Source organism: Schistocerca nitens, chromosome 2 (genome assembly GCF_023898315.1).
Source record: "Schistocerca nitens isolate TAMUIC-IGC-003100 chromosome 2, iqSchNite1.1, whole genome shotgun sequence".
Classification (NCBI taxonomy): domain Eukaryota; kingdom Metazoa; phylum Arthropoda; class Insecta; order Orthoptera; family Acrididae; genus Schistocerca; species Schistocerca nitens.
This window is the reverse complement of record NC_064615.1, coordinates 57,315,886-57,589,870: the sequence shown is the minus strand read 5'-3', so window position 1 is coordinate 57,589,870 and position 273,985 is coordinate 57,315,886. Positions and strand designations below refer to the sequence as shown.

Here is a 273,985-nt window from a genome sequence, read left to right as displayed (position 1 = left end):
CCCTCCGACCTTGGATTAACTAAAACCTATAAAATCCCACATTAGAAGAGGGAACTACAATGTCCATAAAATGATAAACTATTGACAGGGAAGGAAGGAAAAGGGCAGAAGAAGAGGTGAGGGAAAGAAAGTAGCTAATGACAGGGGCGTGAAGGAAGAAGCACAGGAGACAATAGGGATGCTCAAGACATAACAGACCCCATAAGGTAAGGAGTGGGAAGGCAGAGCCCAGTTGAAGCCAATCCAGTCTGGGTGAAGGGGAGAGCAAGAGGGCCTGCCATTCCATCCACTCACCAATAAGGTGGAAGGTCCCTCCCTTAAATAAAGCGATAAAAACCCCCATCACTAATAAAAAGTAAAACGAGATCCGCCCCTGAGGCCGTGCCAGCCAGCACCAGGGCTAGTGAGTCTGGAAAGCTAAAAGTCCGTGGCATGGCGGCTAACTTGGGTCAGTCTAATAAGATGTGAGCCACAGTCAACATTGGTAACTGTGAGTCAGCCAAGTATGGCCGATGCGGAGCCAGCGTAGGATGACAGAGGCCTTATGAGGGACCTGTAAGGAGGACCGCCACAGAGTTGTAGAATCCTTAATCGCCCTGAGCTTGTTCGCCGAAGAAAGAGTGTGCCATTCTGCATCCCAAAGGCCCGAAACCTGACGGCGTAATGCCGAGTGAAGGTCTATTTCCGAGGGGAATGGCAATAGCAAGAGATGGCCTGGTAGTAGCTAATTTAGCCAGTCGAATGGCAAATTCATTGCCAGGAATCACAACATGGCCTGGGGTCCAAATGAAAACCACCGAGCATCCACGTTGAGCAAGGAGAGAAAGGGAGTCCTGGATAGCGATGGCCAACGGGTGTGGATACTGGAGAAGAACAAGATAAAAACCATCTTCCGTCCTCTAGCAAAAATCAGCAATATACTGGGCTCAATGAAGGGAAATTTGGGTCTAAGAACACTGGATGTTTACAGCATTTCCTGTGAATGTGGAAAACAATACATCTGACAGACGCAGCGCTGCATCACACAACGCATCTCTGAACATGTTAGAAGCGTTTCCCTCAGACAAAAGGAAAAATCGGCAATAGCGGAGCACAGCCTCAGTGGGGAACACATTTAAATTTGAACAAACCAAGAGACTGCGTAGAGTGAAAGGTTTCCAGGACTCTATTATTAAAGAGGCAATGGAGATACAGGTCAGTGATAAACGTCAACCATGATAGCAGCTTCCAACTCAGCACTGTGTGGAACACAACATTAGCAAGAATATGACGAGAGCGCGCCAATGGAGGCAGGTCGGTGGCGGCGGATGGAATAAACAGCCGTACCGAGATGAGACGCTAGAACCCTCTCCTTTCTCTCTATGAATGACAGCCTCCCAGAGGTTGCCTAAAATGTGGAGTTTTTGTCATTTAGTCCAAAAGTAATGGGGTGGAGATCATAACTGGGACTACTAGGGGAAAGACTGGACTTCCCTAACCAAGGCAGGATTAAATAACTGGTATGTGCTAGTAGGACTAGTGGTTTTTCTTCTTAGTCCTCGCTCTTGGCACCACATCTATGATGCATTGCCGGGGCATGAAGATGGGATGAGAATTGATCAGGGCTAGGTCTTTCTTGGAGACAATGTTGTGCAGGTATGTGGCTGCCCAACGAAAGTCACAAGATTGGTGGGGAAGAGGGGATGGGAACATCAGGAGGGGTAAAGGGGTATGGATGGTAGAGATATGGATATGTACCATCTCACAACAAATCCGCTAGCATGTCAAATGGTTCAAATGGCTCTGAGCACTATGGGACTTAACTTCTAAGGTCATCAGTCCCTAGAACTTAGAACTACTTAAACCTAAATAACCTAAGGACATCACACACATCTATGCCCAAGGCAGGATTCGAACCTGCGACTGTAGCGGTCACGCGGTTCCAGACTGTAGCGCCTAGAACCGCACGGCCACACCGGCCGGCGCTAGCATGTCCATCACCATCTTAGAATCTTGGAGGTTGTCCGGCAGCAGCTGGTGGTCATGTTTGGCAGCCTCTTCTTGAACCATAGCAGTGATAGCAGCAACTTGTGCTCCTTCTTTGTCCTCTTCTGGCTGCGGTGTCGCCGCCTCCATCTCCTCGACCACCTCTCCAGCAACCTGCGTTTCCAAATTGGCCAGAGAGGTGGTCGTCTCGGTTTCCTCATTTACCCCCTTCCTAGAGGGGGTCAGCACCTCTTCTTTGCGAGGTGCAAGGGTCAAGGCTTTCTTCAGTTGCCACAACTGACTTCTTCCAGTTCTACCCTCTGGGACGCCCTCTCCTCGGCCATGGCGGATTTGAATGTGGCGACGGCTTTGTCCGTGGCTTTCTGTAAAGATTCACGGAAACTATTGTAGTCGTCTTCTTCGCGGCGGCGCAGCCCGTTTCCCCTTCTTGGATATGGCAGCCACCTTGTCTTGTTGGGCCACTCCTTGTTCTGCTTGCTCCAATTCTTGGTAAAGCTGCAGTGACGATTATTTGTCACATTTGCACTGCTGCAGTTGACATACTTCAGAGCAGCATTTTGCAGCTTATTGCAGTCATATGTATCATGTGCCTTTGCACACTTCATGCACGCGACTGTGTTACCACAGGGCTTTGCTACATGGCCAAGCTGTTGGCACTTGTAGCACTGCTGCATTTTCTTCCCGCTCTTATTTCCACTTTGCACTTTATCGTCAGGTGCTCCAGTAGGACGGCGAGAAGGTGGGATCTTGACTTCCCCTTGCCTTCGCCTCCTTGCGATGTCCAGCCATGTCTGCAACATACACCAACGGCAACAGCGACAGTGACAAATTGAACTGCAGTGAGTCCAGCAGCAGAGTTGCCAGGACCCAGCACACGTGGTTCCTTCCCACCACACACCGATTCCACTCATATCTGATTGGCCTGACTGGTGCCGAGGATGCAGAGAAGCTTGTGGTACAGCAGCTATAAAGATCTGGATGAGACGTGAACCTGACACCTGATCGCTGTGGGTTTAAGTAGTTCTAAGCTCTAGGGGACTGATGATCACAGATGTTAAGTCCATAGTGCTCAGAGCCATTTGAACCAAGAACAAGCTGCCGCGATTGTTAGCCTCCTAGGCTAAGTGCTCGGGCTGGATGGCAAGCAGAAGAGGAAGAAGCCTGTGCAGTGCTTCCACTGTCAAAAGCTGGGGCACTTCACCACAGGCTGCACTGGCACACTGGAGCGTCTAAAGTGTGCAAAGCCACACCTCATACGCGAATGCAAAAAGCTGAGGGACACCGCCGCCACATGTGCCAACTGTGGCAGTGCACATGCCGCCAACTACTGTGGCTGCAGTTATCTCAAGAGCTGTGGCCACGGGAAGGGGTGGCACATACGCCAGTGACGAGCCACCGTGCAAGACGAGGTGGCAACGGACCAAGATGCGGCAGTGGCCCCACCCGTGCGCCACACCATCGGCATCTCTGTCAGTGTTGGCATGGGTGGAGGGCCATGCTGCTGCATCCCCAACAGCATTCACAAGATCGATGACACTGTCACCAACACAGTCGGCACTCTCAAATCCGCCATGATGGAAGAGAGGGCTGCACTCCGGGCGGAGGAGGACGAGATGTGCCGCCAGCTCGCGCAACTGTTCGAGTCTTGCAAGGCGTCACTACTCACACCATCAATATGCAGACAGAAGCTCTCCTGGCCCCTGCAGCAACACGGTGCACTGTGGGGGTGCCCATGGAAAGGGGAGAGCCTGCAGAAACAAGACATTGATCCAGCATCATCAGCAAAACAGGATTCCGTGGCCACAGACATTGAACTGCCTGCCCACCCTACTGAGGACGAGGTGGAACAGCTGTTGCCGGGAAAAGTAGTCCAAATTGCTGCACCTAGCCAAGAACAGGGCACAGAAGATGGTTGCGAAATCATTGCGGGACAAGACATACGCACACCACAAAACCCCCTACCCTTTCACCGATCCTAATATTCCTAAACTCCCCCTTCCCCACAAACCTTGCGACTTCAGTTGCACCATTGTAAACCTGACCGCCATCATTCATAGGAATGATTTGTATCTTATAAACAGCTTCCCTATCTTTACCAAATATGACTGGCAATGTATTGTCGATGCTATGCAAAGAGTCAAGCAGAAGAAGAAGAAGAAGAAGAAGAAACATCCTGCTTACCAGAGCACAGAGAGAGAGCCCGACACTTTGCCTGAAGATGGCAAGTAAGAAAATCGCTGAAAAGATTTTATCATAGATTCGCCAAGACAGCCTGCATCCTCATATAACACTTTTATGTTTGTCATCCAAGTAAGATACTCGCTGAAAAGATTTTATCATAGATTCGCCAAGACAGCCTGCATTCTCATATAACACTTTTATGTTTGTCATCCAACATCCCAAAATAGTTATAAAAAACACTTTACATCCCTTAAATGTTTCCAGTTTGAAGTTCACGTATCATTGTATCATGCTTACCAGTCTACAAGTCCACTTGCAGACAAAAATTCATTTACACAATATAGTGACTGTTGCTTGAGCACGTGCGCCACAGCTCTGAACATGCTCAGTGGCAATATTTGAACATCCAGTGGTAGGTAGCTGAACATCTTCAAGTCTGCTGTGGAAAAGCTGTCCAGTGTCTTACTTAGGTGACAGCTTGGAATATCACTGTCAGCTTTATTTGGTGCCTTAGTTGTGAATATCTTGTCCCTTGCAGAAGGATACTTAATTTTCTTTTCTATAGCCTAGAGTTGAAAACAGAGTGGCTAAATATTGTCATTATTCCTAACTGCTTGAAAATGGGTCTACAGGGGTCAAATTTCTTGCTGGAGGATATTATTCTTACAGAGTTCTTTTGCAGGAGCAATATGTTTTTACTTCCAGTAGTGTGTCCCCAAACCAGCAATCCATAGGTAATGTGGTTGTGGAACAGTGCATGATATATTGTCATCAAATACTGATCTGTTATCACACATGTAAGTTTCCTGAGGAGATAAATTACTCTTGAGAGCTTAGAACACACCACTGTGTTTGGTCCACATCAGCTTATTGTCAGTAGTTTGGCACTATCAACATTTTGTGTGTCCACAGTCACCAAGGCTGCATAATATTTTCTGGGTTTTATCATTGTGTTTTCATTTTGTTTGCTTGGAACCACTTTTTAGCTACTTCAAATAAAATTTCAGCATCCTTTTGTGCCTCAGCTGAATTTCTACCCGTAGTCACTAATATTGTAGCAGTAAACATGACTTTTGGAAGAACTGGGTAGGAATCACAGTGTGGGAGTCATTCCACGACTGAGAATCTCTCTCCATGCTCACTTTATGGGAGAAAAGAATGCTACACCAGATGGCTGTGCAAATGAGTAGAATTAGGTGGAAGACACATTTAATGCCATGTTTTTGACACAACTTATAAGTGATGGGCTTACATAAGTTGAAAATTTATCTCCAATTAATACTTCTGATCCTAGTAAATGCCATAAGCGAGGCAACAACAGAATCAAACCAGTCTTTGAACACTACTGTATGGATCCATCCTGATTTTGTGCAATTACGCCGCACTCTCCAAGGCCCATTTTCCATTAAGGTATTCCACAAGTGTTCAGCTTTTATAGGTGTAATAAGGAGGCAGCATTTTTTTCTATTGCACTGCCACTAAACATTACAGAGCTAGGAGATTTGCTATGGTTGCAAACCGTTTCAACATATTTTATGCCCCTTCTACATAACACCTAGGTCATCAGTCAAATTAGTTTTGTCAAATTTCCGTATGTTGCCAGGAATAATGTTTTTCAGGGTAGTTTCTATGTGTGCCAAATATATGTTCATGTAATTTTCATTTTACTTTTTAAATGTTTTTACTGATTCTAGCAGTAAATTCACTATGTCTTTTTAGAAATGATCTACTCCATTCATAACCTGACAAACTGTTCTTAACTGTTTCACAGCAGCATCTTTTCCTCTCAGATATTCCATCACTTTCATTCATTAACTGGGTAAGCACACTCCCTTAGCCGTAGCACGTGATAAGACGAAATGTTGTTCCTCTGATTTGTTAAATACTGTTGAATGTCCACTGTGTTTTGGCGAAGTCCTTTTAATTTATGTCAGATTGTACTGTATGTAATTTAGCACGCAGCAACTCTCTTCATTGTGAAATCTGATGCTACACGTCATCTACATTTTTGTGATCCATGACATTGGCTGTGAAACAGAGTGTAACTTTTGTATTTGCTATAATCTTCAGCAAACTTGAAAGCTCCACCCTGTCACTCAGTGGAGTATTTGCATTGTTATAATATGGGCCACTAACAATACTAATAACAGTCTTTTCTAAATTAAACTGTGTGCGCTGTAACAATTGTTGTTGCACAATAAAGGTGACTGGCTACTGCTTCCAAAGCAAGTAGTGGCTACAGGGGCTTGATTGGATATTTCACCTACTATTTCAAAGCACTACCTGGAATTTGACACTGACTGCTATCAATCTTTTTCTTTGATGGGATTATATCCACCAGTCGAGAGTTGTTTTTTGGAGGCACAGGAAAGAGAGATGTCTGTGCCTCATCTTGTCGAACCCTTTGAAATAAATAGTATAATTAGGATCTAAGTGTTGCCAAGCCCTAAAAAGAGGTGATTTAATTTTTCATTTCTGGAATTTACTGTGAACTAATAGTCATTTCTGTGGATGTGGTTTGTGCTGTAAATTCAAGATGAAAACCAGCAGTATTGATTCTGATACCACATTCAGACAGACAGCTTCAAAAATTTTATTTAGGTAATTACTGAATATGATTAGTTGGTTTGCTAACTTTCATTGAGCAAAATGTATATCAGCATATGGAAAAACAATGGCAACCAGTACGCAGGTCTTAGGTTAAGTACAATTTAAATGAACAGTGAATGAACTTCATATTTTGAATTTGTGAAGTTGCATATGATGCAAATACAAGTTTTGAGATCACAATTTTGGTAGAAGTTGTTTTTTGCAATATGTAATATAGGAATGAGGTGTGTGGCTTGTCTGGATGTTAAAGTCAGTCCAATGTTACCAATGAACTTTAATATGCAAATTATTTGCAGTTTAACACTTCCACTGTTATGAGTGTTACTCGTTACAGCTATAAGACTACTAAACAAAATGAAAGTCTTGGCTGGTCATGGTTCCATCACCGAAAAAGTGGTTGTCATTCTCACATAGCTTCTTAAAGTCTCTGACAAACAACTTAGATGACAAGTAACATGGTGCTTCCCAGAGCCATTGTCCCCACAGCAGCCATGGCTCGCAAAACTTCACAGCGTCATAAGTCTGGAAATTCTTGCATCTGCAACATTAGAATTTCAGAAGTGACTTAATAGTGTGCAGATAAATGCCATGCCACTTTCAGAATGTTTTGATGAACAATTCACCACAATATTAATTTTACAATCGTGGCCATTGAAAACACATCTGCACACTTCAAACTTCAAAGCCTGTTTGCTTCTCTCTCCTGCCACTGTTACTTAGTCGCCACGGAGTGCGCCAGACCAACTGTTCAGTCAAAATCCTTGACTTTTGCAGACTGTATCTAATTTTAATTGTTTCATTATTTAAGCCCATGGACTAATGAAGTGACTTATAGCTTTCAGATCAGCTGTCTCAAATTTTTATTTTTATGGACCTGTTTAGCTTTTGCTTGGAACCTCCTCACCTACTACATCAACGAAATTCTGCTTAAGTATGTATTGTATCACTTCGGAAGTGGATAATCGAATGATCCCGTAGAACAAAAAGACCACAAAGATGACCCACATTCTGTAAGAAGAGTACGTGCTGTCTTGGCAAACTGATGTGACAACTCTTAATTTACAATGCATAACTTCTAGCTCTGAAATACTCTTCATCTAGTAGCTCTTATTCCGCAAGGCCTTTATCACATGATTCTGCTCGAGGTCACAGTTTGGTTGCTGAAGAGGCTTTATTTTGTCTCCACATTTACTTCACATACAGTATACAAACTTCTCTTTATAAGAATAACAGTGTCATGGAATGGTGTATATGAAATGGTATGTCTGAACCAAGGAGCATGTCTTTTAGCAACACCAGAAAATGATGTGTGAAATTAGCATTACATGTTGAAGTTCTTGATATGCATAAATTATTATTACTTTTAGGAGCAGCAGTTCCCAAAATAAAGAAACTATTTCAATGACAATGAGCATAGAGTAGACAATCATACATACACAAAAAATAATTAATTTATTAAAAATTTTAAATTAATAATTTATAGCCTAGTCACAAGATTCAATCACTTGATTGTCTCACATGTACACCCTTAAGTGAAATATAAATTGCATAGACAGCTGCTGTGCCACCATCTGCCAGCAGCAAATCAATTTAACATCAAATTCTGTCAAACAATTACTTATCATACACTGGAACATTACATTCACTTATGCACAACCCTGTTAAATTCTGCACGCATGAGAGGAACAACAGAAAATGAAATTATCTGATGCGACCACAATTCAAGATTCACAGAAACAACACTGGACATATCATACTGTAATTGCCAGTGTGCTATATTTCATCACAATGCCATGATCTACCAGCTTTTCATTGTGTTGTTCTTTGTGAACCTACACAATGTAAACATAAGAATCAGTGTGTGAAAACATTAAAATGAAAAATCCATACTAAAATCAAAAATATTATTTTAGCTAAAGCATTTACCTGAATCTAAAGATACACAATAATGATTTCATAGATTCTTATCCCCTTGATTGGGTTGATTATATATAAACCGGGTTACTGAAAACATTTTTGTACTTCTCTGCAGGAGATTCTTTCCGAAGTTCATCCCTCTGCTACTTCCATGAATAGGCTTTGTGTTAATGTGAAATCTGTGATGCTAAATGTTTCTTTAGTAACACACCTGTTTGATTTTACATTTGCTCTATGTATTATTTTTGTATTAACCTTTCTATGTTATAGCAGTCGGGTGAGAATTCATTCCTTTGGACTCTGCAACGTTATTCCAACGAAATCATAACATGAATAAATGCACAGATTTTAGCCAATAAGTTTTCAATAATGAATGACAATTCTAATGCATGTACAATGCAGCTAATAACCAGATGAAGGTCACTAACAGCTACAGCTGTGTAATAGTCATCCTGTCAGTACATGTAACTTTTGTATTTACACACACAAAAACAAAATAAAAAAACAACATATGCTATGTGCCACTCACAACGAATTTTGCTTAATTAAAATCAGATCAGCTTCACTTATTTTCATGAAATGATTTCTCACTAGTTGAAGTTTCAAATAACTGTCATACTTCGAGAAGTGACAACATTTGTATAGGTACATTTACAAATAATTTTCACACGCGCACGCACGCACTCCGAAGCAATTTTAATTCCTAATCTGTAATGCATTCCATTTTTATGCTTCATATTTATTGTTAAACGTCTAGTACCTCAATGTATTTCAGTTTAGCTTTGTAAAAGTTTAATTTTGATTTGTTCCCAGGTGAATCTTGTTGCCTGTGTTTATTTATGCCCAGACTTGTAATATCACTAAGTCTATAATAATCTTGTTAATGATACTCAATATGTATCTTATTCAGGCAATTTACTTCTATAAATCAGAGGCCTGAAATGCTGTTAAGATTTCACCTCTTAATTCAAGAGTAAATAACTTGACAAAATATTTGAATCACTGCTGTAGGATTTTGCCACTCAATTAGGTTTTTTACCTGCAACTTAGTGGCTTAATTGCTATTTACTGTTTGACATTGAATTTTTACATTCTAAAATCACTCGCATAAAATTTTCACATAAAAATTGTGCTAAAATGAGTTTCATTCACAGTATTGGGTTTCATTGTAATGCAGTTTTACAAATTGATCACAATTGTCTGAATTCTCTCTCTTATGTTAAGGTTATGAGACAGTTGATTGTCATTTTCTTCCTACATTTTTATAGAGTAATTTCATTTACCTTTTTATGTTTGGGAATTGTACCATGTTTGAGAATTTTTATGATGTATGCAGTACACCATTATCATGCACAATACCCCTGCCAGGTCTGTTTAGAACAAAGAACTCTCCATATCTTCTGTCTTCCCACCATCTTTTCATCTCCACCTTGATCTGTCTTTCTCCCATTCCCCTCCTCTCATGTATCTATATGGGTGTCCTCCACCATTCATTCAAAATGTCCCTACAATCCAAGCTTTGATTTTTCTTTTCTGTCCTGTAAAGGTTCCTTCTCCACTACTTCCATAATCATCTCATTTACTAACCTGTCCACTTCTGTCACTATTTCTCCAGAATTTCTTCAGAACTGGATCATCATACACCCAATATTTAACCCTTTTGCAGTTTTGAGGGGTATCCTTGCTCTGTACCATGCTTCTAACATTGTTCAACAATCATTCTACTCAACTCCCCTGTTCATTTATTTCTCTGTTATTTATCCGGTATTAAGCTTCCCACATACCTTAAACACTCTAACTTCCTCAGTCACTCTTCATTAATTTTTATTCCAGTTGTGACTATTCCTCCTTGGTTCTGATCATTATTTCACACTACCTTATGCTACATTTCATCCCATATCCCTGTACTATTCATTACCATACGTCTAAATGCTCTTGCACTTCCTACTCCTTGTTTCCCCAAATCATCTGCAAATGCCATTGCTTTCATCTTTCCTCCACAAATTACTTGTGTCACTCTGGTTATTATCTCAGCCATCATAATACGGAAAGCGCACTTCCCCGCCTCAAGCCATTCTTCAATTCCAGAAAATTCAATGTCTCCCCTTCCACTGTCACACTTCTTTTATACATTTTCTTCCATATAGACTGTGGTGTAGTGAAGCAGCTCGACATGGTAAGAATTCAACAAGTCAATGTAATTCCCCTGTACAAATAATGAGCCATTGTGCCTCTATAGCCTTCAATAACAGCGAAAGTGTTACAGCTACAGGATTTTGTGCATGAACTGACCTCTCGATTCATGTTGCGCGATATGGGTGGCCGAATCATTCACATGAATTGTCCACAATATTCTTCAAACTAGTCGTGAACAACTGTGGCCTGGTGTCACGGTGCATTGTCATGGAAACTCGAAGTTCATGAATGGCTGCAAATGGTCTCCAAGCAGCCAAATATAACCCTTTCCAGTCAATGCTCAGTTCAGTTGAGCCAGAGGACAAAGTCCATTCCATAAAACACAGCCCACACCATTACGAAGCCACCACCAGCTGGCACGGCACATTGCCTTATTGGCAACTTGGGTCCACAGTTTCATGGGGGTTTACACCACACTAGAACTCTGCCGTCAGCTCTTAACAACTGAAACTGGGACCCATCTGACCAGGCAACGGTTTTCCAGTCGTCTAGGGTTCAACCAATATGGTCACGAGCCCAGGAGAGAGAGTGCAGGCTGACATCATGCTGTTACCAGAGACACTTGCATCGGTCATCTACTGTCGTAGCCTATCAATGCCAAATTTCGCTGCACTGTCCTAACAGATACATTTGTCTTATGTCTCATATTGATTCGTGGGGTTATTTCATGCATTGTTGCTTGTCTGTTAGCACTGACAACTCTAAGCAAACACCGCTGCTCTCGGTTGTTAAGTGACAGCCATCTGCCTCCGGTGAGAGGTAATGCATGAAATTTGGTATTCTTGGCACACTCTTGACACTGCACCTCGGAATATTTAATTCCCTAACGATTTTCAAAATGGAATGTCCCAAACAGAGCTCCCTGTTGTGCAGCTACAGTCATCTCATATACCTTTTCACGCAATCTGAGAGCAATTGATAGCTTCTCCAATGCAATGCCCTTTAATACCTTGTGTATACGATGCTACTGCCATCCGTGTACATCTCACTATCCTATGACTTTTGTCATCACCTGAATGTATGTATTTCAACATCTCTTAAGGCCATCTGTAAATCTATTCCATTTTCACAGTGGTGTCCCTGTAGCTGGCTTATAGCAAAAATTAGGTTACAGACCTTCCTTTTCTGAATCCATTTTGTTCTGTCAATCTACTTTCCATTTTTGTCCAAATTTGTCAATACAAAACTTTTTCAAAGACCTTTGCACAATCGCTCATCAAAGTGATTCCCTTCTTACAGTCTTCTACCCCTTGGGCTCTTATTTACTATTCAGACATAGTCCATAATATTATTCCACTTTTAACCATCCCTTTTCTGAACTTGCTCTATTCTTTTCCAATATTGTAGTCCATTCTGAACATCCAAATTCTTCTCTCTTCTTCCATCATTCTTTCATGCCTGGTATCCTTCTCATCTTGATGTAGGGAACTGATTGGCACTATTAGTGCAGTTTTATGCTTATACTTCGATTCTGCATTGTATGGCATTCTATGCTTACAAGGAAAGGTCCCCAGCACTGCAATCAACGTTTTGGAACTATCTGTAGATTAAGATCCTAGGTATCACACACAGCAGCCATTCACCCCAGTGGGCCCTCATTTCCAAGTAAAATTTCAGAATTTTATGTCACACTCAATAGCGTTAAAAAAGTTGTGTTATAGAGTCTGGGTGTGTGGTATAATGGATAGGATAACAGCTTTACATGCAGGAAGTTGTGGTTTCGAATCCTGTCACATGCAGTAAGTCTCTTTATTTTGAAATCTTTATCGAAATGACTGATCATGATTTGTATTCAATTAACTGATTTAAATGCAATTTTTTAATTCCATTCCTTGGCCATATAATTTTAATCACAATACCAACTTCTTCATTCACTCTCACTTTTCTTCCTATCATTCCTTCTCCACTTGCAATCTTTGTTCATGAGTTTTTAATTACCTTTATGTATTAATTTACTTTGCATTCATTATATCTATTTCTCATCTTGCTTAAATTTAATTTTACTTATAAACCCATCATTCATTTAAATTTTCATCTGCATTATTTTGTCCATAGTGCAATAGATATTTAGCTTATGTTTTAAATGTCTGTATGACATTTACCGTACAAAAACAATCACATTTGGTAACAAAAATACATTTTTCACACTACAGCAAAAGTATAAATAGATTATTTCATCTTTCGCTTTTTTAACTGATAGAGTAGATTTTTTCAAATAATTGAATATTATAATAGATAAATACAATTAAATTCATATTCACAAAAATTCTGAACAGAAAAAGAATGGTATACACAAAAAAATGAAAAAGTTCATATCGGGATTAAAACGATGTGACAAAGGGAGACAAATAGAAAATTACATTTAAAAAAAATTAACTCAATAAAAATAATGATGGAAGAGTTAACAAAAAAAAGAAACAGAAAGAAAAGACATAGTGCACCTGGCAAATTCAAATCCACAACCTCCAGCACGTGAAGTTGTTATCCTATCCATTGCAACACACAATGATATATTATAATGAAATTTTTTTAACACTATTGGTGTCACACACAATTCCATTTTTTTGTCATCAGTCACTCAGAAATTGGAGCCCACCAGGTAGAATGGCTGCAGTGTGCGATACCTGGGATCTTAACCTACAATAGCACATTTATAATTTCAAAAAGTTGATGACGCCGCTGGGGAACTCTCCTCATTAGAATTTTTGAGGAAAATTAACTGATATAATTTAAACAAACCATGACTTGTAAATTTCATCATAAGAGACCAAAAGCCAAATGGATTTGTAACATTATTCCCTAAGGCTTTCTGTCATGCTTTTCACGAAAAGGTTGTAGCAGACTAACTGTACCTGTTGCTCTTGCTATTCCAACTGCTGTCGAAGGCCAGCCACCAACGGAGCTACCGCCAACCACTGTTAAATTCAGTCAAAAAAATCAATGTTTTCCCTTGATAGTCATCCCCCACTACCTGTATGCCTACAGAAGAGGGATGGAATCTGCAGGGCGCCCAGCCAGTCTGGGGTATCACAAATTTTTATTGTTATTTCTGATTTTTTTCTCACTTTCATCTGTAATGTTCGAGTTCAATACATTGTGGCCTACATGCCATGGAGGAGGAGAGCAGCTTCAGCAGAGGTTGTTTGTTCACAAAAATCATGTTGACCAAGTTGTCGCGCACAATTTTGAACAGCCAATACGGAATGAGGGAGGAAATCACTTGTTGGCTGTGCTGTTGATGGAGCACTGGTCTGAGACTGGATGTTCCTTTGAGTTTCAGCTGGCTATGACATGAACCTCTCCCTCCTTATTTTTTTGTCCCTTGATCTGACACCGAAACATTATCTTTTTATGACCACCTTGACTCGCTAATGGCCTCACCAGCATGCCCCAATGTACAGGGTGATTCAAAAAGAATACCACAACTTTTAGAATTTAAAACTCTGCAACGACAAAAGGCAGAGCTAAGCACTATCTGTCGGCGAATTAAGGGAGCTATAAAGTTTCATTTAGTTGTACATTTGTTTGCTTGAGGCGCTGTTGACTAAGCGTCAGTTGATGCTAAGATGGCGACCGCTCAACAGAAAGCTTTTTGTGTTACTGAGTACGGCAGAAGTGAATCGACGACAGTTGTTCAGCGTGCATTTCGAACGAAGTATGGTGTTAAACCTCCTGATAGGTGGTGTATTAAATGTTGGTATAAACAGTTTACAGAGAATGGGTGTTTGTGCAAAGGGAAAAGTTCTTGACGGCCGAGAACAAGTGATGAAAATGTAGCACGCATCCAGCAAGCATTTGTTCGCAGCCCAGGAAAATCAACTCGCAGAGCTAGCAGAGAGCTGCAAATTCCACAATCAACTGTATGGAGAGTCCTACGAAAAAGGTTAGTTATGAAACCTTATTGTCTGAAATTGGTTCAAGCACTGTCTGCAGCTGATAAGATTAAAAGAATCAATTTCTGTGATTTTATCCTTGCTCAAATGGAAACAGATGAATCTTTCGTTTCAAAGATTGTGTTTAGTGATGAAGCAACTTTCCACACTAACGGGAAAGTCAACCGTCACAATGTCTGTATATGGGGCACTGAGAATCCGCGGGAAACAACTCAGTATGAACGTGACTCGCCTAAGGTGAACGTTTTCTGTGCCATTTCAGCCAATAAAGTTTTTGGTCCCTTTTTCTTCGAAGGTGCTACTGTAACTGGACTACAGTATCTGGAGATGTTAGAGAATTGGCTGTTCCCTCAGCTCGAACAAGAAGCACAACAATTCATATTTCAGCAGGATGGAGTGCCACCACATTGGCACTTATCTGTCCGTAACTACCTGAACGTCAACTACCCGAGGCGATGGATCGGCCGCCAGGCAGCCCGTGACAGAGCACTTCATCACTGGCCTCCAAGAAGCCCTGATCTTACCCCCTGTGATTTTTTCTTATGGGGGTATGTTAAGGATATGGTGTTTCGGCCACCTCTCCCAGCCACCATTGATGATTTGAAACGAGAAATAACAGCAGCTATCCAAACTGTTACGCCTGATATGCTACAGAGAGTGTGGAACGAGTTGGAGTATCGGGTTGATATTGCTCGTGTGTCTGGAGGGGGCCATATTGAACATCTCTGAACTTGTTTTTGAGTGAAAAAAAACCTTTTTAAATACTCTTTGTAATGATGTATAACAGAAGGTTATATTCTGTTTCTTTCATTAAATACACATTTTTAAAGTTGTGGTATTCTTTTTGAATCACCCTGTATTACAATTTGGAGAATAAAGTAATATGTTTTCAAATGAACTCTTGTCTAGAAAAGAGCTCCCTACAGATGCCTGCATCCTTGTCTGTATGGCCAGGGACCCTCTGCACCTGCAAAGCATTATATTGGCGGCCACTGTTGTCAACATAAAGACAGCATGGGTATACAGCAGTAATATAGGGAGCTGCTAGACAGTGTAAGCCTACTGTCTTTCATGTCTAAGGGCAGAGCACAGAAACATTCAGTAAACTGTCATTTCCTGTGAATAGCTTAAACAATACCTTTACTGCCCCAGTGCCATGTACCTGTAATAATTCGACACCACACTGGGCGACCTGCGTGCCAATGACGAGGATGAAATAATGATGAAGACAACACAACACCCAGTCCACGAGTGGAGAAAATCTCCAACACAGCTGGAAATCAAACCCGGAACCGCTTGCACAAGAGGCAAGCATGTTACCACCCAGCTAAGCAGGCGGACACCAGTGACTTACAATGAGCTATAAAGAAACAAGATGATGGAGTGTCCCATCTGATCTACCACTTGCTGCTCCAGAGTTCAACAAACTTGCCAGAGTAGAGCCAGTTTTTTTGAGAATCCAAACCACCAAAGAACAATTGACACGAAATTGGGTTGGATTTTCTCTCTTAGGATAGGTGCCTCGTTCTAGTCACTAGGCGATTTGTTAGACAACTGGACACCCAACTGCAAGAGTTTTGGAGCTACACGATCTGTCTACCAAGCAGGATAAACTATGGGAACCACACAGATAAAATGGAAGTGGGAGATTTGGGGTTCAGCTCCCAATGAAGCCCTACTAAGTTCTTAAGTGAACTGCAACAATAAGACTTTCAAAGACTGGAGCATCTTGAGAGGATATTTGAAAAGCAAGCAAATCTGAAAATGGAATATGCACCATTAATGCATGACTATATTAAACTAAAATACATGGATGGAGGTCTCAAATTTTCAGGATATTGTTGGTCTCCAGTTTTACTTTTCAAAATATGCCATTTTCAAGGAATCCAGTACTACTAAGGTGAGAGTGGTATTAGATGACTCTTTTGCACTTCAAATGGAGTAGCTCTCAATGATATCTGAATGGTTGGTCCCACCAGCCAACAAGACTTGCTTTCCATTATTATGAAATTTTCCTCTTTTAATGTGACTGCCAGCTGACATATTAGAAATATATCATTCTGAGGATAGGAACTTTAACAGAAATCTCTGATAAGAAACACTTATGGAACAGCTCCTGTTGCATTTCTTGTACTAGATGTGTTCAACAGATGACTTTAGAGAAATAAGATAGATTTACAATGGTATCACAAGCTTCCTTGTCGAGTTTCTATGTGGACAACTTCTTAGGTGGGTCAGCTACAGAAGTCTAAGCTCAGGAACTTCAGGCCCACATTGTCCAACTACTTGCTCCTGGGTGGGAGGGGGGCACAGGTTCCATAGACAAAATAAGTGTTACAATAGCTGCAAGGGCATGGAACAAATTCCAGTGTGGGGCAGAAAGCCTCATTGCCTTGCTATCTCAATGGTGAAGGAGTTACAACACTTTAGGAATATTATGACACCCTGGTTATTGACACATTTTAGTGTAATGTAGCGGAAGAGTCATCTGTGTTCAAATGGTAGGAAGTGCCATGCCCTGTCCACAGTAACACCTATTTTGACCCACTGGTGCTTCTGGGCCCAGCAGTCTAAAATGCAAGCTGTTCCTCTGCACCTGTGGCAGCTTACCATTGACTGGGATGTGGTGTTTTCAGCCAACCTAACTGCTGCATGGAATGCTCTTTGTGTGCATTTGTTTTCCAAAAACCAAACAATGGATAATTCAGGATGGAATATAACAATATCATGAAAAGGAAAGTTGCTACTCACTATATAGTGGAGATGCTGAGTCACAGAAAGGCACAAAAAAGACTGTCACAAATAAAGCTTTTGGCCAGTAAGACATTTGTCAAAAACAAACACACACACACACACACACACACACACACACACACACACAGAGGCAGGCGTGTGCTCAAGTGCGACACACACACACGTATGACTGCAACCTCAGACAAGTGAAGCCACACTGCGATCAGCAGCATCAGTGCATAATGGGAGTGGTGACTGGGTGGGGTAAGGAGGAAGCTGGGGCAGAGAGGGGGTGGGATAGTACAGTGGGGGTGGCAGACTGTGTAGTGTTGCTGACACGCACACACAGCGACGAGGTGGAGAAGGGCAGGGCAGCTATGTGCAGTCAGGAGGTTAGACAGAGGGCAGGAGAGAGGTGGGGAGGGGGCAGGTAGCAGGAAAGGAGAGAAGTAAAAAGACTGGGTGTGATGGTAGAATGAGGGCTGTATGGTGGTGGGATGGGAACAGGGAAGGGGCTGGATGTGTGAGGACAATGACTAATGAAGGTTGAGGCCGGCAGGGTCACGGGAACGTAGGATGTATTGCAGGGAAAGTTCCGACCTGCGCAACTCACAAAAGCTGAGGTTGGTGGTAAGGATATATATGGCACAAGCTGTGAAGCAGTCACTGAAATGAAGGAGGTCATGTTTGGCAGTGTGCTCAGCAACAGGGTTGTCCACTTGCTTCTTGGCCACAGTTTGTCGGTGGCCATTCATGCGGACAGACCAGACACACAGTTGTTAGTGGTCATGTCGATATAGAATGCTACACAGTGGTTGCACCTTATCTTGTACATCACATGACTGGTTACACAGGTAGTCCTGCCTTTGATGCGATAGGTGATGTTTGTGACCGGACTGGAGGAGGTGGTGGTGGTGGTGGTGGTGGTGGGAGCATTTATGGGACAGGTCTTGCATCTAGGTCTATTACAGGGGTATGAACCATGAGGCAAGGGGTTGGGATCAGGGTTTGTGTAGGGATGGACGAGTATATTGTGCAGGTTTGGTGGATGGCGGAGTACCACTGTGGGAGGGGTGAGAAGAATATTGGGCAGGACACTTCTCATTTCAGGGCATGACAAGAGTTAGTCAAAACACTAGCGGAGAATGTAATTCAGTTTCTCCAGTCCTGGGTGGTACTAAGTTAGAGGGGAATACTCCTCTGTGGCCAGGCAGTGGGACTTTGGGAGGTGGCGGGAGACTGGAAAGATAAGGCATGAGAGATTTGTTTTTGTACAAGGCTGCGAGGATGATTACGGTCTGTGAAGGCTTCAGTGAGAACCTCGGTATATTTCGAGAGGGACCGCTCGTCACAGCAGATGCGACGCCCATGAGTGGCTAGGGTGTCTGGGACTTCTTGCTATGGAACGTGTGGCAGCTGTCAAACTGGAGGTATTGCTGGTGGTTAACAGGTCTCATATGAACAGACTTACTGATGTAACCATCTTTGAGGTGGAGGTCAGCATCTAGGAAGGTGGCTTGTTAGGTCGAGTAGGACCAGGTGAAGCAAATGGGGGAGAAGTTGTTGAGGTTCTGTAGGAATGTGGATAGGGTGTCCTCACCCTTGCACAGGATCGCTAAGATGTCTTCAATGAGTATGAACCAGATGAGGGGTTTAGGATTCTGGGTGTTTATGAAGGATTGCTCTAGATGGCCCATGAAAAGGTTGGCATAGGATGGTACCATGCAGGCGCCCATAGCCATACCCCAGATTTGTTTTTAGCTAATGTCTTGAAAGGCAAGGTAATTGTGGGAAAGGATATAGTTGGTCATAGCAACTAGGAAGGAGGTTGTTGGTTTAGAATCTGTCAGGCATTGGAAAAGGTAACATTCAATAGTGGTAAGGTCATGGGCACTACGGATGTTAAGTGTACAGGGAGGCTGCATCAATAATGATGAGCAGGGCACCAAGTGGTAAAGGGACAGGAACTGTGGAGAGTCAGTGGAGGAAATGGTTGGTATGAGGGTAATCCCAAATGTAAGGTTTCCTATTTTTTTTATAAGTACAGAACTCTGTGTGGCTGTCGGTCACACTGTTATGAAGAGTGCTTCATGCGCTGTGTGTAAACATGCGCACGCCGTGCTTAGATGCTCAGTCTTGGCTTGGTAGCTGTTGAGAATGGAGCTCCCATTGGATTCTTACCACCAAGTGCAAATTGTGTGCATTTATTCAGTTTTTGAACGCAAAGGGCAGTGCGCCAATTGAAATCCATCGCCAACTGACGTAGTGTATGGTGAGCTGTGCATGGATGTCAAAAATGTTCATAAGTGGTGTAGAGTGTTTGCAGCTGGTCAGACTGAAATTTACGACGAACAAAGGAGCGGGAGACCACCAATTTCTGAGGAGACAAGTGTTGAAGGTTGAGCAAAGCATGTGTGAAGATCGGCAGATCACCCTGGATGACCTCTGCATGTTGGTTCCTGAGGTTACCCGAAGCACCGCTCACAGAATTTTAATGGAAACATTAAACTACCGGAAGGTGTGTGCAAGATGGGTGCCACGCGTGCTGACTGAGGACCACATGCAGCAACGAGTTGATGCTTCCCGTACATTTCTTCACTGCCTAACAGCCGAACAGGACAACTTTCTGGACTCAATTGTCACGGGTGACGAAACCTGGGCATACCACTTTACAGCTGAGAGCAAGCAACAATCACGCCAGTGGTGATATCCTTCTTCGCCAAAGCCGCGGAAATTCAAACAAACACAGTCTGCCGGTAAAGTCATGACAACGGTTTTTTGGATCGGAAAGGGGTATTGTTGGTCGACTTTATGCCCACTGGGACCACAATTAACGCTGACAGGTACTGGGGGACTCTGAAAAAACTCAAACGGCCAATTCAGAACAGGAGAAGAGGAACATTCAAGCAAGGGCGTACACATTCTCCGTGACAACGCTCGCCCACACATCTCTCGGCAAACCGTTGCTCTCCTGCAACAGTTTCAGTGGAACATAATCATCCACCCACCCTACAGTCCTGACTTGGCAACCAGTGACTATCACCTGTCCCTAGGTTAAAAGAATATTTGGCTGAAAGCAATTCAGCTCCGACGACGAGGTGAAAGAAGAGGTTAATAACTTTCTGAACAGCATAGCGACGAGCTGGTACAACATGGGCGTACAAAAACTGCCAGAGCGTCTACAAAAATGCATCAACAGAAATGGCAATTATGTCGAAAGATAGCTAAATGTTCAAGCTGTAAACTGATGTAAACCATTGTAGAAATAAACAGGTCTATGTACTTATAAAAAAAAAATAGGAGACCTTACTTTTGGTAATACCCTCATATCTTTCATATAGGCGGGTAGGTTCTGGGCTAATAGGCTGAAAGTGTTGGTCTACGAGGGCAGACATTCTCTCAGTGGGGACAAAGTAAGTGGGCACAACGGGGTGTCCTGAGTGGTTGGGTTTATGGTCTTTAGGAAGCATGTAGAAGGTAGGAGTGCAGGGAGTGGTAGGTGTGAGCAGAGAGATGGACTCTGGTGAGAGGTTCTGAGATGCGCCTAAGGATTTGAGGAGTGACTGGAGATTCTGCTAGATTTCTGGTATGGGGTCATTGTGACAAGGTTTGTACATGGATGCATCTGACAGCTGGCGAAGTCCTCCTTCCAGGTTATCCTTGTGGTTCAAAATAACAGTGGCGAAGCCTTTGTCTGCAGTTAGGATAGTAAGATCGGGATCAGTTTGTAGATGGTGGTCTGCGGTTCTTTCTGTGGATGTTAGTTTGCATGTTGAGGGATTTGGGGAATGATGGTGAGGCAAGGCTTGAGGTTAAGAAATTCTGCAAAGTTAACAGGGGGTGATTTTGGCGCAGTGGGGGTGGTGAGTCGCAACTTTCCTTTTTATAATACTGTTGCATTCCATAAACGATATTTTGACTGGCAGTAACATCATGCTTTATCCCGAACACAATAAACAGCAAATTCATGGTTTTTGTGGTTCTTCACAGCTGGCATATTATGATGATGTGTTTAAGAGATTAAATTACCAGTTCATAAGTCTCTCTTTATCATGAGCGAAACACGTCATAAGATGAAAAGCAAAAACAATGGGAACTTGGTTGTTCAAATTATATAAGCAAGTCAAAGAGTTTAGAAGGGCATGACAGTAGTTGTACCACAACAGATAAGAGGGAGAACCTATGCAGAATCTTGCACAAGGGGGGCTAAAGGCAGGGTCCTCCGCCCCTCCCCCCCAAACCACTTTTAACACTGGAAATGGAAGAGTAGCATAGGTTAGAGTAAAATCCACACTCTCTCAGGATATGCAACACATAATCTGCAAGCATCTGAGGCAGGTAAGCTGAGAGTGTACCACAGAACGGCCAGCAAGGCACACTTAACAAGAATATGTGCTGCAGCTACAGTGAGGAGTATCTTCCTGATGCAGAAGGAACTTGTGGGCGAGTCTCGTGTGGCCAATGCACAGTCGGCACAACACAATAGCATCTTCCTGAGATGCCTGGAAAGATGTACGCCACACTTTAATGGACCCTTTAATCGCTCTCAACTTGTTTTGGATCATAGTAGCCTGCCATTCCAATTCCAAGAGCCTCAAAATCCTGTGGGGGAGTTGTAATCTTAAATCTGAGCCCAGTATCCTCATGTCAAGTTCATCTCCTGTAGCTGCGTATTTAACTAGACTATCAGCGAGTTCATTTCCTGGGATGTCTATGTGGCTTGGTGTCCAGGTGAAGGTCTCCATTTTTCCATGAATGTAGATGTCAGCTAGCACATCCTGGATGTTTGCGACCAAAAGATTTTTGGGACAGCACAAGGTTGTGCTTTTTAAGCAACTCATTGAATCGTTACTGATCACAAAGTTCGTTGTAGCCTGGGATTTGATATACCGCAAAGCCTGAATGATTGCAACTAAATCTGCAGTGTATACATTGCAGTCACTCGGCGAAGAGTGATTCTTGTGTCCCCTTGCATGTGCAAAAGCATAACCAATCCTGTCATTGTTATGCATACTGTATTATAATATGGAATGAAAGAAATTGGGGCCACAAAACAGGTCCACCTGTATCACAGGACATGGTATAGCCCACAGGGATGTCGAGAGGGAGCTCTAGGAACACAGGTTAATGGAGGTTGCTGGAAGTCCTTCAGTAAAGTTCTGAGTCAGATTCCAGCTGGGCTTCCTAATATTGGGCGATGCGCAACGAGTCTGAACTGCTGGTTGTGGAACAGAGTGGAGTGACATGGGTAGGTAGAACCTCTGTCAGACTGACTGTGTACCTTGCCAAAAGCTGCTGTTGTGTAACCTGCAGTGGTGGGACACCAGCTTCCACCAGGAGGCTGTCAACAGGACTTGTGCGGGAGGCCCCCATCGCCAACTGTACACCAGTGTGGTGAACAGGGTCCAGTAGGCTCAGTACAGACTGTGCTACTGACCTATAGGCAACACATTAATAGTCCAAGTGGAATAAAATCAGCACTTTGTAAAATCTGGGAACTATGCAGTTCATGTCCCATGAGGAGTGACTAAGAAAACGGAGAGCATTCAGCTGCGTCATCCAAGTCAGCTTATGGTCACATAAAATACCTAAGAATTGTAAAGTTTCAATGAATTTCAAGTAACTGGTTACCAAGATAAATTGCCGACTGTCAGTGCACAGTTCAGAGTCGATAAAAATGTGTAACTTGTGATTTTCCAGGGGAAAACTGGTAGCCATGGTTCAGTGCCCAGTCATGTACTCTCCAGACAGCCCCTGAAGCTGGTGCCCAATGGTGTGAAGTGATGCAGATGCTTAGTACAGGCAAAGATCATCCAAATACGGTGATGGAGAGACTGTGGGGCCCACTGAATTTACTATACCATTGACGGTGATAGCAAATAGCGTTACACTCAGAACCGATCCCAGAGGGACTCTAGTTTCCTGTACATCGTGGCTGCCAAGAGTCGAATCTACCCGGATCCAAAAAAGTGAGAAAGATAGAGAATTCTGGGTAAACTTCCCCGGAAACCCCAATCATGCAGTGTAGAGAGGATGTGGTGTCACCAGGTGGTATTGTATGCCTCTGTATGTCAAAGAACGCAGCAATCAGATGTTGGCAATGCTCAAAAGCATTGCGGATTACAAATGAATAAGGTGATCTGTGGTGGACCGGATGCCCAAAACCTGCTTTGGAAGCATGAAATATGCCCTCCAGCTTCAGCTTCAAGGCACCAACAACGACAGTGGTTGACCATTTGTTCCAATAGCTTACACAGCCCATTCATTAGAGAGATTGGCTGGTAGTTAAAATATGTGGGTCTTTTCCCAGTTTCAGGATAGGAATAACAATACCTTCCTGCCACTGAGACGCAACTACTCGCTCCTGCCAAAAGCGACTAAAAAGCCAGAGGATATGTTTCATGCTGTCAGCACGAAGATGTTTCGAGCATTTGGTCACGGATTTTGTCGGGTCCAGAGGCCATATCGTGACACAGTGTCAAAGTGCTGTGAAGCTCCCATTTACTAAAAGGGACATTGTATGATATAGAGCTGTGCACGTGGAAAGATAGTGGGCAACACTCAATAAGGTATTTCATGGCCAGGAAATGAGGATGGTAATTACTGCAAGCGGACACCTCACCGAAGTGAGCTGCAAAATATTCGGCAAGTACCACAGGATCAGTGCAGATGTTACTATTAAGGATGCCAGGAACTGTAATTGGTGGTGGATGGCTGCTAATGTGGCGGAGTTTAGTCCATGTTTGGGACGATGGGGTGTGGGATCGCATAATTGAGACTTACTGCACCCAACACTCCTGCTTCCCTTTCTTTATTAAAAACCACACTTTCGAGCAGTCTCTTGCTTGCTATTAAATTATCCACAGAGGGATGGCACTTGTGTCATTGAAGCACCCTGCGACATTCCCTGACAGCTGTGGCTATATCTTCAGACCACCGTGGTACCGGTGGTCATCTGGATGAGGAGGAGGAGTAGGGTATTGTTGCTGCTGCAATATGAGTAACAGTATCAATAGTGTCTTGTACCAATTTGTCGATACCCGCCACACGAGTAGCTGAAAAAGTGGCTGCAGAGGAGAAAACCTGCCAATTAGCTTTTCGAAGTAACTAACATGGAGCATGTTCTAGATGTCTGTGAATGGAGAGGGAGAGAACGATACGAAAATGGTCGCTGTCACAAAGATCCCAATGGGCGTGCCACTGAGTCAGGGTAAGATACTCCGGCTGCAAACAGTGAGATCAATAGCTGAAAACTTTCCACGGGCCACACTGAAGTGGGTTGCAGCTCCAGTGTTTAGTAGGCAGACGTTCAATTCTGAAGGGAAATGTCCTAGTACTTGGCCTCTGTGAGACATAGTGCCACTGTCCCATAGATGATTATGGGCATTAAAGCCCCCAATTAGGGGAAGGGGCAGTGCACTGTGCCACTAACTCTGACAGCTCGTGATAATGGAAAGGTCTATCTGGTGGTAGATATACATGTCATCCGAACTGACAGGTAGACACTAACGACCACAGCTTCTAGTGCAATGATGAGAGGCACCTGCTCACTGAAAATACAAGAGTGTGTAAAGGTACAGACCACACTGTGCACTCTCTCGAAATTAACGCAATTGGTACAGTAGGGATGGTAGTTTTTCAGGGCAGGGATGTGTGTTGCCATAAACCATGTTTCCTGAAGCACTATGCCAATTACTGAGTAAGTAGCCATTAAATGACGGAGTTCAGTCAAATGGTGATAGTAGCCATTACAATTCCACTGAAGGAGTGTTGGCTTCAGGTTTGAGAAAGTGGCAAATGGAAATTGTCCATTTGATTGCTGAATCTGTTGTCTGCGTGCATAGGCTTGACTGCTGCAGGTCTAGGGAGCAATGTCCGAAGCCCCAGATAGTAGCTTATCCTTCTTAGACTTTGATCTGTGAAGATTTTTCTATTTTATCTTCCAAGAGGGAAGACTATCATACTTTTCTTTGGCCTGAGGCTGCTGGTCCTTGTGTTGTGGGGACACCTTGACAAGTGTCCCACACTGCTGGTGTGGGAACTACCAGTGCTATAAATATATATATGTAGAGGCTGAAGGAGCTGATATTCCCCCCCCCCCCCTCCCCCAATACTGCAGGGCAGGCCCTGGAATACAATGAGGGCCTGGAACTATTGTGCAAGACATTGTCATTGCATGAAATGTGGACTGCGACATGACAGTCACAAAATTGGAGACCATATTAGTTGGATGAAGTCTTTCGAACTCTTTTTTCCTTACATCTTTGTAAGACAGGTGGTCAAGCATTTTTTGCTCTTTAATTTTCTTTTCCCTCTTGAACACTGAGCATTGTAGTGAAAAAGGAGGGTGCAGTTCTGGACAGTTGACACAATGAGGCAGCTGGTCGCAAATGAAGCTCTCGTGGGACGCCCATCAACATGCCTTACAGATAGCCTCCTTAGAACAGCGGGAGGACGTGCAGTAAAAGATCTCATCAAAGGAGGAAAGTAAGGGCTGATGTCACATCTATAAACCATGATCTTAACCTTCCCAGTTCCATTCTATTACCCTTGGGTCCCTTCTGGATGTGACAAACAAAATGAACTCCATGGTGTGCCAGGTTTGTATGCAGTTCTTCATCCGTCTGATGTGCTAGGTCCCGATGGAAATAACACCTTGAACTCTACTGAGCTTGTTAGGAGGAGAAATGGTCTTTGGTGTATCACCTAACTCGACACAGGACTGAAGTGCCCATGATTGGTTGGCATGTGATGTTCTTATCAGCACAGATGCAGTTCTTATCTTCTCTATTGCCACAACCTCCCCAAACCAACCTTAAATATTTTCAACGAAAAAGATTAGCTTCATTGAAGCTAAAGAGCCGCCATCATTGCGGGCACAAACCAAGAGCTTGGCAAACTGTTCACTTCCATTTCTACTGGCCTGGCTCTTATCTTGAGGCACGGTCAATGACGGAAATGCTGTAGGATTGTAAACTTTTGCATTGAAATCACTGTTCCTGACATGAGATGGCCAGGCTGGCATGACCACCATTAAGTTTGATCCGTTTCATTTAGGATGATCTGGCCCAATGCCACTCACTCCGATCAAAGGCTCACCCCATGGGCGTCACCCCACCAAGGCAAAGGCCACCTGCCACAGCAGCCGTTACTCGAGTCTTGGTATCCTGAAGTGGACAGGGACCTACTCCTTGGCTGACAAGGGGAGGTTACAGCTCGGGCACCGGTAGTGCGATTCCTGCATTGTCAGGGGGCTACCACCGAGAGCTTATATGACAACCCCACCACGACAGACTGACTATCACACTGGATTTCGGGTGCAGAGGTAGAGCCACTTGATTGGTGGGTGTAAAAGGTAACAGCGCACAGTGGAGAGGCAGTGCACCACAGTAAGGCGTCCTTCCCCACGTGGCCCATACTTTGGAAAATGGAGGTCAATCTAAAAAGCAAAAAAATGTGAGGGAGAAAGTGTTAAAAAGAAAGAAGTGAAAAGTACAAAAACCTCAAAAAGTCCGAAGGCAGTCACACGACCATGGTAAAAAAAAACTTGACCCAATAGAAAAGACTCCTTAATCACCTCTCATGAGAGGCAAGGAAGGGCCACAGGTTTATTTTAGCCCCCAGCACCACAGGGGGAGTTGGCATATGATGCTGAAAGTACATCAGATGTGTTCTTCCTAATAACGTTGGAATCTGGCTGCAGCCGAATCACATGTAACCTCTGCCAGACAATGAACTCTGCCACAACTGGATTTATGTGGATCTTTGCTTCTTGCTCTGGTTCATTCATAAGGTGGTGATAATCTGTGGACAGATTCCATGACAGTTCTGTGCTGGCTGCAACATACTCCTCGCCATTGGATGTCTTTGTTTGTAACAGATTCTCTTAAATTCAGGAGCTGGGATCAGTTCCAGAGCTGGAGATGTGAAATCAGAAGACAATCCTGCTGATCACCTATTGTGTGGTGTTAATCCAGCATCTTTTGAGGTCACTTGATCAGTGGTGGTCAGGTCCTCCATGGCTTGATCTGGACTACAGAATTTTCATTCACTTATTGTGGAACATTCACCTGAAAGAAGGTGTATAGGTATCTTTGAAGCTGATGACAAATTGCTATGTAAACATTCATTATCACGTGGCCCATACACTATGTTTTACTAATAACACTAAGAACTGCACCACTCACCCCACAAGAATGACAACACACTATCAAAAGCACATTTGGCACTGTGAAAACACAGTGCTTACAGTAATGATATCGCATTGCACATAAAAGTAAATCGAGGGATTTGTCGATACAGAGAGCGTTTTGCCAATGTGTAATGAATGTACTGTATCCTATCATAATACTGCAAGAGTTCCCTAAATTGCTCCAGGCAAATGAGGCGATGGTTTCTTTGAAAGGGCACAGCTGACTTCCTCCTCCATCCTTCCCTAATCCAATGGGGCCGATGACCTTGCTGTTTTGTCTCCTCCACGAATCAACCAACCATAATACTGCCGAAGTTCCATTTGATAAAAATTCTCACTATGTAAGAACATGAAAATTACTGCATGCCGGGTCACACCTTTCACTGTCTGCTCCATGAAGGAATGTTCTGGAATTCCGAACAGGAGTAAGACAGTTTGGGGAACTATTTAAAATAATTTAAGTTGAAGTCAAAGACTGTAGTTCAATTTATGGGCCAACTTCCAGCATCTAGAGTGAATCAGTCTCACCCTTTCCAGCACTGTGAAGTGGAGTGGCTGTTACTGTACAGCATGTTGAAAGATGGTTAAACCTTTTTCACTGCTACAGCTGTGCTCTCTGCATGCTGTGCTGAGGGCGACTTCTGGTATGGCCTTATTGATTGGCAAATGCTGGTGTCTGTTCTGAGGCAGAGCATTTCAGCTGATATGAAAAATTTATAATCCAGGTTTTCAAAAACTATTAGGAGAAAAATATCTGATTTTTGCACATCTTACAATCTCATATATTCACTCGGTAAAAAACAGAATTTCATTTCACTATCCATCATACCTACAGTATGACATCAAATTAAGTAAAACATTACATACAATTTTAAAGAGCAGGCAGAGGTAGAAACGCATTGCATAAACTTTGCCTATGGTTGATTTTAGCTCATACATTGCAGCTGTAAGGGTGCATGATGGCCAATGGGAGTTGGTGATATGCACCCTTACTGCTGATTTGAGATTGAGAGATCATGTGTGCGTGTTTGTGTTTATAGAAGAAATATATACAAGGATGAGAACTGAATTGTGAAAGACTAATAATAGTTATAGGGCAAAGGAAATTAAGTTATTTTAGCCTGGTTTGGGAATTTACGTTGGAGATATTCTGGGTATGACAGAAGGCTGCTCGTGACATCAAAACAGGCCAGGGCTCAGAGTCTGCCGATTAGTGTGGCATGCCATAGAGCTCCAGCCATAACAAAGTTTTGTGATCGTGCGACTTGGTAAATAGGGCAATCTATGTACAGGGTGGCGCAGGGAAACGGGAAATTTCGAAATAACGTCATTTCCATGAATAAATTCATAAAACTAGTAATTTATTAACGAAAGTGAATGTATTCAGTATGCCATTATTCAGTATGTCTTTACAATCAAAATGTCCAAAAGTGTCTCTTTACTTTTTAAAGATGACATCGGAAAGATGTGCTCCCATTCAGCGTTCACACTCTAACAGCCTGTTATGAAAACTCTGGAATGCGCGGTGTAGCAAATCTTGGGGAATGGCAGTGATTTCGTTTTCAATGTTCTCCTTCAGTTCATGGATTGTTGCAGGACATGTACGGTACACCTTGCCTTTAAAATATCCCCACAGGAAGAAGTCGCACACACTAAGATCAGGGGATCTCACAGGCCACGCAATGTCACCGTTACGTGAAATAATGCGTCTTCCGAACAACTGACGAACTGCTGCCATTGATTGTCGAGCAGTGTGTGACGTGGCTCCGTCCTGCTGAAACCACGTGTTTTCGACGTTAAGATTAAGCTCATACAGTCTCGGTGTAAAGAATGTTTGAAGCATTTCAACATATCGAGCGGATGTCACTGTCACTGCACTACCATCCTCATGTTCAAAAAAATAATGGCCGATAACACCATGACATGATACAGCACACCATATTGTGACCTTGGTGCTATGTAGTGGTCGCTGGTGAAACTCACGAGGATTGTCCTGTGCCCAATAACGAAAACTCTCTTTGTTCACGAATCCGTTCATGTGGAAATGGGCTTCGTCTGATATCCATAAGTTACAAAGGAAATTCGCGTCCTCATTGATTTTAGACAATATCTGGCTACTAAACTCCATACGTGACGCTGGGTCTCGTTCATGTAAGTGTTGCACAATCTGCAACTTATAGGGATGGAAGTCTAATTCGTGCAGTATTCTTTGTAAGCTTCATCGCTTAATCCCTAGTAAAGATGCATGCTGTCGAACGGAGCGGCAAGGACTTATCTCGATTGCAGCTCTAGCAGTTGCAATGTTCTCTGGGGTACGTACCGTTGGAATGCCACCTGGAGATTTCTTTTTCAAGGCAGATCCTATTTCTTCAAAATTACGCACCCACGTTGTAATCGCATGCGCAGATGGGACACGTACATGACGTCCAAGTTGGTAATGCTGTCGAAATATTCTCTGCGTGGCACTCGCACTATCACCATTTTTGTAAAACGCTCTCACAGCTACTGCACGTTCCGCGCCAGTCCAATTGTCCATGATTACTAAATGGCAATGCGTTCACATCAATTGTGCAAAGTTTCAAACATCTGCTGGCACTACAGTGCTGCCAACTGTAACGTCCAAAATTTCCCGTTCCCCTGCGCCACCCTGTATAACACTGAACTTAATTTGACTCAGAACCATAATGAAAATGTGTTCTTGTTATTGGTTGTAAGAAGTTATTGTTGACTGAAAGTTAAACCTATTCATAATTGGGATGATAAACATGCTCGTGAACCTAATAGTGTCTGTTACTATGAAATAGCAGTCATGTCACAGAAAACGGCTGCTGGAAGGTGGGGTCGATCCAAAACAAGTAAGATGATGACATCTAGAAGGAGAGAACCCTCACAAGCAAATGAGAAGTAGATAAAATCACAGTGAATGAGATGTAGATAATAATTTCACTTAAAACTCAAAGCAGAACAATACCTCCTTTTTTTCTCAAGTTATTGGATGTTATATCCGATGCAGGTTCACGTGCAATGCACCCATTCACGTCCTTGCACATGACAAATCATGTGGCCATAAGCTCATAAATAATTCAAAATATCGAAGAGAGTTACTTTGCAAATTACTGCACCCAATGGGGCACATATGTTGCATGATATTACTCAAAACTATTTTATTCCCCGAGATACTAAAGTAACTCATTCGCAACAGTGAGTGGTTGGCAGCTACGATGCATACAGACATTCTTAGCACTGTAGGAAAACTCAAGTGGCATGCGTATACATGTCCATTGCAGCCAAAGTTTTAACCTACCACCAAGGTTTTATTAGTTTGCATGGCAACCAAGGCCATCCACCCAGAGTGAGTTACTGATTTAGCTCTCAGGAGACTTGTTGTGAGGATAGGAAAGCCTACTCAACTTGTACAATGGTAATGGCACTAAATTTGTAAGTGCACATAATGAACATAATTTTGTTTTTTTTTTTTTTTTTTTTTCCTGCACTGATGCTATAGGTTACAGTGTAGTTAACTTTTTGATCTCAGATGGTACTAAATCAAATAGAAGCATGCTTAAATTAAAGGTTATGTGTGCTTTCTGATAGACTTCTTCATTTTATCACTGAGCAGCCCTTTGTGCACATCCTTACCATACAGTCCTTCAGATTACCACCAACAGATTGCACAAGAGGTAACTTGTACAACAGCTGAATAAGTTCTTTTGGAAGGGATGCATCAGCTGCAACAATGCAGTAAATGAGAAGTAGAATTCTTAGGTGTCTGCCTGGGTCACACTAAGTTCTCCATGAAATTTCAGAAAATGGACTTGTCGCCATCTTCAGATGACTTCTGTTCTGCTTGGGTCAGCATCCTACATACATTGGTTGTTACCCTCTACATCACTCCACTCCTGTTGTAGCTAATGCAGCTGATGGTGTGGAAACCGTTCCCAGTTCTGCACTAATGCCACCGGGTGCAGACCTGACAATGCAGGAACACTTCGCTTTTTCTTGGATCAATGCAAGGTTTCACACCTGACTGAGTCATATGTCAGCATCTTTGTTAATTAGACTGCCTTGTACCCTGATTTCAATGGCCTCTTTTAATCACGCGGTCCTTGGAGCAGGAGGACTGCCTAAGTATCTTGGTTTTGTTGTAATCTATAGTACAGCCAAATTCTATACTACACTCAACTACATCTAATCTGGTGGCCTGGCATAACTCGGTGTGGTATCTATGTCCATAATGCCTCTCTTCTATCTAGTGTACTGTTTCCCCAAAGTATGCTGTGCTGCACTGGAAGAAGATTTGTTAGAGCCTGGGTTTGCAAATGCCTTGATCATGCTTTACTGAATTTAGCAGTGTCAAAATCCGGCGGGGGGGGGGGGGGGGGGGGGGGTGCAAAATACCCATCTGACATTGTGTTGCTCCAAGATCCTGCTGACTTTTCAGGTGATAAGTGTAGATAAATTGGATGCATGCTAGAGATTTGCATCATGAACGCAGATGCTGCACTGAATACGCCAGACTGTCAAAACAGCCTAGGCCAATCATAGTATAAAAACTGGTCATACTACATATTACAAGATAACCAAGGTACTTTGGCAATCTTCCTCCTGCCCGCATTGTGTGGTTAAAGATGCCACCGAAATTAGTGTCCAAGATGGTTTAATTAACAAAGATAATAGCCTAAAACTTACCCCAGTATAAATGCTTGAAAACATGCACTCAAAATGATAGTATTTGGGTAAGGTACGATGCTTGACTACAGGTGACTAGAATGTAATTACAGATGAGCTGTCTAACATACAGTTCACATAGTTACAACATTCACAACAGAAAAAAATTACAAACTTTTTAGTGCACTAAAGCATTATAAAGTCTGTTGCACGGTGTTTTGTATCCTACCCAAATGGCTACCTCAGTGTAAATAGCCTTTACTCAAAGTAGTGGTTAACTCGGAGAAATAGTTATGTGCAACTTAAGATCAAACGATCGCTATGATAAATATGATACATTAACGGCTCATAATGTATGTGGCAGAAAACTACATGATAGCACAGAAAAAAGCAAGTATATGCAGGGTTCACATGAAGTATATAACACACTACTGAGAGAACACCACCACCATGCTGCCCAAAAGAGGGCTGCAGGTGTTTTATTACAGAACCATGTATTACTATCATCTCTCTCTCTCTCTCTCTCTCTCTCTCTCTCTCTCTCTCTCCCCCTCTCCCTCTTTTTCTTCTTTTACAAAAGAAAAGATCTTTAATTCAATATGTTATAAATACTTAGTTTTTAATGTCACTTCACTGGTATACAGGTTTTTGTACCAATATAAACATGTTTGGGGGGGAGGGGTCCTTCCATGTACATGGCACGATGGTCCAGTGTAACTATCACAACCAAAACAGAGTGTATATTACATGCTGCAGGACAGACTATGAAGACTTACACCAGTATTTAAGATCACATTAGATCGTTACAGAGATTAGTTTCAAACAGGTCATCAAGACAGTACCAGCCTGTGAAAATGTTTGGCAGAACATATTTACAAGTGCCATGTACAGTAAGCACTTTAGGCTTTCAAAAATGTCGCCTAATAGAGGAAGAAAAAGCACAAATTACAGACATGTTTAACATATAAAATCTATAACATCAAAAAAATTTATACACTTTTTTACATATCTATACATTAAGAGCACATTTGTATCAAACATCTATGCTGTTTCTTGCTAAATATTTCAAAATATTACTGGCACAGAAATGCAAAAATGCATTAAATATAAACATTCGACTTCTGTGTCTCACAACATGTACATTCGAAAGTACAAAGACATCCACAGACATTGTACTGCAAACAGCAACGCACAACAGTCAACTATTAACAGATACCGAAGCTATCCTGACATCTCAATCTGCTGTTCCAGTACGGGGTGGAACTAATGGTCACAGATATTAGTGAAGCATTAGCACTACATATGAACTGATATAATGAAGAAATATGAAAAATGAGAAGTAGCATGAGGAACACTCGAAATTCCATTCTCTTTTGATTGTTTAGCAATAAATATCATAAAAATTTATGACTACATTAAAAACTAGAAATATGATCAACTCAATGTACACCTAATTTCTGTTATGTACGAACAATTGAAAGGTAAAATTTCGTTGTCTCTGGTATTAAATATAAACTGATAGTGAACAATGTATAATACAATTAGCAAATCAATTTTTAAAATTAGTGGACATAGGATACGCCGCATTATTAATAAATTATTATGCCATTCATTGCAGAAATATCTGGTGTTTACTAAGCGTAAAGTGTTTTACTTTAATCACTTGTACTGTATAAATGAGTTTCTTCTGAAATTCAAATTTACTCAACTCAGCACTGTGTGCAGTGCAGCTTCAGTATTTGTCTTATTTAGACTTTCAGGTATAAAGTGACTTATAAATATTTCAAATACGAATCACAAACATAAAAAGAATACACGGAAGAGCATAGGACAGTTGCAATGCAGGTACAGAGACAAGAACTTGTAAAACTACAAGGCTTCTATTATGTTTTCACTCCAGCACGTACGAGTGAACCTTCAGGAATTTTTATTGTGCTGCACTATAACTGCACATCCCCATCACCATCTGCAACTTGGTTCTCAACCTATGAACAAAAATACAATTATTAATAGCAATTAAAAAAAAACACACACACACACACACACACACACACACACACACACACACACACACCGAGAGAGAGAGAGAGAGAGAGAGAGAGAGAGAGAGAGAGAGAGAGAGATTTCAATGAATGTCTGTAACTAAATATACCGTATTTACTCGAATCTAAGCCGCACTTTTTTCCAGTTTTTGTAATCCAAAAAACCACCTGTGGCTTAGAATCGAGTGCAAAGTAAGCGGAAGTTCTGAAAAATGTTGGTAGGTGCCGCCACAACGAACTTAAGCTGTTGAATATATGTAGCGCTACACAGGCATGCTTTGCAGGCACAAATACTGGCGCCAAAACCTCTGCGTCAGTAAATAAATTTATATATATATAAAAAAAAGTGGAAGACGAGCTTTTTTCTCCACCCAGAGTTTCGACCACTGCATTTTCATACATTATCCAACAAAGTAAATACAAATTCTGTACTGTTCATCTTCGAATGTAGCAGCATTTCAATGTACTACGAAAATTCGACTGTTTGGGATGTTTGTCAATATGGCCAACTCTTCGTTCTGAATTTTTTCCTACCTGTGAGAAGAGATGGTTGCTAATAGGAACTTCTATGAATTGTGAACCACATGCAGTATTCTCTTCACCATAAGAATAATACGAATATAAACATTTTGCCATATATTCTTTCGTGTTTGTTGCTATCTCATTTAAATCCTGTCTGCCTAATAAACTACGAAACTGGTGTGAGACAACAGCAAACGCGGAAGAATATACATATCATTTCTTGTTTATATTCGTATTATTCTTATGCCTAATAGTGATACAGTCAGAAATGAAGCATGGCAATTGACTAGATTTTTAAATCTAAGATGACTCTAATTTCTGTGCAGAATGTAATGTACAAAAGAGGCATCTGCAAAGATTTTCAAACGGAGAAAAATTTTAGCTCAACTCTCATTCAGAACATCTTCTATCATACGCAGTGTATTATTTGGTTCTTGTTGATCATTATTAAAGAAAGCAGCAGTGTAAGTAACAACAAATAGCAGTCTCTTGCCATTGTTTCGCTAATGAGACGATTCCTTTCTTTTTTTTATTGTAAGCGGCGGTAGAGCGCACAAAAGCAAGCCATCCCATGAGCGGCGACAGGCCGTAAACACTCATTATCAGAATGCGACAAACAATGCATGACACAGTACAGTAATGCATTTTCAGCTTAGAGTGACGTAAACACCTATAACAAAGAGATCGGCACTTATCAGATCAAAGGAAAATAAGCAATCAATTCAAACCAGACGAAGCACGTGAAAAAGGAAGGGTACCCGTATAAATATGGACGGAGTGCCTGACGGATATCAATGGCTACCTGGTAAAGCTTATCTGCTAAGCTTAAGACTCAAACCAAACTACTGTAGCTGTATCGTCATTCATTAGACCTAAATTGTGTCTCGTATTACAATGGACCAACTTTGTTTCGATTTGGAGGTGTGGCCTAAAACTTATCTCTCCCCTTGAATTTCGAGTCTCAAATTTCAGGTGCGGCTTAGATCCGAGTGCGGCTTAGATTAGAGTAAATACGGTAATGAAGTCAAAAGGTTTGCCTTATAGTAAATTTTGCTCATGTTCTCAATAACTGCACAGTTCAATAACATGGTCAATTAATGAGAGTACTGTACAACAGCCAATGAGAAAATAATTGCTAGAAAATGTGGACCAATTATTACATAGAAGATGACTGAAATGAAAAGAAACCCAAGAATAAGTTTATGACTTGAATGAACAGAACACCAACACATGGAAACGAAAGATACAGATGGTACAAAGCATGTCACACAAAAACATCCACATACTAAGGTTACCTAATACAGACGATTTGGTTGGGCAGAAATAAAATTTCATACATATAAAATCAAAACTATAATTTCTATACACACATTTCAGATACCCTGAACACTACAGTCCTTTACTAGGCATTCTCCTATTGAAGGTGATATGCCCCAGCCTTTGAATTGACTTACCCAGTTAGTTATAAGAGAGCCTACAGTTTCCCTCTTCATGCCTCTGCACAAGAAAAGGTTTATTATGAACTGCTCTAGCTACTGACTGAATTATAGCTCTCATATCCCACAGATCAAAAATTTTGTTCTACATCTCGAATTAATACTGAAGATGTACATTCAACCTCATATCCACACAACAAACAGGTTTTGTGAAAGGAAAATATATTGCAAGCCTCCTGTGTTACTGATCGCTTTATTGACTAAAGAAATGCCTTCAACTACGTTATCTGAGAAAAGTTGTGGCAGGTGTATTCAGAGTGTTGTTCCTATCCACTTAACAGCACTAACCAGAAGACTATTCAATAACCATCTCGCAGCTGTGATGACAAGTGCTGGCATGTTCGATTTGGTCAGTGTATCAAAAGGTGCCACACAGGATTGTGTCAATAGCCTTAATTGTACAACATCTGTGCCAAACATGTCATTATGAAAGCTCTTGTGATCTGACCATGACTTGGCAGAACAGAGCAACAATGAACAGCATAAAGGTACGGCTTCTTTAAACACTCATGTTTTCCACCTTCTTTAATGGTTGCAAAACATGGACCTTTAAGGGCAGATGGATGCAGTGTATTGATACATTTCAACTTCGGTGCTGGCACATGGTGTTGCGCATAAAATGAACCAAAAGAAGAACTAACATGTCCATTATAGAGCAACTCAGTATCTCCAAGCACCTATCCTCTTGTGTCAACCAAAACATTCTCCAGGTCTCTGGCTACATTGCAAGAGAAGAGATGGAGAAAATCTAGAGAAAATAATCATGGAAGGACAAATTGAGAGCACTAGGCCAAGATGGAGAGCAGCGAGCAGGTGGATGAATCAAATCAAGAACAACTCCAATCTACCTCTTCAGCTGGCTTTAAGAGAGGGTGGTGACCATCCAGGATTGAGATACTTGGTCAATGGTTTTCACAATGCTCGACAATGAGTACAATGAATTCTGACAATAAAAGTAGTTCCTCTCAAATGTCACAGTCACACAATAATCTTTAGTGATATCATTATAGGTATTGTGATAATTTTCAAACTCAATATTCAAAGTAGCCAAAAGACTTGTCTATGACTGTTTTCTTTTCGAGAAAGGGATTCCTTTTTACATTAATTGAGAATAATCATCTGTGAAAACTGCAACACAATGAAATAAACTGCAAATGATAGTAATATTTCAGGCAGCAAAGACATGTACATGGGCTGAGCAGTGGTTGTTGAATAGCTGCATTAGGACTGCTTATAAAGAACTAGAGGTGCAGAGAACATTGCGTTTCCATATTGGTCACTGTGTTTCCAACACCCATCCCATGGTTTGGGACTGGATGCCAAAAAAATTATTCGTTAGTTAGTATTATCACTTTATGGGATCATAGCCCATGAAGTTTTACAACAATGACACACGTTATACTTTGTTTATACTCCACACAAATTCCGTGGATCTGTAGGGAGTGCATCCATTATGGGTTACCAGACTATCTTTGCAACTGAATTCAGGACTTTTTAACAGACAGAACCCAACCTGTGGTTCATAAAGGAATCAGATTGTCAGATATAAAAGTAAATTTCCAGGTTTGCTTCTGTTCACTATATAAAACTTAGTGGACAATGTCAGATGCTGTATACATGTAGACTGAAGCAATGAATGAAAATTTGTACCTAGGCTGGAATTTGAGAACCTGGGTCCCCTGTTAACAAGGCAGACTTGCTAACCACTATGCCACCCTGGCACAATGCCTTTGCACAGCTGCACAGACTACACTAGCACGCTTCCCTCCTCAATCTAAATTCCCATTGCTGCTTTATCCCACTTCATATTCTCCTTGAACTCTAATGGCATTACAGAGGTTCTCCAACTGTAGTGGTATAGAACCTCAGCACTGAATGAAACAGGGCACCCTGTCTGAATGCCACGCATAGGTGCTTTCATCAAATGAATGCTGTTCAAGGTTAGGGGGATGATCAAGAGGATTGAGATGTGAATGGAGATTTGGAAGAAGGAGGGAGGTGTGCTAGGGTAGTCTTTATAATCATGCAAAGCCACGTGCCAGGCTGACATAGTGGTTGGCACATCTTCCTCATAGGCAGAACACCCAGGTTTGGATTGCAGCCTTAGTGCAAATTTTCATTTGTCATTTCATTTCAGTCTGCATATATTCAACACAGACTTATGAGACCTGAAAAGGTCTCTGGATCCGTACAGTTTCATTTAATGTCAGATACTGCACAAAGCTGTTCATGGATGATACTGGTGTATTTAGTAAAATTACGAAATGCAGCATTACACTAATCCTGGTTAATCAGTGGAAACAGAAACAACCATTAAATACATAGAGTACACATCTGAAATGACCCAATGTGGAGCAGCCACATAAACCTTGCTGTAGGAAAAGCAAATGATACAATAACATCCACTGAGAGATTCTTAAGAAAATATAACCCATTCATCAAAAAAATGGATTATACAACACTCAAATTGATCAATTCTTCAGTACTGCTCATCCATCCCAAATCCTTACCAATTAAGATTAATAAAGGAAATAGAAGATCTCAAGAAGAGCAGTGGGTTGTCACAAATGCAGGTGTGTAAGGTACTACTGTCAAAATTTCGGAAGTGTATGTTCTACGGTGGTTAGTTAATACATTAATTTCTACCACCTATGTATCATAAAATGAGCACAATGTGAGAATTACAGAAATTACATCTTGCATGAGGCTTATCAACAGTCAGTCTTCCCTTGCAAAATCTAAAAGGGAAAAAGGTAGGGGAAAAATTGCAGTGTATGCAGGAGTATAGATATAGAGGGCTACCTACGGCGGCATGAGGCTGCCAATAGTCTATCAACAGATCCTGAATATACACTGTGACTAAGAAACTGCCTAGTCTGTAGGGTCCAGACTGGTTGGTGGTTACTTCAAGGTCGATTTCACGCCAGATCAAAGCAGGCAGTAAAGATGGTTTCACCGAAATGCTCTGCCGTGATCCAAGAACCATCATTACTGCCTTAGAACATGTGTTATGGGCGGCAAATTGTATCTGCCACAAATGCTCCTAATGATCTCCCAGACTTGTGCAGAGCTAGTGGAATGGTTGCTGAGCCCACAAATGACCACAACCTATTGTTACCTTCTTCAATTGTTAGTTGTGTCTTGGCCCTCACGACGTGAATAACTGTGAGGTTCTTTATAGATTGTTGGTATTTGTATCTTTGTAACGCTAAACACGTGACCTGGACTATGCAGCGGCACTGGTCTGTCCTCTAAGGGAAATGGATGCAGTCTGGGAAGTGGTCTCTGAAATGGAGCTCAACAGTAACTTCCCATTGGGCACAATTTAACCCTTTTAGTGCCAAATATGATCTGATCGTGATCCAGATTTTCGGCGAAAAATGCCAGTAACAATTTGATCGTGATGCTCTTCTCATTCATTTTTTCCGCGCTTGAAGGCAAAGTTGTTAGTATTTCCTAGGCAAGACGCAGAAGGAAGGTCAAAGGCACAGCATATCGATCTTGTTTTCGATTGACAGTGCGATAGTTCGAGTAAAATAAACTTATCTGGTGTTGTTTATTTACCGAGTATTTCGCGGCAGCATGGCCTCATCAAGTAAGAAGTTACGGTTCGATACGAGTCATTTAGACAATAATATGATAAGTAGTGGAAGTGAAGATGAATTTGCAGGATTTGCAGAAAGTGAATCAGATTATGAGATGTCCGGTGGAGAAGAGAACTCGTCGTTTTCTTCAAGTGACTATTGTGCGTCAGCAAATGACAATGACGACGACCAAACTCAACTGAATTGCAGTCCAAATACTTTTGTTGAAATAGTGGATGAGGCATCAAATAATCCGCCCCCTCCAAGCTTTGTGTATGCAGAAGTACCAAGCCCTAAACATATACCAGCAAACGCCACACCAATTGATTTTTTCAATTTGTTCTTCTCGCTGCAGCTTCTTACGATTATAGTGACTGAGACTAACAAATAAGCTCGCCAGGAGATTCAGTCAACGCATTTATCGCCAAATTCGAGAATCAAACAGTGGTAACCAACAACTGTAGCAGAAATGACGGCTTTTATAGCAGTGATTTTGAATATGGGACTGATAAAAAAAACCAACGATTTTTAGTTATTGGTCAACTGATGCAAACCTGTTCACACCGCGGTTTTCGCAAATGTTTTCATGCAACAGGTTTCAGTTGTTGCTGCGGTTCTTACATTTTGTAGAAGATTTGAAACTTCACACTCTTGGTCACCCATTATATGATCCAACAGCCAAATTTCAAATGTTGGTGGATATTGCCAACAATGTTTTCCGTCGCTACTACACTCCACACCAGAAACTGAGTGTTGATGAAAGTCTTGTTAGGACAAAGGCGCACACACAGCTAATCCAGTACCTTCCCAATAAACATCATCACAGATGGGGAGTCAAATTTTGGATGCTGTGAGATTCAGTAGTAAATTACTGCCTAGGGTTTTATGCATACCGTGGTGCAAAAAGTGATGATGACAAAAACGAAATAAAAGAGAATGGCCTGGGATATGTAGTCGTTGTGAAACTACTAGCTCTTGGGAGCTACATGCAAAAAGGTTACCATGTGTTTTGCGATAACTTTTTTACATCTATTCCTCTGGCAGAAAAGCTGTATTCAGTCGGCACTTATCTAACGGGAACAACTAGAAGAAACAGAAAATTCCTGCCACGTGGTCTTCTGTCGAATTATGCTGTAGGTCAGCTAAAGTTTTTCAAGAAATCTTTTATACCTCTCTGTGGCTTCAGACAGAAGAAATCGCAGAGAAATCCAGTCCTCCTTGTGAGTACATCATCCTCTGCTAATCATCAGGAAAGACAATTCGCAATAGACAGTCAGTCAAGAAGCCAGATGTTATTTTCGAATATAATAAGTATATGGGTGGCATTGACTCATCTGATATGATGACATACTGCTATTTAGATGAAAGGAGGACTGTCAAGATGTGGAAGAAGGTAGTTGGTTGGTTGGTTTGGGGAAGGAGACCAGACAGCGTGGTCATCGGTCTCATCGGTTTAGGGAAGGAAGTCGGCCGTGCCCTTTCAGAGGAACCATCCCGGCATTTGCCTGGAGTGATTTAGGGAAATCACGGAAAACCTAAATCAGGATGGCCGGAAGAAGGTAGTGTTCAGCATAATTGCCAGGATGTTGCTGAATGCATATGTTTTGTATAAGGAAAGCCTAAATCCCAGCGACAAACCACTGACATGGCTGAAGTTTAATAGCATAGTGCAATAGATATAAATGTACCTGCTCCAACAGTATATGGTGCAGAGACTCTTCTGGGGAGAAAGGATGCTACTGTAGTGTTTGTTCTACAAAGGATAAGAAGCGGCATTCACGAACAGTATGCGTTTGTTGCAAGAAAGGACTGCATCCTTCATGTGTTGGTCAGCATGTGTGCAAGTAGTTTTCATAACTGCAACCTCACATTTGTCAGTGATTTATGACTGAAGAACTGAGAACACGTTCAGAGCAAAACAATTTTTTTTTTATAATGTTATGTTCTTTTTGATTTTTTCCTTAGTGAAATAAAAAATTTTGTAATCCTTTATGATGTTTTTGTTAAGGAAACTACAGAGATTCCATATATACCTGAAATTTATGAGTATATCATCATTTAATGGGTCTCAGAGTAAACTGAAATCAAAGTTTCAATTTTTTTGCTATAAACCCCATAGTGAAAATAATTTTTTTCTCTGAAAATATGTTCTTTGACAATGTGTATTGCACATATTACTGTAGCCAGCAGCATTCCCTAAAAATTTTAAAAAAATTACATTCCATTATGCATTAGTTTAGATTTTATTGCAAGTATGGCAGAGATCTGCATTTTACTGTAAAATTGCATGGCACTTTTAACATGATCTTTTGAGAAAACGTCTGGCACTAAAAGGGTTAAGAGGGCTGAAGAGCAGAATACAGGCTTCCAGAATGAATTTTCACTTTGCTGCAGAATGAGTGGTGATTTCAGACTTCCTGGCAGATTAAATCTATGTGCTGGAGAACTTCTGAAAAGTTTAAAAGGAAGAAATGAGGTAATGGGGGAAGTAAAGCTGTGAGGGTGGGTCCCAAGTTGTGTTCAGACAGCTCAGTCTGTGAAGCACTTGCCCTTGAAAGGCAAAAGTTCCAGGTTCATATCCTGGTCTGACACAAATCTTGTGATCGGTCAGGGAGTTCCAGACCATTAAGTAAATGCAACACTGCCTGACAGTAATGCGGAAGTGGGTTTGGTTCAAGTATGGAAGACAAGTCTCGTAAGACATCATGAGGCTCTCAATAACTCAATCCTTTAGGCAAATCAATACAAGCCTCACAGCAGATTGCGTGCAATGAAGTTGCGTAGCAGGAGAAATGTGAAGTTGAGTTTGTGAGATCAGTACAACCTTTTAGACTAAAGCCTCTTTCAGCAGTGAATAAGTAGAGCAAATTTTTAACTTGAATGTTGTGTTAAACTGCATCCACTACTATGTTGAGTGTAATCAGGAGAACAACAAAGAACTTTGTGTGTAAACTAACTTTGAACACTTCGCAAGGTGTTCTGGGAACGTAGGATTCAGTAGAACGTAGCCATTATTGACTAGTTTTATCCATGTCAACATTAGCAAATAACCTGTAAACCCTCAGTTCTTTAAAGAGTGGAACACCCAAGTATACAACGGATTCAAACTTCTGGTAACTTTATAAATGAGCTAATGCGTTAAAATGCTTGATGTTCAGCATGAAAGTGGCAAAAGGTTTGAAATTATGTTTGAATTTTCTTGGAATAAGTTCTCTACCACTGAATGAGTATCTTTTGGGTAGTTTGCAAAAATTTTTTCAAACATCTCTGTATTTATGAAATCATATATTTGTAAAAAAGTGGTGTACGAGGACATAAATCTTGCATGTACATTCAGTGCTATTATGTGGTCACTGGCCGCGAAGTGTGTTGCAAATATAAGTTATGTGTAAAGAAGAAAAATTAAACCATTGTTTCTGATGTGCCAGTTTTACTGCATTAAGAGTGGAAATTTATTAAGCAATAAACTGTTTTTCCTTTCATCATTTTGTGGGTAGTATCAGCAAGAAAACATTTCATAAAGGTTTGAAATTATGTGTAAAGATTTTTGCAAGTCACTAAGTATGCTCATTCCCAAATAGTGGGCAAATATAGGCTGGGTATTTGTGCATAGTGAATTACTCTGCCTTGACACATATACTGTTTATAACTAATATTTGTCTTACTGTGTTGAACCTTTCACACAATATTACACCTCTTAATGAGCAGATTATTTCATTATTTTAAATTTGATCATTTTTATGAAATACTGAAAATCAAATTTCTGTTGTCCCTAGTAGCTGTCAGATGGGCAGCCTGGGTCTGTGTTCCATGCCCCGAGATGGTCACTTAGGTACATAGAGAAAGATTCCTTCTTATCCTGTACGGTATGTCTCCCCACCCATGGTTCTGGGCGACATTCCTGAAATCTACCCCTTTTCCTAGACCTCTTCAGTCGTTTTCCTTCATCCCTCTTCCTTCCCCTTCAACCCTTCTGTCTGAAGAAAGAGTCACTGGCTCCAAAAGCCGGCCAATTACAACCGTTTAATGTGTGTTTTGCCACCACTTGGTGAGTAGATTTTTTTTCTATCCAATTAATACTTTGTAGTCCATAACACCTATAGAAACTTCATCAGATTGCAGAAAGGAAGGGTACTCTGAAGACTATGAATTCTGTCTCTTCGGTTCTCTTATTTTTTTTAACCCAATGAGCACAGAGTGCCAATCATATAGGTTTAATTCTTGTGAAATTCATCATAGATTTGTCTGCCTTCTACATAATCCTGGTATTTTGTCACGCACTAATAACAACCATGGACCTTATCGTTAGTGAGGAGGCTTGTGTGCCTCAGCGTACAGATAGCCATGCCATAGGTGCAACCACAACGGAGGGGTATCTGTTGAGAGGCCAGGCAAACGTGTGGTTCCTGAAGAGGGGCAACAGCCTTTTCAGTAGTTGTAAGGGCAATAGTCTAGATGATTGACTGATCTGGCCTTGTAACATTAACCAAAACCGCATTGCTGTGCTGGTACTGCGAACGGCTGAAAGCAAGAGGAAACTACAGTCGTAATTTTTCCCAAGGGCATGCAGCTTTACTGTATAGTTAAATGATGATGATGTCCTCTTGGGTAAAATATTCCAGAGGTAAAATAGTCCGCCATTCAGATCTCCGGGCGGGGACAACTCACGAGGTCATCGTTATCAGGAGAAATAAAACTGGTTCTAGGGATTGAAGTGTGGAATGTCAGATCCCGTAATTGGGCAGGTAGGTTAGAAAATTGAAATGGGGAAATGGATAGGTTAAAATTAGACATAGTAGGAATTAGTGAAGTTCGGTGCAGGAGGAACAGGACTTCTGGTCAGGTGAATACAGGGTTACAAATATAAAATCTGTTGTGACTCGCTGATCATTCAAAGTGCCGCCGCGCAATTACGCGCGTCCTCTACGTGCAGCGCTGTCTGCCAGCCATGCAGCAGCTGCGCCACCTAAGCGACCAGCCGAGCAGCGGCCGCTAGACTGGGACTCAGTGCTCATTCGAATGCTAACGTGTACACACGTCTTGCTTGTCAACTTACTCTGTGACTTATATGTGTTGTGTCGTTCTGAAATATATGTGTTAAACTTGACGTTATAACAATTGGTGACGAGGTAGTGGATTTTTCCTTTTCACCGTTGACCCACAGGGTTCCATGGCTACTGTCGAGCAACTATTGCAAAATCTCTTTGAACAGCAAACGCTTCTAACAGCAGCGATTCGCGATTTCGTCGTGGCGTCAAATGCGGGGCGTTTCTCGCCGTTTGCTATACCTCCTTTTCCTCCTTACGACGAGACGGCGGAAGACTGGCCTGATTATGAAAAACGTCTTCGACAGCACTTCTTGGCATTTCATGTCACGGACGAACAACCATGTAAGTCTCTGTTCCTTTCCTGGATTTCACCTCAAATGTATCGGTTGTTGTCGCAATTGGCTCCTTTGAAGGATCCTGCATCTTTGTCCTTTGCTGAAACGTGCTCACTTCTGTCTGTCTATTTTCAAAAGCAAATGCATGTGGTAGCCTCTCATGTTGCCTTTTATCGTTGTCAAAAACAGCCACATCAATCCTATCGCGCTTGGGCTGCTGAACTTCACGGCCTCAGTCGAAAGTGTCAATTTGTTACTGACATTCACAAAGAATCCTATGCCGATTCCATGGTACGGGATGCTATTATCTGGTCGGGGCCCGACAAAGAAGTTCGGCAACGTACCCTTCAGTTGGCAGTCTTTTGAAATTTCTCGTGCCACTGGGGCGCAAATAGAGGCGTGGGTGATGTCGGGGAAATACAACCTCTGTGCGCTGTTGCGACGCGTGCGGCGCGTCCCCGCCGGCCGACATCGCCGCAGTGCGCTCCCACGCGCAGCATCAGCCTAGCCGTACACAACCCGCTAAGAAACTGCAGCAAAATCCCCGGCAACTTCCTTCATGTCCACGGTGTTTTACGAAACATTCATGCGAGGATTGTCCCCAACGTTGGGCTGTGTGTCACAATTGCAAAAAGAAAGGTCATGTGTCTTCCGTTTGCAAATCCGACCTCATACATGATGTTCATAAACATGACGCTGATTCTGATTCTGTGTTGTCTGTCAATTGCACTTCTTCCCTTTCAGGGAAGTTATTCCTCACTGTCCAAATCCTTGGTCGAGATGTTCGCATGCAAGTGGATACCGGTTCTGCTGCCACTATAATTAATTCTCAGACGTATCTTCAGTTGGGTTCTCCACTCCTGTCACCTGTCACTCGGCAATTACGGACGTACAATAAACAGATTTCTCTCTTGGGACAGTTTAATGCTGAGGTATCTTACAAATCTGTCGTTCGCACTGTTCCCATATTTGTGGTCGACCAGAGCAACGCAGTAAATCTTTTTGGTTTCGATGCCTTTCGCGTTTTTGGGTTCTCCATAGATGACTCTGTCAATATTGTCTCTGATGCTATTTCTTATGCTCAACTGGATTCCTTGTCGACGACATTTTCGTCCCTTTTTCTCCTGGGTTAGGCCGTGCAAACGACTTTGAAGCTCATATCACGCTCAAACCCACTGCTTGGCCTAAGTTTTTTCGGGCTCGGCCCATTCCTGTGGCCCTTCGTGATCGGGTAAAACGGGAGTTGGATTGTCTCACTACTTCAGGGGGCTTGCTGCCTGTCACTTCCAGTGAGTGGTCCTCTCCTGTCGTTGTCGTTGCTAAGCCAAATGGTGATATTCGTCTCTGTGGCGATTTCAAAGCCACTGTAAATGCTCAATGCCTCATCGACACTTACCCTATGCCCCGTCCTGAAGAACTGTTCACTGAACTTGCTGGAGGCCAGTATTTTTCTAAAATTGACCTGTCAGAAGCTTATCGTCAACTTTCGACGCTGCTTCCCGGCAGTTTCTGGTACTTAACACACCTTTCGGCCTCTATCAATACCAATGCTTGCCATTCGGGGTTGCTAGCGCCCATGCTCTCTTTCAGTGATTCTTGGAACAATTATTGCTCCCTGTCCCTGGGTGTATCAATTACATGGACGACATTGTTGTCACTGGCTCCACAACTGAAGAACATCTTCAAAATCTCCGCACACTTTTTCATGTCTTACAGACTGCCAGTCTTAAGTGTAATCTTCAGAAATCACAATTTTTTCAGGCATCTATCACGTACTTGGGGTTTCAACTCTCTCGGGATGGTATTCGTCTGCTTCAGCAAACTGTTGCTGCGATCAATGCCCTTCCTCGCCCTACATCTGTTAAGGAACTGCAGGCCTTCTTGGGGAAAATAGCATACTATCACAAGTTTTTACCATCTGCGGCTTCGGTGGCTGAGCCGTTGCATTGCCTGTTGCATAAAAACATGCCTTTTCACTGGTCCACGTCATGCGAAGCAGCTTTCCAGAAATTGAAGACTATGCTGAAACAGGCCCCGTGCCTGGCTACTTATCGACCTGGCCAACATCTTGTTCTTGCCACAGACGCCTCTCAATACAGGGTCGGTGCAGTCCTTGCGCACAGTTTTTCTGACGGTTCTGAACAACCCATTGCTTATGCCTCCAAAACGCTCACGGATGCCCAACAAAAGTATTCTCAAATTGAGAAAGAAGCTTTGGCCATTATTTATGCTCTTCATAAGTTTGGTGTTTTTCTCTATGGCTCAAAATTTCATCTTGTTACCGATCACAAACCACTTGTTTCCTTGTTTCACCCATCAACGTCACTTCCCGATAAGGCTGCACACCGCCTCCAGCGTTGGGCTCTTTACTTGTCTCGTTTCAATTATGAGATTCATTTCTGGCCAACGGCTCAACATGCAAATGATGCTCTGTCTCGCCTTCCCATGGGTCCTGATCAGGCATTCGATATGGATGAACTTTTGTGTTTCCACCTGGATGTTGCCGAGCAGCGGGTTGTGGACGGGTTCCCCATCACTGGGGACAGGCTGGCGGCTGCTACGGGTTCTGACCCTACCCTCTCCCGGGTTTTACGCTGTATTCAGAAGGGTTGGCCAGATCACCCGTACGCTAAGACTTCTGATCCGTTGCGGAACTACTACGCTTTGCGTTACCGCCTCACGGCTAGGGATGGTGTTATCCTCCTCTACACTGACAATGCTTCGCCGTGTGTTGTCGTACCTGCGTCTTTGCGTGCTTCGGTCTTGCGCCTCCTTCACCAAGGGCACTGGGGTGTGTCTCGCACAAAATCTCTGGCGCGCCGTCATGTGTACTGGCCTTGCATCGACTCTGAAATCGCACACATGGTCGCTGCCTGCGGCCCTTGTGCGTCACAGGCCGCTGCCCCGAAGTCATCTTTGTCACCATGGCCTTGTTGCACGTCGCCTACCACCGCGGCATCCACCAGTGCTCTCATCCGCATTTTTTCTTTGGAAGGCCTCCCCTCTACTCTTGTTACTGATAATGGTCCGCAATTTGCCTCTTCCGAATTTGTGGATTTTTGTGCTCGTCACAGCGTTATGCATGTCACGGCCCCACCGTTCCATCCACAATCCAACGGTGAGGCTGAACGACTGGTCAGCACATTTAAGGCTCAGATGCGGAAACTTCTGACTTCTTCTGCTGCTGATGATGTGCTTCTCCAGTTTCTGTCGTCTTACCGTTTCACCCCCATGGGCGACCACAGACCGGCTGAGCTCTTACATGGCCGACAGCCCCGCACGCTACTTCATCTTCTGCGGCCTTCCACCTCATGGCCGTGGGTGCCTTCACTTGGCCGGTTCACCGACGACGTCCTCATCTGGGTACGGGGATATGGCAGGCAGCCAAAATGGAGCCCGGGCCACGTCTTAAGACACCGTGGCAGACGCCTGTATGAAATCCAGACGGACACGGGTGTTGCAGTGCGTCATTCGGACCAGCTTAGGCCTCGTGTGCCAGCAACGCCTGTTCCAAATGCCGCTACACCACCTTTGGCTCTACCTGACGCTCGGGATCTTGGCATCTCTCAATACTCACAACGCAGCCCTCTCACCGTCATCACGATGCCAGCCCAAGAACGGATGCCACCAGGAGACGTGCCCATGCAGGAACCAGATGACCATCATCTGTCAGAGCAAATCTACTCACCTCCTCCTCCAACGGACGCCGACACATCGCCCATGTCTCCTGTCATATCAACTGGACCTGCCGCAACGGGCAGATTGGTGCATGGGGACCCAGCAGATTCGACCCCTACGTCTCCTGTCATCTCGACCCGTTATCATCGGGGACACTTCCGTCCGTACGGGAAGCCTCCTCCTCGAGACTTTACGGCGAGTCAAACAACGCCTATGGACGTTAGCCATCTCCAGGACACCTCCATCAAGACCAGCACAACAATTTTCAAAGGGGGGAAAAGTGTTGTGACTCGCCGATCATTCAAAGCGCCGCCGCGCAATTACGCGCGTCCTCTACGTGCGGCACTGTCTGCCAGCCATGCAGCAGCTGCGCCACCTAAGTGGCTAGCCGAGCAGTGGCCACTAGACTGGGACTCAGTGCTCATTCGAATGCTAACGTGTACACACGTCTTGCTTGTCAACTTACTCTGTGACTTATATGTGTTGTGTCGTTCTGAAATATACGTGTTAAACTTGACGTTATAACAAAATCATATAGGGGTAATGCATGAGTATGTTTAATAATGAATTAAAAAATAGAAGCACAGATAAGCTACTATGAACAGCATAGTGAACGCATTATTGTAGCCAAGATAGACACAAAGCACACGCCTACAACAGCAGTACAAGTTTATATGCAAACTAGCTCCGCAGATGATGAAGAGATTGAAGAAATGTATGATGCGATTAAAGAAATTATTCAGATAGTTACAGGAGATGAAAATTTAATAGTCACGGGCAGCTGGAATTTGATAGCAGGGAAAGAAAGAGAAGTAGCAGGTGAATATGGACTAGGGGTAAGGAATGAAAGAGGAAGCCACCTGGTAGAATTTTGCATAGAGCATAATGTAATCATAGCTAGCACTTGGTTTAAGAATCATGAAAGAAGGGTGTATACATGGAAGATGCCTGGAGACACTGGAAGATTTCAGGTACATTATATAATAGCAAGACAGAGTTTTAGGAACCAGGTTTTAAATTGTAAGACATTTCCAGGGGCAGATATGGACTCTGACCACAATCTATTGGTTATGAACAGTAGATTAAAACTGAATCACCTGCAAAAAGGTAGGAATTTGGGGAGATGAGACCTGGATAAACAGAAAGAACCAGAGTTGTAGAGAGTTTCAGAGAGAACATCAGATAACAATTGACAAGAATGGGGGAAAGAAATACAATAGAAGAAGAATGGGTAGCTTTGAGAGATGAAATAGTGAAGGCTACAGAGGATCAAGTAGGTAAAAAGGTGAGGGCTAGTAGAAATCTTTGGGTAACAGAAGAGAGATTGAATTGAATAGATGAAGAGAGAAAATATAAAAATGCAGTATATGAAGCAGGCAAAAAGGAATACAAACATCTTAAAAATGAGATTGACAAGAAGTGCAAAATGGCTAAGCAAGGATGGCTAGAGGACAAATGTAAGGAAGTAGATGCATACATCACTAGGGGTAAGATGGACGCTGCCTAGAGGAAAATTAAAGAGACTTTTGGAGAAAAGAGAAGCACCTGTATGAATATTAAGAGCTCAGATGGAAAACCAAGCCTAAGCAAAGACGGGAAAGCAGAAAGAGGGAAGGAGTGTATAGAGGGTCCATACAAGGGTAATGTAGTTGAGGGCAATATCATGGAAATGGAAGAGGACGTAGATGAAGATGCATGGGAGACATGATCCTGCATGAAGAATTTGACAGAGCACTGAAAGACCTAAGTAAAAAAAAAAAGCCCCGGGAAAGAGAATGTTCCATTAGAGCTATTGATAGCCTTTGGAGAGCCAGCCATGACAGAACTCTTCCATCTGGTGAGCAAGATGTACGAGACATTCGAAATACCCCCAGACTTCAAGAAGAATATAATAATTCCAAGCCCAAAGAAAGCAGGTGTGAAAATTACTGAACTATCAGTTTAATAAGTCATGGCTGCAAAATACTAGCACGAATTATTTAAAGATGAATGGAAAAACTGGTAGAAGCCGAACTTGGGGAAGATTAGTTTTGATTCCGTAGAAATGTTGGAACACGTGAGGCAATACTGACCCTACAACGTATCTTAGAAGACAGGTTAAGGAAAGGAAAACCTGCATTTATAGCATTTGTAGACTTGGAAAAAGTTTTTGACAATGTTGACTGGAATACTCTCTTTCAAATTCTGAAGGTGGCAGAGTTAAAGTACAGGTAGCAAAAGGCTATTTACAATTTATACAGAAACCAGATGGCAGTTATAGAGTAGAGGGGCGTGAAAGGGAAGCAATGGTTGAGAAGGGAGTGAGACGGGGTTGTAGCCTATCCCTGATGTTATTCAATCTATATATTGAGCAAGCAGTAAAGGAAACAAAAGAAAAATTTGGAGCAGGAAACTTTGAGGTTTGCCAATGAGATTGTAATTCTTTCAGAGACAGCAAAGGACCTGGGAGAGGAGGTGAATAGAATCGACAGTGTCTTGGAAGGAGGATATAAGATGAACAACAACAAAACCAAAACGACAATAATGGAAAGTAGTTGAATGAAGTCAGGTGATGCTGAGGGTATTACATTAGGAAATGAGACACTAAGTGGTAGATGAATTTTGCTATTTGGGGAGCAAAATAACTGACGATGTTCGAAGTAGAGAGGATATAAAATGTGGAGTGGCTATGGCAACAAAAACGTAGCAATGTATGGAAGTGAGACATGGACGATAAATAGTTTAGACAAGAAGAGAATAGAAGCTTTCGAAATGTGGTGCTACAGAAGACTGCTGAAGATTAGATTGGTAGATCACCTAAGTAATGAGGAGGTACTGAAGAGAATTGGGGAGATGAGGGAATTGTGGCACAATCTGACTAAAAGAATGGACCAGTTAGTAGGACATGTCCTGAGGCATCAAGGGATCACCAATTTAATATTGGAGGGTATTGTGGAGGGTAAAAATAGTAGAGGTAGACCAAGAGAACTTGTCTCTGGACTGAAGACCACAACAACAACAACAACAACAACAACAACAAGTTAAGGCTTCCTTCGATGCCTGAGAGAGGTGACCTCTATTTTAGGTGATGTATTTTTTGGAACTGCAGGTTTTTAACTGATCACCTCTTTCCATCAAAACACACTATTTTTTGTGCTATTTTCCTCTCTCTAACAGCAAACAATGTTGAAAAGTAAGTAGGGTGTTGTGTGTCATATACATTCACTACTTCACTATACAGGACGGATACACTTCAGCAAGTTGATTTACTAGATCTCCCGCTACTACAGATAAATATGACAACCTTTATTCCAGAGAATGTGGTTCGATTGCAACAGATGAGATGAAAAGTTCATAGGTGCGTCTGTCACAATTTCTCTGTTTTCCAGGCCTTAGGTAGCAGAGTAAAGCGCTTAAATTGTTAACACTTAAAATACCTTAAAAATTTGTTTCATACGTAGAAAATTTGGTTAACATAAGAGTCTATTTGAAGAACGCACTTTCTACAAGCCCTTTTGTAAAATTAAAAGTGCAGTGCACCTTCCTCGCAACTGGGTGCTTTGTAAGTCATTCCCAATTCTGCTGCTTCAGGTAATGTGGCTGTTTTCACTAGCAAAATCCAATTTCAAGTGTGTTTTACCACCTCCACCATTCCTTTTACTCCATAAGATTTCATGTGAGAAAAGCTTATAATTTTTTTAACACACAGTCTTCAACCTAAATATGTTCTGAGAAGACATGTTGTTTTCTTGTTGGATGTTAGTACAAAAAAGTTATCACCATTAAAGTTGCAGGACCAGCTAAGGAAATAAAGGCCAATTCCAACAGACACCCACATTATCTGGACAAGTCTTAATACAGCCTAAAATCCATCATTTCACCTAAACAGTCACATAATTGAAGGTTGTGCTGACAAAAAATGAAAGAAAGGAAGAAGAAAACTCAAAATCCCCATGAAACCACTTCCTATTCGTATGATGAGTGTTATAGCAAATCCATTCACTGTCATATAGGAATGGCAATCCACCGCCGAACCTAAACCAGTCAAGAGTGGTCCAGTTTGCTAAAGTTCTTATTTCACCATACGGATGAACATGTGGCTTATCGAATGCCATGGTCACAATGAGCTAGTCAAATACAGTTTCTATCTGCCAATGTTCCAAATAAAACAGCAGGGAAATTGATTAGCCACAGCCTAGAGGTTGTTTCCCGGATAAATGTTTCACTCAGCATTGGAATGTGTACTCATATGGAAGCCTGACAGACTAGAACTGTTTGCATCATTGAGACAAACTCAAGTACTTGCCCCCCATAAAAAGTGAGATCAGATGAACTAAATCAATACATATTATGTAATGATCTGAGTGCCTGGATCATCAGAACAACTTGGTTAGTACAACACAGATGATGTGTTTGTTAGTTAAACATGCCTGGAAAAAAAATTAGTTTTAGAATCTGATCTTAATAAGAGTCACAGAATGGGACACAGATGCTCAATTTTTTTTTAACAGCCACTCATTCCATCACAATATTTGTGCCTTATTGGAACTGCTCTGTAGTTTTCAGTGCAAAGAAGAAACTGACAATATCATGACAATACACATGCACACTCATTCAAGTGTATTAACTTTGCATACAAAAGATTTGATTCGATGGAAATTTAAGAGAGAAATAAGGAACACGTGCTGATAGCAGACAATACAATAACATGCAACTTTCTATTTTATGAAGAATTGTCTTTCACTGAAAAACACTGTAATACTATTCTATAGAACATTTCAATTATGATTTTTATAAATTTATGAGACGTAATTCCTGAGTGAGCTGCCCTTCCTTTTTAACCTTCCCAAACCTACCCCTCTGCCCTCCCTGAGGAATTATTAGCTGTGAAAGGTATGATACTGTATGTACAGGAGAGCAATTATTTCTTATAAGTTTATTGTTTTCTCAAGTGAATTTTCGTTCTGACACAATTACGATTTTTAGTATACTTATAGCATACTAAAAATCGTATCATCAAGAATCAGCAACATTACTTGCTGTGGTAATGGACTCTCGAGTCCGGTATGAACAGTAAGTAAGTAAGCAAGCAAGCATATTTATAGCACCAAATATTAATTATCATTACCCAAGAGCAGCGTCCACGCTGCGAGAGTTTATTGCGCCTTCCTATGCTCCCCCGTAGTTTCTGTTATAATCTCCTTAATGAAGACATATTTAATGACGATGATTTATTTTTTCTTGTTGGCTGAACAGATAGCGGTGCAACAAGGGTCGTTTCCTCTTTCGAGGGTGATGAACCCAGCTCCTGTAAGCAAGAACAAAATATCATGAAGTCATTACATGAGACTTCAGACTAAATGGATGTCAGCTGAAGTACTGAGCTAAGCTCAGAGATCAAGAAAGATGTACAAGTAGAATGGTCTTTGTAGGAAGCCTGCAGAAAGATTACTTTTCAGTAAGTCATTAAAAGATGTGTGTACACCATCGTCATGAGGTCAAAAAAAAAAAAAAAAATGGAACAACTCACAATTTCTTCACTATGCAGTCTTTATTTACAATTTTGAAGCCACTTTTGCTTAAAATATGTGACCATACAGCAAACAATGGGAACTCCAAGTTGTAATACCAACAACATAAGAAAAAAAGTAGATAGCTACTTACCGTAAAGATGACATGTTCAAGTTGCAGACATGCGCAAGACAGTTACACATTAGCTTTCAGCCATAGCTTCCTCACAAAAGGGAAAAAACAAATTCATTTCTGCCAACAAGCACACACACAATGCACACATGACCAACACCTCCGGCAGCTCTGACCCGAATGCAACTGCCACATAGAATGGAAGCAGCGATCTGGAGGGGGCGGGGAAAGGAAAGGGATAGCAGTATTTATAGTTTTGGAGAGGGGGGGGGGGGAGAAAGGAGGGGAGAGGGAAGAAGAGCACTGTCTAGTGGAGCACGCAGGGACTAGACTGCCAGCAGGTGCAGTGCTAGGAGTCCCATGGTGCAGGGACATGGAGGGGGGCAGCGGGGGGAGGGCAAGGAGAGGAGTGGGGAAGGAGAAAGATAGGTGGGTGTACTGACAGAGGGTGACACACAAAGAGAGTGGGAGATGAGCCGAGTATGGAGGGGAGCATGTGACCCCTTTGCCCCAGGGATGTGACCCCTTTGACAAGGGGCCGAGATAGAGAGTGGCATCGGGATGGACTAGGATGTTGTGGAGGTTGAGTGGGTGACAGAACACACTTTAGAGGAGGGGTGCGAAGGATCTTGGCAAGAATTTCCTTCATTTTAGGGCATCATGATACGTAATCAAAGCCATGGTGAAGAAAGTGGTTCAGTTGTTCCAGTCCGGAGTGGTATTGGGTGGACAAGAGAGCACTCATTTGTGGCTGGTTCGTGGGGTGTTGGGAAGGGCCAGGATATTAGTTTGCGGACTAGACCTGGGGGATAGTAACTGTCTGTGAAGACCTCGGGGAGACACTTAGCAAAATGGGCAAGGGATTTTTTTGTGTGGAAGGGATGACAGCTACCAAAGTGCAGTTACTGCTGTTGGTTTGTGGGTTTAATGTGACAGAGGTGTGGATGAGGACATCAGAGATGTGGTGGTCAAAGTCAAGGTAGATGGTACACTGAGTAGAGGAGGATCAGATGCAGCAGATAAGAGAGCAGGTGTTGACTTTGTGTAGGAATGAAGACAAGGTGTCTCAGCCCCGAGTCTAGATCAAGAAGATATCGCCAATGAACCTAAATCAGACTAAGGGTTTGGTGTTTTGCGAGGCTAGGAAGGTTTTTTTCGAGACGGCCCATAAACAGGTTGGTATAATAGGAGGGTTCCATGCGGATGCTCATTGCTGTGCATAGATTATCTGTATACCGTCCCTACCTTACTAAGTCTATCCAAACTCACAACTACTACTCCTTTGATTTCTAAAATTTCACAATGTAACCTGCAGTAGGCAACTGTGTTTGAGGTTCTAAAAAATTTTGGGGCATAGTATCTGATATCATCTAGTTGACACGCATAACAAAACTAAGAAACTGGGACACCGCAGAAGTGCAAGCTACCAATTTGCTTGTGAATGTGCCATGAATACAAGAACACAAGTCATCTTTCTTCCACTTCCTGCACTTCCTTTTAGAAGATTAAACCTTGAAATATTTATGTACTAGCAGAAATATGCCTAAAACACAGAAATGAAATTTACTCATTCACAAAACAGAATGCAAGTTTTTTATAAAACACACTTTCTTTGAATAATGAAGACGATCTTCACTAATCAATTAAATTGATCATAAAATTATAAACACGAAAAGTACTGATTTTATCTACAACAAAACTAAGACAACAGAAAATTCGCAAGCATAAGGCAAATAAGGCATAGAAGAACATACGATCTCCATGGTTTTGTAATACTTGCCTTCTGTATCACTGTTATTTCACATATGGTTAAGAATGCTATGCACTTAATTTGACAACACAGGACACAAGCAATTTATAAACAGCAAATATTTGTGTGAAGATCAGTGTAGGAGCAGAAAATGCTTGCAAAAATTTCCTGGTAACAGAATTTTTAATAGTAAGAAACTGCATTTTAGTCGAGGTAGCATTTTATTCATAATAGAGGAAAACACAGGAACTGTTCCCATGCTACTAACACCAGGAGTTTTACAAACAAAAAAGTAGTGGCCATGCTTTGGAACTATACAAACTAATCCACTACATATATTTGCAACTGCAGTTTACATCTACAAGCTCCATCCAAATTACCCAGAGAAGGGAAGAAGTTACAGTTACCAACAAAGGAAGAACTCATTCCTTTCTGTGAACCCTTTGTGCTACATGAATTTTTGAATGAGGTAAATGAAAGCATTGCAAGGGAACAGATGTGTGTGGAGACCTTACTAAACAAACTACAATTTAGCAACAAGAAATTTTATTTAATGTCAATTATCACTGTTTTCATGATGTATACCTCATGAAGAACTGGACCACTTGTGCGGAGGTACACTAAGCTATATTCTTAATACTACTTGCAAAAATTGTTATTGTAAATATACTGTTGAAGGATGAGAACACGCGAACCACCTACCTCTAGGAAAGCACGTATTATTTATACTTACATATTTTACAATCAATTTCTTATGCGATGAATAGCAACACAGATTTTCTTTCTTAAAGATCAGCTCAACCAACTTGTCATGCCCCAATACACACTTACATGAAAAGCTCAAACCAGAATCCTCCATATTTCCCTTCCAATGAATTGCTTTGATAAAACGCATAAGATGGTTGGATATCATTTTGTGATAATTTCCTGTGTGAATACAGTACAAGGAAAAGTGGCAGAGGTAACCAGTTTCTGTCTCGTGAAATAGTTTTCTATTCGTGATGTTGACATCTGCCCTGAAAGATTTATAAAGCACAGTGTCCTACGTATAAAAAAGTTATCTGAAGGATTTAACTTTCACAGTTCAACATTACTAGGCACATTCTGAATGTTGCAATGTCTAAGAAAGAACATCGAACACTAGTGCTCTTCCAGGTTTCATGCAGTAGATCTAAATATGCCCCTTCTGTGAACGTGTGCGAATACACCCTGAACTAGCAAAGGACAATAAAATAATTTTGAAAACCTAAGTACTGGCTGGTTGCTGCAAACCCTTCTGCAGTAACATGTAATGACCCTTGAAGGTGCTTGTCATCAAAACACTATCAGTTTCCTAGCACTCAGAATTTCCATTTTTATTATACCTTTCATGTAACAGGAAAATAGTATAAAGACAATAACGACCTTCCACATTACTGTTTTATAGCATAACTTTCTTTTAAAATATTATTAGAAAAATGAGCTAATAATGTGATACAAAAGATTATGAAATGTACAGGGCTATTACAAATGATTGAAGCGATTTCATAAATTCACTGTAGCTCCATTCATTGACATATGGTCACGACACACTACAGATACGTAGAAAAACTCATAAAGTTTTGTTCAGCTGAAACCGCACTTCAGGTTTCTGCCGCCAGAGCACTCGAGAGCGCAGTGAGACAAAATGGCGACAGGAGCCGAGAAAGCGTGTGTCGTGCTTGAAATGCACTCACATCAGTCAGTCATAACAGTGCAACGACACTTCAGGACGAAGTTCAACAAAGATCCACCAACTGCTAACTCCATTCGGCGATGGTATGCGCAGTTTAAAGCTTTTGGATGCCTCTGTAAGAGGAAATCAACGGGTCGACCTGCAGTGAGCGAAGAAACGGTTGAACGCGTGCGGGCAAGTTTCACGCGTAGCCCGCGGAAGTCGACGAATAAAGCAAGCAGGGAGCTAAACGTACCACAGCCGAGGGTTTGGAAAATCTTACAGAAAAGGTTAAAGCAGAAGCCTTACCGTTTACAATTGCTACAAGCCCTGACACCCGATGACAAAGTCAAACGCTTTGAATTTTCGGCGCGGTTGCAACAGCTCATGGAAGAGGATGCGTTCAGTGCGAAACTTGTTTTCAGAGATGAAGCAACATTTTTTCTTAATGGTGAAGTGAACAGACACAATGTGCGAATCTGGGCGGTAGAGAATCCTCACGCATTCGTGCAGCCAATTCGAATTCACCAAAAGTTAACGTGTTTTGTGCAATCTCGCGGTTTAAAGTTTACGGCCCCTTTTTCTTCTGCGAAAAAAACGTTACAGGACACGTGTATCTGGACATGCTGGAAAATTGGCTCATCCCACAACTGGAGACCGACAGCGTCGACTCCATCTTTCAACAGGATGGTGCTCCATCGCACTTCCATCATGATGTTCGGCATTTCTTAAACAGGAGATTGGAAAACCGATGGATCGGTCGTGGTGGAGATCATGATCAGCAATTCATGTCATGGCCTCCACGCTCTCCCGACTTAACCCCATGCGATTTCTTTCTGTGGGGTTATGTGAAAGATTCAGTGTTTAAACCTCCTCTACCAAGAAACGTGCCAGAACTGTGAGCTCGCATCAACCATGCTTTCGAACTCATTGATGGGGATATGCTGCGCCGAGTGTGCGAGGAACTTTATTATCGGCTTGATGTCTGCCGAATCACTAAAGGGGCACATATCGAACATTTGTGAATGCCTAAAAAAACTTTTTGAATTTTTGTATGTGTGTGCAAAGCATTGTGAAAATATCTCAAATAATAAAGTTATTGTAGAGCTGTGAAATCGCTTCAATCATTTGTAGTAACCCTGTACACTGAAATATAGCCAGGAGGTAACACCTTCACCAGCAGCCCCATTACATGACCTGCATGCTTCACAACTACAAAAAGCCAGTGAGAGCAACAATAAAGTGATGATAGGAAAACAACGGACATGCACCAATCACAGCATACTAGCACTAAACTCACATTGAGATTATTACAGCTGGCAAGCCTCATCTGTGCAAGTTGAGATGCTGGTGTCAAGTTGGTTGTGCTGCCAAATGGACTCATCATGGTAGATACAGCCCGCTTCAGCTTGCTTGGCGTCTTGTTAAAGCTAAATGCCCTTCCCACCTTCATTCGTGTCCTTGATGCAAACCTGTCATACCAGGAACTTTACCAATAAAGCATGGTGTCAGTTGATCATATACTGTCAACTGCATGATTACATTTCTATTAAAGAGAAACACTTTTCTTAGAGGCAGAACTGAAGAAGATTCTAGGAAACTGACAAGACTATGTGAACAGAAGAAAACTCATTAATGTTTGTTACTAGAAGTAAGAATTAACTGTACATATAGTTACATTTTAACTGAATGAGCTAAGAAAAACAAAATACTTGTTTTTATATACAATGATTAAATAGTTGCAATAGATTTCAAATAAAAGTTTTATTTTCAGAATACTATAGGCTGTCTTTAATAATGGAATCAAGAAAATACTAGGACAGAATACATACAATGTCAGAAAATGTTATAAAATTGTAATATGAAAGAAGCATGAAAGATTTCATTATCTCATTTACTCTTATGCAGGTGTTCAAATTTCTTGCTAAATCATGTAATAACTTAAGTTTTCTTAATCTATGTTATTCTGAGGAGGAGAGTCAAGCAGAATTTTACAAGACTTCTAACACAACAGGATTAGTAACCACATTTAATGAAGCAATAAATTGTTAAACTTCACAGTTAAATTGCCATGATTTGTGCTTAAATCTGTACACCTGACGTAACACTATACTAAGGAGCAGTGAAACTTAGGGCTGGGAGGGAATGTGAGTTCTCCTACCCTTTATCTTTCCTTTGTTTGTAAGTGCTAATGAAGCACAATCCGGCTCTGAGCCTTGGTGTGTGACTACACATGAAATGTTGTTACACCGTCATTTCTGCCACAGCTGCGGTGTAGGTAGCATCACAACTACCAGATGGACACCAATCTTTTACAGACTATATGTGGCAACATTGCATTCCAATCATGCTACCACAATGCCACTTTGTTGTTACTGATGCTGAATTCATGCGTTTGCTGTGTATGGGAGTGTTGTTCATTTCCATAGTGAACTATAATTTTCATCCCATACTATTGTTACTCTTGTTTGCAAGCCACGGTGACTTGGCTACAAAGCACACAGAGCTGAACAAAGGAAGTCATATACAAAATGTAAGAATTGTTACAAGTTCAGAATTACAGATGTGCAAAATTTACTACATTACAAGAAATTTCCAAGAAAATGATTTCCCGAAGAAACCAACCCACGACAATTTCATTTTGAGCACTGTCATTGTTCCAAATAACTCTTCGGATCATTAGTTCTCTGATACCTATGTTCTTCAGAACAGGACAGTTAAACAATAGTAACAGTAACTTATGATGGGGGTAAGGAGGAGGCTGGAGTAGGGAGAGTAGGGATACCAGGGTAGGTGTGGGTGATGGTGAAGTGCTGCTTGTGGGAGCATACAGGGACGAGAAAGTAGGGCAGCTAGGTGCAGTAGGGAGATCAGATGGAGGGCAGGGGGTGTAGAGGCAAAGGAGCGAAGTAAAAGGACTATGGGTGCATTAGTGGAATAGAGCTGTGTAGTGCTGAATTGGCAACAGGGAAGTGGCTAGATGGGTGAAGACAATGACTAATGAAGGTTGAGGCCAGGAGGGTTTCGGGAACATAGGATGTACTGTGGGGAGAGAGTCCACCAGTGCAATTAAGAAATGCTGGTGTTGGTGGGAAGGACCCAGAAGGCAACTGAATTACATTCTCCACCAGGGTTTCAACTACCACTAATTGTACCCTGAAATGAGGAACATCCTACCCATCATCTTTCCACCCCTCCCACAGTGGTATTCCACCACTTGTCGAACCTACACAACATCCTTGTCCATCTCTACACAATCCCTGGTCTCAAGCCCTTGCCTCAGGGCTCATACCCCTGTAATTGAACTAGATACACAACCTGTCCCATACATCCTCCCACCAACATTTACCCCAGACTGGTCACAAGCATCACCCATCCCCTCAAAGTAGGGCTACCTGTGAAACCCATCATGTTACCTACACCATGTGATCAAGAGCACCTGGACACCTACTGAAACTGACTTACAAGTCCGTGGTGGCCTCCATCGGTAACGCTGCAATTCAATATGGTGTTGGCCCACACTTAGCCTTGATGATAGCTTCCATACTCGCAAGCATACATTCGATCAGGTGCTGGAAGGTTTCTTGGGGAATGGCAGCCCATTCTTCGCGGAGTGCTGCACTGAGGAGAGGTACTGATGTCAGTCGGTGAGGCCTGGCACAAAGTTGGCGTCCCAAAACATGCCAAAGGTCTTCTGTAGGATTCAGGTAAGGATTCTGTGCATGCCAGTCCATTCAGGGGTGTTACTGTCACCACTCCACCACAGGTCATGCATTATGAACAGGTACTCAATCGTGTTGAAAGATGCCATCACCATCCCTGAATTGCTCTTCAACAGTGGGAAGCAAGAAGGTGCTTAAAACATCAACGTAGGCCTGTCTTGTGATAGTGCCATGCAAAACAACAAGGGGTGCCAGCTCCCTCCATGAAAAACACAACCACACCATAACACCACCGCCAGCTGCCAGTAAACATTCACCAGGCATTTGCCATACCCACACCCTGCCATCGGATCGCCACGTTGTGTACTGTGATCTGTCAGTCCACACAGCATTTTTCCACAGTTCAATTGTCTAATGTTTACACTCCTTACAGCAAGCGAGGTGTCATTTGGCATTTACAAGTATGATTTGTAGCTTATGAGCATCTGCTCAACCATGAAAACCAAGTTTTCTCGCCTCCTGCCTAACTGTCATAGTACTTGCAGTGGATCCTGATGCAGTCTGGAATTCCTGTGTGATGGTCTTCAACTGTTGGGCCTCTCTGTCAGTCAACAGATGAGGTTGGCCTGTACGCTTTTGTGCTCTACATGTCCCTTCATGTTTCCACTTCACTATCACATCGGAAACAGTGGACCTAGGGATGTTTAGGAACGTGGAAATATCACGTACAGACATATTACACAAGTGAAACCCAATCACCTGACCACATTTGAAGTCCATGAGTTCTACAGAGTGCCCCATTCTGCTCTCACACAGGTGGCAGCACAAAGCACCTAATATGAAAAACGTTTGTTTTTGGGGGTGTCCGGATACTTTTGATCACATAGTGCACAAGCTAAGCTGCAACCTCTGTGTTGAATTCTATGTGGGCATAACAACCAACAAGCTGGCTGTCTGCCTGAATGGTCACTGATAAATTGTGGCAAGGGAACAGCTGGACCACCCAGGTGCTAAGCATGCTGCCGAACATGACGCTCTTCATTTCAATGACTAATTCATGGCCTGTGCCATCTGGAGCCTTCCCGCAACACCAGCGTTTTCTTAACTGCACATGTGGGAACTCTCCCTACAACATAGCCTATGTTCCAGTAACCCTCCTGTCCCAACCTTCGCTAGTCATTGTCCTTACCCAACTAGCCCCTTCTCTGTTCGCATTTCAGTACTACATAGCCCTTTATTCCACCAAGGCACTCATAATCTTTGCGCTTCTCCTTTTCTACTCCCCCACCCCCCGCCCTCTGTCTAACCTCCGGACTGCATCTAGCTGCCCTACACTCTCTACAGTTTGTCCCCGTAAGCTCGCATAAGCAGCACTTTACTGTCCCCAACCCCTACCCTGCTAACCCCCTCCTCCTCAACCCCACCACCTAGTTGCTTCTCCCATCATGCGCTGCTGCTGGCAGTGGTGAAGGCCTTGTTGGCCAAAAGCTTACTTTCTGACAGTCTTTTTGTTGTGACTATCTGCGACTCAGCATCTCCACTATATGTTGAGTAGCAACTATCCTTTTCATAATATTGTCCTAACATTAACTTCCATTTTTCTAGTTCTCTTTCTTCCCCCAAAATTTTTGGTTACGGTACTGTAGTTGTGTGTCTGCCAATGTTATTTGTGGAGAGAATTAGTCCTTTATTTTCTGCTTTGTAATGAGTTTAAAACTAACAATCAGAGCTAATGAATATACAAATGTTCAGGTAATAAAATCTGAAATAGTTTTATAATTTAACAGACAAGCACTAAAAGTGTATTTTGGTATCATTTTGCTTTCAAACAAGTGCCTTGTAATGCATTGTGCATACATGTGTTGGGAAGCATTTTTTAATGGCATTGTTTGCAGAGTTCAGCTCGATATTCAAGGGTCTCTGAGCCGAGCGTTTCAGATTTCTGATGACTGAGATGTATGCTGAGAATACAAGTGAGGGAACTGTGAAGGAAAAGGTGGAGGATGTGTCTTCTCTTCTTGTCCCTCTACCTGGCAGTTTCAGCATTCCGTAGTATAATCTTACGTACCCCATTTCATGAACATACACACATGCACAGCAAGAATACCAAGGATATTTTGTTCACAGCAGTTCCAGAGAATGAACACCTGTTGCAGATGTCTGTCTACCAGGAGATATTTGGTTAAAGTAGCATGAAGGTGGCTTTGAAAGCTGCATAGATGCACCAAGAGTGGGAAAATTAATTTTGAATGGGTTCAATAAATGTATTAGTACAGCATAACTTTTGTAGCACTCTTCATATAAGCTGAGGGGAGAATGGACTGTCTCTAAATATTTCACTTTCTTAACAATTAATATTAAAGATTGTATGTTGTTAAAAGCATTGAACACTACAAGGACATAATGATGTATAATAAGTTTGCCTTTGTTATGTAGTTTTCTCTCTTCAGTCAACAAAGTTATCAGATGTGAACATCCTATCACCTTCCTCTTATTAATTCAAACCTATTGTGGGAAAAAATTAGAATTTGATGATAAAAGATGAGTTTTGCTGTTTGAGCAGCAAAATAAATGTCGATGGTAGGAGTAGGGAGGATATAAAAAACACACTGGCAATAGCAAGAAAAATATTTCTGAGAAAGTAATTTGTTAACACTGAACATAAATTCAAATAGTAGGAATCCTTTTCTGAAAGTATTTGTCTGGAATATGGCCATGTATGGTAGGGGAATTTGGACAATGGTCAGTATAGACAAGAACAGAATAGAAGCGTGTTTTGGGGAACCACTGAAGAATGCTGCAGACTAGATGGACACATTGGACAATTAATGAAAGGTACTGAATCAAATTGGGGAAAAATAAATGTATCAACAATTGGACTAATAAAGGTTATTTTGATATGACATCCTGAGGATATCAAGGAGTAGTTTAACGGGAGGTGGCGGGAGGTGTGTGTGTGTGTGTGTGTGGAGGGGGGCTAAAAAAATCATAGAATCATAGGGAGGGGCTCAAGCTTAACAGAAATGAAAAGGTTCAAGTGGCTGTAAGGCTTCAGTAGTTATGCAGAGACACAGTTGTGCAGAACTGAGAGCTGCATGAAGACTGTCTTCGGACTGAAGTCTTCAATAACAACACTGTTGATTAGGTTCAAGCAACACTATCTCTCAAATTAAATGAAACCAAAGAAGATGATGATTAAAAACCATTTGCTCATGTTCTTTATCCACGAATATTCTGCAACAATTTTGTTCTGGTGAACGTTTGTGCATACAAAATTGTAAATCTAGACACTAAGCAAGTAATAAATATAAAACATAATTATCTAAAATAATGTTTGTGCATTTAGTGAAACTTCACTACAGAAGTACAAGTTTATTTTATACACAGAAATTCTCTGCCAGTATTGTAGAGGTTTAGCAAACATGCATATGCAAACCAGGGAAATACTGGCTCAGTGCTCAGTGCCTATATACTTAAGTTATCTCTGTACCAGTCAATGATTAACAGTGTTTAAATTGGCACCCAGTTTTCAATTGAGACAGGTCAGTGTTTACAAACCATAGTTCCCATCTCATTCACAAAATACAATTTCATAATGACATACTTCCCAATATTTCAAAACATATGAACTATATTTTGCATGAAACATCAAGTAAACCCCCGTCTTCATAGCCAAGATTGCTAAGAAATGCTACGGAAATGACATACTGCCAGTTCAAGTCATGGTGGCGGAAATTTTTTCAGCATCAGGAAACAGAAATATGAGTTTGCATAAAGCTTCTGATCACAAAACTTAATGTCAATGTCCTGAATTGACTTCCAAACCTCGCAACAATATCTCACGTCGTAAAAACATGTTATGTTGTTGATTGTCATCTATCCACTGTGGTGAGGGTATTAGGGTCATCAGCCTCTTTGGTGCTGCCTGAGTGGAGTACTCTTCCATCATCATCATCATCATCATCATCATCATCAACAACAACAACAACACTACTCCTACTGAAGGGACTGATGACCGTAGCAGTCTGGTCCCTTTCATCCCCCAAACCAACCAACCAACCAACCAACTACTCCTACTGAACTCCACAAGTATTAATCAATATTTTGAAGATCCAGTCTCCTCTGACACCAGAATAGGGGGAGGAGGCTCTTAGAACTAAACCTCTTTCTAGCTGACCCTTAGTCAGTATGAAGAGGACATACTTCTCATCACGTTTTACTTATTTACAAGTTTCCAAATGTCTATTCACATTTATAATTAATGATGAAGTTACTGAAATCCTTGCATAATTACGCTTGTGCCTGAAACTACTTTTTTCTTGGGTGACAAAGGTTCATTTCTAATGAATTACACAAATGGCCAAAAGTACATCCTCAAATTTTATTTTAACAATCTGTCACATCAACATGTATCTTATTTCATGATGTGACATTGTTGAACGCTAAGTACGGATATGAAATGCATTATATCACATACCGTTCAATAACCAGAAAGGGACACTGTGTGTATCAGCATTTCTTTCACGGTGCATTGTCGAGATGCATTAATAACTGACACACAGAAAGAGGAAAGGCCTAATTTATTTTATCATCCTGACAAAGAATGAAGGTGAGAGGGATAGCTGTTTTTAATGGACATGATTAATTGTAACTGTATGACATGAAGACTGCAATTAACAAAAACTAGTTCTCAGTCAGATATTTACTTCACAGGAAGTACAAGTAATAGTTATCCTATTAAATTCTGCTCCAGGTTCACCTGTAATTTATCCATAAACACTCAGTTGTGTTCGTTTCCTTGGTTTGAGTCCCAGTCCACCAAGAGTATTACCTTGCCTGGGAAGTCCATAAAATATCTAATAGACTTGATGAAGCTGTAACTATATCTGACTGTCCTGTTGGCATTAGGGTCATTAGAGACAGAGCACAAGATCTTGTGCTCAGATTGGGGAAGAAAATCAGCATGCTCTTTCCTAGAGAATCATCCTACTGTGAATTCAAAGTATTAACTGATGTGTCACTTAACTTTGTTGATGTACATGAAACAGAAGACCTAATTTAGAGGTTATAGTAAAGACAATAACTGTTCACAGCAGAGAAATTTTTCCAAAATCTGTAGCTCTTAATAAAGTTCAATATCATATGAGATTAAGCAGAGTACTCTATCAAAACAAGCTAGCTTTCACAGTCCATTATATTTAAACTTCCACCATAAGTTACACTAATTCTGTGAATAAAAAGTGGAATAACGAACCACTCAACATCTACAAAACAAAAATTGTAGGATAATGTTGACTTTTTATACATGCTGTAGCTTTTTAACTAGTATTCTGACGGATCTGCCTACATAAGTTTCATTCTTACAGATACGCAACCAATGGGTCAGTGATCTGTAATCATTACTGGAATTGATGTGTCAGCTATCCCACATTGTTTTCCTATTTCACTGGACCCAGATGTGTATTCTTATTCCCATTAATGGTAGCTACAGGTTGTTAGTTTATCTTTAATAAAAATTTCTGAAAAGAACTTGGATCAACAGCTCATTGAGGGTGTCACGTCACAGAACTTACAATTCGGTCTTCACAGAATTGTACTTTAGACAACATTACATTAACTATGACCTAATATGTACACATATTACTCAATGTCAATTATGCTTACTTGAAGGCCTTGCTGAGAGTGCCAAGTGCAACATCACTTGTATCTATGTCCAGCTGATGAGAGTCCAATGACATCAAGAAATTTTCCTGGAAAAGGTAATAATCTGAATGTGACATTTTATGAAATAGCCTAACAAGCAATATGTTTTCTAAGCTAAGGCATACATGTATAGCAACAGCATGTTCAAGTGGACACCAAACAAGTAGCATTTGCCAGTACTTACAGCATCAGTTTTACACACTGTATTAGCCATTTGTCGACAAAGAGTACGCAGGAAGCCCAGCTTCTCCGTTTCTTCGTCAGCAATAGTGAATGAGTATAACTTGTCCTTTAACTCCTGATTACTACGACACATCAATGCAAACACATTGTGGCATTCTGGGAAGAAGGAAAAAGTAGAGTTGAAGCTGCTCTACAGACACATACAACTTTACAATTACATGTATGTATACAATTTACTAACAACAAATTTTCAAGATTACATCTATCTAAGCCAGTCTATGATTGAGGAGAAAATTTATACAGTTCATCTATGACATAAATAATATAATTGTGAAACCTCCTAGCAGATTAAAACTACATGCCAGACTGAGGCTAACTCAAAACCTTTGCCTTTCTTGGCCAAGTGCACATAAGAGAACTTCTGTGAAGTCTGGAAGCTACTGGTGGAAGTAAAGCTGTGAGGATGGGTTGCAAGTCATGCTTGGGTATCTCAGTTGGTAAGGCACTTGCCCACATAAAGTGAAGGTTCCGATTTGGAGTATTGGTCGGGCACATAGTTTTAACCTGCCAGAAAATTTCACATCAGTGCACACACTGTTGCAGAGTGAAAATTTAATTCTGGAATACAATAGTGCTTTATAAAGTAAAACAAGCATAGCAGGAATGTATTAAGAGCTACATGATGAGTGAATATTACCTGAACTATTATAATAATTGACAAACTAAAATGTCATTTAACACTCCTCCAGATGAGATCCAAGTGGCATATACTGATGTTTTGAAATAACTATGAACCAGAATTGAAGAAATTTGCTTTTTTATGCCAAAACTTGTAATCATATGCAAACAAATTATTGGTCTAAGGATTTCTTCATACTTTGAAAACACCTATGGGACTCCACAAGATGAGAATAAAATACGGACTTCAAATAATATGCTGATTATGTCAACATTTCCACTTCATCTGGAAATATGACTTATCAAATTACAATTATTTTTGTATGAAGTAGTTAAGTGTGCAGATGCCCCAAACCACTGTGCCATCTCAGTTCATTCCATACTTTGTTGGTAGGCACATTCCTTTTCAAATCCACCAACAACAGTAAATTTCCAAAAACTGATCATTAATCATGGAAATAATAATACTGTCTACTTTTAAGGCTTATCAACAACTTACATTTCTTGATGTAACATCTTTTACCAGTGAAACAATTGTGACAATAGATTCTCAAAGCCAAATTGTTTACATTACAGAAAACTTTCTCCATCAAACATATCAAGTGTTGACACAAATTTTGCAGTTCTATTTTTGGAATTATTATTATCACCATCGTCATCCTCATTACCCTGAACAGTTTCCAGCCCCAAGCTGAGATTGTCCTTTAACATATGCTTCGCCATCTTGCCCTGTTTTCCCATGGTCTTCCTGTGTTCACTCTGGTCCAGTCCTTGCCCTCTTTTCAACACACTCCTCCACACCTTTTAGCCATCTTCCTCTTGGTCATTTCCTTCGCATCTCCATTTCATATATCTTCTTGGGAATCCTCTCTGGTATCCCAGCCCAGAACTCATGGATGTAGATGACAGCCACCATGCTGCGCTCCTAAAATTTGCAAGTACTGCTGTTCCAGGTTTGGGCCCCTGTGGTGCTAGCTTTACAGTGTGGCCACAAGGGCCAATACACTGGTGTGTGGGACATGGCCTGTGCATAGCAATCTCTTTCCTTCTCCATTTCTACTTCCCATCCTTCTGCTCCCGTTACATTTTCATACCCTTGGATGTGCATTCAAGACTCCCGTAACTTTTTTCCTCTGTGAATTCAACCGTTTTTATGCCTGAGGCATACAGCCCACTTGAGGGGCGTACACTTTAACCATCCCCATGCCTCTTCCCCATGTCATTATTCTTCTATTGATTATTCTGTCACTTATCCTCCGTATCTTTTTTTAGACCACTCTTCCTAACAACTCTCACTTTCTTTTGTCTTCCTTCTTCATTTCCACTCCAGTAAAACCTGTAAACTTTCCTCACTCCCCTACTGCCTTCTCTTTTCCATCTTGTCTCTCCCATGCCTAATATATCCAACTTTCTCCTTTCCATCATATACACCATCTCCTCTACATTCCCTGTCAGTGTTCCAATGTTCAAAGTTCCAATTCATAGTTCATTTGCCTTTCACGGTTATTGCATTTTATATCCGTCCCTTCTGAGGCTAATTCCCTTCTTGAAAGATGGCTGGTGATCCACTGTTGGCTAGCTATGCCTATCTAGCTTCACTGAAGACGTGACTAATTATGGCAATTCACACAGTCTTCAAATTTTCACAATATACTAGAGCCAACAAGAATGTACATTACCCTAGGGCTATAAGCAAACAGAAAACATGACGGCGTGAAAGGTTTTCAGATCTGCATTACAAAATGGATGTGCAAACACCTCCAAGCATAATATTTGCATAACTATAATTTGCCTGCTGAGCTGAATGTGATCAAGCAATGTTGCAGATCAGCACCTCTGCACTAAGTATCTCTACCTCTTGGTTTGAACATACAATGACATCACCAGGATATTCCCGGAGAAGAGTGCAGAGCTCTGTACACAGAAAGTGACAATTCTTTGCAATGTGATGCAACATGTTACTCCAGTAAGTAGTCACTCATGAGGGATGGCCATCAACTCATCATGGTCATTTTCATTACCTTCTGAAAACTGCTCTAACAAACAACTTATTTTTCCATTGCTTGCGGAATCTGGTTCGTATATTAGATACAGTTGATGGTGAATTTCAATAGCCAGCAAGTTGTGTCTCTTAGTAAACCTTATCACAGGCCTATACAAACAAATAAAGATTTTAGAAAAGTTTCTGTAGAATGGAAATACTTTTGGATTAAAGGAGACCACTCATCAAGGCATAGACAAAAGAAAGAAATCTTGCTAGCTTTTTTTTTAATGAGCTAAAGCATTCCATACTGTGAGCTCAAACACAGTGAAGTACCTCGAACAGAATGACCTTCTGCATGCCAACCAGGATGGATTTCAAAAACATTGATCATGTGGAAGCCAACTCGCCTTTTTCTCTCATGACATACTGAAAGCTTTGAATCAAGGCAAGAGGCACATGCAGTATTGCTCGATTTCACTCAATACCACACCTATGCTTATTGTCGAAAGTATGATAATATGGGATGTAAAGTGAAATTTGTGACTGGATTGAGCACTTTTTGGTAGGAAAAATGCAACATGTTATCTTGGATGGAGGGTCATCATCAGATGTAGAAGTAACTTAAAGTGTGCCCCAGGGAAGTGTGTTGGGACTCTTGCTGTTCATGTTGTATATTAATGACCTTGTAGACAGTATTAATGGTAACCTCAGACTTTTTGGAGATGATGCAGTTATCTATAATGAAGTACTGTCTGAAAGAAGCTATACAAATATTCAGTCAATCTTGATAAGATTTCAAAGTGGTGCAAAGATTGACAGCTTGCTTTAAATGTTCAGAAATGTAAAACTATGTACTTCACAAAACAAAAAAGTAGTATCCTATGACTGCAATATCAATGAGTCACTGTTGGAATCAGCCAACTCATAAAAATACCTGGATGTAAGACTTCGTAGGGATATGAAGTGGAATGATCCAATACGCTCAGTCATGGGTAAGACAGGTGGTAGGCTTTGGTCTATTGGTAGAATACTGGGGAAGTGAACTCTGTCTACAAAGGAGATTGCTTACACATCACACTCATGCAACAGAGTCTAAAATGCTGCTAAAGCACATGGGACCTGTACCAAACAAGACTAACAGGGAATATCGAACATGTACAGAGAAGGGCAGCACAAATCATCACAGGTTTGTTTGATCTGTGGGGGAGTCTCACAGATATTGAAGGAACTGAACTGGCAGACTTCTGAAGATAGACATAAACTATACTGTGAAAGTCTATTCAGAAAGTTTCAAGAGCCATCTTTAAATGATGGCTCTGGGAATATGTTACAACCCCCCTCCTCCTCACATAGGGATCGTGGAAGGAAGATTAGAAGAATTATTGCACACACAGATGCCTTCAGTCAATCATTATTCCTGCACTCCACACGTGAATAGAATGGAAAGAAACCCTAATAACTGGTACAATGGGATATACCCTCTGTCATGCACTTCATGGTAGTTTGCAGAGTACAGATGTAGATACACCTGGTCCTTGTGAGTGATGGGAGGATTGGAGATGTGTAGGGATACGACACGGGAAATCTGTTTGCAGACTACGTCTGGGAGATAGTGGCTGTCTGTGGCAGCCTTAGTGAGACCTTCAACATACTGGGCAAGGGAGTTCTAGTGACTGCAGAAATGCCGTCCCTGGATGGCCATCCTGTATGGAGGGATGTTTTAGTGTGGAAGAGGTGACAGCTGTCGAAATGCAGGTACTGTTGATGTTGGTGGGCTTAATATGGATAGAGGTGTGGATGGAGCGATCAGAGATGGGGAGGTCAACGTCAAGGGAGGTGGCACATTGGGTTGAGAAGGACCAGATGAAGCAGGTGGGATAGGTGTTGAGGTTGTGAAGGAATGAGGACCGTGTGTCTTGGCCCAGAGTCTTCAATGAACCCGAACCAGACCAGGGGTTTCCTCTACATGGCCCATAAACAGGTTGACAAGAAAGGGTGCCATGCATGTGCCCATGACTGTGCTGCAGGTTTGTTTGTATACTTTCCATTCAAAGGAAAAGGATGTAGTTAGTAAAGTGTATGAGCCTCTCCGGGGGACACCACCTTGACGAAGCACTGTCTGTGCGGGTGGAGAGGCCTCCGTATCCGTGGGAAGCTGAGGACTATGCCAAAGGTAGAGGACCTACTGCCGGAATGGCCTCAGCCGATGGATCAAGCTAAGAGTCCCACAACGTCCCATCTTCCCTATCCACTCCTAGTCCTACCCCATTCCCTGACCCGCGTAATGCGATCCGTGCTGAGGGGTGCGTGGCAAATGGGAAGATGTGTTGCAAACGGAGCTTCAGGGATACCGGGCGACCTCCCTGAGTAATTAGCCTTACACCGCGCAGGGTATTCGTGGTGTGGACCTTCCAGATCCCCAAATCTCATGGAACCAATATGGACACGATTATATAAAATAAAGAAAAAAAACTGAGGGGCAAATTGAGACCTAGATACCCAAACATTGGGGACAGAACCGATGGAAGGCATTCACACTAGTGAATCAGGGTCTAGACCTGAGCCAGAAGTGGGAACTGTCACCGAGAAGCTAGACCAGATAAAGATCAAAGGCTTGTCTGGGGCCCAAAGGAAGAAGCTACTCAGGGAACAGAGGAAAAAGGAAGGGAAAGAATGGCTTCCTAAAGACAAGTGGAGGGAATTAAAGGGACTAAAACCTAAGACCCCCAGGAAGAAACTGTCTCAAGTTGAAGGGGGCACGCAGACCCTCCACAACATCAAAGACAGGTAGTAAGCGGATAAGGGAAGAATCAAAGACTCCCTCCTCCCTGGATAAGCAAGTCCAGAAAAAACTGAGGCAAGAAATATGGAAACAGCCCTATAGTACTGCAGTCTCGGTTTTTAGGATGACAGTTATCCAGGAAGGTTATCCAATGGTAGCCATCACCTTGCAGCAGGAGGAACTGGTACAGATGGCCCTCTTCCAAAAGATTGGGGGGGATGCTGGCCCAGGACCCAACTTCAGGAGGGTCTATCTAGATTGTGGTGCACTCATTTTTGTCTGTGAGGGGGTGCACACGGTAGAATGGCTCAAGGACAAGGTGTCCATGATATCCCCATGGGAAGATGCGAAGCTGCTGGTCAAGACAGCAGCAGAGCTTCTTAAGACCGCAAAGATATCATTATGGGTACCTAAGATCCTTAACGAAGTCTCTCCCAAGACTGTTCGGGAAAATGGGGGCCCAGAACCCAAAAGTCTCGACAGAAGACTGGAAAGTGATTAACCAGAAGGTTGCTTCGGAAGGACGAACCCTGGTGGAGGAGGTCAGTGAGAAGTCCCTGAAGACGATGCGGGAGCAGGACCTGAAACTGTTTTTAGGGTTCTCGCAGGTCACCATCAGGGTTCTCAAAGACCTCAAAAGAAGGCAGCAAGACGGAGCCTGGAGGTGCTGCAGATTAATCTGCAGCACAGTAAAGGGGCCTCTGCTGCCCTGAGCCGCTGCCTGGAAAGACAGGAAGTGGACATGGCCCTGATACAATAACCCTATTTATACGAAGAGGGTGTACGGGCCTCGGTGGTACTGGAGGTAAGCTGATCTATGCTAAGAATCTAAGAAACTCCAGAAGATGCATCTATGGAAGAAATGGCATTTCTTTCATGCCAATGACGGATTTCTGCTCTAGGGACTTAGTGACCATTAAAATGCAGCAATGTGAGGAATGTATCATAAGGGAAATTATTTTGGTCTCAGCATACCTTCCTTACGGAGACAGCTCTCCTCCTCCCTTGGAGGTGAGGAGACTGGTAGAGACTTGCCATCGGCAAGGTGATCAACTCCTGGTGGGATGCAACACCAATACCCACAACCTAGTGTGGGGCAGCAAGGATACCAACAGTAGAGGTGAGTGCCTTCTTGAATTTCTTTTAGCTAACAACTTAGAGGTCCTGAATAGGGCAATGAACCCACATTCAGGAATAGCAGAAGGGAAGAAGTAATTGACATAACCTTTGGTTCCATGATGGGTGGGTAGCTATGTCAAACAATGGCATATGGTGTTGGAGCCATCCTCATCGGACCACATGTACGTCAAATTCAAGGTTGAAATTGGAATCAGACCAACCATACCTATAGGAATCCCAGGAAAACAGACTGGGAGACATATAGGAGGGACCTTGACTTAGGCTTATCGGAAGTTAAAACTTTGATAAGGAATCCAGTAGAATTTGAAGAAGTAGCAGAAGCTGTCACCTCTGTCATAGTGACCTCATATCAGAACAACTGCACAATCACTAGGAAGTGCACAAATAGGAGTGTTCCTTGGTGGAATAACAAACTGAAAATGCAAAGAAAACAGGTACGGAGACTGTTTAATAGTGCAGGACGTAAAGGACAATGGGCTAAATATCATCAATTACAATCTTGCAATCAGACAAGCAAAGGAGCCATCCTGGAAGGCATTCTGTGAGGAAGTGGAGGGCATGGTTGCACAAGCCACACTTCACAAGATTCTCACTAGAGTACCAACCAATCCAGGAGGTACATTGTGGAAGGAGGATGTGGAATATATAAAGACAGCACATGAGACACTGGAATTGCTCCCCAAAACTCAATTTCCTCAATATGCTCCGCTGGACAACACAGACCAGTATGTGACCCCAGAGCGACAACAGTTCTCAGGCACTCAAAAAGAGGACTGGGAATCTGCCAAGGAGTGTGTGAACTTCAACAAAATCCAGTGGGCGGTGGGAACATTCCAACCATTCAAGTCACCTGGCCAGATGGAATTTTTCCAGTTCTCCAGCAACAAGCAGTCGGAAAGCTCATAAGAGTCCTATGCAGGCTATTCAGGGTTAGCCTAGCAGTAGGAATCATTCCCAATGCTTGGAGGGCAGTGAAGGTTGTCTTCATTCCAAAGCCAGGGAGAATTAATTATACCAAGGCTAAGGATATGATACCAATCAGTCTGTCCTCCCGCATTCTCAAAACATTGGAAAAACTGGTAGATCATGTGAGACAGCTCTCCACCAACTTATTGGGAAGGTGGAAAAAGCACTCCACTTCCAAGAAATAGCCCTCTGCATCTTCCTGGATATCGAGGGGGGCCTTCAGTAACATGACCTTAGATTCCATGGTAAGGGCAGCAGAGGTGCATGACCTGGGGAGCACTATATGTAGGTGGACCAGGGCCATACTTAATGGAAGGAAGGTAGAGACTACCATGATGAATGAAAAGATGGTAGTTAAGACCACTAGAGGATGCCCACAAGGAGTAGTTTTGTCTCCTCTATTGTGGAACCTAGTGGTGAACGAACTCATTGAGGAACTAAGTTCTACACAATGCTTCTGCCAAGGATACACAGATGACCTCGTCATAGTAATACTTGGCAAATTCACTGACACAGTCAGGAATATGGCACAAGGAGGATTGGACATTGTGCAAAAATGGTGGATTAAACAGGATCTGAGAGTTAATCCTAAGAAGACTGCTGTGGTGCCATTTACGAGACATATTCAACACACAAGTTGGAATCTAAAGCTCTTCGATGACACTCTACCTGTGAAGGGAATAGTGAAGTATCTAGGGGTAACCTTGGATGAGAAGCTAACTTGGACCCCTCATATTAAGAGCATCCGCTCCAAGGCAAAAAATACTCTAGTGAGTACTAGGAGGATTGTGGCAAAAACTGGGGCCTAAGCCCCAGGGGTATGCAATGGATATACACCACAGTGGTTAGACCTAGGATTTCCTGCAGGGCCATAGTGTGGTGGAAGAAGGTAGAACAGTGGGTTGCTGCTAAAGAGCTTGCTAAGGTGCAGAGATTGACCTGCTTAGCCGTAACGGGCGGAATTAGTAGCACACCAACTGCTGGAATGGAAGCCATGCTGATATGCCTCCACCTTTGGGTAAAGATGGAGGCAGCAGCTGGGGCATACAAACTTAAAACTGGCCAAAACTGGGTCTCATTCAGATATCCAGAATCACACACTAGCATAGTGAGTGAGGTAAATATAGGTATGGTTGCGGAAATGCCTGCTGACTATATAATAACTCCGAACTGCCTCGACAAGCGTTACAACATAATAATTGGAAGTAGGGAACAGTGGGAGAAAACAGTTCGACACCGTACGGAGGACATCGTCTGGTTCACGGATGGGTCGAAAACAGATCAAGGTGTTGGGGCAGGGTTGTACAGCGTTCAGAGCAGCATCTCTTTAGGGAAACTGGCCTCTGTACTCCAAGCCGAAATTACTGCAATCAGGGCATGTGTGGAGGAGAATATGCGTAGGTGCTATAATGACCACAGCATCTACATCTATTCAGACAGCAAGGCAGCCCTGAAATCATTGGCAGCTCCTGCAACAAGATCTAAGATTATTGCAGATTGCCACAGGGCTCTGGTGGAACTAGGGGGAAGCAATAGGGTAAACCTAGTGTGGGTCCCTGGCTAGTCAGGGATCTGTGGCAATGAACAAGCCGATAGATTGGCTAGGATGGGGCAACAACTCCAATTATTGGACCGGAAACTGTCCTGACCATCACCAAGGATATGATCAAATTAGAACTACGCAACTGGCTTAGGAAACAACATGTAGGATATTGGACAATGGTCCCTAAACAAAAACGTGGTAAGGTAATGATGCCCAAGCCATGTTTTAAAAGAAGCTCTGTAATCCTGGGATTGAACAGGAAAGAGATCACACTCATGACTGGACTGATGACCGGCCATGGGAATTTCAAAAAACACCTACACACAATGGGTATAACAGAAGAGGACCCTAAATGTAGGATCTGTGATGAGGGTGAAGAAACTGCATCACAACTAATCTTTGAACGCATGGCATTGGAGAATAAAAGATGCAGAATCTTCGGGACAACTAGACCTGAAGAAATTGTGTCTAACAAAAAACTGGTAGAGGGACTCCTTGCACTATTTAAGGGCTCTGGTTGGCTTTACTAGATATACAGGGAGCAATACCACACAAAAAAACTTAGTTTTGGTGCGGGCAGTGGCGGGTCAGACCTAAGCTGTTTTAGCTTCCCTGTTAAAATCAATCAATCAAGGTGTATGAGGAATAAGGTAGCGTGTTTGGCGTCTTAAAGATGGTGGGAGAGGTAGTGTTCAACCGTGGCAAGACCATGAGCAAGAGGGATCTTTGTATATGGGGCAGTGGCGACAACACAGTTGAGTAGGGACTCAGGAGGTAAAGTGGTGGGAATAGGAGAGAGGCAGTGAGGGAAATGGTTGGTTTCTTTATCACAGGAGGCTAGATTTCGAGCAATTGGTTTGGTCAGTGAGGGCCAAAATTCTTTCAGTGTGGGGACAATAACCAACTACAATTATAGGTGTCCTAGACTGATGTGTTACTGGATTTTGGGGAGCAAGTAGATGGTAGTTGTGTTGAGTGCCACAGGTATGAGGAGGGAAATGGATTCTGGGGAGAGGTTCTGGGAGGGCCTAAAGCTCTAAGTAGGTATTGGAGGTAATGTTGGACTTCTGGAATAGGAGCACTCTGGCAGAGTTTATAGGTGAAGAAGTCAGACAACTGGTAGAGGCCCCTGTGATTCATATTGGCAGTGGTGGAACTTTTTCTGCGGGAGGATGATTAGTTAAGGATTTGTTTTGAGGCTGTGTGCTGTTGTCCTTTCTTCTGCTTAAAGGCTAGCGTTTTTAGGAAGTGACTTGGAAAGATGCTGAGACATAGTTGAAGGTAAGCAATTCCTGCACTGTTACCAGAGTGTGATTTGGTGGGAGAGAGGATCGCAGTTGCTTGGTGGTATGAACTGGGAGGGCCAGGCTATAATGTTGGGATTTGGTTGGCTTTGGTTGGAGGGACTCGTGGCAACGAAGTGATTGCATTACAAGGGTTTGGAGTACAGTAGATCTTTGAGAAGTCCCAAAACAGATGGGAGTAGTCCTTATAACATGTTTTCTGGAACAAAATTATCCCAGGTTGAGACAACAGGTTATCTCCATACCCTCCATCCAAATTTCCGACTCCTCCATCATATCACCTACTTCCAATTCACGTCCATTCACCCTCATTCTGTACCGTTCTCTGCCAATGCGCTTCCAAGTCTTTTCCCCTCTCTGCTCCTCTCCTGTTCTGCTCCCCCCCCCCCCCCCCCTCTACAGCCTCCCAATGCTGCAGCAATCAGCATTTCCCTGCCACCTTCATAGTCCTTGCGAATTCCACTACACAGTACCTTCCCTTCTTTTGTGAAGAGGGCTTTGGCCAAAAGTTTTTTCGTTGTTCCTTTCTCCAGCTCGAAGTATCATCTTCACACAGAGTAACATTATATTCTTTTCATAGAAAGCAGTAGGAAACTGGAAGTGGTAGTTGTTGCTTATGATAGCCACATCTGCCATCTCTTAGTCATCAACTTGCCTTTCATAAAATGTACATTGTCACCTTTAGGGTGTTTATGAAGGTTACCTTGTGGATGTCACTCTTATTTAAATGCAACTATGTATCAAGTAACTGTTTTCATGTACAACAGTAAACAGTTGAAAACATGCAACCACGTGGCATTTTTTGGTTTATCCCACACACTATTATGGTTAGCTTCATTTTCTGGCTTAATTAAACAGTTGTCTATAAGGACATGTAAGCTGTACGCAGGAAAAATGTGGAACACAACTATATGATATTTAAAACAGATATAAAACATCATTTACTGTGAAATGATTTTGCTGTGTATCCCTTTCCAATATTTATAAATCTGTACATTTCACAGGAGGTGTCTATTAACATAATTAATTTGCAATCTTGACTGAAAATATATCCATTATAAATTCTGATAAGTCTTGCTTTTAGACTACACAATATTACTGAAGGAGTTATGACAAGTCTAATAATTAGCTCTCAATTCATTAAAAAGGCACCCGATCAGTTGCAAAATGCTTAGCTTATCATCAAAATCTGAAGTCCATAAAATCTGCAGACAACATTGAAGGAAACTGTTCCGAGGTGACTTCATCATTTCCAACAATTAAGAATAACAACTTGCAATAGTTGTAAAGTCTATAATGTTACCACTTACCATCAGTCTCACGAATATCAATCACCCTTTTTATGTGTGTTAGGGGCATCAATCTCACATGTTTGAAAGGTTTCATTGAACTCATTTTTGCTGAATGCAAACTGCTTGTGTTTGGACTCTTCAGAGAATTAAATGTCTTTGATCGCTTCTTACATACCTATGAAAAGTTTACAATACATTCAGTTTACTAAAAAACACAAACACATGGGAAACAAGAAAGATGATTTATTTACATTCAGTTTACTAAAAAACACAAACACATGGGAAACAAGAAAGATGATTTATTTATAATTACAATGACAAACACAGTACTACACAGATGAAATGTCAGTATACATTAGGTAACCTTCCAAGAGTCTGACATAATAAACTGCCTTAATGTTAGTTTGTCTCCTGCTTAAATTTATTCCACACTAAAACCAACACCAAACTACACGATCAGGCCAAGAGGACCACCAGATGCCAACCAGCCTCTGCATTATACTCTGTTAACAGTGCAAGGAGAGGCATACAGTTAGCACACTACTCTCCCAACTACTAACCATTTTTCACACCTTAGACCTGTTTCTTCTAAAGTAGCTCCTCAATCAGCATCATGAGGCTGCTTAACCCTGTTCGATTCCTCTATGCAACGAAAATTTGTTCCACTCCTTGTGAAAATCCTGTTCTAATTCTTTCACCAGTGAATACCTCTTCCAGAATTCTTAATTAAGATTGAAAATGCTTGGCAGTACTGGGAATCGCAGCCAGGTCCTCTGTGAGCCAGACAAAGACACTGACCACTCAGATATGGAGAACTACTTTAAATACTGTCATTTAATCAAATTTTTACTTTTAGAAACTTATTTTGTGTATGAACATGAAAACTATATTTACAGTATCTGTTTTCTTACTTTTAAAAGGGTAGTTTGGAAAGTGTTGTAGAAAACAGAATTTTTTTAAAAACAAAAAATTCCATGTTTCCTACATAAGTCTCCACCCATGGCTACTCTTTTACATCAGCTACATTTCAACTTCCACCAGAAAAATAGGTTATGACAAACAGCAAAAATTGCTGCTTTTTTGACAACTTACGTCATCGTCTTTCTTTTACTGTTTTCTTTCTTTTTGCTAGCATGTCACTGACACGTCTGTTCTTGTCTTCGTAAAATATTTGTTCTTATAGCAATTTAGTACAGGTTCCTGTGCCCTACGTAGGATCTCTCTGTAGCACATAAACTTATGCTGTTGTTTCTGCTTGTCATACTATGTCTTTCTTTGCTGGTCATACTTATGTACACCCAGGCCTTGTGGCATAATGATTATTTAAATTTTGTTTGAAAATATAAAGATACTTGCAGAAAAAAGCTTTCTTCAATTTTAGATTTTCACATTTTTTATATATGATACAAGGGTCGTCCACGAAGTAAGTTCTGTTTCTATTTCTATCTGCGGCAGCACTACGATCGGAGTTCCGAGCATGTGCAGCAGTTACTCTGACTCAAGGAGAAGACATGTAGGCCATTTTCAGAGTGCTGCTGCCGACGTGTGCTTTGCAGTGCTTCTTTATAATGTCAGCCGTAATTGAAAATGCTCCCGCATGTTAAATCAGATCTGTGATTAGTTTTCTAAATGCAAAGAAAGTTAAACCAAAGGAAATTCATTGGCAAATCTGCGAGGTTTACGGACAAAATGCTGCGAGTGATCCAATGATTAGAAGCTGGGTCAGACTCTTCAATGAAGAATGTGATCAAGTGCATGATGAAGAACAAAGTGGACGCCCATCTGTGGTTACTGATGAACTAGTTCACACAACTGAAGAGAAGATTAAGCACAACTGTAATTTTATACTTATTGCCCTTGCTATGGAAGTTCCACAAATCTCACCATCTCTAATTCATGAAATTGTTACTGAAAAACTGAAATTTTTAAAACTTTGCCCAACCTCACACGGCGAATGTAACCAAACAACTCTTACAGGAGTATCACTGGGACGCATATGATCATCCTCTGTACAGCCCGGACCTCGTTCCTAGCGACTTTCATCTCTTCTTACACCTAAAATCTGTCCTTGGTACTCAACACTTCAACGACGACGAGCTGAAAGAACATGTAACCACATGGTTGATTACACAGGCGGCAACCTTCTATGAAGAAGGCTTACAAAAACTTGTGCCATGCTATTACAAGTGCCTGCAAAATTTCGGAAGCTATGTAGAAAAGTTTCTTAACAGTTGCAGATTTTTGTACAATAAATATTTTTTCTGCATCTGTACAGGTTTGTTTTATGTAAACAAATGAAACTTACTTTGTGAAAGACACTCTTACATTACTTTTTTTAAAGTACTTAATGTAGATGTGTTTTAGCCCAGGTCAGTCTTTGTAATCTTTGATTTCTTCATGTACTGTCCATGTTAGTTGCATGTTTGTATTCCACGGTATTTGACAATGATGTTAGTGAACATATGTGATACTGTTATTGACTCTTCTGAGCCAGATTATTATCTTTATTCAAACTGATCAGCATCTACTTATCATACAGTCATTGTGTATCAGATCTGTACTGTTTCAATTTGTCTCTCTTGTGTTTTTGTAAGATGTATGACATGTAATATGGCATTTGTAATGGCATTTTGACATAAGTATCTTGTTCTGAATGTTATTTTTTGACCTTGTAGGTCATGTTTTTCACTGTATTTTATTTCATTTTTGTTTTGTATTTTGTACAGTACTGTGAGCATGACCTTGGACTGAAACCAGCAGGTGAATAAAACACGTGTTAGGCATTTCTAAAAACAATGTATTTAGATGCAACTGTGGCTGACATAGGATGTGTTTATTAGCTCCTTGCTGAGACATCATCCCCAGCTATTTGCTGTCTGGAATACTACTTGTCATTTTGAATAACCTGCAATACTTTTCATAATTTGCTAATAATGAATGTTTGATGTTATTGTCAAACACTTAATGCCAGTTAGTTTTCATTTTTTTGAGCTTTCTGTGATGTGAACCTTATGAGAAGTGGAGTATTAAAATTAGCATCACATATGATAAATGTGGCTGTTGATATCCATTAGTCACTCTGGAAGCAACATGTGAGGATTCAACTTCCTCAATTCTTTTGGTTAGAAATAACATTATCCACTAGTCAGGTATACCATCAATTCCATAAAACACCAACTTGTGCTATTTTGTTATTTAATGCTTTTAGACTTTTGTGTGTGAACTTGTAAATGGCATTCTTAGCAGAGCAACTCTTCTGAAATCTGAACTATGATTTACTGAGGATATCACTGTCACTCAGGTGAGATACTATTCAAGAATGCATTAAGATGGAGTAGGAAAATATCTAAATAAAGACAGACTTTACCATCACAGCACCCCTCCCTCCCCCACAAAAAGAGCTGATAGTGCAATTATTCAAAGTAGACAAGAAATAAAATATACTACATAAAAGTATTGTAATTGCCATTACCTCCATAGTATCGGAGAAAAGAAAGAAAACCAAATTATCTCCTCTTCCACTAAGACCATCACTGAGCTCCATTACATCACAGCGAACAATAAAACTTCGATGTGATGAAACCAAATGGGGCTGAAAGAAAAAAATGTTCTGGCACTGCTAATTTTGTATCCCAACATATTTAGATGACATATAAATGTAAAATTTACAACTTTGAACTTACTGGACAATTGTCAATGTCATTAAAAATATCAAACATAACGAGCTGACCCTCAGTCTTGCGTTTATCTTCATTGATGTGCGTCATTACCTCTCTAATACTTGCAATTGCTTTTTCAAGAGCAGCATGATCTGGATTGCTTTTTGAAGTGTGTTTCAAAATATCTGAAAAAAAAAATAATAATAATAAAATGAAAAACCAATATATCTGATCAGTGTTAATGAAGTAACAGAATGATTTTTATTCTTTGGTGTTTATTTAAGAAAACCATACTATTTAAAACAATGTATGTAACACCAAAGAGATTATAAAGAATTGGTTTGATTGTAGACAATGGTTTTCTGTGGTTATTCCTATTTTTACATACATAACAAAATATTAATAATAAAAAGTATTATTAATGTTTTGCTATATATGTAAAAACAGTTTGTAACAGTCTATACATACATTTTTACGGCCCACTCCTCCTGAAGAAGATATTTTCATAAATATTGAAACGTAGGTCAGGGGCTAAATAGCCCTCTGGTTTGTAACTGGCTGGCTGACTTTTTCAACCTCTTCCAATTTATATGGTTGCTGAATCGCAGCCATGTTTAAGATTTTTAGCTCAAAAGAAGTATGGTAACTGAACAGTGGAAAATTCAAGTAGGAATATCAGCAACATACGAAAAGACACATTGCTACTTATCATTAAGAAGACACATTAAGTTGCAGACAGGCAGCTTTTGGTATTCCGGCCTGAGATTCTGGCATTAGCAGTCAAGTATGCATTAGGTGTGCTTGCTTGTGTGTATGAATGGTGTGCATTTCTCTTTTGCTGATGAAGTCTGGGGCCAAAAACTTTGTGTAGTGTATTTTAATTGTGCATGTCTGCAACTTAACAGTCTCCTTTCTGGTAAGCAGCAAAGATATCCATTCTTTGATGTGACACTTTTCTGATTGTATATGCTGTTTCCATGGTTCTTGGGTGTACTGCCAGATCCTATTGCCAAAAGTCCACAGTATCTGGCAGACAACCGTTCTGCCATCATCAGGTGGTGACAATGGAATGAGGTGTCTGATGTGGCCTTGTGGTACTTGTTGGGGGTACATATGGCTGCGACAATGGAAGGGCGAGTCTCAGTTGCCTTTCATCCGGCATCCCTATTGCATCTCTTGTCTGGGTGTCTTGTTTTGCTTTAATGGAGCTAAGTGTTGACTCCCACACCTTGCTCAATTGGGAGCCAGTTTCCCTGCTGATCAAATTATCATTCACATAAATTTCAGTTGTTTCTTTGACAATGAAGTCCCAAAATTTATTATTGGTAGCCAGAGCTTTCTTTTGGTGGTAATTCATTTTATGTCCATTTTCAACGCAGTGCTCTGCTATTGCAGACATGTTAGGTTGCAGTAAGTGGGCATGGCACTCATGTTCTGCACATAGAACTTCAACTGTGCAGCTCATTTGTCTAATGAAAGTTTTTCTGCTTTCACATGGAACTTTGTATACCCCCACTTTTTGGACCCAGATTATCTTTCACTCTCCCTAATGAAGCTCGCGTTTTGGTCGGTGGGCAAAAAATGGCATTACATAGTGTTTTCGCAGTTGTCTGGCAATTTTTGATGATACATTGCCAATGAACAGTATGTAAGCGGTCTTCTTCTTCTTCATTTTCGTCCTCCATGCCATTCTTTGGGCTCCTGCATTGGTGAGCTGTCTAAATCGGTCGGCTGCAGTGTCAGTTCTCCTGGATGACAGGTTCCAAGGGCCGCAGCTCTGCCGTCAGACTTTTTGCATCTGAGATGGAATGTGCCCCGTATACTAGTGTTGAGCACACGGTTCTTCTGTGAGGGATGGTGGCAAATGGTAACATGAAGATAGTGAAGCTAAATGAACGTGTATCAAGCCTGCAGTTAATTGTAGATGTACTAAGGCGGGACATTGTGCATTTAGAAAATGAAAATGCCGAACTGAAAAAGGCGCGTAATATCCCGATCGCCAAAGCAAGTAAAACACGGAACTGGGAGCACAGGACTAGCATGATCACGGAAGAAAGAAGTGAAAAGGTGATAAATACAACGAATGGAACGAACTGCGGCAATAAAAGCAGTTTCAGTGTCCTACCTACAATAAACGAGTGCTCTGAAGTGGATTAGGCCTACAGGCAGAAACAACAAGGCAACATATGTTTACTAGGCCAAAAAGGGTTGGTCGTGTGAAACCCAGTGACTGTAGAATTCCTGTGGTAACAAAAAACCGTTTTCATGCACTAGATTCAGATATAAATGTGGAATCCACGGAAAACTGTGACGAAAACAACACGCCGAATCTATATAGTGACAAGCACACGAGCAGAAACTTCCGCAATAAACGTGAAGACAAACTCAAAGTGAAAATATTCTCTGATAGCCATGGACATGAGATCGCAAAAATACTATGTTACAGTCATTGTATACAAGCAACTAGTATTGTCAAACCAGGTGCACCCATCCAAGAACTCACTAGAAACATAGAAACTGAAAATGATCGTCATATTGTCGTCATAGTTGGAGCCAATAATGTATATAAAAACAACCTCCACAGTGCAACACGAAACCTTAAGGCAATACTAAATTCAACACAAGAGAAATCAGTTTTTGTAGTCGGAATTCCACATAGGCATGACCTTTCGGAATGGTCGTGTGTGAACGTGGAAATCATAAAAGCAAACAGGCAATACTCAAAGATTTGCAGGGCCTACCAAAATGCATATTTTATAAGTATGGACTCCTTGCAAAGAGACTGTTACACGAGACATGGCATGCACCTTAATAACAGAGGCAAGAAGATTCTGTGCCAAAACATCAGCATGATACTGAAAGCATCTGACAACCAAGAAGTAATTGATGCTCTACCTGTTCCTTGCTTGACGCAAGCAGAGCCTGAAGAAAGGGTTACTTCTATTGCAGCAGTAGAAGTAGAGGTGGAAGCAGCAATTATACCTACACACATAACAAACGCTGCAGCAGCAGCAGTACCTACCACACTTCATCTACAGGATTCAACAGCAGCGGAAGATGAAGCAACATCCAAATCTCCACTCTCACCAGTTGCCACAACAATGCCTACAGCAGTAGCAGCAGCAGCAGCAGCAGCAGCAGCAGCAGTACCTATCACACTTCACCAGCAAGATTCAACAGCAGTACAAGAAGAAGCATTCGCCTTATCTCTTCAGTCACCAGATACCACAACAGTGCCTCCACACACCATAACAGCAGTTCCATCAATTCCTGTAGTAGCAGCCTCATCTACAATATCATCACAAGGAGGGAAGAGTAGGCATACAGCAGTAGATGTGCTACCACTCCAAGTGAACAATTTTTTAGTAAAAGGCAACGAGAGGCAGAAATCCAAAAGATAAGCCCTGAAAAAGGTTTGAAAACCAATCACCATAGTGTTCAGTGTGTAAGCAATAAGAGCATGGATCTTAAAATATGTTACCTTAATGTTCAAGGACTGAAAGATAAAGAACTTATCATAAATGAGTTTGGTCTTGATAACCAGTTTGATATTTTTTGTCTGAGTGAACACTGGGCTAATGAGAATAAACTTGCAGTTGCCAAATTTGACAATTTTAGTATAGTAAATAGCTACTGTAGGAAAAAGCACATTAGAGGTGGTGTGGCAATTTATTCCAACCAGTCACTCAATTGTATAATAACCAAACTAGACCTAAATTCCTTGTGTGATGAACAGCACTTTGAAGTTACGGGTATAATCATTAATAGTCATAAGCTAATAGTAGTATCCATGTACAGATCACCAAAGGGAAGCATTAACATATTTTTAGAAAAAATGGACATGTTATTGAGTGAATTAAGTAATATTAAATGGCTACACTATGATATTGCAATAGGAGGTGATTTGAATGCTGATTTTGATGTTACTAAATGTAAGCCTTCCCCCATGAACCATGGACCTTGCCGTTGGTGGGGAGGCTTGCGTGCCTCAGCGATACAGATGGCCGTACCGTAGGTGCAACCACAACAGAGGGGTATCTGTTGAGAGGCCAGACAAACATGTGGTTCCTGAAGAGGGGCAGCAGCCTTTTCAATAGTTGCAGGGGCAACAGTCTGGATGATTGACTGATCTGGCCTTGTAACAATAACCAAAAAGGCCTTGCTGTGCTGGTACTGCGAACGGCTGAAAGCAAGGGGAAACTACAGCCGTAATTTTTCCCGAGGACATGCAGCTTTACTGTATGATTAAATGATGATTGCGTCCTCTTGGGTAAAATATTCCGGAGGTAAAATAGTCCCCCATTCGGATCTCCGGGTGGGGACTACTCAAGAGGACGTCGTTATCAGGAGAAAGAAAACTGGCATTCTACGGATCGGAGCGTGGAATGTCAGATCCCTTAATCGGGCAGGTAGGTTAGAAAATTTAAAAAGGGAAATGGATAGGTTAAAGTTAGATATAGTGGGAATTAGTGAAGTTCGGTGGCAGGAGGAACAAGACTTTTGGTCAGGTGATTACAGGGTTATAAATACAAAATCAAATAGGGGTAATGCAGGAGTAGGTTTAATAATGAATAAAAAAATAGGAGTGCGGGTTAGCTACTACAAACAGCATAGTGAACGCATTTTTGTGGCCAAGATAGACACAAAGCCCATGCCTACTACAGTAGTACAAGTTTATATGCCAACTAGCTCTGCAGATGATGAAGAAATTGATGAAATGTATGACGAGATAAAAGAAATTATTCAGGTAGTGAAGGGAGACGAAAATTTAATAGTCATGGGTGACTGGAATTCGTCAGTAGGAAAAGGGAGAGAAGGAAACATAGTAGGTGAATATGGATTGGGGGGAAGAAATGAAAGAGGAAGCCGCCTTGTAGAATTTTGCACAGAGCATAACTTAATCATAGCTAACACTTGGTTCAAGAATCATAAAAGAAGGTTGTATACCTGGAAGAATCCTGGAGATACTAATAGGTATCAGATAGATTATATAATGGTAAGACAGAGATTTAGGAACCAGGTTTTAAATTGTAAGACATTTCCAGGGGCAGATGTGGATTCTGACCACAATCTATTGGTTATGAACTGCAGATTGAAACTGTAGAAACTGCAAAAAGGTGAATTTAAGGAGATGGGACCTGGATAAACTGAAAGAACCAGAGGTTGTAGAGAGTTTCAGGGAGAGAATAAGGGAACAATTGACAGGAATGGGGGAAAGAAATACAGTAGAAGAAGAATGGGTAGCTCTGAGGGATGAAGCAGTGAAGGCAGCAGAGGATCAAGTAGGTAAAAAGACGAGGGCTAATAGAAATCCTTGGGTAACAGAAAAAATATTGAATTTAATTGATGAAAGGAGAAAATATAAAAATGCAGTAAATGAAGCAGGCAAAAGTGAATACAAACGTCTCAAAAATGAGATCGACAGAAAGTGCAAAATGGCTAAGCAGGGATGGCTAGAGGACAAATGTAAGGATGTAGAGGCTTGTCTCACTAGGGGTAAGATAGATACTGCCTACAGCAAAATTAAAGAGACCTTTGGAGAGAAGAGAACCACTTGTATGAATATCAAGAGCTCAGGTGGCAACCCAGTTCTAAGCAAAGAAGGGAAGGCAGAAAGGTGGAAGGAGTATATAGAGGGTTTATACAACGGTGATGTACTTGAGGACAATATTATGGAAATGGAAGAGGATGTAGATGAAGATGAAATGGGAGATAAGATACTGCGTGAAGAGTTTGACAGAGCACTGAAAGACCTGAGTCGAAACAAGGCCCCGGGAGTAGACAACATTCCATTAGAACTACTGATGGCCTTGGGAGAGCCAGTCATGACAAAACTCTACCATCTGGTGAGCAAGATGTATGAGACAGGCGAAATACCCATAGACTTCAAGAAGAATATAATAATTCCAATCCCAAAGAAAGCAGGTGTTGACAGATGTGAAAATTACCGAACTATCAGTTTAATAAGTCACAGCTGCAAAATACTAACGCGAATTCTTTACAGACGAATGGAAAAACTGGTAGAAGCGGACCTCAGGGAAGATCAGTTTGGATTCCGTAGAAATGTTGGAACACGTGAGGCAATACTAACCTTACGTCTTATCTTAGAAGAAAGATTAAGAAAAGGCAAACCTACGTTTCTAGCATTTGTAGACTTAGAGAAAGCTTTTGACAACATTGACTGGAATAGTCTCTTTCAAATTCTAAAGGTGGCAGGGGTAAAATACAGGGAGCGAAAGGCTATTTACAATTTGTACAGAAACCAGATGGCAGTTATAAGAGTCGAGGGGCATGAAAGGGAAGCAGTGGTTGGGAAAGGAGTGAGACAGGGTTGTAGCCTCTCCCCGATGTTATTCAATCTGTATATTGAGCAAGCAGTAAAGGAAACAAAAGAAAAATTCGGAGTAGGTATTAAAATTCATGGAGAAGAAGTAAAAACTTTGAGGTTCGCCGATGACATTGTAATTCTGTCAGAGACAGCAAAGGACTTGGAAGAGCAGTTGAACGGAATGGACAGTGTCTTGAAAGGAGGATATAAGATGAACATCAACAAAAGCAAAACGAGGATAATGGAATTTAGTCAAATTAAATCGGGTGATGCTGAGGGGATTAGATTAGGAAATGAGACACTTAAAGTAGTAAAGGAGTTTTGCTATTTAGGGAGTAAAATAACTGATGATGGTCGAAGTAGAGAGGATATAAAATGTAGACTGGCAATGGCAAGGAAAGCGTTTCTGAAGAAGAGAAATTTGTTAACATCGAGTATAGATTTAAGTGTCAGGAAGTCATTTCTGAAAGTATTTGTATGGAGTGTAGCCATGTATGGAAGTGAAACATGGACGATAACCAGTTTGGACAAGAAGAGAATAGAAGCTTTAGAAATGTGGTGCTACAGAAGAATGCTGAAGATAAGGTGGGTAGAACACGTAACTAATGAGGAGGTATTGAATAGGATTGGGGAGAAGAGAAGTTTGTGGCACAACTTGACTAGAAGAAGGGATCGGTTGGTAGGACATGTTTTGAGGCATCAAGGGATCACAAATTTAGCATTGGAGGGCAGCGTGGAGGGTAAAAATCGTAGAGGGAGACCAAGAGATCAATACACTAAGCAGATTCAGAAGGATGTAGGTTGCAGTAGGTACTGGGAGATGAAGAAGCTTGCACAGGATAGAGTAGCATGGAGAGCTGCATCAAACCAGTCTCAGGACTGAAGACCACAACAACAACAACAAATGTAAGGGTAGTGTTGCAGATCTGGAAAACTTACTAAGACAATACAATTTACATCATGTTAACAACAGGCCCACAAGAAACAAAGCATGTTTAGATAACATCTTTGTAAACTTCAAGACCACTGAAAACACATGCGAAGTTGTAGTGTTCCCATTCTCTGAGCACGACTCCGTATCTCTAAATTATGCAAGTAAAATTCCCATCAATAGGAGCAATGCAAACAGACCTGTCCCAACAGTTGTGATTACCAGACCCGTAACTGAGGATAAAACTAACACATTTCGTAATTCCCTTGCTGACAGAGACTGGTTTGGCCATTGTAGTGTCGATCGACATTACACTTCAAGTAATGACCTACCAGCCAAAATAATATTTGATAGATTTTTTAATGCATTCTTGACCCTATTTAACTATAGTATTCCCATAAAGAAAATCAAAATAATGGACAGCAGCCACAAATCCAGATCTCAAAACAGACAAAACATATGGTACAAAAAAACCTACAATGCCAACAGCATACATAATTCCACCAATAAATGCAAAACCGCTTGGAAAGTAATTAACAGTGCTGCCACAGATACTAAAAAAGACAAAATTAATATCCCACCACAAACACTCAATGAGTTTTTTATTAATTCAGTGAAAGAAATAGGAGACGCAATTATCAAACCAGACATAGTCCATCCGAGTTACTCTCCCAAAATTGGGGTAGACAGTCACTAAATACAAGCATGCTAACCTTCTCCGAAGTAATGCCTAGATATGTACAAGGGGTCATAAAACAACTGAAATCATCTGATAGCTTAGATATATATGGTATATCATTCAACCTGCTAAAAAAAGTGTGTGATTGCATTCTGTACCCTTTAACCCATTGGATAAACAAGTGCTTACTTGAGGGATATTTTCCTGATGAGTTAAAACTGTCTAGGGTCGTCCCAGTATACAAAAAGGGAGATAAAGACTATCCATCTAGTTACAGGCCTATTTCAATAGTACCCACATTCTCCAAGGTAATAGAATGCATCATGTACCAACAATTATCATCTCACTTTGAGAATCTAGGAATAATTAATGCTACACAATACGGGTTTAGGAAGAAACTGTCAACCATTGATGCAATCAACACGGTAGTCAGTTACATCCTCAAAGTTTTTGAGAACAAAGGCTTTGCTCAGGTCTCATTCTGTGACCTAAGCAAGGCCTTCGACTGTGTTGAGCACACGCCACTACTAGAGAAACTAGAATTCTACGGCATCAAAGGAAACAGTCTCAGACTATTAAAAGCTTACCTCAACAACCGTAAACAGGTAGTTTGTGTTGGTAAGGAAATGTCAAACATAGAAAATGTTAAAGTAGGTGTGCCTCAGGGATCTGTACTGGGGCCCTTCCTGTTTCTGATAATGATCAATGACCTCCCCTCGTTTATTAGATCCACCACTGTATTGTATGCAGATGATACGACTTTCCTTCATAGCAGTAACAATCTTAATGATCTTAAAACCTGTGCTGAAAATACACTCACTAATGCAGCATATTGGTTCAGAGAAAATGGTTTCCTGCTAAATGAAAATAAAACTCAGCAGATAATCTTCACTCTAAGAGACAAGCCACTATCTGATGACCCTAGTTCTGTTAAATTCCTGGGAGTTTATTTAGACGAAAAGTTATCCTGGGGCCAACATGTAAACTATATTAGTAGTAAGCTATCTAGAGTAATTTATTTATTAAGACAACTCAGAAATTGTGTACCTGAAACATACATCAGATCATCTTATTTTGCATTTTTCCAAAGTATAATATCCTATGGCATTATCTTGTGGGGTAACTGTAGTCATATACATGACATCTTATTATTGCAGAAGAAAGCCATTAGGATAATTACAAATTCTTCACATATGGCTCACTGCAAACCCTTATTTACCAAACAAAAAATTATGACTGTAATAAACCTCTATGTATACAATGTCTTAATCTTTACGACGAAGAACCTACAAGATGTGAAACATAGAGAAAATGTACATTGTTACAACACAAGAAGTATCAACAGGCTATCAAAATCAATAAATAGCTATGAAGTCACAGGGCACAAACTATTTAATAAGCTGCCACTTGTCATACAGGATCTTCCTGAACATACATTCAACGAAAGACTGCATGAATGGTTTATTGCCCACCCCTTCTGTGATATCAATGAATTCTTCAACTGTAAAATGCAGTAACCCAACAGATGACCCACTGTACATTTATTGTAATATAAGCTAAAATATTTCAGTAGTCAATACCTTATCACACTGTATTATAAATTGTAACTTCATTTGACGTTGTCAATTGCTGTAATGGCCTAAAGGCAATAAAATCTTTATTATTATTATTAATTATTATTATTATTATTATACAAATCTTTAGGCATTGGCTTACGGCATAGACTGTAGGCAACCAAGCCACTGTCCCTTCGCTGAACTAGGATGTTGAGAAAAGGAAGTTCATCATCTTTATCTATTTCCATGGTAAAATGGATGTTTTCATGGATGGAAATCAGATGCTCTACACAGTTCTGTAGTATGCACAATCACTAAAGATTGGCATGTAGTCTTTTCCTGTGTCGAGGATTGTGGTGTAACATGTCTATTCTACAGAATAACAAGTTCCACTTAAGCCCTCAGACCAAAAAAAGATGTTCATGGAAACTGCAAATGTTGTTTAGGTAATTCTTAAGTCTGGAACACTATTGAGCTCTGGTCTGCCTTAAGTGCAGATGGGGTGTCAAAGACGTCAACTCAGAACGTGGTCAAGGTGCAATGGCGAGTGAGCATCTCCGCCTGCTATGGAGGGCCGTTTATGATTTGGCACCGTGGCTTGGAAGTCACAGGACACAGAGCATGGGTGATTACGTCAGTGCCTGAACAATTGAAGATTGTATGAGAACAGCCATTCTGTAATGATATGTCAGCACAGGAACACATGTTGTGATCTGTTTTGATCTACAGGTTAAGAAAGATCTGTTTACCAACAATTGTAAATGAAGGTGCACAATGGAAATATGGGATTTATAATATAGAAGAGTTAACGCAATGTGTCTATGCCACTTTAGTAACTTAAACAGATCGGAGCTCTCTTTCAGCATTTGTACCTGTGATTGCAAGGCAGATTCACTGTGGTGAATATCAACCACAAGATAGTTATAAGGTTAAAGTTGGCACACCTATTATCTGGGTGGCAGATCAAGTGTGGAGTGGATCATCATCATACCAAAACCTCACAAGTTTCCACTTCAGAATTTAGGCAAGGGTTCTGCATTCTTCTACAAAACTTTCAACACGCTGGCACAGGTGGTGCAAGAATGTGGAAATATTTACAGTTCAATAGGAAATTAAAATTATACCTAACAACAGACCTCTATTCAGGTAACATGTAGATAACTGTTATTCCTTGGCACGTGTCAGCCAGTTCTGCAAATATTACACAGCAAATAGAACATAAAAGCAACTATTTTAGTATACAGAGCTAGAAACATAACTCAAAGTAGCTGCTTTCCTGCTTGCTTTACAATGTTCATTTCATGCTATGAAAGGATAAACAGTACATAGCAGAAAAAAGAAATATTAGTGTTTAAAGTGACATGGGAAATGGGGGCATTTTGAAATAGCTATGGCTGTACAGAGATAGTGTTAATTGTCAACACAATACACAGAATTGGTTTCTAGCAGTTTCCTCTCTTTGTTAATATACAGCATGACCTGTTCCACATCCCACAATCTTTGGTTGTGGATGAGATGCTGCAGAAAACTCTGTGTTTGCTGCTGCAGGTTAATAAAACTCCGATTAAAATTACTTTGCAACTGACTGATTGCAGTGGAGGGCTGAGCAGTGTTGCCAGCCATGCTTCACAAAGTGCTGCATGTAACCTAAAACACAGGCAATGCAGCAAGAACATGGCACTTGGGAAATAACTGTGACTGAATGGCAGCTAGCCGCTACTACTCAACATGCTGAAATATCAATCACAACAATTTTAATAAGAATACAATGGTTTGGGATTGGTATGGGGGGATTGTGAACTGCTGCTTTACTGTGGCAGATATACTACTAATGATTGGGCCTACATGTTGCAACGATCGTTTGGACTGTCTGTGTAAATTTCGCTGGGAAGCCCTTACACACCCTCCATATAGTCCCAATCTCTCCCCGTGTGGTTTCCATACTTTTGGGGGTCCTGAAGAAAGACATTTGCTTTGGAAGAGATGCATGCCTGGGTATAATCATGGTTCTATAGGCACACATAAACATTTTTTCCATGAAGGCCTTGATCATCTTGCCTGACAGGGATAAATGTATTAGGAGTTGATAACTTTTTTTTAGCTGTCTCCTTTTTCATTTAATCACCCCTTGCAAATTTTTATCCAGTAGTGAATGGTCTCTCTGACAATGATGCACAGCTAGCCATATTAAATGCCTTATCTGTTTATAGTGAAATATTATCATGGGAAACAATTAAGAGAAAATAAAGCACAGATGTAAAGGTTTCTGGGCAGTCTTGTAGGAAGCTTATTTCATGGATATGTATTGTGGCTGATGTCAATTTGAAATTTAATATGTAACAACAATAGAAATTCGTTGATAGAGCCACATGGAGTAGCTGCGCGGTCTGAGGCCTTGTCACAGCTCATCTGGCTCCCCCGTTGGAGATTCGAGTCCCCCCTCGTGTGTGTGTGTGTTCTGTCCTTAGTGTAAATTAGTTTAATTAGTGTGTAAGCCTATGGACCGATGACCTCAGCAGTCTGGTCCCACAGAACCTCACCACAAATTTCCAAACAAATTTTCCTTGATAGATAATATGTAAAATAAAAGAATGGTAACCACTTTCATCTACAGTTAACTGATGAGTAGTGCACAGAAATATACAACAAAACAGTATGTTTTATTAGCTTAAGAGCTCTTGCTCTTTCTCTAGAACAAGTACACACATTCACACAGACAGCCAAGCACACATGCTCATGGCCATGGCACTCAAGGCGTGGAAGTAGTAGTGGCGTAGTGTGAGCAGGGTCTTTCGACAGATGACTCAGTGACACCACAACAAGACTAAAGGAGTTCAGAGAGTAGAGCACATAAGAGGTAAAGAGAGGGACGAGGGATGGGGAGGGGGGAAGGGAGAAGAGGAAAGGAAAGGAAAGGAAAGGAAAGGAGAATAAAGTAGAGATGAGGAGGGAGACAGGCAGGGAAGAGAGAAAGGCAGACAGGCTGACAAAGGGGGGGGGGGGATAGGGAGGGGGGGGGATGACCCTACCCACATCACACAAAGACATTTTCTGCTGTCCACTCAATCAACAGAATATTCTTGTCCATCTTCATCCTGCACCCCAAGGGTCACACTCTTGTCATCGCCAGAGGTGCAAGACCTGTCCCCTACACCTACCCACCACCTCCCACTGCTCTCCAGTCACATGCATTTCCTTTCCTATTGATGGTAGAGCCACTTGTCAAAGCAGTTGTCGTACGTATCAGCTATGCTGCAATTACTGTATAGTATACTACTGGGCATGACAAGTAACCAACTGTACACTCATATGAATGGCTACTGCCAAACTGTGCCAAAGTTGATCATCCAATTGCCGAACATACTGAGCACCACAACGCTAACAACTTCAACAACTGCTTCACTAGTGGAAATTCTCTCTCTATCCTAAACCTCCACTAAGCTGTTTCCCCTTTACCTTTTCCCTACTCTTTTCTGCCCCCCCCCCCCCCAAACCCACACACACACACACACACACAATCCTATCCTCATATGCTCCACCTAAAACATAACCAGCTTTCATGGCTACATTTCAGTTACTTAACTTGTTGACAATCGATGATTTTGATTGAGGTATATAAGTCAGGTTTCTTGCGCGTGCTCTACCTAGAATAACATCTATGTCCACTTTTACACAAGTGCAATGTGTGTCCAGTTAACCAAACAACTACATAGCCACAACAGACAAAATACAAAATAGTTCTTAAATATGTTTTAATGCATCACGACACAGATAAGACTTATATGGATTTGGTACTTAAAAGCCGCTGCTCCATATCAACTGGACAGTTATATAATACCTTGATCTATTCCAAATTCTTTGAATTTACAGTTAAGATTTCTATACAAATGCTGGGTCAGTCTTGATCATGCAACTGTAAATGTACCATTCCCACTTCATGTGAGCAGTTGCCTTAAGTGCTTTGGCTATCCGATCCCAATTTCAACCTTGTTGCATACTACTTAGGTAGCATCCTCTGTAGCGGGAAAACCAGATCTGAGTCCCAGTCCAGCACAAATTTTCATTTATTGCCACTGAATTCATTTCAATGCCCAACTGCAGCTGACTTCAGAATTTACAGTATAACCCTGATTTTACGTTCCCAGAATTAATGTTTTCCCACCATTTATGACATTTATTATTCCTCTCAAATTTCCTTTGTCCACAATGTTAATTTGCATCTGATTTTGCATCAACGTATTTATAATTTTCCCCGCAATTTATGCATTAAGAAAAAGTACTTGTGGAGAAAAAAATGATGCTGGCTTGATGTTGGCTGTCCAGTAGTGTTTATAAATATTACGTGGTTAAGTTTATTTACACCAGAGCACTATACTCAGTGGATTTGAACCCATAAACATGTAAAAGTTGGAACAATTCGTGCCGTATCTCCCGCCACTGCCACGCTCTATTTGGCATCGTGGCTGATGGAAGTAACTTGGTTTGTTTCAATAAAGATGATACGAACAACCACAACTGTTACCAAACTGCCTGTACTGAGCAAATGCATTTTCGTAATTGTTGTGATCATTGTGACGCCTTTGTCGAATCATATGTAGTGTGTTTCGGCATTTGGCAACTTGTAGTGCTAGTTGACACCATCACTCAATCCTGAGTTGCTCAAATGTTTTTACTTTTTAGTATAAACACAGTGCCAGTTACGTAATTTTTACATGCTGAGCAAAATGTGTTTCGAGAATTTGTTCTCATAGTCAAGTGCAGTTTTACGTATGTATTTTTTCCCTTTGTGATGCTACACAAATAATGTCAGTGATAGTTTGCGTGTGTGTGGTGTTCTACATAACTGAGGAGGCACAGTACCTGCTAACCTCAAAAAGATGACTAAAGGAGAGATGCAGAATACCACATGCTAACACTGCACAAAATTCTTATCTACAATATTTGCACTTGGCAATGAGAGAGAATTCTCGAAACACACCGTGCTAAGCATGAAAAAAATACTTAACTAGTGCAGTATTTCATTATTGAAATAACGAATGACAGCTGCAGACTTTAAAAAACATTAATTATGACATATGGAATTGAGTTAAACGTTCCTACTTTACAGACAGTTATCAGTTCCAGTTACATCGGTGGTTTTTATTAGATAATAAAGCTTTATTAGATGACAAACAAGTTCCTGACAAGTCTTTTTGATGCCTGTTATGCACATATATCACATATAATGTGCGAAAATGCAAGGGGGTATCCTATACATAACTTTTACAACTTAAAACTTTATTTCCCATATTTTAACATTTTCCCGCATTTTACACCACTTTTTTTAAAGACCCCTTGCGAAATATAATAGCGGGGTTTCACTGTATTTATTTCATCAATTAAGATTTTACTACTGCTTTTAGAAAACTGATTATGGTATTTAAGAATCACTGCAATATTTCTGAAGCAGTTATGTTGAAATATTGCAATTATCACACCAAAAGTACCTGAAACATACATCTACAACAAAGGCTTAAATTATTTTTGTTAATTGGTTTACAAATAGTGTGGTTTTAGTTCATAACATAAATCCTGTGTGTTTTATAGTTGGCTGCATTGTAATTTATATCACCTTTTTACGTGAGTTCCATAAATGATAAACTGGGCTTTTGCTTACAGTAGGTTTGACAGATTTTTAGTTTGTAGTTCAATATCTTCTTAAATTCAATTTTTTGCATTTATGTCATCATCATCATCATCATCATCATCATCATCATCATCATCATCATCACTGCTGCTTTTATACTTTTCTTTTTGTCCAAATACAAGAATAGTTACAGCCATACTTTGCAGGAATTCATTTGTGTTTCTTTGCTTGTTTTTCTTTCTAGAGCTCTTCCAACTGTTCCAAAGACAGCTAGATATTTATTAACCTTCTTCACAATGTCTTTGCCACAGTAATTAGTATGGATAACTGAAATGGGATACTTGTTCTAAAATTTTCTCATTTATTATTATTATTATTTTCAGTCTGACTGGATTCTTTCCTTTGAAAGACATTATCTTTGTCTCGTTTGAGTTGTAATATATTGCACTTTGGCACACTCTACTTACTGCCCTTTGCAAATTATCTTCCGTTTCCCATACAATTATCTTGTCATCAGCATACAACAAGAGTATTTAATAGTATACAACATCCATTTTAATTTCTAAGTGTAGTTCACCTTTACACTTCATAACTAGGTCATCAACATATAAATTAAATAAGGTGGGTGATAGAATGAAATTTTCACTCTGCAGTGGAGTGTGCGGCGATATGAAACTTCCTGGCAGATTAAAACTGTGTGCCGGACTGAGACTCGAATAGGAGTGACAGGCTGCAGCCTTGTCTAACACCTTGATTTATAAAATTTCACCTGACATTTTCAAATCTAAACGACTATTTTTGTATATTAAAAAAAAGATGCTGTGACTTACCAAACGGGAAAGCGCTGGTAGATAGACACAATAAAAAACACACAAACCCATACACAAATATCAAGCTTTCACAACCCACGGTTGCTTCATCAGGAAAGAGGGAAGGAGAGGGAAAGACGAAAGGATGTGGATTTTAAGGGAGAGGGTAAGGAGTCATTCCAATCCCGGGAGCGGAAAGACTTACCTCAGGGGGAAAAAGGGACAGGTATGCGCGCGCATGCGCACACACACGCACACACACACACGCACACACACGCACACACACCCACGCGCACGCATGCACACCCACGCGCACGCATGCACACCCACCCACGCGCACGCACAAACCCTACATCTACACCTACATCCATACTCCGCAAGCCACCTGACAGTGTGTGGCGGAGGGTACCCTGAGTACCTCTATCGGTTCTCCCTTCTGTTCCAGTCTCGTATTGTTCGTGGATAGAAGGATTGTCGGTATGCTTCTGTGTGGGCTCTAATCTCTCTGATTTTATCCTCATGGTCTCTTCACGAGATATACGTAGGAGGGAGCAATATACTACTTGACTCTTCGGTGAAGGTATGTTCTCGAAACTTTAACAAAAGCCCATACCGAGCTACTGAGCGTCTCTCCTGCAGAGTCTTCCACTGGAGTTTACCTATCACCTCCGTAACGCTTTCGCGATTACTAAATGATCCTGTAACGAAGCACGCAGCTCTCCGTTGGATCTTCTCTATCTTTTCCATCAACCCTATCTGGTACGGATCCCACACTGCTGAGCAGTATTCAAGCAGTGGGCGAACAAGCGTACTGTAACCTACTTCCTTTGTTTCCGTATTGCATTTCCTTAGGATTCTTCCAATGAATCTCAGTCTGGCACCTGCTTTACCGACGATCAACTTTATATGATCATTCCATTTTAAATCACTCCTAATGCGTACTCCCAGATAATTTATGGAATAACTGCTTCCAGTTGCTGACGTGCTATTTTGTAGCTAAATGATAAGGGATCTATCTTTCTATGTATTCGCAGCACATTACACTTGTCTACATTGAGATTGAATTCCCATTTCCTGCACCATGCGTCAATTCGCTGCAAATCCTCCTGCATTTCAGTACAATTTTCCATTGTTACAATCTCTCGATACACCACAGCATCATCTGCAAAAAGCCTCAGTGAACTTCCAATGTCATCCACAAAGTCATTTATGTATATTGTGAATAGCAACGGTCCTATGACACTCCCCTGGAGCACACCTGAAATCACTCTTACTTCGGAAGACTTCTCTCCACTGAGAATGACATGCTGCGTTCTGTCATCCAGGAACTCTTCAATCCAATCACACAATTGGTCTGATAGTCCATATACTGTGTATATGTGTGTGCGCGAGTGTGTACCTGTCCCTTTTCCCCCCTAAGGTAAGTCTTTCCGCTCCCGGGATTGAAATGACTCCTTACCCTCTCACTTAAAACCCACATCCTTTCGTTTTTCCCTCTCCTTCTCTCTTTCCTGATGAAGCAACCATGGATTGCGAAAGCTTGATTTGTGTGTTTTTTATTGTGTTTATTTACCAGCACTTTCCCGTTTGGCAAGTCACAGCATCTTTTTTTAATATATTTTTCCCATGGGGAATGTTTCTTTCTATTATATTCATATCAACTATTTTTGTATTTACATAAAGACTCTTTATGGAATTAGAAATAAGTTTACTAAAGCACTATTTCCAATATTTTCCAAAAAAGGCCTTTTTACCTTATCAAAGGCTTTCTCAAAATAAATAAATGCCAACTGTGTTTCTAAGCCAAATTCCCAATGCTTCTCAATAATTTATCTTCTTATAAATATATTACCACTACACAAACTTCCCACTCTGAAGGCTGATTGTCCTACTGAAATTACTGCATCAGTGATAGTTTGTAACCTTTGATTAAGAGTTTTACCATAAATTTTATATCCTGCATTTAGTAAACTTATTCCTTTATAATTTCCTGTGTCTTTCCTATTGCCTTCTTTACACACAGAAATTACTTGAGATGTGTTCCATTCTTCAGGTACAGAACAGTTCTTCCAACACATAATTAAAAAATGGAGGAAGCAAAATTATAACATGATTCCTCCATAACTGATTAATTCAGCATTAATGCCTTATGTGCTAGCACCTTTCTTATTATTTGATCTCCAGAATTATCATCAATTTTTATACAATGATTTATGTAAGTTCACATAAACTTCATTTGCTAGTATCATATTCTTCAATATATTCATAATCATAGCTTTCATTACAATATATTCAGAATCATAGCTTTAATTAAATATTGTCCTATTCTGTTACATTCTAAACCCTTTGAAGTCCTTTCGTCTTGTTGCGCAGCAACTGATTTATGCGTCAGATGTATCTCACACTATGCCACAATCCCCTCCTCGCCTTCGGTGCCCTTCCCTACCCCCTTCTGACCTCCAGGAAACTGCTATCAATAATCAACCACCAGTCTTTTCACAGCTGGGAGCGCGCGTGTGTGTGTGTGTGTGTGTGTGTGTGCTGTTGTTCGAGAAAGAGCAAGGGCTCTAAAGCTAGTGAAATACCGTCTCTGTCACATGTTTCCATGTGCTACATACCAGCCAGCTACAGGTGAGTGGTTGCCTTTCTCTTATTTATAAAATTTAATATATTTATGGATGGGTTTCTATTTATCATTAACACTGCTTTCCCAAGAAAACAAAGCATGATACTAATAGGCTTTTTTTTTAAAAAAAAAAACCTGGGTAACAAAAAGAATCAAATTATCACATGCAAGGAAAGGGAAATTTTATTTGAAAAGATTAGAACAAGCAGAGAACTAGGATTCTTTACACATTACAAGGAAACCTGTGCTGTCACCACATGTTCACAACTGCTATCACCGTCAGCTCTGCTTGAAACATAGTATTACAATTATTCTATTCTCTGTCAAATGAAAAACTTTGAGTGGGTAATACGAGGGGCATTTGAAAAGTCCAAGAGATGCCACCACCAGCGTATATAGATGTCATGTTTAGTTAGTAGCATCTTTAGAAAGAGCGCACACCAAGTTTCAGCCATATTGGTCTATTTCTTTGTTTTGCCATTCATGTGAATCAAGGAGATCAAGTGATTGAGTGATTGTCAAAAAATGGACGAAAAAGAATTTTGAGTGGTGATTAAACATTACTTTATGAAAGGCAAAATGCATCGGGCGACTAAAGAGAAGATTGATAAACATTACGGTGGCTCTACACCTTCGATTAGAACAGTTTATAAGTGGTTTCAAAATTTTCGGAGTGGCCGTACGGGCACAAGTGATGCTGAATGTTCTGGACGTCCTGCGGAGGTTAAGACTCCGGAAATCATTGATAAAATCCATGAAATGTTGATGTATGACAGAAGAGTAAGGTGCGAGAGATTGCTAGTGCTGTGAGCATCTCGAATGAAAGAGTACATAATATTTTGCACAAACATTTGGACATGAGAAAGCTTGATGGGTTCCACGACTGCTCACGCTTGAAAAAAACAGAATTGTGTGCAGTGCTGAAAGGATGGTTTGCAGCTGTTCAGGAAGAATCCACAGGACTTTAAGCGTCATTTCGTCACTTGATGAAACATGAATACATTACTATGCTCCTGAGACCAAACAACAATCTAAACAATGTGCTTACAAGGGAGAATCTGCACCAAAAAAGGCGAAGACCATTCCTTCGGCCAGATAGATTATGGTGACTGTCTTTTGGGATTCACAAGGGATAGTCCTCATCGACTATCTGGAAAAGCGTAAAACTATTACAGGTGCATATTATTCATCATTATTGGACCACTTGAAAGCCGAGCTGCAAGAAAAACACCAGCGATTAGACCGTAAAAAAGTCCTTTTCCATTACGACAATGCACCAGCACACACCTCAGCAGCTGTGGTCGCAAAATTAATGGAAATAGGATTCCAACTCATTTCACATCCCCCCTATTCTCCAGACTTGGCTCCCTCGGACTACTATCTGTTCCCCAATTTGAAGAAATGGCTGGCGGGACAAAGATTTTATTCAAATGAGGAGGTGATGGCAGCAACTAATAGATATTTTGCAGACTTGGATAATTCCTATTATTCGGAAGGGATCAACAAATTAGAACAGCATTGGACGAAGTGTGTAAGTCTGAAAGGAGACTGTCGGAAAAAAAAAGGTTAACCACAAACATGTAAGTAGTTTTTATTTTTGCACGGACTTTTCAAATGCCCCTCGTACATAGGGACCTGAAATGTAGTATCTGTTTTAGGTAAGTTGTGAAGCAGCAGCATTGCTGAAGTTGGCAACATCATAAATGAGGTAGTTCAGGCCCAATCTCTACCTGTATCTTATGCAGCCATAGTTCAAAATACTACACATAAAGCTATCATGTTATAGCCTCTGTGATTTCATATAATACCAACTTTAGCTGGCAGATAAATGTATGTGTTCTTTATTCTAAGATGTTAAGTCTCACGGGTGAGACCAATGTCGCAGTATGTGGTATGTACCTTAGAGAGACCATTCAACTCCCCACTGTTTGAAATAGGACTGAAGTGTAACTTAAAAGCGCACCAATTTGTCACTGTGTTCATGCACAGGTGTGTTCTTTATTTTGTAAACACACCCTTATGCACATACTGTTTCCAAATTGGGCTTCACCAGATAAATGAAAATTGGTTACATTTTCAATATTTATATGCAGATAAAATAGTTCATCTGAATACCATTTGCTATGAAATAACATTTATTACATACATTCATATTATTACATTTTGAGGCTCACATTGCACCTATATTCACTTTTATCGGAAATGTGAAGTTTTCATGTCTCTGATAATACCTCACATTAGGTTCTAAAATTATGTTTCTTACATATATGTTATGTATTTAGTCACACACGCAATGAATCACTGTCACCATTGATATCTCCAGACAGACTGAAATATGCTAACGTTAGACACCTGTAGAAGATAGGTAGTAAGACAAATAGTAACAATTATAAAACACTCTCACTACTTACACAGCCTGTCAAAAAAGTTCAAAGACTGATTATGTTCTTGGTGCATAATTGACATCAGTGCAAGCTATGGTGGCACCTAGAACTAACAACTGCAAGCAACATATGTGTGTTCGACCAGTCAGTTGAGAGAATGCAGTGTTAAGCAGTGAACATGTAGCTATTGTGTGTCAACACTGATGAGTTGCCAACTCAAAGTGGAGCAGCCAGTAGTGATTCAATACGCATTTCACTTGGTAAAATTGTTACAGGGACATCTGAGTAAATCACAAAGGAGCAACCGGCAGTGATTCAATTACATGTTTTACTCAGTAAAATTGCTACAGGGACATTGTGTGTATGAACAAGACTTACAGCGATAGTTGTTTAAGTTGCGCATGAGTGTTTGGTTGGTTTGAATGTTAAACGAGGACAGGTCTGGCTTGTGGACAACGAGAAATCATCCAAAATGAACATTGGAAAAACGTGTTTTGCTTTGAAAACCACCACCATCTTTCATGCGGAAGTAATGATGAAGATCTGAAGTGTTAAAGACATTCTCCAGAATGTTTTGGAGGAAAGAAAAGTCTGTGGAAAGCTTGTCTATACATTTTGACTATTGAATGAAAACAAAACATGGATGTGGCCTGAGGCTTGATTGAAATGATTTCCGTGGACACTTATCTCCCCCCCCCCCCCAAATACAAACAAATAATAATAATAATAACAACAATATATATCATCATGTTTGACAAGATTGATTGATTGAGACAGGTTATGGGACCAAACGGCGAGGCATTAGTCCCGCGATTCCGAGGTTAGTCACAGAAGAAAGGGAGTCTGCTAAAAGTGGACAGATCCAGTCTGAGTCAAATTATAAAATAATGAACATTAAACATTCACAGTAAAAGGCATAAAAGGTGACACGAAATCTAAAAATGGGAAAAAAAGGGGGTGGTCATTGGATCACAGACCAAGAAGACTGGAAAAGAAGTCCCAACCTGCCCTTGCTCCAAGACTAAAGTAGAAACTTAGTTGCGGAGACAAAAACCATTTTCATAAAGGAAACTGAGGACTGGTTCAACCACCTGTGAATCGTCTGCTAATATTAAATTTAAGCAATCACGAAGAATATATTTAGCACAAAGGGCCGAAAGAAGGGGACATTCCATCAATACGTGGAATACTGTCAGTCTGGCTCCACAGCCGCATTGTGGGGGTGGGTTGTTACATAGGAGGAAACAATGGGTGAGGTAGGTATGACCAATGAGTAAACAGCATAAAACAATGGACTCTTTCCAAGAGGAGAGGAAGGAAGAGCGCCAAACTGCAATAGTCTCCTTCATTGTGCGGAGTTTATTACTATGAGTGGTAGAGCTCCGGATGGCATTCCACTTTTGGGGAAAGAGAAATCTGACATAGATCCGCACATATGCAGCTGGAATATTGAGAAGAAAGGGGGTTAAGTATCTGTTTCTCTAGCCAAATGGTCAGCCAGTTCATTCTCCGGGACCCCCACATGACTTGGGACCCAGAGGAGGACAACCGAACAGGCGACACATCCAAGGGCAGAGAGGAGGTCACGGATAGAGACCAAAGGGTGCTGAGGGTAGCATCGGTTGATAGCCTGCAAGCTGCTCATTGCGTTGGAACAAATTAAAACACTGTGGAGGGAGGCCTGAGAAACAAACAGGTTGACCCTGCGAATGGCTAGAAGCTCTGCTGTGAACACACTACATGATCCCGTCAATAAATGGTGTTCGAAGCCAGTAGGAGACGTGAAAGCGTATCCCACCTTACTGATGTCTTAGAACCATCAGTGAAAGATGGTGGTGGCACCCTGGAACTATGCAAGGATGGCACATAGAAGATGCCAGAAAACCGTACAAGCGACAGTGATCATAGGACTCTGGAAATGATCGGTCCTAATCCGTGGTATGGGCACCATCCATGGTGGGGTATGGGACGAAAGACACGAGGTGCAGGCCTGAGTGGAGATGGAGATCCCAACAGAGAGAAGTGAGACACTTGCCAACGGGTGTTACGAGGGAGACATCCCTCATAGGCAAAGAGCACAGGGTACACGGGTTGCTCAGGGAACTGGCGAATGGCGACTGTGTACGAAATGAGGAGTTGGCTTCATCTTATGTGAAGAGGGGGAATCCCCACTTCTGAGAGGAAACTATCAATGGGACTAGTGCGAATGGCACCAATAGCCAGACGCACCCCACAATGGTGGACAGGGTCAAGCAGTTTCAAAGTGGAAGGAGCTGCTTAGCCATGAACCTGCTACCACAATCTAGTCTGGACGAGATCAGACCATGGTAAAGATGGAGTGGGGTGGAATGGTCTGGACCCAAAGATGTGTGGCCCAGGAGACGGAGAGCATTAAGCTTCCGCATACATGTAGTCTTAGGAGGCGAATGCTTCTGCATACACGTAGTTTTAGCTGGCGAATGTGGGGCAGCCGTGTCACCTTGTTATCAAAAATAAGGCCCAAGAAACGGGACTGTGCTACAACATTGAGGAGCTGGTCACCTAAATAAAGTTATGGATAAGAGTACTGTAGGTCGACGACAAAAATGCATAACCCACATTTTGGAGGGAGAAAAATGGAAGCCACGGGAGGCCTGTCAGATGGTGCCTTGGCGCCGGTGCTCAGCAGATGCTACCGAGTGGGAGCTGCACCAGAAGCAAAAATCATCGACGCACAACGCCGGGGTAACCAGAGGCCCAACAGAGGTCACAAGTCCATAGATGGCAATGGGGAAGAGTGATGGATGACAAGACTATGTAGAATGGGTCTCTGTGATTTGTGCAGATCAAAGGAGGTGTGAATAACAAAATTGAAAGTTAAGATAACACTGTCTTTTTTACGTACAGTAACTGTAAATTTCCACCACTACTTGGGATCAGTTGCACAAGAGGCTTCAGAAGGTTCGTTCAGAACACTTGAGTAGGAGGGATTTCTTCTTGCGCACGACAATGCACCTGCTCACACGGCTACAGTAGTTGTGCAGTTTTTAACAAAAAACCAAGTGCCTGTTCTCGACCACCTCCATCATGCCATGGTGACATTCAAGTTGAGTAACATACCAACACGAGGACTTTCAGTATGACTGTGCTGTACATTATACTCAAGTGGAGGGAAGGAGGGGGACTATAAAGAAAACCTGAAACATTAAACACATCATCTTAATTTTTCTCTATTTTTTATCAATCCAATCTCTAAATGTTTTGAACCAAGGGGATATGTCATCCTTGAAAGTAGTGGATAAAACTGTGTGTGCAAGAGCTCTAACACACCTCTCTCAAAATAAAGAGTTTATTCACAAATTTTTCAATTCGCAATTCAGATTACGCAAAATTTAAATGACAAAATATAGTGAACTGGTATTTTCTGTGACCCATCCGAAGTATTTGCGCAGTTCATAGTATTCTCGTAGAAAAGTTCATATTATTTTATCCGAGATGCTGTTGGTAACTAGTTTTCATCATATGTAACTAAAAGGATGCAGTGTAGCATTAAGAAACCCTTGGAGTGTACACAATTCACATTCATTTTCAGAATGGGGAACAGTCACTGCAGGTGTGCCACATGGATCAATATTGGGTCCACTGCTGCTGTTCTATCTAAATGATCTTCCAACATACAACCAAGGAATAGAAACAGATATCTCTGCTGACAATCCAAGTATTATAATCAAGCCTAATGGAGTAACTTAAACAATCTAAAATATAAATATTTTTTTGAAAACTAATAACTGGTTCTCTGCAAATGGATTTTTACTGAATTCAGGTACAACTAAATACATGCATTTGAGTACTGTGCAAGGCCTGCCCACACCATTAGAAATATGCGTGAGAGTAAATCAATTACACTATATTTTCAAAAATTTATTATTTTCATTATTCTTCACATAGGAATTTCTGAGTTTGGAATTCTATGATGTGCAGATTATGTGTAAAAGTACTTTGAATAATAATCAATAAAAATAAAAAAGCAGTGAAATCTAAACTACACTTTATTTGTAGTTCTATCAATACTACAAGTTATAAACTCTTGGTGCTCCTGGAAATTCCGTCATTACTGTTGTCCCTATTCATTCCAAGTCACTGTACAACATCAAGTATATGAGAAATGCACATAAAAACATGCTATGACTGTTGTCATTGGAATATAAGACCAACAGACTTTGGCAACAATGATAGATCATATTTAAAACCAAATATCCTCAATATTATGACTATTGTTAAATTGAAACATGAAACTGTGAGAACTTTGGCGGAGCATTTTTCCAACCACCAATCATCTGAATGACAGAGCGGTACCCTATCTATGACGATCAAATTGGTATAACATGAAACATGATCCATCCGGTCAGGCTGTGGCTAAGCCATGTTTCCGCAATATCCTTTCTTTCAGGAGTGCTAGTTTTGTAAGGTTCGCAGGAGAGCTTCTGTAAAGTTTGGAAGGTAGGAGACGAGGTATTGGCAGAAGTAAAGCTGTGAGGATGGGGCGTGAGTCGTGCTTGGGTAGCTCAGTTGGTAGAGCACTTGCCCGCGAAAGGCAAAGGTCCCGAGTTCGAGTCTCGGTCTGGCACACAGTTTTAATCTGTCAGGAAGTTTCAATGTACTTTGTTGTCAGATCTGCCACAAATCAACTGCCTATCCTGCTTCACACATCAGGCAAGACATCTAACCTCCTGTACTGGTTCTGTGATGAGGCATGGAAATTCAATGTTGTCATCTTCTCATGGTTTCGCTGTCCTTCAACTGCTTTCCATAGATGCTCATGACACTAGCATATGAACAGTCCACCAGCTTCACGATTCTCAGATGCAAATTCCTGAGCATTGGGCCATTACAATATGCCCTCTTTCAAAGTCGGTCATGCCAGGGAATTCCCCCACTTGCGGTTCATATGATCACTAGAATTACTCTCCACTCATCTGTTCTGCTTATATACATTTCTTACCACATGATGTGACTGGAACACCACAAGGTGGTATTCATTTTGCAGTGAGCAGTACTTCTAATATTTTGGCTCTGTATACATCATACGGAAAGTTCTGACAGAGTGTAAATAATAGTTTACGAATGAAAGTAACAACTAACCAAATAGGGGGAGCATTGAATTGCTTACAGGCACACAAAAAATAAAGAAAAGATTGCTATCTTTTGGACGAATCCTTGTCTGTGCTACAATGCACATGCCCCCCCCCCCCTTCACACACACACACACACACACACACACACACAGCGAGAGAGAAAGAGAGAGAGAGAGAGAGAGAGAGAGAGAGAGAGAGAGAGAGAGAAAAGACAATAAACGTTGCAGTGTATCAAGTAGTTCCTTTGAAATACCATTCAGAAGCAGACTGATGCTCGGGAGCCTCTGTACTGGTCGAATTAACAATTCCTGAAGACTTTGGCGGCCACATTCTGGCTTTGTTTGACATATCTTCAGAAATGCATGGAAACGTGGTTTTGTTTGATCACACATTACCAGCATTTCTTTGGTGTTCTCGAAGAAGTTTACGAATGGCGGATATGCTTTGACTAGATCTGGTACCTGAAAAATGGAACAAAGTTCACAAAAAAATCAGCCATGAAAAATTGACACAATTTTTGCAAAATTTTGTCTGTGTGTGTGTGTGTGTGTGTGTGTGTGTGTGTTGGGGGATGATAATGATAAACAAACAAACAAACGTAAGGGCACTCTACGGCCCTCCCCTATCTAAAACCTATCTCTGAGGGAATACGCACCTTCTCTTTAACTCAATCACTTGTCTTCATTTAAGTGATACGGATTTGTGTTTGTTAAAAGATTTTGTTTGGGCCCTCCAAAGCAACAGACAAATTTGTTACTAAATCCTTCTCTTACCTGGCATACAGCACACTGTACACAGATAACACTTGGCTAGTGTATCAAAACCAACAGCTAAATTTGCACAGTATTTCCTACTGCGTTAAAAATTGTTTGGGGGGGGGGGGGGGGGGGGGGGGAATAAAACTCTTACAAACAGTGGAGGCAAACAATTATCAAAAGACATACATTCAGGGCAAATTCTCTTGCTCCTTTCTCCCCTCACTCTTTCCACCTGATATAACCCTCCCCCCAATCCATCTGCATTGCCAGCTCAATACAGATGCACCTCTAGTATTCAGCGAGTTATTTACCTTTATTCCATAAATTACTTACACATTACGAGAAATTTTAATCACAAGATTTAAGAAGAATCATCTTATTACAGCAGCAAAAGCACAATGCTTGCTACAACTCATTTAAACCCAAGACTGGGAATTCTGTTTCATCAACTATTTCAGGTGTTAGCCTTAAAAAAAGAAAGGAAATAAAAGACATGAAGAACAAAATCTTAACAAAAGGAAGTGAATGTGTACATCGCAAAACTGCTAAGTGGATCTCTAAACAAGTTGAGATAGGTAAAGATCTATTTACAAGGCAACAGCAGATAGACAGATTGGCAAGAACATTAGTATTTGACATTTTTATTACCCGTACCCCCTAAAATTTCTATATCTAACCTGCACGCTGTGTTCTTGCGTATCCTCATTCCTGAGATTACAGATGACACTAGTGTAATTTCACCAATCTTTTTGATATTGTTTGAACAAACATAAAATTAAAACCTAGTTCAGACAACTTCTGCAGTATTTACAGCTCTTACTTCTAATGTAGAAATCATAGTATCTTTGTTTAGTTGTGTGAATGTACAAAAGACTCATTACTGAGTACAAGGTAACAAGGTACGGCTATAGAGCTGCTTGTGGGAGCATGCTGGGACATGGTGGGGACAGGATAGAGCTGCTATGATCCATGATTGTGGTTCGTGCAGGTCAAGACAAACATGGGGACTGCTTTGTTGTGGTTCTAAGTGACAGTTGCGGTACACACAGGCATGTGCTTTGTGCTTGATGAACGCACGAGTCCCACAAATTACATCTCTCACTTGCTTGTGTAGAATTTGTCACTCACCGCAACCATCAGCTCTGACAACTCACAACAAGTGGAATCAAAATTCACTAAATAACTCACTACGATCCCATGTAACACTCAAATTGCATGTAATATTCACAGCAGAGCACTACTGAACACTCACTGGTTGCTACAAAACGTGACTTACTTGCGCATAACCGGCCAACTGTAGGTTCAGCCAGGAGGTTTGACCAGGGTGTGTGTGTCCAGACGGCAAAAGGTGTGAAGCAGTCACTTCAGTGAAACTGATTTGTTGGGCAGCATATTCAGCTATTGGGCAGTACAGCTGTCTCTTGGCCACAGTGTCAGTGGCTGCTCATGCAGATAAGCGGCTTGTTGGTTTCTAAGCCCTTTTAGAACACAGCACAGTGGTTGCAGTTTAGTTTGTCGACCACATAACTGGTTTAACAGGTAGCCCTGTCTTTGATGGGACAGGTGACACTTGGGAGGTGGAAGACCGGTCCCATACATCCCGGGGCCTCTATCGAACCTCACAAATGCACCTAGCAGGCCTAACCTGTCAGCACCACTTTATTGCATGCTCCCACAATCAGCAGTACACCCTCCTCCACTGCCCTCCCCATCCCAGCTTCCTCCTCAACCCCACCACCCAGACTGCTGTCTGGCCTCGGTGGCCAGAGATAATGCTCTCTCTCTCTCTCTCTCTCTCTCTCTCTCTCTGTGTGTGTGTGTGTGTGTGTGTGTGTGTGTGTGTGTGTGACCGGGGGGTAGGGGGGGGGGTGCACACCTGTGTTTGTTTTAATACTTCTGAATATGCAGAACAGGAAATGCACAATTGACATTTATTATGTGTTTGTTTCTATCATTTCAATGTTCGTACATTTTTCTTCATTATCAGCAATACAGAAGTCATATATAAATTAGGTGGACCACTATTTTGTCAGACAGCCCAAAATACAGATTTTTCCATCAATTCAAAATTGTCATGTTCTCCAAAGAAAACTATGGTAAAAATTTTTTGAGTGACCTAAGTTTTCTCTCTGTCATTACACACACACACACACACACACACACACACACACAAAGAATTGGAGAATGTAACTGGCAGTAAGCATACCGGACTGCATAAGATGCACTCTACACTATATAAACTACTGGAATCTGTGGGTGCTTGTGGTTTCAAACTGTAAAGCAGTAACACAAATTTTATGGTGCTTGCAAGGCGTGTTCATGTTCCAATTAATGGCACAAGTTTAAGAGAAAGATTTAATTTGTATTGCATACAATGAGATGTTCAACAGATTTCTGTAATATTCACTGCAATGGACATGCTGAAATCGTAAAACTGTCTGAAAGACCATAATCTGATCCTGGACATCTGTACTTTTGCAGGCCAAGTTCTCCAACTCAAAAATTCAATCTCGTGGAAGAACTAAAAAATGGCAGTGTTTCGTACAAATAAAGAGAAAGTAGCTGGAAGTTAAATGCCTATGCTGACTTGTGAGGTGAAGTAACTGTTAGGGAACCTTGCTGCAATAAAGATCCAGTGGCTGACTGGCCAATTTTCTACCTTCTGCGTTTGCTTTTTTTCCCTTTTCACCATTGCAATCTATTCCTTCATATTGTTACTTGTTTCATGTTGGGAAAAATTAAGAAATCCTTGGCTCTGAAAGCAATTATTTTTTTAAAATTTCTGTTTAAGCTTAGTTTCTGCTTCTACTTGGTAAAAGATTTTATTTTATTTTATTTATATAAATTTTATTGCGTTTGTTGGACCACTTTAGTCAATCTTATAAACACAATTTTTCAGTTTCTTGTTGGTCAAGTACTACTACGTCCCCAGATCTCAACTTTCTTTTTTCGTCTGAAATTACCTATCCTATTGTTTGTTCACTGATACTGATTTGTAACCTGGCCTGTTTGTCTTCAAGTTCCTCGCCTTTGTTTTATAAACCTTCTAATCTAATTTGTAGTTCCCTCATATCTTTCTCAATTTTCATAATCCATCACATACTGCTCAAACTGTTCCATAATTTCTCTGTAATTCTGTTGATGATTTTTTCCCCCTTGTGTCCTGATCAGATGACCAAAGAACTAAGTGTGTTTTTTCCTTATCACGATCATAACTAGTTCTATTTCCTTGCACAACTGATCCATTAGAAGCTAGCATTGTCCATTTTTTATGCATCTTTTGATTACTTATCTTCCTTTCTTGAGTTTTCTTCTTTTTTGTGTAGTGTTTCAGTTAACATAAATTCTGTCTCGTAAGAGTTCCGGGTATATGTGTGCATCCGCACAGGAGGAGGAGGTCATGGCCGGTATTGCCAGAACTATATACTTATATGGATATGGTGTCTGTTCAACATCTCCATATAAGTTTATAGTTCTGGAAATACGAGCCATGACCTCCTCCTCCTCCTCCTCCTGTGCAGATGCACACGTATTCTCCGAACTTTTGCGGGACTTAGTAAGAATGTCTTCCACGAGTAATGAGTGTGTTGGGGCATGCGAGAGAGAGTGTCCCTGCCGTCACACTATCCTCTGTGCCCTCGGTCGCTCAGATGGATAGAGCATCTTCCGTGTAAGCAGGAGATCCCAGGTTCGAGTCCCGGTAAGGACACACATTTTCACCTGTCCCCGTTGATATATATCAATGCCCTTCAGCAGCTGAAGGTATTAATATAATTCTAATTTAATTCTTCAGTGTTGGGTGTTTGTGTGTTTAGGACTGGTCTTTATTGGGATTTCAATGTTGAATTTTTAAAGTTTCTGAGGCTCTTCATACTTCAAAACTTACTGATTGCTTTTGTCACAATTTCAACCTTCTCTTTGTTATTATGTGTCATTTTCCCTGCTTCATTTTTCAGCATTAACTGTGAGGGCTGTCTTTTTATAGTTGTTTTCCAAATGTTTTTTAACTGTTTCTGGAATTGGTATTGTGGTAGTTTTCTTCTACTGAGTTGATCACATTTCATATTGTCTCTTGACTCACCAGATAGTTTGAGTGGATTTTTTCTGGTATGTTTTAAGTTGGTGGATGACATTGTCTTCTGTTTTGTGGGTCTGAAATTTTAGCTGTGCCTGGTGTCTTTCTTCATGAACTGTCACATTCTGAGTCCACATCTTATATGAGGATTTAAGAGAGCAACATTTTCAGCTTCTTGTTTGATACTTAGTATAATTTCTTCTAAACTGTACATAAATTTTACGAGTTCTATGATTTCTTGATAATTATTATTTCTAATTAATTAATGTAAGTCATAATTCCTCATTTATTCGTTGGTTTTCAGTTTATTCTTCTTTCTGGTGTGAATTTAGTTATGATTTTGGCTTTGGAGTGGTCTGAACTGGTGTTTATTCCTCTTAGTACCTTAATACTGCAAAATTCTCTGTGAAAAGATTTGACAATGTTTACGTGGCCCAGCTGCACTTTTTTCCTTACTCAGTCAAGATGTTCTCAAGTTTTAAGCTTGCTTTGTCTTATTTTGAAGTATGTTGATGTGAAGATGATGCTATGCTGTCTGCAAAAGTTCCTTGGTCTGCCCTATTGGTACCTTTCTGTAGAGACCATTTATGGATTTTTTATATATATACACTGTCTAACTGAACATTTAACTTGATTCCTAGGTTATCAAAATAATGACTACAAACATTAAGAATAGAATTTCTAAAAACAGAATTTTGTTAACATTAAACATAAATTTAAATGGTAGGAAGTCTTTTGTGAAGGTTTTAAGGTTTTAGTCTGGGGTGTAGCCTTATGAGGAAGTGAATCGTAGGCAGTAAACATTTCAGACAAGAAGAGAACAGAACATTTCAAAACGTGTTGCTATACAAGATTGCTGAAGATTAGATATGTGGATCAAATAACTGATGAGGAGAAATTGAATAAAACTGGGGAAAAAAGGAATTTATGGCACAACATGACAAGGAGAAATGATCAGCTGTTAGAATACTCCGAGGCATCAACAAACTGTGAATTTGGTAATGGAGGGAAGTGTGGAGGATTAAATATGTAAAGGGGACAAAGGCTTAAATACAGTAACCAGATTCAAATGGATTTAGGTTGCAATAGTTATGCAGAGGTGAAGAAGCTTGCATAATATACACTAGCATGGAGATCTGCATCATACTGGTTTTCAGGCTGAAGAAAACAGAAAACAACAACAACAACAACAACAACATTTAATAACAGGTCCAGCTACTCTTTTCCATGTCACACATGACAGCCATGTTCAAAAACATCAAAAATTTACAAGATTTTTTGCAGTCATTGTCACTTACGTATTTCAGAAATATTTTTCCAATGCTGATTTCCTCTTTCCAACTGGCTGCAGCTGAGCGTAGTTCTTCCAACATTTGTTTGTGTACTTCATAGATAGGAGGAAGGTTTCCAAAAATTATTTTTAATTCAGTGTTATTCAACAGTGCACCACCCTGTTCCGATACATCCTCCAATGGGCTCTTGAACAGCTGCCAAAAAGAGATGCACAGTTATTAAACACAATACAAAACAGACTCAACCTGCAATATACACCTGATTAGGCATAAGATTTGTGTATAATTCTCTCACACCCACATAAACTGTCACTAATACAGCAAAAACAATGTAAAATCTGGGCAGTCTGGCCTCACTGGGATGAGTGAGTGATCTCAGTTGGGTTGGATAGTGAGGGTATAAAAGAGGTGAGGGGCGGGAAAGGGGATGGATACCAATTTGCCAGCGGTCTTTCACATGGACAGACAGCTTGTTAGTGGTAATGCCCACAGACTGCCACACAGTGGTTGCAGCAAAATAGGCTGCATTCACGTATGGCCCTGCCTTTCATGGTGCAGGAAATTCCTAGAATGGGTGGTGCCACCTACAATGGACTTTCTCTGATAGACAACATCCAGCAATCTACTCTTAAATGTGCCTGTCTGCCACTCAATGCCGTCCTTATTTTTTCTGGTGCATAGTAATCGATCTACAGTTACAGAACTATTCTATAATCCATAATTATGTATCTGACACTATTTCTATACCATTCCACTCTCTAACAGTGTGTGGGAAAAACAAACACTTCAATCTTTCTGTGCAAGCTCTGATTTCACCTATTTTATTATAATGAGCATTTCTCCCTATGTAGATGGGTGTCAACAAAATATTTCATTCGGAAGAGAACACTGGAGAGTGAAATTTCGTGAAGAGGTCTCGCCACAACAAAAGACATCTTTGTTTTAATGATTGCCACCACAATTATCACATCTGTGACACACACTCCCTATTTTACGATAATAAAAATTGAGCTGACCCTCTTTGAACGTTTTTGATGTGGTCTGTCAATCCTATCTGGCATGAATTGCATAGTGCACAGCAATAATCTAGCACATGACAGACACACAAGAATAGTGTAGGCAGTGAACAATACAAGGAAAAGACAGATTGCTACTTACTGTAAAGATAACACATTAAGTTGCACAAAAGCGAAACAAAAGACACTTACACACACTCATTTACACTGGCAAGCACACGGCTACTATCTCCAGAAGCTTGGACTGGAATGCAGCTAATGTGTAAGTGCCTTTTCATTGTGCCTGTCTGCAACTTAAAGGGTCACCTTTACAGTACGTGGCACTCTATCTTTTCCTTATATTGTTGTCCAAAATAATATTCAGAGAAAGCATTTGGTACATTTCAGACAATATTTAATCCTACAAACAACTCTGAACACATAATTTTGCCAACAAATCAAGGGTAGATGGAAGTCACCACCAAGTATAATTGTATGAGTGGAGTACTTATTTGAAATGAGACTCAAGTCTTCAAGCTTTCAGCAACTGTATCATCTGAATCAGAAAGTTGGTAAAACGAACCAGTTCTTAATTTATTCTGGTTGTCAAGTATAACCTCTACCCATACTGCCTCACAGGAACTATCTACTTCAATTTTGCTACAAGACAGGCTACATCTAACAGCAACAAACACACCACCATCAACTGCACTTAATTTATGCTTTCTGAACACTGCCAGGTCCTCTGTAAAAATTTCAGCTGAACTACTCTGGTTTTAGCCAGCTTACAGTACCCAAAACAATTTGTGCTCCAGTGCTTTCTATTAGCACCTGGAGCTCTGGTTCTTTCCCAACACAGCTGTGACAGTTTACTACTACAATACCCATGGGTCGTATGTCAATTCTTGTCCCATGTTTGATCTGCACCCTTTGAAACTAAAACCCTTTTCGTTCTTCTCCAAGACCCTCTAACCTAAAAGAACTGCCTAGTGCTCTACGCACAGCCCTCCACTACCCGTGTAGTCGATCCCTGATCTATTAAGCCCAATGATCCACCACATTATGGTGCAAGACGAAGAATCTGCAGCCTACATGGTTGTCAAACTGTCTGAGCCTCTGATTCAAACCCTCCATTCGATTCTGTACCAAAGGTCTGCAACTAGTTCTGTCAATGATGTTACAGATTAAGTAATTTTTTGCTGCGGGTAACCGTAAGTGAAGTAATCAATATTTCTAAAGTAAACCACTTTTACAGGAACGCGACCTGTTTCAACTGATCTAAAAGCTGCCATTATGTACGTAAGGGGGTGATTACAGCTGTGGTATTATTACTGGGACAGGTATCTGTTTTACTATTACAATGTCAATTGTAGGTTTCCTATCTTGTAGCTATACACCCGAAGATTTGACTTGAAACCATGAAACCAGTCTTGTTCATGTAAAATTTTATATACAGCTGAAAGGAGTAATTTCAGAAACCTGGATGCTACAAATGGCTAGCTCTGCCTCCATCTCGTGATCACGACTGGCAGTCTTTGCCAATTCAGCTACACTACGTGATTAAAAGTATTCCAGCACCTGGCTTGAAATGACTTACAAGTTCATGGCACCCTCCATTGGTAATGCTGGAATTCAATAGGGTCTTGGCCCACCCTTAGCCTTGATGAGCGCTTCCACATTTGCAGGCATACGTTCAATCAGGTGCTGGAAGGTTTCTTGTGGAATGGCAGCACATCCTCCACGGACTGCTGCACTGAGGAGAGGTATTGAGGTCGGTCAGTGAGGTCTGGCACAAAGTCGGCGTTCCAAATATCCCAAAGGTGTTCTATAGGAAAAGGTCAGGACTCTGGGCAGGGTAGGCCAGTCCATTACAAGGATATTATTGTCGTGTAACCACTCTGCCACAGGCCGTGCATTATGAACAGTTGCTCAATTGTGTTGAAAGATGCAATTGCCAGCCCCGAATTGCTCTTCAACTGTGGGAAGCAAGAAGGTGCTTAAAACATCAATGTAGGCCTGTGCTGTGATAACACAACGTTCTTTCACTGTTCAATCGCCCTATTTTACGCTCCTTACACCAAGTGAGGTGTTGTTCAGCATTCACTGGTGTGATGTGTGGTTTATGAGCAGCCGCTCGAGCATGAAATCCAAGTTTTCTCACCTCCCGCCTAACTGTCATAGTACTTGCAGTGGATCCTGATGCAGTTTGGAATTCCTGTGTGATGGTCTTCAACTGTCGGCAGTCTCTGCCAGTCAACAGATAACGTCGGCCTGTAAGTTTTTGTGCTGTACATGTCCCTTCAGCGTTTCCACTTCACTATCACATTGGAAACAGTGGACCTAGGGATGTTTAGGAACCTGGAAATCTCACGTACAGATGTATGAAGCAAGCAACACCCAATCACCTGACCACGTTCGAAGTCCGTGAGTTCTGCGGAGCGCCCCATTCTGCTCTCTCCCGATGTTTAATGACTACTGAGGTCACTGATATGGAGTACCTGGCAGTAGGTGGTGGGTGGCACACTGCACCTTATATGAAAAAACATATTTTTTGGGGGTTTCCAGATACTTTTGATGACATAGTGTGGCTGACTGAAACCAGAGAGAATCTCTTCTGAATCAAAGTGGCACACATAACTAGTACACACATGAGCCATCACTTGCAGCTGGCTGCACACTGTGCTCTTTGTGGCATCTAGAAGGATCTGTTTCACATCTTGGATGACTCACCCCAGTATGCACACTTTGTCCATGCAATTTAAGGATGTTGCTGATGGGCATCATTTTGGGGGACCTCTCCTCGGTAACCATGTCCTTAATGGGGCCCATTATGTGCATAATTTTGGAGCTCCCAATTACTAATAATCTCACCCTCTATAATTGCTCAGATCTTGCAGGCTGAGAGGCTTCCTCTAAAATGAGACAAGCGGCTGCATCTGATTCAGAATTTTTATCAGCCACAGATAGCACCTTAAACCTGTTTATAGGTAAACAGAGGGATTGGGGGGGGGGGGGGGGGGGAGGGGGGTGGGTTGTAGTGTAAAGACTGGAATCTTGCTTTTAACATTTAGAAACGTAAAATTCTGCAAACTGAAAAAAAGCTCAGTAATCTATGACCATAAAATCAATGAGTCACTGTTGGAATCACCCACTTCATACAAATGTCTGGATGATGCACTTTGTAGGGATACGAAACCACATAGGCTCAGTTGCAGGTAAAGCAAATGGTATGCTTCAGTTTATTGGTAGAATACTTGGGAAAGTAATCAGTCTACTAAGGAGATTGATTACAAATCACTTATGCGACCCATTGTAGAATATTGCTAAACTGTGTGGGACCCATACCGCATAGGACTAACAGGAGATATGGAATATGTACACAGGAGAGGAGAGGAGGCAGCATGAATGGTCACAGGTTTGTTTGACCCATGGGAGAGTGTCAGAGAGATCCTGAAGAAACTAAACTGGAAGGCTCTTGAAGATAGACAAAGTATCCGGAGAAAGCCTACTTACAGTGTTTCAAGAACTGGCATTAAATGATTATTCTAAAAATACACAAATCCCTACTTATCGCCCATGTACGGGTTGTGAGGAAACGGTTAGATTAATTACTGCATGCATGCAAACTTACTGTTGTCCATAGGTGAATGGAACGGGAAGAAACTCAAATATTTGTTACAGTGAGGTCTCAACTTCTGACATCCACTTTATAGTGGTTTTTAGAGTCCAGATGTAGATGTAGATATCAGAACACTTTGCCTAGGAAGCTCACAAACACGCAAGAAATTTAAGAATGAAACTAATAACCACACAAGTAACCGAAAACACTTCACTCCCGTTTGGAGTTCGTAGCTCATTGTTATTCCATCAGTAATACAGATGTTTTCCAAAAATTAACCCAATGTATTCTACAACACAGACACATGGCATCTCTGTGGGCTCTTATACACACCATTGCCACCCAGGCGGTGAGCACATAGTAGAGAGCTGTGAGTGTGTGTATCTGGGAACAGTGAGGCCATAACCAACAATTAAGGTATAGATTAAAACAAAAAGTACACTTTCATTCAAATATATTTACATATGCATTACCACACAAAACTTTTTGTTGTGTGATATGTTTTTAAACTCTTTAGGATGGACTATTTCCATCACCATTTCTCTTAAATTGTTTACAAATGAATCACTGTCATCAACAAAATCATTGTCTCACTTATTTTCACCTACACATTCCTCTAAAAAAACTACAATCTCTTCCCTAGTAACGACTGTGCATGATGATCTTTTGTGCCTACTAAATTGAATGTATTAATTACAACCTTTTTCTCCATACAACTGCTACAGTTTTCAACACCAAGTTAACACAGGCATCAACAGATGACAGTACTATGCAGGACTGATGCCTATACAGTCATATTTGAGAACGTAGCATATGAGAGCTACAAAACATTATGTCCAATTAGGCTTGACGTTGGAGTTGAAAACAAGGTGCAGTGTGGAGCACCGCTCACCACTGGAATGGGAAGGGTAATTTCAATATTTGTGTATTAATTTGTAATACAACTGAAGACATTACTACTTTTGTCAAATAGAATAACTGGGTACCTGTAAATTTGTTTACCTGGGATAGTCTTACCTAACACAAAATTCACTGAATTAACTGGCAGCGATATTTCTGTAAGCAGTGTACATACAAGAGTTAAATATGAAGAGTAAACCTCACCATGTCATATGCAAAGACGTAGCAATATCAATACGTCCGTGATAAGATTTAAAAAAATTCCTGTCCCTCCTACAGATACATGTTTCTACAGTGTCAAGATCTCAGCGAAGGTACTTCACCTGAAGCACCAAGGATGAAGTTGCATTTCAAAATGCATATTGGGTGGCAAAATAAATATTTGTAGAACAGAAGACTGATTTTGAAAGAGAGAGAATGGCTGCTAGTCCTTACTTTAAGGAGCCGAAATTGCAGTAATGCTTGTAGGAGCACACATAATAGAAAAAACTATCCTAGCTTTCAGAATTATTAGTTCCTCCCTCAAGGAGGAAAGAGGGACAAGTCAGTAATGAAAACAGATGTCTGCAAAGGGGTACAAGAGAGAGCACCTGCTCCTGCCCCCCTAGAATCTGGAGTACAAAGTTTTTATTATATACTCAGGGGACAACCATCAATTATCTATTATCTGGGATATAATAAGGTTTTTGGCATCACCGATAAAATTTAGTTCTTATAGTATGATGCCTCTTGAAACTGATCAATTTATTTGTATCAAAAGTGGAAATTTTAGTATCTTTACCCTCCTTGGAAAAATTTCAGAGTGAGTATGAAGTGAAAACAAATGCGTCTACGACTAGTACTGGAATTTCAGCTCCTGAAGGTAAGAACAGGCAAGCCAGTCTGGTTATTCAGTAACTTTATAGTTTCCTCAAGCGAAATTTTCTTTTGATACAGCAGACCATGTTTTCATTTAACTTTCCAAAGTTTGCTACGCTCAGGTTTTTCGTCTATCAACTTTGCACAAGAACATATGCAGTGGAAAAACATTTGGGGACAAGTTACTTGGTGTATGAATATTAACAAAGGATTTCAGTTAAGTAACAAATGAGAAATTGATTCTGAATAGGGCATAACCGTAAGGGTCTACATGTAGAGTGAGTTTGCATGAATCGTGCAAAATGGTTCAAATGGCTCTGAGCACTATGGGACTCAACTGCTGTGGTCATCAGTCCCCTAGAACTTAGAACTACTTAAACCTAACTAACCTAAGGACATCACACACATCCATGCCCCAGGCAGGATTCGAACCTGCGACCGTAGCAGTCGCACGGTTCCGGACTGCGTGCCTAGAACCGCGAGACCACCGCGGCCGGCTGAATTGTGCAAGCCCAATTCAATAACAGTTCTGCAAGTTCAAAACTTAAAGTGACCAATAATCTAACACTATTCTTTTAGGACTAAAAGAGAGGGACCACTGAACAACAAAGACATTAGTGACAACTACTCTGGGGATTTTCACTGCAAAATCAGTACAGAAAAAAAAGGACACACTGCCTCCCAGAGACAACTGAACAGTTCCTTACATTATTGTGCTGCCGCTAAAGAATAAAAACATGTAACATTTGTTTGCAGTGGTGCAATAAATGTAGTGCTTGCTCTGCATGGCAGTGGGAGGTTGCATGGAGTGTTCTTTATTGATGCATACAATGGGTAGTGGAGTGACTCTGTGTGTGTGTGTGTGTGTGTGTGTGTGTGTGTGTGTGTGTGTGTGAGAACCTGACAGAAACTTGACGAACAGTACTTATCCACACATTCTGTGGAGTGAGAGTAGTTAAACAGAGGTGGTATGATGTCCTGTGACAGTCTTCTCTGGTTTTCATTCATACTACTGTATTAACTTGGATGAATAATGAAACAGACGTGTTTTCATAAACACCTCAAACGTCAGTATCTTTCCTATAGTGTACCAACCACTTGCAATTATGCATCCACTGCATCAGCATGATAGTTCTCCCATAGCGACAACAAATAAAGAGTGCTGTGTTAATTTAATACGAATTATCATCATGACAAGCAATCAGTTATATTATGCGTATGAAATTCGGGTAAAATGGTGACAGAGACCAGTATTGCCCACTCATTTTATGTTTCCTCTATTCCATGCTAACAAGCTATTAATGACATTTCCTTTGTGAGGGACCACAGTCATACAGAATTTTTTGAAAGAAATTTCCACAATTTGATTGTTAATTATTCATTTATTGTACACAATCATGATTTTGGCTTTGTAGCCATTTTTAAGGGCATGTTGAAACTTAAAATATGTTTGACATGTCCGTAACAAATAACCATTGAAAATACATTATTTCTGGTCTTACAGACCAGTTGTCATGTTAAAGATATGAGTATATCTAAAAACAAATATGATGAGACTTACCAAACAAAAGCGCTGGCAGGTCGATAGACACACAAACAAACACAAACATACACACAAAATTCAAGCTTTCACAACAAATGGTTGCTTCGTCAGGAAAGAGGGGAAGGAGAGGGAAAGACGAAAGGATGTGGGTTTTAAGGGAGAGGGTAAGGAGTCATTCCAATCCCGGGAGCGGAAAGACTTACCTTAGGGGGAAAAAAGGACAGGTATACACTCGCACGCGCGCGCACACACACACACACACACACACACACACACACATCCATCCGCATATACACAGACACAAGCAGACATATGTATGTGTGTATGTGTATATGCGGATGGATATGTGTGTGTGTGTGTGTGTGTGTGCGCGCGCGCGAGTGTATACCTGTCCTTTATTCCCCCTAAGGTAAGTCTTTCCGCTCCCGGGATTGGAATGACTCCTTACCCTCTCCCTTAAAACCCACATCCTTTCGTCTTTCCCTCTTTCCTGATGAAGCAACCGTTTGTTGCGAAAGCTTGAATTTTGTGTGTATGTTTGTGTTTGTTTGTGCGTCTATCGACCTACCAGCACTTTTGTTTGGAAAGACTCATCATCTTTGTTTTTAGATATATTTTTCCCACGTGGGATGTTTCCCTCTATTATATTCATATCATTAATTTGAAGATATGAGTACATATACAAGATACAAAACAGAGCTGACATACTGCACCGTGTGATATCATTAACATACAGTGTGGCATATTTAACAGTTTATATATTCCTGTGACCTGCATTTATTATTTCTGTTCATCAACTGTTATCGGCATATGTCAGATGATGAAAAGAAGTGATGAATGCAGGTCACAGGACTATATTAGCTGTTAAAAACTGTTAAATACACCACACTCTCTTACTGATATTGCATGGTGCACAATGTCAGCTATATTTTGTATCTTGGTTACGTACTCGTATCCTGTAATATGACAACTGATCTGGGAAACCAGAAATGTGTATTTATGACAATGACACGTCAGACATATTTTTAAAATTTCAACTTGCACTTGAGAATGGCTACAAAGCCAAAATCATCACTGTGTACAATAAATAAAACAGTTAACAGTCAAATAGCAGGAATTTCTTTAAAAAAGCAACAAGTTATGGTTTTTACTCCCCACCTACAAGACCTTACATCAATATGCAGGCATTCTCTGTTTCCTTTTATGACAAAGGGACGTTAAACTCCACTGTTCCTTACTTCTAGAAACTGCACGATTCCTACTGCCTCGACAATGAGACATTCTCAACTTGACTTTTGTTGGGGGAAGAATGCAACTGCGATGGTAAGCTCTGAGAATGGATGCAGCCCTTGGCCAAAATACAGTAGAATGTGGCTTACAATGTTAACCAGGAACATAAATAATAAGATGTTGAAAGGAATAAGCTGTACTGTGGTAAAAAGAATAATATGTCTTTGGCGGACAACATTTGGCGGGGAGGGGGGTTTAGTCTTCAGGTCTTTCATATCATATCATATATCGTGGAAGAAGGAACGGGTTGTGAATTTTATAGTCTGCCTCGAAGAAAATACAGAAAGTCATTTAAAAAGACTGTTTTATTTTGAATAAAATTAGTTGCATGGTGTAATTATGGTCTGTTATCAGTGGTAGTTTCTGAAATTCACTAGCTGTAATGTTACTGCAGTCATAATTTGAATAGTGATAAAAGTCAGTCAGATAACTGAAAATGATATTGTGGCAGCGCATAGCCTTTTATCTTCATTGACAGGAGCTTCCCCCACACTGCAAATCTGTGACAAAAGGAATATTTTAATTCCAGGAAGAATTGTTTCACTGGCAATATGTTTCTCTTCTTGCAGCAGATAAAGTAGCTCAGGGCAAAGTAAATAGTACTATTAGAGAGACGACACTCTAGTGATTATTTATTTCTCACATCAGAATCATTCATACATCAATTAGCTATACGGGTACATGTGTCTAATAATTAATCCTTTTGCTGTACTTTAGACATATTTGACCCGTTTATAAACCACCTTAATGAAACGATCATGTTGTATTACAGGCAAGGCGACCCCATCTGTGGTGTTCTGCCCGCTAGTGTAAGTCTTTATTTGACGCTACTTAGGTGACATGCATGTTAATGACGAAGAGAACAGCACAACACGCAGTCCCTGAGCAGATAAAATCTGCAACCCAGCTGGGAATCGAACACCCCCTTCCCCCGCCACATGGCTGTGAGCCCTGCTGACTGCTGAGCTATGGAGGCAGATAATCTCCTTAATAATTGGACAAAAATTGAAGTAGATTAACCTGCAGGACCTCTATCTAATGCAAGGGGATCTGTTTTCTTTAATTTCGTAGTACCTGGCGGCAATACTTACTACAATTATCACAAATTGTTGGTGATTACTGCTTCAAGTGTGCATACATATGTATTCACTTACACTGCGCATTTTATTGTCTCTGCTTTATCTTAAAGGTTTGGAACAATATTTAGGTAAGTTTCTCTTTAACTTTGGACCATTTCTTTGGAAAGCAACTTCAATTAACCAGTGAAAAGGCTCATTTACATTCCTTGGGGCAATGCTGTTCCAACATACCACAATTGCAGCTTATGTACTTGCATCTGAATATCTTCTTATGATATGTAATATTATACACACTAATCAAGCACTGGGAACAGAAGTTTACTATCAGCTTGTAGTACATTGGCTGCTCAGACAAGTCCCACCAGCTTCTCTCAGGGCAGCCAACTCACAGTTTATAAAAGAAACGAATGTGTAATAAGGTTGCAGAAGTTACACAAAAGTTCATGGTGAGGTGCTAGAAGGGGCAGGTACTAGTGAAGTCTCATCACTCATTCTTGTTAATAATACTGGCAATCACTAGGTATAACACCACATGCACACATAAAAGGGAGATAGAGAACCTTGCACTAGTTTAATTTCAAATCATCTTTTAGGTCATGTACTCCAGAAAAATAGAATTCATTGTTACTGATTAAAGTGTTGTGCTGACAGACAGACAGAAAAAGTCACATCAGAGTCAAATGATGAGGTACTCTAATGCCTTCCAGATTTATCAGAATTTAAATGGGCTGGACCTTACCAACCAAGACAGTTCACTGGTTATGTTAATAATGTACTTGGTCATGTGCTTTTGTTTAGCATCAGTGAAAATGGTGAGATGCCAAAGTCATTTGACATTTTTTGTTCGAAGATGGGCCTAAAATAAAAGCCTTGGCGCATTATCTACCAATTCCTGAAAGTATTCGATATGCAGAACAAACTGGAAATGCTTTCAGCATAAATGAACCTGGTAATGGGATACCATATTTTACCTACACTTAGAAGCTACTGGGCAAGTGAGCCCGCTTTGGGTGTTTTTATATAGTTAAGATTATGACACCACAACCATTTGTAGACTTACAATTGTAAATATGTACATTTATCACACACTACAGATCAATCAGTAAAGAAAGATTACACAAACAAAGTGAGACCTGGAATTGAAGAACCACCTGCACAATTCAGAAAAGCTGGTGCTGCTGGAAAGGATCCATATGGCACAGGCTGTGAAGCAGTTATTAAAATGAAGTATGTCATTTTTGGCAGCGTGCTCAGCAACAAGGTGGTCCATTTGTTTCTTGGTCACAGTTTGTTGGTGGCTATTCATGCTGACAGACAGCTTACTGGCTGTCACGCTCGCATAGAATGCAGCAGAGTTATTCAGGCTTAGCTTTTAGATCATAACTGCTTTCATAGGTAGCCCTGCCTTTGAAGGGATAGGTGATGTTTGTGACTGGACTGGAGTAGTTGGTGGCGGGAAGGATGTATGGGACAGGTCTTGCATCTACGTATATTACAGGGGTATGAACCATGGGTTAAAGGGTGGGAGCAGGGATTGTGTAGGGATGGATGAGTATATTGTGTAGATTCGGAGGACGGTGGAATACCACTGTGGGAGGGGTCAGAAGGATAGTGGGCAGAACATTTCTCATTTTACGGCACGAGATTTGTTTTTGTACAAGGTTGGGAGGATAATTACATTCTGTTAAGGCTTCAGTGAAACCCTTGGCATATTTTTGAGGGGGACTGCTTATCACTGCCGATGCGATGACCCTGGGTGGCTAGGGTGTATGGAAGGGACTTCTTGGCAAGAAAAGGGTGTCAGCTGTCGCAGTGGAGGTACTGCTGGTGGTTAGTAGGTACTGATGTAGCCATTTTTGAGGTGGAGGTCAACGTTTAGGAAGGTGGCTTGTTGTGTTGAGTAGGACCAGGTGACGGAAATGAGGGAGTAGTAGTTGAGGTTCTGGAGAAATGTGGGTAGGGTGTCCTCACCCTCAATCCAGATCACAAAGACATCATCAATGAAGCTAAAACAGATGAGGGGTTTAGGATTCTGGGTGTTTAGGAAGGATTTCTCTAGATAGCCCATTAACATGTTGGCATAGGATGGTGCCATGCGGGTACCCATAGCCGTACCCGATTTGTTTGTAGGTAATGCCTTCAAAGGAAAAGTAATTGTGGGTGAGGATATAGTTGGTCATAGCAACTAGAAAGTAGGTTGTTGGTTTGGAATCTGTCAGGTATTGGAAAAGGTAACGTTCAATAGCGGTAAGGCCATGGGCATTAGGGATGTTAGTGTACATGGAGGCTGCATCAATAGTGACGAGCAGGGTACCATATGGTAAAGGGGCAGGAACTGTGGAGAGTCAGTGGAGGAAATGGTTGGTATCTTTCATATAGGAGGGTAGGTTCTGGGTAATAGGCTGAAGGTGTTGGTCTACGAGGGCAGACATTCTCTCAGTGGGGGCAAAGTAAGTGGGCACACTGGAGTGTCGTGAGTGGTTGGGTTTATGGACTTTAGGAAGCATGTAGAAGCTAGGAGTGCAGGGAGTGGTAGGGGCGAGTAGAGAGATGGCCTCGAGGTAGAGGTTCTGGGATGGGCCTAAAGATTTGAGGAGTGTCTCGAGGTCCTGCTGGATTCCGGGAATGGGGTCACTGTGGCAAGGTTTGTAGGTCGATGTATCTGACAGATAGCAGAGTTCTTCTGCCAAGTAATCATTGCGGTGCAAAACAGTGGTGGAGCCTTTGTCTGCAGATAGGATTATATGGCTGGGATCAGAACCTCCATCCATATCAAACCTACTGACCACCAACAATACCTCCACTTCTACTGCTGCCACATGTTCCATACCAAGAAATTCCTTCAATACGGCCCAGCCACCGGGGTTGACGCATTTGCAGTGATGAGCGGTCCCTCCTGAAATATACCGATAGTCTCAATGAAGCCTTCACAGACTGTAATTATCCTCCCAACCTTGTACAAAAACAAATCACCTTTCAAAGCCCACTGTCTGGCCAAAGAGGTGCAGTCCCCTCGTAACTCAGTACCACCATGTGTCCTGAAATGAGAAATGTCCTGCCCACTATCCTTCCGACCCCTCCCACATTGGTATTCCACCATCCACCGAACCTACACAATATACTTGTCCGTCCCTACACAACCCTGCTCCCAACCCTTTACCCCATGGCTCATATTCCTGTTAATAGACCTAGATGCAAGACCTGTCCTCCATCACCAACTACTCCAGTCCAGTCACAAACATCATCTATCCCATCAAAGGTAGGTCTACCTGTGAAACCAATCATGTGATCTACAAGCTAGCTGCAACCATTGTGCTGCATTCTATGTAGGCATGACAACCAACAAGCTGTCTGTCTGCATGAATGGCCATTGACAAACTGTGACCAAGAAACAAGTGGACCACGATGTTGCTGAGCACACTGCCAAACATGGCATCCTTCGTTTTAATGACTGCTTCACAGCCTGTGCCATATGTATCCTTCCCACCAGCATCAGCTTTCCTGAATTGCACAGGTGGGAGCTTTCCCTGCAGTATGTCCTACGTTCCCGTAACCCTCCCTGCCTCAACCTTTGTTAGTCATGGTCCTCACCTGTCCAGCCCCCTTAGCTGCTCCCATTCCAGCACTACAAATCACTCATTCCACCACTGCACAAAGTCTTTTTACTTCTCTCCTTTACCGTTATCAACTGGTCAAATCTCCCCTGCCCTGGCAACTGCATATAGCTGCCCCCTACTGTCCACCACCCCTACCCTACTATACCTCCCTGTCCCCAGCCCTGCCTCCTCCTCAACCCATACAGTCAGCTCTGCCATCCTACACAGGTGCTGCTGCTTGCAGTGTGGCTTCAGTTGCCTGAGAATGTAGGAAGGATGGATGTAGATGGTGATAAGTGGTGATAACGGCACCCAATGGCGATGTCTTTAGCACCCACGAAAAAACAGATTGAGATGAGTGTCAGTAAAATACCCCGTATAAAAAGATAAAATAGCAAGTAAAACACATGTAACAAAGAGTTGAAAACCATATGGACCCACAACGAAGTATGGCATCAGCAGGAAAACATGAACGACACAGGAAGAAAGTGTTAGTAGGAGCTAAAACATTAGAGGAGATGGATGTGGCTGGCGGACCGCAAGGGGGAGGGGTGGGGAGAGGGTGGGGGGTGAGAAGAGAGAGAAGAAGAAGAAGAAGAAGAAGAAGAAGAAGGTGGCACCAGCCACTCCGCAACACATTAAAACCTCCAGCCTAGAAGTTTAGGCCAGAGGCCGGACACATTGCAAAACTTTAAAACTCTAAGTACACTCGTCTCATGATGAACTAAAATAGAGGGCAGATCCCCACCAATTTTTGCCACTGCCCTTGCATCACAGTATAAAACACACTCTGTTAATACATGGCGGATAGAGATATGCTCACAACAGGCATCACATAACGGAGGATCCTGCCACCGTAATACAAAGCTGTGTGTGAGAGGACAGTTCCCAATCCTAAGACGAGTGAGTGTGACTTCACCCCGCCTGAGCAACAGGCAGGAGGAACACCATGGCCGGGTTGTGGACTTCACCAACCGTAGCTTATTGGCAGTCACTGCCAGCCATTCCTCCTCCCACAACTGCATGCACTTCCTGTGTAGGACAGAAACGAAAGACTGCAAAGGAATAGGACACTGTGTCACGTCCTGTCCCATGCAGGCGTCCTTGGCCGCCTGATCAGCCTGTTCATTGCCCCATATACCGACATGTCCAGGCACCCAGCAGAATGACACCTGCTTACCCCGCTGGTGGAGCAAGTACAGCTGGTCAGATATGAGCTGGACGAACTCCTCAACTGGGCACAGGTTCTGCAACAATTGCATGGCACTAAGGGAATTGGAGCAGATAAGGAAACGTTTGCCAGGAAGACGACGCATCTGCTCCAATGCCTTCAGGATCACGTGGAGCTCTGCTGCAAAAATAGTATACTCAGCAGGAAGGCGAATCCTGGTGACACGGTCTGAGAACACTACAGAGCAGCCGAGGGAATTCCCGTGTTTCGAGCGATTAGTGTAAATGACTGTGAAACCGAGATGCATATCTAAAATGTTAAAAAACAGAGATTGGTATGTAAAATCTGGTGTACTATCCTTCTTAAAATTAGTCAAATCTAAAATAATTCTGGGTCTCTGGAGGAGCCAGGGTGGAAATCTGCTCCAACCTCGACGTAAAACATTGAGACCAGCCGCTTCCATCTCTAAAAGGCAAGCCTGTGCGCAAATCCCATAGTGCCTCGTTGCACATTGCTGGGAATGAAAAAGCCATGCCAGTGGAAGCCGAGCAACGGTATGGTTTGCAGTTGTGTATGGTGTGGACAGCGTTTTATGTATCTGGTGCACCATAAGAAACTGTCGCCTGATGTGAAGTGGCGGTTCACCAGCCTCTGCACAGAGGCTTGGTATCGGGCTTGTTCTAAATGCCCCAGTGGCCAATCAAATGCCTTCATGATGCACCATGTCCAACATTTTCAAATAATAAGGTCTCGGAGACCCATATACTGGGCACCCATAATCGAGCCGAGATCGCACAAATGCCCTATAAAACCAGAGCAGAGAAGTCCTGTTTGCTCCCCATGTAGTGTGACTAAGGTATTTTAAAATACTGAGAGCCTTAAGTGACCGTTTCTTCAGGTCATTAACATGTGGCAACCATGTAAGTTTGCTGCCAAATATAAGGCCTAGAAACCTCACTGTGTCTGTAAAATTAAGAACAGCATCCCTCATCCTCAACTCAGGAAAGGTTAAAATGGAACGAGAATAGTTAAAAAGAACACACACAGACTTCTCGGTTGAGAACATAAAACCACTCTTCTGCGCCCATTCATCCAAATGTCGAAGAGCGAGTTGCAACTGACGTGTTGTCGTGGCAAGACTGGAAGAGAAGAGAAACACAGAGAAATCATCTACAAATAAAGAACACTGGACAGGACTTTGCACTGCTGACGTAATACTATTAATAGCTATGGCAAAGACAGTCGCACTTAAAACGCTACCTTGAGGGATACCGTTCTCCTGCTCAAAGCGCTGACAGAATGTCACCGATTCGGTATCGAAAATAACATGGCGACACAAAGGACCGAATAAAAATGGGAAGACAGCCACAAAAACCCCAGCCTTGAAGCTGCTCGAGGATACTATGCCTCGAAGTAGTATCGTAGGCCTTCTTTATGTAAAAAAAAAAATACCTAAAAGGTGATGCCGGTGCAGGAAGGTGTGTTGTATAGCTGCCTCTGAGAGGGCCAGGTTATCAAAGGTGGAGCGATACCTCCTGAATGCACACTGAAAGCGACTAAGGAGATGCACATCCAGACCATGTGGCGGCTGACCAACTCCAAGGTCTTTCCCAGGCAGCTAGTGAGGGCAACACTACAATAACTACTCAGGCGCGTACGGTCCTTCCCAGGTTTTAAAAAGAGGAATCAAAAAGGCCTCAAGCCATGAGTCCGGATAGTGACCCGATGCCCAAATGGCATTAAAAAGTGCAAGAAGTGTACTTATGTTTCCGGTAATAAGGTGCTGCAGCATACTACAATGGATTCCGCTGTGACCAGGAGATGTGTCACGAGCCACAGACAATGCAGAATCCAGCTACCACATGGAGAATGGGCAATTGCAATCTTCATCAGAGGTGGACCGGAAATCCTCTCAGCAACCACTCAATGGTACTAGAAAGCTGGATCCTGACTGGCAGTTGCAGTAACCATGGCAAAATAGGCCACCATTGTCTGGGCAATGTTTCGCAGATCGGTTTGGATAGTGCTGTTCCCCATTACAGCAGCCATGGGGCACCTCCCGCCTCTCTCATACTACAGAACTCTTCATGGAATGAGTAATGGTGTTCAGGAACTGTTGCCACGACCTCTTCTTGCTTTCTCGAATAATATGACGACACTTCGCCCTCACTACCTGAAAGGCTGCAAGATTCCCCGCAGTTGGCCGACACTTGAACCTACGCAAAGCCGCACGCCTAGTCCTGATTGCAGAGCGGCATTCGTCAAACCACCAAGGGACAAGGTGCCTCTTCTGCTGTCCCGTCGACTGTGGAATGGGTGCCGCAGCAGCGTGGTGGGTTATTTTGGTAATACGATCCGCCCAGTCCTCAACATTGGCACAGTGTTCAAACTGGGCTACCTGCCAGTAAAGTGTCCTAACTGCGCTACGGAGCACCCATCGCAGCGGCTTCTTACTGGGTCCCATCCCATCTGGCAAGTGGATCCAGATGGGGAAGTGATCACTGCCATGCAAGTCGGTGACCACTTCCCATTGAGCCATGTGAGAAAGGGCTGGAGAGCAACGTGAGAGATCGATGGCAGAGAATGACCCAGTCGCAGTGCAAAAGTGTGCGCTCTGTCCCGTATTTAGCAGATATGCACACGAAGACATGAGAAGCCTCTCAACTGCTCTCCCCCAGGGACAGGTAGTTGCAGAGCCCCAGAGTACACTGTATGCTTTAAAATCACAACAGAGGATGAAGGGGTGGGGGAGCTGTGTAAGAATGTCGTTGAGAGCCTCTTCGTCAAGTGCATTATGTGGCGGCACGTAAAGGCAACATATTGTCAACGGAGGATGCAAGTGCACTGATATTGCAAATGCTTGTAAATTCATCGTAAGGGAGAGAGGCAAGGAGTGGTAGTCGGTATTGGCGAAAATACCGTCTCCTCCTCTAGCTCTCTCTCCACTCAGGGCATCATCTTTGTGGAGGACATAGCCCCGAAGCTCAAGGGTGTATGACTTGACGGAAAAGGGTCTACTGGAGGCACAGTAGTCTACCCTGAGAGAGTAGACGAAGTTCCTCCACATGCGTCCTGAACCCCTGCAAATTCCACTGAAGTATGGGAACCACCTATCATGGGGGTGGCACTTTCAACCTGTCTCTCCACCAGGGTGGGGAGACTGGAGCAGGTGGAGGGGCAGTCATGGGTCAAGATGATTGCTCACATTCCATCAGCTCTGGGGAAGAGTCAGAAGAAGCAACATGTAGAATCAGATTGACAAGTTTGGATGGTTTACCACTTGACTTTACCTGCTGTTGCTGCTTTACAGTAGCTTTTCACGGCTTTGTGGGCTTTGATTGAGCCGGAGGAGGAGTGGTAATGGCCATGCTGGGCTTCTGAACAGGCTCAGGCGGTGGCTGGGGCTCGCTCAAGTTGGCCACTGTAGCTTTGTCTGCTGTTATGGGGGGGAGGGGGGGGATGCTACAGGCGTTGGAACACTTGCTGCTGGCAAGTGCAGGTGTTTGTGCCAACACTCACCACCTCCGTTTGCATAGAGATATCAGATTTCAGAGTAGGCTTCTGAAGAATGGACACAAATGACGTAGCAAACTTGGGTGGCTGCATGGACTTTTAAATCTTTTTGGCCTCACCATAGGGGATACGCTTAGTTTTTATTTCCTGTACTTTGTGTTCCTCTAAAAAGATTCTGCAGTCCCTACTCCACACTGGGTGTTGTCCAGAACAGTTGATACGTTTAACTGGAGACGAGCACCCAACTCCTTCATGAGCAGCCTTACCACAGTTTCCACACATCGCTTCTCCTTTACACCCAAGGGTTGTATGCCCAAAACGCTGGCATTTCGAACAGCGCATTGGGTTTGGGACATAAGGCTAGGCTGTACGTTTAGGTGAAGAAAGCCCGCCTTGACATGCTCTGGGAGTTCGAGGGTGTTGAAGGTAAGAGTGAAGGAGTCAGATTTCACCAGATTTCCATCCACCCTTTTCATAACATTCTGGACATCCACAATTCCCTCCAGAGCCCACTCACTCTTCAACAGGAATATCTACTAGATCCTGACACGGCAAAACACCTTTGCTGAAGTTCAAAGTGCTGTGGAGCTCTGTATCGATGGCATATTTGCCCAGGCACTTAGCACTCTGTAGGTTAACAGCTTGTTGGGAACTGGATGTTTCAACCAACAGCATCCCATTTCGCAACCACTTTACAGATTTTAAAGTCCCAACAAATTCCTTCTAAGCCCTTCTGGATGTAGAAAGGCGAGACCATCTCGAAACTACCTTCTTTCCTTTTGATTACTAAAAACACATTCTAATTACCATCCCGTGCTCTGATACTCTTTACTGCTGCGTGCTGTCTTACTCTTGCATCTGGAGGGCTGGCTACCTGAGCCTCCTCATTAGTTGGGGTGTTAGTACCTTCCAGTAGCCCACTCACTCCACTGGGAGGAGGAAAGGAACATTTCAGTCTCACAAGCAGCTAGGGAAATAAGGGTCCACTCAGACAGAGCCCCGTGTGCCTGAGTAAACCTTATACAACTGAGGTGAAGCAGGTTCCCCCAGAGGTCACAGTTAATGACAGTTCCACCCCAAAAGCCATGCATCTTATCAGTGTGCAACACACCTTGAGATTGAGATTTTTTTATAGAGGTTTGTTCCGTCCTCGTGATCTGGGCGGTCAAGCCAAGATCCCCGTTCCCTGAGACACACAACGTTCCACCACCGCGTCGCATGGTGGTCGCTGTAGTATGCCCAGAGCTTATGGTGCAGGGGGACTGGCCGCGCTAACCAGTCCCCAGCTCAGGAACCCCCGGGTCTCCAAGCCCATACCCAGCGAGCCCCTGTGTGTGTGTGTGTGTGTGTGTGTGTGTTTGCACCGGTCATCTATTTTTGATGAAGGCGTTACTGGCTGAAAGCTTTATTTGTGATAGTCTTTCTGTTGTGCCTATCTGTGACTCAGCATCTCGGCTATAAGGTGAGTAGCAACTTACCTTTTCATAATATTGTTACATCCTATCCTGGATTTTCCATACAATAATTTAAGAGTATGTGTAACAATAATTAAAAATAGAAGTCACTATTACATACTTATTAAATTTTTCTGGACCAATATTTGGCCACAGAGTGTGTAGGCTGAAGCCTTACCTGATCTCTGGCAATGCATGTAGTTGGGCACACACTGCATTGCAATAGGTGATCTGTTCAAAACCACACTCACACTGTGTTAACTGTGTAGCCCATCTGCGTAGGCTGAATCTGCACCATGTGACCACTTCAAAGTCAGCTGAGTGTCTTTCAAATGGCACAGTTTTCTGTGTGGCCAGGGGGCATTCTCTCAGTTGGTACCAGCCAGTCTTTGCTGTGCTGGCTCCTGTTGCACTACTCCTGAAATCTTCCTTCCTTAAGTGGTTCTGCAAGCACCTTGGTTGTTCTCAGAAAGCTCTTTCTTGACTTAAGTCTTAGTTGTACTGGATGGTGTCCAAAAAGAGGAGGGGTGGGGATGGAGGACTGCAGATGTTGTGGCTTTGATGTTATAGTTTTTGGCTGCTGGAAAGTTGACACAAGTATGCGGAAGTTTCACTCCTTATTTTATATCTTCATTCCTTTCCCTCACTTACTCACATATACGATGCAGTTATTACTATCTATTAATTTCTGAGAGTGGCAACAGAATCCCATTTACAGCCCCCCCCCTTTCCATATTTTATTCCTATCATCTTTCTCTTTCTCTCCCCAGAAAGTCTGGGAATGTGACAACACAAATTTTGCGCTTTTTTCCTGTATGGACAAAATGTGCTTAGAAAAGAAGAAGAAGAAAGACTGCTTTTTATGTATACACATTCATATTTGGAGTCGGATAATCTTGTTTACATTTTATGTGATAGAGTTACTTACACACACAGCTTACTCGAATAACTATCAAAACCTTCTTACCGTCATGATAGTGTCAAGGATTCCCACATAATTTGACTCTGTCTGCAGAAGCTCGAAGAATACTTGTTGACGAGGGCTTAAATTTTTTCTTGGTGTCTCACTAAGCACAGCTTCAACTTCTGAAATATAAAGGTATTACAAGCTCATAACATAAAATATGTTAAACCTGGTCAGCAAAATAATGACTTTCAAAAATCGTGAGACAGTAGTAAGAGACTGTTTTCGCACACTAGAAGTCATGGTACCATTACAATGTGTAAGTATTAAAATGTGTGTAACAAAAAAGGAGAACTTACCATCTTGTTTGTCAGGTGTTGCAGAACATGAGTCAAGGAATGATCCACTCATACTGAGTAGACCCGCATCACTGACTGATGATCTCCTTTTGTGAATGGCTGGAGATTCATTTTGTTGCAGTAGGCGTGATGCCACATCTCTTAAGCGTTTCCGCTTCCTTGCACGAACAGAAGCTGTAGAAGATGGAGTACCCTGCGAGCTACGCCAGCCTGCTGGACTCTGAGCTGTTTCTAAGTACTGGAGAAGAATAGAAACTAGAGTGTAGCAAACAAAATCAAAATGATGAAGGAATGAATGAAATTGTGTGGTGCTGAAAATCGAATTTCAAATACCACGCAGGTGTTCACATTCATTGACCAACTATAACTTAGGCAGGTATTAACCCTTGCAGTGCCAAATACGATCCAATCGGATCATGCGGTACGTGCGGAAAGTGCCAGGTACGATCTAATTGTACTGCCATTTACGCGCACTTTTCTTTCAAACTGAGGCACAGATCGTGGTATATTCATGTTGTGAAGACAAACTAAGGTCGAAAGATAGTCGTCAGGTACTTCGTTTTGATTGTCGATGCCAATAATCGATATTTTAGAGTTCCAAACACATGGTTGTGTTTTGTTCATTTCAAAGGTAATATGCCGCCACCAAGCAAGAAGCCTCGTTTGAGTGTGATGTATACCACAGAAAGTAGTGAAAGGGAGAACGATTTTGCAGGTTTTTCGGACAGTGGATTGATCTATGAGTGGTCTAGTGGTGATATCACATCATGCGAGTCATCAATAGCCGAATCTGCACCCAGCAACGATTAAGACAATGTTGAAAAATTGACTGCAGCCAGCAACACGTTTGCTGAAATTGGAACGGATGAGTTGGACAATCCTGCTCCCCACCGCTTCACATTTTCGGAATTACCAGGCCCCAAACATGTACCAATAAATTCTAAGCCAATTGATTTTTTTTAAACTTTTTTTTCAGTGCAAGTGTTTACGATAATGGCAATGGAAACAAACAGACATGCTTGGCTATTTCTCGAAGCAAATGTAAAGTCATCAGTGAACTCTCGTGTGAGAAAGTGGTATCATACCACAGGCCAGAAATGAGGGCTTTTGTGGCAGTAATACTAAATATGGGACTCGTAAAGAAACCAACAATTTTTAGTTACTGGTCAACAAACGGAGATATGGCAAATCCATAGTTTTCTCGAATGTTTTCGCGATATAGATTTCAGTTGCTCCCAAAATTTTTACACTTGACAGACAAGTAAGAAGGGATTACATCCCAAATCTGTTGGTCAACATTTGTGTGTCAATAAATGATCCTAAAACTTAATTGGTATATGTTATTTTCTGTTGGAACTAGTGACAAAATTATAGATGTTTTACCCATTTTTCGCATCAGTTTTTTCAGGGTGCACTATTTTCTAAAATATGTGACACAAACACACGAACAAATATAACATCATTCAGAATACTATTTAGACTGATAATATGAATACAGATTTTAAATTCAATTATTTTACATGTGGCTAAATATGACTTAAAACCGAAGTTTTACTTTTTTCCACTCAAAAACTCTAATACAAATATTGTTTTCTTTAGAAGTATGAGGCCTAATAGTGTACTCTGCTAATATTCCTGTAGCTGAAGGTACTAGCTATATAAGAAAAACAAAACTAAGGTCCAATGATAAACGGTTCAGATTTTATGGTAAGTTTAACAAACTTCTGCAATTCACTACAAAATCGCCTGGCACTTTTCAGCTGATACCTTGAAAATCGCATGGCATTAAAAGGGTTAATGCAAAGTTCCCAAATAAAGAACCAAGTCTACAGTTTTTGTTCCACTACTCAAATATTTGTACGGCAGTGGAATCAGCAACAAATCTGATGATTTAATTTACTGTTGATACAGGTATATTTGATAGGTTAGAGTTATAAGAAATAAAGCAGTTTTTCATTCAATAAAAACTGAGAAAGAAGTAGCCATGGTCCGTTTACATAACCATCGCAATATTCAGCTGAAGTAACAGCAGGAAACCACGGGCTGCATCAGATGACCAGGCAGGGATGGGAGACATGCACGGCTCATATGAAACATCGAAAGCTTATATCCACAATAAGAAAGAACTTAAAGGTGTGTGGTATGGAACTGTTAGGAAGAACACAAAAAAAAGAAAGTACAGGGAAAAGGTGAAACATATGGAGAAAGATATAATGAAAGGAGTGACGTCATCAACTCACTGTAGCTGAGGAGTCAGCAGGAACCTAAATGAGACAGGAAGTGTTCGTGATCTATTGGACGAATCATTTTTCAGGGACAGCAGGATATGCATAAACCTGCACGACTAAATTGCACCAACACTGCAGCTTGCACTGCACTTTGATACCAATGAAAATAACAACCCAAGCCAACAAATCTAATAAACATTTCACAATACCACAATTTCTTAACATTATTGTGTAAAACTGGTCAGCAGATTTCATTAATTAGTGAGGAAGTCGAAGTTCCCAAATAGTTCACTTCCTCTGGTTATCTCTGGTACTATCGCAGGAGGCAATGAGCAAGACTGAGGCTGGCTGGAATAAACAAAGGATACATTGTTCTGACCTGAATAGATCCAGTTAGTGGATCAGGAGTTACCAACTAGTGTCCTCAGTACACATATTTCTGGTATTATTGTAGGGGCTATGAAAAAATTCAGATGATACTCATCTGTCAGAGGGTGGGGGAACAAACGCAAGTCAAGAAACACCTTAAACCAGAGATGCATTCTGATTACAGGTGGAAAATGATGCCTGGCAACAGAAACAATCATTCGTTGAAAGCTTCAATAGATCCAAAAGAAGCAAACAAGTGAAAATCATTGAGAAAAACTGTTCAAAGTTTTTGCAAAAGGAAATATTTTAGTCAAAAAGCTTCCCAATCACAATTTTTTTTATCAGTCAATTTCAAGGCACTCGTTCTTCGTTTTCAGGCACATAGCAAAGTATACAGGTTTTTCCCTGGAGATGGGTTAGTAATTAACTCAATGATTTTTATTCACCTGCACATGAAAGTTACACGATAATCACACAAAGAATGTTCAGAAATAAAAATGCAAATACTTCGTCATTTCACTACAAGAGACAGTGTTTGGTGATGGTAGGTACCAATTTACTTACGTCTTCAAACAGATGTTCCTTCTCATCTGCTTGTGCTTCATTTTGTACAGACTTCCAAAACCATTCTGCTTTGACAATTGGAGCATTAATGGTCAGGTCAGGAACGCTTTGTACATTTGATTCATCCACAACCTAAAGAGAATAAATGAAAACATACAAAATTATCTTTGAATGACAAACACATAAATAAATCTAGCTACATTAAGTTTTCAAACCAAATTAATTGTATCTTGAAACAAAACTATTAATTTCCTAACAAGCTAGAAAAACTTACAAATTACTAAGAGAAAATGGATGGCTAGTACTTACCTTCAAGATACTCTCAATAAGACACGCAATGACCAAATGTTGCGACCAAAGTACATGAGACCTGTTTAACTATTTTCTTCCTGTATTTCCAACTACATTCAGTGTTACATAGTAAAGATATACACAGTGTACTAAAGGAAACAAGAAATCAGATGACAGACAATGAGAAGGAGTGCATTGTACCACCACAAGAAAACAATTTGTTTCATGTGAAGAGTTAATGATGGTATAACAGAAGAAATAGTAAAATGTGGGGAAGAGATGGTGAAAAAGCCTGCACAATTATTTACAGAGTTCCTATGTAAGAAAGCAACACCAGATAGTTGCAACACCACTGGGATTATTAGATCCACAAGGAAGAGACCAATGAAGATTTGACGGCCCATTACTCTTTTTAGTAGAATTTAATATTTTTATAAAACTGCCTGTAAAAAAGGGCATTATGAGTGTGTAGAGCACAATTGATCATTTAAATGTTGTCAAAAAAGTTATAGGAATAAATAATAAATATCAGATACCACTTTGTATCAGGTTTACAGGCTATGAGAAAGTGCTTGACAAGGCAACATTAAATTCATTTGTGTGGCCATAGTGTCTGTAGTTGCTTTATAATTCATGAGGGTATTTTTGATCCGCCGTCGCTGCTATATACTTATGTCCACTCATCATGGTCCCCCCCACCCCCCTCAAATAAAAAAAAAATTCTCTATTGCTATTCCTTCTCTACTCTTACACATTACATAAATACACAGAATCATACTTAAGTAGAATTACACACATACAATAATCTAATTTAAAAAAGAATATTTGTGGGTCAAAGACAAAGTAGTGGAAAGGTTATGTTGGCAACATTGGCAACAGTACAAACCACAAACAGCCACACATACTGGGTACGAAAACAAACACAATACAGTTGTTGTTGTTGTTGTTGTTGTTGTTGTTGTTGTGGTCTTCAGTCCTGAGACTGGTTTGATGCAGCTCTCCATGCTACTCTATCCTGTGCAAGCTTCTTCATCTCCCAGTACCTACTGCAACCAACATCCTTCTGAATCTGCTTAGTGTATTCATCTCTTGGTCTCCCTCTACGATTTTTACCCTCCACACTGCCCTCCAATGCTAAATTTGTGATCCCTTGATGCCTCAAAACATGTCCTACCAACCGATCCCTTCTTCTAGTCAAGTTGTGCCACAAACTTCTCTTCTCCCCAATCCTATTCAATACCGACTCATTAGTTACGTGATCTACCCATCTTATCTTCAGCATTCTTCTGTAGCACCACATTTCAAAAGCTTCTATTCTCTTCTTGTCCAAACTAGTTATCGTCCATGTTTCACTTCCATACATGGCTACACTCCATACAAATACTTTCAGAAATGACTTCCTGACACTTAAATCTATACTTGATGTTAACAAATTTCTCTTCTTGAGAAACGCTTTCCTTGCCATTGCCAGTCTACATTTTACATCCTCTCTACTTCGACCATCATTAGTTATTTTACTCCCTAAATAGCAAAACTCCTTTACTACTTTAAGTGTCTCATTTCCTAGTTTAATCCCCTCAGCATCACCCGATTTAATTTGACTACATTCCATTATCCTCGTTTTGCTTTTGTTGATGTTCATCTTATATCCCCCTTTCAAGACACTGTCCATTCCGTTCAACTGCTCTTCCAAGTCCTTTGCTGTCTCTGACAGAATTACAATGTCATCGGCGAACCTCAAAGTTTTTACTTCTTCTCCATGAATTTTAATACCTACTCCGAATTTTTCTTTTGTTTCCTTTACTGCTTGCTCAATATACAGATTGAATATCATCGGGGAGAGGCTACAACCCTGTCTCACTCCTTTCCCAACCACTGCTTCCCTTTCATTCCCCTCGACTCTTATTACTGCCATCTGGTTTCTGTACAAATTGTAAATAGCCTTTCGCTCCCTGTATTTTACCCCTGCCACCTTCAGAATTTGAAAGAGAGTATTCCAGTCAATGTTGTCAAAAGCTTTCTCTAAGTCTACAAATGCTAGAAACGTAGGTTTGCCTTTTCTTAATCTTTCTTCTAAGATAAGTCGTAAGGTTAGTATTGCCTCACGTGTTCCAACATTTCTACGGAATCCAAACTGATCTTCCCCGAGGTCCGCTTCTACCAGTTTTTCCATTCGTCTGTAAAGAATTCGCGTTAGTATTTTGCAGCTGTGACTTATTAAACTGATAGTTCGGTAATTTTCACATCTGTCAACACCTGCTTTCTTTGGTATTGGAATTATTATATTCTTCTTGCAGTCTGTGGGTATTTCGCCTGTCTCATACATCTTGCTCACCAGATGGTAGAGTTTTGTCATGACTGGCTCTCCCAAGGCCATCAGTAGTTCTAATGGAATGTTGTCTACTCCCGGGGCCTTGTTTCGACTCAGGTCTTTCAGTGCTCTGTCAAACTCTTCACGCATTATCTTATCTCCCATTTCATCTTCATCTACATCCTCTTCCATTTCCATAATATTGTCCTCAAGTACATCGCCCTTGTATAAACCCTCTATATACTCCTTCCACCTTTCTGCCTTCCCTTCTTTGCTTAGAACTGGGTTGCCACCTGCGCTCTTGATATTCATACAAGTGGTTCTCTTCTCTCCAAAGGTCTCTTTAATTTTCCTGTAGGCAGTATCTATCTTAGCCCTAGTTAGACAAGCCTCTACATCCTTACATTTGTCCTCTAGCCATCCCTGCTTAGCCATTTTGCACTTTCTGTCGATCTCATTTTTGAGACGTTTGTATTCCCTTTTGCCTGCTTCATTTACTGCATTTTTATATTTTCTCCTTTCATCAATTAAATTCAATATTTCTTCTGTTACCCAAGGATTTCTATTAGCCCTCGTCTTTTTACCTACTTGATCCTCTGCTGCCTTCACTGCTTCATCCCTCAGAGCTACCCATTCTTCTTCTACTGTATTTCTTTCCCCCATTCCTGTCAATTGTTCCCTTATTCTCTCCCTGAAACTCTCTACAACCTCTGGTTCTTTCAGTTTATCCAGGTCCCATCTCCTTAAATTCCCACCTTTTTGCAGTTTCTTCAGTTTCAATCTGCAGTTCATAACCAATAGATTGTGGTCAGAATCCACATCTGCCCCTGGAAATGTCTTACAATTTAAAACCTGGTTCCTAAATCTCTGTCTTACCATTATATAATCTATCTGATACCTATTAGTATCTCCAGGATTCTTCCAGGTATACAACCTTCTTTTATGATTCTTGAACCAAGTGTTAGCTATGATTAAGTTATGCTCTGTGCAAAATTCTACTAGGCGGCTTCCTCTTTCATTTCTTCCCCCCAATCCATATTCACCTACTATGTTTCCTTCTCTCCCTTTTCCTACTGACGAATTCCAGTCACCCATGACTATTAAATTTTCGTCTCCCTTCACTACCTGAATAATTTCTTTTATCTCGTCATACATTTCATCAATTGCTTCATCATCTGCAGAGCTAGTTGGCATATAAACTTGTACTACTGTAGTAGGCATGGGCTTTGTGTGTATCTTGGCCACAAAAATGCGTTCACTATGCTGTTTGTAGTAGCTAACCCGCCCTCCTATTTTTTTATTCATGGTGTGTATAAAAGTGTGTTGTGAGAAATGCACAGTGCTGTAGAACATCTAAATAGCAGACGAAAATTATCAGCGCCTAACACAGAAAAACAATGATGTTCTAGCAGACGGCATTCCACGATATAAGCGAGAAATCAGCCGAAAAATCACCATAAGTACAAACCAATCTACTCCCAACAAACTGTTTTTTGACCTAAAAAGCAAATCAAAATGTAAATAACTTAATTACAGACCACTGATGATGTTTTACCTCAATAAAGTGAAACGCGTCTGGTGGAAAAAAAAAAATCAAGCATTTTCGTAGTAGCAACGAGGGATCAAAAATACTCTCATGAAATATGAGGAAGTGTTTGAATTTATCACAAAAATTTTTTTGTTGACAGCACTTATGTAACTATATCAGTTTGTTGAAGGTTACAGCTTCCATTCAGTTATATCAAAAGAATGAAAGTTCAGAATTGACAAAAGGAGTTAGCCATGGGCACTCCGTTTCACCAAAACCTATTTTCTACCGACTTGGAAGATGTCTTCAAATAACTGAACTGGGACAAAAGAGGAAAAAACACAAATGAATCTTATCTGAACCATCTTTGATACGCACATAACATTGTTTTGTGTCAGATCAAGAAGAACTTCAGCAAAGAATGGAGGAACTGGACAGAGCAACTATGACAGGAGGCCTGCAGATTATCTACAATAAGACCAGAATAAAGTACGATCAGTACGCTGGTCTATAAATAAGATTAATGTTAAAGTTAATAAACAGTTGATAAATCTGTATACTTTTGACAATTGAAAACCATATTTTTATCTCCCTGTGATTTCTCTGAGTTTGTTTGGGAAACTGAATTTTGTATCTGGAAGTAAATTTTTGATGTTCCTTAAATAGAAAGTATATAACCAGTATATACTGCCAGGAGAAGGATGGAGGTGTTAAGATGGCATAAATTTAAACACTGATCATTGTTCAACAACCAATGCAAAGATGCTTGTAGGAGATAAACTTGTATATCGCTACAAATTTTCTTCTGTTCCTTATTAACATGTTTAGCTACTACTGAGCAGCTTGCTCTGTCTGTAAGAATACAGCCAAGTCACTCCAGAGACACTCGGATGCACTGATATCTGAGCTGGCCATTAAATTCCACATGCACCTATTTTATCAATGACTCATTTAAGATACTCACTCTGTGAATGGCAGCATTAAAATCTTATAACTGATACCTTTCTAACTGCTGATAGAAGTCAACCGGTCAATATTTTCTAGTAGTCTTTGGCTCGAAAAATGTATTTCAGTGAATCACAACTAAAGAAGAAGATACAGGGTTATATGATAGTGATTCCGACTGACATATCTGCCCAACCTCTTTGCATTTACACATGTCTGCCTGTGTCTGTGTATGTGTATTTGTATGTGCAGATGGGTGTGTGTGTGTGTGTGTGTGTGTGTGTGTGTGTGTGTGTGTGTGTGTGTGTGCACGCGCGCGAGCGTACACCTGTCCTTTTTTCCCCCCTAAGATAAGTCTTTCCGCTCCCGGGATTGGAGTGACTCCTTACCCTCTCCCTTAAAACCCTCATCCTTTCGTCTTTCCCTCTCCTTCCCTCTTTCCTGATGAAGCAATCATGGGTTGCTAAAGCTTGAATATTGTGTGTGTGTTTTTTATTTTATTGTGTCTATCAACATACCAGCGCTTTCTCGTTGGTAAGTTGAAGCATCTTTGTTATAAAGCTTTTTTGATTACTGAGCATGTACTTCATGTAAAGTGGCAGTACTGTTGCCAATAATGTAAGCAATGTCCTACAGGCAGCAGCATACTTCAGAGAAGCGAAACACGGCCACAATTACCACTTCAAAATGGCTGCCTCACATCATGCACCAAGGAGGAACAGTGCTCTATAGTACGTTTCCTGATTGGTGAAGGTGCAAAATCTATTGAAATCCTGCAGCAACTGATGCATATCTATCACTGCAGCAAGTGTATGAATGGAGTAGAAAGTTCAGAAATGTTGTGACTTCTGTGACAGATGTTCAGTGCCCAGGTCAGTCCCACCCCGTAGCAACAACAGAGGCTACTGCAGCAGTTGAAGTCACTGTGACAGAAAATCGCCATGTGATGGTGGATAAAACGCCCACAAATCCAAACATCAGCCACGGCTGAGCACATTATATTATGAAGTACTTAAGTGTCTGTACGGTGGGTGCTATGGCAGCTCACTCCAGAACTGAAAGAGTGATGATATGACATCTGTGAAGAACTTTTGGGGCATTTTGAAGCACAAGGTGATGGCTTCTTCACAAGAATCATCACAGGAGATGAAACCTGGGTCACTATTACATCAGAACACAAGTAGTTCCCAGCACAACCATCTGCTGGGAGGTTTTGCTGACATTCTTTTTGGACAAAGGAGGTGTTGTCTTGGAAAACTACATGACTAGGGGAGACATTACCACCAGTGCGTCATATCGCAGAATGTTAAAAATCAGATTCAGCCTGCAATACGGCCAAAGCAACATGGAATTCTGACTTCAGGTGTCATTTTGCAACATGACAATGCTTGGCCTCATACTGCCCATGCAACACTTTTTGAAAAACGAAGTCAAAATATTTGACATACCCTACTCAGACAGCCAATGAGTATTCAGTAGTGTTCCGAGTGCTCTGCTGTGTACCTTACCCTCTGCCACATCTACCACTCACCAGACCTCACACTTTAATTACCACATGTTTGTAACACTTAAAGAGGTAACAAAGAGGTGCAATTGGTGGTGCAAGAGTGGCTGCACACATGACAAAAGATTTTTTACCCCATTCCCCACAAAGAAATTCGTGAACTCCATTTGCACTGCAGGAAGTGTGTTGAACAACACAGAGACTAAGTCAAAAACTGACATTTGTGTTCCACTTTTGTTCAATAATTTTAAACAATTAGGTTTTCATTCAACTCCCCCCTCACAGGATTTGTCAGTTACCACCAGCATCAGCAATGTCAACTCGTAAGAAACGGAATAAAAATAATCTAAATAACTTTCTCCAATGTTGTTTGAAGCTCACAGGTTCCGACGTACACAACAGAACACTCAGAACACTACTGAATACTCATTGGCTGTCTGAGTAGGGTATGTCAAATATTTTGACTTTGTTTTTCAAAAAATGAGGTTCATAAGTTTTTTCCATTATCAATTTCCAATTACATATAAGAGAAATAACAATTAGATTGATTTGCTTGGTAAATAGCTACTTCAATTGTGTGATATTCTGACGTTTATGTGAAATTTGCAGCAAACTGTCTTTTTTCAGGAAGTGCCTTATTATTATAATTTTTCTCTGTATTGAATTGAACTGAACTGAATTTTATTTGATCCTGTACGATTACATGGTGTATACCGAATGTACATGTAATACAAGACATATCAAAAATAGAAAACATTCATTACCACATACTTCCTAAATATATTTCTTACATTCTAACAGCATTGATTATAAGTACCAATATATACACATTTAATGCGATAAGTACTCTCGAACACTGTACAATTCCTTTTCCACCAAACAGTCTTTGAGGTTCTTTGAAAACTTAGTGTCATGTAGACCGACACGCAGTTTTTTTAGGCAGACATCTTAGTAATTTGATACCTGTCTACTTCTCCTCTATGGGAAAGAATATACTACAAAATCCATAAAAAATTTTATGCTACTCGTAAAAGTTTTCAAGCTACCAATACTCATTTACTGCGGAGTTTCTTTTCATTGATATCACACAGTCGGTGACATTTTATTGTCCTTCTTTGTCCAAACAAAAGTAGTTTCTCCCACTTGCAAAATCTGAAAATTTGGCATCATGACTACTAAAAGGAAGAGAAGATTGGCAACTAACACTCATATGAGTAACTTCATTGGAACTGGTCGAGAAATGCTGCCTTCTGAACTGTGCGGTGTTCTCCATTTTTAAATTAGAGTGTCTCAGCCCTGAAGAAGATAGAAGAAATCTGGGAAAAGGCAAAAGACATCATTTGGCAGAGAAAAACTTAATGAAAGAGACTTTCATAGCAATGAAATCCTCAACTGCAGTGTGAGATTAAACTGTTCAGAATTTGAGGGTCCATGTCCAGGTGGTGATGATTAAAAATGAAACAAGTGTTTATTAAAGGTCAAAGAGAGAAGATTGGATGTGTTGGACAGCATCAAATTGGGTTACCAGATCTACCTGAGCACAGAATACAAATTAAAAAGGAGAAGAGGCAAGAAGATTAATTAAGAATTTTTGAATAGAAGGAGAAAAGGAAGGAAGAGCCTTAGAACCAAATGAAATTCTCTTCTTGAAAGAAGAAGAGACAGATGAATATTCTGAGGATCCTTTGCAGATACCATATGATGATTCTTTGTACCTTCCACTTCACTTCAAGTACACATTAGTGTAATAGATCACAACTGCACAGTGTTGCATTACGAAGTATTACATATGGTATCGGTCTACATGCAAAGCTGCCAATACACCATCTGCATATTGGGAAGCTGGATTAATTAATTATTGAAGGAGACATTTGAAAAGGCTGAAATAATGGTAACGGATCCACTTGTAATAGATCACATCACAGTGAATAATAGGGAAATTAAAATAGTGAAACAATTTAAATACCTGGGTGAAATTATAACACATAAATTGGACGAGAAACCTGCATGGCGAGCAAGAACTAATAAAATGATAAAAGCTCAAAAACTAACGTGGTCTACGTACAATAAAAAATGTCTATCAAAACAAAATTAAAACATTACAAGACGGTGGTTCAACCAGAGGTTACATACGGAAGTGAAACTCTTTTTAAAGTCACCCAGAAAAACAGAATTGACAAAATTTTAAAAGTAGAGAGAAGAATTGCTAGAACATGCATAAATAAGAAATATCAAAAAGCTGGGCAATGGCGGATAGTTCCAAATGAAGTGGTATACAGAGAACTGGAGCCCATCACTGATACTATACGAAAGAAAAGGATCTCTTTTTGTGGTCACATTCTGAGGACACCAGAAACCAGATTATCAAGGAAAATTATTGAGAAACTCTGGAAGTTGAAACAACAAGGAGGATGGCTTAAGGAAATAAGAGAGGATATGGAAGAACTGGAAATAACCCTGGATGATTTGCAGAACAAAACGCCAAATTTAAAGAAGTTGAGGGACACAGAAATAAGATTTAAACCAAAAATTGACAAACGACATACAATGAAAAGGGTATTTACAGATGAGGAACGACGAAAAGCATCGGAACGAATGAAGAGATACTGGGCCACTCGGAAGGGGAAAATACCAAAGAAGAGGACCAGAAATGATTGACTGAAGTGGTCCAATGAGGCCGTAAAAGCAGAAGAAGAAGAAGAAGAAGAAGAAGAAGAAGGAGACAGAAGACTTTTGGTTGATCACAATAAAGTACAAAGGGCCCAAGAAAAAGTTATGAAATCACTTGACAAAGAATTTCCGTCTCAATGTAAAGATTCCACTACACTTCTGTTACAAGCAGAAAACTCAAGTCATCAGTGGCCAAGTACCCTGAAGGAAGGGCATAACAATGTTTGCAGTGACCCAGGTGGAAGGTATCATTGTAATTTTATTTCAGAGAAAGACTTAACGGAAAGGAAACCACTGAAGTTATTGCTAACCATCTGGTGGATTTTATAGAAGAACAAGAGCATTGATTAAAATTCACAGACTAGTGGTGGTGGCTCAATGAATTTTAACGCTGGCTGGGAAGGAGGAATCATACATCGGGTTTCGACAAAGATGAATCGTAAACTTATCTGGTTGGTTTGCACTCTTCATACTAATGAGCTAACTTTGCGTCACTTAAACAAATGGATTGGAAAACTTTGTCTAATAAGTTGAGAAGTGAGATTGGAAATATGCTTGACAATGCAAGGAACTTTAAATAACCACTCATTTTTCAAAATAATATTTCCAGAGCCTTTGGTTCCACAGAGTACACTGTTGTCAAAGATATCTCAGCAAATCAGGCTTATGGTTACAGGATAACTCAGATTAAAAGGGTAGATGCACTTCCAACCTGATCTGAGATTATTGGAAATTTGTCATCCAAACCACTCTGTTGGCTAACAATTGAAAATAGGATTGTCAGATATGGATTTCAAAACACAGCCTTAAAGGTGATAACTTTAACACATTACAATTGCTTGTGGAATACAATGACGACGTTTACTGTCTCTTGTTGTTTACAATCAAATCAAAATTCTCTTGAATGGAAGAACACTTCCACAATCTCTATCAACTGAAGCTCCCAAAACCCCACCAGGAAGGCAGCAGCAGACATTGTTTTGCCAACAATCCCACATTCATCTTGGATCACATCTGGTGAATGGAACTTCAGACACTTTTATGTTCAAAAGACCTAAAAGAAAGGAAAGCAGGGGTCCAGAAGATAACTGAATTGAGAAATGATAATGATGCTACATCAGGAGACCAATCTGTTAGGCCTAGGAAAACAACTGTAGTAAATCCAGATGCAACTTCACTTTTGGAACGGATAGACTGGTTAGTATATGAACCTCCATTTACTTATGAATTCAAAATATGAGAAATAAGGAAATAAGACAGTTTATTCAATACCTAATGCAAGTTGCAAAGTGGCAGTGTCATGGACAGTCCGTAGGGCAGTATGTGATGAGGACAGAGGCTTCTGGCAAAATGAGAAGGATATGTCAAGAGGCCAGAAAAAAAGCAGAAGATTGTTGTCTAAGAATCAATATAAACAAGATTGGATTAATATTTTTGGTTGAAGCTTTTTACATTATTTACACTGCATTTTTAGCGATTGATAATAGACAAAGAGAATATAAAGAAAATTGTCTGAGGTCATTAATCCACTCTTTGAGCAAACTTTGGTGAAGTTTATTTTAATTTAATGCTTTAGCGTAAATTTACCAAGCTAAATGTTTATGAATAACAAAAAACCTTTTAAATTAGGATATTACACATCAAAAGGCACATTTTGGGCTCCCTCATTCACAATATCACTAAATTTTATTATTGACCCCTAAAATGACACATTCTACTGTCAGATAATAAGTGACATCACATGCACAGAATGCACATAAACTCAAATACAGGGCACAACAAAGAAACTGCTGTGAAAGCTGTAAAGTAAGTAACAATATTTAAAAGTTTTTTTCAAGGCTGGCAAAGCAAGTTCAACAATGAAGAGAGAATTCATTCCATGAACCCACATGAATTTATACATTCAGACGACTGTGGGTTGGCGTCACTTGAATCAACTAGTGATGCACATTTTCTTATATCACATTAAAATGATGCAACCAGGTACAGGATTGTTTACTTTCCCAGACACAAACCTGACATCACTGATCGAATTCACAAATGCAACACTCACATCGAACAAGTTTTGCTAAAGAATTAAAATGTTGCACGTGGACAACAAACAGTGCTGGATATATTAATTCTGACAGGAAACAGCTTGTGAGAAGCCTTTAAATTTAGCTAGAAACAACTGTTCAACACATAACACAGTAGAACAGACAATCCCAATGCGTTAATCTAAAATTGTTGAAAGTGCGTGTATGATGTTGAAAGCCAAGACGATTCCCAAGTTTTTATGGCACATGCAGTTAATAATGCTGTATAATACTAAATAGGATTCCAACAACACATAATTTGAAATGTACTCCATACGAGTTGTAGAATGGACAAAAACCCAATGTTGGACACCTTCAAATCTCTGAATTCAATGCATTTGCCATAGCAATTCTGAAGAAAACTTGGTGCCAAAGTCATATGGAATAGGTACTCACACACACACACACACACACACACACACACACACACACACACACACACACATATATATATATATATATATATATGTTCGAAGACTTCAGAAGTTATGGAACCCAGTACATTGTCCTCGATGGTGAGCATTCATCAGAGACCAGGGTATGATCAGGAGTGCCCCAGAGAAGTGTGATAGGATTGCTAATATTCTTTATATACACGCTTGATTTGGCAGACAGGGTTGGCAGCAATCTGTGGCTGGGTGCTGGTGATGCTGTGGTGTACGGTAAGCTGTCGAAGTTAGGTGACTGTAGGAGGATACAAGATCAAAAAAATTTCTAACTGATGCAATGAACGGCAGCTACCCCTAAATGTTAATGCGTATGAGTAGGAAGAACAAACCCATAACGTTCAGAAATGGCTCTGAGCACTATGGGACTTAACATCTATGGTCATCAGTCCCCTAGAACTTAGAACTACTGAAACCTAACTAACCTAAGGACAGCACACAACACCCAGCCATCACGAGGCAGAGATAATCCCTGACCCCGCCGGGAATCGAACCCGGGAACCCGGGCGTGGGAAGCGAGAATGCTACCGCACGACCACGAGATGCGGGCATAATAACGTTCAGATACAGCAGTATTAGTTTCTGCTTGACATAGTCACATCATTTAAACACCTGGACATAATGCTGCAAAGCAATTCTAACTGGAACGAGCTTGTGAGGATTGGTGTAGCGAAGGTGAATGGTTGACTTCAGTTTATTGGGGGAATTTTGGGAAAGTGTGGTTCATCTGTAAAAGAGAACACATACAGTTCACTAGTGCAACCCATTCTTCAGTACTACTTGAGTGTTTGGGATCCGTACACGGTCGGATTGAAAGAAGACATTGAAGCAAATCCAAGGCAGGCTGCTACATTCATTACTGGTAGGTTTGAACAACACATTTGGAACAAATTTGTGTTAAAGAGACACTTCAGAAACTCAAATGGGAATCCCTCGATGGAAGGCACCATTCTTTCCAAGGAAAACTATCAAGAAAATTCAGAGAACCAGCACTTGAAACATAGTGCAGAACAATTTTACTGCTGCCAACATACATTGCAGGTAAGGACCATGAAGATCAGATATGGGAAATTAGGGCTCATACGGAAGCATATAAACATACATTTTTCCCTCGCGCTGTTTGCGAGTGGAATATGAAAGGAAATTACTAGAAGGTACCCTCTGCCATGTGCTATACAGAGGCTTGCAGAGGATTCATGTAGTTGTAGATACACTTTCTAGTTTTCTGAGCTGTGCACATATTTACCTTTCATTTTTCATAACTGTGTGTGTTCTTCAGTCAACTACTGTAAAGTTCAATCAAATAAATGAGTCATTTAACTGATATAAGAACTTTATTTATCTCTGCAAATCTTCAAGTGTTGTATCAGATACTGTTCCTATACCACAGCTGAAACAAACTTTCATATTTGTACATATTTTTTCTGGGTTCACACACTTGTCTATCTTCAAGGGGGTCAGATCTCGTTGTGCTCCAATGAAATAAAGGAGTGTTACCATATTTACCCAAGTATAAGACGACCATGACTATGAGATGACCCCCTTTTCCTCAAGAGACTTTTCGAGAAAAATTTATTTTTAACATATTCTGACTAATCAAAATTACAAACTTTTTTTTTACAAAGTACATGCCTAAAAAGTTAACATCATACTTATATTCAATTTAAGCCATTTATTGATTGTCTACATTTGAATAACACAAGGATAAATAAAATAAATGAAGAGAAACGGTTTACATTAATTTGTGGACCATCATCTTTCCTACATTTTTTGCTTGCCAACCCTGATATCTGTGATATCACTATTTCAATCATCGTTATTCAAACACCACAACTGAGAAATTTCTATTTTTGTTGTCACAAATATTTGGCTGGTTCTTCCAAATATGTTGCAATTTCTGACATTGCGGCTAGACCTGAGAACATAGCTGTTTTGATCTGAATATGTATTGCATTTCACTTCTATACTGATGTGAAAATGTTACAATGTCTCTTGCTTCCTAACATATCTGCCTGTTGCTCTCTCCCTGTTTGCATAGAACCAGAAGCTGACACAACCCCTTTCATTCTCATCACATCACAATGAACGCTGATAACATTGCAGCACTAAACACATAAGTATGCCACTGGTACCCAGCTAGACTTTTACCATCTCCTGAAGAAATGAATACTGCTGTTGGGTATATGTTCAACTTTTAAAGTCAATTCAATTCTGACTACAAATGGATTCAGGTAAACTGCAGTTTAAAACTGCCACATGTTCCTAAAAAGCCAGTGTAGATGGTATAGATTCCCATGGCTGGCAACCATGATGCAACTTGCTGCCTGTCGCTGTTCCCCTCCATGCACTCATCTAGTTCCCAAGCAAGCTGGTACCAGTTTTCCCCCTCCAACCCTCCTGTAGTGCTGTGTTTGAGCAACTGTGAAACACAGACTGCAATATCTCTATATAACAACAGTTGCTAATACATAAATAAAAGACTGAAAACTTCGCTCATCCCACGATCTACTGAGGACTGTTGCATCTTCACGATGGGTCTTCTCGCTGTAATTTATTCTTGTGACAACTGTGAGTTTAAAATGGTTTTATTTAGTTTGTTAGATACTTTACTATGGATGAATTTTCCTTCTCGTTTCAGCTAACTGTCATCATAATGTTTTAGTGGCTAGTTCATAATTTCTCGTGTACCCATTGCACTATGTTTCACAAGTCAAATGTCGTAGGATTGTCCAAGTAATGTTGATACTGTATCAAACACTTTGGCTTATAATTGGGTAAATATGGTATGTGTACAGACAATGTGTTTTTCTAGAATGTTTGTCACTGCATGAAATATAATTCATCCGTTCTCATGATGCTCCAAGTGCTCTAGCATCCAATGGCATCACGCTTTACAATGCTGAATACCGCCACAATCAATGGCTTTTTTGGTGTAATTTATGTCACGCAGTTCATCAGCAGAATAAAAGTGTAAAGCACTCTCAAAACAATGGTATGATTATAAGTATTAACACTAATGGAAACTAACCACGGTTTCGACTCAAGCTTGCCAGTTGTTTGCAACACTATATCAATGGCGTGTATCTGCACTGCCACTGCCAAGGTTGCTAACGGGTTATAACACAAGGGCACTCAAATTGAGTGGTGAAAGTAAAACAAATTTTCATAATTTAATTTGACCATGTGGAAGGAGAGGTTTTAAGTATATAGCCCGTATCACCAATTTCAAATTTCACTACAGAAGAAGTAAATAAATTCCATATCTGTGAAATTAAATGCACTTAAGCAATGGAGTGTATGGAACGACAACTTCAAAAGCCAGTAATGGAATCTTCAAAAAAATTCTGATACTATAGCAGTATTCACAGGCAGTAGCATCATGTCGACGGTAAGAACCTCACTCGTGTGTGTGTGTGTGTGGGGGGGGGGGGGGGGGGGGAGTTTTGCACATGCAAGGCCCCTTTGCCTTACTTGACATAACTGGAAGAAAAATGGAATAAGGTCGTCATCAACCTAGATTCAAAAGCGCATACCACTTTTTATACACTAAACAATGATAAAATAGAAGGATATGGGCAACAATAAGATTCAGAAGTTAGGAGGTTAACTGTCATTTAAGATAGAATTTGACATAACAGCAAAGATGCAAGATGAGATGGACACTGGGCAACAGCCAACTAGTGTCAAAGAACCAAATAAAATCCAATTTTAGGTGGAAAATTGCAATAATAGTTACATAAACTGCTATAATACTGAGCAGGTGCGGCTCATAATTAAAGGCTCTGAGGCGGAGCCGCCCCAAAATATATGTTAAAGTAAATTTCGCAAGAACGTATTACATAATTTAAAGTATCAGGACGAATTTTGCATATTTCCCATTCCGATTAAAATAACAACGGTTAATGTTTTTGAAACTGTTTGTATCGATAGATGTTTTCTGAACGGTTAGTAGTGTTTAGGCTGCGCCTTGGAACATCCGTAAGCTGCATGTAGTAGCGGTTTGGGGGCGTGGCTTCTACATAGTACTGCTCTTTATGGGCGACCCGAAGGCTCAGAGCTTGTGGCCTAAGGGTGTCATATCAACCACCACACATTTTTCACGTTCCACTATCTATGTAAGAAAGGAATGTAGAGTGGCCGAAACTTCGCTATCCGAACTCTGTCTCTGCACATCTCTACTACGCTTAGATGCGTCATTAATCAACGTTTAGTATTATTGTTTTGATAATGTTTTACATAGTTGTTTTGTTCCTGCCACTGTCTATTTTATCCACATTTAGAATAAGTTTGCAAATATTCCGCCAGAGTGCAAAAGACTACAGTAACATAACAGTACTGCCATCTAGCGAGAGTTTCATAAGTGATTAGAGGACAAAGCACGCGAAATTTGTTCCGTTACTTTACTTTCCTAGCTTGCTGATGCTAACTGCTTTTGTTGATACCGTGTGATATTAGCAAGTTTCTTTTTCGTAGTGTATTTTGCAAGATTTTAGTGAGTTTTACTTCCTTGTGAATATATGCGAAATACCGCGAGTGTGAAACCAGCACAATATGAATTCAGTGTGCAATTTAATAGCTAAAAACTTGGAACACAGCCATAGGATGAAAGTGAAAGAACTTGGTGCACCCAGACCCGATCTAACGATTAATCAAGAACAGAAACAGTGTAAATCTAGGCAAGGATACAAATGCAGTTTTAATACAGCAATATATGATGCAGCTGAGTGGTTGTGTGGTTGTGAAGTGAAAAATGCATTTTTCTGTTTCACCAGTCTTCTTACAAGTATTACTGATAGTGCCTGGCCTGAAACTGGTATCACTGACTTAAAGAATTTTCACGCAAAGGTGAAAAAACATAATTCCAGCGAAAAATATTTAAGTGGTTTCATTGAGTTTTCAATGCTAGGGAAAGTGGACATTATGTGCCAATTAGACAGTGCTTACCGCCGTAATATAAAGATATATAATGAAAATGTATCAAAAAATCTGTATATTCTGGGTAAACTGATAGGCTGTATTAAATTTTGCGGGAAATTTGAGCTTGCCTTAAGGGGCCACGACGAAACAGAAGATTCCAAAAACCCAGGAATTTTTCGAGGATTAGTCAGTCTTATGGCAGAACTGGACTGCTTCTTGAAGCAGCACACTGAGAAATCAGAAAATCGTGTTTTCTTAGGCCTATTGAAGACAATTCAAAATGAACTCCTGGAATCAATTTATGAGGTATGCCTTAATATCATCAGGAGTCAACTGTCGAAGGCAAACTTTCTTGCAACAGAAGTTTATGAAACTACTGACTGCGCAAATTTGTCACAATTGGTCCTAATAATTCGCTATGATCTACTGGGACAAATAAATGAAAGATTTATTTCCTTTGTATGCCCAAAAAGTCACAGTGCAGACGATGTAACTGCAGCTGTTCTCTACGAGCTAGAGAAAATGAATGTACGTGAAACACCTGAAAAACTGATAGCTCAGTATTACGACGGTGCTCCTGTTATGAGTGGCCATAAAAGTGGAGTTCAAACTAGAATTAGAGAAATGTACAGGAGTGCTCACTTTATTCACTGTTACGCCCATCAGTTCAATTTAATTGTTGAGCGTTGTGTGACAGGCAATAAACAAGTACAGATCTTCTTTAGCAACTTGGAAGGAACTCCCACCTTTTTTTCCCCCGGTCTTCTAGCCGTACAGCCATTCTTGACAAAGTAGTGAAGAAGCATATTCCTACATGTACTCGGTTCATCAGATGGAATTTTAAATCACGGAGCGTAACCACTGTGTACAAATACCAAAAGGAAATTGTTGAGTGCCTAGAAAGCATTATTGATGATGATGCCAGTGATTACAAGACAATAAACAAGGCCACGGGACTGAAGGGTTTCCTGCAAGACGAAGATTTCCTCTTTTGGTTAATTTTTTTTTAATACAGTCATGCCTCATTGTGACATTCTCTTTAATCAACTGCAGCAGAGGAATATTGATGCAGTGAAAACTGTTGAATATGTATCACACTTTGCAGATTCTGTCCAGCAAATTAGAGCCTCACTTGAAACTGACGATCACTGGGAACAGGTAGAACCAACTGCAAAACGGGGACGTTTCACAGAATCAAGAATAGTGTGTGCACGAAACGTTTGCGACCTCATCACAACTCAGATCAGAGAACGATTCAGTTCCAGCGATCACTTATCGATTGCACAACTGTTTGATCCATTGTTGTTTGCAAAACATCAAACTATTTTTCCGGAAAAAGAGCTTAAAATAGCTGTTAATTTGTTCAATTTACAGTCTTCAGATCTATGTCACGAGCTGAACGTGTTGTACAGCCAAAAAGATTTGATGAAGGCGTCAGGTGCTTTGACCTTGTTGAACTTTCTTTACGATAACAATCTCGCTAAAGCTTTTCCTGAAAGTGTAAAACTTTTGCAAATAATAGTAACCTTCCCTATGACGAGCAGAGAGGCAGAACGCTGCTTCTCTACATTAAAGCGAGTGAAAACATTCATGCGCAACACTATGAATGAGGACAGACTTTGTGCGCTTGCAATGTGTTCCCTAGAAAAAGAATTACTGAATCGGCCAAATCTCAATGAAATGGTCATACACCATTTTGCTGCACAGAAGGGGAGACGAGCTGACTTCATCTATAAACAAATGAATTGAGGTAAGCAAAAGTGCATTCATAATTGATAAGAGGTAATTTATTTATATTTAAGTCCTACTTAGCCTATTAAGTGAAGTGAGTAAAAAAGGGTTATGTCACATTTAGCCAGTCATAAACGTGATGACATTTTCTGAAAGGAATCACTTTTGGTACCGTTACAGTGTCACATTTTGTGTAATTTAGCACAACAAACCATACTAAAAATGACGTATTTTGGAGAGATCTTTAGTGCGCTCTTTCACATAAATGCCTATTTTCATAATACACAATAAATACGAACTGTTCGCTTCTCAAACACGTGAATTAATATGGCAGTTGCACAGATTGCTCATGCCACCCAATCACAGCACAAGACCTGTGACGTCACCAAAACATCACAGTATCGTCATGCGAACTTGTAAACTTCGGGCTTTGGAGGTAAACCACAAACCCCTTAAGTTTAGAACTGAAAACACCAAAAATATTAAGCAGCCGCAAAGTTAACATTCATCGCATTCAAGATCTCTCTGAAACGTGTCTTTTCATATGATTTGCTGCAAAGTGTCAGAAAATGTAATGACGTATAAAATCACTAACCAAAGTTTTTAACTCAAAGTTAGCTTCTAATGATATTTAATACCTGATTATAGAAGATACAGTATGTAAAATTATGGGTATAGAGTTATCTCTCCACCCCCCTCCCCCTGAATTCTTAGTTGTTTATGTCAGACTAATCTGTAACGTAACCCGAGGTCTATGTTGGCTCCGATTGATAAATGCCGCAGCCTTCCCCAGTATAGAAACCACGAGCCACACCTGATACTGAGAGGTAGAACTGACAATGGCAAAAAAGGAACTGAAGTTACAGAGAATGACAAAAGAGAGGAGCCTCGTGAAAAACAGCTAAGGTCTGAAATAAGCTTAGCAAAAACAATGAGAAGAGTTATTAAAAGAGGATAATGATCACCATACTAACTCTTGCGCTCCCTTCAACATGGAGCTTCCACCCCCCCCCCCCCCCCCCCCCCTCCACACACACACGCGCGTTTATTGAAGATTCAGTCTTTGAAATTCCTGAAAATTGCTAAATCTCAATGATTAAAAATTTTCATTTTTTCACACTAAGAAAGAGCACAGCTCCAAAAATTAATAGCTTGTTGTCACATCACTGTGTGTGCCAATGAGATGTTGTGTTGTTACCACTATCAAATAACTAGTGGCTGTTTTATAATTAACCCACCTAATTATTATTTATGCCTTTATCTGGAAAGTTTAAGACCTTTACACTCTTACGTCTTACACATACAAAAGTTAAACTGGAGTTTTCTTAGAAAACAATCTTAATTCATGTGAATTGCTACTCTAAAGTAATCTCAATCAGCACCTACATATACTATCGGCCTAACAAACCATTTGATTTCCATGTTACAATTTAGCATTTACTTTTATAAGACCTACCACCTACCTACAAACCCCCCCCCCCCCTACTGGTTTACTAATTAAAGCACAATTATTACACAAAATCATGCACAGTAAAAAGAAAAATAAGTATGCACATCACCATACAGAATGGAAAGAGAAGTATGAGAAAGACGAATCAACAAAGCATCTTCAATTCTCACAACCAGAATTATCTACAATAGAAGATATTATACCAGAACAAGCATATCATGCAAAAAAAGATAAGAATTTAAGCAAACATAGCTAAGCAAAAATTTTATATAATCTTGTTTCAAATGTTCAATTCATGCTCTCATCAACATGCTTTTGTCTTTTTTCCACGTATAAAAGAAGTGGATGTGATTCAACTTAAGTCACTTTTATAACTACAAATAAACACTCAGGTCATATGTAGTCCTACAAAGTAACCTGTTCCTTTTCCTGTACCACTATGCAACTACAATGATACCTAACATAATCAATATAGAGTACAAGCTTTATAAAAATCTCAGTTCAGTTCTCTCATAATAAAGTGCGCTGGTAACATCCCTACCATATAAATAAATATAAAGGAACAGGCCACTAAGAGGATATTATAGACAAAAAATGAGATTAAAAGTTAACATATGCAAGTACCAGTTCAGTTAATACATCCTCTTCAGCTACACGTGGGTATCCACATGACTTCACTGTTGGTTTGCACACTGCTGTTATTGTGGAAGAGGAAAACTGCGGGCTTCTGCCTCTGCCTGAATCCGAAATTACTTCCATAAATAATGTCTCGTAAGGTCCAAAAGATGCATTCATTGCTGATTTGCAGGCAGATTCTTCATGTACTGACTCCCTAGCTTTTCCTGTCTCGATATCAAATTTTGGCATTTTGTCAGGCACAAAATAGTCTTCAACAGATAATTCTGTTCCAAGCGATGAAGCAGAGCGCTTTGGAATGCTTTTCCTGTGTTGTGCACTCTGAACAGAATGTTCCATGAGACTGTTTGTCCTAACTTTAGGAACTGAATTTGTTATTTGCTTGAAAACATGGCGTTCTCCTGAATCGGAATCATTTATTAGAGTGACACAGCTTTCATTCATGACATTTTCAATGTCAACCATGTCACATTTACGTAGTACACTTTCACCACCAAAAGACAGGCATCTTTTTATTCCATTAGAGGCTGGTGATATGCTTCTGTCTTTTACACATAAACTAGAGAACCCGGAGTTGTTTTCCATACTTCGTCCACAATGACAGTAAGGTGTTGAACATCTGGGTGATGTTAATTGCTGTGGAGCAAGGTCAGTGGGCGTATTGTTAGACAACCTTGTAACTTTAGTGTTAAGATTAGTAGTAGCAGTGCTGCTGGTTGGAGACAGAGACCATCTTTTACTGATCACCATCCTATGCTTCAGAAGATAGTATTTTTCAGCCCCGTCAACAACCTGCAAAATAGTGTTACATTTCTTTCACTGCTGATACATGCTAAGGATGGTAAATTCATATTGACATCTTTTGACAGTAAGCAATGCAACCTGATTCCAGCAAAAATGTGTTAATATCATGCACAAAAAAAGACAGAATTATTTAAGTGATTAGTTCCCAAAACCAACTGAAAGGAAAACAGGATCTGAAGGACATCAGGAGAAAGCATAGAAAAGGATATTAAACATATTAATATTTTACAATGGAGAATACCTTTCTTGTCCCAATACATATATATAATTAATTTTGTAAAACACTTGAATGTACTGAGTGAATGTACTGAGTGATATTCACGAAAATAGGTAATTTATATCACAACAACAAAATCAAACTAAAAGCAAAAGCATTCTAATCACAATTTGAAATATCAACAGAAGACTCTTGCAATTATTAATAATTCAACAATTCAGCAAGTCACGTCATTGCAAATTGTTAGCAAAAAATGTGTATACAACTGATAAAATATTATTATATTTTACTGGTCGCCTGGTTTATCTAAGCATATGCCTTCACTGAAATGGACCTACACTGATAGGAATCATTAACTGCCATGCAACCGAAGATTGCCATCAAGATCTCCCACACAGAACTGTCTTGAAATGAACTATATTTAATTGAGATATTATAGCTTTTACTGACACAGAATTCTTGCATCTATCTTTACGATGATTTAACACTTGAGGTGGAAGCTAAAAATGAAAGTCTAAAATGATGATGTTAGGATATACTGGGGCCTTGTTGATACATTAAGGCTGACAAGATGCCAATGAGTGGGACAATCACAACTGACATGTAGGCCTTGAGAGTCAACCAAGCCAAAAAGAAAGTGTATTCCCATGTACCTTAAAGCTGAAGAAAATCTGCAAGTTTCATTCAAATAATGTGTCATGGAGGGAGAATAATATTGCCTATCCCCAATTACAAATTGGTTGCATGTTCATATATCCTAATGGGAAATTATTTATTGCACTCTTGGAAGTCTCTTCATGACAACTGTCGTAACAGTCCTTCAACCATATGAAAGACCAGGAACCAATCCCAATTATTTTTCCCTACTTTACTGTTAATAAATCTGTGCTTTTCCATGTTAGCAAACAAAGCAACACAAGTAATTGTTAATAGCAGACTGCTAATGCCACAAAACATTAACACAACATGACAGGAAAAAAGAGGACTAGCAAATTTGTAAAAAAAATTATACAAACACTGCATTAAAGTCTAATTTTCATTTTTATTATATGGAACCCACAAAACAATCTTACTGCCCCATAACACATTCTACCTTATTGCCCTTTTCCTGATCCCTATAAAAAGTTAACAATAGAGAGATTCTTCATAACTTACAACATGAGTGCTTGTTCCATCTTCCACATCGGTTGCTTCACCACCATTTTGTAGTAATATCTCTGTCATGTGCTGTCTTTCTTCATCTGGAAACCCATAAAAACAAACACGAGCGCCCACAAATGGTTTCATCTTATGGCACATCTGTAAAAGCAGTTTTCATATGTTTTCAGTTGAATTATTTGTAGTAAATCAGTGTGTACTATTTATTCAAATGAAACTTAATAGTCAAAAAAGAATTATGAAAAAACATGGGTGACAAGTCTAAATAAGATCTTTAAGTTATAGAAATAACACAATCTGTGTACAAAAACAATACCATAAAATTCAGGAAATACACTGAAGCACCAAAGAAACTGGTATAGTTGTGCGTATTCAATTACAGAGATACATAAATAGACAGAATACGGCACTTCGGTCGGCAATGCCTATATAAGACAAAAAGTGTCTGGGGCAGTTGTTAGATCGGCTACTGATACTACAATTGGGGAGAAGAGAAGTTTGTGGCACAACTTGACTAGAAGAAGGGATCGGTTGGTAGGACATGTTTTGAGGCATCAAGGGATCACAAATTTAGCATTGGAGGGCAGCGTGGAGGGTAAAAATCGTAGAGGGAGACCAAGAGATGAATACACTAAGCAGATTCAGAAGGATGTAGGTTGCAGTAGGTACTGGGAGATGATGAAGCTTGCACAGGATAGAGTAGCATGGAGAGCTGCATCAAACCAGTCTCAGGACTGAAGACCACAACAACAACTACAATGGCAAGTTATCAAGATTTAAGTGAATCTGAATGTGGTATTATAGTTGGTGCATGACTGTTAGGACACAGCATCTCCGAGGTAGCAATGAAATGGAGCTTTTCACGTACAACTATTTCGTGAGTGTACCGTGAATATCAGGAATCCGGCAAAACATCAAATCTCTGACCGCTGCGACTGAGAAAAGATCCTGCAAGAACAGGGCCAATGACAATTGAAGAGACACTTTGAATGTGACAGAATTGCAACCCTTCCCCAAATTTCTGCAGATTTCACTGCTGAGCCGTCAACAAGTGTCAGCGTGCGAACAATTCAACAAAACATCATCAATATGAGCTGTCTTGTGTACCCTTGATGAGAGCTGTCTTGTGTACCCTTGATGACTGCACAACACAAAGCTAATTTATGCCTCTCCTGGGCCCATCAACACCGACATTGGACTGTTGATGACTGGAAACATGTTGCCTAGTTGGATGAGTCTAATTTCAAATTGTATTGGGCAGATGGACGTTTACGGGAACAGAGACAACCTCATGAATCCACGGATCCTGTATATCAGCAGGCGACTGTTCAAGCTGGTGGAGTGTAACGGTGAGAGGCACGTGCAGTTGGAATGATATGAGACCCCTGATACACCTAGATACAACTCTTGACAGGTGACACGTATGTAAGCATCCTGTCTGATCACCTGCATCCATTCATGTCCATTGTGCATTCCGACAGACTTAGTCAATTCCAGCAGGAAAATGCGACACCCTACACTTCCAGGATTGTTACAGAGTGGCTTCAGGAACACACTTCCAAGTTTAAACACTTCCGCTGGCCATCAAACTCCCCAGACATGAACATTGAGCGTATCTGGGATGCCTTGCAATGTGCTGTTCAGAAGAGATCTCCACCCCCTTGTACTCTTACAGGTTTATGGACAGCCCTGCAGGATTCATGGCGTCAATTCCCTCCACCACTATCTCAGACATTAGTTAAGCCATGCTACGTCACGTTGCGACACTTCTGCATGCTCGTGGGGGCCCTACGAGATATTAGGCAGATGTACCAGTTTCCTTAGTTCTTCAGTGTAATACGAAAGTGTGGGATGTAATATGAATCATCAGACATTATGCAGGTAACTTAAAATTAAACATAAAACGGATAGCTGAGCAGATACCACTTTGACTTTGTCTATTTGATTTTTTGCAAATTGTAATCACCTTCACTTGATTTTATTTGAGGTTACTTCTTACAAACAATTTGTTATTTACAAGATATATAAAAATGTCATTTGGGGATCTTTTGATATAAACACTGACAATTATAAGTTTGTTAAGTTTGCCACTTGACTATTTAAGTTTTTCATAGTAGAGAAGGAAAAAAAACAGGTTTATACCAAAATCTTTAATTGTCTTCTTTTTTTCAACAGTTTTACTATGGTGATCAACAATGTGTCTGTCCCTAGACATCATGATTAATACCATTAAATAGGTATATACTTATCAAATACTTTGTTTATTTAAGCTAATTGGAGATGCGCGGGTGTTTCTGTGAAGCATAGACCTACCTTAACTCTCTTAAATTATTTTGTCTAGCAGGTAATCCAGCTATGAAAAATCATTTGAAAATAAAACATCCATATGAATTCCAAGCACTTAATGAAGGTACAGTCACTGCTGTGTGTACACCCCCTTTCATTATTACTAATACAAGTTCACCTTCAACACCGACAGAAAAGCAACTGACTGCGTCAGAACGGTTTGAAAGGAAATTGCTTTGGAATGTAAACAACTTAAATAAAAAAAGGATAATTATTTAATTGCAGAAATGATTGCACTAGACTGTGAGCCATTATCTATCATAGGAAGGGCTGGATTTACAAGACTTAGAACAAACTTTACCTCACTATAAAAGTGCCAAGCTTTTGAAAAACAATTGCTCCCAAAATAAAAGAAAAAATTGTGAAAAATCGAAATAAACATTTCATGTGCTCTTACATTTTCTGTAACTTCTGATATATGCATCTGTTTATGTAATAATGACAGTTTCTCGAATGTCATAGCTAACTGGCTATATCCTAAATTCAGCTGGAACCTTTTCTAGGTTCTCACACTTGAGAAATATAGCTTGGAAGCTTAATATTGTCACAGATCACTGGGACAGACAAAATCAAAATACATTTACCCATTCATAACAATGGCACTAACATTGTGGAAGGTGTTCGAGTGGCTGAGTATGTTTCTGCTAAATGTTCCATCCATTGTCTTCTGAGAGTTGTGAATGAATTAATGAAGGTCCAGCCTAAAGGTTTAGGAATGATCACTATAGTTAGATGTTTTGTAATGGATTTCAATCATTCTGTCTTAGCTCAAGAATAACTGTTGGCTATTCAAAATGAGGTAGATTTACTGAAGCATCAGTTGGCGCAAGATATCAGCATGAGGTGGAATTCCACATTTTACATGGCAGAGCACCTGTTGTGTTAAGCTTTCGATGTCCTTTGAAGAAATAAAATAAGTTCTTGTCTCTTCTGTACATTCAAAGTAATACCACATGTTGTGGCATTAAATAAGTACCGTATTTACTCGAATCTAAGCCACACTTTTTTTCCGGTTTTTGTTATCCAAAAAACCGCCTGCGGCTTAGATTCAAGTGCAAAGGCGGAAGTTCGGAAAATGTGGGTAGGTGCCGCCACAACTAACTTCTGCCGTCGAATATATGTAGCGCTACACAGGCATGCTTTGTAGGTACAAAGATAAATACTGGGGCCAAAGCCTCTGTGTCAGTAAATAAATAAATAAATAAATAAATAAATTTAAAAAAAATTGTGGAAGACGAGGTTTTTTTTTTCTCCGCCCCGAGTTTCGACCACTGCATCATCGTACATTATCCAATGAAGTAAATACAAATTCCGCATTGTTCATCTTCGAATGTAGCAGAATTTCAATGTACTACAAAAATCTGACTGGCAAGACTGTTTGGGATTTCTGTCAATATGGCCAACTCTACGTTCTGAATTTTTTCCTACCTGTGAGAAGAGATGGTTGCTAATAGGAACCTGATGAATTGTGAATCACATGCAGTATTCTCTTCACCATAAGAATAATACGAATATATACATTTTGCCATGTATTCTTTCGTGTCTGCTGCTATCTTGTTTAAATCCTGTCTGCCTAATAAACTACGAAACTAGAGTGAGACAATAGCAAACACGGAAGAATATACGTTTCGTGTCATGTTTATATTCGTATTATTCTTATGCCTAATAGTGATACAGTCAGAAATGAAGCACGGCAATTGACTAGATTTTTAAATCTAAGATGACTAATTTCTGTGCAGAATTTGATGTACTAAAAAAGCGGCCGCAAAGATTTTCAAACGGAGAAAAATTTTCGCCTAACTCTCGTTCAGAACATGTTCTATCTTACGCAGTCTATTATTTGGTTCTTGTTGGTCATTATCAAAGAAAGCAGCAGTGTAAGTAACAACAAATAGCAGTCTCTTTCCATTGTTTCACTAATGAGACAATTCTCTTTTTTTAAAAATTGTAAGCGGCGGTAGCGTGCACAAAAGCAAGCCATGCCACGAGCAGCGACAGGCTGTAAACATGCACTATCAGAATGTGACAAACAATGCACGACACAGTACAGTAACGCATTTTCAGCTTAGAGTGACGTAAACACCTATAACAAAGAAATCGGCACTTATCAGATCAAAGCAAAATAAGCAATCAATTCAAACCAGATGAAGCACGTGAAAAAGGAAGGGTACCCGTATAAATACGGACGGAGTGCAATGGCTACCTGGTAAAGCTTAACTGCTAAGCTTACGACTCGAACCAAACTACTGTAGCTGTATCTTGATTCATTCAACCTAAATTGTGTCTCATACTACAATGGACCAACTTTGTTTCGATTTGGAGGTGCGGCCTAAAACTTTTCTCTCCCCTTTAATTTCGGGTCTCAAATTTCATGTGTGGCTTAGCTTCAGAATTTTTTTTTCCTTTATTTCGAGTCTCACTTTTCAGGTGCGGCTTAGATTCAAGTGCGGCTTAGATTTGAGTAAATACAGTATTTAGATAATGATGATACAGTGTACGAAACATCTACTTATCACACACAAGAAAATTGTAAAAGCTGAATTAGAAAGTTGTTTCAGCTCCTTAAATTAAAGTATAAATTACTTGATTTGCAATCTTGCTAGGTCAAAGACAGACCTACTTGGGAACTGTTGCAGCTGAAAGACGCTGATACGAGATACCACTTGAATTTGACGAAGCAACTTCCATAACAAGAGCAGTTCATTTCCCATGTTTGTTAAAAAAAATAAAGGAGACAAGACTGAATCAGCTGGGACTCACGAAGCTCATGGGAGGTTTTGGGACTGCTTTAGTGAGGTGGAAAATGAAAATAATAATAGTATGATAGTCTAAAACAAAAGCAATTGTGAGCGAGATTGATTATTATTTGAAGATAGTTCAAATCTGTTGCAATCAGCTAATGTAACACAGAACCTGAACTTGACAAGTTAAAGAATTTTCTCTAAGCTCCTTGTTTACGATGACAAGTGAAATCACTTATTACCTGTTAATTGCAGAGAAACTGGTGTTGATTCACCAGATTTTGCCTCTGGCTCAGTACGAGTATTAATTTATTATTCATCTTAACAAAAAGCAGTGTTTTGATTTGAAGATATAGTCGTTTTATTTGGGTTTCGAGTATCTTATATCTGAACTGAATACAGTTCATTTTATGAAATTTTCATAATTTATTGAAAATCAGGTTGTCTGCTGAATACTGACTTACCACCCAGTATACAGCCAGATAGTAAAACTGGGCCCGATACCAGCCAGTTCATCGATATCCATTTCACCTATACTTGCAGTACAACAACTTATTTAAAAACACGCTACACAATTCAAAAAAGCAAGAGTATCACTTTTAGTGTACAGATTTTGATGATAAATAAAAATGGTTTACACACGGCCATGGTATCTGCCCTCTAACAAATGATCTAGCAGGATCAAGTAATCTGTGTGGCAGGTTGTATGCATATTTCATTAATCATATTTTAATGACACTACCTACCTTCACAATTAATGAAATGCCCCAGGCTATGCTGTGGGTTTCACCTTAAAACCCAACGTTTCATCCCCACAACGTCAGGTTTTAAGGTGAAACCCAATTGAACACTGCATAATATCCCAGAGCAGTTTATTAACTGTGAAATTTCTGGCCATGAAAGTATACATTTTACCATTACCTTTCTTATAAGTACTTTAACGCAATTCTAAAAGTGCTTTGCATACATCGATGCAGACATAAAAAACTATACAATTACTAAAACAGTATCCCAGAACCAGATACCAGTTGCAGTATAGGGACAACAAAAATTTGATTTTCAATACTTTGCATAGTTACTGATCAAATTTAAAATGCTGACATAATCTAGTCATTAAAATGCATAATCTTCTGTTAAAAATTTAACACAGTAAGACCAGTAATACCGTTAGAAACAGTCTGTCTTGAAGCAGCATAACTGACAACACGAAAATGAAAGAATTTAATTCATCCGGCATTTGAGAATGAGGGCATTTACCAACTTCTAACAAATATTACAAATGATTTCAATACTTTATGAAGCTTTTTCTCACTGACACCCCCCCCCCCCAACCCACACCACAAAAGACTAAAGGAAAATTTTTTATCACTTACTACATTTTCACTGTTCATGTAAAAATTGCCACAACACACATTATATTTTATTATTTCTTTGCTGCTAGCTCTATTCACAACTTTTTACACAGTATCTGCTTATATCACTTAATGTACCTGCAAAATTGTATCACTGTATGACACACAGAGTTCAAGAGATATGATGCCATACCCACTGAAATGAGTGAAAACCTAGTTTTCACTTAAAATGGAGTGCAAATTACCCAGTTCATGTCCATTCAATGTTTCATACTTAGAGCACTTAGTGACTTACAACAGACTTTGTGCATAATTTCAAACCTTTCCTAAACTTTTTCTTGCTTACAAGGTTACAGACAAATGTTTGACACATAATTAATTTGTAAGGAAATCAGACATTTGAAGCTCTTTTATACATGGGAGTTTGATTCTATAAAGAACTGGGGGTTTACTGTTGTGATATAAAACAGCTACTGAAATATGAAACAGTAATTAATGTAAATGTCTCTAGTGGCTAACTACTAGAGTGTACTTGCTAGCCTTTCTTCATGTTGTGTGATCATCTGTAATGAATGTCCTCTTTTTAAATTTCTCCCTCAATTTTAATGAGAAGCCAGCAAAAAACTAACTGCCTACCTCCCACACTTCCCTCCAGTAATAAATTGGTAATCCCCTAACATCTCAGGGTGTGTCCTATCACCTGATCACTTATTTTAGTCAAGCTTTGTCACTAATTTCTTTTTCTCTTAATTCCATTCAGTACCATCTACCCATCTAATCTCGAGCATTCTTCTGCAGCATCCAGTTTAACAAAGTTTTCTCTTCTTGTATGAATTGTTTATTGTCCACATTTCACTTCCATACAGGCTGTACTCCATACAAAATACTTCAGAAATGAAATCTATATTCAATGTTAACAAATTTCTCTTCTTCAGAAACACTTTTTGTACCATTGCCAGTCTACATTTTATACTCTCTCTACTTCAGCCACCATCAGTTATTTTACTGCCCACATATCAAAATTTGCCTACTACTTTAAGTGTCTCTTTTCCTAATGTAATTCCCTCAGCATTACCTCATTTAATTTGACTACATTCCATTACCCTCGTTTTGCTTATGTTAATGTTTGTCTTATATCCCCCTTCCATTCAACTGCTCTTTCAAGTCCTTTGCTGCCTGAGAGAAGTAATGAATGAACAGATCGAATAATATTGAGGATAGGTAAAATCCTGTCTCATTCTCTTCTCGACCACTGCTTCCCTTTCATATCCTTTGATTTGTCTAACTGCAGTCCCATTTCTGTACAGGATGTGTATAATCCTTCACTCAATGAATTTTACCCTGCTACCTTCAGAATTTCAAAGAGTGTATTCCAGACCACATCGTCAAAAGCTTTCTCCAAAGCAGGGTGTATTTGCGGACAAGGAAAAAAATTCCCCGATTTCCCGGGGTGAAACACACTTCTCCGTGTTAAGTGACAGCATATGTTCCCTCTGAACTGAAAAACTTTCCAATCCTTTGAATGGCAAAGGCTTTATACACTGGCGTAGAACTTCCTGGCTCTTTAGGGAAAAAAAAAAAAAACTCAGCAAAGGAATATCAAGTTTTGGAAAGATCTTTGCTGTGCAGCAATATGTATGCTGCATATTTTCGTACTACGAAAGTATAAATACGAATTCCACCAAACTCAGCATCTTAATTTCCAAAGCACTGGAAATCTGAAATCGAGGTTGTGATGCACTTTTGTCAGCCAATCATAGCTCACATCACGTTATCTAGCCGGCAAATGACAGCAGATATTAAGAGGATAGGACACGTAATCCAGCCAATAGCAACATCATTGTTAAGCAGCACGAACACACAAATATGGTAGTATACCTACAAGAAAAGCTAAGCTCTGACATTTAACATTTTTCTTTTTTGCATGCGTTATTCTTTAAGATATATCAAACACAAATACGCCTCAAATTTTAAATGATGACCTAAATGTCTGGTCTTCTGGGGCCGAAATGTTTTTAATGGCTGGTGCTCAAAGTGTTAAGTATTGAATAAGAGTAAAATGTTCTGTTATTTACGAAATTCGTCGCACATTCTCACATGTAACATAATCCATTTTGCATAAAAGGAAATTTACTTTCAAAGTAACACTTCTCTAACCACCTGACTTGTTAGGAAGAGGTTGGTTTGGGCAGTTGTCACAAAGCACCAGAAGACAGGTGTTACTGTGCTTGTGTCGCATTTCTATTTGGAATTTTGTATGAAGTGGGGCATCATGTGACCATGTGCAGCAGTGCGGAATGTCCTTTGGAGGGGACATATGGAGTTCTTGTACTTACAAGATAATTGTTTTATCATATCCTATCCAGATAAGAAGTGCAAAATTAGAAAGTACAATATTCATTTCAAAATTACAGCCCACAATTCCCAAATATTTTACCATGTGGTCATTTTAACATAGATTTTTTTTTTTTCCCACATACTCCGCAATACTGTCATGCAGCATTTCAAATCAAGTTTACACCCAAACGCCACTGTTAGTAAGAAGGAATACAAATTTCCTTAAAAAAGTAGTTTGTATACACCAGAACAAAAAACAATAAGCTTTTCATGACATTTTCAAACTGTACAAAAATTAACAAGGTTACTTGTGAAACCACAAAATTGTATAACTGGCAGTTTATATTCCACTCCAGTAGTAAATATCAAGCCTTGTGGGAGAGTTGCAAGAATAAGATATGGTGTGCTGCCAGTCTATAATTTACTGAAGAATGGTGTTCTCTAAATCTGACATAAACAACGCAAATTAAGACATAACATCAAGCCTACAGGTGATACCAGACAAGTTTTGAAACAGGTCTTGTTATCAAAAAACATTATGTTTCATGGAAGGCAGATATGTAAAATTCTGCTAAGGTTTTCAGGGTCATTTTTGGAGTAACATTACTGTGTTATCATATATTTGGTTCTTTATTAGGGCATAATGCCATACATGCCAGAAGATGGAAAAGCATACTTGAAAATCAGCGAACACTTGAAATTAACTAATAGTGTCGACTGAAACACTTTGTTTCAATTAAATTGACTGCCTCTGTGGAAAAGATCAATGAAAGCCAAATTTCTTTATAGCAAACTGACAAAAATAACTTCATTGTTCTGCTAAGCAATTAATGCTTCATTGTCAATAGCATGGAAATAAAATCAGAAAACTGAAACTAATAACATATTTTAGTTTTCCGCAATTATGTGAATGTATTTTAATTCATCTGACAGCTCCTAGCCACAGAAATCTATTTTGTTTTCATTTGACGTGAAAGCTTTAAACCAAGAGAGAACAGCAAAATCTGAAACGTAAACACAGGTCACGTGGAGACTACTCCCCACTACAACTCTGTTCTGTGCATGAGCAAATCTGTCAGATTTCTTTCTGGGTAGCATCTGGCTGCTTGCAGCTACAGCTTATACATCTAACAGCCTCACTTCAATAGCAAGAAGAGGGAGAAGATGATGCTCATATGCAACTTCCACTTGGCACATGGGCACGAGCCCACCGGCAACTGCTCAAACAACCTAATTTAGACAGTTATGACAACACTCATCGAAAGCCATTTGTTGTTACAAAGTATTGCATAGTCTTCATCCTGGAGCCTTTGATACAGTTTACTGTTGGCGGAGGCTTGTGTGCACACTGTTTTGTTGTTGTAAATGGTGCATTTTCTTTGCAACTTTAGTGTTATATTGGTGATTTTCCCTCATTTATGTTTTATTGTTGCATTATTATTCTGCACTAGTGGGCTAAAGTAAAATTCTTTGTTTGAGTATCAATTCTCACCAGTCAAAATTACAAAAATTTAACTCATAACCAAGAAAAATTAAAAATTACCAGAATTCTTAAAAGTTACCAGGTGTAGCTTCATCCCAGATGAAAAAAATCCTGGGTTTTTCCCCGTTGTCCCAGGTTGTATATACCCTGCAAACCTACAGAATCTATAAACATCTGTTTGCCTTCCCTTAAACAACCACCCATGTCCTAGGGCCAGTGTAGCTTCAGACGTTCCTACATTGCTCCACAACCCAAAGTGATTTTCCCCGAGATTGGCTTCTATTAGTTTTTTTCATTCTTCTATAAACAATTCATGTTACTATTTTGCAATCATGACTTCGGTAGTATTAACACCTGTCAGTATCTGCTTTCTTTGGAATTGGAATTATTCCATTCTTCCTGAATTCTGAAGGCATTCATCTGTCACACGTATCTAGCATACAAGGCGGAACAGATTTGTTATGGCTGGCTCTACCAAGGTTATCAATAGTCTTTAGGGAATGTCATCAACTCCAGGGTCTTGTTTCGAATTACGTCTTCCTGTATTCTGTTAAATTCTTCTCCTATCTGATCATCTACATCCTCTTCTCTTCTATAATATTGCCTCCAAGTATATTTCCATTGCACAGTCCTATGCACTCCTTCCACGTTTAAGCCTTCCCAATTTTGTTTAGTACTGGTTTTTGATCTATGCTCTTGATATTGATACCAATGTTTTCCTTTTCCCCAAATGTTTCTTTAATTTTTCAATAGGTGGCATCTATCTTTCCTCTAGTCATGCATAGGTCTATACCCTTGTTTGTTTTGGAGGTATTCCTGCTTAGCCATCTTGCAATTCCTGTCAATCCATTTTTTTCAGGCGCACTGTGATATCCAAGGATTTCTATTAGCCCTTGTCTTTCTACCTGTTCAGTCCTCTGCTGCATTCACTATTTCATGTCTCAAAGTTATCCATTTGTCTTCTACCGAATTCGTTTTGCTTACTTCATTCAATCATTGGCTAATGCCTGGTCTCAAACCCTCAACAGCCTCTGATTCTTTCAGCTTGCCAATGTCCCACCGCCACGATTTCCTACCTTTTGGCTGTTTCTTTACTTTAAATCTATGGATCACAACCAACAAACTGTTGTCAGAGTGCTCATCTGCCCCTGGAAACGCCTTACAGTTTAAAATGTGTAACTTTAAAATGAGGCTACCCACAACCGAAATGCTGCACACTGAATAATAAGTATTTTGCTTAGGTTGTTAAAGTCCTTTATTGGAATGTCACATGTGGTTTTATATTCTTACAATGCAGCATCAGGTGATATTATCCTAGAAATCATTATAGTACACAGGAAGAACAGTTCAGCCAAGTACCATCATTCGTCATCAACGAAATAAAAATAAGTTTGCTGCCATGTTACCTTCCTGAGCAATCTATGGATAAGGTTGGTTTTTTGACCCAACCATTTTAACTTTGACTACTGCTTTACAGCGAGTTACTTATTTTCTATAGCTTTGACAACGAGCAAATAAAGAACTTTAATAGCCTGAGCAGAAGACTTTTCATTCAACACATTTAAAATCTGGTTCTAAAATCACTTTCTTACTACTGCAATCAATCTGAAACCTTGCAGTATCCCCAGCTCTCTTCCATTTATATAACCTTCTTTCACAATTTGTAGATCAAGTATTACCAATGATTAAATTCTGCTCTCTGCAGAATTCTACCAAATAGTTTCCTCTTTCATTCTTTTCCCCCAGTCTGTATTCACCTGCAGTTTAACTTCCTTTTCCTACTATCAAATTCCAGTCCCCCATCACAATTAAATTTTCCTCTCCCTTAACTATCTGAATAATTTCTTTTAGCTCATCACACTTTTTTTTCCAAGTTGTTCTTCAGCTGCAGAGTTAGTTTTCATATAAACTTTTACTATCTGGTGGGTGTTTGCTTTGTGTATATCTTGGCCAAGATAACGTGCTCACTATGCTATTCATAGTAGCTTACCCGCATTCCTATTTTCTTATTTATCATTAAACCTACTCCTGCATTACTCCTGTCTGATTTCGTATTTACAATACTACACTCGCCTGAACATCCTGTCACCGAACTTCACTACTCCCAACTATATCTAACTACAACCTATCCATTTCCCTTTTTAAATTTTCTAATCTACCTGCCCAATTAAGGGATCTAACATTCCACACTCCCACCCATAGAATGTCAGGTTTGTTTCTCTTGATGACGACAGCCTCCGCAGTGGTCCCTGCTTGGAGATCCAAATGGGGGATTATTTTACCTCCAGAATATTTTATCCAAGAGGATGCCGTATCATTTAACCATAAAGCAGAGCTGAATGCTCTAAGGAAAAGTAATGTCTGCAGTTTCCTCCCGATTTCAGCTGTTCGCAGTAAGGCTATGCTGGTTGATCCTGGTGCGAAAATTCAGGAAGGCGTAGCAGGCTGCGATCGTGAAAGAGTAAAAAAAGATTATGTCATTGTAATAGATGGTTCGAACAATGTAGCTTGCAATGAAGGTTTTGATGTTACACGATCACTCAAGGAGAAGTTTAGCAGCATTTGTGTTGTACATACGAGTAATTTTCAAAGAGGGTTGTTTACCAGACACGGCATGCACCTTAACAGGTCAGGTAAACAAACCTAGATACTCTTTTAAATGCAGCAATCATGAAAGAAAACAACAAAATATCTCCTCGCTCTGAACCTATTCCCCTTAAATGGCTCCAGGTATCCTATCAGACTAATTTTCAAGCTCAGAATGTCTGTGAAACAGTTAACAATGAGCCTACTGTTTCTGAGTCCACAAATACTTTTTTAGGCGAAAGCAGCCGCTTTCTGCAAATACCAAAGCTATGACAATTTTCACCATAATATAGGAGGACTTATAAACAAAGTTATTGAAATTTCTGTTCTTTTAGATGAACAACAAGAGAAAGGATGCCGATGTTTTATGCTTTAGTGAACACAACATGAGAAATGTTGAAATGTTACAGCTCAGTGGTTACTGTCTAGCAACACATTACTGTAGATCTATCATGAAGAATGGTGGAGTAGTAATTCACTTAAAAAATAACGTATCATATAGCACATTGAATTTAAAGAGTGACTGTATTGAACAAGATATTGACATATGTGGCGTAGAAACTACTGTAAGTGGCCTTACAGTTTTAGTGTTAGCACTAAACAGAGCTCCCTCAGGGAACATAAAGGTGTTCCTGAGGCAGTTAGATACTGTCTTATTGCAAGTGTACTAAAAATTCAATGATCTAATAATTACAGGTGATTTCAATGTAGATTTCCTAAATGAAAGCAATGGTAAAGCAGATCTAGAACATCTAGTAGATTCTTAAAATCTGACGACAGTAGTAAATTTTCCAACTAGAGTTACCGAGAACTGTCAAAGTCTGATGGACAACATATTTATAGATAAGTCAAAAGTCAACAGTATCAGTGTTCGTCCAATTCTTGGCCTTTCTGATCATGGTGCTCAACTGCTTACTCTCACTGACATCAATCTGAGCAACAGTTCTGAAAATTCTTGGAAATCTTTTAGGATAATAAATTATGAAACCCTCCAAATGTCAACACCAGCCCGCAAGAGATAGACTGGAGTCCAGTTTTCAATGAAACAGATGTGAACAAAAAGTATAATCCATTTCTGAATGTATTTCTATCTTTGAAGCCACATTTCCCAAAAAAATAATTAGAAACAGTCTAGTAAGCACTGTTCAATAAGTCATGGATCACTGTAGGAATAAAAAAATCCTGAGTAACAAAGAGGAGTTGTATTATTCCCTCAGAACTTGTAATGATCCAAAGAAATGTCAGCACTACAACCTTTATTGTAGCATCCTAAAGAAGGTGATAAGTAAGTCAAAAACTATGTGCATTAAGTCTGAAATTGAGAAGTCTGACAACAAAATAAAATCAATTTGGAATGTAATATAGCAGGAAACTGGCAAAAAAGGGGGGGGGGGGGGGGGCAGGAGACCCACTGAAATTAAACAAGGCACCAATATTGTAAAGAAACCTGAAATGGTTGCAGAAATCTTCAACAGGCACTTTTTGTCAGCAACAGAGAAGACAGGCTGTAAAGGTTCTGTGGATGAGTCATTGGCTCTTCTACAGAAAGCAACCAGTAATAGACCCCCACAATTATCCTTACCTCATGTAACAGTAAAAGAGATTGAAAGAATTATTACCTCATTAAAAAATAAAAAGTCTGTTGGTGTGAAAAATATTTCCTGTAAAATAGTGAAATATTGCTAAGTCCAGTCTTATACATCTCTGCAAGAAGGAAAAGTCCCCGACAGGCTAAAAATAGCTGTAGTGATATCACTCTTTAAAATAGGTGAGAAAAACAATGTTACAAACTATCACCCAACCTCACTCTTAACCATCTTTTCAAAAATTCTTGATAAACTCATACACAGGTTGATTGTCAATCATATTAGCTTCCACAATATCCTAAACAAGAGTCAGTTTGGATTTCGTGCTGGTCTTTCTACAGAACGAGCTGTATTCTGTTTCACCAATCAAGTTCTGGAAGCCATGAACAAAAAAATTTCTCCGGTAGGCATTTTTTGTGACCTCTCAGAAGCCTTTGATTGCGTAAACCATCTAATCCTTTTGAAAAAGGCAGAATATTATGGTTTGGGTGGTACCGTTGGTTCATTGCTCCAATCATACCTAAGAGACCGAAAGCACACTGTAATGCTGAATGGCTCATCCAGAGAATCTGCCTCATCTGAGTGGGGCTCAGTAAGTTGTGGTGTGCCACAAGGCTCCGTTTTGGGTCTACTGCTTTTTCTCATCTTCATTTATGATGTCCAACTTTGTTCTGACACAAACAGTAAATTTACTCTTTCGCAGATGACACTACAATTCTAACTGACTATTTCACAGACAACAATCTTGAACAAACTACGAATAAAGTTTTCAATTATATTGTGAACTGGTTTTCTTCACATGGTATCTCACTCAATGCAGATAAAACCCTTTATATGAGATTCCATACTCCAGAAAGAAATCTGGAAGAAATTAAGTGCAGAGATCAAGAAATACAAAAAGCTGAGGTTACAAAATTCCTGGGTACTTATATAGACAGCAAACATAACTGATTGGTACATATTCTTCATCTTTATAAAACACTTAGCAATATTTGCACTATGGGTTATTGCTTCAGTGGCTGAAGTAGACATCATTAAGGCTTCATATTTGGCTATTTTCATTCATTAATGTCATATGCTATTATATTCTGGGGAACCAACCTCTCGCAAAGAAAATTTTCACTGCACAAAAAAAAGGCGTTAGAATGACGAGTGGTGTTCATCACAGGCACTCTTGCAGGCCCTTGTCTCGAAAGATGGGGATCCTTACCACCTCCTCACAATATATCTTTTCCTTGTTGACCTTTGTCTGTAAAATCCCTTCTATCAACAAAGATAACAGCCAATTTCATGACTATAACACAAGAACCAATAACAGTCTGCACATTGAACTGAAAAGCCTCACAATGGTTCAAAAAGGAGCTTATTACTCCAGCATTAAGCTGTTTAATGATCTCCCACCACACATCAAATGCCTTCACAAAAGATTGCCAGCATTCAAACAAACTCTCAAGGGGTACCTGATAGAGAAATCTTTTTATACGGTTGATGAATATGCGAAGGAAAATGTATATAATCACTAAATTTGTATGTGTTGTAAACTTAGTATATAATTATGAATATAATAGAGGGAAACATTCCACGTGGGAAAAATATATCTAAAAACAAAGATGATGTGACTTACCAAACGAAAGTGCTGGCAGATTGATACACACACGAACAAACACAAACATACACACAAAATTCAAGCTAGCGCAACAAATGGTTGCTTCATCAGGAAAGAGGGAAGGAGAGGGAAAGACTAAAGGATGTGGGTTTTAAGGGAGAGGGTAAGGAGTCATTCCAATCCCGGGAGCGGAAAGACTTACCTTAGGGGGAAAAAAAAGGACAGGTATACACTAGCGAGCGCGAGCACACACACACACACACACACACACACACACACACACACACACACACACAAGCTAAAGCTTGTGTCTATGGATGTGTGTGTGTGTGTGTGTGTGTGTGTGTGTGCGTGTGCGTGCGTGTGAGCGGGTGTATACCTGTCCTTTTTTCCCCCTAAGGTAAGTCTTTCCACTCCCAGGATTGGAACGACTCCTTACCCTCTCCCTTAAAACCCACATCCTTTTGTCTTTCCCTCTCCTTCCCTCTTTCCTGATGAAGCAACCATTTGTTGTGCTAGCTTGAATTTTGTGTGTATGTTTGTGTTTGTTTGTGTGTCTATCGATCTGCCAGCACTTTCGTTTGGTAAGTCACATCATCTTTGTTTTTAGTATATAATTAATTTTATTTTGAGTACTATCATAGGCATAGGACAATTATTTATCGGTATTCCTGTATTTCCTTTGGAATATTTAGTTTATCTTGACTCCTGTATATATTACACATCTTTAACATGTGAAACAAAAATGTTCTGATAACAAAATGTGCTGCTGTTTAACTGATATCTTACTTACATTGTATCTTTTATTTATGTAAGATATATTTCAACTGTGTGCAATCTGACACATTCCATATCAAAAATATATTACTCATCCTTAACACGTGAAACACAATTTTTTGTTAATTGGTTGTGCTGTTCAGTTGATTTTTATTTGCATTGTATCTTTTTATTGTATTTATACAAGTTATATTTGAACTATGTAGAATCTGACATGTTCTATATCCTTGTGATTCACTCGCTACCAGGATCTAGGAAACATGAAATGAAATATATAAATAAAGTATGGCTATATGCATTGTTGATGCACACAAACCACTTACCACAGTGAGGTTAACGGTTTACAGTTCAAGTGCCTTATCTTTATGATAAACAATCCACCCACAACTGGACAGCTTTCGACCTTTAAATCCACACTCTCAGGTCCTCAATCTTTATATGGACACATTTTTAGCCAGAGATATGAATATAAATTTTCCAAACAGCTGTCCTAATGTACCAAAACTCAGGCATATTCTTTCTATCTAAAACCTTATACTGCTTCCACCCAGACCAACTCACCTTACAGCAGACACACATACATTTATGATACAGTCACAACCAAATCTCAAAGTAGAGTAATTCGCACAGATCAGATCCCTGCACCTGGCTTGTCTGATCGCCTGGAAGTCAAATGCACAAATTCGTTCAGCAGCTGCTGGGCACAACAATATAAAAGTGCAAACAATCAATTGTTTCACTGATCCTCTGCTGCCCAAAATGACGGACTTATTAACTATTCTCTGACCTCCGGCATCTTCACAACAGCCTGGAAGCAGGGTTTCACAAAACCATTACCCAAATTGGAATCTGCCAAAGAACCCTCTGACTAAAGGCCCATTTGCCTTTAACTAGCATTATCTAAAGCTCTAGAAGACATAGCTCATTATAAGCTTCCTAATTATGTAATGCATAACATTAATGGAAAAGCCTAAATGGAGCAATGCATAAAATAAGGGAGAGGCAACCACTCACCTATACCTGATTGATGTATGGAGCACAGAAACACATAACAGAAACAGTATTCACACTAGCTTTTGAGCACTAGATCTTTTTCTAGCAATACTACACACATTCACACACAAACACCCGAACGCACACTCCTGTGACCACGACACAAGTCTCTCAATGAACTAAGCAAACTTTATAGCATTTTGTCTTCACTGCTAATTTATTTATTTACTGCTTATTTAACCTGACCAGATTAGGGTTTTAAAGACTCTCTCTTACACTGATTAGGAACAACACATAACAAAAAATATTATGTAATGATCACAATAATAATAATTTACATTAATAATAATAATAATAATAATAATAATAATAATAATAGAGGGCATTCATAGAACAGCACCGGCAAACTGACAAAACCATCAGGCAGGTTAAACGTCAGTATACTCAGGACCAATTGATTCAATTAGATGAAGATTTTAAGAAGAATAACACTAGAAATGTTTACCAAACTTTCAAGCGAAACCTTAGAAGCTATGCCCCACCTAGCTTACACTTCAGAGGACCACATGGAAACATAGCCTATAATGACAAAGACAACTGCTGCATATTGGCCAAATATTTTGAGAATCTCCTCAACTGAGTCCCCTAAAACCTTCTTTATCTATCAAGACAGTTCCAGAAACCAAACTCTCATCCTCCAACAGAAGGTCCCTGAAGAATAATAAAGCACCAGGAGAAGACACTATAGTTGCAGAGCTGTGGAAGCAGGCTAGAGACAAAGCAATCAGCAAGTTGACCGAGGTCCTATGGAACATTTGGGATTGTGAGAAGTTACCAGATGACTGGACATCTGCTCTGATCCACCCCTTACAAAAGAAGGGTGATTTGACTGACATCAACAATTATGGAGGGATCTCATTGATACCAGTCAACTATAAGGTATTATCTAATGCATTATTGAACAGAGCCAAACCTCAATTGGACCCAAAACACTGAGGTTATCAGCGTGGTTTTAGAAAAGGACATTCTTGTGCTGCAGATCCTTAACTTGAAGTCAGTATTACGTCAAATTAAACTAGCAAATAAACAATACATAGTTACTTTTGTTGACTTCAAGAAAGCATATGATTCAATCGACAGACATACTCTTATGAGAATTTTGCAGGAAATGGGCCTGGACCAGAAAACCCACAGCCTTATCCGAAAATCCTGAGTAACACTAGCTCACGAGTAAAGTTCAGGGGAACACTTTCAGAAAGCTTTGAGATAAGGACAGGAGTTAGACAGAGAGAGGGACTCTCGTCTCGTCTCTTCTCTTCTCTTCAACTGCCCACTGGACAAGGTGATCAGAGAGTGGCGAAAAGAAATGGAAGTACAAAATACACCGAGCTGTATTTACCTGGGACACCGACGGAAGGGACTAGTAGTCGACTGTTTAGCTTTCACAGATGATCTGGCACTTATAGCAAGCTTGGTGGAAGTAGCAGTAAAGCAGCTCAATATGCTCAAACTACAGGCTGCCAGGGTAGGACTTAACTGTCACTAGAAAAGACAAAATACCTCACCAACATCAATGATACTCCCAGTGAACTACAGCTGGAACAAGGTCAAATTGAGATAGCTGACAGATTCAAGTATCTAGGAGAATTTTTGGAACCTAATCTATCAGAAGGAACAGCATTAACAACTCAGATTATTAAGTTACAATTAGCATATCGATTAACCAAGAATGTCTATAATAAGAAATGCCTATTTCACAATTCCAAACTAAAACATTACCAAACAGTTATCTGCCCTGAAGCCCTATGTACCTCAGAATGCTTGAATCTGAACATGAAAGGCTTGGCAGATTCAGGAGAGGAAGACCCTGAGAAAAATTCTGGGACCGATCAAAACAGATGGTGAGTATAGAAGACAAACATACCGAGAGAATTGCAGATGCAGCCAGGAAGAGGTGTGTGTCTTTCTATGGACATATCACAAGGATGGACCAAACAAGACTGACCAACCGACTTTTCCAACTGCTGGAAGAGCAGGAAGACAGTAACACCCTGGCTGATAGAAGTCAAGAAAGACATCCAGGAACGGAACATAACTGAAAGTGACATTAGAAACCGAGCACTTCTCAGAAGGATACTAAAAGAAAAGAGATTTCAGGACAGATCACCCCTAAAAAGACCAGCACCCTTTGGACAAAGGAGAGAAAGGAGAAACATAGCCACAGAATGCAGAATTACTGGTCAAACATCAAGTCCCTCTCCAGGCTGAAAAGTTGAATATTGTGGTCCTTAGCTAGCCCATTCCAAAGAAGAAGAAGAAGAAGAAGAAGACATTAAGAATGATGATGGTTGGTTTGTTACATTTGAAGCCATGTTTAGCACCATCAGAAGTGGAAGTATAATGAAAGTGGAGAAGAATGAAATGAAAGTAACAAGAACAGAATATCAATAGAGAACTCTGTAGATAAGGGGACAGAAAAGTGATGAAGGGAGAGAGACGGTTGATATGAATAAGCTGCAAGTAAGTATCTATCAGAGACAGCTATTGTGACAGAAGGTGGAACATTATCTATCTTTGGATGTCTGAAAGAATTTTAATTTCTCTGATATTTTGAGGAAAATTTTACCAGAGTTGGATTCCTGATGCAGTGTTTTTAAGAGATCATGGCTGTTATGTACTGGTACAGAGAGGATTTTACTTAGTTGAGAATGAGTATTTATGTTCTGCTGCTCAAATAGTAGGGGTTGAAGGTAAATAAGAGAGTGTCAATGATTGAGAAGACAATACAGCAAACACAGGGTATGATAATCTCTATGCTTATTGGCATGTAGTCGTGATAATTGTTTGTAGGAAGAAATGATATGGTCGAAACAGCATGCGTCACAAATGTATCATACACAAGCATTCATCATCAGTGCCAGCCGCCACGAGCTCTTACAAAAGTCCTTGGAGAACAGTATCGCCATAATCAAGACTGGCGAGTATTAGTAACTCTGCAAGTTAAGAAACAGTTCAAGAGAAAATAATTTTTGGTATTTCTATAGCGAACAGAGTGAGTCTGACACTTTCTTACAGACTCCAGTTGTGTGTTCAGTCCAGTATAAGTGATGGTCCAGAATTATCTCAAAGTTCTTTGAAGAAAAAGAAACTATTATTTCTGTGCCATTTAGAATTATGGGTGGAACAGATTCTCTGAACTAGGGGGTAATAAATCTTTTGTGAATTACTAAGGCTACATATGTTTTATACAGGTTAAGTTGCACCAGCTATGATAAAGAAAGAAAGACTGCATTTACATGGTTGTGAATAGGTTTGTTGGTCTTGCACTTGCACATATATATTTGCAATGAGAGAGAACTACTGATACATCCTTAACATAATATTGAGAAAAGTAATAAGCCCAATATTTTTGTTTATAACTACTGACATCGTTGGTCCTCAGTTACTACTTCATATATCAAAGTCTGTAGCAGTTGCATGATTAATGTGAAACAAAATATCTATTGCAACTTAAGTGTTTGCTGTACAGTTAATGAACAATTGTTGTAGTCATTTTTATTGTCTGTGGCACTAGAACAGTACCTGTGAGCCTGGAGTTTTGCAACAATGATGAAATTAAAGTTGAAGTACTGGATAATAGACAGGGTACCAGTTTCGATAGCACGGAAATGGGAAATCTCATTTTAGACAATGAAAAATATTCACAAATTTAAATTACGATAGTAATAAAATTATAAAAGTGCACTCCCATAACACAATCTCACCTATATTTAGACATTTATCTAAAATAAAACTTCATATGTCCATTTTGTTAGTTTGTGAGACTGTTGTCCTTCAGATTGACTGCTGTACTAATAACCCAAGATCACAGATTATTCATTGCAGTTCAAAACATGGCACAAGATGATAGAAGAAAGTATTTTAATATTATGAATCAATACAGCATAGAAAATTATCACCAAATGAAGACAAAAGGTATTCTGCATAGAGAGAAATAAAACTTCTGTTTGTAATTTGAGAATTGCCGATTTTTAGATGACTTCAATATTAAAACCAACAATGACTGCACCAAAAATAAATAAAATTTGTATTCTAAAATATCTGTAGTTGCCAATCAAACAAACTGTAGTTCATAGAGTAAAGCGATTTTTCAAAGTGCTGTGCAGTGATTAAAAAATCCAGTCTCCTGTACTTATTAACCATGCATAAAAATTTAAATAGCCACATGTACAACACACATACTAAAACAATGTTAATAGGTAAAATGAAACCATAAACATACCATTTCATCGGATACTGCAGAAAATCCTACTTTATCCCTCTGTTCCCAGCATTTGTAGACCCATGTATCAGACATGATTGGGACCCTGAAAGTTACAGCATAACGATACTTCTCTCCTCCACAATTATTAGCTATTAGGTGTGTCACTTTAGCAACCATATCTTTTCTTATGCTTCCTCCCATATTGTGAATTAATGTTATCATTCTGTTCTGAAAACAAATATGGACAAGTAATTATTTTCTTGTATGCACTCTACTGAACTTTACACAAATTATTATACAGATGAACAATTCCAATTATTCAATACAAGTATGACAGGTGTTTTAAATCATCTATACATAGAAGTACATAGTTCACTGCAAAACCAGAAAGTACCAAGCAAAACTGGAAAGTACCAAGCAAAACTGGAAAGTACCAAGCAAAACTGGAAAGTACCAAGCAAAACTGGAAAGTACCAAGCAAAACTGGAAAGTACCAAGCAAAACTGGAAAGTACCTAGCAAAACTGGAAAGTACCTAGCACATTATTTTATAAATTTTACGATAATAGTTTAAGAATAAAGCATATCAGAGACAAGTTAGTCTGACTGACCTTAACATTTAAGGAAGTTTCCTTTGAAACAAGACAGTGACAAAGGTAATTATTGTGCCATACACATATGCCAACTATACTATCCATACAATGATGGATAGTGACCTGATGACTAGAGAATGAATTTTCGTTTATCATCAAAATACAAAATATGTACGACAAATATTTCATTACTAAAAATTTAATAAAAAACCATTTTTACTGAAATTAACTTGTGAATCACACCACAACCTACTTTATTATCTCAGTAAGCACTTAAATGTACCAGGAACACGACAAACCATAACAGTCTGCACAGAAAATTGCTAAGTTCCCTATCAGGAATTCTCAGCAGCTACATCACAAAATGCGACAGCACTTTTGCCCAGTTAACGCAGATCTTGGTTTATAACAGCAAGGTGATATCACACAAGAGAGATGTACATTAGAAATTAATACCAATTAAACATTAAACACAGAAACATAGGATGTCGACAGTAATCACGAAATACATATTGATATGACTGCAGCATTACATCAAGTCTCAAGAAAGTGTTAACATCGCTGTGCAGTACTTCATGGTCAAAGTGCCTAGTTGTTATTCGGTGACTCAAGAGTTCGGTTCCCCCATCTGGCAATTTTTTTTTTTTTTTTTTTGGTCCCCATTGTGGTAGTTTCCAATGGCCTTTCTGTGGTGACTTCTCTTGTCTTGAGTTCATCACTGGTGCATATTATTTACTGTCTTTTTGTGGTATGAACTTGCAAAAACTATATCACAAAACTCATAAAATTTTAAACAAAATGCATCCAAGTTATTTTAAGGGCATTTGTTTTATAGGATTGAGAGAATATCATTATTTTTAGGAATGAGTGACTTTAAATCAATGCAACTTCTAGCAAACATTACCTTTTACAATTTCAGAAGTAGAAGCGAGTTATCAATCTACTAATTGTTCAAGAAGAAACTAGTACTGATACTTTTTTTTCCAAATTATATACTCAAATGTAAGCACCAAGCTCAACAGAAAACCATTTGCCCTTTTATTTGGAAACACTAACACTTATTATCACTCTCAATTTCGAAAACAATCAGGTCCAAATTAAGTTGCCGAATAGAAAGCTTTGTTTGCGTGCATAAAACTATTCACAGAACTAACAGCAGAATGAGAAAGCACATGCAGCAGAAATAATCATTAACATAACATTGTGTAAGAGAGAATGAATGTTTAATGATGAGTGCATAAATTGGTCTCTAAATAAAATTACAAATGTGTTGGGGAAACTAATTTCAACTATCAATGTAACGGATCTGAGTAAGACACCTGAGTTTGTCAGATGATATTTACTAAAATCTGACAATGGAAAATCTAGGATGGAATGTAACAATATTAGGAAAAGGAAAGTTGCAACTTACCATATAGGGGAGATGCTGAGTCACAGCTAGGCACAACAAAAAGACCGTCACAAATACAGCTTTTAAGGCCTTCATCAACAATAGACGACAGACGCACTTTGTGTGTGCAGCTGCTGCTTGCGGTGTGGTTTCAGTTGCCTTAGACTGCAGTTTGTGTGTGTGTGTGTGTGTGTGTGTGTGTGTGTGTGTGTGTGTGTGTGTGTGAGTGCGCGCGCGCTGTTGTTTTTGTTGTTGATGATGATACCGACGAAGGCCTTAATGGTCGAAAGCTTTATTTGTGATAAGTCTTTTTGTTGTGCCTACCTGTGACTCAGCATCTCCACTATATGGTGAGTAACAACTTTCCTTTTCATAATATTGTTTATTAAAATCTGGATGGGTGTGTATATGCTCTGAAAGAGGTAAGTGGATATGAAGTAGTATGATTTTCCAATTTACAAGACAGGTTTAGATTTTGATTTTTCAATGGAAATATGGTTCTTTTCTCCCTAATTTTCAATGGCAAAGAGCTCAGAAATTTCGGTGGTCTGTAGATATGAAACTACAGATGCCATATGACAATGCACTTGCTTTGCCTTACTACTATTAGAATTTAATTTGAGGAGGTGGTTACGTTTTGATCTGAGGTTGTTTTTAATTTACCCAAATGATACTATCATTACTTGAAATGATTTTGGATATACAGGAAGGTGTCTATTATGGGAGAGTTTGCCAATGTGGGACTAGATTCTGACTAAATTACATGCTCAGCTCTGTTGGGACGTTACCTGAACGTTTTTTTCGCAGTGCCTGAGGAATAGGGCAGTTAAAAGTAAGATCGTTATGGAGTTGGACATTGTTAGAAATCCCGGAGCTTAAAAGTACTGATTTCCAAGTTTTTTGAATGTATGTGCCCTTGTACGGCTTTAATTTCCAAAGTTTAGTAGTTACTGTAACAATTATATGACTATATTCTTCACAACGTAGTCTTTTATTTATGAAATGTTAACCCAGATGAAGTAATAACCTCATTTTGGTTATGTGATTATCTGGAGTGGTCTACTCGAGAGCAGTAACAACAGAAAATGCTGTAAACAGCTCCTGGGAAACTAGATTCTTCCCATGTAACTTGCATTTACTTAGAGGCAATGACTTTCGAATACACCAGAAGTCTGAAATATAAGATGCACCAATGGAGTAAATGTGGTCTCAATGGTATCCGACCAGCTACCAAAATCATCAAGCCATATCAAGAGGCACCAGCTCTATTAAAATGAGGCACAGTCTGAATCTGTGAGGTAGCTATCATCATCTCCACAACCTCTTCAGTTCCCACGTGTCATATACGATACTGGTGAGTTTTATCTCCATACAGAACCCACATAATGTGACAGGTAGACATGCCAATATTCCAATATTTTGCTTATCTTCTTCAAGGTGCCACTACCTACTGCCACAAGTTTCAGCATGCTGTGTTGTCAATTAAATGTAAGATAAATAATACTGGGATAAACACACTGCTGGTGCCCTGAGGTTAAAAGTAATGTTTGAAACAGTTCCAAGAGAAGAAACCTCCAGCAGAATCAAAGGACACAGTAGTGAAGGTTTTGTTTTTGAAAATGAAAAAGAGAAAAATACAGGACAAATAATCTTCCAGTCATTCAGAGTCTGATCCAAATTTTAAGGACAAGGCTTCAGATGCACCGTCTGAAGAACACTGAATGCTTATTCTGCAGTTGTCGTTTCTCTGCAGACTAACATACAAAAATGGGCACACTACATGGAACACTCTCCTTGCATTCCTGAAGAAAACTTGAAAAAGAACTTTTGTAAAGCCCTGGTTGCACTTCTTTTTCACAATAATCCCAGACAATGTTTGAGAGACAATATGGAAGAGAATATTATATCAGTCTGTATTATTAGTTTTCTCCAACAGTTTGCTATTAGGACATTCAAATTCATTTGTTTGTGCTTTTCCCAAATTTACATGTCTTAAGTGTTAAACAGCATGTATTTTACAAATATAATTTGAAGTACAATGATTTCATGTAGATTTCCAAATCCCAAATATACAGTTATATCAAATGTTGTAATATGAAGTGGAGTAATGTGAGGTGACAAAAGTTCGCAACAGGACTGAGGCTAGCGTGAGGCCCACCACAATTGGTATCAATTACCTGATCATCCGACGAAGCATGGAGACGATCAGCTTCTAGGAATATATCTGTCTGTCCACTAGACTCTCCTACACATCCAAACGTTTTTCAGCTGTGTGTGGACCTAGTTTCAGTCAGTTTAAGATCATGTGACACTTCATTTTGCCCCAAACTTCCAATGGGATTCCAGACTGGCACTTGAGCAAGCCAGTCAAATCATGCCTATGTCACCCTATTGCAAGAACCACTGCTGAATGGTTCAACTCATGTGAACCAGTGAGTGATCATATGAAACTGCATCACTCCCTGGGGATAGAGCATCTCCACACTTGGCACAATAGTAGGTTTCATGATGTTCATCACACTGAGCCACAGTGAGATGACCATAAAGTTAATGAAGTGTCCCCACCTTACCTGATGACATTTGCCCCCAGCATGAGGCTGTGATGCAGCCAACAAACGAATGCTATGCCACATACTGTCGGTTGTAAAATGCTCCCAGTAGTCTGTAGACCATCACTGGACTCTCATTCGAAGATCTAAATACTGATTCATCTGAAGAGATGATATGGTGCCAGTAACAGTATACATTAAATTTAGTGAAGGCATGCCTATTTTTTGAGTATCAGAGAGGACTTCTGTATTAGCAGCTCTATGGGCTCAGAGCATCCCATTAGCAGCTGTGAACAGTTTGCAAACCTCCAACAAAACTGGTCTCATTCTTCAGTCGGATGGTGTTTAAGAACGTACATTCCATACCAGTGTCAACTAACACATTGTCTTTCTGAGGTAATGACACCTTCCTACTCCCAACCCTTGAAGCCAGCCAATTACCCTTGCCGTGCTCCATGACTTCATCCAGTTCTAGGCACACAACTTTGAAGACCAGACCTGGCTGCTGCTCCATGCACACTGAAACCATCATACTGGATGAGTGACAGTAAGCTGTCTCTTGTGGCCTGCATATCCTGTGACACCCTAGCAGTACAACTGTCATATACCCTTCTGTGGCGCACCATGCTATCATCTTTGACATACCTCGGCTATATCTGTGTTATGCTTACAACACATTAAGAAACAATACAATGCAAAAAAATTGAGGGCACGTGAATCCTTATCTCTTCACAAAAATTCCGGGACCCAAAATGCTGCCACACAGTTACAATGTAACTGTACAGACTTGCTCCTTTTTTTTGTTCAAGGTAGAAGCACCTCTGTGTTACAAACAGATAAAATTGAATGTTATAACATATATACAAAACAATATGCAGTCCTTATAGAATTATATTCAATCACAGAAAATCAAGAAGATCTTTAAATAAAAGTCTTAAAATAACAAGGGAACAAATACACTGCTACAAGTGTGTTGCATGTGGCGCTGCCACCTTTGGCAGTGTGTGTTGCATTAGGACTGGTGCAAGCTACACATAACGAAGGGTATCCAACCCTGTAATGACATGTGCAAAGTTTTCTTGTCAGTCCACTTGCATTTGACATTCATAACCATTTTTACAAAGGAAACCCAACAGATTCTAATGCATTAATGCTGCAGGCAAGGAAGCCAAAAAGCTATGGATGCACTCCAGTGCATATTCAACTGTAGGTTCAGTAGAAGCATTTTGTGCCTCTTGTACTGAGATTTTCCGGAAGAGAACGAGTCGCAGATTTCAGGATTCAAAACTTTTCATTATAAAACACAGTAGCTTCAATCCATGTACCATACCTCATTAGGACAGACTCAGGTGGCAATGCTAAATTCAGTAGCAATTCTTTATAGGATGACACATTATGTAGCTACAGCACACTTCTTCGGCAGGGACGACAGGTGATGTGGATTAAATGCAAATGAAATACATGTAGGGTAGTTGCCGCTATCAGCATGCAGACTGCGGCATCCAAATACATAATAAGAACATTTTGTTCTTGAATTCAGCGAAACCATAGTACTTTAGACTGTCACTCACAATTCATTCCACTTCTGAATGATTTGACTTGGCAGCAAGTCAACAGTGGCTTTGCGGGTTCTTCATCATCAAGTTTGCCAACAATGAAATTGCCAAAGAAAAATTTACATACACCATGTGATCAAAAGTATCCGGACACCCTCAAAAACATACGTTTTTCATATTAGGTGCATTGTGCTGCCACCTACTGCCAGGTACTCCATATCAGTGACCTCAGTAGTCATTAGACATCGTGAGAGAGCAGAATGGGGAGCTCCGCTGAACTCGTGGACTTCGAACATCGTCAGGTGGCTGGGTATCACTTGTGTAATACGTCTGTATGTGAGATTTCCACACTCTTAAACAGCCCTATGTCCACTGTTTCCCATGTGATAGTGAAGCGGGAACGTGACGGGACACATACAGCACAAAAGTGTACAGGCCAACCTTGTCTGCTGACTGACAGACACTGCCAACAGTTGAAGACGGTCATAATGTGTAATAGGCAGCCATCTATCCAGACCATCACTCAGGAATTCCAAACTGCATCAGGATCCACTGCAAGTACTATGACAGTTATGCGGGAGGTGAGAAAACTTGGATTTCGTGGTCAAGCGGCTGCTCATAAGTCACACACCACGCCAGTAAATGCCAAATGACACCTCGCTTGGTGTAAGGAGTGTAAACATTGGACGACTGAACAGTAGAAAAATGTTGTGTGGAGTAGCGAATCACTGCACACAATGTGGCGATCCGATGGCAGGGTGTGGGTATGTTGAATGCCCAGTGAACATCATCTGGCAGCGTGTGTAGTGCCAACAGTAAAATTTGGAGGCGGTGGTGTTATGGAGAGATCGTGTTTTTCATGGAGGGGCCTTGCACCTCTTGTTGTTTTGCATTGCACTATCACAGTACAAGCCTACATTGATGTTTTAAGCACCTTCTTGCTTCCCACTGTTGAAGAGCAAATCAGGGGTGGCGATTCCATCTTTCAACACGACTGATCACCTGTTCATAATGCACGGCCTGAGACGGACTGGTTACACGACAATAACATTTCTGTAATAGACTGGCCCGCACAGAGTCCTGACCTGAATCCTACAGAACACCTTTGGCATGTTTTGGAACACCGACTTTGTGCCAGGTCTCACTGACCGACATCGATACCTCTCCTCAGTGCAGCACTCCATGAAGAATGGGCTGCCATTCCGCCAAGAATCCTTCCAGCACCTGATTGAACATATTCCTGCTAGAGGGGAAGCTGTCGTCAAGGCTAAGTGTGGGCCAACACCATATTGAACTGCAGCATTACCAATGGAGGGCACCACGAACTTGTAAGCAGCCAGGAGTCGGATACTTTTGATCACATAGCGTGTTGTCAAGTGCGGTGGTTAATTATGTCGCACCACAAACTCTGTGGAACCTCCTAGCACCAAAAATCTAATTAGTTTTTCCTTTAATGTTGATCCATCTCTGATACTGTTATCTCCAGTACTTTCATAGAAACTATACGATATTGAGGCACTTTAAGTTTGTATGTAGCAATATTCGCAGCAACCACCACAGATCATATATAAGGGAAACATTCATTCATGGAGTTTGGAGTTTTTTGCATCTGCGTTAATAATGTTTGCTTCTTAGAGGATTACACTGCTCTATTATTTGTAAGAGTATCACTACGTATATGTTGCTCATCTTAAGACTTCATAGAGCACTATCCGCTTACTACATACTTTACATAAAACGATCTCCCTATCAGTAGTGTAAGTGTTGTCCACAGTAACATTAGATCTTAATTCAGAAGGTAATCCTGATAACAAAGCAATAATGTGTGATTTTATGTAACCAAATTAAAATATGTAACTCGGGTGAAACATGTAAAAATATTTAACAATAAAATAAACTGTACCAATTATGGCAACATAATTCAGCTGCAAAGTTAAACTTCATTCTGCATAATCCGCGAACATTTGCACTTTTCACATGCATCGGAGCAAAGGAAAAAAATATGTAATCACATAAAAATCCAGGCACTACTGATGACACACACACACACACACACACACACACACACACACACACACACACACATCACACCTGTGCATAATGATTTAGTACCTCAATTATCAACTCAATGATTAACAAACTTCATTGGTGCCGTAACTACTTTGTTCTTTTACTGGGATACACAATAGCAAAGTTTTTATTTCTAAGTCTTGGAATTTCTTGAGGCTTTTGTACTGGTATCTTACTATGTGGTTATTATAATGTAACTGGACAGATAAAAAATTTAATAACCAGGTAGTGGTAGGAGACAACACATACAAAGGTATTTGGAACCAGTGGCTCCTCCAGCATGAGGACTGAAGGTAAAGGAAGAGGAGTGAAGGAAAAGTACTGGTGAAGTTTAGAAAAATTCCCAAGAACCCTAGGTCAGAGAAGACTTATAGAATGAGAAGAATGACATGAGATGGAAAGAATGACATAAGATGGAAAGAATGACATGAGATGGAAAGAATGATTGTTGAGGACTGCACAGGACGAGAATTTCAAATCTCGCCTGGTGCAGCCCCCAACAATCAATCTTTCCTTCTCATCCCACTTGGTAAGTCTCCTCTGACTTTGGGCTCTGGACGACTTTCCCAACACTAAGCATTTCCTAAACCCCATCGATCCTTTTCCTTCACCCCTCTTCCTTCCCCTTTAACCCTTCTCCCAGAAGGAGCCACTGTCTCCAAAAGTTTGCAAATTTTAATACATTTACATGTGTGTTCTCCTGCCACCGCTGTATGAGTGGCTTTTTTATCTATCCAATTACATTACATTTTCAAAAATTGATATATTAGTATACAGATTTAATGTTTAACAGTGTGTCTGTATCAGGTTATGATGAAACTAGTCTAGAATGCCAGTGTATTTGTTTCATGTTCTGGAAACTGGCATTGTCTTAAACATAGCTTGGCACAAGACTTAATCAGTTAATGGTTAATTAACAAAGTTAACTTTTCAAGTAATTGATTAACTTTTAACTTAAATATCAGAAAATTTTAACCATCTCTTTAACTTCTACTAGGTTTCTTTGAGATAGTTAACTAGGCACATACTATTTATGACAAAAATGATGTCGCACTGACTTCGGGTGGTGGTGGTGGTTTGTGTTTAACGTCCCGTCGACAACGAGGTCATTAGAGACGGAGCACAAGCTCGGGTTAGGGAAGGATTGGGAAGGAAATCGGCCGTGCCCTTTCAAAGGAACCATCCCGGCATTTGCCTGAAACGATTTAGGGAAATCACGGAAAACCGAAATCAGGATGGCCGGAGACGGGATTGAACCGTCGTCCTCCCGAATGCGAGTCCAGTGTGCTAACCACTGCGCCACCTCGCTGACTTCGGGAATCATGTTCTGACAAGTTCAGGTCATGTAGGTATGTGGCTACGTCGGGCAGCATGTGATGTAAACAAACTATGTGGAGTGCAAATAACTAGGTGTTGGCTGGTTATTATTGTTTGTTTACCGAGTTCGCATTAACTACTGTTTTTTTGTAAGTGGATTAACAATGGAAACTAAATCATGATATTGGATTCTAGCTCTAACAACAATATAGAAGCCTAGTCTAAATACAAATGTAAAATGTAAAGCCCAGAGTCTAGTCCAAATGTGGTTGGGCATGAAATCAAAAGACTGAATCAATGATGCAGTATCTATTGGGGAACAGATTGCAGTAAATTTGTTTATTAAATTAACACCTGAATTCATTTCTACATGAAAGATTAAAAAAAAACACGGTGCTTCAGAGGTACCCAAAACACTCCGGATTGATTGGTTAATTGAGAGGGTTTATAGGACCAAACAGTGAGGTCATCAGTCCTGTGATTCTGAAGTTACTCACAGTGAAAAAGGGTCCATTAAAAGTGGACAGATCCCGGCAGGGGAGTCAAATTCTAAAATAATGAAGTTAAAACATAAACAGTAAAAAGCATAAAAGGGTAAATCCAATCGAAAAACAGAAAAAAAGAGTGGTCTTTCCCTGGGGGAGCGGTCATGGGGTCGCAGACCGAGAAGACATGAAGAGAGGTCCCTATCACAACCACCCTGCCTGTACTCCAGGAGTAAAGCAAAACCTTATATCTGGAAATAAAAAATCACTTTCATGGAGGAAACTGAGGACCAGTTCAACTATTTGTGAATCATCTGCTAATATTAAAATTAAGGAATCTGGAAGACCACACTTAGCACAAAGGGCCAAAAGAAGCGGATATTCCTTTAATATGTGGGATACCATCGGTCTGGCTCCACAAACACATTGTGGGGGCAGTTAATTTTCTTGTTTTTTTGTTTTGTTTTAGCACGCAAAAATAACTAGGGTCATACACACCCATGTCAGAACTGTAGTACATGAAGACAAAGACAGGAGTTAAAAACCACTACACATTAATTCCAATCGAAGGAAGAACACAGCTAAAAACAGAGACGTGGAGAAAGATCTATAAAATACACCATAGAGAAACGGAGGCCCTGAACTAAAAATTAAATGGCCTTCGCCATATTGCTATGACAGATAAAAAGTAAAACACAGACAACAGCCCGCACGAAGACCACTAAAACGGCCGGTAACTCAGATGGGAAAAAACACCGAGAATGTATGGTTTTTTTTTAAAGGGCATTCTGTCAGGAAATGGTGGACCATCAAAGGTTGAGCACAGTTAGTGCAAAGTGGTGGGGGAGCACCACTAAACAAAAGGTGATGGCTAAAAAGACACTGTCTAAATGATTTCCTCATGGCGAGAGGGCCAAGAGGAAGTCATCCAAGCTGCTGGGAGAGGCTTAATAACCAGGAGCTTTTTCCCATGAAGGGAGGACCAGTGATGATGCCAAACTGACACCACGTGCTGACAGACGGCACTACAGACATCAGCGGAGGGAATATAAGTAACTAGCAGGCTGAGGTATGAGTACTGCAGGCCCAGGGGTTAGAATAGGCCCGAGGCTATTGTGGCCTATTCTTCCTTCACTGGCTGCATTTCCTTCACCCTGCCCTCCCTCCCTATCCTTGCTCCTTTCTCGTTGCCCCCTCCTTCCCCTCTCTGTGTTCTGATTTATATCGACCTGGCTATCCACTTGTTTCCCTGTCTTGCTTGTAATTTTGTTCCATCTGTCTGTTCTTTCATCCTTTTTGGCATGTAGGTTCCCACTTGAGTTGACCTCCACTTCTAAATTTTTCTGATTTTAGTGTGAGCCATTTGGGGAAGAACTCCCTCCCAAATGTCTACAATGTGGATTCCTCTCCCCTCTTCCTTCCCCGCTGTAGCCCCCCTCCACCGTGCTAGGTCACCAGCACGTGTAGCCAGTCTGTGAGATGGGGCTGTTATATACCCATCTGGCTGAGCTCCCGACTACATAGGGATCACATTACTGATACCTGAGCTGCTCCCTACTCATGTATGCCAAGGATTGGTCTATTGTCTTCTTGGAGCATCGGAACTCATGGCAACGGCTGTTGTGCCAGGTGGCCCTTGCTGTGGCTGGGTCACACCCATGTCTTGCTTTCAATTTTGTTCTGTATGTCTGTTGTTTCATCCATTTTGGCATTTAGGTCCCCACTTTAGTTAGACCTCCACTTCTAAATTTTCTGATTTTAGTGTGACCCGAGTGGGTGGTATCAGGTCGGACACTTGGTGCATGAAGCATACCAAGCTGCACACATCTGGCTGTTCTCAAACGTCCTGGCTTCTTCGAATAGTGAAGGATCATTGAATGCTGCTTTGTATGACCCTGCGGCTTTCCCTTCCCTGGCTACACCATGGGAGGAGGACCAGGCTCGCCACCTTGGGTTGAAACACTTTCCCGCTACCTTGCCTGTACTAGGACAAATGGGGACACATTCATCACCACAAAGCCATTTTTTTTTTGTGCAGCATATCGAGGACAAGTTTTGTGATGTGGACTCTCTCATTAAGATGCAGTCGTGGTCCCTGTTGATCGAACCTTCTTATGCTGCCCAATCTGCAGCTCTTAATGCTTGTGATTGTCTTGGCCAAGTTTTAGTATCTATTACCCCTCGAGAATCTCCAAATATGGTCCAGGAAGGGATTTTTCACAGGGACCTCATCCTGCAAACTGGTAAGGAACTCCTGGCTAATCTGGAGCACTAAGACGTTAATTTCGTTCAACGAGTGCAGAAGGGTCGCAAAGACACCTGCTCCAATACTGGTACATTCATTCTGGCTTTCAAGGGGGATACCCTCCCAGAGGAGGTCACGGTTATGTGCTACAGATCTGACATGAAGTTGTATGTCCCACCACCCATGAGGTGCTTTCAGTGCTTGCATTTTAGGCATTTGTCTTCCAGCTGTATGGCGGACCCTCTGTGTGGTGACTGTATACACCCACTCCATGAGTGAAGCCCCTGTGTTCAATTGTCATGACTGCCACTCCCCTCACTCACTGGATTGCCCTGCTTTCAAGAGAGAAAGGAAGAGCCAAGAGCAAAAGTGCGTGGATCACCTGGCTTATGCTGAGGCTCAGCAAAAATATGAGACACTCCATCCAGTATCACTTTCTTCAACTTTTGCTTCTGTTACATCCTTTCCCCCTCCTACTTCTTCGTCACCCCAGCCCTGTCCCCCACCTCCTCCCCCTCCCCTGCAGTGCCCATGACTTCCTGTCTGGGAGCCACTCCCTCTCCCCAGCTGAAGAACTGCCCCTCCTCCTTTGGACCTGCTAGTGATGGGGCTTCCCCCTTCCCCACCAGGACCCCCTCCCAGGTGTCTCACACTGGAAGCCTCGTATCACAGTTTGACCGCGAGACACCATCTGTGCACCCCAAGGTCACCCGCTCTCTTTCAGTTCCGGATCTTGCAGTTTCTCCTCAGTGGTGGTTCCCCTACCCACTTCAGTGCCATTCATAGCACTGTTACTGCTATCGATCTCACACTCTCCTCTCCTGTACTCTTGTGGCTTCCCTACATTGATCATCCTGTGATCTTTGTGACAGTGACCACTTTTCTGTGATTCTGTCATTCCCCTGTTGCCACCAGGCAGACAGACCCACAAGTTGGGCTTTCCGCAGGGCCAACTGGCCTTCATATACATCTGCTGTGCATTTTGAGTGTGGACATCTTCCTGTGTGCATTTTCCTATACCCACTACACAGTGTCTTTTTCTGCGCCGACGAGGACCATGGACTCCCAATCCTTTGCACCTCATATCCAGCACGGTAGCCAGTCCGTTGTGGTAGAGCCGCCATGTATGCTTTTGTTGTAGCCCCCTGACACCACAGGGATTGCTCTGCTGATGCCTGCACCATTAACTCCCCATGTGTGCCATGTAGTACATGCCCATCTCCCTGGGACATCAGGACTCCCGGCAATGACCATCTACCAGGTGGCCCTTGCTGAGGTTGGGTGGCACCTGTGGGGAGGGCCCTTGGTCGGAGTGAGTGGCATCAGGACGGATGACACACCATGAAGCGTACAACGTCATCACTTGCTGGAGATCAAATGCCAGCAGTCTCTTAAGTGTTCCAAGTCTCAGTACAATGCAAGAAGGAAGTATGATCATAAATCATTGCCCATTGTCCTCCCTTGCCAAACCATGGGAGGAACGCCAGGCCAAGAACGGCAGTGGAGTTTATTCGCCCCGGTACCCCATATGTACAAGAATTGATGGGGAATTCTGGCCTGTGACCACCTTCCTGTGATTCTGTCATTCCCCTGTTGCCACCAGGCAGACAGACCCACAAGTTGGGCTTTCCGCAGGGCCAACTGGCCTTTATGTACATCTGCTGTGCATTTTGACGCCACATTTTCAAGTTGCATTGATGCAGTCGTGTAAGGTGTCTCTGCCACTATTCTTCATGCTGCTAGCACTGCTGTCCCTCTATCCACAGGTCCCCTTCATCGTCGACCAGTGCCATGGGACCAAGGCTGTAGCAGTCACTCTCCAGGACCGCCACCGGGCATTGCAGACATTTAAACACCACCTTTCACAGACCAACCTTCTCACTTTTAAGTACTCCCTGCTAAGGCTCTTTACCTTCTTAAGCAGAGTAAAAAGAAATGCTGGGGCCATATGCCTCTTCATCGGAGGTTTGGTCCAAGCTACGTAACCTTTTGGGCTGCCAGCGACAGTCAACTGCCCATGGTCTTAACGTCCAAGGTGCTCTGTGCACTGATCCATCGATCCTTGCAGAACACCTCACGACACTTTGCGACAGCATAGGCGTCCCCTTCCTATCCCGCTAGCTTTCTCTGGCAGAAACGTCGAGTTGAACAGACCCCCCAGCCCCTCTGTTTCAACTCTCACAACTCTGAACCCTATAATGAATCCTTCACTGAATTGGAATTGTTGCAGGCTCTTTCTTCTTGCTGTGACACGGCCCCAGGCTCAGATTCCATCCACAACCAGATGTTCCAACACTTGGACACTCCCCAGAGGCAACATTGGAGTCTCCAACGACATTTGGCTCACGTGAGCTTTCCTGTCACAATGGCTAGACAGTACAGTAATATCCATCATTAAGCCCGGGAAGAACAGTATCGGGAAGAACCCAGCGTCTCTCAACAGCTACTGCTTGATTGGCCCGACGAACGTGCTTCGTAAACTTCTTGAGAGGATGGTTAGCTTCAGATTACTTTCGGTACTTGAATCTCGGTGCCTTTTGTCCCCGCATCAGTGTGGCTTTCGGGAAATGACATTTTTCCACTGACAAAACTCATTGTATGAATTTCTGGCAGCACAATTGATTTCTTTCACTGTCTTTACATCTTGGGACTGTTGCTCTTCCATTTGTTGTAACTACAAAATTCCTGGGGCTCATGGTTGAAAGGAAACTTTCTTGGTCCTCCAACACTTCTTAGCTGGCAGCCCCGTGTATGCGGTCACTCAATGTCCTACGTGTCCTCAGTGTTACTTCCTGGGTAGCAGGTCAAACCAACCTCCTCTGTTTTTACCAGTCTCTTGTCCATTCGGAACTTGACTATGGTTGATTCGTTTGTGTGTCTGAACATCCATCTCTCTTATGCCGTATCAATGCTGTCCACCATTGTGGCATCCGTTTGGCCACTGGCATCTTTTACAGTAGACTGGTATAGAGTCTGTATGCAGAAGCTGCTGAACTACCACTATCCCACCGCTGTGACTTTCTCCTCAGCAGATATGCATGCCATTTGTCTGCCATGTGTGGCCATCCATCCTATGCCTCTTTCTTCAATGACTCCTTTGATTGCCCTCTTCTCTGTTACCTCTTTGAGTTCGCTTTCAGCTCTTGCTCTGTCAATTTAATATCATGCTACCTGCAATTTTATCAGTGGGTGTGATCCATTCAACATCGTGGCTTTATGCGGCAGCCCGTGTTCACCTTGGCCGTCACTGGTTTGTTAAGGACACTACTCCAGCTTCTATCACTTTCAGTTTCACGAGCTACACACGGAACTTCCCTATAGTACCTTTGTGTGCAGCCTTGGCAGCAGCCTCCTTTCCTGTCAGACCGATGTGACCATGGATCCACATAAACATCACAGTGACTCCATCAAGAGTGAGCAAGTGACAGCTTTCCTGGAGCTGTTGCACTAAGGCATGGACAGTGTACAGCCACAGAGGCATTGAAGGACACAGTGTGTCGAAGCAGATGACGCAATTGAAAAGCCTGTGTCGCCCAATGTAATACGTGGCCTGATACAGGGTGAAGAGTTCTGTTGTAAATACTGAGCAATGTTCTGGAAGCCGATACCGAAAAATGTCAGTGCCAATGACAAAGGCACATCTGACACCATGGTCAGTCCGAGAGCCATCAGTGTACAGTGACGTAGACCGCATATCTTCGACTGGAATGATGAGAGAGAATTTGGGGATGGGAGATAAATATCTGCTTCTCTAGCCAAATGGTTAACCAGTTCATTCCCTAGGAAGCTCACAAGACTTGGGACCCAGAGAAAGGCAACTGAGCAGGCAGCACAGTCAAGGGCAGAGAGAAGGTCACGGATAGCAGACACCAAAGGGTAATGAGAGTAGCAGTGGTCTACACCTACAAGGATGCTCTGCATATCACGTGTAAATGCCTGGCAGAGGATTCACAAACATCTTCACAATAATTCTCGATTATTCTATCTCTTAAAGCGCGTGGAATACACAAACACCTGTATCTTTCCGTGCGAACTTCTCCTATTTTTTTATGATGATTGTTTCTCTCTATGCCGGTAAGCATCAACAGAATATTTTCACAAACAGAAAAGAAAACAGATGACTGAAATTTCACGAGAAGATTCTGCCACAGCGAAAAAGCCTTTGTTTAAATGTATCATTTCAGTGTCTGGACAAGACCAGAGCACGATAAAGATGGAAAAGACTGGTACAGTCTGCACACAAGATGTGTGGGCCACGAGGCAGAGAGCATTAAGCTTCAGTACGCATGTAATCTTTAGGTGGCGAAGAAGGGGCAGCCACGTCACCTTTTTATCAAAAATAACGCCCAAGAAAGGGGACTGTGCTACAATATCGAGGAGCTGGTCAACTAAATAAAGTTCTGGATCGGGGTGTACTGTGGGTTGGCAACAAAAATGCATGGCCCACATTTTGGAGGGAGAAAAGTGGAAGCCATGGGAGATGGTTCATACAGAGGCCCGTTGGAGGGCACCTTGGAGCCAGCGCTCAGCAAATGCTACAGAGTGGGAGCTGCACCAGATGCAACAATCGACGTATAATGCCAGGGTAACCACAGGCCCAACAGAGGATACAAACCCATTGATGGCTATCAGGAAGAGTGTGACACTTTTCACAGAACACAGTGGGATACCGTTCTCCTGAATCTGAGGGGCACTAAGTGAAATGCCAACTTGAATCCGAAAGAGCCGGTGAGATAAAAATTCATGGACAAAAGTTGGTAGACGGCTACAGAAGCCCCAGTCGTGGAGGTTAACTATAACGTGATGGTGCCAAGCCATGTCACATGCCTTATGTAGGTGAAGGAAGACCGCGACAAGGTACCAGTAGTTAGTAAAGCCCTGTTGGATTGCTGTTTCCAATTTGAGTAAATGGTCAGCTGAAGGTTGTCTTTCCCGGAAGCCACACTGATGGGGGGACAAAAGGCCCCAAAATTCAAGTACCGAAAGTAATCTGAAGCTGACCATCCTCTCAAGAAATTTACGAAGCACGTTCGTGGGGCCAATCAAGCAGTAGCTGTTGAGAGACGCTGGGTTCTTCCCGATACTGTTCTTCCCGGGCTTAATGATGGATATTATTGTACTGTCTAGCCATTGTGACAGGAAAGCTCACGTGAGCCAAATGTCGTTGGAGACTCCAATGTTGCCTCTGGGGAGTGTCCAAGTGTTGGATCATCTGGTTGTGGATGGAATCTGAGCCTGGGGCCGTGTCACAGCAAGAAGAAAGAGCCTGCAACAATTCCAATTCAGTGAAGGATTCATTATAGGGTTCAGAGTTGTGAGAGTTGAAACAGAGGGGCTGGGGGGTCTGTTCAACTCGACGTTTCTGCCAGAGAAAGCTAGCGGGATAGGAAGGGGACGCCTATGCTGTCGCAAAGTGTCGTGAGGTGTTCTGCAAGGATCGATGGATCAGTGCACAGAGCACCTTGGACGTTAAGACCATGGGCAGTTGACTGTCGCTGGCAGCCCAAAAGGTTACGTAGCTTGGACCAAACCTCCGATGAAGAGGCATATGGCCCCAGCATTTCTTTTTACTCTGCTTAAGAAGGTAAAGAGCCTTAGCAGGGAGTACTTAAAAGTGAGAAGGTTGGTCTGTGAAAGGTGGTGTTTAAATGTCTGCAATGCCCGGTGGCGGTCCTGGAGAGTGACTGCTACAGCCTTGGTCCCATGGCACTGGTCGACGATGAAGGGGACCTGTGGATAGAGGGACAGCAGTGCTAGCAGCATGAAGAATAGTGGCAGAGACACCTTACACGACTGCATCAATGCAACTTGAAAATGTGGCGTCAAAATGCACAGCAGATGTACATAAAGGCCAGTTGGCCCTGCGGAAAGCCCAACTTGTGGGTCTGTCTGCCTGGTGGCAACAGGGGAATGACAGAATCACAGGAAGGTGGTCACAGGCCAGAATTCCCCATCAATTCTTGTACATATGGGGTACCGGGGCGAATAAACTCCACTGCCGTTCTTGGCCTGGCGTTCCTCCCATGGTTTGGCAAGGGAGGACAATGGGCAATGATTTATGATCATACTTCCTTCTTGCATTGTACTGAGACTTGGAACACTTAAGAGACTGCTGGCATTTGATCTCCAGCAAGTGATGACGTTGTACGCTTCATGGTGTGTCATCCGTCCTGATGCCACTCACTCCGACCAAGGGCCCTCCCCACAGGTGCCACCCAACCTCAGCAAGGGCCACCTGGTAGATGGTCATTGCCGGGAGTCCTGATGTCCCAGGGAGATGGGCATGTACTACATGGCACACATGGGGAGTTAATGGTGCAGGCATCAGCAGAGCAATCCCTGTGGTGTCAGGGGGCTACAACAAAAGCGTACATGGCGGCTCTACCACAACGGACTGGCTACCGTGCTGGATATGAGGTGCAAAGGATTGGGAGTCCATGGTCCTCGTCGGCGCAGAAAAAGACACTGTGTAGTGGGTATAGGAAAATGCACACAGGAAGATGTCCACACTCAAAATGCACAGCAGATGTATATGAAGGCCAGTTGGCCCTGCGGAAAGCCCAACTTGTGGGTCTGTCTGCCTGGTGGCAACAGGGGAATGACAGAATCACAGAAAAGTGGTCACTGTCACAAAGATCACAGGATGATCAATGTAGGGAAGCCACAAGAGTACAGGAGAGGAGAGTGTGAGATCGATAGCAGTAACAGTGCTATGAATGGCACTGAAGTGGGTAGGGGAACCACCACTGAGGAGAAACTGCAAGATCCGGAACTGAAAGAGAGCGGGTGACCTTGGGGTGCACAGATGGTGTCTCGCGGTCAAACTGTGATACGAGGCTTCCAGTGTGAGACACCTGGGAGGGGGTCCTGGTGGGGAAGGGGGAAGCCCCATCACTAGCAGGTCCAAAGGAGGAGGGGCAGTTCTTCAGCTGGGGAGAGGGAGTGGCTCCCAGACAGGAAGTCATGGGCACTGCAGGGGAGGGGGAGGAGGTGGGGGACAGGGCTGGGGTGACGAAGAAGTAGGAGGGGGAAAGGATGTAACAGAAGCAAAAGTTGAAGAAAGTGATACTGGATGGAGTGTCTCATATTTTTGCTGAGCCTCAGCATAAGCCAGGTGATCCACGCACTTTTGCTCTTGGCTCTTCCTTTCTCTCTTGAAAGCAGGGCAATCCAGTGAGTGAGGGGAGTGGCAGTCATGACAATTGAACACAGGGGCTTCACTCATGGAGTGGGTGTATACAGTCACCACACAGAGGGTCCGCCATACAGCTGGAAGACAAATGCCTAAAATGCAAGCACTGAAAGCACCTCATGGGTGGTGGGACATACAACTTCATGTCAGATCTGTAGCACATAACCGTGACCTCCTCTGGGAGGGTATCCCCCTTGAAAGCCAGAATGAATGTACCAGTATTGGAGCAGGTGTCTTTGCGACCCTTCTGCACTCGTTGAACGAAATTAACGTCTTAGTGCTCCAGATTAGCCAGGAGTTCCTTACCAGTTTGCAGGATGAGGTCCCTGTGAAAAATCCCTTCCTGGACCATATTTGGAGATTCTCGAGGGGTAATAGATACTAAAACTTGGCCAAGACAATCACAAGCATTAAGAGCTGCAGATTGGGCAGCATAAGAAGGTTCGATCAACAGGGACCACGACTGCATCTTAATGAGAGAGTCCACATCACAAAACTTGTCCTCGATATGCTGCACAAAAAAAAAATGGCTTTGTGGTGATGAATGTGTCCCCATTTGTCCTAGTACAGGCAAGGTAGCGGGAAAGTGTTTCAACCCAAGGTGGCGAGCCTGGTCCTCCTCCCATGGTGTAGCCAGGGAAGGGAAAGCCGCAGGGTCATACAAAGCAGCATTCAATGATCCTTCACTATTCGAAGAAGCCAGGACGTTTGAGAACAGCCAGATGTGTGCAGCTTGGTATGCTTCATGCACCAAGTGTCCGACCTGATACCACCCACTCGGGTCACACTAAAATCAGAAAATTTAGAAGTGGAGGTCTAACTAAAGTGGGGACCTAAATGCCAAAATGGATGAAACAACAGACATACAGAACAAAATTGAAAGCAAGACATGGGTGTGACCCAGCCACAGCAAGGGCCACCTGGCACAACAGCCGTTGCCATGAGTTCCGATGCTCCAAGAAGACAATAGACCAATCCTTGGCATACATGAGTAGGGAGCAGCTCAGGTATCAGTAATGTGATCCCTATGTAGTCGGGAGCTCAGCCAGATGGGTATATAACAGCCCCATCTCACAGACTGGCTACACGTGCTGGTGACCTAGCACGGTGGAGGGGGGCTACAGCGGGGAAGGAAGAGGGGAGAGGAATCCACATTGTAGACATTTGGGAGGGAGTTCTTCCCCAAATGGCTCACACTAAAATCAGAAAAATTTAGAAGTGGAGGTCAACTCAAGTGGGAACCTACATGCCAAAAAGGATGAAAGAACAGACAGATGGAACAAAATTACAAGCAAGACAGGGAAACAAGTGGATAGCCAGGTCGATATAAATCAGAACACAGAGAGGGGAAGGAGGGGGCAACGAGAAAGGAGCAAGGATAGGGAGGGAGGGCAGGGTGAAGGAAATGCAGCCAGTGAAGGAAGAATAGGCCACAATAGCTCGGGGCCCCATGTGCACCACACATAAACTCGCAAAAGACACGAGCCCCCTGGGGGTGAAACACTCAGGAGGATGCAGCCCTTGTAGGAGCGTTGGTAGATTCTTGCAGAATCAACACTTACCAGCACTGGTACTGAAACAGTTAACCTCCCAATTATTAGTACCAGATTGGTATGATGTGAATTCTTGACATTCTGCATTGTAGGGTTAAACGATATTTTTCTGTGGGCAAAGACATTTTGTCTCCTAAACGATCCTCACTCACTCTCTCATGAAAACTTTATACATGATGTTTATGAAAGAAAAAACACACTTTATGTCGGATGTGATCGATTTTCATGTACAGGGGATAGTAATGTGATGGTTGTGTTAGAGGGTCAACAACGCAGGTAAGGCACGTGTTGCATTGGACCATGTGTGTTCAGTACAGACTGGGCATCAGTGCAGGTTGTTTATGAGTAGCGCACACTTCGTATATGCATTCAGAGCCTGAGGTCGACGTGCAATGAAAGGCCAAACACAGTTGCGAAGAGGGCAGATTGTGGGAGCCCGATCAGCTGAAGCATCAGTAACCAAGACAGCCAACTTATTGAATATTTCAAGAGCAACTGTTTCAACAGTCATGACAGCCCACACAAAACATGGAAAGACATCATAGTGTAAACGCAATATTATGCGCAAATCAAAACTAAATGACAGAGACTGTCGTACACTAACACGAATTGTGTCAAAACAACATAAAACTACGATGGCTAAAGTGATTGAAGAGGTCAAAAGCCATCTGTAAAGTAATGCTTTAATGCTTAACGAAGTTAACTTCTTTAGTAATGGATTAACGATTACTGAAATTAACTTTTTGATTAACGACGCCCAGCTAGGGGTACAAGATCCTCATTACTGGTTGTTTCCAGCTAAATTAAACAAATGAAAGTTACAAGTTATAAATTTATTTAAAAAATACCCACTCATAATATAACATGTTTGGAAATTTTTTTGGAACCGTGATTCATTTCATGTTCCTGTAGCTTTTCCACACCTACAATAGCCAGCTTAATTAGCAACTAGTTTTTGGTCAGCATGTGAGCAAGACATTTACGTCATTTTCAATTAGTCCCTAATGTACATAAATCTAACACGCAACCAAAACCAAGACATTCAATGACTAAGACAATCAGAACACCATGTTACTCCAATAAACACTGAAGGAAATACCACATCCCCAGGCTACCATCTATGACATAGCAACCAAGCATATAGCTGTGCACAGCAGGTTGCCACTTAATGACACTACTCCTTGACATCGAATGACAATCTGACAACACAAACATGCTGTCAATTGTGCACTGCAGGTTGCTGAAGTTCCAGCCCACTTAATGACACTATATGTGGAGATCGAATGAAAACAATCTGACAAGACGAACTTGTTGGGTTGTTTTTAAGCAAACCTCCAGTCAGCCTCCCCACCAGAGGTATAAGCATGTTGCTAAACTGTGCCATAATCGCAAAGTACCTCGTTTCCACATGTCAAATCGGTATTTCTCTGCTGAGCAATTATTTTGGTCGCCACCAAGTCCACCTCGACCTCACTACATTGCTGGACTCTTTTCAGTCCAACCTCTAGCAGTTTACCACTCTCTGCCGACCACCACGTCATGGACTTCGTTTATATTAGAACATTCCACTGAAACATGACTATCAGTGTAAACCAAGCAGCATGGACTTATGTCCGAAGAAATCTTTGTCGTTTTATTCTGTTCCTTAAACTTAATAATCATGAAGTTGTTCTTTGCCACCTGGCACTTCAATTTTAATAAGTTCTTCCCCTTAGTCACAAACCCTACAGGAAGTATAAAAAGTTTGAAGATCACAGCCCCTGCCACACTAAACCAAAATTCCTGATAAATGCAATTTACAGACAGCAAAGCAACAACTGATTCATTCTTGAGGCAACTGGAAAAAACACACACACACACACACACACACACACACACACACACACACACATCAGTGCTAGTTTCGATGGCATAAAGTTGAATTTAGTTCTTAACATACTTAATACCTTCTTATATCTCTAAAAATAAAGATGATGTGACTTACCAAACGAAAGCGCTGGCATGTTGATAGACACACACACACACACACACACACACACACACACACACACACACACACAAACAAACATACACACAAAATTCAAGATTTCGCAACCAACGGTTGCTTCATCAGGAAAGAGGGAAGGAGAGGGAAAGACGGAAGGATGTGGGTTTTAAGGGAGAGGGTAAGAAGTCATTCCAATCCCGGGAGCGGAAAGACTTACCTTAGGGGGAAAAAAGGATGGGTATACACTTGCACACACACACACACACACACACACACACACACACACACATCCATCCACACATATACAGACACAAGCAGACATATTTAAAGACAAAGAGTTTGGGCAGAGATGTCAGTCGAGGCGGAAGTACAGAGACAAAGATGTTGTTGAATGACAGGTGAGGTATGAGCGGCGGCAACTTGAAATTAGCAGAGGTTGAGGCCCGGTGGGTAACGGGAAGAGAGGATATACTGAAGGGCAAGTTCCCATCTCCGGAGTTCTGACAGGATGGTGTTAGTGGGAAGTATCCAGATAACCCCCTTTGGTTCCGTCAGATTCACCTGGTCCTACTCCAAATCCCATGCCACTTTCCTTGATGTTGACCTCCATCTGTCCAATGGCCAGCTTCACACGTCCGTCCACATCAAACCCACCAACAAGCAACAGTACCTCCATTATGACAGCTGCCACCCATTCCACATCAAACGGTCCCTTCCCTACAGCCTAGGTCTTCGTGGCAAACGAATCTGTTCCAGTCCGGAATCCCTGAACCATTACACCAACAACCTGAAAACAGCTTTCACATCCTGCAACTACCCTCCCGACCTGGTACAGAAGCAATTAACCAGAGCCACTTCCTCATCCCCTCAAACCCAGAACCTCCCACAGAAGAACCCCAAAAGTGCCCCACTTGTGACAGGATACTTTCCGGGACTGGATCAGCCTCTGAATGTGGCTCTCCAGCAGGGATACGACTTACTCAAATCCTGCCCTGAAATGAGATCCATCCTTCATGAAATCCTCCCCACTCCACCAAGTGTGTCTTTCCGCCATCCACCTAACCTTCGTAACCTCTTGGTTCATCCCTATGAAATCCCCAAACCACCTTCCCTACCCTCTGGCTCCTACCCTTGTAACCGCCCCCGGTGTAAAACCTGTCCCATGCACCCTCCCACCACCACCTACTCCAGTCCTGTAACCCGGAAAGTGTACACGATCAAAGGCAGAGCCACGTGTGAAAGCACCTACGTGATTTACTAACTGACCTGTCTACACTGTGAAGCTTTCTATGTGGGAATGACCAGCAACAAACTGTCCATTCGCATGGACACAGGCAGACAATGTTTGTTGGTAATGAGGATCACCCTGTGGCTAAACATGCCTTGGTGCACAGCCAGCACATCTTGGCACAGTGTTACACCGTCCGCGTTATCTGGATACTTTCCACTAACACCAAGTGTCAGAACTCCAGAGATGGGAACTTGCCCTTCAGTATATCCTCTCTTCTCGTTACCCACCAGGCCTCAACCTCCCCTAATTTCAAGTTGCCGCCGCTCATACCTCACCTGTCATTCAACAACATCTTTGCCTCTGTAGTTCCGCCTCGACTGACATCTCTGCCCAAACCCTTTGCCTTTACAAATGTCTGCTTGTGTCTGTGTATGTGCGGATGGATATGTGTGTGTGTGCGCGCGAGTGTATACCTGTCCCCCCCCCCCCCCCCCCCAAGGTAAGTCTTTCCGCTCCCGGGATTGGAATGACTCCTTACCCTCTCACCTTAAAACCCACATCCTTTCGTCTTTCCCTCTCCTTCCCTCTTTCCTGATGAAGCAACCGTTGGTTGCGAAAGCTTCAATTTTGTGTGTATGTTTGTGAGTCTATCAATATGCCAGTGCTTTCGTTTGGTAAGTCACATCATCTTTGTTTTTAGAGATATATTTTTCCCAACGTGGAATGTTTCCCTCTATTATATTAATACCTTCTTACAGTTATAAAATGGAAGAACTGTTGCTTATGGTGTTACATTTCACCAGTTCTAAAATCAAGATTCTGTTACAGTTAATTCTTCTTTCTAAACAACTTTGACCATGCATGAAATGTGGGAGCTGTCACCAGGTAGTCAGTGTTATGTTCTTTGTAGTGGTTAGTACCTTCATTTTCTTATATATTTTCTCTGCCGTCGAGCACTCATACAGCTGCGATGGTATAATTTACATCTGAGGGAATGAGTGTAATGCGGCGAAATTCAAAGTCCCGCTACATCATTCTCATGTAGCACATGTTTTCATTGTGGAGGGGACAGAGTGGTGGGAGGTGGGGGGTTGGGGAAGGAGGAGATGTAGTGAGGAGAACACTGAAAAAACTGAAGATGCTGTTTGTGGAACTGCAAAGGTGAAGGCAAGAATGGAACTGAACAGGATCACGGGAGACAGAAAAAGAGGAGCATATTAAGGAACAGAAAGATGGTAGTAGGAGGTACAGAGGAAGAGGCGGCGAACTTATAGTCCCATCATTACCACAAAACACAGGTACCAGTCCCTTCTTGATAGTATTGGTGGCACAACAGACTGATTGGCTGCTAGAGCAAATTCATAACATCTAACTCTCCTACTATATGAACTACACCAATTTTTTGATAATAATGTTTGGTGAGTCAGTGGATAAATGCCAGACTATGGTTCCAATGGACTCGTGTTCAATCTCTGGTCTGTCACAAATATTTTAAAGCTGTGGATTCTGAAAAACCGTTAATATTATTTTATTGGTTATTAGTTTCACCTTATCTACAAGCCATCTTCAGATCTTAAGCAGTTTAACATGGTCGCCATTCACGTGCCTTGGCACGTTTATTTTATTGTGCATGTTCAAATTTGAACTGACAATGTCAAACAATAAGATAAATGTACCAGATAAAGAATCAATGGTAAACCAAAATTAGTAATCAATAAAATTACATTTGTGATCTTTACTATTAAGGGTTTTTCTGAAACCACAGCTTTACACAATGGATCACTTATCTCCTAATTTGACAATGTCAAATAATAAGACATCATTTTAATCTTCTTTAATCACTTGTTTCTGCTCTGACAATGTTTGCTGATGTGAAAAATTCAAGTTGCACTATGGTCTGAAACCCACATTAAACTGTAGACCCTTCTAATTGGCTGGGTAAGACATGTAGAAGGATGGAGGAAAGCAACAGCATACTGCATCCAAAAGGACGATGCCTAGCAAAGCACTGTAGTGTTCAAACCATGCTTCAGACTATGGCAGCTATATTTTTATTTACTTAACCCAGCGGTGCATGCACCTGGAAACAGGACGGCAGTACACGCAGCTGGTCTCACTGACCCTTGCAGTTTCTATCTTTCTGAATTAGCATTTAGATGTATATTATGGATGGAAGTGTTTATTAAATGAAGTAATATCATTAAAATCAGTTTAGTAAATATATTTAAGGGATAAATTTAATATTTTGGTCAAAAATATTTACACAAATGGAGATACATAAAATTTAGCTGTTATCAAAATAATGCATGTATTCAATCAGATATTTTGTCGATACAGTCTTGGCACACAGTAACAGAATGTTCAATGCAAATGTATTTCTTGCAGTTCTTACAAATATACCTTGTTTTTCTGTTTTTGCTTCTGCAGCCCACACTCCGTCCTCGTGAAGCAGCAGTTGATTTCCCTTCAGAAATTTTCACACTGAAAGCTCTCCAATTCTCTCAGTTATCTTCCTTGGCAATATTTTTAACATTACTCTTTGCTGAAGATGATTATGCTGAAGCGCAAAAGAAAGCTGCCTCAAAAACTCTCTTAATCTCTGTCGTTTTTTCCGATTTGAGTTGAAAATAATAGCACCATTTATCGCAGCTGTGTTCATGATGCTATAAAAAAAATTAAAAAAAAAAAACTGTTGGCCATCATCTTGTGTTTCTGCCTACATTATATGTTGCACTCATTCTGTCTACAATGTCAACTCTACCCTTAGTAAGGTCATAGAAAGTGATAATTTCTAGTTTTTTATCATTCCCTGTATTTTCGTCAGTATTTCCATTATGGTGCATCGTTGACAGTAGTAATACCACTTTATTTCGTTTAGGCACATAAGAGACTAAGATACAATTTTTCTGAAACCCAAACACAGATGACTTTTCTTGTCGGTTTTTAGTGTTAATAAATCCCCTTGGGACCTGTCTCTTGTTCTTCCTCAGGGTACCAACAATGGTCGTCTCCTTCGTAATCAATGTGTTTGCAAGCTCGTAACTTGTAAAATAATTGTCGCAAGTTATGTTGCGGCCTGTATTCAGGATAGGTTGGCAAGGTCTCTGAACAAAGTTTAACTGGTCTGTTGTCCTGTCTGTAAGGGCCTTCAGGCTGTTGCCCAACATACACCTCCATGTTGAATGTGTAAAACATTCTGGCATCCACTGCTGCAAAAATCATTACTCCATACTTGTTTGGCTTATTTGGCATGTACTGTCGGAATCTGCATCTTCCACGGAATGCTTCTAGTTTTTCATCAACTGTCACGTATTCAGAAACTGTATAAGCCTTCTGAAAGTTTTCAACAATTAGACTGAACACCTGTCTTATCACCGCCATGTGATCTGTTTCCTCCCTTTCCATTCTCGTTTGTTTATCGTCAAGTCTGAGGCATCGAAGAAGAAAACAAAATCTGTTTATGCCCATTGTGAGATGAAATATTTCAACTCCTGTGTCATCTGTTCGCCACAAATCTTGTGGACTTAGTCCATGGGCACACATTACACCAGAGTAGTACAATAATTCCAATAAGGCCTTTATTTCAGCTTTATTAGTTTATTGTGCATCTCTTTCCCTTGAAAAGTTTCCCTGGATACTTTGAATGTACCTACTAGTGCAGTCAACAAGTATGTGTATAATGTTTTCATCAAAAACAGTTCCCAGCACTGTAGAGGATTTGTAGCACATTTCTAAATGGCTGGTCCTCAAAGTGTTAAGTTGTGAATGAGAGTCAAACATGTGATGATTTAAGAACTTCATCACATATTTTCACACAGAACATAATTCATCTTGAGTAAAGGAAATTTACTTTGAAAGTAATGCTTCTTGAACCACTATTTGCAATATTTTCCCACAACCTGATTGAAATGTAAATAGTTGTGACGACATGCTCATCAAAAGCATGTTTGTTGTTACGAAGTACTGCATAGTCTGCGTCCCAAAGCCTTTCACTCATTTTGCCGTCAGCAGACGCTTGTGTGTGCACTGAGTTTTGTTGCAGGAAATGGCACATTTTATTTGTAACTTAAGTTTTATTTTCGTGTTATTCTCTCATTTATGTTTTATTACTGCAGTATTATTCTGCTGCAATGGGCTAAAGCAAAATATTTTGTTAGAGTGAAAATCCTTGCCAGTAAAAATTACAAAAATTGAACAGAAAATAACAGCAATGAAATTCCTGGCTTTTTGCAGGATGAAAAAATTCCTGTGTTTTTCCCAAATTTTCCAGTGTGTATACACCATGTAATATGACAAATGGTGGGTTGGAAAATTCTGAAACACCTCAACTGAGTTGCATGAAGCAATGATGCACCCTTGTGGACCATCATGTTCTTTCCATTGGGCACTGAGAAATGATTTATGATAGATTCCTGAGCACCATCTTTTGGCAATTCTTCCTGCACCTGCTACCACCTCAACAGGCACAGTCAATACATTTTACTGTATCAAAGGAAAATTCTATCAAGAAAACTGACCAATAATGTGTAGTACTGCCAACAGACACATAGGAAAGTGTAAGTGATATGCTTCCTACTGTTTGGAAATAATAGCTCCATCCTTGTGGGGCACTGCAGGAGGAGGGGGCAAGGGGGGGGGGGGATGAAAAAGAGTACAGAAGGCTAAAATTAAGTGCAGGTCACACAGAACCAAGGATTAGAGGGATCCACCTGTAGTGAGAACAAGGGTATAAATATTCAGCTTTAGCTTCCGGTGTACACACAAAAGAAAGCATCATGAGGAACCCCGAAGTCCTCAGGAATGACCAACAAGAAGAATCCATGCAATCATTTTGATCACGGGGGAAGATTATTGGTGCAAAAGAGGAGGGTGTGTAACAAACTTTATACAATGAATATTCGACAAATGCTCTCTGAGAATGCACGAGTAAACCAAGCCAGTCACCGCAATTTGCTTGTTAGATCATTGGAGGAGGAATGACATTGTGTGAACTATGTTCTTTTCTAAGAGGAAGATTTTTATAAACAATATTAGGGATAGGCTAGATTGCCACTCACCATAAAGATGAAATGTTGAATTGCAGACAGGTATAATGAAAACACTGTTACACATTTAGTTTTTGGCTAAAGCTTTCCCCAAAAAAGTAACACACACACACACACACACACACACACACACACACACCTGCAAGTGTGTGTGTGTGTGTGTGTGTGTGTGTGTGTGTGTGTGTGTGTGGTTTTTTTTTTTTTTTTTTTTTTTTTACATGGCATAACATAAGCTCACCAGGTATTGTAGATGTTTAAAGTGAAATGGTAAATTGTTATGAATAAGTGGGATTTGGGGTGGGAAGTCTCTCTTGCCTGCACCACTTCCCATCAAAATTTCCACTTCTACATTAACTTGGAAAGAAGTAACTTTAAGCCTCTGCGAGTGAATGGTTCTGAGGAGTGAGATAATGCTTAATGCTCTCTAACAGAGTTACATCACGCCTCGCTTTCAGAAGGAGTTTCCACAGAGCAAGTTTAAGTCCAATTTTCTCAAAGTACAGAAAGTCTCGCTTCGCGATCTTCATCGGATTCTTGAGATTGCATAGTCTTTGTCTTTTTAGCCGTTCTGTAGTATTTAGAAAGACTCAACTGCCTTGTAGGCATGTTTATTCGTAAACAGAAAGAACTCAAACCACAAAGCAAATTTAATAAACTCGTTTTTCCTATCAAAAATACAAATAAAATCTCTCAAAACTAGCAAAGCAATATCATTAAATGTTAGTTCGTTTTTATAAAGATAAGATTGTGGCATTTAATGCTGTCACTGATGTAAACTTCTGAAAATACATCAGTCTCTGATATAGAAAAACTAACGTAACCATCACTTGGTTCTTTAGCATACTGCACCATTATGACTGATTATCTGAAATACTAAGCTGAGCAAACAATTTTTGACAGAACTTTTGATTACAATATTTTTTTCTGTTTTCCGATTTAGATTAAATAAAACCCGCATTTGTCCCAAGCTACGCTCAAGTTATCTGTGAAAACTCTGTAAAAATTTGTGGCAGTTTTGGCGATTAGCTTATTCAAACAGAAGACAGACAGACATGAGAGCTTTAGATAAAAATTTAAATCACAATACCTTTATTCTGAGATCTGATTCTGATGAAATAAAAAAGCTATGCTCAAGTTACTTATGAAAACCGCATGAAAATTGGCCGAGCAGTTTTGAAGATTAACATGTTGAAACAGGCACAATAGTTTTATTATTATTTACTGATGTTTCATAAATTATAACCTCTGTTCACACAAAGTGTAGGGTAATCAACTCATTGTCTTAGAAGAGCAAATGATAAATTCCTTAAATTTATATCATACTTTTTTATATTGTATACTGTATATAATAGTGATGAAGCACTGATAAATTTTATGCACTCTTGTGGATTATCATGTTCTTTCTTCCCAAAACTAATATGAACAAAATGTATAAACCTTAATATTAAAGAATGAGCACACAACTCTTATCAGTCTGCAAGCCCCTTTCTACAACTGCATATGTGCATATAAAACAGAAATCACCTGTGCTAAGTGTGTCTTGCAGATTATTTTGACTTAAGTAAAAAGCAGAAAAAAGGTTGGTTGTAGACTACACCCACATACAATGTGGACAATTAATGTTAAATGTATGTAGAATGTTCTACAAAGAATATGTAACTTACCAGTTCATCCTTTTTTCTGAAGCCTGTAAAACATACGACTAGGCCGGCCATTGCATGACAGTAGAGAGGTCTTGTATTGTGCGGTAATGTATCACCTTTCTCAGCACACTCTTGTAGTGCAGTAGGTCCCATAATCCTTAAAAACATAACACATGTTTCAAACCAAATAATCACTTACATTGTGTGTGTGTGTGTGTGTGTGTGTGTGTGTGTGTGTGTGTTCTAGCACACAGGCTGCAGTAAAATGGCAATGGCAGCAGCATTCAAAATGGCCCGTCATATTTTTTCTTCAATATCATATTCAGTTTTTTACTTCGATCATAATTATGATTGATGCAAATTTTTTTTTCTCCTTTTTCCAATGCTGTACTAGGATTTACAAATTAGAGAATTCCTACACTAAATCAGAAACTGACTCCATTGATGACAACGAGGATTTAGTTCCAGACAAGTGAAGATGAAGATGGCGACATTATTAACAAGGACGGTAAGTGGAGGAGGGTTGAGGTCCTGATCAAAGTCAATCCAAGATGTCCACTAGGAATGGAACCAAGTGAAAGGTTGCCAATTTTTCATCTTCTGTAAGTTGGTCAGCTGTGAACATTCTAAAGGGGAGAGGAAGTCCCACTACTTACATTTGCCAATGAGCAGATGACTGACATTACTGCGTTCCATTTTATTTTTGATGAAGCAGTGCTACAACTCTTGAAGAAACACACACAATAAAATTCTTGAAAGGTACTAAAGAATTATGACTGATGTCGCTTGAGGAACCAGAAAAATCTACAGCTGCAATATATACCTGGGGTGTCATTTGTACAAAAGGTACATCTGCAGATACTCTTTGATCACATTCTTGGGGCCTGCTTCAATCAACATTATGCCCAGGACCAGATTTCTGTGGTTAGATGAAAATTCAACCCAAGCTGAATGCCTGACGGCCATCAAATTCATTCTTATCTCTGAAATTTGGAGAAAGTTATTTACCATCCAGGAGAAAATATAATCACAGATGACAAACTACAAACACAAAAAACAAGATTCAGTTTCCCTCAATTCATGTCCAAGAAACCAGACAAATAAGGTCTCAAATTTTGGATTGCTGCCAGTGTAGCGACAAAGTCTACAGGTTGAGTCACCTTAGCTTCCCGTTTATTTCATGAACAGTTCCAGAATCAATCGCGATACTGAAGCAAGTATATCATTCTATTTAAAAAATCATACTTGCTTTAATATCTCTATCAATAGAAGTCTTAAGACACTTTATTACATACCACTGTACACACTCCTCATCTTCATTTGCCAAAAACCTTATTTTGATACCTGGAATCATTCAGGAAATAAAAGGGTTGTGACATGACTCACTTTATATATTAATGCTTTCTCAAATCTTGGGAAAGAGGATATGGGTAGAGAGAAGCAGCTACTCACAAGTCCATAGTTCTGGAACTTGTGGAAATACTTCGCAATCTGGGAAGAAACATGACAACAAACAACCACTTCACATATCTTCGACTTGCTAAGAAGCTCATGGACAAGGAACAACATTGTCACAAAATATCTGATGAGGTAAAGAAGTCAAATGCTAGAATACATTCCATCACCACCCTGTGACAGACTGGCAACACAGACTGCACCATGACTGTATACCATGATAAGAAAAATTAAAATGTCTTTCTTCTGAGTCAAAGCATGTTGAAGTAGCAATAAGCAAAGAAGGATAGAAGAAACACGAAACTGCAACATACTACAATGCAAAAAAAGTATATGGTGGACATGGTTGATCAAATAACCTGTTAATGTAATACAAAGGTTGCATGTGGGAGATGGCAGGTGCATGTCTTACACAACTTACAGGACACAGTGGCAAGAAGTGCATTGCTAATCTACAAAATAGCACCAAACAAATAAAATGGGATGGAAGAAGTTCGTATGTCAGCTGGTGAATGAACTCAAGATAACAAAAGAGCAACACGAAAAAAAAAAAAAAGAGAGAGAGAGAGAGAGAGAGAGGACACAGGACCAAAATCATCAAGACAGCAGAAGTAGTATCAAATCAGTCTCCGAAAAGGCAACAAGACCTGTGACAACTGCGTTAAGGTCCACAAAGCCATATATGAAAAAAAAAAAATATGTGCATTTAACTGAAATCACCTGTGTTTAATACATCTGGTGGGTTCTTATGACTTGAATGAAAAGTACAACAAAGCCACGTGTAGAACACATGCAAGTATAATAGGGATTCCTAATGCTGTGTAATCCTGCTCTATGTCACTTTTCCACCGTGTGCGAGGTCGGCCCAATTGTCTTGTTGCTCGGAAGGTGCCTCCAATTGCCTTCTTAAGAAAATTCTGTTGGTTTCCATTCCAGCCACATGCCCAGCCCATTGCTGTCTCCTACTTTTTAATTTCTGGATGACAGTGGGTTGCTTTATGAAGTTCATCAGTTTAAATATCTTCAGAAGTATAAATATAAAAAACATAAACAATGGATACAATGAGAGAATAGCCTCAGGATCAAGATGTCTGCATGCTCTAAGCAGCCCACTCAAAAGTTAAGCTTTGTCAGTCAGCACAAAGATGAAAATATATAACACCATCGCATGCCCAATAGTACTGTATGGTTCAGAAAGCTGGATGCCTACCAAGAAGGAAAGAGAAAAACTGAATGTTTTCAAAAGAAAGTGATGAGAAAAATCTGGTGACCTGTGTTGGAGAATGACATCTGGATGAGTTCAAAAGAACACTGAAATTTACCTACAAACAGTTAATATACGAAAATCTATAGTCTAGGAAATGTGTTAGCAAGAGCAATGATAATTAGGTATGATATCTTTTTGTTGGGATAAGTTACATAAGTACAATGTACTTCAATTATAGACTGTAATTCAGGACTTGAAAACTGCAGATAATCTAATTCCATGGATAGCACACAATTAAAGTACACAGTAATGTATTAGAGTTGTTCAAAAACAAAAATTAATTACAATGCTATAATTAAAATCACTTAACTTTATTCTATTTTATTCATAGTATTGTTTGTGAGAATACAGTACTCACAAAGAACAGTGCAAGCCAATTTCACATTACACTACACTAATTTGAAACAAAATAGTCTTGAGTTTATTTCTGTCTCAGTGAGGTAGCTTGTCTTTTATACATCTCACTACATATTTTACTCAACACCAACTTGCCAGAAAGGTGAGTGCCTTATTGCTGTTACAGGTAGTCCTGTAATCCTTCGGCACATTTGAAGTGCTGATGCATGACTGATTAATGTTTCTGGAATTAGGGGAATGTAGTCATCTTCATCACTGTCATTCACCACCTCAGATTTTCTTTATACTCACTGAGCAATAGCACTGTCACTCAACATCGCATCACCTGGCTCAGTGCAGTTCACATCAAACCATTCAAAAATAGTTTCTTTTCAACAGTTTGACAACCTCTGGAGGTCTTTTCAAAACTGCAGCTAACTCTGCTACTGAGTAGACTTCATCATCAGAACCACTGATTTCATCAAGTTTAGGATTAATGTTTTTACATGACTTTGCCTTGGCTGATTGTTTTACTTTGCACCACAACTTCGACACATTAAATTGCATCCAGCACAATCAATTGTTTCCAAAACATTTGAAGATTGTTGCCCAATCAATAAGTCTTTAGGCTATAGCAGATTACCTCTATAAATTTTCTTCATTGTAGCAATGATACCCTGATCCATTGGCTGAATTAAGGCCATCACATTGGGGTGTAAATGCTTTACAAATATCATCCCATCATTCAATTTAAGAAATAGTGCATTTAGGTGTGATGGTGCATTGCCCAGTAACAATACAGCCCTTGCAAGTAGACCCTTCAACATTCTTGCACCTGTGGTACAAAGCAATTATGGAACCATGTTTGAAATATTGTGTGGTCCATCCAGGCCCCTTTCTGGTGAAAACAGTGGACAGGTAAATTGCGAATTTCTTTTCCATTGAAACGGCTCATTTTTAGCTTTACCTATTATAAAAAGTTTCACTTTATGTAATCCTGTACCATTAACGCTACACAATTACAGTTTCCTTACTGATTTATGACAAGCCACGCTATGATCTGCCTCAAAAGCTGAAGTCTCTGTTGGCAGACACTTCCAGAACAGTCCAGTTTCGTCCGCATTATATATTTACTCCAATTCTATATTTTCTTGTGCAATAAACTCCTGGAAACCATTACAAAATTCTGAAGCAGCCTTATTATTTACAAGTAACTTTCCTCCTTGGATGGGAATCTCCTGAACCACAATACCGTTTAAATCTTGATAGCCAAACCGGAAGATACATTAAAATCTGCTTCAATCCTCAAAGATTTGAAGAAATGCTGGGCCTGTTTGGTGTATATTGGGTCGCAAACTTGTGTGCCCTCCGCCCTTTTCTGGTGACACCATTTCAATATGGCTTTATCCAGTTGTGCATATGTAGGCATTTTCATAGCCTTCCACTTTGACATACTTTTAGAGGAGTCATTCTGCTAGCACATTGAATTAGTTTGTTTTTGTTTTTTTCTGAATATCATGGAGTGTAGTTTCACCCACACTGTAACTCAGAGCGAGAGTCAGCGTATCAATATTACCTTCAAGTTTGCATATTATTTCCAGTTTCTGCTGTATCAGCACAACAACACGTTTTTGCTTTACACAAACTGTGGGGTACTAACAGAAAACCAAATTACTACAGTATCCACCGCAACAATACACTCCAGTGCTTACGGTGTTTGAGCAGCACATTGTTTATTTCACTTGTGTTGTAACTTGCCATCATTGATCGGTAACCAGTCCTGGGTAAACAAAGATTTCAGCAAAAAGCTTAAGCAGCCTTTCTTTTTTTTTAATAGAAGGGGGAGGGGGGACGGCAAATGGGCATGCGGATAACCCACTCATATATAATCGAGAGTTTACTGTAACATACTAATTATCATGTTAAATAATTGTCATAATAACTTCCAAAACTTATGAGTCAAATATGAGAATGTTTTATGACGCCTTTCCATTGTTTTCAGACTGTCAGAAACTCAGCCTTTCTCGTGTTACAGGAGGTAAGCAGTGTATGTGGTAATAATGTTAAGGAGAAAGTAAACTTCAGACAAAAGTATAGAGGACAAGTAAACTGAAACAACATTTAGTGTAAAAACTCGAACTGGTATGATTTCGTGTTTCCCTTAAGGAAAAATGAATTGTGGCATTTGTATTACTCTCAACTGATCTAGGTAATAATAATAATAATAATAATAATAATAATAATAATAATAATAATAATGATGATAATAATAATAATAATAATAACAAATTTACAAATAAAAATGGTGTACGATTTGTGGAGTTATGCCAACAAAACAATCTCAAAATTATGTCAACCTCATTACGAAAAAAACCCAAAAAACAAAAAACATGGCGATCACCCATCCATCATCTAGGAGAATTCCAGATTGACCACATTGCAATATCATATGAGTACCAAAAAGAAATTCATGATGTACAAGTGCGCAGAGGCGCAAATGTTGATTCAGACCATTACTTAACTAGAATTAAAATTAAATTCACACCTAAAAGGAAATGTAACAGGAGAACACCCGTGATCCCGAAGTTCGACCTACACAGAATTAAAGATTCGAGGATCACAGAAAAATGGGAAGACCAACCTGCAGAAGAGTGGCCAAAATTTCGAACTAAAATCCTCAAAACAGCGAAAGAACTAATCCCACTACGTAAAAAACCAAAACACCCATGGTGGAACCAGGAATGTGAAGACGCTCTAGAAGAGAGAAAAAAAGCGTTTCAAAATTACAATTGCAACAAATCAGAAGAAACCCACAAGAAATTCCTTGAAGTCCGCAAACAAGCATCCAAGATTTTACGGCAAAACAAACGGAAATATGTAAATGACCAACTAAAATCGATAGAAGACAACTTTAAAAATTACAACACACACGATTTCTATAAAACCTTTGCAAACCACATTAAAGGGTACTGTCCACAGAACCTCTGCTTCCGAAAATCAAATGGTAAACTGGCCTTAACAAATAAGGAAAATTGTGAAGAACTAGCGAAATATTTTTCAAAGCTTTTAAACTGTCCAGAACCTAAGGAGAGGTTTCCGAAAATACAACCAGAAACCGTATCAGAAAACTCAGCACCACCAACAAAAGAAGAAATTTATTCACATATCCAGAAGCTTAAAAATAACAAAGCATCAGGTGAAGATGGAATTGTAGCTGAACTCCTGAAAAATTTAGGTCCAAATTCACTCAGAGAAATCACACACATTATCCAAAATATTTGGCAAACCGAAAAAATCCCAGATGACTGGAAGATCGCACTAATTCACCCACTACACAAAAAGGGTGACAAATCAGATGTGAACAACTATAGAGGGATCTCGCTTTTACCAGTCACCTATAAAATTTTGTCAGCCTGTCTCCTGAAGAGAACACAAGAACAACTAGAATCAAAATTATCTGAATACCAAGCAGGATTTAGAACAAACAGGTCATGCCCAGAACAAATTTTTAACCTCAAAACCATAGTCAAAATGCGAGCTCTCAGACAAAAGCCATTAGTATGCACATTTGTAGACTTTAAGAAAGCATACGATTCAATAGATAGACCCTCATTATTTCAAATTTTAGAAGAAAGGGGATTAGATTACAAGACACGAGAACTAATAAAACAAACACTAACTGACACGAAGTCTAAAATAAAATTCATGGGAGAAATTTCGGAGCCCTTCGGCATTCAGACAGGTGTGAGACAAGGCGATGGACTCTCTCCTCTTTTGTTCAACATCGTTCTTGACAAAGTTATGGAGGAATGGGAGAAACAACTACGGAAAAATGAGTGTTGGAAACCAATTTCACTTGGCTTTTCCAAAAACAATCTTTACATTCCATACCTCGCTTTTGCAGATGATCTAGCAATACTAGCGGAGGATGAGCAGACCGCCATTAAACAGATTGACACACTCAAAGAATGTGCTGAGAAAGTTGGGCTACAAATCTCATTTGAAAAAACTGAATTCCTATGTTCAAAAGTAGAAATTGCAAGCTTAAAAACAAAATATGGCAAAATCAATAGAATCCCGTATTTTAAGTACCTCGGAGAATACATTGAACCAACAGGCCAAGAAATAGTATCACAGCAAAATCGTTTACAAAAAGTCAAAAAAGCATTCTGGTTAGTCCACAACCTCTACAACAAGAAATCCTTGTCAAGACAAACTAAAATTCGGCATTACAATACCGTCATAAAACCAACAGTCCTCTATGCAAGTGAAACACTAGTACTGAACAGAAAGCGAGAACTCGAAGACATCAAAAAAGAAGAGAGAAAAATCATTAGGAAAATTTTAGGAGCGAGACAGACTAAAGATGGCTACAGACTGCAAACAATCAAAACAACAGAAAAGTTTTCAAACATAGAAATTGATTTTAAGAAAAGGCGACTGAAATTCTTTGGTCATCTTAGCAGATTACCAGAAAACCGTTTGACCAGAAAGCTAATAAATTACGTAACCTCACTTAAAGCTTCAACACCTTGGATGATCGAAGTTAGAAAAGACCTCACCAACGCGGATATAACAGCAACCGATATTTCAGACAGAGATACTTTTAAGCACAAAGTAGAGAAGTGGAAAGTTTTACCAGAGCAACCAAAACAAAAACAGTACAGACCGAAGTGGTCAGAAGAGCGAAAGCAAGCCTTCTCAAAAAGAATGAAGATCTATTGGAGCAACAAGAAGAACCAGAAAAAAAGTTGATTGTCATTTGCTTAATGTCATTTGCTTAATGTCTTCCGTTATTGGGAGAATTCATAAATAATAATAATAATAATAGTAATGATAACATTACCAGGTATTACAAGGATATTAGATCTATCTGATTACAAGAATATTACTCATCTGACTAGTGCCAAAGCAAAATCTTATCATCCATTCTTAACTATTATGGTGCTTATTGTAACTGAGCAGCACAATGTGTCATTTGTTGCCCAAAGAACAACTTCACAAGCCACAGTGAGGCACTAGGGACATAAAAGCCAACAGTCCTGCTCTTGTGTCCCATGGGGAATTATTAACAATACACCAATCTGTCTACTGCAGGCACCTCTGTAGTGCAGGTACTATATTAGTAAGTTGCATTAAATACACACACCCCCCCCCCCCCCCCCCCCAATGAACCATAGACCTTGCCTTGCCGTTGGTGGGGAGGCTTGTGTACCTCAATGATACAGATAGCCGTACTGTAGGTGCAACCACAACGGAGGAGTATCTGTTGAGAGGCCAGACAAACGCGTGGTTCCTGAAGAGGGGCAGCAGCCTTTTCAGTAGTTGCAGGGGCAACAGTCTGGATGATTGACTGATCTGGCCTTGTAACACTAACCAAAATGGCCTTGCTGTTCTGGTACTGCGAACTGCTGAACAAGGGGAAACTACAGCCCTAATTTTTCCCGAGGGCATGCAGCTTTACTGTCCTCTTGGGTAAAATATCCCGGAGGTAAAATAGTCCCCCATTCGGATCTCCGGGCGGGTACTACTCAAGAGCACGTTGTTATCAGTTGAAAGAAAACTGGCGTTCTACTGGGCGGAGCATGGAATGTCAGATCCCTTTATGGGGCAGATAGGTTAAAGTTAGATATAGTGGAAATTAGTGAAGTTCGGTGGCAGGAGGAACAAGACTTTTGGTCAGGTGAATACAGGGTTATAAATACAAAATCAAATAGGGGTAATGCAGGAGTAGGTTTAATAATGAATAGGAAAATAGGAATGCGGGTAAGCTACTTCAAACAGCATAGTGAACGCATTATTGTGGCCAAGATAGATACGAAGCCCACGTCTACCACAGTAGTACAAGTTTATATGCCAACTAGCTCCGCAGATGACGAAAAGATTAATGAAATGTATGATGAGATGAAAGGGTGACGAAAATTTAATGGCCATGGGTGAATGAAACTCGATAGTAGGAAAAGGAAGAGAAGGAAACGTAGTAGGTGAATATGGAATGGGAGTAAGGAATGAAAGAGGAAGCCGCCTGGTAGAATTTTGCGCAGAGCATAACTTAATCATAGCTAACACTTAGTTTAAGAATCATGAAAGAAGGTTGTATACATGGAAGATGCCTGGAGACACTGGAAGATTTCAGGTACATTATATAATAGCAAGACAGAGTTTTAGGAACCAGGTTTTAAATTGTAAGACATTTCCAGGGGCAGATGTGTACTCTGACCACAATCTATTTGTTATGAACTGTAGATTAAAACTGAAGAAACCGCAAAAAGGTGGGAATTTAAGCAGATGGACCTGGATAAACTGAAAGAACCAGAAGTTGTATAGAGTTACAGGGAGAGCATAAGGGAACAATTGACAGGAATGGGGGAAAGAAATACAGTAGAAGAAGAGTGGGTAGCTTTGAGGGATGAAATTGTGAAGGCAGCAGAGGATCAAGTAGGTAAAAAGACGAGGGCTAGTAGAAACCCTTGGGTAACAGAAGAAATATTGAATTTAATTGATGAAAGGAGAAAATATAAAAATGAAGCAGGCAAAAAGGAATACAAACGTCTCAAAAATGAGATCGACAGGAAGTGCAAAATGGCTAAGCAGGGATGGCTAGAGGACAAATGTAAGGATGTAGAAGCTTATCTCACTATGGGTAAGATAGAGACTGCCTACAGGAAAATTAAAGAGACCTTTGGAGAAAGGAGAACCACTTGCATGAATATCAAGAGCTCAGATGGAAATCCAGTTCTAAGCAAAGAAGGGAAACCAGAAAGGTGAAAGGAATATATAGAGGGTCTATACAAGGGCGATGTACTTGAGGACAATATGATGGAAATGGGAGAGGATGTAGATGAAGATGAAATGGGAGATACGATATTGCGTGAAGAGTTTGACAGAGCACTGAAAGACGTGTGTCGAAACAAGGCCCCGGGAGTAGACAACATTCCATTAGAACTACTGACAGCCTTGGGAGAGCCAGTCCTGACAAAACTCTACCATCTGGTGAGCAAGATATATGAGACAGGCGAAATACCCTCAGACTTCAAGAAGAATATAATAATCCCAATCCCAAAGAAATCAGGTGTTGACAGATGTGAAAATTACTGAACTATCAGTTTAATAAGTCACAGCTGCAAAATACTAACGCAAATTCTTTACAGACAAATGGAAAAACTGATAGAAGCCGACCCCGGGGAAGATCAGTTTGGATTCCGTAGAAATGTTGGAACACGTGAGGCAATACTGACCCTACGACTCATCTTAGAAGATAGATTAAGGAAAGGCAAACCTACATTTCTAGCATTTGTAGACATCGAGAAAGCTTTTGACAATGTTGACTGGAATATTCTCTTTCAAATTCTGAAGGTGGCAGGGGTAAAATACAGAGAGCGAAAGGCTATTTCCAATTTGTACAAAAAGCAGATGGCAGTTATAAGAGTTGAGGGGTATGAAAGGGAAGCAGTGGTTGGGAAGGGAGTGAGACAGGGTTGTAGCCTCTCCCCAATGTTATTTAATCTGTATATTGAGCAAGCAATAAAGGAAACAAAAGAAAAGTTCGGAGTAGATATTAAAATCCATGGAGAAGAAATAACAACTTTGAGGTTTGCCGATGACATTGTGATTCTGTCAGAGACAGGAAACGACTTGGAAGAGCAGCTGAACGGAATGGACAGTGTCTTGAAAGGAGGGTATAAGATGAACATCAACAAAAGCAAAATGAGGATAATGGAATGTAGTCGAATTAAGTCGGGTGATGCTGAGGGAATTAGATTAGGAAATGAGTCACTTAAAGTAGTAAAGGAGTTTTGCTATTTGGGGAGCAAAATAACTGATGATGGTTGAAGTAGAGAGGATATAAAATGTAGACTGGCAATGGCATGGAAAGCGTTTCTGAAGAAGAGAAATTTGTTAACATCGAGTATAGATTTAAATGTCAGGAAGTCGTTTCTGAAAGTATTTGTATGGAGTGTAGCTATGTATGGAAGTTAAACGTGGACGATAAATAGTTTAGACAAGAAGAGAATAGAAGCTTTCGAAATGTGGTGCTACAGAAGAATGCTGAAGATTAGATGGGTAGATAACATAACTAATGAGGAGGTACCGAATAGAATTGGGAAGAAGAGGAGCTTGTGGTACAACTTGACTAGAAGAAGGGATCGGTTGGTAGGACATGTTCCGAGACATCGAGGGATCACCAATTTAGTATTGGAGGGCAACGTGGAGGGTAAAAATCATAGAGGGAGACCAAGAGATCAATACACTAAACAGATTCAGAAGGATGTAGGCTGCAGTAGGTACTGGGAGATGATGAAGCTTGCACAGGATAGAGTAGCATGGAGAGCTGCATCAAACCAGTCTAAGGACTGAAGACAACAACAACAACAACAACTACTACTACTACTACTACTACTACAAATTGCTGCTGCTAGTGCAAGCCTACTAACTGCATCTCTAAATAGAGAGTAATTTTTTTGTCTGATTTATATTTACTCATAAAAATAGTCATTAGACATATGTTAACAATTTAAGGTTGAGGACGACGAGAGGGAGTTAGTAAAGAAAACAGGAAACACAAATCAGGAATCAAATACAAGTTTACAAACCTCTGTTCGGATCGATGAATAGCTTCAAACACAGACCCAGAGAAATCATTTGTAATGAAAACTGTGTCACACGTTCCATCATTTAGGAACTCACTACCACTATCTGATTCCACAACAGGGATGCCAAATTTCTGGAAAAAAGATTTTGAAAGATTATTACAACAGAATCTATTTAGCTAGTGATAGGCAAATAACATACAATGGGTTTCTAAAAACTATGTAATTATTTATTACACAAATGTTGCTAATTGCTTCTTTTAATGCAGTATGAATTCTCAATTACTGCTAAATACTATCACCACTGCTCTAGCAAGATCCTTTTTAAAAGATTAACAACTATAACTTGACTGAAGTCAATGCTTTTCATTTACATGTGTACTATTAAAGTAGTGATATGGCAAGCACATGTTCACATTTGCTCATCATTTCATAAATGAGCAACAAGGATGTGATACAGAACTACAGTTTGACAAAACATGGGGGAGGGGAGTTGGTAGGGAGGGGGGGAGATAGAGAGGAGGGGGGAGATAGATAGGAGGGGGGAGATAGAGGGGGCAAAGAGAGAGGGGGGAAAGAGAGAGGGGGGAAAGAGAGAGGGGGGAAAGAGAGAGGGGGGAAAGAGAGAGGGGGGAAAGAGAGAGGGGGGAAAGAGAGAGGGGAAGAGGGATGAGGGTGTTTGGGGGGGAGGGACTGAGGGCTAGTGGGGGTGGGGGGAGAGGTACGGAGGAGGTGTGTGGGGGTGGGGGAGAGGTACGGAGGGGGTGTGTGGGGGTGGGGGAGAGGTACAGAGGGGGTGTGTGGGGGTGGGGGAGAGGTACGGAGGGGGTGTGTGGGGGTGGGGGAGAGGGGCAGAGGGGGTGTGTGGGGGTGGGGGAGAGGGGCAGAGGGGGTGTGTGGGGGTGGGGGAGAGGGGCAGAGGGGGTGTGTGGGGGTGGGGGAGAGGGCAGAGGGGGTGTGTGGGGGTGGTGGAGAGGGGGTGTGTGGGGGTGGTGGAGAGGGGGTGTGTGGGGTGGGGGAGAGGGGGTGTGTGGGGTGGGGGAGAGGGGCGGAGGGGGTGTGTGGAGTGGGGGAGAGGGGCGGAGGGGGTGTGTGGGGTGGGGGAGAGGGGCGGAGGGGGAGGGGAAGAGGGGCGGTGGGGGTGGGGGAGAGGGGCGGAGGGCCGGGGAGAGGGGGGAGGGGGTGGGGGAGAGGGGGGCGGGGGTGGGGGAGGGGGGAGGGGGTGGGGGAGAGGGGCGGAGTGGGTGTGTGGAGGTGGGGGGAGAGGGGCGGAGGGGGTGTGTGGGGGTGGGGGGACAGGAGCGGTGGGGGTGTGTGGGGGTGGGGGGAGAGGGGCGGAGGGTGTGTGTGTGTGGGGGCAGAGGGTGAATGTGTGTGGGGGGCAGAGGGTGTGGTGTGTGGGGGGAGAGGGGCGGAGGGTGTGTGTGGGGGGGACAGGGGCGGAGGGTGTGGTGTGTGTGTGGGGGGGGGAGAGGGGCGGAGGGTGTGGTGAGTGTGTGGGGGGAGAGGGGCGGAGGGTGTGGTGTGTGTGGGGGGGAGGGGCGGAGAGTGTAGTGTGTGGGTGGGGGCGGGGGGAGGGGCGGAGAGTGTAGTGTGTGGGTGGGGGCGGGGGGAGGGGCGGAGAGTGTAGTGTGTGGGGGGGGAGAGGGGCGGAGGGTGTGGTGTGTGTGGGGGGGAGAGGGGCGGTGGGTGTGGGGGGGTGGGGGGGGGCGGTGGGTGTGGGGGGGGCGGAGGGTGTGTGGGGGGGACAGGGGCGGAGGGTGTGTGTGTGGGGGGAGAGGGGCGGATGGGTGTGTGTGTGGGGGGGGGAGAGGGGCGGATGGGTGTGTGTGTGGGGGGGAGAGCGACGGAGGGTGTTGTGGGGGGGGGGGGGGGGGGGAGAGCGACGGAGGGTGTGTTTGTGTGGGGGGGAGAGGGGCGGAGGGTGTGTGTGGGGGGGGGAGAGGGGCGGAGGGTGTGTGTGTGGGGGGGAGAGGGGCGGAGGGTGTGTGTGTGTGGGGGGCGGAGGGTGTGTGTGTGGGGGGAGAGGGGCGGAGGGTGTATGGGGGGAGAGGGGCGGAGTGTGTGTGTGGGGGGGAGAGGGGCGGAGGGTGTGTGTGGGGGCGGAGGGGGTGTGTGGGGGGAGAGGGGCGGAGGGTGTGTGGGGGGGAGAGGGGCGGAGGGTGTGGGGGGGAGAGGGGCGGAGGGTGTGTGTGTGGGGGGGAGAGGGGCGGAGGGTGTGTGTGTGGGGGGGAGACGGGCGGAGGGTGTGTGTGGGGGGGGAGAGGGGCGGAGGGTGTGTGTGGGGGGACAGGGGCGGAGGGTGTGTGGGGGGGGAGAGCGACGGAGGGTTTGGGGGGGAGCGACGGGGGGTGTGTGTGGGGGGGGGGTGAGAGCGACGGAGGGTGTGTGTGTGTGGGGGGGGGGAGCGACGGAGGGTGTCGCCAAGTCGTGTCATATGCTTTACGTGAGTCACAAAAGATGGCATTCATGTGTTGCTGTCTTGAAAAGACTGTTCGGATGGCAGACACTGTGGACAAAAGATTATCAGTGGTAGAGCACGCCTGGCAGAAGCCACCCTGACATGCAGCCAGCAAGTCATGTGGCTCCAGGACCCAACCCAACCACCGACACCATATGTTCCAGCAGCTTACAAAGAGTGTTGGTGAAGCTGATGGGCTGATAGCTATCCACATCAAATGGGTTTTTACCGGGTTTGAGCACCAGAATAATGGTGCTCTCCCGCCATTGTGATGGGAAGACGCCATCGCACTAGATCCGGTTGAAGATGACGAGAAGATGTCACTTTTAGTCAGATGAGAGATGTTTAATCATCTGGCTGTGGATGCGATCAGGCCCAGGAGCTGTATCAGGGCGATGTATAAGGGCACTGAAGAGCTCCCGCTCTGTAAATGTGGCATTATAGGATTCACTGCAGTGTGTAGTGAATGAGAGGACATTCCCTTCCAGCCGCCGTTTGAGTGTGTGAAAGGCTGGGGGTAATTCTCTAACACAGAGGATAGAGCAAAGTGCTCTGCAATCACGTTTGAGTCGATACATAACTCGCCATTTATAGTAAAACCGGGGACAGCTGTTGAGGCCTGGTACCCGAAAAAACGTTTGATTTTTGCTCAGACTTGGTAAGGTGACGTGTGGCACCCAATGGTGGAGAAGTCTCTCTCCCCAACACTCCTTCCGTTGTTTGATAAGGTAGCGAACACAGGAACAGAGCTGTTTAAAGGCTATGATGTGCTCCAGGGAAGGGTACCGCTTATGCCACTGTAGAGCTCGCCGACACTCCTTAATTGCTTCAGCAACTTACGGCGACCACCAACGGACTGCCTTACACCTCGGGCACCCTAAAGAGCAAGGGATTGCGTTTTCTGCCGCAGAAACTATTGTGCTAGTCACCTGCTCAACTGTCATGTCGATGTTACCGTGTGGGGAAGATTCAGCCCATATGGGCAGGCATCCTTGTGCCTGACGCTGGGGCAGTGACAGGAAGATGGGGAAATGGTCACTACCACACAGGTCATCATGTGCTCTCCAGTGGATAGATGGGAGAAGTCCTGGACTGCAAATTGCTAAATCAATGGCCGAGTAACTACTATGAGCCAGACTGAAATGTGTGGCGGCCCCAGTTTTTAGGACACTGAGGTTGAACTGCGACAGTAAAGTTTTGATCTCTGTCTCGGCCAGTAAGCATGTGTAGTGTCGCGGAATAGTAAAGAGTTGGAAACGTGGAATATTGTCAGAGATTCGTTGCCTGTGCCGAGAGCCAAAGGCAGTAGGTTAATCAAGAGGTAGGAGGATTTCACATATGTTGGAATGTGTCGTCACACAGGGGCAACAGCCTGGTTACACACAACAGGCGAGAGAGAATTGCTTAGCAGGCGGGTTTGTGTGAGACTGACACTTTCGTAGAGTGCAATACAGAGGTATAGTGTCAGCTATACTGCATTTCACAACTTCGCGTAAGTCTGCTGCAACAACACGTAACTCTGTCGCAAGAACACCTAAGGGGCGAGTACGACAGATGAATCAGCAGTATAAGTGGAACGAATGCGGTCATTACAAACGAGCATGACGTCAGGACGTCGCTTGTGTTTCCTTTAAATACACCAGCTTGGATAGCAAGAAGGCACTCTCAGTTAGACTTGCAGTTAGATGTGTACTGGGTCACTGCGTAGAGCTCAGCTCGGCGATCAACATGTTAATCTTTATTAAGGAGATGTTGCAGTAAGGGCGGCCCATCCAGCAGCAGACGCGAGGGGACAGTACCAGCTCCGGTCCTCTCTGCTGCCGCTGTCAATCATCAACCCAGGATTAGCAGACAACGCGGCAGGCTCGCTCACCGCCAAAGCTGACCACATCAGTGGGCCATCGTCAAGATCCTGTGCATCCGCCGTCACAACCGGGTGAGCCGACGACGCTGGGGGACTGCAGCCTGTTCCGCCCGTCCACCGCGGACGAGCCACCAGGAGGAGCAGGGAAGAAGACGGGGTGGGATAGAGTACATTCCGCACTACGAGAATGCTTCTGGTGTCGACAGCGCCGGGGACTCCAACCCAGAGCCTCTACACGCAGCAGCCTGCTGTCCGCCGCGAGCTGGGAACCGACATCCACGCGCGGCCAAAGTAAGGGCTACGAGTCAGCGAGGACTCGGGGAAGGTCGTTGATATCACCAAGCCACATTGTACTTGGCAGGGATAAAGGTGTTATGAATTAATTATATTTCTTTGGCGTTTCTGACGCTTCTACAGCTACTTCCTAGCATCCTGACAAGTGGAGAGGTCACCGCTCGGCCATCCAGTCCACCGTAGGCGACCGGGACCACCGGGGCGCCTACACATGGTACCACCCCACAAGGGGTTATGGGCATTAAAATCTCCCAGAAGTAGGAACGGTTAAGGGAGTTGAGCAATCAGTGCAGCTAATACATTCAAGGGTACAGCACCATCTGGAGGAAGATATACATTGCAGACAGTTATTCCCTGTGTCGTCCTCATTCTGACAGGCACAGCCTCAAGAGGGGTTTGAAGGGGCACATGTTCACTACAGACCGAGTTTAGGACATGAACGCAAACTCCACCTGACACTCGATTATAGTAACTATGATTCCTATAACATCCCTTATAGCTGCAGAGGGCAGAGGTCCGCATTGCTGGGAACAATTTTTCCTGGGGGGCAAAGCAGATAGCAGGTATGAAGCTTAACAGTTGCCATAGCTCAGCCAGGTGGTGGAAAAAACCGTCGCAATTCCACTGGAGGATGACATTGTGAGACTGGGAAGGCATGGAACATTCAGTGAGGCAGTTTACACCTCAGAGCCACCTGCTGCCACCGATTTATTGTCTGAGCAGTCTATATCCGTTGTGTCTGAGGGTCTGGCAAGATCTAGGTCCTCAGTGGACGCCACGCAGAGCCTGTAGGTAGCGGGGTGTGGGTGCCACCGCAATTTCCTTGGTCTTAAGGGTTTTCTTTTTGGATTTCTCTCACTGCCCCTTGGGTTTCCCTGTCTGGGAGGACTTCACTGGGTCAGTCTCCGGAACTGAGGATGAGCGTGAAGCCCTACGACCAGCTGCTTTTGGGCTCTTCAGCCACTGGCAGGTGTCGTCTTTCCCACTAGAAGAAACATGGGAAGGGAGTGACTCAGGGGACCCCTTCCTAGTGAGAGAAGTGGAAGAAGACTTATGCTTCTTTGGCTTAGAAGTGGGGGGTGGGGGTGTTGCTCCCGAAGTAAGTGGTGCAGGAGCAACAGGGAGGGAAATGCCCCCCACCATAAAGAGGGCAGGTGTAGCTCTGAGAGCTGACGGTGCCAGAAATGTTGTAGCGGCAGCATAAGACGATGTCATAAGCACAGGATTCAGGCGTTCAAATTTTCTCTTCGCCTCAGTGTAGGTCAGTCTGTCCAGGGTCTTTTACACCATGATTTTCCCTTCTTTCTGGAGAATCCTGCAGTCAGGCCAACAAGGTGAATAGTGCTCTCCGCAGGTGGAACAGATGGGACGCGGGGCACATGGAGTATTGGGATGTGATGGGTGTCCGCAATCTAGGCATGTGACGCTGGAAGTACAGTCGGAAGACATATGGCCGAACTTCCAGCACTCAAAGTACCTCATCAAGGGCTTTACATCACACCGGTAGACCATTACTTTGACCTTCTCGAGCAATGTATCACCCTCAAAGGCCAAGATGAAGACACCGCTGGCAACCTGATTATCCTTCGGACCCAGGTGGACAAGTCGGACGAAATGTACACTTCGCCGCTCTAAATTGGTGTGCAGCTCATTGTCGGACTGCAAAAGAAGGTCTCTGTGATATATGATACCCTGGACCATATTTAAGCTCTTATGGGGTGTGATGGTTAGAGAAACATCCCCCAGCTTGTCACAATGAGTAACTCCCGTGACTGGGCAGAGGATGCTGTTTTGATCAAGACTGACCCAGATCTCATTTTGGACAAGCCCTCCACCTCCCCGAACTTGTCCTCTAAATGCTCAACAAAACAATTGAGGCTTCATCGTCATGAAAGATTAAGCATCAGCTCTCGAACGTACAAGGTACCGGGGCGAATAAGATCCTCTGCCATCCTTAGCCTGACGTTCCTCCTATGGTGTGGCCAGGGAGGGGAACAATTTGGGGTCTTACTTCTGTGCATTGAATTGAGTTCGTGATCGCTTAGAGACTGCTGGTGTTTCACCACCAGCAAAAGATGATAGACTACACTTCATCGCACGTCATCCACCCTGATGCCACCCACTCCAACCAGGGGCCCTCCCCACGGCCACCACTCAGCTGCAGCAAAAGCCACCTGGCAGGGGGATGTGCAACTACCCCTTGGCATACGTGGAGAATTAAAGGCGCAGGCATTGGAAGAGCGAAGCCTGTGTGGTCAGGGGGCTACAGCCAACAGAGTACATGGCGGCCCCACCACAGCAGACTGGCTACCATGCTGGATGTCAGGTGCAACCAACTAACAAGTCCATTATCATTGTCAGCACAGAAAACGATACTGCACAGTTGATGGAAAAATGCACATCCAGGAGGGTGACCTCACCCAACAGCTGGAGAATGAGCTGAAATGCAGATCCATGTCAACGAAGGCTGCGATAGGTCTCAGCACATGATGGACACGACGCACCATGTAAGGCGCCCTTCCTCAATTCACTCGCTCTTTGGAAAAATTTTGAAGAATGGAAGTCAAACCCTACAGGGGGCCATAACAAAGGCCGAAACGTGAGAGACTCCTTTCTGTCGCCTCTTACAACAGGCAGGAATACCTTGGGCCTTTTCTACCCCTGGGTACGGAGGAGACGGGGTACAGGTGCAGATTTGACAATTAGAGACATCTGTAGTTGACAAGACATTTTCTACACCAGCATGTGCAGCTACATACGTACTCTGCAAGCCACCATATGGTTCACGGTTGGAGTACTTTCTACCATTACTAGTAATTCTGCCTTTAAACCACTTACTTGGGACATACTTCTCCAGAATATGATCTACAATCAGTTTAACTTTGCCATAGTTCCTACACATTCATCATATTGCAACCAAATTATGTTTATTCACTGCCTAAGTGGATGCTAACAATTGCTTACAGTATCCATTCCTTCCAGCATAAAAACTCTCCCAACCTTCTTCATAGATTGTTAACTTTAGCAACCATCATCACTATGATGACTCACCATTAATCCCTGTCTCTATACTTTACAATGTATGACAGAGGTTCACCATGTACAACTGCCATTTCGCCCGTGTCCTCTTGCAGTTCCAGAGAGTGTGCAGGATGAAACTACAGAATCCATCACACGAGCTCAAATGTTTCAATAATCATCATGACTATGAAGTAACGTGTTGTTTGATGCTTTTTTGAATGTAAATGCAGGTGCACCGCGCGCAGACGGGATAAGCCGCCTCCGGCACCGCCAGTCAGCCTGCAGCCGCACGAGCAGCCGCACGAGCAGCCGCACGATGCCGAGGAGGTATAATCTTAGGAGGAGGGCTCAGAATTTTGATAGTAGACCACACTGCAATGCACAATTGCCCTTCTGTAGTATCCGCCAGTGAAGTTGGTTAATGATATCCATGACATTCTCTTATTTATCATATTAACTCATCATAAAACATCCTGCTCTTCTTTTTTTATTTGCTCTGCTTTCCCTACTAATCCTACCTGCAAAGTTCCCACATTGACAAGCAGTCTCAAGAGTCTGTAAAACAAGGGCTTCATAAACTGCCTGCTTTGTGGACGAATTAAATTTCCTTGTGATTTTTCCAATGACTGTCTGGCATCTGAATTTTGTATTACAACTAGGTTTATGTGGTCCTTCTACTTTAGATTGGTCCAAATGCAAATTTTGTGATAATTAAAACTGATCTAAGTTTCTAGTGACATGTTTCTAGTGATTACTTGGCAATCACGTAATCAAATAACACTGACTTTCAGGATATTTCTACCTAACGGGTTTTGTTTGTTTATGCTGAGGAATAAGTGCCAGTACCTGCATCAACTATTTGCAGATTTTTGAGCACTTCACTACAAATCTTTTGTGTCACAACTTCCCAACAGACAACAGCACCACTCTTTAACAATCTGAAAGATGTTTCTGCTGTTACCCGCAATAGAATTTCAGGTAACAGGAGAAACAGCCCTATAAAACTCATTTGGCATACATCTGAAGCTACTTTCACACATGTCGATTTCTTTCCATTAAGTATGGTGGAGTTAGGAATTCTTCCATCCAATTACAATCCTCGTCCAATATTCCATAATCTCTTACTTTGTTCATTAGGTGACACTATGGAACAATTACAAATAACTTCCCGAAATTATGAAATACTGATTACATGCACTTGGATGCCATCATCTGCTGTCTTCTGAATCTCGCTGAGAAAGAGGGAAAAAGCTGAGGCAACATCACTATTTGCAACCTCGTGTTGATTTCTATGGAGGAGATTTTTAGACTTATATACTACTATAACAGTAGAGCACAGAAGGTAGATTGCGTGTGATATTATATGGACCCAAGCTGCGCAAATGCCACAGTAAGGGAGGAGACAACAGTAGTGGCGGGGGCACCATTGTGGATGAGACAGTGCATTAGAGGAGGTGTAGTTCTACAGCTTAAGCTTTCATACAAACACCTATTTCACACAACTTGATGATGATGATACGATGATTTTAGATGAGGGGTGCCAACATCTTGGTCATCAGCACCCTGACAAAGTCAGCATGCCAACCTCATGGGTTGGAACAAAGGCTGCCCCACACACAGAGCAGGTTGTAATGCATTGAAGCCTGCCTCCCCCTCCCCCCCCCACTACCACCACCAATTTAGGTATGATGCCTGACTGTTCACAAAATGTCACCATTCTTGTATCACTGGAATCAGTATTGGTGAGGATGGTGTGCACATACCTCCATCGAGATTGAGGGCTGCCCTGGTATCGGTATATAATGCACATGTTGCCAAAGTATGATAAACTGAAAGTGGCACACCACAAACCTCAGAGTGGTGGATCCTCCCAGAGGAGAAAGCCATATGTTAAAGGGCTATCTCTGATTCACAGCATGGTAAACAGAACCTCCTTCCCATGGTGAGGCTGACATGAAGTCTGCCATGCCTGTGTGATCAATTTGAGCAACCTCAGTTTGTTTTCTGTCACTTTCAACCATTCAGTCCCCCACCAACACATGATGCACCTGTCAGAAAACAAGATGATAGCATGCAATGGGATGGGACATTGATGGACAACACCATCCCGACATGCTTTCTTGGCTGCTTTGTCAGCCATGTTGTTTCCCTGTATCCTGATGTGGCCAGGTACCCAGCAAAAGTTCATCTTCTTGCCATGGTGTTGGAGCCACTGTAAGGCGTCATGGATGGGCTGAATCAACTGGTCTACTGACTACATTTGGTGAAGTGCTTGTATGCCACTAAGAGAGTTGGAATATACAAGAAATCTTCTATGAGGGAGTCTGTAAGTCCTCACCAGTGCTGTCATAATGCCATATGACTCCGCATCATATTCTGTAGATTGTTCCGGAAGATGCACCTTTGAAAGCTTCCGATGGAAAACAGCAGAACAAGCGAGGGCATTCTCTTGCTGGGATCCATCTGTATAAACAACGATGAAACTGGTACATACTTATAATGAAAGAAAACGAAGTCATAAAAACGTAATCTGGAGTACAAGTTTTGTTGTACAGCGTCAAGCTTAAAATCAATTCGGGCCTCTAAAGACACCCAGCCTGCAATGCATTCCATCCCTGGCTGTGTATTCGGAGGTCTGATACATCCAGATCCTTAACACAGTCAGCAGTACGTATCCTGAACGACTTGGTCACGTGGGGCCGATTCCTGAACAGCCATTCAAAGTTGGGTTGGACCAATGCACTAAATGCCAATGCCTGAGGTGATGTTGTGATTTTCAGTGCCTGCCAAGACAAAAGCATACGTCGCTGAATCCAGAGTGGTGGTTCACCAGCCTCTGCACAGACTCTGAACTGGGCCGGTCCGAAAGGCTCCAAACGATATCCAATTGCAGTCATGTTTGACAGTGTCTAACATCTTTAATTACGGGCCGATTCACAGATCACATTGCCTTAATCTAAACGTAATTGAACAAACACCCTATAAAGCTGCAGGTAACGGGACCTGCCAGCTCCCAATGATTTTCTACCAAACCATTTCAAAATATTCAAAGACTGGAAGCCATTTGTTCATAGGTCTTTCAGGCGCGGGAGTCGAACTAATTTTGAATGAAATAATAAACCCACGAAGTGCACAGTTTCCTGTATATTGTCCTCATTGTAAGCACTGGTTGGTTAAAACTGTGAAGAGCAATGTTAAAACTGTCACATGTAGTCTTCTCTGTTGAGAACCGAAAAAAAGTTGTCTTGGCCCAGGTTTACAGCCTCCTGATGGTCAGCTGTAGCTGCCTCGTCATCATTGTAAGATTGGAGGAAGAGTACAAGATTGTGAAGTCATCCACAAAAAAAAGCATTTGACAGGGTTCCTGGCTGGAGAGGAAATGTCATTGATAGTAATGACTAACAATGTGATACTGAGTACAGTGCCTTGGGGGACCTCATTCTCTCGAAAGTAACAGTCAGACAAGGCATCACCAGTGTGACATCGAAAGCACCAGTCCTGAAGAAGCGGCTGACGCCCACTTAGTTCCCATTTATGAAGTTGGTAAAGGATGTTGTACCACCAAACAGTGTCATGCTTTTTTGAGGTAAAAAAACCACACAAACCAAATGGTTTCATGGCAAGGACGACTCCTGTATAGCTGTCTTAACTATAATTAATTTGTCAAGGGTGGAATGCTAGAACCTGAAAGTGCACTGGGAGCGGCTCAGGTGACTTTGGAATTCCAGTAGCCAAACAAGATGGCAGTTGAGTATTCGTTCAAGAGTCTTACCCATATAGCTGGAAGGGCTACACTCTGGTAACTGTTAAGGGTGCTATGGTTAGAGGTATGCGCGGATGCAGATATCCGCGGTATTTGTTACTTGGCGGATAAAATCGCGACCGGCGCGGATATCCGCGGATCATTTGCAGATAATGAGCAAGGGATCTGCCCAGTACGTATGTTGCAATGTTAGTTGAAAACTTCAAGTCTGTTGACATTCTTGGAATGTTGCTGGGCCCGGGTAGAGCGGATGTCTGTTGTCCTCAGCCCCTGGCTATGACCGACGTAGCTGTACCCAAGAGACCTGCGCCTAATCCGTTTCCGCGACCGTGTCCTTTGTGTGGCCTGTGAAGTGCTCTCTGGGTGACAAACCTGCCCAATGTCTACCAGACAGGTGCCCGTTGCAATTTTCTGCTGCCTTCAGTTAGCGCTTTGTAGTGACCGAGTGACAACATGCATCATAGCAAATATCAGTGAGAGTTCTTTCTTAAAATGAACACCATATTGATGGATACAATTTAATACATTAGTGAAGGAAAACAAATTGAAATCACCAATTTGGAAAAAATTCGGATACGTATTTGAGGGCAACGAAAAGATAAAAGATATAGTGGCTTGTTTTGCATGTAAAAAAGTATATTCCTACACTGGACACAAAAGTGGAACTTCAAATTTGCTAAAATATTCGTGTGAGGCTGGACAAAGTAGCATAATTACTTATTTAAATACCAAGAGAGACGTGAAAGTTCCTGAAGTTCCGCCAAATTTGAAGACAGCTGCAACAGAAAAACTTATCAATCTTGTCAGCAAAGACATTTTACCATTCGAAGTTGTGTGTGGATCTGGGTTTCTCGAGACGGCACAGTTTCTTATTGATGTGGGAGCCAAGTACGGTGCAGTGAGTGCTAAGGAACTGCTACCTCATCCAACCACCATATCCAGAAATTTGAAGGAAACGGCCGATCGTCTGCTTGAAACTGTCTCCGCAGAAGTGAAGAATATATATTCAGAGATATAGGTGGAGCACTAACTGTCGATTTATGGACTGATTTGTACCATAAAATAAACTATATGGGAGTGACTGCACATTATGTTAATTATGAAGAAATGAAACTTGAGAGTCGAGTGTTGTGCACCAGAAATTTTGAGTGAGATAAAAAAACACACCAGGAGAAAACATTAAATTTGAATTAATTAAGATACTACGGTCGTTCGATTTATTCAGTGCTGTGAATAACATCGTGTTCATTACGGATAGAGGTCCAAATATTGTGGCAGCACTTCGCCAATACAAGAGGCTCTCGTGCTCAGCACACATTCTTAATACTGTGCTGGAGCACACGACTCGAGGAGACGCGAATGATGAGAAGAGTGACGTGCAGCGACTAATAAATTCCTGTCGAGCTATCACAACTTTCTTTAAAAGATCTGTTCTTCAGAATCACCTTCAGAAGTCACTGAAAGGAGATATAGACACACGATGGAACAGTAAATTGGATATGTTTGAGTCTATTAATTCACAATGGTTTGAAGTTCTGTCAATTTTGTCAGAGAAAAATCAAGATAATTTGACTGATTCTATAGACAAGAGGATGTTGGAAGATATAATAACCTTTCTGACACCATTTAAAATAGCTTCTTGTGCTCTCGAAGCCTCCAAAACCCCTACACTTTATTTATGTGTGTTGTGGAAGTTAAAATTTCTCTCTTTCCTTGGAAAAAAAAAATGATGGGGACAGCCCATTTCTGATAGATTTAAAGAGTACAGCCAAATCTATTTTAATCAGCAAATAGGACATAACAGTAACCCATAAACTTGCAACGTTTTTGAATCCAAGATATAAAAACCTAAAATTTCTTAGCAGTGCCGAAAAAGATGAAGTTGTAAAGGAAGCGAAAAATTATGTTGCGAGAAATTGTCCACAGTTAAAAGATAAAGAGGAAACAACATCTGGAATTCCTGCAAAAACACAGAAGTCTGACGTACTTTTTAATGAATTTGAAGATTCCTCAGAAGATGAATCGACGAGAGATCTTGACCTTGCGTCAGATGAAATTCTCAGATATACGAATGATAAAGTCCAATTTTCGGAAGGCATCGACCTGACAGCTTGGTGGCATGGACGTGAAAACGTCTATCCGCGTCTTTCCAAACTCGCATACTTCGTGCACTGCATTCCAGCGACCAGCGCGCCATCTGAGACAAGCTTCTCTACTGCAGGACATATAACGCAGGACCGACAGATGTCTTTGAAGCCACAGACGATTGATGACATCATGTTCCTGCATAGTAATCTTCCAAAGTAAAAAGCTACTTGTACAGCTTCTCTTACTTCACTGTATTTTTTTGGGCTTATCTGAATTAGTTACCTTTTTTTTCCATCAGATTCTTTCTTTTACAGTATTTGAATCAGAAGCAAGCAGAAGATGAAAATATTGACTCTGAAGCCTGTGACTTTTTATTGTAATTATTATAGTAAAGAATTTCCTCGACATATTGTTAGTATTTTTACTCTTCGCAACAAGAACATTCAACAGCTAACACGTCAATATTATTAAACTAGGTAATGATGATCTCATAAGTGCCTACCTAAATTTTAGCGTGCACTAAAGTAACATTTGCAGCAGCCGACAATTGTCGCTCTTTGTGAACAGTGAAACAGCCCGGCCGGAGCGGTGGCACGGCGGACCTTGTAATTAATTACAAGTGGGACTTCAAACTACGGCTCACAACCGCTAACAAGCTGTGACTGCGATAGCACATGAAAGATTATTCTGATCACATTGAAAACTTACAAAATATTCATCCAAAATAATAATGTGTCTTTTAATTTACCAGCCAATTAGTAAAGATAAGGGCTGAAATTCGTGACAAAATTGAACATTTTAACTGTAACTCGGTATTGCTTAACAGGGAACAGTGCCTAACATTTGAAGTTATGGGACAGTGGTTTTTATATAGACATCTTGAAATCATATGCTGTTCCATTAAACTCCGAAGAAAAAAAAAAAATTTTAACATTGAAAGTATTAACTGCGATATCTACTGCAAATTTTGTTTTAGTAATTTAGACCAATGTTGAGGATGTTTTAAAGTGTCAAAAACTTTGTTTAGTTGAGAATGAAACAGACATTTCACTTATCGCTAGGTCTTAATTCGATAAATCAGCCAAAAGGTAAGGTTCGAGATTTCAATCGTATTTTTAGCTAAAGCTAAATGGACTCCTAATTTCTATAACCACTGATTTTGTTGTCACTCTTCGGAAAGACGAGTTATTTCTTCCAGACAACGTCAATTATTGCTGGCAGTTTAACTTTTTCACAGGTGCGCCAGCATTTTGCAGTGTAGGCCTAATACTGTAAATATTTTCACCTGGAAATGACGAGGACTGAACGCGTAATCTATAATATAATCATCAGCTCACATGAATGGCTTCAAATTTTGACACATCCAAGCAGTGAGTACAAAAAAACTGTCAGTAAATGATGCAATGTGCTAGTAACAGTTTAAAAATATCGTCATTTTCAGCTGCCTTGGCACAAGAGCAGCGAAATATAATTGTTTCTATACACGTATTTTCATCATTTAATACTATTACATTTAATTTTATTTTTTTAAATAGCGTTTCCAATCTCACGAGATCCGAGCCACTACTGTGTGTGCTCCGAAGTGCCAATGGAGCATTTCCTGTGATTTAAAGTCAAAAGTAGATAAGTTGTCACAAAAATGGCACCCTAACAATAACTATGTCATAACATTCCATAATTCTAAGTACTACTGTCTATTACTATTAATTACTCATTCAAAAAAATATATGCGGATGCGGATTAGGACCTTGCGGATGCGGATTAGGACCTTGCGGATGCGGTGTGGATTGCACTTTTCTTATCCGCGCAGACCTCTAGCTATGGTCCTTGCCTGGTTTCCAAAATGGAATTAATACTGCTTCCTCCCAAGTTGTTGGGTACTGCCCACCACACAAGATCTGATTGAAACAAGAGAGAAGCTGTCCTTTCAGTTCAGGGCATTAATGATGAAGCATGGCATAAAGAATCCCATCAGGTCCTGGAGGAGTGTCTCTGGCCATAGACAGAGCTGATTCCAGTTCCCAAGTTGAGAATGGAAGGTCGTAAACTTCCTCACCACGTGAGAAGAAATGGAGCTTCCTCATCTATGCAGTCCTTCAGAACATCTGAAACGCAGCAACTTGTTTGGATGATGCAGTGACTGTAAAAAGAGTATTCAGCTGAAACCTGAGGCATTTCTTTAGGCACATCCACAAAGACTAGATTTCTTGATGAGTCCGTAAGGGGATGTGTACTACCCTTGCCTGAAATCTGCCTTATTGAGTCCCAAACTTGTGCAATGGAAGTGGACTGATTAATGGAAGTTGTGAATTCCTTCCAGGAATCCCTCTTCCATTCTTTTTATCACTCGCCACACTGTTCGCCTGGTTCTTGCCCATCGACAGTAGTCATTCCACCAAGGTCTGAGGTGGTTTCTTGACTGGGGTGATGGGCTCTGCAGCAGCCCATTAGATCTCGCAAGTGATGTGGGCCACAATCTACTGGGCACAATCCTTTTGTTCAATATTAGCCTGTTGACTGTACAGCAATCAATTTGCCCTTTGAATCATCCATCTTCATGGCCTCCTGTCGACCATTGTCCAAGTGGGCAGAGGAATCCGTACTGGGAAGTCGTCACTAGAATGTAAATCTATAGCCACTTCCTACTAAACTGAGTCTGCAACAGCTGGGGTGCAAAAACAAAGGTCAATGACTGAAAAGACCCTGTAGCTGTGAACAGTGGTCATCTGACCCGAGTTTAAAAAGCAGATGTTCTCAGAATGGACAAGTTGCTTGATAAATCAACCCTTGCAGCAAGTGACAGCTGAACCCCACAGCACACTGCGTGCATTAAAGTCACCATCAAGCAGGATGGGTGTGGGAGTGCCCGGCAGAGTTCTGTCAGTGCATCTGCATCCAAAGGCTCATGAGGTGGAAGATATAAGAACACACTGCCATGATAAATGGTGCTATGACTTACACGGCAACTGCTTGTACAGCCATCTTAAAAGGGACATGAGAGGGGTGGCACCTCTCATCAATGAGAACAGCCACCCCACCTTTAGCCACGTCTCCAGTAATGTTGTCCTTCCTGTAGAAGTGACGACACCTTAATGCAGGTGAATCAGTGACTAAAATGAGTTTCTTGCAAGCTGAAGCAGAACAGTTTCTCTTGGACCAGGAGCTGTAATTCTGCCAAATGTGATTGATATCCATTTAAATTCATAGAAGTCCCTGTGGAAGTCATTGATTACTGATGGTTACTCTTCTTTCTCCCTCAGACAGTGATTTACCCACAAGGTCACAGGGAATGTTAGCTGGTGCCTGGTCCTCCAATTGGAAATCGGAGAGAGCTAGCCAATCCAAAGGTTTAACTGCCATTACCTTCGACTTTGAAAACCACTTTTTGAAGTACTTTGTCCTTTTTATGGGAGGAGTTGGTTGCACCAAAAACTGCATGTGCTCACACTTGAATCTGTGGTCAGAGTTTGGATGGAGGCATCACACTTGACGATTAGCTTCTTAAGGGCTGATGCAAAAGAAGTAGCAAAACCCGGAGGTTGCATAGCTTTGAAACCTTTTTTAGCTTCATCATAGGGTATGCCTCTCTTGACTTTCAACTCCTGAATTTTCCTTTCCGTGTTGTAAACCTATCACTTTCTGCTCCATATTGGGTTATCCCCAGAGCAGTTTATACATTTCGGAGGAAGTGTAGAGAACTGCCCAATTCGTGAGCTGAGTCTCCACAATTTCCACTTGTAGCCCTCCCATTATTCACACAGTGGTATGGCCAAATCTTTGACACTTGAAGCATCACATTGGGTCAGGAACAGTAATTCTGGAGTGCTAAACATTAGATGTTGCAGATTTTTCCAATGTACCACTGACTCTCCTCATATAGTGCTGCACTTCTGTGACACCCATTTTTTCCATTATTTGCATAACTCTGCAGGGTTCATCTCCATTATATCAGTGCAGGTAGTCACTTAAGGCCTTACATCCCAGAAACTTAAACACTTGGTTTGAATTAGCAGTTTCAACAAGAAGTGTTCCGTTATAAACTCGTTTGACACTTTTTATGGACCTAGCAATAACGTCCAATGTCTTGTGAATATAGAAAGGCAAGACCTTCTCAAAGGCTCCCCCTGTTCTCTCGATTATAATGCCCCCTGTTCTCTCGATTATAATGAAAGTGTTACGGCACACTAAATCCCAAGAGATTCTGAGACTACTTCTCAGGAGGACTGACCAACCAATCTCTCCTAGATGAGGGGTTGTAGGTACTACCTGACAGTACACCCGTCCTGTTAGGAGAAGTTGTTTGATGAGACTCTTCCGTAGGGATCCCAAGAGATGCTAGGGGAAACAAACATCGACCCAGGCAGAGCCCTGCATGCTTGAGCAAGCTGGGGTGGCTGGTACTCCTGAGGTTGCCTGCAAGAGACTGTTTTACCTCAACAGCCATTCACCTCATCAGTACGTAGCACACTTTGAGGTTGAGGGTTTTTTATAGGGGGGTGTACCTTCCTCATGATCCAGGCTGCGAAGCCAAGGCCCCCGTTCTCTTAAACACACAACATTCCACCGCCATGCTGCACAATGGTTGCTGAAGCATGCCCTGAGCTTATGGTAACAGAGGACTGGTGGCACTTACCAGTCCCCAGCTTAGAAACCTGCCGAGCCCAAACCCAGCAAACGAATGCTGAGCCCTTGGGGGGAGGGGAAGGGGGATTTCACAGCTAGAGCTAGTGAGCCTGCAAACAGTAGTATAAACATGTTATGCCAGCTTTACAAATAATTTGACAAGTCAACCATTCACTAGGTGTGGCTATAAAATAACGGGACTACAGTAAAACATTTCATTTCAAAAACATAAACATGCAGTTACTGTCACCCTCAATATACTTCCCCCCTATCCTCCATGTGAATTTTCCACTGATGGAAACAGTTCTGGAAGTATTCCTCTGTGATCTCCTTGATGGAGTATGTCAGTTTTTCTTTCACTGCCTCAATGAACTGAAATCTTGTTCTTTAATGCAAAAATGGCCTTAGGCAATACGTAAGTCACCTGTATTACTGCACGCACTCCACCTTCTGTGCTCCGATGATATAATATTGTACAAGTCAAAAATCTCCTCCAAGCAAATAAAGTGGGTGGTCAAACACTGGGATGCTGCGCTCTGCTAGAATCCTCGTAACAGACAATGCGGTATGAGCTGATGTGTTGTCTTGATACAGAACCCATGACCCATTCTTCCAAGATTTGTGTCTTTTTCCTTATTTTCTTGTGGAGTTGCACGAGAACATCAAGGTAGCAATGTTGATTAGCAGTTTGACATTCAGGAACCCAGTGAAGATATACAATTCTACGAATATCGAAAACAACAAATTTGTTGCTTTGAATCTTGATTTGCTCATTTGAGCTATTTTTCAGTCAAGGTGAAGTAGGGCCCTTCTGATGCATGGATTGGTGCTTAGTTTCTGGATCATAAGTGAAAAACTAAGATCTGTCCCACGTTACCACTCTTTCCAGGAACTTAGGATCATTTTCAGTGGTATTCAAAGTGTCAATACAAACATTTTTACAAGTTTTCTTTTGTTTGATTGTGGATTTTTTTGGCACCTGTTTCACACACACTTCTCTCAACTTAAATATCTAAAATTTGCCTTACGCATTCTTTGTCAATTCCTACAGTTTCAGCAATCAATCAAACTCAACCGACAGTCAGATCAAGTCAGATTACCTATTTTCTTATATTTTCCTAAGTTTTCAATGCTGAAACTTTAGCACAATTCATTGCTCTAGTATTATACTTCCCATTATTCTGGCAAAATAAAATAACACCTCTCCCACAACCAAAGGCCACAGCCACAGTGTTTTGTCTAAAGACAACAGATGCCTAATTCGATTGAGAAGGCTTCATGCTTCGCAGCTATTGCTCGTTTATCTTTGGTGGACAAGTACTTACTCTATGAGAGCTCAGTACTGTTATTTCATAGCCACACCTCATATTAACACAGTGGGTACAGTATTTTGTTGGAATTGCAACAGAGATAGTTTTTTTATTTCTGCCTATCTTTTACACCTTCTCTCTCTCTCTCTCTCTCTCTCTCTCTCTCTCTCTGCCATGTTTCACCAAATTAACATGCAGCTGCATTTGCAACAGAATCCTGAATACCTACTATTAATCAAACAACTGAGAACGAGTGAAGCCAATAGCTTACAAAATGCTCACACTCAGTACAAAAACAAAAATGTGATTCCTTCATTTATGTTGTTCCAAAACCACACTAATTCTAATTTCACCAGCTATCGATGGCTCTTAAATGAATTATGTTATTTCATTGAAAAAAATCTGTGTCACTTGTAGATCACAACAGATTAGAAAGTTCTGCTCGTTAGCTATGCGGCAAAATACTCTATTTTTATGCTATCATTTGCCAAAAATTCATTTCAGCATCTCAAACTGTTTATGAGATATAAACAAAATTATGAATATTTCACTTCCGCTCTATCGTTTGTGGAACTGAGTCCACTATATAGTCCATTTTCTCAAGACTGGCGATAGGTATCGATGTCGTATCAAGTTTAAAGAAAATTTCAGTACGTTAGCTCCATTTCATACACAGCAATATGTGATCTAACACATACTGAACGCCAGCTTATAGCAATCCCTATTTTTCGTTGCTAACTATTTGAGTTTCGCACAGTACCTTACTAAATATATGAGGCGTGTTTTTAAAGTAAGTACTGTTTAGAAATTAAAAAAAAGACGTGCTAAGATATCTCAATAATTTTATTTTTACATGAAAGCCTGTACCTTAATCTACTTTTCTACATAATTTCCATCAATACAGAGGCACTTGTCACAATGTTGTACCAGTTTTTGAATACCCTCCTCATAGAAGTCTGCTGCCTTACTTGTTAACCACTGCGTTGCCACTGTTTTGACATCGTCATCGTCTTGAAGATGCTGACTGCCCAGGTGTTTCTTCAAGTGCAGGAACAGATGGTAGTCACTGGGCACAAGATCCTAGAGTTTCCCATCCGAAAGATGTGATGAGATCTTTGGTCTGATTCGCCACATGTGGACGGGCAATGTCTTGCAGCAAAACGATGCCCTTGCTCAACTTGCTACGTCTTTTGTTCTGAACTGAATGGTGCAGATTGTGCAATGTCTTACAGTAAGCTGCTGTACTGATTGTCTCATTATGAGGCAGAAATTCCACAAGCAATACTCCTTTGCAGTCCCAAAAACTGTGCACATGATTTTCCGGGCAGAAATTGTTTGCTTAAATTTCACTTTTCTGAGTGAATCTGAATGCCACCACTCAATGGACTGTTGCTTTGATTCTGGTGTGACGTAGCCCACCCATATTTCATCGCCCATAACCATTTGGCTTAAGAAATCATCACCGTCATCGTGGTACCGCTCAAGGGAAGTCAATGCAATGACTAAACGTTTGGTTTTGTGCACATCCGTCAACATTTTCTGTACCCAACGTGCGCACAATTTTCGGTAATTCAAGTGCTCGGTCACAACGCCATACAAAACACTACGAGAAACATTAGGAAAGTCATCCTGCAAGGAGGAAATTGTAAAGCACCTGTTTTCTCTCACCTTATTGTCCACTTCCTGCATCAAACTTTCATTAATGACCGAAGGACGCCAACTCCGTTGTTCATCATGCACATTTGTGCAGCCATCTTTAAACGCTCTCACCCACTTTCTTATCATTCCATCACTCATAATGTTTTCTCCATAAACTGCACAGATCTCATGATGAAATCTTATAACAGTCCATACTTCACAGTCAGTAGGACTCACGATTATCGGAGGCATCTTAAACACTCAGTACACAACGTAAACAAGGAAGAATCAGACTGTAACGGCATCAGTGCGTAGACAACAGATGTAGGTACCCAGTGCGCATGCGCAGAACGCCGACCGCAGCGCTGCGGCCGCGGTGTGGAACAACGGTACTACTTAAAAAACACTCCTCGTAAAAAAAGTATCATAACAACTACAACAATTAATGAAATTATGGGCAGTTCTTCGTGAAGCTGATGAATGAGGCTATGAGATGTGTGAGGATCATTTTTTTAACCAAATAATTTCTTTAAAATTGTTTGCAAAATGTTACATAATGTCCATGATGATATGTGTACACCTCCATTCGAGCAGTGTACCCAAGGTGGTTAGAGAATGTATCATTGTAACAGCTGGAGCTCAGTAGGTAACAGGCAATGAGTTGCCCACCCTTTTAGAACTGGCTCAGTTATGAGAATGAGAACACATTTCTGTGGACAGGTCATGAATCTTGTGCGAGCTCTATAACACAATTCTACAACAAATTCACATTAGCGATATAAGCCTGTAGTTACGTGCATCTGTACAATAAGCCTCCCTGAAATTAAAATACTCTGTAAATCCTCCCAATCACTAGAAACAGTTTGTCACAGCACTGATCTAGAATAAACAGCTGTGGGAAGAGGATCAAGTATACTCACATAATTAATGCAAAAACACCCAGGGATGAGTTTCCATTTTGCAATCACTTATCTCAATATTAGTCATTTTGGCACTTGTGTGACAATTAAAAGAAAAAACTGCAGAGTGATATCCCTCAGTGAAAGATTTTCAGAAAAACAGAATTCAGTAATTAGGCCTTCAATGCCAGAGTGATCAACAATAACTCAATAGACGATTCACTCATTTATTAAGTTAATGTACGACCGAAAGACCAAGTGGCTAATAGCCTTCTCTTAACAACAGAGCAGTGGTATTTGTATAGAGCTGCCAGACAAGCAACACTGCATGAAATAACCGCAGAAATAATTGTCTGACGAACAACAAATGTATCCATTAGGACAGTGCAGCAAAATTTGGTGTTAATGGCCTATGGCAGCAGTCGAGCAACAAGTATCTTTGCTGACAGCACAATGTCACTTGCAGTGTCACTTCTGGGCTCACGACCATATTGGTTGGACCCTAGATGACTGAAAAACTGTGGCCTGGTCAGATGAGTCCTGATTTCAGTTGGTAAGAGCTGATACTAGGGTTCGAGTGTGGCGCAGACCCCATGAAGCCATTGGCCCAAGTTGCCAATAAGGCACTGTGCCACCTGGTCGTGGCTCCATAATGGTGTGGAGCTGTGTTTACAGGGAAAGGACTGGGTCCTCTGGTCCAACTGTGCTGATCATTGACGAAATGGTTATGTTCAGCTAACTGGAAACCATTTGCAGCCATTCATGGGCTTTATGTTCCCAAACACTGGTGGAATTCTTATAGATAATAGTGCGCCATGTCACCAGGACAGCTGTACGCAATTTGTTTCAAGAACATTTTAGATAATCCACACGAATTATTTGGCCGCACAGATTGCTTGATATGACTCTCGCCAAACATTTATGAGACAAAATCGAGAGGTCAGTTCACGCACTGGCAACACTTTCACAACTATGGACGCCTACAAATGCAGCATGGCTCAATGTTTCTGTATGCGATTTCCAATAACTTGCCGAGTCCACGCCGTGTTGAACTGCAGCACTATGCCAGGCAAAAGGAGGTCCGACACAATAGTAAGAGGTATCCCATGACTTGTCACCTCAGTGTACTCTGCACACACATATATCTGGCAAAGATCTGTTAATGAGTCTGACTGTGAAGATATCTGGACACGAGTAACTGGCCAAGAAGAACTAATTACTATATGTTTTGCTGGCCACTTGTTTGTACAATAACAGTTGTAGAATCATTGAAACAAGGCTTTGCTCAGTTGCACAAATTACTCTGATCATCCAGTATTACTTGGAAGTGACTTTAACCTACGGTGAATAAACTATGATGCCTCTGGTTTCATTGCAGGTGATATCGACATCCGTCTTGCAAAGAAGGTCTGAACACTTCCTCTGAAAACTGAACCAGAAACTAATGCTCCTCAAACAGTACTACCAGACACTACAGGAAATGATACAATTTTGTAACTATCACAGGAAAAGAAGAGTTGGAACGCACACACCTGGCTTAGAGAGAGACAATCTAAGTGTCAAATTTTAAGAAAGAGAAGCCAAGAAAGTGTGACAATGAGAGAACAGAGAAAATTACTCAGATCCAAATACAACCGAACATGGACAGTGTGTTGCCAAAGAACAACCATGGAAGAGAAATCAGGACCCAAACAACAAACTTAAGATGGATGATGGTGAAAGCTGGAGAATACAAATGAGGCCTATTCATAATACTATGTAGAACACAGAAAAGCATTTGACTGTGTATCTCACTCCAACAGGTGCAAAGTATTAAGGTCGGTGGGAGTACAGAGCACCTGATTCAACTGATTTGAAATTCGTACAAAAATCAAGGAGCAAGAGTAAGAACACCTCCAGAATGTACATAACTTTTTGGGATACGGAACAGCTTCAACAGGAGTATATACTACTACTACTACTACTACTACTACTACTACCACCACCACCACCACCACCACCACCACTTCTTTCAGTTTGGATAGAGAATATGTAATGTGAATTGTACATTTAAAAGGTAAGGAAACAGGAGTTATAATTGGAGGGCACTTAATCAACAACTTACATATGCCGTTGACAACACTTCCAGAGAACATATTAGAAATATGCTAGAAAGCACATGAGAAGGGAAAAAGATTGAAAGAAAAAAAATTCTGACACGAATGAAAACTAATTTAGTGATGGACAGAAAAATCATTAAAGAAGTCAGGATTTATGATTCAAAAAGCAATTCACATACTGAAGAAATAAAAGCATGGTACGAAAAAACTGCTGCAACTAATTAATGAAAATAAAAAAGGTAAAATCTTTATAGTAATTTTGTACTAATGTGAGACACGGGCAAAGAAGAAAAACAATTATTTTGAAATGTGGGTTCGGATAAGGATCCAAAGGGTTTCATGGGCAGTAAAAGAAAAAGACATATGTCTGTATAGGTCTTTTGCAGATTTTAGCATATGAAAGTACAAAAATCAGTTGAGTCTTCTGTATTTGCATGGTAAAACAGAGGGTTTAAGGTGAAAAGGAAAGCGGAGGCTAAGATGAATAGGTCAAATCAGTGACAGCACTAAGATATCCTTGGAAGATTTGAAGAACAAGAAAGAATCCAGTAATAAGAGGGCATGCTGAAAAGTGAAGCCTCCAAATTTGTGTGGAAACTCTTATATCTTTATAAATAAAACAAACTTTATTACCATTCTACATCTTTATTCCCCACCTAGTCACCCTGGCGACAAACATTTCTCCCAATCAGAGACCAGTTTGTTGCTACAGCCTCAGTACAATGTTCGATTTTGTTGATGGAGCCACAACTGCACCTCATCTTGTGCCGCTTCATCACTATCAAAGTGAATTCCTTGAAGGTGTTCTTAAAAGTTTTGGGAACAGATTAAAATCAGTTGGGGCCAAGTTTGGAGGGTGAGCGATGACAGTGAACCCACAGTGTAATTGTTACAGCACTCTCGTGTGATCTGGCATGTCTTGCTGACAGAGTAGGTGCTCCACGCGTGGTCAAACTCTTTCAATTCATGCTTTCAGTTTTCTGAGGGTCTCCAGTACCTCGCAGACTTTACAGTTGCGCCTTTAGGCATAAAGTATATCCTAGAACATGGTGAGCATTCCTTCGCCTCTTCAATTTTTTTGGTCTCGGTGATCCTTTGCGGCAGAACACTAATGCTCTCTTGTTTTCAGGGTCAAAACGGTGAAGCTACCATCACTTGTCACGACGTTGTTAAAAAGCCCATCACCTTCACACTCAAAACACAAAAGAAATTGATGACAGATGTCCAATCTCATCTGTTTCATGTTACGAGAGAGTATTTGATGCACCCACAGTGCACACAGTTTTCTGTACCACAGTTCTGCAATGATGGCCTATACATGCTCTCATGATATGTCACACTTACCTGAGAGTTATGCCTGTGTTATCTGATAATTGTCTGATAAGTTCATCAACCGAATTCCAACGAGTCATCAGCTGCCGTATGTTGTTGTCCATTCCAAGTTCTGCCACACACATCGAGGTTAGCATCACTGTTTCCTTCATTACAAACAAGAACAATGAAGGTACGAGCATACGGAATAGGTTCATGACTTCCTAAGTAAGAAAACCCAACGTCATTCTCAATAGCGAGTGTTCACTAAAGACACGGGTATTGTCAGGAGTACCCCCAGGGAAGTGTGACAGGACCACTACTGTTTTCTATATACATAAATGTTTGTGGTGGACAGGGTGCACAGCAAACCCTGCAGTTGTTTACTGATGATGCTGGGTGTACGGGAAGGTGTCCAAAGCGAGTGACTGCACGATAATACAAGACGAGACAGAAAATTTCTAGTTAGCGCTAAGAATGACACATGGCTCTAAACGTAGAAAAATGTAAGTTAATGCATCATTAGTAGTGTGCTGCTCAAGACGATCATGTCGGTTAAATATCTAGGTGTAATGTTGCAAAGCTATATGAAATGGAATGAGCACCTAAGGATTGAAGTAGGCAAATGGTCGACTTCAGTTTACTGGAAAAATTTTAGGGAAGTTTGGTTCATCTGTAAAGGAGACTACATATACGACACTAGTGCAATCCATTCTAGAGTACTGCCAAGTGTTTAGGATTTGCACCAGGTTGGACTGAAGGAAGACATCGAAGCAATTCAGAGTCAGGCTGGTAGACCTGTTATGGTAGGTTTGAACAACAAGTAAGTATTAAAGGGGGATGTAGGTAAAATTGATCAAAAAATTGCCACCAGATACTTCTGTAGCTTGTTCGAAATAATGTCTCCAATTTTCACAGATTAATTCAAACTACAAATGATAGAAAAGCTGCCTTGTTTCAATCACTGCACAGCGCCACACCCACTTTTCTAAACGACACTCTTCTTGTTTGCAATGTTTTATTACTTCCTGCTGTCATAAAAGCTTTGGAAGAGAACAGACCAATTTAAGTCTTGTTACCTTTGCCTTCCGCTAGCTATTTTTGGCAGGTTATTGACTGTGGTGCAGAAATATAAACATTTCAGTTCTGCTGTTAGTGTGAGAATTACAACTTTGTTCAAGCTATTTTTTATGATTTACCATTTAAAATGCCAAGATATAGTGGTAAAGTGTTTAAGAAAGTGGTTAAAGCTCGCCATTTACGTGTGAATAAACAGTTTCTGTAAGTGAGGCGATGTAATTCAGCAGAAGATAATTGTGAAGAGACCATGAGCAGTTCATATAGTGGTGTGAGCTGTGTGCATTCCCAGTGGGAGGGAACTTACAAAATGAGAATATTGTTGGGAATATTTCTTTGGCCCGGGAATACTCCCAAAAATTAGGCATTTATGAAAATTTTAAGATTTTGAATGTTTTAACACTTATTAACAGATAAAGAACCTTAAAACTACGTTAACTAGGTAAATTCACACATTTTAATCCAAGATTTATCATTCTATGTATTAATTCCCTTGCAAATTTCATGCGAAACATCATTTAACATAAGTCTGGAGGAAAAAATAATTTAAAATATTCACTAGGCGTACTATTTTTAGGCAAGAGTTGAAACCCCACATTTCTCTGAATGAAATCTAGACATACAAAGTATTTCTCTGGAGGTGTAATTCTCAACCGGCCATCACCTGTAGTATATTTTAATTTTTCCAAATGAATGACCAGAGGTGTTTCACTGTCAGAATTCAAAGACACCTCATTTCCTGTGATGAATTATGATTTATACATTTATTTTCCTAAATATCGCTAACACTTTCACTTTTAGGATTTTTAACTAATATTTTACCATGTTTTATGTCAATAACATCACTTGTATTTTCAAATACATCATAAATCTCAGCCAGTTTAGTCACATAATTTTTCCCAAAATGCTGTTTAATGACTAATGTTTACAAAATTCACATGTGTCTAAAATAAACTTTATAGCCTAAAATATCTCTAACATCAACAGAAAACTTAACAAATTAAATAAACAAACTTCCCTGTGCATTTTAGTAACTTTAGTTTCTCACTAGATGGCATATCAATAACTCAGTTTTTCTGAAGGTTGGTTACTTTGACATTGGCAGTTCTAGGAAATGTAAGTCTTAAATTTCGACACTTGGCAGTTCTAGGGCTAATTCTTTGATATTTAAAACATTGAAAACAAAAAACGTGTTTATTTCTAAGAACAACTATAACATTTTACATTTTGGTTATTTTTCTGATGTTTTTATTCAATTATAATATTTTTGAACAAATAAGAGTGTTCGTGTTTTTTTTTTAAATCACACAATTACCACACTGACCTATTAATTTGAGCGATTTCATTTTTAAAATAGTAAATTTCCAGGTATTTTATTTAATTATAATTTTATCTTAAAATATATTTCAGTTTTTTAATTTGATTTAACATAATAATTACTGCTTTTACTTATTAAGAGTTTTTTGAGCTATCTTGCTACTTAATCATAAATTCCCTGGAATTTATGCATTTTGGGAATTCTTCCTCGATTTTAAATTCCCAGGAATTTTACGTTAAGTTCACAGAAGAAACTTGGAACTGGTTTAGAGTTTCAGTCCACTAAAGACAAAGTGAATAGTGGTTTTAGGATAATTGATTTAGAAATTGTGTATTCTATTATTAGAAATTCACGTGCATTTGGTAACTGTGGCAATAAATCTTAAAGATTATATGACAGCAATGTGAGAGATGGTATTGTGTGTATTATGCACTTGTTTTGTGACAACTGTCAAACTGACATTCAATTCAAAACATCAACTGCTAAGAATTGGGTATATGAAGCCAACATAAGATTCTGCTATGGGATGGGATGTGTTAGTGTTGGAAGGGAAGGTAGCAATTTGTCTTGTGCAATAATGAATATGCCGTCTCCGACTGCCTTGTACTCAACACTAAACAATCATCTTTTGAATGCCTTGGAAACAGAATGCAATAGCAGTTTGTCAGCAGCATGAAAGAGGCAGTTTTATTTAACAAAGACATTCAGACAGATGTAAATGACCCTTTGCCGTCTATAGATCTATGTGTTTCATGTGATAGCACATGGATGAAAAGGGCCACACCCCCTTACATGGTGTTTCATCAGTTATAAGTGTTGGCACAGGAAAAGTTTTGGATTTGCAGGTGATGTCCAAATATTGCTCTATTTGTGCACAGAGGAACACGTTAGACAATAAGGAGTGAGAGAGAATGGGAAAACACAAAATAATTTTCAGCAAGAATTATGATGGTTCTAGAGATGGCATGGAGCCTGCAGGAATGAAATTAATAATTGATCGGAGTGAAATGAGTTAGATATGTGAAATATCTTGGTGATGGAAATTCTAGTGCTTTCAAATCTGCTGTAGAAAGCAAGCCATATGGAAATGGATGCAACACTGAAAAGCTAGAGTGTGTGGGGCACATTCAGAGGAGGATGGGCAGGAGACATCCGAAACAAGAACAAAAAGGTGTAAAACTCAAAGATGAAAAGCGACTGGGTGGGCCACAGCACCTGACTGACAAAGATATCCACAATTTGCAAATATGTTATGGTAAGGCAATAAGGCAAAACACTGGAGATTTGAAGACAATGCTGAAGGCAGTACGGGCAATATTTTTTCAACAAGTTGTCCACTTACGAGAGGCATGTACTTTAATTGTGTGGTGTATCCTGGTGTAAATATAAGCAGGCAAAAGCAGAAAACAAAACCTATTCACATATCTGAAGCAGTTTTAAACACCATAAAGCCAACATTCCAGTTTCTAGCTCATCCAGATTTGTTAAAGAAATGTTCCCATGGTGGACCACAAAACCCAAATGCTAACTTCAACAGTCATTTGGAAGAGACACCCAAAAACAATATTTAGCTCATCTACTGTTAATACTGCCACATACGATGCATGTTTAATGATGGTAACATTGGAAGAATAAGGACCCGTACTGGGCTAGGTTTTGTTGCAGGTTGCTTGACCAAGAAGCTACTTTTTTTTTTTTTTTTTTTTTTTTTGGTTTTAGGGCGCAAAACGGCTATGGTCATTAGCGCCCGGTCCGTGACTGAGGAAATAATAAAAACTGAAAATGGAAAACAGCAAAAATGGGAATGAAACTCAAAAAATTGGAGACACTAAAAGCAGAAACAAGGCTTAAAAGTCCACTACAGAGAGGGGTTGATGGTCCCCGATAAAACTTCAAATGACTGACGTCATTTCACTGTCACTAATAAACTGGAGAACGCGGTCGGCTGAGCGCGTGTCATCTGCTAAAATCGACGATAGATCAGGCGACAGCTGTAGACGGGAGCGTAACGGATTAAAATAGGGGCATTCAATTAAAAGGTGTCTTACCGTCCACAGCTGAGAGCAGTGGGGACAGAGTGGGGGAGGATCGCCGCTTAAAAGATGTCGATGGCTAAAAAGACAGTGCCCTATCCGGAGTCTAGCTAAAATTACCTCCTCCCGACGACGCGTTCGGGAGGAAGAGGTCCAAGCGCAAGGAAGGGCTTTCACTTCCCGCAATTTATTTCGGGGAAGTGTTGACCAATGCGCATGCCATAAATGAGCAACTTGGCGACATAAACCGCTCCGTAGATCGGTGAAGGGAAGCGACTGAATAGCTGGCCGAGGAAGAGAAACTGCAGCCTTGGCTGCTATATCAGCCGCCTCATTCCCACAGATACCAGCGTGTCCCGGGAGCCAGAGGAACGCCACCGAGACGCCCCCAGGTGCAGCAAGCGCAGACAGTCCTGAATCCAGTGGACCAGAGGGTGCACAGGGTAAAGAGCTTGGAGACTGAGGAGAGAGCTGAGAGAATCTGAGCAGATTACGTACTGTATCCGCTGATGGCGGCGGATGTAGTGGACAGCCTGGAGAACAGCGAAAAGCTCCGCAGTATAAACCGAACACTGGTCGGGAAGCCGAAAGTGATTTGGGGCTTCGCCAACAATATAGGCACTCCCTACACCCAACGATGTTTTCGAGCCGTCGGTGTAAATAAAGGTGGTGTCCGTCATTTGTGCACATAGAGCAGCAAATGCCTGACGATAAACAAGTGAAGGTGTACCATCCTTGGGATATTGACAAAGATCACGGAGCAGACAGATCCGGGGACGGAGCCAAGGCGGTGCTGTACCCCAAGTTGTCGAGAAGGTTTTAGGAAAGCGGAAGGAAAGAGAATGGAGCAGTTGACGGAAGCGGACTCCCGGGGGTAGTAGGGAGGAGGAGCGGCCTGCATACCCTACATCAAAGGAGGCGTCGAAAAAAGGGCCATGGGCTGGATTAGCAGGCATGGAAGACAGATGGCTAGCATAACGGCTCAGAAGGACCGCTCGCCGATTGGACAGCGGAGGTTCTGCAGTCTCAGCATAAAGGCTTTCCACAGGGCTAGTGTAAAAAGCTCCAGACGCTAAACGTAATCCACGGTGGTGGATAGAGTCGAGACGCCGAAGAATAGACGGCCGAGCAGAGGAGTAGACTATGCTTCCATAGTCCAATTTCGAGCGCACTAAGGCGCGATAGAGGCGGAGAAGGACCACTCGGTCCGCTCCCCAGGAGGTACCATTCAGGACACGGAGGGTGTTGAGCGTTCGCAGACAGCGAGCCGAAAGATAGGAAACGTGGGAGGACCAGCACAGTTTTCTGTCAAACATAAGACCCAAGAATTTAGTGACGTCTGAAAACGGAAGGTTGACAGGACCTAGATGTAAGGAGGGCGGAAGAAACTCCTTACGTCGCCAAAAATTAATACAAACGGTCTTACTGGGAGAAAAACGGAAGCCGGTTTCGAGGCTCCAAGAGTGGAGGCGATCGAGACATCCTTGAAGACGTCGTTCAAGAAGGCTGGTCCGTTGAGAGCTGTAGTAGATCGCAAAATCGTCCACAAAGAGAGAGCCCGAGACATCAGGTAGGAGACAATCCATAATTGGATTTATAGCGATGGCAAACAGTACAACACTCAGCACGGAGCCCTGGGGTACCCCGTTTTCTTGAGAGAAAGTACGGGAGAGAGTAGTGTTCACCCGCACCCTAAATGTTCGCTCTGCCATAAATTCGCGAAGGAAAAGGGGCAGCCGGCCTCGAAAGCCCCAAGAGAACAGTGTGCGGAGGATGCCTGTCCTCCAACAGGTATCGTATGCTCTCTCCAGATCAAAAAATATTGCTACCGTTTGGCGTTTCCGGAGAAAATTGTTCATGATATAAGTGGAGAGAGCAACAAGATGGTCAACTGCAGAGCGATGCTTTCGGAATCCGCATTGGGCAGGTGTTAAAAGACTGCGGGATTCTAGCCACCAAGCTAAACGGTAATTCACCATACGCTCCAAAATCTTACAGACACTACTCGTGAGAGAAATGGGGCGATAGCTAGAGGGGAGATGTTTGTCCTTTCCAGGTTTCGGAATGGGAACGACGATAGCTTCCCGCCATCGTCTGGGAAAAGTACTGTCGGTCCAAATTCGATTATAAAGGCGAAGGAGGTAACGCAGACTATGGGTTGATAAATGCAGCAACATTTGGACATGGATACCATCCGGTCCTGGGGCGGAGGAGCGAGAAGAAGAGAGGGCATGTTGGAGTTCCCGCATGGAGAAAACAGTATTGTAGCTTTCGTGATTTTGAGAGGAGAAAGCAAGATGTCGCACTTCCGCTGCACGTTTCTTCGGGAGAAACGCTGGCGGGTAATTTGAAGAGCTCGAAATCTCAGCAAAGTGCTGACCCAATGAGTTAGAAATTGCGACGGGGTCCACTAAGGTATCATGCGCAACAGTGAGCCCAGAGACCGGGGAGAAACTAGACGCGCCTGAGAACCGTCGAAGCCGACTCCAAACTTCCGAGGAGGGAGTGAAGGTGTTAAAGGAGCTAATAAAGAATTTCCAGCTTGCCTTCTTGCTATCGCGGATGACGCGACGGCATCGCGCACGGAGCTGCTTATAGCGGATACAGTTGGCCAAAGTAGGATGGTGACGGAAAATGCGAAGAGCACGTCGCCGCTCACGTACTGCGTCACGGCATGCCTCGTTCCACCAAGGAACTGGGGGGCGCCGGGGCGATTCGGAGGTGCGTGGTATTGAACGTTCCGCAGCTGTAAGAATAGCGTCAGTAATATGTGTGACCTCATCGTCGACGCTGGGAAAGCGACGGTCATCGAATGTCACTAGAGACGAAAAAAGTATCCAATCGGCTTGGGAAAACTTCCAGCGTCGCGGGCGCATATATGGCAGTTGAGGCTGCAGCCTAAGGACACATGGAAAGTGGTCACTCGAGTGTGTATCATCAAGGGCGAACCATTCGAAGCGCCGAGCTAGCGGAACAGTACCGATCGCAAGGTCCAAATGAGATAAATTTGTCGTGGAGGCAGACAAAAACGTGGGGACCCCAGTGTTGAGGCAAACTAGATCCGCTTGGTGGAAGACGTCTAGCAATAGGGAGCCACGTGGACAAGGATGTGGAGATCCCCAAAGCGGGTGGTGGGCATTGAAGTCCCCAACCAGCAAATAGGGGGGTGGAAGCTGACCAAGAAGATGAAGGAGATCAGCTCGTGCCATTGGTGTGGACGATGGAATGTATACAGTACAAAGAGAGAACGTGTATCCAGAAAGGGAAAGACGGACGGCGACAGCTTGGAAGGAACTGTCTAAGGGGATTGGATGATAATGGAGAGTATCATGGAGAAGAATCATGAGTCCTCCATGGGCTGGAGTGCCTTCCACAGAGGGGAGGTCATATCGGACGGACTGAAAATGAGGGAGAACAAAGCGGTCATTAGGACGCAGCTTTGTTTCCTGAAGACAGAAGATGACCGGCGAGTAGGATCGTAAGAGGATCGACAATTCATCCCGATTGGCTCGAATGCCGCGGTTATTCCAGTGGATAATGGACATAGGGTGAACAGAAAATGGAGGATTGTGACCAAGGGTGCTGTCAACTCAACGACTGCTCAGAGCTTGCGACCGACAGCATGGAATGGCATTCAGCCGAAGGCAGAAGATCCTGATCCATAGGTTGGTCAGGAGCAGCTCCTGCCACCAGCGATCGGCCGGTTGACCGGCCACCAGCAGTGCGCCTCGGCGACACAGAAGACGGCCGAGGGCGATTTCCGCCAGGTGGCACTGTAGATGGGACACGCCTTGGCGGAGAAGGAGAGGAACTGGGTTTCTTTGTAGCCTTCTTGGAAGTATGAGGTTTAGATGAAGGAGGAACCGATGGTGGTGAAGTTGACGTACGTAAAAACTCTTCACGAGTATGCTCTTTCTTCGAAGACTTGGTGTCTGACTTGTGGGCTCGAGATTTAGCAGGACCCGACGAAGGGTGAGCCATAGAGTGGGCAGGCGAAAGTGGTGAAGTTGAACGGGCGATCTTTGCGCTGGCCGATCGGACGACCGTGGCACTAAAGGTGAGGTCGCAAGTCTGCGTGGCCGCCTCCTTTGTTGGCCGAGGAGAAGCAAGGACAGTGCTGTATTTGCCTGTCTGAGGCACGGTGGGCTGTCGACTGGCGAATAATTTTCGAGCAGCAAAGGTCGACACCTTTTCCTTCACTCTTATTTCCTGGATGAGCTTTTCGTCCTTAAAAACTGGGCAATCTCTAGAGGAAGCAGCGTGGTCACCCATACAGTTGATGCAGCGAGGGGATGGAGGTGGACAAACACCCTCATGGGCATCCTTGCCACACGTAACACATTTGGCCGGATTGGAACAGGACTGGCTGGTGTGATTGAACCGCTGACATCGATAGCAACGCGTAGGGTTTGGGACGTAAGGGCGAACGGAAATTATCTCACAGCCTGCTTTGATTTTCGATGGGAGTTGAACTTTGTCGAAAGTCAAGAAGACAGTGCGGGTTGGAATGATCTTCGTGTCAACCCTTTTCGTAACTCTATGAACAGCCGTTACGCCCTGGTCAGACAGGTAGTGCTGAATTTCTTCGTCAGACAATCCATCGAGGGAGCGTGTATAAACGACTCCACGCGAGGAATTTAAGGTACGGTGCGGTTCCACCCGGACAGGGAAGGTGTGGAGCAGAGAAGTACGCAGCAATTTTTGTGCCTGGAGGGCACTGTGTGTTTCTAGCAACAGGGTGCCATTCCGTAATCTGGAACAAGACTTTACGGGACCTGCAATTGCGTCGACACCTTTCTGAATAATGAAAGGGTTGACCGTGGAGAAGTCGTGACCTTCATCAGACCGAGAAACAACAAGGAACTGTGGCAACGATGGAAGAACTGTCTGTGGCTGAGACTCAGTGAACTTACGTTTGTGAGCAGACATAGTGGAAGGTGAGGAAACCATTGCGGAAGAATCCCCCATGATTACCGGCGTCTCCGATGGCGCGCTCCTCCCTTGTGGGGGCCCTCACTGAGGGCACACCCGCCTTAGGTGATTGTTCACACCTCAGGTCACACCTCCCGACAAACGGACGGAGGGACCAATCGGCACTTTCGGAAGGTATCAGCTCGGGTAATCACCCCTCCCTGGGCCTGGCCGTTACCAGGGGGTACGTACGTGTCCTACCTGTCTACCCGGGGCGGGGAATTACGCGTTACCCCGTCACCGGCTACGCATGGGAGTGCGTGGGTCGGCCTCCAGACACGCACAGGGAGGAAAAAAGAGAAAGGGAAAGGGAAAGGAAAGAAGAGGGGGTCTCAAACGCCGCAGCGGAGAAAAGGGCAAAGAGAAGAGGGAAGGAAAAGAGAAAGACAGAGGAAGGACAAGGACTTGCAAGCGTAGAAAGCAAGGAATTTGGAACAGTTTCGAGCGTCCGTCTCCGGACGTAGGCACAAACTATACTCCCATAGGGGGAGAAAGGGAAGGAAAGAGCCAGAGGTGGGGGGGGGGGGGTGAAGATGGGGAACGGGGAAGGATGCGGAAAGGGAAGGTATGCAGCCCGGAAAGGAAGGAGGGCCACATTAGCTCGGGGTCCCGTGCTCGCTACGCACGTATCCACAAAAGAGTTGTGGATCCCCTGGGGGGACCGAGAAGCTACTGAAGTAGATAGATACTGCGTATGTTGCACATTCTGAACTGTCTGTTAAGGATATAGCCAAAAGGGCACACCAGAAACATCAAATAAAAAGCACATACATGAAGAGCAAGAAGACCAAATGTATGGTTACGGTCAATATTAAGGTACTAGTTTATGGTGTAAATCCTTGCAAAATCTTTTATGTGCATTTCCCGGAACTTTCATTTTTCAGTGTATAAGGAACATTTTCCCCTGAACCATTGGAGACAGAAAAGAGAAATTTCAGCGGACTTCATTCATAGTGTAACACAACTTCCTGTGGTACAAACTTTTTTTTTCCTAAGTGTATTTCTGTCAAAATTATTTAATTTTCTGTGAAACTGAAATTGCTTTGTTTCATACGCATATTTTTTTTAAAATAAATTGTAAGAGCTCTAAAACTGATATTAAAAAAACTGTTCCATACATCTGCTTATCTGATTATTAAGAATTACCTACCACAATATGAAAGTTTTAAGTAAAGTAATTTTTGTGAAAATGTTCATTGTGTGATAGCATGAGTTGCGAAGATTTGCAACAATACCATGATCAAATTTTTTGAGAAAAAAATTTGAAAAATTCCTCGCTTCTAATATCTTTCGAACACCAAAAACTGTTAGATTATGGAAACACATCTATTTTCTCCCATGTTCCCCCTTACGGAGATGCTTCGGGAACTCAAATGGAAATCTCTGGAGGGAAAGCTATATGTTCTTTTCAAGGAGGACTACTGAGAATATTTAGAGAACTGCCGTTTGTAGCTGATCACAGAACAACTCTACTGCCACTAACACTCATTTCACACACCAACAACAAAGGTGAGACAATGGAAATTGGGGCTCATATGGAGGCATCTATACTGTCATTTTTCCCTTGCTCTACCTGTAAGGGGAGCAGGAAAGGAAATGACTAGTAGTGGGGCAGGGTCCCCACCACCACACACGTACAGTGGCTTGCAAGTACTTATGTAGACGTCACATATTACTGATGTCAATACAATCATCTGCATCTACATGGATACTCTGCATATCACATTTAAGTGCCTGGCAGAGGGTCCATTGACCACCTTCACAATTCTCTATTATTCCAACCTCGTATAGCGCACGGAAAGAACGAACACCTACATCTTTCTGTACAAGCTCTGGTTCCTTTATTTTATCGTGGTGATCGTTTCTCCCTATGTAGGTCGGTGTCAACAAAATATTTGTGCATTTGGAGGAGAAAGTCGGTGATTAGAATTTCTTGAGAAGATTCCGTCGCAACAAAAAACACCTTTCGTTTAATGATGTCCAGCCTACATACTGTATCATTTCAGTGAAACTCTCTCCCACATTTCACGATAATACAAAACGTGCTGCCCTTCTATGAACTTTTTCGATGTCCTCCGTCAGTCCTAAGGATCCCACACTGCACAGCAGTATTCTAAAATAGGATGGACAAGCATAGTGTAGGCAGCCTCCTTAGTAGATCTGTTACATTTTCTAAGTGTCCTGCCAATAAAACGCAGTCTTTGGTTTGCCTTCCCCACAACATTTTCTATGTGTTCCTTCCAATTTAAGTTGTTCGTAATTGCCATTCCTCGGTATTTAGCTGAATTTATGGCCTTTATATTTGACTGATTTTTCATGTAATCGAAGTTTAATGGATTCCTTTTAGCACTCATGTGGATGACCTCACACTTTTCATTATTTAGGGTCAACTGCTAATTTTCGCACCATTCGGATATCTTTTCTTAATCGTTATGCAGTTTGTTTTGATCTTCTGATGACTTTACTAGTCGATAAATGACAGCGTCATCTGCAAACAACCTAAGATGGCTGCTCTGATTGTCTCCCAAATGGTTTATATAGATAAGGAACAGCAACGGGCCTATAACACTATCTTGGGGAATGCCATAAATCACTTCTGTTTTACTCAATGACTTTCCGTCAATTACTACAAACTGTGGCCTCTCTGACAGGACATCACAAATCCAGTCACATAACTGAGACGATATTCCATAAGCACACAATTTCACTATAAGCCGTTACTGGGGTACAGTGTCAAAAGCCTTCTGGAAATCCAGAAATATGAAATCTATCTGAAATCCCTTGTCAATAGCACTCAACACTTCATGCAAATAAAGAGCTAGTTGTGTTTCATAAAATGATGTTTTCTAAACCCATGTTGACTGTGTCAATAGACCGTTTTCTTCGAGGTAATTCATAATGTTCAAACCCAATATATGTTCCAGAATCCGGCTGCATATCGACGTTAATGAAATTGGCCTGTAATTATGTGGATTACTCCTACTACCCTCCTTGAATATTGGTATGACCTGTGCAGATTTCCAGTCTTTGGGTACATATCTTTCATCGAGTGAATGGCTGTATATGATTGTTAAGTATGGAGCTAATGCATCAGCATACTCTGAAATGAATCTAATTGGCATACAGTCTGACCAGAAGACTTGCTTTTATTATGTGACTTCAGTTGCTTCACTACTCCAATGATATTTTTTTCTACGTTACTCATGTTGGCAGCTGTCCTTGATTCGAATTCTGGAATATCTACTTTGTCTTCTTTTGTGAAGGCATTTCGGAAGGTTGTGTTAGTAACCCTGCTTTGACAGTATCTCCGTTGCTATCGTGCAGAGAAGACATTGATTGTTTCTTGCCGCTAACATACTTCACATATGACCAGAACCTCTTTAGATTTTCTGCCAGGTTTCGAAACGAAGTTTCATTGTGGAAACTGTTATAAGCATCTCACATTGAAGTCCGCGCTAAATTTCGAGCTTCTGTAAAAGATCGCCAATCTGCACACAGCTCCCATTCTTCTATGTATTTCTACTGGAGGAATGATTTCTGTGGTTAGAAACTATGACATGTAACACCTCAACCAATATTGAGAACAGAATAAAAATTCAGACACATTACTTTTCTGCATGCCCTCGTATATGACCGGACATCACTCATGTCTCTAGGAGAAAGAGAGGTCGAGTTCAGCCTAGTATGTAAACAATAGTGGAAGAATTTGCAAAAGACTAAAAAAAATTTGAAACTTGTAAAGACGATGTACAGAAATCTGTTCACCTGCTAATTGAAATTTCTTTAAGAAATAACTGAAAAATCTTTATAGGAAAAACTATGTTCTTGGCATTTTGACAGAAAGACTAATAAATAGTTTTAACTGTGCTTGAGAAGATGTAGTGTGAAACACTGCAAAAAGAGGTGGATTGTTCACTCAGAAAAAAGTCAAATGGCCTAAGGCGGATGAGAAGTACTATTCAAGAGCGTCAGCTGCGCATTATTTCTACATGTCCAAATTGACAATTCGAGTTCAGTAATTTCCCTAACTTCAGTTAATCCACAACCAAAATTCCCTGTATTAATTTATTATGAAACATGAGCAATACCTTATTTTCTATGGGCAGCAGGATGTAAGTATAACGATAACAAATGTTCCCATTTACAAATTCAACTGAAGATGTTCAAATTTCATCAATGAAAGAACAACACACGTCCAATAGAAGTAAGTTCAAGAGAAAGTGAACAGATTTAGCTAAGTAAGATGCTGAAGGAAATGAAGTTACTAAACTGATAGGAACAATTAGTAAATTTTTATGAGGAAGAATGCAGAATTGTATGTTATAAAAACCTACAGACAGTTGCATATAACTTGCATTACCACAGGTACCACCACAGAAATTGTTACCCATGCCCCTTAAGTGAGTGTTATCAATGGCAGGAACTCTAAGAGTCATAATTTTCAGAATAGGCTATGTATCATTAACTGTACTTACAATCAAGAATAGGAACAGTGATGTTACATTATCTTGCTTTTCCATGTTGACAGTTAAGATGCATTACTATGCACAATGGGGTTTGTCAACAGTTGGTTGTAAGTAACCAGTGTGAGAATAGAAGACAAATGTGTTTTGAATTTGTGCTAATGAATAAAAAGTTATGTCCTATGTTCTGATCACAATATAACCTTAGAATGTGCAGCATATCCAAAAAGAAGTCAAGAACATCCAGTAGCTACAGCAGGAGTATAGTCTGTGTCTCAAAATTATCACTATCTCTGACTGTGCCGTTGTTTCAAGAAATGTCTGAGAGCAATGAACACACACTGGCAAACATTGAAAGCTTTTAATTTTACAGCAAAGAACACACTGTTGCTTGTTTTATTACCCCTTTGGTTACATGATACTGATGTACTGTAAACCTATAAGGGCACTACAGGAAAATTGGGGGTCAAGAGGAATGTTTGATAGTAGTCGTGATATAATGTTAATGGCTGCTGTGACTTCACCTTCTGGTAGCCCCCTCCCCCCTTCTTTTTGGGGAGGGGGGTGGGGTTAATTGGTCCAGCCACTTAATGTGAAAGAAAAAACACTGATTGTGGCAAAACTGATCTGTAGCTTAGCCCAAGGTCTAGGTAGATAGATGATCTGGTAGAGAGTAGGTGAAGCTAATGAATGTGAAAACAAAATACCTAGTTGTGGTGACAGACGGATCTGTAGCTTAAGTCATATGAAAAAAATACACTGGTGTGATGTTCACAGCAACCACAGTACTTATGCTTGTAGTATGTTTCCTGCATCATTGGTCAAAGCCAATGGCTAGTATAGAATATTCCTCTTTATCTGAAAACTGTGCTGGCAGCCGCCACCCTTACAGCTAACTTCAGCCACCCACTGTTACTAGAAATAGTTTTAATTCTTATACTATTAACTGGTAGATATGATTTACATATATTTCAGATCTTTATTGTACATATTGAAATATTACCTCTGCTGCAACAGTTGTCTTGGAATCCTTTCTCACATCTCCTACTAAGCAGATTCTGGTACAGACAGTCAGAGGATCTGAAACCATTGATAAATCTTACATCTAGATGAAAGCTCTAACGTTACTAAATTTTTACTAAATTTGAATCAATTAAACACCAAATATCATACACTCAGACAAAATATTTCAATGCCTGCTTCCAAACATGCATTTTTATAAATGCTGGAACTAGAATATACTTCTTACCAAAACAGTTTATAATCTAATACAGTATGTATCTGTGATACTAAAGAAAGTGTAGGCCTACATGAAAATAAATAATAATATCTGAAAGTAAGTTATGTATTGGGCTCTTCCTGATGTCTTGGATGTGGTGACAGACTAATCCGTAGCAGCCCTCATTCTACGTTAGGTTGGAAGGTGTCAATTTGGATGTGATTACACAAAGCCAATGAATGTGAATGCAGAAAATCTAATTGTGGTAACAAGTTGACCAGTAGCGAAGCCTACTGTTTACATTCACGCCATACTGAAAAACACAGGAGGGGGATCCAAAATATGAGTTTCACCAACAAATCTTGCAACTAAACTTACATCTATTTTTAAAATGAACCCTGTTACTAAGCCATAGGAGAAAATGCTGTACATCAAAATTTGGGACTGCAGAGAGGAACGACAGTATGGACACAAAATCTAACAAATTTGGTTCAAGCCATGTGCTTGTAGTTGCACTGTTTTTCAAAATACAATGACTATGACACACACACTGTATTTTGCACTATGTGTGTACAACTTATTTTGTCTAACGTTAACTGCAGTTTAAAACATTTAGCACGTCAGTGTAGTTTCACTTCTCCACCAAGTAATTTCTTTCTCAATTAAAATAGCACTTCTGCAAGAGCTTTGGTTACCTGAAAGACCAATGTTTCACTGTAGTTTGATACCCACATTTAAAAGCACACTAATTTATAACTTGCGCAGTACAGACTACTTCAATAGGACCTACTCCTCAGCAACACTAAGTCATATAAACTTGGTGTTCAAGCCAACCTAGTGATTCACAAGTTTTTTATTTTTCCATATACATGGGTACAAAAAAAAACTTTACCATGCTAGTGGTAACTACATTTCCTTACCTCCATTGAAACATGAACTAGGAATATTACAAACAATAGGAATGAATTCACAAGCTAATGAGGTGGAATTCTCACCACTGTCCATTTTGAACATAGCACTGTTCTTCCTGCTAGTTTGCTGTCGTGCACCCATCACAGACAAAAACAACAGCCATAATCCGCAATATTAAATTACGTTACAGCAGTTTATCATACAAGATCCTGAAATTTACGAAACTCTGTCACAATAGGCTATGTTGTGTATGAAGCAATTTGATACAACCCCCTCTTCTACATTGCATAAATAAATTTAATCAACAGATACTTGTGTTTCACTCTGTAGAAAAACGCGTCCACTACTTTTTAACCAGCTACACATTCCTCGCAATTAACATACAACGAAACAAGTGCATACTTTTAATTAACGAATGCTGCTGTTAACCCGTTATGGTACATTTACTGTCCTGAAACCATTAATGAGATATGGCAGTTATCTTATAAATCTATGTGGCTGCTCTAGGACTTGGCAGACAAAAGATGCAACAGAACTCCATGGACAAATATTTTGATCCTTCGTGCAGTTCTGTTGGAAATTAAATATGTAATTTTCACCACTGAATTCGTGTTCTTCATCATAAATCTAACGCCTACAAATGGATTGTAACAGGAACGTCTGTAGGCGTAACCAATGTCAAACCATACGTCACATTTAGAATCCAAGTCCACAAACAAGTGAGTCTGACAAGACGACGACATGGAGTTTGAGCCACCATACAAGGTCTTTACTTCTCAAAAAAATATAAGTTCACAGCACAAATTTTGCCCTTCTATAATTTTTCGAGAACAGGCTACTGAATCGCTGCACATAGTTTACGACTAAGTTGACGCTAATACGAAAAAGAAGCTGCAATCAGTAGTTTTGTGAATACTTTGCTTATGTCCGTATGTTATGAAAGAGACGTAAAGTTTCTACGCTGCTCACTCTTAAAATTCACTAACCTCTAAAATTCACGTCGGCCAAACAAACGGCTGCCTCGTCCATCTTGTTAAAACAGCACGCCAATCTTCAAAATGCCTATTCTTTCAAAAAACTTTTGATGCACTGAATTCCTTAACTTGATGAAAACTATACGTCTCATCGTCACAAATGTTGTACACATAGATCTAAAGTCAAAAGAGGATTCCACTGCTTTTTGTTTTTTTTTTCCGCGCACACACACACACACGCATTTACAACAAACTCAAAACTCCAGTGCCATTCAAATACTTCGCTTCCATGATTGGCTGATTTGATCACGTGACTATTCTCAGAGACAAATTACCTCATAGTCAACCTTCAAAGCGTACGAGGCTGTTTAGCATCAGTGACGTCTCCCATTTATGAGTCATAGATCAATTGCCTTCCATTTTCATAAAAAACAATCTTTAATTGCATTGTAAATAAAAATGTCCTCCACAAGCGGGTGCTATCACAAAAGTAGTCGACTGCTAGACGGTTGAGAAGCATCACTCTATGCTTCTTCTGGAGACCGCGCTCTTACATATTTCTCTTGTTACGAAGAGCTTCAGAACATTCATTCTCACATCGTGCTCCGTAAATTCTTTTATGATCGACGACCTTTAGGGATATGGAAGGAGACAAGTTCCACTTTTACAGAGAAAAGCAGCCCCTGCTAATTGGCATAAAGTATACTAACAAAAATTAATGACTACCCTGTAGGGCTCATTGGTTAAAGTTGTGAATAGTTTTGTTTAATAACCCGAATGTCATTTAAATATCGTTGTCTTACTAGACACAAATTGTTTTGAGCTCTTTCCCACAATGGAAGTGTTATTATCGTTGTTAAGCGTTAATCAGGAGACATTTAAGAAACTAATGTGTTTCAACTGAGAAAAACTTGTGTTAGTCCTAAATAACCAAATAGGTTATGGGCGTAGTTGTACTACTAGGTAATCTGAAGTAAACTGAAGAAACACAAGTTTTAGGTTTCGTACATAAGTGACAGGTATATTTTGAAATCAACGTATTTCGATTTTCGTATACTGAAGTAACTTTTGGGAGTCAGTTTGTGAATTTCGACTATGCGTTCGACAAGATTCTACTGGAAGGGCAATGAAACTGAATACAAGGAAATTTCTGTCTACGTGATATTTCTTGAGCACTTGGCGTTATTGAAGGTAGGTTAGTTGAATCTGTAGAATCTGCGGAAGATGCAACTGGTCACGTAAAACAGACATGTAAGAACGCATTAAATAATTATCTTAAGGCCCGTCCACACGTTACGATCTGTCTGCGCAAATGTCTGCGCACATCACATCTGCGCAGACAGATCGTTGCGTGTGGACAGAAGATTTGCACCAACCTGAGGTGTGTGCAAACCTCGAAGTTGGAGTTGGAGGTTTGAGCGAAACCTCTCAAATCTGTGGGTTCAAACCACATCTGCGCAGACAAGTTGGAGCGTGTGGACAGGAGATCGCCGCAAATCTGGCGCGAAACAGCTGTTTGCTCAGTCTAGTGTTTGTATTTGTGCACACCGGGCATTAAATTGGCTGATACTCGTCAGTGTTCTCGAGAGTTTGTAAGTGAATTCATTGAAATATGTAGAAACCACCCATGTTTGTGGAAGATTAAAAGTAAAGAATATAGTGACCGAGACAAAAAGACTGCAGCATACAATGCTCTAATTGAGTTATCCAAAGTTCAGAAATCTAGATCTGGTGTAGGAGTAGATCAAGTATACCAGCCAACGTTATGGTATTTTGATCTGCTTGGCTTTCTTAGTGATCAAGAAACACCAAGACCAAGCAGGAGTACAATTGAAGATGAAATTGGAGTGTCAATGTTACCGTCAGCCGTTCATGAGGAGAAATTGCCCTGCCCATACAAGTATTTTTTCTCATAATATGAAGGGTTACAAGCTTTAAGAGATAATTATAAGTTTCGACATCCATCCGCAAATAATTTCGCCAGTCGTTAGGTTCGTCCTGCAACTCTCTCAGTAAATTTACGTGAGAAAACTGCTTTCGCTTTAGCAGCCACTGTCTACACCATTTTGCCCGCTTTCTCTGTTTCCTGCGGTTGGTCTGAATGTTTTTTGCAACACAAGTTGCGAACACAGACCACAACAGAACTTCCTCCATTTCTATATTTCAAAATAACTGAATTAAATGTTTGACGTTTACGGGGAGCGTAGTCGCTTGCCACTGATATTTCTTTTCTACACCGACAGATGGCGGGCGAGTAGTAGATTGGGGTTTGTGTCGTGTGAACACACCACATTTGCAGCGATCTTTTGCATGTACAGACATCTGCACCGATGTCTGCGCAGACAGATCGTTGCGTGTGGACCGGGCTTTAGGCTGACAGCAACGTTTGCATTGTATCGACTGCGAATATAGCAGAGGAAACATCGCAAAAAATAAAGCATCTTAATAAATCTCTTGAAGCATGGGCAGAATTAAACAAATTGTTTGATAGTGTTTCTCAATATAAAGTTTACGATCTTTGCTTACGATGTTTTTGGAATTGTTAAACTGTCTAATGGTCATATAGCAACTCACACAATGTGTGGAATGATCTGAAGTAGGAAATGGCAAAAGATGTAGAAAATAATCTTCAATCATCCGATATATTTTTGATTTGTAAAATTTTAGGTGCACTTCCAGATGTGTATTTTTCACTCAAATGAAGTTGGATGTTTCTGTCAAAAAGTGATAAGGCTATTGATGACTTGACAATTCAAGTTTGCACACTTGAGAAAGCTTTGTCGAGTAGAGAATGAGGTTCTACATCTCAAGAGGCACTTACAAGTAACTCATTAAAACAACTCTTTAAACAGCCACAGCAGACAATGAAAATTGTTTGTCATTATTGTAAGAAGCCGAATGGTGTGACGGAGAAATGCCGAAAGTGGACTGTGTATGGTTAGTCTCAAAAGCCTCACAAAAGTAACGTGTCAGAAGCTGCTGAAATTACAAATACTACTATGGTTCTCTTCGCTGAAAGAAAACCTGTTGCCATGAGTGTGATACTGGTACCTGGTTTGTATATAATGGTGCAACAAGTCACAGCACCAATACTGACCATTTTTTCAAGACATACGAACCATTTTCTAAATACAGAAAAATTTTCAAATGTGTGTGAAATCTTATGGGACTTACTGCTAAGGTCATCAGTCCCTAAGCTTACACACTACTTAACCTAAATTATCCTAAGGACAAACACATATGCCTGAGGGAGGACTCGAACCTCCACCTTGACCAGCTGCTAAATACAGACACATACATCAGCAGATGGTGATACTGTTGAGGATGCTGGCAAGGACACCATACCAATGGAAGCAAAATTAAATGGAAAGTGACATAAGATCACTCTGAGAGATATATGGTATGTACCAAAAATTAGAAAGAGTGTATTTCCATCTTAGCCCACAAGATAAAAATCCAAAAACTACATTATTATCCACAACAGAAAGATATTTCATTTAAAATTGGTGAAGTCACAACTTTAGTTGGCAGTTGTGATAGTTATGAAGGACTAATTAAATTAATGATACAATGATGAAAAGTATTAAACCTACTATTCCTGCTGAAATAAATGAAATCAGTAAAGAAAACTTACTACGGTTGTGTTATGAAAGATTTGGACATCACAATAATCTACATGTCAAGACGTTAATCTCCAAGATCTTAACCATAAACGTGGGATTGAAGCTCTTTGAAGACTTTATTTATGGTAAAGCACATCGGTTTCCATTTGGTACCGGGAAGAAAGCTTCTGAACTAGGAGAGTGGATTCAAATAAATATCTGTGGTCCTTTTCAAATGTCGAAGTCTGGGTATCGCTACTTTGTTTTGTTCAAAGATGATTACAGTTAATTTCAAGCTGTTTACTTCATCAAGGAAAAATCAGAAGTTCCTAATAAACTGAGACAATGTATAACTGAAAGAGAAACTGCTGGACATAAAACTAAAAATCTCTTAAGCGATTATGGAGAAGAAGTCAACAGACAGGGATTTTCTACAGAAGGAGGGCATAATCCTACATTTCACTATACTGTATGCTTGGCGACAAAAAGGACGCAATCAAAGAGAATATTGAACTCTTTTTGAAACATCCAGGACTATGATACATTTTCACAGAAATGTGATGAAATGATAAATTCTGCAAGAAACATCCTCAATTGAAAGGAACCTTCTAGTGTTCTAGGGATGTCTTCATATGACACAGGGTATTGAGAGAAGTCTGGCGTGAAGCATCTACATAAAATAGGCTCTAAATGTTACATTCAAGTTCCAAAGCAATTAAGTGTGAAAGTGGATAGAAAAACAGTGAAAGGGATTCTGATTGGCTATGATCTTGTTTGGTGGTTCTCAGATCTGATGTGAAAATACTCATCAGCTAATGACATCAGTTTTGAAGAAAAAATACGCAGAAGGAAAGTCTAGTAGTTCCTGTGGATCTTGAACTCCCTCATTGAAAGCCTCAAGAAACGTGAGGCGAAACTGAGAGCAAAGTAAAAACTAGTTTTCCAAGAGAAAAAGTATTCTATAGTTATGACGATTTACAGGATGAAACGGAAGAGAGTTTAGAACAGTCCAATGATGAAAGGATGAGACCACAACTATGTGAATGTTTAATGCTAAAACGTCCAAGAAGACTTCAAGTCTTAATGCAGTTAATTACCTTTGAGGAACCAGAATCCGCAGCAATA

At 41.2% G+C, this 273,985-nt stretch overlaps 1 protein-coding gene across 6 annotated transcripts; it reads right to left on the bottom strand.

The window, feature by feature from the left end:
* Nucleotides 1–32,964: 32,964 nt before the first annotated feature.
* On the bottom strand, nt 32,965–269,544 carry LOC126235716 (protein ECT2). Of its 6 annotated transcripts, none has more exons than XM_049944482.1 (20): nt 269,271–269,542; nt 267,157–267,233; nt 226,924–227,054; nt 215,293–215,428; nt 184,435–184,644; nt 162,343–162,486; nt 160,155–160,958; nt 139,663–139,794; nt 136,502–136,739; nt 136,206–136,324; nt 115,227–115,415; nt 109,349–109,556; nt 83,067–83,227; nt 82,856–82,975; nt 79,402–79,558; nt 67,696–67,850; nt 67,473–67,558; nt 59,447–59,633; nt 54,189–54,368; nt 32,965–34,361 (listed from the first exon to the last, which is right to left on the bottom strand). In XM_049944482.1, exons 1-19 carry the CDS (start codon nt 269,311–269,313, stop codon nt 54,252–54,254), a joined length of 3,414 nt encoding a protein of 1,137 aa, XP_049800439.1. In that variant the 5' UTR covers nt 269,314–269,542; the 3' UTR covers nt 32,965–34,361; nt 54,189–54,251. The 6 variants fall into 6 exon arrangements, with proteins under 6 accessions (XP_049800439.1, XP_049800440.1, XP_049800443.1 ...); XM_049944483.1 differs by having other exon boundaries at nt 59,447–59,618; nt 269,271–269,541; XM_049944486.1 differs by lacking the exon at nt 59,447–59,633 and having other exon boundaries at nt 269,271–269,544.
* Nucleotides 269,545–273,985: the final 4,441 nt, after the last annotated feature.

Coding starts and splice junctions, on each gene's coding strand:
- LOC126235716 (XM_049944482.1), bottom strand. CDS start 269,313: ATGGACGAGGCAGCCGTTTGTTTGGCCGACGTGAATTTTAGAG. Junction 162,487..184,434: donor CTGCAGTATCCGATGAAATG/GTATGTTTATGG, acceptor CTGCTTTTACAG/ATGTGCCATAAGATGAAACC. Junction 82,976..83,066: donor ATGACATTGACAATTGTCCA/GTAAGTTCAAAG, acceptor TTTTTCTTTCAG/CCCCATTTGGTTTCATCACA.